General features: G+C 45.1%; 5 protein-coding genes across 8 annotated transcripts; 2 read left to right on the top strand and 3 right to left on the bottom strand.

The window, feature by feature from the left end:
- Positions 1–14,604: 14,604 nt before the first annotated feature.
- SEC22C (SEC22 homolog C, vesicle trafficking protein) lies at positions 14,605–44,757 on the top strand. Its single transcript, XM_056518849.1, has 8 exons — positions 14,605–14,701; positions 17,783–17,848; positions 31,497–31,708; positions 33,786–33,949; positions 35,686–35,841; positions 36,169–36,287; positions 39,455–39,520; positions 42,857–44,757. Exons 3-8 carry the CDS (start codon positions 31,533–31,535, stop codon positions 43,055–43,057), a joined length of 882 nt encoding a protein of 293 aa, XP_056374824.1. The 5' UTR covers positions 14,605–14,701; positions 17,783–17,848; positions 31,497–31,532; the 3' UTR covers positions 43,058–44,757.
- Positions 44,758–59,291: 14,534 nt separating this feature from the next.
- CDK5 (cyclin dependent kinase 5) lies at positions 59,292–95,723 on the bottom strand. The gene is made up of 11 exons (XM_056518848.1): positions 95,562–95,723; positions 85,532–85,620; positions 85,381–85,448; positions 84,496–84,556; positions 75,881–75,937; positions 71,384–71,479; positions 67,397–67,471; positions 67,211–67,307; positions 66,629–66,861; positions 66,216–66,296; positions 59,292–60,926 (listed from the first exon to the last, which is right to left on the bottom strand). Exons 1-9 carry the CDS (start codon positions 95,596–95,598, stop codon positions 66,740–66,742), a joined length of 702 nt encoding a protein of 233 aa, XP_056374823.1. The 5' UTR covers positions 95,599–95,723; the 3' UTR covers positions 59,292–60,926; positions 66,216–66,296; positions 66,629–66,739.
- Positions 95,724–99,839: 4,116 nt separating this feature from the next.
- On the bottom strand, positions 99,840–139,330 carry ABCB8 (ATP binding cassette subfamily B member 8). The gene is made up of 16 exons (XM_056518847.1): positions 139,154–139,330; positions 136,195–136,507; positions 133,870–134,025; positions 129,634–129,728; positions 121,774–121,879; positions 121,500–121,661; positions 121,331–121,416; positions 121,115–121,212; positions 116,057–116,162; positions 115,930–115,963; positions 115,379–115,509; positions 113,689–113,783; positions 113,421–113,554; positions 107,696–107,843; positions 105,953–106,203; positions 99,840–100,417 (listed from the first exon to the last, which is right to left on the bottom strand). The coding sequence occupies exons 1-16, from the start codon at positions 139,204–139,206 to the stop codon at positions 100,337–100,339; spliced, it is 2,049 nt and encodes a 682-aa protein (XP_056374822.1). The 5' UTR covers positions 139,207–139,330; the 3' UTR covers positions 99,840–100,336.
- Positions 139,216–192,938, top strand: ATG9B (autophagy related 9B). 4 transcript variants are annotated; one of them, XM_056518844.1, is made up of 15 exons: positions 139,216–139,340; positions 163,030–163,166; positions 164,694–164,739; positions 167,111–167,173; positions 170,865–171,032; positions 172,625–172,766; positions 174,661–175,409; positions 176,680–176,833; positions 179,035–179,214; positions 179,503–179,748; positions 179,852–180,066; positions 183,810–183,918; positions 183,999–184,083; positions 188,094–188,247; positions 190,670–192,938. In XM_056518844.1, the coding sequence occupies exons 2-14, from the start codon at positions 163,058–163,060 to the stop codon at positions 188,234–188,236; spliced, it is 2,409 nt and encodes an 802-aa protein (XP_056374819.1). In that variant the 5' UTR covers positions 139,216–139,340; positions 163,030–163,057; the 3' UTR covers positions 188,237–188,247; positions 190,670–192,938. The 4 variants fall into 4 exon arrangements, with proteins under 4 accessions (XP_056374819.1, XP_056374821.1, XP_056374818.1 ...); XM_056518846.1 differs by lacking the exon at positions 139,216–139,340 and adding an exon at positions 143,820–144,107 and having other exon boundaries at positions 188,097–188,247; XM_056518843.1 differs by lacking the exon at positions 139,216–139,340 and adding an exon at positions 143,823–144,107.
- Positions 192,939–193,044: 106 nt separating this feature from the next.
- Positions 193,045–213,027, bottom strand: NOS3 (nitric oxide synthase 3; the record flags this gene model as incomplete). The annotated part of the gene is given in 10 exon segments (XM_056518842.1): positions 193,045–194,420; positions 195,407–195,601; positions 202,987–203,135; positions 203,322–203,443; positions 206,610–206,697; positions 206,856–207,066; positions 208,102–208,283; positions 208,357–208,547; positions 209,309–209,387; positions 212,895–213,027. Coding segments are annotated over 10 exon segments (1,461 nt in total), but the record flags the coding sequence as incomplete, so codon positions are not given.
- Positions 213,028–217,157: the final 4,130 nt, after the last annotated feature.

Raw genomic sequence — 217,157 nt, 5'->3', positions numbered from 1 at the left:
TGTGTGTGTATATATATCAGTGCTGTGTGTGTATATATATATATATACTTATATATATATCAGTGCTGTGTGTATATATATCAGTGCTGTGTGTATATATATCAGTGCTGTGTGTATATATATCAGTGCTGTGTGTATATATATCAGTGCTGTGTGTGTGTATATATATATATCAGTGCTGTGTGTATATATATCAGTGCTGTGTGTGTATATATATCAGTGCTGTGTGTGTGTATATATCAGTGCTGTGTGTGTATATATATCAGTGCTGTGTGTATATATATCAGTGCTGTGTGTGTATATATCAGTGCTGTGTGTGTATATATATCAGTGCTGTGTGTGTATATATATCAGTGCTGTGTGTGTATATATATCAGTGCTGTGTGTGTATATATATCAGTGCTGTGTGTATATATATCAGTGCTGTGTGTGTATATATATCAGTGCTGTGTGTGTGTATATATCAGTGCTGTGTGTGTATATATCAGTGCTGTGTGTGTGTATATATCAGTGCTGTGTGTGTATATATCAGTGCTGTGTGTGTATATATATCAGTGCTGTGTGTGTGTGTATATATATATATATCAGTGCTGTGTGTGTGTGTGTGTATATATATATATATCAGTGCTGTGTGTGTATATATATCAGTGCTGTGTGTGTGTGTATATATATATATATCAGTGCTGTGTGTGTGTGTGTGTATATATATCAGTGCTGTGTTGTGTGTGTGTATATATATCAGTGCTGTGTGTGTGTATATATCAGTGCTGTGTGTATATATATATATATATATATATCAGTGCTGTGTGTGTGTATATATATATATATATCAGTGCTGTGTGTATATATATATCAGTGCTGTGTGTATATATAATCAGTGCTGTGTGTATATATATCAGTGCTGTGTGTGTATATATATCAGTGCTGTGTGTATATATATCAGTGCTGTGTGTATATATATATCAGTGCTGTGTGTATATATATCAGTGCTGTGTGTATATATATATCAGTGCTGTGTGTATATATATCAGTGCTGTGTGTGTATATATATCAGTGCTGTGTGTATATATATCAGTGCTGTGTGTGTATATATCAGTGCTGTGTGTGTATATATATCAGTGCTGTGTGTGTATATATCAGTGCTGTGTGTATATATATCAGTGCTGTGTGATATATATATCAGTGCTGTGTGTATATATATCAGTGCTGTGTGTGTATATATATCAGTGCTGTGTGTGTATATATATATATATATATATATATCAGTGCTGTGTGTATATATATCAGTGCTGTGTGTATATATATCAGTGCTGTGTGTATATATATCAGTGCTGTGTGTGTGTATATATATATATATCAGTGCTGTGTGTATATATATCAGTGCTGTGTGTGTATATATATCAGTGCTGTGTGTGTGTATATATACAGTGCTGTGTGTGTATATATATCAGTGCTGTGTGTATATATATCAGTGCTGTGTGTGTATATATCAGTGCTTTGTGTGTATATATATCAGTGCTGTGTGTGTATATATCAGTGCTGTGTGTGTATATATATCAGTGCTGTGTGTGTGTATATATCAGTGCTGTGTGTGTATATATCAGTGCTGTGTGTGTGTATATATCAGTGCTGTGTGTGTATATATCAGTGCTGTGTGTGTATATATATCAGTGCTGTGTGTGTGTGTGTATATATATATATATCAGTGCTGTGTGTGTGTGTGTGTGTGTATATATATATATATATCAGTGCTGTGTGTGTATATATATCAGTGCTGTGTGTGTGTGTATATATATATATCAGTGCTGTGTGTGTGTGTGTGTATATATATCAGTGCTGTGTGTGTGTGTGTGTATATATATCAGTGCTGTGTGTGTGTATATATCAGTGCTGTGTGTATATATATATATATATATATATATATATATATATCAGTGCTGTGTGTGTGTATATATATATATATATCAGTGCTGTGTGTATATATATATCAGTGCTGTGTGTATATATATCAGTGCTGTGTGTATATATATCAGTGCTGTGTGTGTATATTATCAGTGCTGTGTGTATATATATCTGTGCTGTGTGTATATATATATCAGTGCTGTGTGTATATATATCAGTGCTGTGTGTATATATATCAGTGCTGTGTGTATATATATCAGTGCTGTGTGTGTATATATATCAGTGCTGTGTGTATATATATCAGTGCTGTGTGTGTGTATATATATATATATCAGTGCTGTGTGTATATATATCAGTGCTGTGTGTGTGTGTATATATCAGTGCTGTGTGTATATATATCAGTGCTGTGTGTATATATCAGTGCTGTGTGTATATATATCAGTGCTGTGTGTATATATCAGTGCTGTGTGTATATATATCAGTGCTGTGTGTGTATATATATATATATCAGTGCTGTGTGTATATATATCAGTGCTGTGTGTATATATATCAGTGCTGTGTGTGTATATATATCAGTGCTGTGTGTATATATCAGTGCTGTGTGTATATATATCAGTGCTGTGTGTGTATATATATATATATCAGTGCTGTGTGTATATATATCAGTGCTGTGTGTGTGTATATATCAGTGCTGTGTGTATATATATATCAGTGCTGTGTGTATATATATATCAGTGCTGTGTGTATATATATATCAGTGCTGTGTGTATATATATCAGTGCTGTGTGTATATATATCAGTGCTGTGTGTATATATATCAGTGCTGTGTGTATATATATCAGTGCTGTGTGTGTATATATATCAGTGCTGTGTGTATATATATCAGTGCTGTGTGTATATATATATCAGTGCTGTGTGTGTATATATATCAGTGCTGTGTGTGTGTATATATATCAGTGCTGTGTGTGTGTATATATCAGTGCTGTTTGTGTGTATATATCAGTGCTGTGTGTGTATATATATCAGTGCTGTGTGTGTATATATCAGTGCTGTGTGTATATATATATCAGTGCTGTGTGTATATATATCAAGTGCTGTGTGTATATATATCAGTGCTGTGTGTGTATATATATCAGTGCTGTGTGTATATATATCTGTGCTGTGTGTATATATATATCAGTGCTGTGTGTATATATATCAGTGCTGTGTGTATATATATCAGTGCTGTGTGTATATATATCAGTGCTGTGTGTATATATATCAGTGCTGTGTGTATATATATCAGTGCTGTGTGTGTATATATATATATATCAGTGCTGTGTGTATATATATCAGTGCTGTGTGTGTATATATATATCAGTGCTGTGTGTATATATATCAGTGCTGTGTGTATATATATCAGTGCTGTGTGTATATATATCAGTGCTGTGTGTGTATATATATCAGTGCTGTGTGTATATATATCAGTGCTGTGTGTGTGTATATATCAGTGCTGTGTGTGTGTGTATATCAGTGCTGTGTGTATATATATCAGTGCTGTGTGTATATATATCAGTGCTGTGTGTGTGTATATATCAGTGCTGTGTGTATATATATCAGTGCTCTGTGTGTATATATCAGTGCTGTGTGTGTATATATATCAGTGCTGTGTGTGTATATATCAGTGCTGTGTGTGTATATATCAGTGCTGTGTGTATATATCAGTGCTGTGTGTATATATCAGTGCTGTGTGTATATATCAGTGCTGTGTGTATATATATCAGTGCTGTGTGTATATATATCAGTGCTGTGTGTATATATATCAGTGCTGTTTGTATATATATCAGTGCTGTGTGTATATATATCAGTGCTGTGTGTGTATATATATCAGTGCTGTGTGTATATATATCAGTGCTGTGTGTGTATATATATCAGTGCTGTGTGTGTATATATATCAGTGTTGTGTGTATATATATCAGTGCTGTGTGTATATATATCAGTGCTGTGTGTATATATATATATATCAGTGCTGTGTATATATATATATATATATATATATATATATATATATATCAGTGCTGTGTGTATATATCAGTGCTGTGTGTATATATCAGTGCTGTGTGTATATATCAGTGCTGTGTGTATATATATCAGTGCTGTGTGTATATATATCAGTGCTGTGTGTATATATATCAGTGCTGTGTGTGTATATATATCAGTGCTGTGTGTATATATATCAGTGCTGTGTGTATATATATCAGTGCTGTGTGTATATATATCAGTGCTGTGTGTATATATATCAGTGCTGTGTGTATATATATCAGTGCTGTGTGTGTATATATATCAGTGCTGTGTGTGTATATATATATCAGTGCTGTGTGTGTATATATATATCAGTGCTGTGTGTGTATATATATATCAGTGCTGTGTGTGTATATATATCACTGCTGTGTGTGTATATATATCAGTGCTGTGTGTATATATATCAGTGCTGTGTGTGTATATATCAGTGCTGTGTGTATATATATCAGTGCTGTGTGTGTATATATATCAGTGCTGTGTGTATATATATCAGTGCTGTGTGTGTATATATATCAGTGCTGTGTGTGTATATATCAGTGCTGTGTGTATATATATCAGTGCTGTGTGTGTATATATCAGTGCTGTGTGTGTATATATCAGTGCTGTGTGTATATATATCAGTGCTGTGTGTGTATATATCAGTGCTGTGTGTGTATATATCAGTGCTGTGTGTATATATATCAGTGCTGTGTGTGTATATATATCAGTGCTGTGTGTGTATATATCAGTGCTGTGTGTATATATATCAGTGCTGTGTGTATATATATCAGTGCTGTGTGTATATATATCAGTGCTGTGTGTGTGTATATATCAGTGCTGTGTGTGTGTATATATCAGTGCTGTGTGTATATATATCAGTGCTGTGTGTGTATATATATCAGTGCTGTGTGTATATATATCAGTGCTGTGTGTATATATATCAGTGCTGTGTGTATATATATCAGTGCTGTGTGTGTATATATATCAGTGCTGTGTGTGTATATATATCAGTGCTGTGTGTGTGTATATATATCAGTGCTGTGTGTATATATATCAGTGCTGTGTGTATATATATCAGTGCTGTGTGTATATATATCAGTGCTGTGTGTGTATATATCAGTGCTGTGTGTGTATATATATCAGTGCTGTGTGTATATATATCAGTGCTGTGTGTGTATATATATCAGTGCTGTGTGTGTATATATATCAGTGCTGTGTGTGTATATATATCAGTGCTGTGTGTGTGTATATATATCAGTGCTGTGTGTATATATATATCAGTGCTGTGTGTATATATATCAGTGCTGTGTGTGTATATATCAGTGCTGTGTGTGTGTATATATCAGTGCTGTGTATATATATCAGTGCTGTGTGTATATATAAAAATAATGGACCTAAATGAGGGGTGGACATAACTAAGTTATGAATTATTCAACTCAGTCAGACGGCTGAGTAAACAAGTCCACTTTTTAACCCTCACTCTAATTTATAAAACTTAACTTTTATTAAATGATGAAAAATGAACCATGAGTATAAATGATGTGATTAAAAAGACCAGCACTAATCGCACTCCTTTTCTTATGATATCATGCCACTGCAGTATGTGCAGCTATTTTGTGCTTGTGCTGAAGTTAAAAACTACACAGAGCCCCTCCTAACATGTTTCACCACGATGTGTCGTCATCAGAGGTTATGGGGCAATGGCCATTGCCCCATAACCTCTGATGACGCCACATCGTGGTGAAACATGTTAGGAGGGGCTCTGTGTAGTTTTTAACTTCAGCACAAGCACAAAATAGCTGCACATACTGCAGATGTGCGCTATGTACTAGAGAAACCATTCCGCCACCTGGTGTGGCAGGATATCATAAGAAAAGGGGTGTGTGGGGGACATGTATTATTTCCAGTGTATAATAGACGTTTTTTACCCCTCTGCCTGTTGTGTAAATTTATCATTCTTGCGCAGCTACTTTCTTGAATTGCGTTTAAATTTAGAATCCTCCTCAGAGCATACATTTACATGGCAGCTCTATTTAGTAGGAGCTTTGTCTGCAGCGTTTCTGCACCTAAACAGTAAGTTTTGTCCTCGTTATTAGTTTTAGAATTTTTTTCTTCATTCTGTAGAGTTTTAATCTCACAATAATATCACATCTCCCAATTATAACATCAATTCTACCAATGTCCTTATTCTTCATTTAACATCTGTGACCCCCCCCTGTGCAAATCACCTCAAATGTACATGGTGCACTCTACCTTATGGGCCTTGTTGTGCGCCCGCAGAGCACTTTGCGCCCACATATGTGGTATCTCTGTACTCTGGCTAAATTGTGTCCCAAAAAATGGGGATCTTTTTTCCCATTTACCTCTTGTGAAAATGTAAAGTATGTGGCAACACCTGCATGTCAGTGTAAATAATTTTATTTTTATACACTAACATGCTGGTGTAGACTCCAACTGTTCCTTTTCATAAGGGGTAAAAGGAGAAAAAGCCCCCCAAAATCTGTAAGGCAATTTCTCCCGAGTACGGCGATACCACATATGTGACCCTAAAATGTTGCCTTGAAATACGACAGGGCTCCAAAGTGAGAGAGCGCCATGCGCATTTGAGGCCTAAATTAGGGTTTTGCATAGGGGTGGACATAGGGGTATTCTATGCCAGTGTTTCCCAAACAGGGTGCCTCCAGCTGTTGCAAAACTCCCAACATGCCTGGACAGTCAATGGCTGTCCGGCAATACTGGGAGTTGTTGTTTTGCAACAGCTGGAGGCTCCATTTTGGAAACAGTGCCGTACCAGACGTTGTTCATATTTATTGGGGAGGGGGGCTGTGTAGCGGTATGTGTATATATAGTGTTTTTTACTTATTTTATTTAAGTGTAGTGTAGTGTTTTTAGGGTACAGTCACACGGGCGGGGGTTCACAGCGAGTTTGCTGCATCTCAATCTTGCAGCACTCCCTGTAAACCTCCGCCCATGTGAGTGTACCCTGTCCATTCACATTAGGGGGAAGAAACATCCAGCTGTTGCAAAACTACAACTCCGAGCATGCCCTTTGGCTGTCCGTGCATGCTGGAAGTTGTAGTTTTGCAACAGCTGGAGGCACACTGGTTGCGAAACACGGAAACAGACTCAGTGTTTCGCAACCAGTGTGCCTTCAGCTGTTGCAAAAACTTCAAATCTCAGCATGCAGTGACAGCAGAAGGACATGCTGGAACTTGTAGTTATGCAACAGCTGGAGTCATACTGCTACAACTCCCAGCATGCCCTTTGGCAGTCCGTGCATGCTGAGGGTTGTAGTTATGCAACAGCTGAAGGCACACTGTTTGCAAAACACTTGAAAGTTTTTTACTTAACTTACTGTTTCCAAACCAGTGTGCCTCCAGCTGTTGCACAACTTCAATTCCCAGCATGCATGGTCTGTCAGTGCATGCTGGGCGTTATAGTTTGGAGGCACAGCTGGAGGCACACGGGTTGGGAAAAAGTGTTAGGAAACGAAAAATGTTTCCCAACTAGTGTGCCTCCAGCTGTTGCAAAACTATAATTCCCAGCATGGCCAGACATGCTGGAAGTTGTATTTCGGCAATATCTGAAGGGTCAGATGTTGACGAACTACAACTCCCAGCATGCTTGGGCAGTCTGGGCATGCTGGGAGTTGTAGTTTTGCAACAGCTGGAGGTCCACAGTTTGTAGACCACTGTATAATGGTCTCCAATCTGTGGTCTTCCAGATGTTACAGAACTACAACTCCCAGCATGCCTCGACAGAGTGGGCATGCTGAGATTTGTAATTTTGGAACATCTGGAAGAGCACAGATTGGAGACCATTATACAGTGGTCTCCAAACTGTGGCCCTCCAGATGTTGCAAAACTACAACTCCCAGCATGCACAGAAAGCCAAAGGCTGTCCGGGCATGCTGGGAGTTGCAGTTTTGAAACTCCCAGAGGCAGCAGTGAGATCGCTTTACAGCGATCTCACTGCTGCCAATGAAGATGCCGCCCTGCTGCCGGAAACTCACCGCCGGGACGCACCACCCCCGGGACCGCCTAGAGGACGCCGCTCACGCCGGAATCGCTCGGGACACCGCATGGCCGGGTAAGTGACGCCGGGGGACGGGTCAGGGACACTTAGCAGAGCGGTCTGTGTCCCGATCCCCGTGATCCGGACTCACACACCGCGCTGCTAAGTATTCTCATAGCGAAACGCTGCTATCAGCTAGTCAGATTTGACTGGCTGGGGGGGGATGAAACCCCCCGTGGTCACATGGTAAGATGGCTGGATATCAGTGATAGCCACCATCTTACCGGGCGCTGGGGAAAAGTATAACGGAAAGCAGTAAATTGTAAAAATAAAAGGAGAATGATCTACAGTGTTAAGTGGATACAAAGCTATTATAATGTGACGGATCTTGTTCAATGATAAGTTATCAAACATTTCCTATGTAAATTGTTGGATTATAAAATACCAATATACAAGTGATCTAATCAATAACTGAACTGGAAACAAATATTCTATATGCAAATTATTTTAAAAGTGCTTTGGAATAACCAAGGAGTAAAAATATAAAGCAACCAAATGAGGAATAGAGATAGGAAAGTAAAAACATTCCGGTGGTTCCTTAGTAGAACTTTCCTTCAGAAATAGAAAGGATCTCGCTACGTGCAGTTAAAGTTGGCTTATATTTATGGGGGAAAAGACGCACTTGTGTACTATATATGCAGCTCCAAGGTACCCTGATTTAGCCACATCTGGAGGATATGCTCTACCAAAACGTGGGGGGAAAAAATGCGCAAAAAAAGGGCTTGCGCAAAATTTTGTGCAAAAAAATACACACAAAACAGGGGTAAAATCTTTGATACATGTCCCTGTGTGTGTGTGTATATATCAGTGCTGTGTGTGTGTATATATATATATATATATATCAGTGCTGTGTGTGTATATATCAGTGCTGTGTGTATATGTTACGCCGAGCGCTCCGGGTCCCTGCTCCTCCCCAGAGCGCTCGCGGCGTTCACCTCCGTGCAGCGCCCCGGTCAGATCCACTGAAAAATGTCTCTTTGAATGCAATTCGCTTCCTTTCCTAGATTACCTAGTCTCTGGCCAAGGGCTTCAAATGGATCCAGATAAACTGTCAGCCGTTTTAGATTGGCCACGCCCTTCTGGACTCCGCGCTATCCAACGCTTCCTGGGATTCGCCAACTATTATCGACAGTTTATTCCCCACTTCTCCACCATTGTGGCCCCTATTGTGGCACTGACCAGGAAGAATGCCAACCCTAAGTCCTGGCCTCCTCAAGCTGATGAGGCCTTCAATCGTCTCAAAGCTGCCTTCGCTTCTGCACCAGTGCTGTCCAGACCTGATCCATCGAAACCTTTCTTTCTGGAAGTGGACGCCTCCTCAGTCGGAGCCGGAGCCGTTCTTCTCCAAAAAAAACTCTACCGGACGTAACATTACTTGTGGTTTCTTTTCTAAAACTTTCTCTCCGGCAGAAAAAAATTACTCCATTGGAAATCGTGAACTTCTAGCCCTCAAGTTAGCACTCGAAGAATGGAGGCATCTATTGGAGGGTTCACAACTCCCCATTGTCATTTACACCGACCACAAAAATCTCTCGTACCTCCAGTCTGCTCAGCATCTGAATCCTTGCCAGGCTAGATGGTCATTGTTTTTTACCCGCTTTAACTTCGAGATTCACTTTCGTCCTGCAGACAAAAACGTCAGGGCTGACGCCCTTTCACGTTCCTCTGATGCCACCGAATCTGAAGTTCCTCTGCAGCATATCGTACCTCCTGAGTGCCTGGTCTCCTCTGCTTCCAGCTTCTCTGGGACAAACTCCTCCTGGAAAGACTTTTGTTCCTCCACGCCAGCGCCTCAAGATCCTCAAATGGGGACATTCCTCTCACCTTGCTGGCGATGCTGGCATTAAAAAGTCCATCCAGCTTATTTCTCGTTTGTATTGGTGGCCTACGCTAGAGTGTGACGTCTCTGATTTCATTCGGGCCTGTACTGTTTGCTGTGTGTGTATATGTTACGCCGAGCGCTCCGGGTCCCTGCTCCTCCCCGGAGCGCTTCGCGGCGTTCACCTCCGTGCAGCGCCTCGGTCAGATCCGCTGACCGGGAGCGCTGCACTACTGTCACCGGCGGGGATGCGACCCGCGTAGCGCGACGCGCCCGCCCGCGGCTCGCATCCCAATCTCCTCACCTGCCCCGTCCTCCATCTGCTCAGTCCCGGCGCGCACGGCCCCGCTCCCTAGGGCGCGCACGCCGGCTCTCTGAGATTTAAAGGGCCAGTGCACCATTGATTGGCGCCTGGCCCAATCAGTACCTGCACCTGTGCCCTCCTTATAAAAACCCACTTCCCCTTCCTGTCATCGCCGGATCTTGTTGCCTCAGTGCCAGTGAAAGCATTTTCTGTGTTCCCAAGCCTGTGTTCCAGACCCTCTGCCGTTGCCCCTGACTACGACCCTTGCGGCCTGCCCTGACCTTCTGCTACATCCGACCTTGCTCTTGCCTTGTCCTTCTGTACCGCGCCTGTCTCAGCCGTCAGCTGGGGTTGAGTCGCTATCGGGTGGAACGACCTGGGGGTTACCTGCCGCTGCAAGTCCATCCCGCTTTGCGGCGGGCTCTGGTGAAAACCAGAAACCCCTTAGACTCCGTTCCCCTGGTACGGCCCACGTCATCACCTCACTGACACAGAGGATCCATCACCAGTGTCATCGCCGCATACCTATCCGGATCCTGACAGTAGATCCGGCCATGGATCCCGCTGAGGTCCCGCTGCCAGTTGTCGCTGACCTTACCACGGTGGTCACCCGGCAATCCCAACAGATCACGCAACAAGGACAGCAGCTGACCCAACTGACTGTCATGCTGCAACAACTCCTGCCACAGCTTCAGCAATCATCTCCTCCGCTAGCTCCTGCACCTCCTCCGCAGCGAGTGGCCGCTCCTAGCCTCTGCCTGTCTATACCGGACAAGTTTGATGGGGACTCTAAACAGTGCCGTGGTTTCCTGTCTTAATGTTCCCTACATTTGGAGATGATGTCGGACCAATTCCCCACTGAACGGTCTAAGGTGGCTTTCGTGGTTAGTCTCCTGTCTGGAAAGGTCTTGTCTTGGGCCACACCACTCTGGGACCGCAATGATCCTGCCACTGCCACTATCCAGTCCTTCTTCGCTGAAGTTCGTAGTGTCTTCGAGGAGCCAGCCCGGGCCTCCTCAGCTGAGACTGCTTTGCTGAACCTAATCCAAGGAACTTCTTCCGTAGGCGAATACGCCATCCAGTTTCGTACCCTCGCTTCAGAGCTATCCTGGAACAATGAGGCCCTCTGCGCGACCTTCAAGAAAGGCTTATCCAGCAACATCAAGGATGTACTGGCCGCATGAGAAATTCCTGCTAACCTGTCTGAACTTATCCATTTGGCCACCCGCATTGACATGCGTTTCTCAGAAAGACGCCAGGAGCTCCGACAGGAAAAGGATCTTGTTCGCACCAGGCGATTTCTCTCCCCGGCTCCTCTCTTCCAAAGTCCACTGCAATCTGTTCCTGTGCCTTCCGCCGAGGAGGCTATGCAAGTGGATCGGTCCCGCCTGACCCTACAAGAGAGGACTCGCCGCCGTAACGAGAATCTATGCCTGTACTGTGCTAAAAGACTGAGACTGTCCTATCCGCCCTCCGTGTCAGGAGAGACGCACTCCGTTACCTCACAAAGGTGAGACGACTCTAGGTGTGAATTCTGCTTCTCCACGTCTCACTCTGCCTGTGCGGATTTCTCCTTCCGCCAACTCCTCTTTCTCAGCTGTGGCCTTCTTGGACTCTGGTTCGGCAGGAAATTTTATTTTGGCCTCTTTTGTTAATAGGTTCAGCATCCCAGTGACCAGTCTTGTGAGACCATTCTACATTTCTTCAGTCAACGGAGAAAAATTGGACTGCACTGTGCTTTACCGCACAGAACCCCTGCTTATGAGCATTGGACTGCATCACGAAAAAATTGAATTTCTTGTCCTACCCAACTGCACCTCTGAAATCCTCCTCGGTCTGCCATGGCTCCAACGTCATTCTCCTACCCTTGACTGGACCACCAGGGAGATCAAGAGTTGGGGTCCATCTTGTCTCAAACAATGCCTCACGTCTGCTTCCACTTGTCAAACCCCTGTGGCTCCACCTATACCGGGTCTTCCCAAGGCCTACCAGGACTTTGCCGATGTTTTCTGCAAAAAACAAGCAGAGATCTTACCACCTCATAGGCCTTATGACTGCCCCATTGAGCTCCTTCATGGTACCACTCCACCTGGGGCAGGATCTACCCTCTGTCTGCCCCAGAGACTCAAGCCATGTCCGACTATATCCAGGAGAACCTAAAGAGAGGTTTCATTCTGAAGTCCTCATCCCCTGCTGGAGCGGGGTTCTTCTTTATCTCTAAAAAAGACGGATCCTTACGGCCATGCATTGACTACCGCGGTTTAAATAAAATCACCATCAAAAACCGCTATCCCCTGCCTTTCATCTCTGAACTCTTTGACCGTCTTCGTGGCACCAATATTTTCACTAAATTGGACTTAAAAGGCGCATATAATCTTATTCGCATCAGGAAAGGGGATGAGTGGAAGACGGACATTTCGAATATCTTGTTTTGCCCTTTGGGCTTTGCAACGCCCCTGCAGTCTTCCAGGACTTCGTTAATGAGATATTTCGGGACTTATTATATACCTGTGTTGTGGTTTACCTGGACGACATCTTGATTTTCTCCTCTAGCCTGGAGGAACACCGTCGTCATGTCCGTCTAGTGCTCCAGAGACTTCGTGAAAACTACCTGTATACTAAAATGGAAAAATGTCTCTTTGAATGCAATTTTCTTCCTTTCCTAGGTTACCTAGTTTCTGGCCAAGGGCTTCAAATGGACCCAGATAAACTGTCAGCGGTTTTAGATTGGCCACGCCCTTCTGGACTCCGTGCTATCCAACGCTTTCTGGGATTTGCCAACTACTACCGACAGTTTATTCCCCATTTCTCCACCATTGTGGCCCCTATTGTGGCCCTGATCAGGAAGAATGCCAACCCTAAGTCCTGGCCTCCTCAAGCTGATGAGGCCTTCAATCGTCTCAAAACTGCCTTCGCTTCTGCTCCTGTGCTGTCCAGACCTGACCCATCGAAACCTTTCTTTCTGGAAGTGGACGCCTCCTCAGTCTGAGCCGGAGCCGTTCTTCTCCAAAAAAACTCTACCGGACGTAACATTACTTGTGGTTTCTTCTCTAAAACTTTCTCTCTGGCAGAAAAAAATTACTCCATTGGAAATCGTGAACTTCTAGCCATCAAGCTAGCACTCGAAGAATGGAGGCATCTATTGGAGGGTTCCAAACACCCCTTTGTCATTTACACTGATCACAAGAATCTCTCATACCTCCAGTCTGCTCAGCGTCTGAATCCTCGCCAGGCTAGATGGTCATTGTTTTTTACCCGCTTTAACTTCGAGATTCACTTTCGTCCTGCAGACAAAAACGTCAGGGCTGACGCCCTTTCACGTTCCTCTGATGCCACCAAATCTGAAGTTCCTCTGCAGCATATCGTACCTCCTGAGTGCCTGGTCTCCTCTGCTCCAGCTTCTCTGGGACAAACTCCTCCTGGAAAGACTTTTGTTCCTCCACGCCAGCGCCTCAAGATCCTCAAATGGGGACATTCCTCTCACCTTGCTGGCGATGCTGGCATTAAAAAGTCCATCCAGCTTATTTCTCGTTTGTATTGGTGGCCTACGCTAGAGGGTGACGTCACTGATTTCATTCGGGCCTGTACTGTTTGCGCCCGGGATAAAACCCCTCGCCAGAAGCCTGCTGGACTCCTCCTTCCTTTACCCGTCCCCGAGCAGCCATGGTCCCAAATTGCCATGGATTTTATTACGGATCTACCTGTATCCCATGGCAACACCGTCATCTGGGTGGTCGTTGATCGTTTCTCCGAAATGGCACACTTCATTCCACTTCCAGGTCTTCCTTCTGCGCCACAATTGGCGAAGCAATTTTTTCTGCATATTATTCGCCTTCACGGGCTTCCCACGCATATTTGTGTTGAAATTTTGGAGAGCTCTCTGTAACCAATTAAAAATTAAATTACATTTCTCGTCCTCCTATCACCCCCAATGCAATGGACAAGTAGAGAGAGTCAACCAGATTCTTGGTGACTATTTGCAACATTTTGTCTCCTCCCGCCAAGACAATTGGGTCGACCTTCTACCCTGGGCTGAATTCTCTTACAACTTCAAAAATTCTGAATCCTCTGCCAAATCCCCGTTCTTTGTGGTGTACGGCCGTCACCCTCTGCCCCCCACCCTATTCCCACTTCTTCTGGATTGCCTGCTGTAGATGAAGTTACCCGGGACTTCTCTCTTATCTGGAAGGAAACTCAAAAGTCGCTCCTACTGGCCTTGTCTCGTATGAAGAGACATGCTGATAAGAAGAGAAGAACTCCTCCTGTCTTCGCTTCTGGGGACAAAGTGTGGCTCTCTGCCAAGTATATCCGCTTTAGCGTTCCCAGCTACAAGCTGGGTCCACGTTACCTTGGACCATTTAAAATCAAGAGTCAAATCAATCCTGTCTCCTACAAACTTCATCTTCCTCCTTCTCTTCGTATTCCTAACTCCTTTCATGTTTCCCTTCTCAAACCTCTCGTTCTTAACTGCTTTTCCCCCAAGGTCACCACTCCTGCTCCTGTCTCTGGCTCCTCTGATGTCTTCACTGTAAAGAAGGTCCTCGCCTCCAAGGTAGTCAGAGGTAAAAAAAAAAAATTCTCGTAGACTGGGAGAATTGTGACCCCCGAAGAGAGGTCTTGGGAACCCGAGGATAATATCCTCGACAAGGAGCTCATCCATAGGTTCCTGGGCTCCAAAAAGAGAGGGAGACCAAAGGGGGAGGGTACTGTTACGCAGAGCACTCCGGGTCCCCGCTCCTCCCCGGAGCGCTCGCGGCGTTCACCTCCGTGCAGCGTCCCGGTCAGATCCGCTGACCGGGAGCGCTGCACTACTGTCACCGGCGGGGATGCGCCCGCCCGCGGCTCACATCCCAATCTCCTCACCTGCCCTGTCCTCCGTCTGCTCAGTCCCGGCACGCGCGGCCCCGCTCCCTAGGGCGCGTGCGCCGGCTCTCTGAGATTTAAAGCGCCAGTGTGCCATTGATTGGCGCCTGGCCCAATCAGTACCGGCACCTGCTACCTCCTTATAAAAACCCACTTCCCCTTCCTGTCATCGCTGGATCTTGTTTCCTAGTGCCCAGTGAAAGCGTTTTCTGTGTTCCCAAGCCTGTGTTCCAGACCTTCTGCTGCCTGCCCTGACCTTCTGCTACGTCCGACCTTGCTCTTGCCTTGTCCTTCTGTACCGTGCCTGTCTCAGCTGTCAGCTGGGGTTGAGTCGCTATCGGGTGGAACGACCTGGGGGTTACCTGCCGCTGCAAGTCCATCCCACTTTGCGGCGGGCTCTGGTGAAAACCAATTAACCCCTTAAACTCCGTTCCCCTGGTACGGCCCACGTCATCACCCCACTGACACAGAGGATCCACCACCAGTGTCCTCGCTGCATACCAGTCCGGATCCTGACAGTATACATCAGTGCTGTGTGTGAATATATATCAGTGCTGTGTGTGTGTATATATCAGTGCCGTGTGTGTGTATATATCAGTGCCGTGTGTGTGTATATATCAGTGCCGTGTGTGTGTATATATCAGTGCCGTGTGTGTGTATATATCAGTGCCGTGTGTGTGTATATATCAGTGCCGTGTGTGTGTAAATATCAGTGCCGTGTGTGTGTATATATCAGTGCTGTGTGTGTGTGTGTGTATATATATATATCAGTGCCGTGTGTATATATATCAGTGCTGTGTGTGTATAAATCAGTGCTGTGTGTGTGTGTGTATATATATATATCAGTGCCGTGTGTATATATATCAGTGCTGTATGTGTGTATATATCAGTGCTGTGTGTGTGTGTGTGTGTGTGTGTATATATATATATATACACATATCAGTGCTGTGTGTGTGTGTGTGTGTGTATATATATATATATATATATATATATATATATATATATACACATATACACAAACATACAGTCATGGCTGTAAATGTTGTCACCCCTGAAATTCATCTAGAAAATGAAGTATTTCTCACAGGAAAGGATTGCAGTAACACATATTTTGCTATACACATGTTTATTCCCTTTGTGTGTATTGGAACTAAACCAAAAAAGGAGGAAAAAAAGCAAATTGGACATAATGTCACCAAACTCCAAAAATGGTCTGGACAAAATTATTGGCGCCCTTTCAAAATTGTTCAAATTGGACAGATGAGACCAAGATAGAGCTTTTTGGTAAAGCCCATCATTCTACTGTTTACCGAAAACGGAATGAGGCCTACAAAGAAAAGAACACAGGACCTACAGTGAAATATGGTGGAGGTCAATGATGTTTTGGGTTGTTTTGCTGCCTCTGGCACTGGGGGCCTTGAATGTGTACAAGACATCATGAAATCTGAGGATTACCAATGGATTTTGGGTCGCACTGTACAGCCCAGTGTCAGAAAGCTGGGTTTGTGTCCGAGATCTTGGGTCTTATAGCAGGACAATGACCCCAAACATACATTAAAAAGCCCCCAGAAATGGATGACAACAAAGCGCTGGAGAGTTCTGAAGTGTCAGCAATGAGTCCAGATATAAATCCCATTGATCACCTGTGGAGAGATCTTATAATTACTGTTGGGAAAAGGCGCCGTCCAATAAGAGACCTGGAGCAGTTTGTAAAGGAAGAGTGGTCCAACATTCCGGCCGAGAGGTGTAAGAAGCTTATTGATGGTTATAGGAAGAGTGGTCCAACATTCCGGCTGAGAGGTGTAAGAAGCTTATTGATGGTTATAGGAAGAGTGGTCCAACATTCCGGCTGAGAGGTGTAAGAAGCTTATTGATGGTTATAGGAAGTGACTGATTTCAGTTATTTTTTCCAAAGGGTGTGCAACCAAATATTACGTTAAGGGTGCCAATAATTTTGTCCAGACCATTTTTGGAGTTTGGTGACATTATGTCCTATTTGATTTTTTTTTTCATCCCTTTTTTGGTTTAGTTCCAATACACACAAAGGGAATAAACATGTGTATAGCAAAACCTGTGTTACTGCAATCCTTTCCTGTGAGAAATACTTCATTCTCTAAAAAAATTTCAGGGGTGCGAACATTTACAGCCATTATTGTATATACACAGCAAACAGAGAGAGGACTGTGCTGCTGTAATTATATGACCAGGCAGTTCTCTCTATAATAATAGAGATGATTGCAGGGAGGGGATAGAGAGGACTGTTCAGCTGTAATTATATCACCACACAGTGATCTCTGACTGCTGAGCTGCTAGATGACATTACAGGTCATATTGGATTCCAGTTTTTTCTGTGCAGCTGCTTATAATTTATAGGAGGAGATCCTGTGTGACAATCCCGTCTATTACCTCTCCATGCCCTAATACCCCACATGACATGGGGTCCTTGGCGCAGCCTTCCCCTGATACCCCCAGACTTTGTGTAGACGTCTTCCATCCTCCTGTGGTAATCCTCTCTGCAGGATCTTCTGTGAGGGATGAAGAGGATTATAGGCTGAGGTGACATCTGGTGTGACAGCAGATACGGGGGGGCTCCGACAGGACCCTTATAGCTTAAAGGACATTCCCTTCAGTTATTACTGATCACAAGAACAGGGTCCTGACTCCCCCCAGATGGTGGGATCCATCATTACCCTATAGGGAGGTGGTAAATGTATTTAGAGACTAGAGGGGCTTTTCTCTGCTACATTGTAACATTTAGCTGTTCTACTCTGTTGGGTCAGGATAATAGTCATCTGGATCCCGACCCCTGGAAGATCCCGATCCTGGACCAGCCTGGTGCCCCCCAGGTAAATTCAGCTTAATATAAGAAAATGTAAGTAATAAAGTAATGGGGGCTCAGTGCTGATGGAGAATAGTGAGCGCAGCTCTGGAGTATAATACAGGATATAACTCAGGATCAGTACAGGATAAGTAATGTATGTACACAGTGACCTCACCAGCAGAATAGTGAGTACAGCTCTGGAGTATAATACAGGATATAACTCAGGATCAGTACAGGATAAGTAATGTAATGTATGTGCACAGTGACCTCACCAGCAGAATAGTGAGTACAGCTCTGGGGTATAATACAGGATATAACTCAGGATCAGTACAGGATAAGTAATGTAATGTATGTACACAACTACACAGTGACCTCACCAGCAGAATAGTGAGTGCAGCTCTGGAGTATAATACAGGATATAACTCAGGATCAGTACAGGATAAGTAATGTAATGTATGTACACAGTGACCTCACCAGCAGAATAGTGAGTGCAGCTCTGGAGTATAATACAGGATATAACTCAGGATCAGTACAGGATAAGTAATGTAATGTATGTACACAACTACACAGTGACCTCACCAGCAGAATAGTGAGTGCAGCTCTGGAGTATAATACAGGATATAACTCAGGATCAGTACAGGATAAGTAATGTAATGTATGTACACAGTGATCCCACCAGCAGAATAGTGAGTGCAGCTCTGGAATATAATACAGGATATAACTCAGGATCAGTACAGGATAAGTAATGTAATGTATGTACACAGTGACCTCACCAGCAGAATAGTGAGTGCAGCTCTGGAGTATAATACAGGATATAACTCAGGATCAGTACAGGATAAGTAATGTAATGTATGTACACAGTGATCTCACCAGCAGAATAGTGAGTACAGCTCTGGAGTATAATACAGGATATAACTCAGGATCAGTACAGGATAAGTAATGTAATGTATGTACACAGTGACCTCACCAGCAGAATAGTGAGTACAGCTCTGGAGTATAATACAGGATATAACTCAGGATCAGTACAGGATAAGTAATGTAATGTATGTACACAGTGATCCCACCAGCAGAATAGTGAGTGCAGCTCTGGAATATAATACAGGATATAACTCAGGATCAGTACAGGATAAGTAATGTAATGTATGTACACAGTGACCTCACCAGCAGAATAGTGAGTGCAGCTCTGGAGTATAATACAGGATATAACTCAGGATCAGTACAGGATAAGTAATGTAATGTATATACATAGTGAGTACAGCTCTGGAGTATAATACAGGATATAAATCGAGATTTTCCTAGCTAGTGACGGAAAATATTAGTTATATGAAGACAGGAGGCGAGTATCTTATGCATTATTCTCTCTTAAATAATGCCCATAGCAGAAAATCCAGTAATCAATTCAAGATAAATGAAAAAACTTCCAAAAACTACAACTCCCAGCAGTCCTAGGGCCACAGTAGCCACTCCTAGTCTGCAGCCCCTATATAAGGGACTGCCCATGTAAGGATCCTCCTCTTTCTACATGCGAATCAAAGCCGCACAGGAATCTGGACATCTCCACCGCCACTCGAATCCACGGCCAGCCGGCCCGTAACCTTAGCTTCCGGAGACAATATCTGGATAACATGGCCAAACGAAGGCCCAACTTCGTCCCAACGGGGACTGTAGAGAACCCAAACAGTCTGCAACCAACAGGTCAGCGACCTTCAGGAAAACGGTCATTGCGTTCAATATCCTGAAAAGAGAACAAAGAATCGTTATAGAGTTGGGTAGGGAGGGAAGATACTCGCCTCCTGTCTTCATATAACTAATATTTTCCGTCACTAGGTAGGAAAATCTCGATTTATATATCAGACAGGAAGCTCATATCTTATGCAGGTTCAAAGTTAAAACTTATATAACAAGATACACAAGTGACATGACAACAATATTATAAAACCGACATGGAGACATGCTCCTCCGGTCTGAAGTAAAAGTGGCGAAACGTGGTCTCGGAAGACCAATCCGCCGCCATTTAAAAGGTCAGCGAGGGAGCCCCCCTACGTAACTACCTTAGTAGCCATAGCCCCTCTGGAAGAATGTGCTCCAAAGAGGGATATGTCTATACCCGCCATCTCCATGGCGGAGCGCACCCACCGTGCAAGCGTGGCGGAAGAGACCGGGTGATGAGGCCTGACATATGATACAAGGAGCTGAGAAAAGCTCTGAGAGCGTAAGTCGGCCGTTTGCGTTTCATAAGCCTGTAGGCAACGCACAACACATAGCCGAGGATGCACAGGAAAGTAAGGGTAAAAAAAACGAATGGATACCCGTCTTGGTCCTAAGGACCACTGAGAACTTGACACCTTGAGGCGAAAATTGACGCCTAGAAATGTCCAGGGCTTTTACGTCCGAGACTCTCTTAACTGAGACCAAACATAAAAGGACAGTCAGTTTGTAGGACAATAGCTTCAATGACAAAGCATCATTGTCCTCCCACCTAGAGAACATATCAAGCAACCTGGAAACATCCCAAGTTGACTGATACCTAGGACGAGGCGGACGCTTAAATTTAATGTCCTGCAAAATTCTACACACTAGAAGGTGTTTGCCAACCGGCAAAGAGTCCACCGGATAGTGGTATGCGGAAATAGCCTATCGGTACACGTTGATTGAGCTGAAGGACTTACCAGACTCAAGTCCGCCAGGTAATTTACTACTGCCGATACAAGCGCCTGTACGGGATAAACCTGCCGTTGATCACACCAACGCACCCAGAGTTTCCAGGCTGATCGATATGCCGATCGAGTCCCGGGGGCCCAGGCCAGGGCGAGGAGATCCCTAGCCAACTTTGAAAGGTCGCTGTCTGCGTCTGGCACCCCGAAACCAACCATGCCAGGAGAGTCAGGTTGCCTTCCGCTACTAGAGGGTTAAGACCCTTGGTCGGGTTGGAGAGAATCTGCGGAAAATGAGGGAGCAGTCTGGGGAAATCCACTGCCATCTCCAGAGCAAGCGGAAACCACGGTTGCATCGGCCACCAAGAGGTGACCAGCACAACCGTCGTCTTCTGGTTCGCTATATGCAGGAGAACTCAGGGGATCATAGAGAACGGAGGAAACGCATAGTGCCTGTCGGAATCTGTCGGAAAGCGTCTACCGCCGACGCCTCCGGGTCCGGTCTCCAGCTGAAGAATCGAGGCAAATGATGGTTGAGGCGAGAAGCAAACAGATCTACGCCCAACGGACCCCAAAGCAGATTCAGTTGCAGGAAAACTGAACGATCCAGACGCCAATCGCTGGAGTCGAGAAGATATCGGGAATTCCAATTGGCTACTGTATTGGAAATTCCCGGGATGTATTCCGCCATCGGAATAATATTGCGGGAAAGGCAGAAATGCCAAAAATCCTTGGCAATATCCGCAAGGACTCTGGATCTGGTGCCCCCCAAGCGGTTGATGTATTGTACCGCTGCGATATTGTCCATGTGTAATAATACGCAGCAATTGGACACTTCTGGTAAGAAACTCCGGACGGTGAACAACGCCGCCAGAAGTTCCAACGCATTGATGTGTAGGAGGGATTCCCTGATGGACCAGCTCCCTCCTGTTGTGGCGTCGCCAAAGCGAGCGCCCCAGCCTCGCCGACTCGCGTTCGACTCTATGATGACGTCAGGACAAGAGTTGAAGATCGTTTTGCCGTTCCACTCAACGGCATGTCGAAGCCACCACTGCTATTCTGCTCTGGCTTCCGCCGAGAGGGGCACCTCATCTGCATATCTGAGACCCTGTCGCAGATGAAGGATCTTGAGCCTCTGGAAGGCCCTGTAGTGGAGAGGGGCCGGAAATATAGCTTGTATGGAGGCCGCTAGAAGGCCCACCAGACGAGCCAGCACCCGTAGCGATAGGTAACCCTTGCGTAATACCGCTCTGATTTCTTTGCGGATGAGGGCCAATTTTGCTTTGGGCAAACGGAGAACGGCTTGGTTGGTGTCCACCAAGAAGCCCAAAAATTCCATTTCCTGAGCTGGGACGAGAACCGATTTTTCTCAGTTGATCAAGAAGCCCAGCCCTTGCAATAGAGAGATCGTCCACATCATGTGGCGGTAGGCCTGCGTCTCGGAACAAGCCATGATAAGGAGGTCGTCGAGATATATCATCAGACGTACCCCCCTGCTTCTTAGGGACGCCACCACCGATTTCAGAAGTTTGGTGAAACACCACAGGGCGGACGACAGACCGAAAGGAAGGCAAGTAAATTGCCACATTCGATCCCTCCAGAGGAAGCCAAGTAGATGTTGCGAAGATAGGTGCATAGGGACGGTGAGATAGGCGTCCTTTAAGTCCACCTTTACTAACCAGTCCCCCGGTTGCAGTAGGTCCCGAAGGCCATGTATGCTCTCCATTTTGAAATGTCGATAAGCGACATGTTGGTTCAGGTCCCGAAGGTTTATCACGGGACGGTAGCCGCCCCCTTTCTTCTTTACTAGGAAGAGGTTGCTGATAAACCCCGGGGAAGACGGGTTGACCTACACCACCGCCTGTTTGGGCACCAGGTCTTGTATTTTGTTGTCTATGAGAACGTTTTGGTTTGCAAATCTGATAGGGGGCGGGATCACGCCTAGTTCTGGTAAGGACAGAAGTTCTATGTGGAACCCTGTTATAGTATTTAGTATCCACGCGTCTGCCGTAATCGCAGACCAAGCATGGGTAAAATGCCTCAGTCGTCCCCCCATAGGTATGTGAGAAAGTGGAGTGTATGGAATACTCACCGGTATATGGACGGGATCGGGGGTAGCCTCTGCCTCCACGTCCGCTCCACGGTCTACCACGGGGTGGGAAAAACGGCGCTGGTTGCGCCACTGACATGGGGTATGGAGGGGGAGCCTGAGGATATTGAGGTGGGGCAGCTGCCCTAGCATATGGTCTGTAGGTGGAATTGCGGCCGGCAGAACGGCCCCTACTTCTGCCGGCCCGGGGAAAAAAATCTTGTTTGCCCCAGTTTTTTTCAACGAAGTTTGGGCTTTATCAAGGCTGTTGAATAGGCCCACAAACTTATTGATATCTTTCACTAGGGTGTCTCCAAACAGCATACCCTCTGCCGATAGACCTGGCTCAGTCTCGGCTAGGTGAGCCAGTTGCGGATCAAGCCGCATGAGTATGGAGCGTCTGCGCTCAGTAGAGCATGCGGTGTTGGCGCTGCCCACTAGACAAATGGCTCTTTGGGCCCACCCACAAAGCTGGGTCAGGTCGATAGGCTGATCTGTCGTCGCCCCCTGCTCTGATAAGTTCAGTATTTTCGTAAGCGGACCAAGAAGATCCAGAATTCGGTCCTGTATCGTCCTAAAGGACCTCTCAATCCCCTTCTTGGGGAACTTGCCAGACTTCGTTAAGTATTTGGATAGAATAGGATCTACCTCTTGGGTAGAAACCACTTTCTTAGGGATAAATGGTCTGGGGCACTCCGCCCTCAACTTATTTCGATTGGTCCTCTCAAGGGACCTGCGTGCCCAGAATTCCACGTACTGGCATACGTGGGGTAACGGGGTCCAATCCCCAGAGCGGGGATGGGATATTGCTTCTGGGTGGAATAATGGTTCACCTAGAGCATCTAGGATGACCTCGCCCTGTGTTCCAGGGTTGGCGTTAGTGTTGAACGCCGATGTCCCAGCATCCTCATCAGCATAATCAGACTCGGAGACGTCAGTTTCACCCGATTCAGCATCTGATTCCTCATCCGAGGAGTCCACATAAGAGTCGGGTTTGGCCCGCCTGGCGGACCTCTGCCTCTTTGGTAACTCCCTGAGGCGCAGGGGTCGATTGGAGTCTGAGGGATGCATGGGGCGGTATTCTTCCGTTTGTGGGAAGCTTTCCCCTTTTTTATAGGCGGCTCATCGCTGTGGGGCAGCGGTATAGGGGCAAGAGATAGAACTGGTTGAGATCCAGAGGGCGCAATGGCTGAGGCCAGAGCTGTCTGGACTGATCTATTGATAAGATCCTGTATTTGTGAGGCACTCATAAACTGTGCCGTATCTAGTGACAGCTCATCACCCCTAGTGGGAGCTGAAGAAGAGCCCTCAGACATGACTAACTGAGATTCAATCTGGACAGTGGGTAATAGACAACGGACAGGGATATATATAAATCGAGATTTTCCTAGCTAACGTGACGGAAAATATAAGTTATATGAAGACAGGAGGCGAGTATCTTGCATTAAACCTTTCTTTTTAATGCCCATAGCAGAAAATTACAGAGAATTTACTTCATAACATTAGAAAAATTTATTAAAACTACAACTCCCAGCAGCCCCTGGAATCCCCTCCCCTGGGGCGGAGACCCTATATAAGGGGCTGGCTGGATCTCCTCTTCCTCTTTCTTTCGTGCGAACTTCGGAACAGCGCACGACATCTTGATACCCCGGATACACTCCGACGGCAAACGAATTCCATCTCCGGAACTAGACGACAGGGCCAACTGGGCCCCCAGCAACTGTGTTTCAACTGGAACCTGGTCGTCAGGGCCAACTGGGCCTCCGTGAACTGTGTTCGAACTGGAACAGAAAAGCATAACCACTGTAACTCAGGGTCTCCTCAGATTCTTCTGTGTAGAAGGAAGTCCCGTTCTTCAATATCCTGAAACGAGAAAGGAACACCATGACAGGGTGGGGTCGGGAGGGAAGATACTCGCCTCCTGTCTTCATATAACTTATATTTTCCGTCACGTTAGCTAGGAAAATCTCGATTTATATATCAGACAGGAGGCTCATATCTTGCAATTTTAAAGCTAAAGACAGAAGAGCAGACATGTCAAAGTACAGATACAGAAACGTGTTCTTGTGGCCTAAAATAAAACTGCCGAAAAGTCGTCTCGGACGACCAATCGGCGGCCAACAAAAGGTCCGAAAGCGAACCTCCTGAAGTAATCACTTTGGTGGCCATAGCTCCTCTAGAAGAGTGGGCACCAAAGAGAAAAATGTCAATCCCAGCCATTTCCATGACTGATCTGACCCACCTGGCCAAGGTAGCCGAGGATACCGGGAGATGAGGCTTGACATACGATAACAATAATTGATTGTGAGACTCTGATCGCAGAGGCGTGGTCCGCACCTCATATGTTTGTAGACAGCGTACTACGCACAGGCACGGGTGATCCGGAAAAAAGGGATAGAAGACGGAGTGAAGTCCTGTCTTGGTTCTGCGAACCACAGAAAAGCGTACTCCTTCCGGCGAAAACTGTCGCCTGGAGATATCCAATGCTTTAACATCCGACACCCGTTTAATAGACACTAAACATAAAAGGGTAGTAATTTTTAGGGATAAAAATTTTAAGGAGAGAGCATCATTATCCGCCCAGGAGGAAAAGAGTTCTAACACCCGGGAGACATCCCAAGTAGACTGGTATCTAGGACGGGGAGGACGCTTATATTTTACTCCCCTTAAGAGCCTACATACCAAAGGATGTTTGCCAACTGGCAATGCGTCCACCGGGCAATGGTATGCCGATATGGCGGATCTGTACACGTTGAGTGAACTATACGATTTCCCAGACTCAAAAGAGTCCGCAAGGTAGTTCACTATCACTGAAACAGGTGCTTGAACGGCATCAACTTGCCGTTGATCACACCAACGAACCCACAAAGCCCAGGCCGATCGATATGCCGATCTAGTCCCTGGGGCCCAGGCCAAGGCAAGGAGGTCTCTAGCCGACTGTGAAAGGTCACCACCGTTGTCCGGGATCCCGAAACCAACCACGCAAGGAGTGGAAGGTTGCCCTCCAAAATCAACGGATGAGGACCCATGATAGGGTTCATGAGAAGGAGAGGTGACTGGGGAATCAGTCGAGGAAAGTCGATTGTCATCCCTAGGAGAAGGGGAAACCACGGTTGTGTCGGCCACCAAGGGGTGATCAACACCACCGTCGCCTTCTGATTCAGTACTTGGAGAAGGAATCTGGAGATCGTATTGAATGGGGGGAACGCATAGTGTGTACCCCGTGACCAGATCTGGCGGAATGCGTCCACTGCGGATGCTTCCGGGTCCGGCCTCCAGCTGTAAAAGCGAGGCAGTTGTCGATTGAGGCGAGATGCGAAGAGGTCCGTGTGTAAGGGACCCCAAAGATTCCACAAAGCCCGAAAAGTAGAACGGTCTAATGTCCAATCGCTGGAATCCCTCAAATAACGAGAATTCCAGTCTGCCACTGTGTTGGACACACCAGGAAGATATTCCGCAATAGGAATGATGTCCCGGGACAAGCAGAAGTGCCAGAATTCGGATGCGATGTCTGCCAGTACCCTGGACCTCGTACCCCCAAGGCGGTTGACATATTGAACCGCAGCCACATTGTCCATGCGTAAAAGAACGCAACAATTGGTATTGTGAGGGAGAAAACTCTTGATAGCAAAGAACGCTGCCAAAAGTTCCAGGGCATTGATGTGGAGGAGAGACTCCTCTACGGACCATCTCCCTCCTGTGGTATTGTGCCCGCAACGAGCCCCCCAGCCTTGGCGGCTCGCATCGGACTCTATTATGATGTCCGGGCAGGAATTGAATATAGTCTTACCGTTCCATTCGACGGCATGGCGCAGCCACCAGTGTAATTCCTCCACTGCCTCCGGGCAAAGGGCAACTTCGTCTGCATAGCGGAGACCCTGGCGTATGTGAAGGTTCTTAAGTCGTTGAAGGGCCCGATAATGAAGTGGGGCCGGGAAGATGGCTTGAATCGAGGCTGATAATAGGCCGACTATGCGTGCAATCATCCTCAGGGACACTCGACCCCTGCGCAAAGTCGTTCTGATTTCCTTCCGAATCAGAGCTAATTTGGAGGTTGGTAGCATCAGAACGGCACGTTTGGTATCCACTAGGAAACCTAGGAATTCTAGTTCTTGTGAGGGAGTCAGCACAGATTTCTTGTGGTTGATGAGGAATCCTAAGTCCTCCATCCGAGAAACCGCCCATTGTTTGTGTAACAGGGCCTGCGTTCTGGAACGTGCCATGATCAGCAGATCGTCCAGGTAGATGATAAGCCGTACCCCCCTGCTCCGGAGCGCGGCTACCACCGGTTTCAGTAACTTGGTGAAACACCAAGGGGCTGATGATAATCCGAATGGCAGGCAGGTGAATTGCCACATTCGTTCCCTCTTAGAAACCGAAGAAACGGTTGGGACGAGTGGTGAATAGGAACGGTAAGATATGCGTCCTTTAAGTCGATCTTCACCAACCAGTCTCCTGGCCAGAGAAGGTCGCGTAATAGATGGATACCCTCCATCTTGAAGTGCCGATATATCACGTGTTGGTTTAAATCTCTTAGATTTATCACCGGGCGATAACCGCCATCCTTCTTCTTTACCAAGAAGAGGTTGCTTACAAAACCGGGGGACAAGGGGTTTACCTCTATCACCGCCTGTTTGGACAGGAGCTCTCGGAGCTCGTTGTCTATGAGTACTATGTTTTGAGCGGAAAACTGAATGGGTGGAGGAATAGAATTCAGTACGGGGAGAGATTGGAACTCTATCTGGTAGCCTGCTATCGTATTGAGGATCCACACGTCTGCCGTAATCATGGACCAGACGTGGGTAAAATACATCAGTCTGCCCCCCACCGTTGTGTGTGGAATGGAAATTGTGTGTGTACTCACCGGTCGGTGGACGAGACCTAGGATATCCGCGGCCTCCACGTCCTCTCCAGGGGCGTCCTCGAGGGGGAAAGAAAGGGGCCGGCTGGGCCACAGGCATGGTGTACTGTTGTTGAGCGGGAGCAAACTGTTGGTGCGCAGCTCTAACATAGGGCCTATAGGGGATTGAGCGGCCGGCAGATCGGCCTCTGCCTCTACCGGCCTTGCCAAAAACCTTGGTAGTTTGGCCCGTTTTCTTTAGTGAGGTCTGCGCCTTATCTAGACTGGAAAATAGGCTGACCACCTTATTAATGTTCTTAATGAGATCTTCTCCGAAGAGGAGACCTTCTGCGGAGGGTCCGGGCTCATTCTCCGCTAAATGACTGAGCTGGGGTTCCAGCTTAATCAAAATCGAACGGCGACATTCGGTAGAGCACGCCGTGTTTGCGCTGCCTAGCATGCATATCGCACGCTGGGCCCAACCTCTAAGTTGTGACAAGTCTACCGGTTGGTCAGCTGAGGCTGCTTGTTCAGATAAATTAAGAATCTTTGTGAGCGGTCCAAGCAGATCTAGTATGTGATCCTGTATTAATTTGAAGGACCGTTCAATGCCCTTCTTGGAATATTTGCCAGCCCGGGTCAGGTACTTAAGGAGGACCGGGTCTATCTCTGGGGTGACCGCCACCTTCTTGGCCACATAGGGCCTAGGGCATTCCGCCCTGAGTTTGTTCCTATTTGTGCGGTCTAGTGACCGTCTAGTCCAATGCTCTATGTACTGAGCTACGTGTGGTAGTGGCGCCCAGTCACCTGAGCGAGGATGTATGATCTCATCAGGATTAAAGAGTGGTTGTCCCTGAGCGTCTAAAATCGCCTCACTGGACACTTCAGGTTCGGCATCATGACAGTCAGCCTGAAACCCCGCATCTTCATTATCAGAGTCAGAGTCCGTGGCTTGAGCCGTGTCCGACTCGCCGGATGACTCGTCGTTAGAAGTGTTGTATGAGTCCGGTTTTATACGCCTGGCGGACTTCAGCCCTTTTTTAATATTCTCCTTGGGGCCCAAGGGTCGAGGGAGGTCACTGAGATGCGGGGTGCGGCAGGCCGGTTCGGGTCCTGCCTGGGGCACATTATAAACTTCCCCTGCCGGGGAGTCGTAGTGTACGTTCACATGTTTACGTTTTTGTGTCACTTTACCCTTAACTGGCTCAGTAGAGGTAGAGGGCAAAGAGGGGTCAGAACGTACATTAGCAGCCAGAGCTGCCTGAATGGACTTAGTAATCAAGTCCTGAATCTGGGAAGCGGACATTATTTGGGAGGCTTCAATATCAATAGCCTCATTAACATGGGTAGAAAATGGAGTAGAATTATCTCCAGCCATCATATAGATGTCAGTGTAAATAAGGGGAAGCTACAAGTAGCCTAACTGACAGTAATAGTCTAGCAATAAACTATCTTATATAACTCAATGGGATCTATACCTAAATGCTGGCGCTCCTCTCACCGCTCGCACAACACTGGCGACGGTGAGGGGAGGAGGATCCCAGCAAGCAGAGCTCACAGCCGTAGTCTCGCGAGACTACGGCTAGAACTTCTGTGATAGGACGCGCGGACTCAGCGGAGGCGCGTCGCAAGGGACGCGTCACTCGGACACGCCCCCCAAACGTTGCAGAGCCCGCGAAAAGGACGAGAGCGGCGAAAATAAGCCGAAGAAGACGGCGCGAAAGTAGGGTAAAATGGCGCCTGACAGGAGAGAGGACCCGGAGTAACAGAACCGGGAACAGTGAAAACACAAAGGGGGAATGTAGAGACCGAAAAGGAAAATAATAATAACACTGAAATACAATTAAAAGAAAATATAGGACAGTATATATAAATATGTAGAGTATATAGAAATATATATATAGAATGAGTTGGAAAAAACAAAACCAGGACAACTGGAGAAATAGGGACACATGAAAGGGTCCCCACACACCAGTAACCTGGTACAATGAAAGAACAATAAAGGAAATCTCTATATGAAAAACAATGAAGATAAAATTGTTATACTTAACCAGCTGCCATGAGCAGAAAGAAAGAGGAAGAGGAGATCCAGCCAGCCCCTTATATAGGGTCTCCGCCCCAGGGGAGGGGATTCCAGGGGCTGCTGGGAGTTGTAGTTTTAATAAATTTTTCTAATGTTATGAAGTAAATTCTCTGTAATTTTCTGCTATGGGCATTAAAAAGAAAGGTTTAATGCAAGATATGAGCCTCCTGTCTGATATATAACTGCAGGCCAACTAGTCAGCCCTGTAGGGTAGTATATTAACCCACCGAAAAGTGTAGTAGTACCAGCTGCCCAGAAGAATATAAGTTCCCACTGCTTGTGTAAACGGCCTATAGAACTGCACACTCAGAAGAATGAGTCCGGAATAAATTCCGACTCACAAAGATAACGTATATGTATAGACAGGTCTTACATCCACAATAGCCCAGGCTCCTTCCTCCAACGCCGCTAGCACTGCACTGGCGCTGCGGTGGGAGGAGAGCCCGGGAGTACTGAGTCCAGGGACGAAGTCTCATGAGACTTCGTCACCTGGGATCCTTATTGGAGGTTGTGGAGACCGCCCAACAGAGACGTCAGGTGGGCCCGCCTCCAGCCACAGAGAAGGCCGTGGGAGAAGACGCGGCCTGCACCGGAGGAGGATCCTTACATGGGCAGTCCCTTATATAGGGGCTACAGACGAGGAGTGGCTACTGTGGCCCTAGGACTGCTGGGAGTTGTAGTTTTTGGAAGTTTTTTCATTTACATTGAATCGATTACTGGATTTTCTGCTATGGGCATTATTAAAGAAAGAATAATGCATAAGATACTCGCCTCCTGTCTGATTTATAACTCAGGATCAGTACAGGATAAGTAATGTAATGTATGTACACAGTGACCTCACCAGCAGAATAGTGAGTACAGCTCTGGAGTATAATACAGGATATAACTCAGGATCAGCACAGGATAAGTAATGTAATGTATGTACACAGTGACCTCACCAGCAGAATAGTGAGTACAGCTCTGGAGTATAATACAGGATATAACTCAGGATCAGTACAGGATAAGTAATGTAATGTATGTACACAGTGACCTCACCAGCAGAATAGTGAGTACAGCTCTGGGGTATAATACAGGATATAACTCAGGATCAGTACAGGATCAGTAATGTAATGTATGTATACAGTGACCTCACCAGCAGAATAGTGAGTACAGCTCCGGAGAATAATACAGGATATAACTCAGGATCAGTACAGGATAAGTAATGTAATGTATGTACACAGTGACCTCACCAGCAGAATAGTGAGTACAGCTCTGGAGTATAATACAGGATATAACTCAGGATCAGTACAGGATCAGTAATATAATGTATGTACACAGTGATCTCACCAGTAGAATAGTGAGTACAGCTCTGGAGTATAATACAGGATATAACTCAGGATCAGTACAGGATAAGTAATGTAATGTATGTACACAATGACCCCACCAGCAGAATAGTGAGTACAGCTCTAGAGTATAATACAGGATATAGCTCAGGATCAGTACAGGATAAGTAATGTAATGTATGTACACAGTGACCTCACCAGCAGAATAGTGAGTACAGCTCTGGAGTATAATACAGGATATAACTCAGGATCAGTACTGGATAAGTAATGTAATGTATGTACACAGTGACCTCACCAGCAGAATAGTGAGTGCAACTCTGGAGTATAATACAGGATATAACTCAGGATCAGTACAGGATAAGTAATGTAATGTATGTACACAGTGACCTCACCAGCAGAATAGTGAGTACAGCTCTGGGGTATAATACAGGATACAACTCAGGATCAGTACAGGAATAGTAATGTAATGTAAGTACACAGTGACCTCACCAGCAGAATAGTGAGTACAGCTCTGGAGTATAATAAAGGATATAACTCAGGATCAGTACAGGAATAGTAATGTAATGTAATTACACAGTGACCTCACCAGCAGAATAGTGAGTACAGCTCTGGAGTATAATACAGGATATAACTCCGGATCAGGATGAGTAATGTTTATACTATATTCCTCTCTCCTTGTATACAGATGCTGACTTCATGAGTTGGACAGCAGTCACTACCCATGATCCTCTATGCTTGCATCGTTAGACTGCAGGACGGTCTTCCTCTCTCGGCTTCCACTGATTTCCACCCTAATAAACAAGTGTTGGAGTGTAAGAGATGGCTGAGGAGGTTGTGTGTGAACCTGTCCCAGCGGCCGGCCAGGGGCACTGCCATGGTGTGCGACCTCCACATACAGTGAGTGATCTAGGTTTGGGGCTCGGTTTTGTGTCTTTTTCTGATTCCTACAGGATTATTCTAGCCTTGATACATTGTAACAAACCTACAGTTGTGATAAGTATTTTCTGAATGGTGATGTGTCTATGTATACATACTATATAACGTGTGTGTGTGTGTGTGTATATATATATATATATATATATATATATATATATACCTAGATCTGAATGAATGAACTAATCGTATGAAATACTTTCCTCTTTACATAGTTGAATTCACTGACAACAAAATCACACAAAAATTATCAATGGAAATCATCAACCCCTGGAGGTCTGGATATGGAGTCACACTCAAAATCATAGTGGAAAACCCCACTACAGGCTGATCCAACTTTATGTAATGTTCTTAATACAAGTCCCAATGAGGCTTAGTAGTGTGTGTGGCCTCCACGTGCCCGTATGACCTCCCTACAACGCCTGGGCATGCTCCTGATGAGGTGGAGGATGGTCTCCTGAGGGATGTCCTCCCAGACCTGGACTAAAGCATCTGCCAACTCCTGGACAGTCTGTGGTGGATGGAGCGAGACGTCCCAGATGTGCTCAATCGGATTCAGGGGAACGGGCGGCCAGTCCATAGCATCAATGCCTTCCTCTTGTAGGAACTGCTGACACACTCCAGCCACATGAGGTCTAGCATTGTCTTGTATTAGGAATAACCCAACCGCACCAGCCATATGGTCTCACAAGGGGTCTAAGGATCTCATCTCGGTACCTAATGGCAGTCAGGATACCTCTGGCAAGGATACCTCTACCAAAGAAATGCCACCCCACACCATTACTAACCCACCGCCAAACCGGTCATGCTGGAGGATGTTGCAGGCTGCAGAACATTCTCCACAGCGTCTCCAGACTCTGTCACATGTGCTCAGTGTGAACCTGCTTTTATCTGTGAAGAGTACAGAGCGCCAGTGGTGAATTTGCCAATCTTGGTGTTCTCTGGCAAATGCCAAACGTCCTGCACGGTGTTGGGCTGTAAGCACAACCCCCACCTGTGGACGTCGGGCCCTCATACCACCCTCATGGAGTCTGTTTCTGACCGTTTGAGTGGACACATGCACATTTGTGGTCTGCTGGAGGTCATTTTGCAGGGCTCTGGCAGTGCTCCTCCTGCTCCTCCTTGCACATAGGCGGAGGTAGCGGTCCTGCTGCTGGGTTGTTGCCCTCCTACAGCCTCCTCCACGTTTCCTGATGTACTGACCTGTCTCCTGGTTGTGCCTCCATGCTCTGGACACTACGCTGACAGACACAGCAAACCTTCTTGCCACAGCTCGCATTGATGTGCCATCCTGGATGAGCTGCACTACCTGAGCCACTTGTGTGGGTTGTAGACTCCGTCTCATGCTACCACTAGAGTGAAAGCACCGCCAGCATTCAAAAGTGACCAAAACATCAGCAAGGAAGCATAGGAACTGAGAAGTGGTCTGTGGTCACCACCTGCAGAACCACTCCTTTATTGGGGGTGTCTTGCTAATTGCCTATAATTTCCACCTGTTGTCTGTCCCATGTGAAATTGATTGTCAATCAGTGTTCTTCCTGAGTGGACAGTGGGATCTCACACAAGTGTCAGTGACTTGGAGTTACAATAGATTCTTGGAGATAGAAATGAGGCAGCACTCACCACTTCTTCATAAGGTGCTTTTATTTCATCCTTGAACAGTGGGGGACACTGGTTGCGGGTGCTGTACTGGAGCCAGATGATGCGCGGTTAAGCGTGAAACATGTGTCGCTCTTGTTCAGCACACGCAACCAGTGTCCCCCACTGTTCAAGGATGAAATAAAAGCACCTTATGAAGAAGTGGTGAGTGCTGCCTCATTTCTACCTCCAAGAATCTATTGTGATTATGAACTCTACTTGGCATTGCACCTCCACATAGTGCTAATACAGCAACGCACCAGTGTAAATTAATTCTCCACCAAATAGGTATATCAGTCATTAGAGCCAGTCCTCCTCTCTTCTTGTGTGACTTGGAGTTACATTGTGTTAAGTGTTCCCATATCCCCAGTTCTTCTCGTTGACTTATTTGTTGTCTCCCCAGTTTCTGTTCCGCAGGTGACGTCTCCTCTCTGACCATCTGTTCCAGCAGTTACCAGTCAGAGGCGGCGTTCTCCTTCCTGGACGAGCTCATCTGGGAGTTCTCCTCCTCCTACAATAGCACCGCCATAGCCCTGGCATCCAGACCCTATGCCTTCCTGGAGTTCGGTGAGTTATGGAATGGTCCTGTGCCCAATCTGGCAGGTCAGTGCAGGAAAATTCTTAAATTCTTCTATTACCCAAATAGTGTAGCATGCACTGTTATTATGGAATATTTTAGAGGTTCTTGTGTATGCTTCATCCTAAACTAATACAGACCCCCAAACTGACCCTATACAGACCCTAGGTAAGACTCCCTAAACTAATACAGACCTGACGTCTAAACTAATACAAACTCCAGACCAGTCCCCCTAAACTAATATAGACCCCAGACTAGACCTCCTAAACTAATACAGTCCACAGACCAGACACCTAAACTAAAACAGACCCAATCCCGACCCCCTAAAGTTTATACAGGCCCTAGAATAGACCTCCTAAACTATAAGAGAACAAGACAAGACCCCTCTAAACTAATACAGACTGCAGACCCCCAAACTAATTTAGAAAACATACCAGACCCCTAAACTATGACAGACCCCAGACCAGAACCCCCAAACCAATGCAAACCCAAGACTAGACCCCTAAACTAACACAAACCCCAGACCAGAGCCCTAAACTAATACAGACCCCAGACCAGAGCCCTAAACTAATACAGACCCCAGACCAGAGCCCTAAACTAATACAGACCCCAGACCAGAGCCCTAAACTAATACAGACCCCAGACCAGACCCCTAAACTAATACAGACCCCAGACCAGACCCCTAAACTAATACAGACCCCAGACCAGACCCCCTAAACTAATACAGACCCCAGACCAGACCCCTAAACTAATACAGACCCCAGACCAGACCCCTAAACTAATACAGACCCCAGACCAGACTCCTAAACTAATACAGACCCCAGACCATATCCCCTAAACTAATACAGATCCCAGACCAGACCCCTAAACTAATATAGACCTCAGACCAGACCTCTAAACTAATATAGACCCCAGACCAGACCCCTAAACTAATACAGACCCCAGACCAGACCTCTAAACTAATACAGACCCCAGACCAGATCCCCTAAACTAATACAGACCCCTGAACCAATACTGACCCCAGAGCAGACCCCTAAACTAATATAGACCTCAGACCAGACCTCTAAACTAATATAGACCCCAGACCAGACCCCTAAACTTATACAGACCCCGGACCAGATCCCTGAACTAATACAGACCCCAGACCAGACCCCTAAACTAATACAGACCCCCAGACCAGACCCCTAAACTAATACAGACCCCAGACCAGACCCCTAAACTAATACAGACCCCAGACCAGACCCCTAAACTAATACAGACCCCAGACCAGACCCCTAAACTAATACAGACCCCCAGACCAGACCCCTAAACTAATACAGACCCCAGACCAGACCTCTAAACTAATACAGACCCCAGACCAGACCCCTAAACTAATACAGACCCCAGACGAGATCCCCTAAACTAATACAGACCCCAGACCAGACCCCTGAACCAATACTGACCCCAGACCAGACCCCTAAACTAATACAGACCCCAGACCAGACCCCTAAACTAATACAGACCCCAGACCAGATCCCCTAAACTAATACAGACCCCGGACCAGATCCCTAAACTAATACAGACCCCAGACCAGACCCCTAAACTAATACAGACCCCAGACCCCTGAACCAATACAGACCCCAGACCAGACCCCTGAACCAATACTGACCCCAGACCAGACCCCTAAACTATATGGCACACAGATAACCCACTTGTTTTCATTTTCTGCCTCTTGTCTCTGTTGCAGACAGCATCATACAGCGCGTGAAGCACAACTTTAACTATGGTGTTAGCCCTCCAGTCCACCTGGACCCCAGCACCAAACCTGTCGCCGTCAGTCTGGAGCAGGTGGCAGAGGCCAATGGCTTTGCAAATGGGCATGTAGCTACACAAGTGAGCCCAGGTAGGAAGGATTAAAGGGTCGCTCTACAGCTATCTGACCAATACTTTTGGTTTCACTTCCTCTCTGCTGCGTTACATCTAGATCAGTGGTCTCCAAATTGTGGACCTGCAAATGTTGCAAAACTACAACTCCTAGTATGCCCGGACAGCCGTTGGCTGTCTGGGCATGCTGGGAGATGTAGTTTTGCAACATCTGGAGGGCCACCGTTTGGAGACCACTGATCTAGAGGCTAGACAATTACACAGACTGTGTATGGTGATGTAGTTACAGGATCTTGCTTTATGGTATTTGCAGCATCTTCCTGATTACCATGTTACTTATCCCCAGCATCCAATCACAGAATGGGCCCGGTGAGCGCGCTGGGCATCCTGTCGCTAACATTGAACATCATGTGCAGTGCGCTGAGCCTCATCCGCGGAGTCCACCTAGCGGAGAACTCATTCCAGGTAAACGTATTATCCTGGGGAACGTACATGACATCGCTCATAGATTGTTTGTTTCTGCCTGATATATCATCACACTCAACCATTTTGTTTCTTTTTTAGGGGAGCAATAGGCCCCCATGTCACCCGGCACCCTATTCAGAGACACTAATTGCTTTTATATATATATCCACATCCTATGTGCATCAGTCATATAAACAGCATATAGCTGCCCATACCCTACACCAGTTCCCCCATTTTGCTGTGAGATGACTACTACATGTTTGACAGTTCTTCAGAAGTGACATCATCAGTTTATGATGTCACCACTATTCATCCCCACATGTGGATATACCATACTAACTTATACTCCTTATACTCCATACTAACTTATACGGTGGTTGCCCCCTTGCCTTCTGGGCACCTAATGCCCAGAAGGCAAGGGGGCAACCACCGTATACCATAAATATAAACCTATTCCATTTCTCAGGACCCAGCAGGCTATAGGGCCACCATCACATACCTTATGTCCAATATATTCAGTATCTCACAGGCCCAGTGGCAAGGAGGCCACCATCACATACTATACATCCAAACTTAACAGCATCTCAGGGGCCAAGCGGGAAAGGAGGCCACCATCACATACCATACGTCCAACCTATACAGCTTATCAGGGGCCAAGCGGGAAAGGCGGCCGCCATCACATACCATACGTCCAACCTATACAGCATCTCAGGGAACCAGCGGGCAAGGAGGCCATCATCACATACCATATGTCCAACCTATACATCTTTTCAGGGGACAAGTGGGAAAGGAGGCCGCTATGACATACCATACGTCCAACCTATACAGCTTATCAGGGGCCAAGCGGGAAAGGCGGCCGCCATCACATACCGTATATCCAACCTATACAGCATCTCAGGGAACCAGCGGGCAAGAAGGCAACCATCACATACCATATGTCCAACCTATACAGCTTTTCAGGGGCCAATTGGGAAAGGAGGCCGCAATGACATACCATACGTCCAAACTATACAGTGGTCCCTTAACTTACAATGGCCTCAGGTTACAATATTTTTAACATACAATGGTCTTTTCTGGACCATTGTAACGTAAACCATACTTAATGAACAATGCTATGGACAGTCCTGATCTGTGAAACGTGTCAATGGCTGGAAGAAGTGACCAATCAGAATTACTGATGCCTACACTTACTGGCTGTCCACTATGTAGACAGTGATTTACAGCTTTCAGCAGGTCTTTCATATGTATAGACTTTCTTTATCTATATTAGTTTTATACTTATTTTTTCTTGGCCTCAATATACAAGAGTCATCCTGGAAGCAATTAATATTGTAACTTGAGGGACCACTGTACAGCTTCTCAAGGGCCAAGCGGGAAAGGAGGCCACAATCACATACCATACGTCCAACCTTTACAGCCACGAAGGGGCCCAGCAGGCAATGGGGCCACCATCACATACATTATGTCCAATCTATACTGCATCTCAGGGGCCCCATTACATACCATACGTCCTACCTGTCCAGCTGTGAACGGGCCCTGCAAAGAAGAGGATAACCATTATATACTATAGATAAAAACCTGCCCAGCTGCTCAAGGGCCAATGGGGGTCACATACTGTACGTCGAACCTACACAGCATCTCGAGCTTAGTGGGCAAGAAGGCCACCATCACCTACCATAATTCCAACATATACAGCTTCTGAGGGGCCCAGCGGGAAAGGAGGCCACATTCACAAAGTATACATAAACCCTATCCAGCTGCTCAGCAGCAGGCAAAGGGGCCTTCATCACATACCTTATGTCCAGTCTATACATCATCTCTGGCTCGGTGGGCAAGGAGGCCACCATCACATACTATACATCTATCCTGTCCAGCTATGAAGGGGCCCAGCAGGCGGGGGGGGTCATCACCTTATTAAAACATCACTAATGATTCCCACAATTACCAGCGGATTGGAACATGTATTCATCTCTGTAGAGCCATGGGGAAGTGATGTATAAGAATTAGTAGTTAGACACTGAAGGGCCAATACCATGTTGTTGTACAGCGGCCCCTTATTGCTCTCTCCAGTTGCTGCACAGATTGCATTGCAGGAGGCCATAACCCGCTATAGGGAAGCAGTGACTGGCATGGCCAGAGAGGGGCAGTATCTTGTGTCATTACCATGTCTACACGACTCCTATATGGACCCTGGAGCAGATCAATGCCCAATGGGGGTGTGGTGAGCCACAGGGTGTGAAAGTGAGGTATATGGGATGTTATAGCCCAGGAACAGATGTTATTAACCCCTAAATGTTCGTGACACCAGGGCGTGGTTTTCCTGGTAACCATCCGAACGGGAGCACCGCTATCTCTAGGTTAGGCAGGGCAATAATAGTCCAAGACCCGGTCAGGGTTAACGGTAGCTTTTACTGAGGTAAACAGATGGTAATAGTCTTTACAGCTCGGCCAGGATCCCAGAGAGGTGACCAGGAACACAAGGGACCTCGCAGCTTGCTGGGACTTGTAGTGATTTTGACATACTTTGGGACAGCCACGCTGACTATAATAGACTTGACTTGACTGAAGATAGTGACAGCAGACAGAGATGACTTACTGACTTGTGGCTGTAATTTAGGCTTGTGGCCTCAAGATGCGCTGGACACTGGATCTGAGACGTCTGGACCTTACTGTGCCTCAGCAGGAGTGATAAGATAAGAGAGAGATTGTAATGGCTGCCCTTCTTATAAAGGGGGGCTGAGCTAGAAGCCCATAGGTCAAGCTGCAGGTCACCTGGTTAGATGGTGCTCTCTGGGTAACAAACATATGTGAACACATTATCATGTGACTAACTTAAAGGTCCTTAATACATATAACACTATGGGGGATACACTGCAGGAGGGCCCCTAGGACACAGAGGGACTCAACCTGACAGGGCCTAAGGACTGTACGGGACTATATCCCCTACTGGGACATCACAGGGGTCACCATGTATCTCCAGTGTAGGGTCTCCAAAGTTTTACTATAAATCTCCTCCAGACTCCCTAATAACACTAAGGTGAAGGATTACTCCCCATAGAAGGGGCCTAGAGGGCAGATCAGGTGATCACTTCTGACCAATCAGATGAGAGGCGTGTCCTGTCCCATTCTTCACGTGACCCTTCTCTATACAATTCTTCTCTTTACAGGACGGCTATGAGAACGCAGGAAGAGTTTTGGCTTTTCTCACAGCTTTTTCTGCCAGTTTATTACAGGTGAGAAGAAAATGATGAAATCTACTAGATTCCAGCTGCAGAGTCCGCCTCGCACTTCTCTGATGATCTCCACTCTTAAAGGGGTACTCTGCTGCTCAGCATTTGGAACAAACTGTTCCGAATGCTGGAGCCGGGGCCGGGAGCTCATGATGTCATAGCCCCGCCCCTCATGATGTCACGTCCCGCCCCCTCAATGGAAGTCTATGGGAGGGGGCGTGACAGCTGTCACGCCCCCTCCCATAAACTTGCATTGAGGGGGCGGGGCTATGATGTAACGAGCTACCGGCAACGGCTCCAGCGTTTGGAACAGTTTGTTCCAAACACTGAGCAGCGGAGTACCCCTTTAACCCCTTAAAGACCACGGATGTAAACGTACGTCCTGGTTTGGCGGTACTTCCCGCACCAGGACATACATTTACATCCTGTGTATGACCGCGAGCATCGGAACGGTGCTCGTGTCATACACGGCAGGTCTCGGCTGCTAGCAGCAGCCGGGGACCTGCTGGTAATGGCCGACATCCGCAATCGCGTGGATGTCCGCCATTAACCCCTCAGATGCCGTGATCAATACAGATCATGGTATCTGCGGCAGTGCGGTACTTTGAATGGATGATCGGATCGCCCGCAGCGCTGCCGCGGGGATCCGATCATCCAGCATGGCGGCCGGAGGTCCCCTCACCTGGCTCCGGCCGTCTCCCGGGGTCTTCTGCTCTGGTCTGCGATCGAGCAGAAGATCGCCGATAATACTGATCAGTGCTATGTCCTATGCATAGCACTGAACAGTATTAGCAATCAAAGGATTGCTATAGATAGTCCCCTATGGGGACATAAAAAGTGTAAAAAAATAAATAAATAAATAAAAAAGGGAAAAATCCCCTCCCCCAATAAAAATAAAAATTGTCAGTTTTTCCAATTTTACGCCCAAAAAGCGTAATTTTTTTTTTTAATAAACATATTTGGTATCGTCGCATGCGTAAATGTCCGAACTAGCAAAATATAATGTTAATGATCCCGTATGGTGAATAGCGTAAACGTCAAAAATAAAAGTCCAAAAATGCTGCTTTTTTGTCACATTTTATTCCAAAAAAATTTATAAAAATTATCTAAAAGTTTTATATGTACAAATATGGTATAGATACAAAGTACAGATGACGGCGCAAAAAATGAGCCCTCATACCGCCCTATATACGGAAAAATTAAAAAGTTATAGGTGGTCAAAATAGGGCGATTTTAGATTACTGATTTTGTACAAAAAGTTTTAGATTTTTTTTAAGCGGTACAAAAATATAAAAGTATCTCGCCATGGGTATCATTTTAATCGTATTGACCCACAGAATAAAGAACACTTCACTTCATTTTTAACGTAAATTGTACAGTGTGAAAACAAAACCCTCCAAAATGTGCAAAATTGTAGTTTTCATTTAAATTTCGTCCCTAAAAAATTTTTGGGGGGTTTGCCGTACATTTTATGGTAAAATGAGAGGTTTCATTACAAAGTACAATTGGTCACGCAAAAAACAATACAAAATACCTGACGTATTTTGCTACCATTGACTTCAGTGAGTCAACATAAAATCTGCAATAGTGCCATTGAACTCAATGGTAGTGAACTCCACGGATTTTCTGCAGCAAATACACTTTGGAAAATTAGCAGGAAATACCTCCGTGTGAATGGACCCTTAGCCGGGTTCACATGGCAGAAATTCTGCATTATTTTTCCGCATGGAATTCCGCCTAAATCTATTGCTCATTCACTTTAATGGGATTCAACAAGGTCATTCACACAGCAGAATTTCTGCTGTGGAAAGTTTGATGCGAAAATCCTGCTTTCCGCGCTCCGGAAAAATATAAGTCTGGTCTTAGACTTTTTCCAGACTTCGGCTGCGGAATTCTATTGAAGTCAATGGGAATTAAATTTCTTTGCAAAGTGCGGAAATCGTGCGGAATGCATTTGGAGTCGGCAGCACAAATTCCACATCCATTTTGCGACAATTCTGCAAGTGCGGGAAAGATGCAGAATTTCTGCCTGGAAAATGTCCGGCAAACAGCAGGCGTGCCAGCAGAACATGCCGGCACTAGGACCGCTCAGAAATGTGACGTCTCCATAGACAGCAATACATTTCCCAACGGATTTCCTCACAAAGAATTGACCTGTCACTTCTTTCTGCGGAGGCCGGAATTTCTGCAGAAATTTTTCCACGTATACGGTCCAGCAAAATCCCATTGAAAGCGAAAGGACTCTGCTGCAGCAGAATTTCCAAGCAAAATTTTTCCGACAGTTTCTGCTCAGAAATCCCGTCGTGTGAACGAGGCCTTAAGGTGTATTCACACGTACAGTATATTTGATGCTGCCGATTTTTAAGCTGTGTTCATTCATTTGGTTTACATTGAAATCTGTGTCGGCGAGTTCATTGGCTGGTGCCACTAGGGGGCATTAGACCAGTGTTTCCCAACCAGGGTGCCTCCAGCTTTTGCTAAACTACAACTCCCAGCATGTCCGGACAGCCGTTGGCTGTCCGGGCATGCTGGGAGTTGTAGTTTTGCAATCAAAAGGCACACTGCTCTAATTTTTGAGGCAAAAAAAAAAAAAAGGTCTGAAACTTTTTTTTTTCCTGCTTTCATAATTTCATATATTTTTAGCTTTTTTTCTATGGCGGCAACAAAAGCTCCAAAAACTTTTTGAAGCCTTTGCTGCCCTCAAAGAAAAAGCCCAAAAAAATAAAATAAATAAAAAACATTTTTTTTTTTTTTTTTATAAAACTGTTTATTTGTAGTTACATTTTTAAGAATTAAAAACAAAACAAGGCAGAATTTTTTATTTCTTTTAATGTATTTTTCAGGCTTTTTTTTTTTTTTTTTTTTTTTTTCTTGGCGGTAGGAAAGAAAAGTTTAAATTTTTTAATGTATTTTTTAGGCTTTTTCTTTTCTGTCAGCAAAATTTACATGAAAATTTTTGCAGCTTTTGCCTAAAAAAATATACTAAAAATTATGCAAAAACCAAAAATAGGAGAAAAAAAAATTTCAAACTTTTGCCATAAGGGTATTTTCTGCTCCAGATTTGCTTTATCAGATTTTGCAGCCCATTGAAGTCAATGGGCAGCAAAAATGCGCACATTTTTTTTTTCTCTGCTGTTGGCTGTCCGGGCATGCTGAGAGTTGTACTTTTTCAACAGCTGGAGGCACCCTGGTTGGGAATCACTGCACTAGAAAATCAGTTATCATAATATAACAACCATTTTCATTCACTGACTGTAAGCAGAGGTATTGAAAGCCTGTGATGCACTGATAAAGATTTATACAGATCAGGCGCTCACTCCTGCCCTTTCCGTCCCCCAGTGTTACCTGTATGTCTTCTACTCCCCCGCCCGCACCCTGAAGTCCTGGGGACTGTTCCTGGTGATCGGCGGCTGTAACGTCTACCTGTACGGACTGCGCAACCTGTGGCAGATCGGCTTCCACGTGTCCGTGGCGTTCCTCTCTGCGGGGCAGATCATGACTCGGAGACCACTGGATGGACACCGGGGCTGCGGGGTGTGAGGACCACCAGCCGACGGACTCTTATTTATATCAGGATTATTTAATTTTTTTTTTTTATACATAAATGAAAGAAAACCGTAAGTTTGCTCCTAATCCAGTCGTTATACGTAGAGGGCCCCTAGAGGTCGTTTTTCTGTGGTCACTAGAGGTTGCTCTTCTGTGGTCACTAGAGGTTGCTCTTCTGTGGTCACTAGAGGTTGCTCTCCTGTGGTCACTAGAGGTTGCTCTCCTGTGGTCACTAGAGGTTGCTCTTCTGTGGTCACTAGAGGTTGCTCTTCTGTGGTCACTAGAGGTTGCTCTTCTGTGGTCACTAGAGGTTGCTCTTCTGTGGTCACTAGAGGTTGCTCTTCTGTGGTCACTAGAGGTAGCTCTTCTGTGGTCACTAGAGGTTGCTCTTCTGTGGTCACTAGAGGTTGCTCTTCTGTGGTCACTAGAGGTCGCTCTTCTGTGGTCACTAGAGGCCTCTGTTCTGCAACCACTTAAGGGTTCCCCATGACCACTAGAGGGCTCTGTTTTGTGATCACCAGTGGGTGCTGGTTTGTGACCACTAGATGGCGCTGCTTTGTGTTTTATCTCATGGCTATTGGAGGGCAGTATTCTTCCCAAAAGTATTTTAAAGGGGTACTCCGCCCCTAGACATGTTATCCCCTATCCAAAGGTTAGAGCAGTGTTTTACAACCAGGGTGCCTCCAGGTGTTGCAAAACAATAACTCCCAGCATGCCCGGACAGCAAAACACCTGGAGGCACCCTGGTTGGGAAATACTGGGTTAGAGGATAACACGCCTGATCGCGGGGGGTCCATCTGCTGGGACCCCCCGGGATACCTGGGCCGGCACTGCAGCCTGGGGCTTCCATGTTCGTGGTGCCACGCCCCTTCCATTAATGTTTATGGGAGGGGGCGTGTCCGCTGTGGTTGCCAATCATCCGTCACGGAGCAAAGTTTTCTCGAGGTCCCCAGCGGCAGGTCCCCTGCGATCAGACATGTTATCCCCTATCCTTTGGATAGGGGATAACATGTCAAGCGGCGGAGTACCCCTTTAATGCCCCATTCTCCATCTGCCCCAAAGATTACCCCCCACCCCAGAACTGTATTACCCCATTTTATTATCCTCTTTACACTGTTCTGCTGGGAGGTCAATTCATTGTTCATCCTCATTTGTCCAATCTACGACATCACATTATACTCTAGTTAGATCCAGAGCTGCATTTACGTCCTCAGTGACTGCCGGCAGTGATCTCAGCACCCACAATGCACTGCAGCTAGTAACGTGAGATTATGGTCAGTATTGTCCTTATATAGCATCAGGGTATTAGACCCATTTATTTCCTGCAGCAGAAAAATCCATTGGAGGAAGAGAAGGAAAACGAAGCTCAATATTATAGTGTGAGATCTATATGTCTTCTGTATGATAAGGGCGATATCCAGCCCAGATAAACTGTCCCCTGCCCAATAATTAATAATAATAATTTAATAATTTATTTATTTATATAGCGCCTACAGATTCCGCAGCCCAAAGGCATTAAATCCAGTCCAGATATATATATATATCCCTGCCCAGATAATTACTTACATGCAAATAAATATACTTCTGTCCATATATATATATAGTAATTCCAAGCGAAAGAGCCAGCAAAGACCCCCTCTGTAAGTGCACGTGGTCAGCCAACTGGCAGGTTAGCAGTCCATAAATATGCAATCTCCACCACAGCACAAAAAATCTGAGGTCTAGGATAAAGTAGAAATGCTTCCAAGTTTATTCACACCATAAATGTGATAGCGGTGCAACGTTTCGGCAAACTGCCTTTGTCAAGCAAACGAAACGTTGCACCGCTATCACATTTATGGTGTGAATAAACTTGGAAGCATTTCTACTTTATCCTAGACCTCAGATTTTTTGTGCTGTGGTGGAGATTGCATATTTATATATATCCCTGCCCAGATAATTACTTACATGCAAATAAATATACTTCTGTCCAGATATATATGTCATAACACTGATAAATACTTCTGCCCAGATAAATTTATCCAGATATATCTATCCCTGCCCAGATAAATACTTTTGTCCAGATACATATATATCCCTATTCAGATAAATACTTCTGTCCAGATACATATATATCCCTATTCAGATAAATACTTCTGTCCAGATATAAATCCCTATTCAGATAAATACTTCTGTCCAGATACATTTATCATTACCCAGATAAATTGACTTATGTCCAAATACATCTATCCCTGCCCAGATAAATACTTCTGTCTAGATATAAATCCCCATTCAGATAAATACTTCTGTCCATATATATATATCTATCCCTGCCCAGATAAACACTTCTGTCCAGATACATCTATCCCTGCCCAGATAGATTTACTTGCTGAATTTCGATAAATCCTACCGAGATACATCCTCTCTTCCCAGATATACCTCCTCCCCGGCCTACTATGATTTTCTCCCTTCCCATATTTCCTCCCAAGAAGAGAATATATCCCTATATATATTGTCAGGCGCTGCAATCCTATCAATTACTGCTACTACTTCTTCACTATTTCCCTCCTCTGACGACTACTCCCATTATGTACTATTACAGACCTACAGACCATTTCATTACCGCATTACATATTATTGAGTTGTGCTTTCCTCTGCTGCCATCTAATGGCCGATATGAAAACTGCAATATTAATAAATTTTTTCCTTTCAGATGCTAAATCAAAAAATGTTGCAGTGTCTTGTAATATCTTTTTTATTGGACTAACATTAATATTGCAAGATTTATCAACAAGCTTGTGCACGGTTGATAAATTTTGCACAGACATGCAAAAAATAAAAAGCACTAACAGGGTTTAAAGGGATATTCAAGATTTTTTTTTATATATATATATATATATATATATATATATATATATATATATAAAATTAGAGATGAGCGAACTTACAGTAAATTCGATTCGTCACGAACTTCTCGGCTCGGCAGTTGATGACTTATCCTGCGTAAATTAGTTCAGCCTTCAGGTGCTCCGGTGGGCTGGAAAAAGTGGATACATTCCTAGGAAAGAGTCTCCTAGGACTGTATCCACCTTTTCCAGCCCACTGGAGCACGGGAAAGCTGCACTAATTTATGCAGGAAAAGTCATCAACTGCCGAGCCGAGAAGTTCGTGACGAATCAAATTTACTGTAAGTTCGCTCATCTCTATACATAATCACCTGGCTCCAGAAAGTTAAACAGATTTGTAAATTACTTCTATTAAAAAAAATCTTAATCCTACCAGTACTTATCAGCTGCTGAAGTTGAGTTCTTTTCTGTCTAACTGCTCTCTGATGACACCTGTCTGGGGAGCTGTCCAGAGTTGGGGCGAATCCCCATAGCAAACCTCATATGTTCCGGAGAGTTCCTGACACAGACAAAAGGTGTCAGCAGAGAGCACTGTTGTCAGACAGAAAAGAACAACTTAACTTCAGCAGCTGATAACTATGGGAAGGATTAAGATTTTTTTTAAATAGAAGACATTTACAAATCTGTTTAACTTTCTGGAGCCGGTTGATCTAAAAAAAAAAATTTTTTTTATGGAATACCCCTTTAAATGAATTCTACCTCACACCGACATTGATAAATTTCCCCCATAGACTCGATAGATAAGGCTGAGAAAAATGGGGAGGGAGGGGGGAGCAGGGGAGAGACTGGTAATTACCAATCTATTCCCTTCTCCCCCCCCCCTACCTCCCCCTTTTTCTCAGCCTTATCGATCGTCTTTGTTCCTATAGCTGGGCACTTTATGGCCTATCTTAGTGAGTTCTTCACATCTATTGTCTTAACCCCTTTAACCCCTGTATATTTGTGAGATGTAACCTGTGTCTTCTACTTGTGAGCTTAGATTTGCTTTAGACTTGATAAAGGGAGGAATCCCGAAAGCTTCTCTACAAAATTCTGTTAGTCCAATAAAAAAGGTTATTACAAGATACTGCGACATTTTATGATTTTGCATCACTGGACTAATACGGCTACTCAGATTTACTTTTTTCCTTTTCTAAATCAGTGTTTCTCAACCAAAATCGACAAAAGCAAGTAGAGCAGCGTCGTTACAGGCCGGGATTACAAAATGGGCAAATAAGGGGTGCACGCCTGATAAAAACGTAATTTTTTTTTTTTTTTACTATGTCCGTATTAAAATACATATGAAACCCAGGTAAACACTAAACACGGTCCCTAGTCAGGCTAACATGGTGGCAAAGGCCGGGAGGGACAAGTATCTACGGCAATTTTTCCAACCAGGGTGCCTCGAGCTGTTGCAAAACTACAACTCCCAGCATGCCCGGACAGCCGTCGGCTGTCCGGGTATGCTGGGAGTTGTAGTTTTGCAACAGCTGGAGGCACCCTGGCAGGGGAACACTGTAATAACCAGTGCCCAAAATAAAATAAAAATAATATTACCTTGTGTCCTAGTGTATGATGGATATGGTCAGAAGTTGATCCCAAAATATAGTAGATCCACAAAGGTGGACAACGTAATAAAATAAAATACCCTAGAAATCCCTGTGTGTGTGTGTATGGTGTGGACTAGACCTACCTGCACAGGAAACAAGCGGGGTACTCTCCCTAAAAAGGGCGACCCCTGTCCCGAACGACCCCGTTGTGATCACCCTAGAATGCCATATTATGTGGATCCCGACGTGTTTCAGCTGCATGGGCAGAATCATCAGGGGAGTGTATAGGTAGGAAATAAGTAGGAGGAGACTAAAATAATAAAACCTCAAATCCTTGTGTATATAGGAGCACCCATCAGGTGTATGGGTAGATCTTCAGGGCCTGACTGTTTGCTATACCCCCCTCGCCCCCTAGTGATTCTGCCTATGCAGCTGAAACATGTAGATATCTACACTGTAGGGTATTCTGGGGTGATCACAAAGGGGTAGTTTGGGTCAGGGGTCTCCATTTTTAGGGCGAGTGTCCTGCTGGTTCCCTGTACAAGCAGATCTAGCCTGCACCAGGTACACAAAGGGATTTCCAGCCTCTTACTTCCTCTACCTAATACACTTCCCTGAAAATTCTGCCTATGCAGCTGAAACACGTCGGGATCTACATGGTAGGGGCATTCTAGGGTGATCTTGGGGCAGGGGTTCACTGTGAGAATAGGTCCAGCCCCTTACTTTCTACCTTTGCCTCCATGTTTGCCCAACCGGGGGCTGTGTTTAGTGTGGGTACTCCGGTGGAAAACAATTTTTTTTTTTTCATATCAACTGGCTCCAGAAAGTTAAACAGATTTGTAAATTACTTCTATTAAAAAATCTTAACCCTTCCAGTACTTATCTGCTGCTGTATGCTCCACAGGAATTTGTGTAGTTTTTTCCAGTCTGACCACAGTGCTCTCTGCTGACACCTCTGTCCGTGTCTGGAACTGTCCAGAGTAGGAGTAAATCCCCAAAGCAAACCAATCCTGCTCTGGACAGTTCCTGACATGAACATAGGTGTCAGCAGAGAGCAAGGTAATCAGACTATAAAGAACTACACAACTTCCTTTGGAGCATACAGTAGCTAAGTACTGGAAGGGTTAAGATTTTTTTTTTTTTTATAGAGTAATTTACAAATCTGTACAACTTTCTGGCACCAGTTGATTAGAAAATTGTTTTCCGCCGGAGTACCCCTTTAGGGTAGGGTCACACGTAACAGATCCACAGCGTATTTTATGCTGCAGATCCGCCGGTGACCTGACCCATTTTGTGCCTCCAGCTCTTGCACCCCCCCCCCCCCCCCCATATTCCCCTGCCTTGCTCTGCTCAGCCACACAGGGGACCTGCAAGTCGGCGAATGCACTCTGACATCGCCAGGAGCGGAGCGAGGTGGGGGGAACAGGGGGTGGGAATAGCTGGAGGCACAAAATGGGTCGGGTCACCTTCGGATTTGCAACGTAAAATGCGCTGCCGATCCGTTGCGTGTGTCCCTACCCTTAAAAAGAATCAGTCCCTGCGCTGGAATCCATTATACATTGTGTTTACTGTTTGTAATTCATCATTTCGGCTCCTCTTGTGTCTGTTCACCTCCGGCAGATCCGCCCTGTCCAATGTTTTATAATAGCGCTCAAGTTTTTGCGCAGTTTGTGAGATAAACTGAAAAAAAATTTTATACATAAAATTAAATGATTTTTACAGCTGCAAACCGTTCACTTTCCATCTTTGTCCGGACAGAGTCTCCTGTAGATGGTGTTCACCTGGGAGCGGGCCGAAGCTTCGGGGAGGGTTCTCCTTATAAAAGAGGAGACCCCCAAAGACTTCTTGGATCTTCGGGGGTCGATGTTCACTCCTGATGATGGTGACAATTTTTTTTTTTACACACATATGAAAAGTGTTTTTCTCGGTTGGCTGGACCAGGAGGTGTGAGGGTTAAAGAGATTCTCCAATTTCAAAAATTGATGACCAGGAACCCTCAGCGTTAAAGGGGTACTTCGCCCCTAGACATCTTATCCCCTATCTAAAGGATAGGGCATAAGATGTCTGATCGCGGGGGTCCCGCTGTGGCACCCCAGACATCTGGTGCACGCAGTGGCGATGTGGGGTGGAGTCTTGTGATGTCACGGCCACGCCCCCTCAATTCAAGTCTATGGGAGTGGGCATGACGGCAGTAACATTCCCTCCCATAGACTTGCATTGAGGGGCTGTAATGTCACGAGCCTTTGATGCTGAACCTGACGCTCTAAACGAACGCTGGGTGCAGCACAGTGATCGCCGGGGGGTCCTCAGCGTCAAGACCCCTGTGATCGGACATCTTATCTCCTATCCTTTTGGATAGGGGATAAGATGACTAGTGGCAGAGTACCTCTTTAGTTGCTTGGGTGAGCAGCTGTGATTGGATATACACAATGTACATCCACAACAAGTCTGTAAAAGCTGCTGTATTCATTCTCTGTCCGCTCCTCTGTCTGTGGCATTGCTCTGCATGCTGTAAGCACACTTCATATCTTCCTAAATGTCCAAAAAAGTTTGATGTATTTACCATCTCCCTGTCATATAAAAATATATTAATGGAGGCTGTAAGGGCTGGTCAGAGGTGATAATATCACTTAGGGCGCAGGGCTATTACTCATAGATAAGATCCAGCCACACCTCCTGAGACCGCAGAGGATAATGCATGATATCAGGACAGAGGGAGGAGCCAGGGAGCTGCTGAGACAACACCACACTGACAAAAGAAGGACTACACAACTTCCTATCAGGAGAGTGTGATGAGCTGGGTGGCTGTCCAGATAAGTCTGTTCTCCCTTCCCATTCGTCATCAAAGTCATGTGGACCATTTTCAGTTCAGATGCCTAACTTTCAGGTCTTTCATTGGTTCTCATGCAGCGGAAAGTCAAGCCCTGGCGGTGATCGTACTTCGACCTAGACGGCATGGGAAATCTACAGTCTAATCTTAAGTTGGTATCGTTCAAGTGGGTGAAAAGCACCATAAGTCCCAGCTAGGCAACAGGGCTCCCAACAGGTTACACTGCATCCCTTCTACTCTGCCCCGTACTGTGTTTAATACTATCTGCACCTGCTCAGTAAAGGAATTTATCCGTATCCCCACTTCGGTGTGTGTGTGTGTGTGTGTGTGTGTGTGTGTCTTATCCCCCGTGTCTGGCCCAGGAGAAGCTTTCTCCACCTTGGACCGTGTATAGGTTAACCGTGCCCTGGCATCACGAAGTGATAGGAATTCCTTGCACCCCAGTGTCACCACACATGCGTTTTGCTCAGGATGGGGAGCCAATCTGAGATGCCGATGGGAACAGGGCAGGTTTTCACCTGCGGACACCTTGTTTTCCTTGGAGCCGAGAGTGATCCACGTAGCCCTCGTGGAGTTTCAGAACCAAGTTCAGGGTCTCTTCCACGTTGGTTCAGTCTGACAACTTACCTGCATTAATTTATGTGGACACGCAGCAGGGGACCAAGTCTCTCCTGCTCATCATGGAATGCTGACTCGAAGTCCTGGGCAGAGAAGAATCTTCTGGAAATTGGAGCGAATTATCTCAGAGGTGATCCGAAGGCCACTGCAATTGGCTCAGCAGGAACAAAATAAATCCAGCAGCATGGAGCCTCCATCCACAAGTATGGTGGACAGACTTGGCCAACCAGCATTGGATGTCATGGCCACCAGATCCGACCACGAACTTCGTCACTTATTTTCCATCTACAGGAGAGACAAGTCTGCTCATCGTGACGGGCTGTCGATTAGCTGGAAAGATGTGTTGGTCTACAGCAGTGGTCTCAAACAGTGGTCCTCCAGCTATTGCAAAATTCAACTCCCAGCATGCCCGGACAGCCGTTGGCTGTCCGGGCATGCTGGGAGTTGAAGTTTTGCAACAGCTGGAGGAGTGCAGTTTGAAGACCACTGCACTAAGGGATAAGATGAGAAGGAAGCCTTGATTTACCTTTAGGGTACAGTGTGCATCCTATGGAGGAGGCAGACAGACACACCTTTGATGTCTGGACATTCTGGGAGTTGAATCTGGGGGGCCACAGTATGAGACCACTGCTCTACAGGTTTGCCCCATTTTACTACGCAAGATGATGAAAGACCAGGCTTTGGCTTTTGTGATCCTGCTCCTTTCGCCCAAAAGACATTTGTTTTCTTTTGCGTGCTAACCATTAAGAGGGCCACACTGAGAGATTCTGATCCGCCTGGACCTACTCCACCCAACTGAGTTCCATCATGTGATACGTCCAGTCTTAGATTCTTTGTATCTTTCCCATTCTAAACCTATCTTAAAAGGGGTACTCCACTGGAAAACGTTTTATTTTATTTTTTTATCAACTGGTGCCAGAAAGTTAAACAGATTTGAAAATGACTTCTATTTAAAAATCTTAATCCTTCCAGTACTTATCAGCTGTTATATGTTCCACAGGAAGTTATTTTATTTTTGAATTTCTTTTCTGTCTGACCACAGTGCTCTCTGCTGACACCTCTGTCCATGTCAGGAACTGTCCAGAGTAGGAGCAAATCCCCATAGCAAACCTCTCCTGCTCTGGACAGTTCCTGACATGGACAGAGGTGTCAGCAGAGAGCACTGTGGTCAGACAGAAAGGGAATAAAAAAAAAAGAACTTCCTGTGGAGCATACAGCAGCTGATTAGTACTGGAAAAATAAAGATTTTTAAATAGAAGTAATTTACAAATCTGTTTAACTTTCTGGTACCAGTTGATTTAAAAAAAAAAAAAAAAAAAATTATTAAAATTATTTTTTTCCAGGGGAGTACACCTTTAAATATTCATCTCAAAGGGATATTCCAAGATTTTTTTTTTATTGTATTTGATTTTTGTGTGCTGCAGGGGGTGTGAGGTTAGTGTAGTTTATACTATTGTGTTTGATCATTGTCTCGCAATTCATATGTGATCTTTGCTCCTGATGTTCATCTTAAGCAGCATACAAAGAGTGTTGTCTCTAGGAAAAAAAAGTCGGCTCCTCCCTGGCAGGATATACCCGCCCACCTGCAGTGAGGTACTCAGTTTTAGCTAGTGTCTGCAGGAGGCAAGATGCAGGTCTGGGGACTCCCCAGATCTTGTCTTTTTTTTTTTTTTTTCCCCTCTTTATTTTCCTACTTTCAGGCTTAAAGTTTAGTTTTTCTCTCCTTTTTTATTTTTTCTAGCGTGGAGCGACAGGAGCATGGCAGTGCCTGATCCCCCACATGCAAGCTAGGGGCACGGTGCATTGGAATAGGAATGACCTGTTAACCCCTCCTTGCCAACAACCAGCGCCTGGTGGTGTACCCTGGGTCCGGGTCCCTCATTCGCCCCCTATTCGCCATGTCTTAAAAAGGCAGGTGGCACTAGCTGGTCGAAGACTTCGAGGGTGAGTATTTGGCGGTTGAAGTGAGTATATATACCCCCCTCGGCAACAAGCATCTCATGGGTTAACTCCATCCCCCCCCCCCGTGAAGGAGCGTGCTTTCTCACTAGTACTGGGGCGGGCAGTGCTGGGTTAATTCAATTCCTCCCCGTGAAGGAGCGTGTTGTCTCACTATTACTGGGGCGGGCAGTGATGGGTTAATTCCTTTATTCTGTTTATTCTGCAATGGCGGGGGGTCACCCGAGAGCTGCGGGACTTTTTTCACTTCTACTCTGCAGGTCCCGCCGGCTGCTATGGTCCCGCTGGCTGGAGCAGTCTCCCCCTCACCATCTCGCCGGGTCTGCTGAGGGGACCCGGCCGGGGTGCGCTCCAGGCTGCCGGCGGAGTTCGGGACGATTTTTTTCATGGCGGTGTGAGGCGAGATTCACAGCGGCCATTACTCCGCCATTCTTCTTCCATATACTCAGCGCACGTGAGCCGGGAGGTTAGGCAGCTCCTTCCTCTCTGGCTCGCGGGCTGCTGGGGGCCCGTCTACACTGTTATGCTAAGCCCCGCCCCCTCCCTTCCCCGTTCCCAGGGTTCGGCGCGGACATTAGTTATATTCTCCCATGGCAGCAGCTCTGCGGGAGCGAGGTCCGGCCGTTCTTGTCCCCTGCCGGAGCAGTGTCTTAGCAGGCATTTATAGCGCTCCAGGGGCTGGCAGGAGAGTTGCACTGCGGGTAACACTTGCAGTGCCCTGCGCCTCATCTCCGCGCCTAATCTCCCCTCCTTCCTCACATTTTATTTCCCCTCCTTGGTCATTACAAAATCTCTCAGACCATTTGCTGGTCTTTTTGCGCCCTCTTGTGGCCAATGCTGGTGTTGTGGTTGTCATTCTATTACAGCCCTAGCCGGCCTTCTCTATTCTAATCCAGCATTATTAATCCCATGAAACATATGAACACCGCCGGGGCGGGTTATTTCCAGGGATTCACGTTTTCTTGGAACCCGGGGGTCATATTCCACAATATGGTCCCTTCTTCCACTGGGTGCCATACAATGCACAAGTTCTCTTGCGTTCCTGCAGTCGCTCAGGTTTCTTTTAAGATTCCTCATCAGTCAGGTCTGCTACCCATCCATGTTAGGGGTGTTTTCTTGGCGGTTATACTGTGGGATCTCCTTCTCCACAGGCTATTGCATTCGCGGCTAGTGCTACGGATCCCCTCATCCAGCGCACGGTACGCAGGGAAATATTCCTGATGGGCATGGATTTGTCCTGATCTTATTCTGCCAGACGGTAGTCTCAACTGTTTCTCAGTTCATGACTGCTCCTACCGCGACTTGCACTCGGTACCCCACTACTGTTGCGAGGTGCCCGGGGAGTGCTCCATAGCATACTATGGACCCTTACCAATAAACCACACCGTGGTCTTTTGAGGCTAGAGCCCTGTACCTCACTAATGTGTGAGGCATCCGATGGAGTGTCCCTTTGTCTCATGGGGGCCGATACCCGTAAGCCAGACAGTGGTCTGCATGGTTGCCTTCACCACCTGTCCTACATCAAACGGCCGATGTATCTGCGGCTGGAATTCCGGTGCCTCTCTGCTGTGAGGTATCCGACGAAGTGTCCAGTTGTCTACTTTGGACCATACCAGTAAGCCGGACAGTGTTCTGCAGGGTTACCTACACCGCCTGTCATAGTTCGACCGACTGATTTATCTGCGGCTGGAGTCCTGGTGAGAGGTGCTGCCGGAATGACTCGCTGTCTATTATGGACCCATACCAGTAAGCCGGACAGTCGTCTGCATGGTTTCCTGCAACCGCCTCTCACCCGTCACACGGCTGACATACTGCGGTTGGAGTTCTGGTACCTCTCTACTGTGCAAGGTGCGGACGGACTGACTCCTTGCCTACTATGGACCCATACCAGTAAGCCAGACAGTTGTCTGCGTGGTTTCCTACATGCACCTGTCACCCGGCTGGCATATCTGCGGTCGGATTTCTGGTACCTCTCTTCCGTGCAAGGTACAGACGGACCAGCTCCTTGTCTACTAGGGACCCATACCAGTAGTTCTCTGCATGGTTTCCTTCTACAGTCACCCATCACATGGCTGACGAGTCTGCTGTTGGAATTCAGGTACCTCACTCCTGTGAGGTGTCAGACAAGGTGTCCCATTATCTCCTATGGACCCATACCAGTAGGCCAGACAAGGGCCTGCATGTGGGGTCTACACGGCATGTCATTCATCAAACAGCTGAGGTATCTACAGTGGGTGTATCGCTACCCCACTTTTGTGCATGGTATCGACGGAATGACTCGTCATCGACTATTGAACCGTACCTGTTAGCCAGACAGTTGTCTGCGTGGTTTCCTACTTCCGCCCGCCACCCATCACTTGGCTGATGTTCCTGCAGTTGCAGTTCCGGTACATCACTACTCTGCGAGGTGTCCATCGGAGTGTCTCTGTCTCCTGTGGACCCATTTTGGTAATGACTGACACCGCCTGGCATACATCATCCGGCTGATGTATCTGTGGCGGGAGCCTTTGTACCCCTCTGTTTTGCAGGGTGCCGACGGACCGGCTCGTTGTCTACTCTGGACCCGTATCTGTTAGCCAGGCAGCGGTCTGCATGGTTCCCTACTCCACCTGTCACACGGCTGATGTATCTGCGGCTGGAGTTCTGGTACCTCACTACAGTGCGAAATGCCTGCCGGTATTACTTGTTCTCCCCTATGGTTCCATACCACTATGCCACTCAGTGGTCTGCATTTTTCCTCTGCCGCCTGTTGCGGCTGACGGCTTTGCAGCTGGAGTTCCGGTTCCCCACTACTGTTAGTGGTATGCTCGGAACTGACCCATAGTGTTCCACGGACCCTATAAGGATGACAGACATGCATTTCATGGCTTCTCTGCCTCCCTCTGGAGCACAGTTGCTGATGGTCTGACTGTTCCCTTTCTCCCCACACTTAGGACACACTTCCCCACAAGATATTCTTGTGCAGCCAGTCAGTTGTCTACTCTGTTCCGCTGCCATCGGTTCCTGACCTCAGGGCAGCCGTGAGCATAGCCAGTTTTTCCCCCCCGTAACTCACTGCAGGGTGAGGGTACTGGGGTTAGGTCCCTACAGATACGCGGGTTTGATGTCATTCAGTCATTCCTTCGGCCGCTGGGTTTTCCATTCCACCTGGTCAACCTGGTCGGACCGCACTGTCATGCCCCACTTTCTGTGGGAGGCTGACTGGAGTCATCTTGGGTGCTTTGGACTCCTATTCCTGTCGGCCAGTCGGTTTTTCGAATGGTTGATGACTAAATCCAGTCATCTACCATACTTTTCCCACTCTGTGGACGGTAGTTCAGGTACCCCGCTGCCAAGGTGTTTTCGGTGCATCACCCAGTGTTGTTCTGTGGACTTTGTTCCACGCATCACATACTGAGTTGCAGGGTTACCCTGTCCGAAGGCTGGTATCTCACTTCTCTGGGTGTTTTATGCATGCAGGACCAGGCTTGCCCATGGTCTCTCTGCCACATGGCCAGAATGTGTCTTCATATTTTTCTATACCACCTGGCCGCCTTCCTCATTCCTTCGAGGCTGCGGATGTGGTTCGATGTCCTTCTCCAGGTGCAGTTCCGCAGTGTGTGTATCTGCGAGTTTTTGCCACACTCTGTACCTGTAAGTCTTCTGTATCTGCAAGTCTCCGGCTCCACACGCCTTCTTCTTTGGAGGTTTTTTTGTGTGGCGGTCTTGGTACCCCACTACTGTCCTGAGATCCCCATGTCTGTGTCCCTACGCATACTGGGGCCGCGCAGTAGGTGTGGAGCCCACCGTTCCTTCTGTTCGGTGGGGTAGGCCTCGGTTTCTTCCCGAGATTGGCTCCGCGGTCCTGTGGCGATTCACCATTTCTGTTCTGACATGGGGCCTGCGGGGCGGCAGTCAGTTCAGTCTCTTCCTTTGCCTACAGATGTCTAAGGCATGTGCTCTTTTGCCTTTTTCTCAATCTGGTTTGGCTCTCAAACAAGTTTGTGTTCTTTTGCCCAGCTCCAGTGTACAGGCTTCAGATCTCTCTGGGGTCTCCTGATGGCCCCCCTAGGAGGTGTTGAGCTGCCTCCGAGGTTTGGGAGCTCTGCCCACCCAGCTCTTGTCCCGTGGGGCAGCATTCCCCTTTTGCTACTGTGCCTGGCACACTTGCCTTTCCCCTTCCACAGGGGGTGTGGTTATCTGGGTGCTTGGCGTGGGTCTTCCGGTGTTTTCTTCACAAAATTTGACCACACTTGTTTTTTCCCCTCCTCTCGAGGGACTATGCTGTTGAGTTTTTCCTGTCGCAGAGCTGTTGCTGTCTCGTTGTTACCCCTTTTTTTGGTGGGATATTGGCAAGGCCCTTGTCTTTTACCGAGGGCATTCAACAGTGTCTCTTACTGTCTGGGCTTGTCGGCCGCCTTCACGGCCTGGCTCTCTTCCACCTTTTTTGGTTGTTTACTGCTGCTCACGCAGCCTGGACACACTCCTCGGTTGGAGGGATTTGTGCGATCTCCATGGAAGGGTTAGTTAATCGTTCCCTTCTTTGTCGGTCAGTTGCACCGCACTGACACCCAAGTCTTCTGGCACACTCTTTCCTGCACCCAGACCCTGGGGGTCACAGTTGGGTTCTCCTTTCTGATCCGCTTGGACCACTGGGTCTATGAATTGTTGGCCTTTGGCCTAGTCTCTGTCCTTGGATGCTGTGGCGTGCCTTCTTTTCAGGCAGCTCTTTCGGTTGCACCTTGGTGCTGGTTCCGATCTTGGGTAGGTGTTCTGTTTCGGCCCAGATTTCACCGCTAGCCCATCAGGCGGGGCGGTCTTTTTTCCACTGCATTCCTTCTATTTTTCATGTTTTTCTCTAGAAGTGGTCGTCCAGGGACTTTGAGGACATCTGTTTCCTTGCTCTTCAAGGGTTTTTGTTTTCCAGGTGTCCCTGACATATTCAATTTCTTGTCTGGTTCCCCCAGAGGCCGACCTTTTCCTTGGGGTCCTAGTACATCTTCCTGGACGGGCGATCTTCCGGGAGCTCCATTTCTGGCTTTGGTCTGTATCCAACTTGGGAGCTCGTCCACGGGCCCTGTGAGCTCGGTCTTGGGACTGCTTCTTTCTGGTGGTTGTATTTTTCCCACCCTAGGGGACTGCTTTGGTACGTCCCATCAGTTCGGAGTCCTCCAATGAAGAGCGCCAGAGAAAAGGAGATTTTTGTACTCACCGTAAAATCTCTTTCTCGTAGCTCTCATTGGGGGACACCGCACCCACCCTTTTCTTCTTCCTTTCCCCGGATTCTTCTTTGCGGTTATTGAGTTGTCTCTCCGAGATTCCTTACTGGGGTCCTTCGGATGTATTTCTTGTTTGCTTCTCCTGCTGCTTTGTGACAAAACTGAGTACCTCACTGCAGGTGGGCGGGTATATCCTGCCAGGGAGGAGCAGACTTTTTTTTCCTAGTGCCAGCGCCTCCTAGTGGCAAGAGCATATACCCATCAGTTCGGTGTCCCCCCAATGAGAGCTACGAGAAAGAGATTTTACGGCGAGTACAAAAATCTCCTTTTTCGTGTTGGCCAAGGATGCCTCGTTCTCCGTCCCAGTAAGCAAAGAGATATTTTCTCCAGAGTTTAGTTCAGCACAAGTTGAGTAGCATGAAAATCTCCACCTTAATGTAGCGGTGTCTCTAAAGCTTTTTTTTTTTTTTATTAATTAAGATGGATCAGAATCACTGCTAGAAGCTTACTCTATAATGGATCAACCAGACCATGGAGGGATCAGGGCCGACTCAACTAGATCCACCACAACTACGTAGATTTTCTTCAAATGTTTTTATTAAAGGGGCATTTCGGCTTTATACATCTTATCTAAAGGATGTATGAAGGCAGGGGTCCCGGCGATCTCTGTGCAGCCCCCAGCATTCTGTGCTGAGTACTGCCTCCAAGACAGGGACATGGCGTGACGGGCCCGCCCCTTGTGGTGCCACGTCCCCTCCATGTCTATGGGAGGGGGCATGATGGCCGTCACGGCCCCTCCCATAGACATGAATGGAGGGGGCGTGGCATCACAAGGGGGTGTGGCTGAGACTGCAGGGGTCCCCAGTGGCGGGACCCCTGCGATTATACATCTTATCCCCTATCCTTTATACAGCCGGAATACCCCTTTTAATGTGGTACTTCAGCTTTAACATCTTATCTACAGGAGGTGAGCTGACCCAAGTCTAATCAATTCACCTGGCTGACATCCAGCGCCAGAAGCCTGATGAGATGACCAGATGCAGTGATCAAACTCCACCTCCTCTCTCTGCAAAGCCAATGGATTCATTGGAAATGTAGGCAGCATTAGGAAAATAGTTTTTAGTAATAGGATTGCAATCAGTACGGCTGAAACCACCACCCCACCCCACCCCCAGGTAAGCACAAGGCATACACAAGAACCTCCACATTATTGTCTAATAATAGGCTATACTAATAATAATAATAGGCACTAATAAGAAAAAGAACCCCAGAGTGTTTTTGTTACTTTGACACAAAAAGTCAAATTTGCTAAAATCTTTTTTGTTTTTCCTACAATTGAACTGTGTCAGGGCTCTTTTTTTTAAGTGGATTGTAGCTTATCTTATTGATAACATTTTGTGGTACATGACATTTTGATTACTTTTAACTCAATTTAGCTGTAGTTTTTTTTTTATACCAATTGTTCTAATTGTTTACATTATAAATAGGAAAACATTTTTTTTTATTTCACTAGGACTCGAACATACATTTGTTTGCGCAATCAATACTATGGTATTGCAGTGTACTGCGCTCTGATCACAATCCAAGTGTTTCTGTGGTCATCCAATAATCCCGAAAATCAATAAAATTTAAAGGGGTACTCCAGTGGAAAACATTTTTTTTTGTTTTACAAATCCGCTAGTGGCAGAAAGTTAAACAGATTTGTAAATTACTTGTATTAAAAAATCTTAATCCTTCCAGTACTTATCAGCTGCTGTATACTACAAAGGAAGTTCTTTTCTTTTGGAATTTATTTTCTGTCTGGCCACAGTGCTCTCTGCTGACACCTCTGTCCATGCCAGGAACTGTCCAGAGCAGGATAGGTTTGCTATGGGGGTTTGATACTACTCTGGACAGTTCCTAAAATGGACAGAGGTGTCAGCAGAGAGAACTGTTGTCAGGCAGAAAAGAACAACTGAACTACAGCAGCTGATAAGTACTGGAAGGATTAAGATTTTTTTTAATAGAAGTGATTTACAAATCTGTTTTACTTTCTGGAGCCAGTTGATTTAAAATAAAATAAAAATTGTTTCCCACCGGAGTACCCCTTTAAAGGTCAAGAAGAAGAAGCAAAAACAAACTCAAAATGTCTGTAAAATAAAACTGCATTTCTCCATTTACAGGATAAAAGAAAAAAAAAAAACATACATACAAATCATCCAAAAATGTACATAAAATATACAAGAGTAACAGGGGGAGGAGCTGAGAGGCCTCCGCCTATTGTGGGGCTCAAAAAATAAATTAAAGGGAGAGGATATGCAGCGTTTAGGGGGGAGGGTCCTGAACTCGATATAAGGCTGTATTGATTGGAATTCTGTGGCATTGGAATGAACGCTCTAGCCTGCCCCCTGCTGGGCTGCGCCCATGTATACACTACCAGTTACGAATAGGCCCCGCCCATAAAACATACGCCCCTCCCACAACTCAGAATAACAGGCCCTACACCGCTAGCAGACTCTACCCAGTATAGAAGTAACCCCTCCCACTGAAGGTAAACTCCACCCAGTGCCCAATAGGCTCCACCCACAGAGGTTACATACTGATATCTCATCCATGGTGAACGGGAGGCGGGTATTCTTGGGGCCACATTTATATCAGGGAGTCTAGGAGTGTACATGGGGTATGAGACCATGCAGGACGGGCAAGTCACTGAGATGATGTATGATGAGAATAAAAGGTGGGAGGAGGGGGTTTGAAGGTACAGCCCTGGGGGGCAACCTATGGGGGGCAGTAATCTGCAAAGTACGGGTGCTGAAGAGCCTCGTCTGCCGAAATCCTCTGAACCGGGTTACATTTCAGCAAGTTCTGGAAACAGAAAGAGAATGTGTTGAGAGAGAGACAGATCACGCGTAAAAGGAAGGGGGCGATTAGGGGGTCCAGAAAAGGGTAAAGGGGTCTCTGTTTAGAATTTACAGTAAAGATTTAACATTTTTAAATTCTGCTGCAACCTGGAAACCATCAAAAAGTAGGTAACAGTGTTTCCCAACCAGGGTGGCTCCAGCTGTTGCAAAACTACAACTCCCAGCCTACCTGAGAGAGACAGATCACATGTAAAAGGAAGGGGGAGATCAGGGGTCCAGAAAAGGGTAAGGGGGTCTCTGTCTAGAATTTACAGTAACATTTTTAAAAAATAATAAAATTCTGCTGCAACCTGGAAACCGTCAAAAAGTAGGTAACAGTATTTCCCAACCAGGGTGCCTCCAGCTGTTGCAAAACTACAACTCCCAGCCTGCGGCTGTCCAAGCACACTGGGAGTTGTAGTTTTGCAACAGCTGGAGGCACCCTGGTTGGGAAATACTCTACTAGAAGGTACTCACCTAGACATTTCTGCACTGCTTGCTGCTGTCCTTGTCTATTGCACACCCTGCTATGTCAAAGGGGTTATGCCAAGATTAAAGGGGTACTCCGGTGGAAAACATTTTTTTTTATTTTTTTTTAAATCAACTGGTGCCAGAAAGTTAAACAGATTTGTAAATTACTTCTATTAAAAAAATCTTTACCCTTCCAGTACTTATTAGCAGCTGAATACTACAGAGGAAATTCTTTTCTTTTTTAAATTTCTTTTCTGTCTGACCACAGTGCTCTCTGCTGACACCTCTGTTCATGTTAGGAACTGTTCAGAGCAGGAGAAGTTTTCTATGGGGATTTTCTCCCTCCTTCTCTGGACAGTTCCTAAAATGGACAGAGGTGTCAGCAGAGAGCACTGTGGTCAGACTGAAAGGAAATTCAAAATTAAAAGAACTTCCCATGTAGTATTCAGCTAATAAGTACTGGAAGGATTAAGATTTTTTTAATAGAAGTAATTTACAAATCTGTTTAACTTTCTGGCACCAGTTGATAAAAATTATTTATTAATTTTTTTTCCAGTGGAGTACCCCTTTTAAGTCCAAAAGTGGACCACTCACTTACTATGCTTATTAGTAGGATTTAGACTGGTTTTTCCCCCCATCTAAAATTGTCGCACAGAAAGTTGCAGTCTAAATACGTGCGACTTTTTCGTGACTCCTTTTTTAGAGGATTTTTAGAACATGATGCATTCTAGGTTATTTTAGACGGAAAAATGCATTGGTGCTGAATTTAGCAATAGTGACTTTCCGGGGAAAAATTAGCATTGGGCGAAAGTACGCTGAAATGTCAGACCGTGCTGGAGCAGGTTTAACCCCTTAAGGACACATGACGTACTGGAACGTCATGTGTCCACTCCCGATCTATAACGCGGGGCCACGGCGTGGCCCCGCGTCATAGCGGGTCGGGCCCGGCCTCTAACAACGGCCGGGACCCGTGGCTAATAGCGCGCGGCATTGATCGCTGTGCCGCGCGCTATTAACCCTTTAGACGCGGCGTTCAAAGTTGAACGCCGCGTCTAAAGTGAAACCGAAAGCATCCCGGCTAGCTCAGTGGGCTGTTCGGGATAGCCGCGGTGAAATCGCGGCATCCCGAACAGCTGACAGGACAGCGGGAGGGCCCCTACCTGCCTCCTCGCTGTCCGATCGCCGAATGACTGCTCAGTGCCTGAGATCCAGGCATGAGCAGTCATCCGGCAGAATCGTTGATCACTGGTTTCTTATGAGAAACCAGTGATCAACATAGGAGATCAGTGTGTGCAGTGTTATAGGTCCCTATGGGATAACAATGATCAGTATAAGAGATCAGTGTGTGCAGTGTTATAGGTCCCTATGGGACCTATAACACTGCAAAAAAAAAGTGCAAAAAAAAAGTGAATAAAGATCATTTAACTCCTCCCCTATTAAAAGTTTGAATCACCCCCCTTTTCCAATAAAAAAAAAAACACAGTGTAAATAAAAATAAAAATAAACATATGTGGTATCACCGCGTGCGGAAATGTCCGAATTATAAAAATATATCATTAATTAAACCGCTCGGTCAATGGCGTGCGCGCAAAAAAATTCCAAAGTCCAAAATAGTGCATTTTTGGTCACTTTTTATATCATTTAAAAATGAATAAAAAGTGATCAATAAGTCCTATCAATGCAAAAATGGTACCGTTAAAAACTTCAGATCACGGCGCAAAAAATGAGCCCTCATACCGCCCCATACACGGAAAAATAAAAAAGTTATAGGGGTCAGAAGATGACAATTTTAAACGTATTAATTTTCCTGCATGTAGTTATGATTTTTTCCAGAAGTCCGACAAAATCAAACCTATATAAGTAGGGTATCATTTTAATCGTATGGACCTACAGAATACATATCAGGTGTCATTTTTACCGAAAAATGTACTACGTAGAAACGGAAGCCCCCAAAAGTTACAAAACAGCGTTTTTTTTTTTCAATTTTGTCGCACAATGATTTTTTTTCCCGCTTCACCATAGATTTTTGGGCAAAATGACTGACGTCATTACAAAGTAGAATTGGTGGCGCAAAAAATAAGCCATCATATGGATTTTTAGGTGTAAATTTGAAAGAGTTATGATTTTTTAAAGGCAAGGAGCAAAAAACGAAAATGCAAAAACGGAAAAACCTCCGGTCCTTAAGGGGTTAAATACAGTCTAACCCGTAGAACCCGAAGTCTGCGCGCAAAATTTATCAAGAGCCGTGCGACTTTTGATAAATTAGACGCACAATATACCGGCCTAACCCTCTGTAGTTTGGTCTATATTGATGCGGGACATAGACAACTTTGATAAATCTCCCCCATTGTCCGTGCACTGTCTGTGCTCATGGTTAGTGGGGGTCCCAGTGGTCGAAACCCCCCCCCCCACTAATCAGCTAGTTATCTCCTTCTTTATAACTCTATCATAGGAGTGAAATACTGTTTTACAAAACGTAACGTTCACACATCTAAAAGTAGATAAATAAAAAAAATACTCACAAAAGGCAAAGTTCTGCCAGACAGACAAGAGTTAAAAGGGGTACTCCGCTGTCAGACATCTTATCCCCTATCCAAAAGTATAGGGGATAAGATGTCTGATCACGGGGGTGACGCTGCCGGGGCACCCAGCGATCTCCCACAGCATCGGCATTCTATCAGACACGGGGTTCCTGTGGCAGTGACGTCACGCCCCGTCCATTCATGTCTATGGGAGGGGGCGTGTCGTCCGACACGCCCCCTCCCATAGACATGAATGGACGGGGCATGGCAGTGACGTCACAATCATGGCCTCTGCCTCCCAGCGTTCTGAACAAAATGTTGGGAGCACCGGAGTACTCTTTTAAACCTGTAGGGGCACAATTAATAGCACATATAGTGTCATATACACACTGTGGGTGTTAGTGCAACAATACATCAGAAAACGACCCCAAGTGGACAATAGTAACCCTATAAATCCTGTTATTTAGAAATCATAACACGACGTGTTGCTCTACCCCCCCCCCCCCCCCAAAAAAAAATAAAAAATAAAAAAAAAGTCAGGTTCATCAGTCCTATGATACAAATACAGTGGTCCCTCAAGTTACAATATTAATTGGTTCCAGGATGGCCATTGTATGTTGAAACCATTGTATGTTGAGACCAGAACTCTATGGAAACCTGGTAATTGGTTCTAAAGGCACCAAAAATGTCATCCAAAAATAGGAAAAAGTGAGGATTAAAGAAAAATAAGTAGATAACTAATATAGATAAAGCAAATCCTTATATATAAAAGTAATAAAGATCTGCTGGGAGCTGTAATCACTGTCTATGTCAGTGTTTCATGCTGGGAGTTGTAGTTTTGCAACAGCTGGGGGCACCCTGTTTGGGAAACACTGATCTATGTAGAGGACAGGAGCTTCTTCTGGGTCCTGTACAGTACACAAAGTGTCACAAAAAAGTACATGAACCCGCGCTCACCTGGTGTCCAAAGGAGCAGGTAACCCTGGGGCAGGTAAAGAGTACAGAACATGTAATCCCTCCCTGTACTGTAGGGGGCGCTACCAGACATCAGTCAGTGCATACACTTCAGTAATACAGGTAAAGAGTACAGAACATGTAATCCCTCCCTGTACTGTAGGGGGCGCTACCAGACATCAGTCAGTGCATACACTTCAGTAATACAGGTAAAGAGTACAGAACATGTAATTACCTCCCTGTACTGTAGGGGGCGCTACCAGACACCAGTCAGTGCATACGCTTCAGTAATACAGGTAAAGAGTACAGAACATGTAATTACCTCCCTGTACTGTAGGGGGCACTACCAGACACCAGTCAGTGCATACGCTTCAGTAATACAGGTAAAGAGTACAGAACATGTAATCCCTCCCTGTACTGTAGGGGGCGCTACCAGACATCAGTCAGTGCATACACTTCAGTAATACAGGTAAAGAGTACAGAACATGTAATTACCTCCCTGTACTGTAGGGGGCGCTACCAGACACCAGTCAGTGCATACGCTTCAGTAATACAGGTAAAGAGTACAGAACATGTAATTACCTCCCTGTACTGTAGGGGGCACTACCAGACACCAGTCAGTGCATACGCTTCAGTAATACAGGTAAAGAGTACAGAACATGTAATACCTCTCTGTACTGTAGGGGGCGCTACCAGACACCAGTCAGTGCATACACTTCAGTAATACAGGTAAAGAGTACAGATCATGTAATACCTCCCTGTACTGTAGGGGGCGCTACCAGACATCAGTCAGTGCATACACTTCAGTAATACAGGTAAAGAGTACAGAACATGTAATACCTCCCTGTACTGTAGGGGGCGCTACCAGACACCAGTCACTGCATACACTTCAGTAATACAGGGGTTTTACCAGTGAATGCCCATTCTGATTGGTCGGTTCTTTCAGCCATTGACCCGTTTCACAGACCTGGACTGTCCATAGCATTGTATGTTGAGTCTGGTTTCAACTTACAATGGTCCAGAATAGACCATTGTATGTTGAAACTATTGTATGTTGAGGCCATTGTAAGTTGGGGGATCACTGTAGATACATTAGCAGCAGCTCACTCAGGGTTTCCAGACAGAAAGAAAAACACTTTCTTGCATCAAATCAAACGGCAAAATAGGAAACGATTGCTGAGATGCTGAACATGTGATCAGAAACTACAAGCTTTATGTACAGGTGCGTCTGTGAATGCTGGGAGTTGTAGTTCCACATCAGGTGGAGAGACCACTCATTTAGCTACACTAACTTGGCCCTGAGATACCTGTAGTAAGTCTCTTCCAGTGGCGTTCAGCTTAGGTACAACATTCACTAGAGATGTGGTAGCCGGATACATGGGGTAGGGCTGGAAAACAAAAAGATCTAGGATTAGATACATGACGGAACGTGAGGTGCAACATTCTGTATAGAACAAACTACAGCAATGGTGGACACAACGGGGTACGAATAGGACTAAGCTACTCTGACCTGCAATACCAGGCATCACCACCACTGACAGTATGGCGCTGTTTGTGATATACAATGAAGGAGCTGTCAATGTCACCATTTTAGGGCTTGTTTTTTTGCAGGACAAGTAAAAGAATGGAAACACAGCTGCATGGCCTGTTACATAAGTAGTGACACACTGTAACAAACTGGACTGTAATGAATCCTGATGGAGCCCCCGATCCCTCTCACCTTATAGTCCGGTAGTTTTGTCATAGTCGGCCATTGCTCCTCAGTCGGGGTTCCGAGCAATGTGTTCTGGATTAAGGAAAAGTCCTATCTATAACGTGTCCTTAAATAGGTCTACACCCCTCCCCCCTGCACTGCGCCAAATTGTAGGTGCAACAAAGGATATCGGAAAATCCTCTTCAATTGGTCGTCTACATCATTTCCGGGGAATAACGGCCTCCCTGCATTGGCCAACTCTGGAGAGAAAGAACAGGAGATATGTGATCTGTAGGACCACAGAGGTTATTATAGATATGAGATAGATAGATAGATATGAGATAGATAGATAGATATGAGAGATAGATAGATATGAGAGATAGATAGATATGAGAGATAGATAGATATGAGAGATAGATAGATATGAGAGATAGATAGATATGAGATATAGATATGAGATATAGATAGATAGATATGAGATAGATAGATAGATAGATACATATGATAGATAAATATGAGATAGATAGATAGATACATATGATAGAATAGTTCTTCCATCTATCTGTCAGTCCAGAAGTCAGGATGGAAGGAGGCCAGGTGGGCATTTACCTGCAAATATACAGCCGGCCGACCACATGTCTATTGAAGTGGAATAAAGTTTGGCACCAAAAAGGACATCAGGTGGGCGATACCAAAGAGTCACCACCTAGAGGGGAGACATGGGGGGGGGGGAGCATTACACAAAAGTGGGAAAATCTTAGGCCAAAGAATACAGCAGATCAATAATAGGCTCACCTCAGCGGAGTAACACCGAACCGGGATACCGAACGCCCGAGCCAGGCCGAAATCCGCCAACTTCAACTCTCCATTCTAAAAGGACACACAGCACATAGGAGCAGTATTATAGTAGTTATATTCTTGTATATAGGAGCAGTATTTTAGTAGTTATATTCTTGTATATAGGAGGCAGTATTATAGTAGTTATATTCTTGTATATAGGAGCAGTATTATAGTAGTTATATTCTTGTATATAGGAGCAGTATTATAGTAGTTATATTCTTGTATATAGGAGCAGTATTATAGTAGTTATATTCTTGTATATAGGAGGCAGTATTATAGTAGTTATATTCTTGTATATAGGAGCAGTATTATAGTAGTTATATTCTTGTATATAGGAGCAGTATTATAGTAGTTATATTCTTGTGTATAGGAGCAATATTATAGTAGTTATATTCTTGTATATAGGAGCAGTATTATAGTAGTTATATTCTTGTGTATAGGAGCAATATTATAGTAGTTATATTCTTGTATATAGGAGCAGTATTATAGTAGTTATATTCTTGTGTATAGGAGCAGTATTATAGTAGTTATATTCTTGTATATAGGAGCAGTATTATAGTAGTTATATTCTTGTATATAGGAGGCAGTATTATAGTAGTTATATTCTTGTATATAGGAGCAGTATTATAGTAGTTATATTCTTGTATATAGGAGCAGTATTATAGTAGTTATATTCTTGTATATAGGAGCAGTATTATAGTAGTTATCTTCTTGTATATAGGAGACAGTATTATAGTAGTTATATTCTTGTATATAGGAGACAGTATTATAGTAGTTATATTCTTGTATATAGGAGACAGTATTATAGTAGTTATATTCTTGTATATAGGAGACAGTATTATAGTAGTTATATTCTTGTATATAGGAGGCAGTATTATAGTAGTTATATTCTTGTATATAGGAGGCAGTATTATAGTAGTTCTATTCTTGTATATAGGAGCAGTATTATAGTAGTTCTATTCTTGTATATAGGAGCAGTATTATAGTAGTTCTATTCTTGTATATAGGAGCAGTATTATAGTAGTTCTATTCTTGTATATAGGAGGCAGTATTATAGTAGTTCTATTCTTGTATATAGGAGCAGTATTATAGTAGTTATATTCTTGTATATAGGAGCAGTATTATAGTAGTTATATTCTTGTGTATAGGAGCAGTATTATAGTAGTTATATTCTTGTATATAGGAGCAGTATTATAGTAGTTATATTCTTGTATATAGGAGGCAGTATTATAGTAGTTATATTCTTGTATATAGGAGCAGTATTATAGTAGTTATCTTCTTGTATATAGGAGCAGTATTATAGTAGTTATCTTCTTGTATATAGGAGCAGTATTATAGTAGTTATCTTCTTGTATATAGGAGACAGTATTATAGTAGTTATATTCTTGTATATAGGAGACAGTATTATAGTAGTTATATTCTTGTATATAGGAGCAGTATTATAGTAGTTATATTCTTGTATATAGGAGCAGTATTATAGTAGTTATATTCTTGTATATAGGAGCAGTATTATAGTAGTTATATTCTTGTATATAGGAGGCAGTATTATAGTAGTTATATTCTTGTATATAGGAGCAGTATTATAGTAGTTATATTCTTGTATATAGGAGCAGTATTATAGTAGTTATATTCTTGTGTATAGGAGCAGTATTATAGTAGTTATATTCTTGTATATAGGAGCAGTATTATAGTAGTTATATTCTTGTATATAGGAGGCAGTATTATAGTAGTTATATTCTTGTATATAGGAGCAGTATTATAGTAGTTATCTTCTTGTATATAGGAGCAGTATTATAGTAGTTATCTTCTTGTATATAGGAGCAGTATTATAGTAGTTATCTTCTTGTATATAGGAGACAGTATTATAGTAGTTATATTCTTGTATATAGGAGACAGTATTATAGTAGTTATATTCTTGTATATAGGAGACAGTATTATAGTAGTTATATTCTTGTATATAGGAGACAGTATTATAGTAGTTATATTCTTGTATATAGGAGGCAGTATTATAGTAGTTATACTCTTGTATATAGGAGGCAGTATTATAGTAGTTATATTCTTGTATATAGGAGGCAGTATTATAGTAGTTATATTCTTGTATATAGGAGCAGTATTATAGTAGTTCTATTCTTGTATATAGGAGCAGTATTATAGTAGTTCTATTCTTGTATATAGGAGCAGTATTATAGTAGTTCTATTCTTGTATATAGGAGGCAGTATTATAGTAGTTCTATTCTTGTATATAGGAGCAGTATTATAGTAGTTATATTCTTGTATATAGGAGCAGTATTATAGTAGTTATATTCTTGTGTATAGGAGCAGTATTATAGTAGTTATATTCTTGTATATAGGAGCAGTATTATAGTAGTTATATTCTTGTATATAGGAGGCAGTATTATAGTAGTTATCTTCTTGTATATAGGAGCAGTATTATAGTAGTTATCTTCTTGTATATAGGAGCAGTATTATAGTAGTTATCTTCTTGTATATAGGAGCAGTATTATAGTAGTTATCTTCTTGTATATAGGAGACAGTATTATAGTAGTTATATTCTTGTATATAGGAGCAGTATTATAGTAGTTATATTCTTGTATATAGGAGGCAGTATTATAGTAGTTATATTATTGTATATAGGAGCAGTATTATAGTAGTTATATTCTTGTATATAGGAGCAGTATTAGAGTAGTTATATTCTTGTATATAGGAGGCAGTATTATAGTAGTTATATTCTTGTATATAGGAGGCAGTATTATAGTAGTTATATTCCTGTATATAGGAGGCAGTATTATAGTAGTTATATTCCTGTATATAGGAGACAGTATTATAGTAGTTATATTCTTGTATATAGGAGACAGTATTATAGTAGTTATATTCTTGTATATAGGAGACAGTATTATAGTAGTTATATTCTTGTATATAGGAGACAGTATTATAGTAGTTATATTCTTGTATATAGGAGACAGTATTATAGTAGTTATATTCTTGTATATAGGAGCAGTATTATAGTAGTTATATTCTTGTATATAGGAGCAGTATTATAGTAGTTATATTCTTGTATATAGGAGCAGTATTATAGTAGTTATATTCTTGTATATAGGAGCAGTATTATAGTAGTTATATTCTTGTATATAGGAGCAGTATTATAGTAGTTATATTCTTGTATATAGGAGCAGTATTATAGTAGTTATATTCTTGTATATAGGGGCAGTATTATAGTAGTTCTATTCTTGTATATAGGAGCAGTATTATAGTAGTTCTATTCTTGTATATAGGAGCAGTATTATAGTAGTTCTATTCTTGTATATAGGAGCAGTATTATAGTAGTTCTATTCTTGTATATAGGAGCAGTATTATAGTAGTTATATTCTTGTATATAGGAGCAGTATTATAGTAGTTATATTCTTGTATATAGGGGCAGTATTATAGTAGTTAGATTCTTGTATATAGGAGCAGTATTATAGTAAGTTATATTCTTGTATATAGGAGAAGTATTATAGTAATTATATTCTTGTATATAGGAGCAGTATTATAGTAGTTATATTCTTGTATATAGGAGACAGTATTATAGTAGTTATATTCTAGTATATAGGGGGCAGTATTATAGTAGTTATATTCTTGTATATAGGAGCAGTATTATAGTAGTTATATTCTTGTATATAGAAGCAGTATTATAGTAGTTATATTCTTGTATATAGGGGCAGTATTATAGTAGTTATATTCTTGTATATAGGAGCAGTATTATAGTAGTTATATTCTTGTATATAGGGGCAGTATTATAGTAGTTATATTCTTGTATATAGGAGCAGTATTATAGTAGTTATATTCTTGTATATAGGAGCAGTATTATAGTAGTTATATTCTTGTCCACAGGGGACAGTATTATAATAGCCAGTATTACATAGTACTGCCCCCCCCCCACTCCTCACTTCTAGTAAGTCTCACCCGGTTGATGAGCAGATTTTGAGGCTTGAGGTCTCGGTGCAGAACGTTACGACTGTGGCAGAATGCCAGACCTTTCAGCAGCTGATACATGAAGGACTGATGAGACAGAAGATATGAGAGACATTTACACTTTATAACATTTTATTACCATAGTGTCACACCTCCTAGAGACAGCAGCATACACCCACGGTCTGTGTCCCCCAATGGAGCCGATAGAGAAATAAATAAATTATGGGTGAAAACATGACATGAAGACATTACACGGGGAGGTTTGTCCTCGGGGAGAACTATGGACAACTTTAATTGCCAACAATGGATCATGCAAACTATAAGGTATATAGACATAATTCTCTGTATGCAGCTCCCCTGTCAATCCCTATTGTCTGCATGTGGGCCTGTACACCAACCTATCCTTAAAGGGGTACTCCCCTGGAAAATGATATATACAGTAACCGCCCGACATATGATCAAATCAACATACAATGCTTTTTTATGTCGGGGCCATCGCATTAAGTGCTATCCGGCAGCGCCAAATGCTTAAGCTGCTGCCGGATAGCAGCTTAATGTTCCCTGTGTGGTGCGGTGAGTATTACTTACCCCTCCACGATGCTCCGGGGTGCCCTCCGGGTCCAGCGCTGGTCCTCCGGTGTCTTCTCGGCCCTCTCCGATGACGTCAATACGAAGCTGCGCACGCTGTCCCTTCATCCAATAGGAATTGTGTACGCAGCGGCGTAATGACGTCGCTACGCAGGCCCAGCGGAGGACCGGAGAAGACCAGGAGAGCCCAGCAGAGGCCCGGGGTCACCATCGGGAGCGGCATGGACACCATCGGGAGCGGCGGGACGCGGTCCGGAGCGGCGGGGACAGGTGAGTATAACTTCCTATACTTTACATTGCATGAATCCCTCAACATATTCAGCTCTCAGGAGTTCCCGTGGGCTGGAAAAGGTGGATACATTCCTAGGAAAGAGTCTCCTAGGACTGTATCCACCTTTTCCAGCCCATCGGAGCACCTGAAAACTGAACTAATTTATGCAGGAAAAGTCATCAACTGCCGAGCCGAGAAGTTCGTGACGAATCGGATTTACTGTAAGTTCGCTCATCTCTACCTATAAGCAACTGGTCCAAATTTACAATTAATGGCAAGAGGAAAGTAATGTACTCCCAATGGTACAGCCATGGATGCTAGATAAATACACCCAACGCACTGTATGATGATATGTACAGGCATTTGTACAATGATCTGTGTAGCAATGAGCAAAGTCCCAACGCATTTCCCCTGGGTGGTGCCAGGATCATCAAGGGACTAATCTGGAGGCACTGGATTAATAATATAAAACACATATAAAAGGGCCATCAAAAATCAAAGATGATAATAACCAAGCTCTAGATCCGTGGTCTTCAACCTGCGGACCTCCAGATGTTGCAAAACTACAACTCCCAGCATGCACAGACAGCCGTTGGCCGTTGGTGCATGCTGGGAGTTGTAGTTTTGCAACATCTGGAGGACCGCAGGTCGAAGACCACTGCACTAAGGGATTAGATGAGAGGGAAGCCTTGATTTACCTTTCGAGGACAGTGTGTACCCTCTGGAGGAGGCAAACAGACCTTTTAGTGTTTGGGCATGCTGGGAGTTTTAGTTTTGCAACATCTGGAGGTCCGCAGGTTGAAGACCACTGCTCTAGATAGAACCACTTACATCATCTTTGTGCAGGATGCAGTAGGTGGTTCTATCTAGAGCTTATCTTAATTTTTCATGGCCTTCTAGGGAGGCTTATTTAATTAACCCAGTGTAAGGACTATCCTATGTTTTTGTCTAGTCCTCTCCGGCACCAGTTCAGTTCCCTGATGATCTCACATGTTGGGATGTTTTTTTATTTACATTCAGGTCCATAAATATTGGGACATCAACACAATTCTAACATTTTTGGCTCTATGCACCACCACAATGGATTTGTAATGAAAGGAACAAGATGTCCTTTAAATGCAGATTGTCAGCTTTAAAGGAGTTCTCCACCAGAAGGTGATTTTAGTACCTACCTGGCAGACAGTAATGTTCATGCTTAGGAAGGATCTGCGCTTGTCTAGGGGATAAATGGCTATGCTGTGAGATTACCAGAACACTGTGGCTATCTTTCTGTGAACTTGTATTTCCTGTTTGACTTTTCTTTTTTTGACTACAAATCCCACAATTCCATTTTCCTCCCTCCCACACATCAGCCACCCCACCCATTGAAACAAAAGACCTGTGGTTTTCAATCAGGGTGCCTCCAGCTGTTGCATTAGTTGCAGATTAATCTCTCTCCCACCAAGCGATCGCTCCACCCATTGAAGCAGACAGGCTCCCTGTCATCAGCTGACTAGTGATGTCAGGTCTCGGCCGCATTGCAAGCTGGGAAAAATCTGAGACAACAGTCATTTTGTATGCTGGTAAAAATAAATATTGGGGTGAAAATCACAGAAGAATTGTGAGAAAACCATCACACACAGGTGCAGACACTATATTATGTACTACACTAACTTTACAGCCCCTGTAGCATAGCGGGAGCCGAATCCGGGCAGTTGCCATGTTGAACTGGAGTCCCAAGAAGATCAGAGACTGGGTGGTAATCAGGTTGGACTTGTCCTGATTGACCACCCAGCCGAAACGGGACAAGGTCTGAAGAGGGAGATGGAGACTCTCCTTATTCTGGTCCCTGGTTGGAGCCTTGACCAGGGGGTCGTCCAGGTAGGGGGATCACGGACACATCCCGGGCTCGCAGGATGGCGATCACCACTGCCAGGACCTTGGTGAAGACCCTTGGGGCTGTGGCCAGGCCAAAAGGAAGGGCCACAAACTGAAAATGGCCCTTCGGAACGGCAAAGCGGAGATAGCGCTGATGCGCCGGAAAAATTAGCACGTGAAGGTAAGTGTGTCGTATGTCCACTGAGAAAAGAAACTCCACGTGATCCATGGATGCCACCACAGAATGGAAAGACTCCATACAGAAATGACGCAGGAGTAGGTGGCGGTTGAGGAGCTTCAAGATCCAGGATCGGGCGGACGGAACCTCCTTTCTTGAGGACGACGAACAGGTTTGACTAGAACCCCGAAAAACGCTCCTTGGGAGGAACTGGGATGATCACTCCCTGAGCGAAAAGGGTCCGAAGCACGACTCTAAAAGCCGCCCCCAAAGAAGGAGAGCGAGATCGAAAAAAAAAAACGGTCCCTTGGTAGGGAAGCAAACTCGAGCCGATAGTCGTCAGTAACGACATCTCGGACCCAAGAGTCCTGCACGTGGCCAATCCTAATATCCCAAAACAGGGGCAAGAGATCTGGAGAACCCCAGACCTGTGTCTGCCTCCTACGGACACTAAGCTAAAACTGACAGCTCAGAGTTTGTGGGCGGGTAGATCCTGCTGGGAGGGGCCGACTTTCTTTTTGTTGCCTAGTGTCAGCGCCTCCTAGTGGCAGCAGCATATACCCACAGTCTCTGTTTCCCCCCAATGGAGCCCAACGAGAAATGTTAGAATTGTGTTGATCTCCAAATATTTATGGACCTGACTAGAGATTAGCGAACTTACAGTAAATTCGATTCGTCACGAACTTCTCGGCTCAGCAGTCGCTGACTTTTCCTGCATAAATTATTTCAGCTTTCAGGTGCTCCGGTGGGCTGGAAAAGGTGGATACAGTCCTAGGAGACTCTTTCCTAGGACTGTATCCACTAGAGATGAGCGAACTTACAGTAAATTCGATTCGTCACGAACTTCTCGGCTCAGCAGTCGCTGACTTTTCCTGCATAAATTAGTTCAGCTTTCAGGTGCTCCGTTGGGCTGGAAAAGGTGGATACAGTCCTAGGAGACTCTTTCCTAAGACTGTATCCACCTTTTCCAGCCCACCGGAGCACCTGAAGGCTGAACTAATTTATGCAGGATAAGCCATCAACTGCCGAGCCGAGAAGTTTGTGACGAATCGAATTTACTGTAAGTTCGCTCATCTCTAGACCTGACTGTATATGACTTTGTTGAGTTTTGGTTGTGTGGTGGGTGTTTTTGGCACAGATCCTACATTTTAAACCCATTAGGTGTCTTGGTCACCAGATTTAAGTTTTTGGCATCTTTGGTTACTATTTGTTGCTCCATAACCCCTTGCTTTCTTCTTATCTCCTACATCAGTGGTCTTCAACCTGCGGACCTCCAGATGTTGCAAAACTACAAATCCCAGCATTCCGGGCATGCTGGGAGTTGTAGTTTTGCAACATCTGGAGGTCCGCAAGTTGGAGACCACTGTACAACATGTTCCTTTCCGGAGGGCTTTTCATTTAGTGTATAGTGAATCTTATTTAAGATATTCTAATAAAAAAAAATATATAATAATAATAATAATAATAATAATAATAATAATAATAATAATAATAATAATAATAATAGGTTTTAATAATATGCAGCAGTGCTGTTGCGGTTTGGTGGGCATAGTTCCAGCATTTTCTTACTGTAAGATATGTAATAGATTCTCACCTTTACAATTTCTGGGTCCAAGTCGCCATTACAGCTATCAAAGTACTTTTTCAGATCCTGTAATAAAGAAGAAAATATTAACAACAAAAGACACAAACTCCCATAGAATATGAAGTCTGGATTCACAGGGATCCATTATTTTCTCCTAAAAAGTCAGAGAAGCATCCTGATACGTATGGAAAGATCTGCCTGAGAATTAAAGGACTGCTCTGCTGGTGTCAGCAGAGAGCACTGTGGTCAGACTGGAAAGAACTACACAGCAGCTAATAAGTACAGGAAGGATTAGGAATTTTAAATACAAGTAATTTACAAATCTGTTTAACTTTCTGGCACCAGATGATAAAAAAAATAAAAAAAATAATTGGTTTTCCACTGGAGTACCCCTTTAAAGGGGTACTCCGCCCCTAGACATCTTATCCCCTATCCAAAGGATAGGGGATAAGATGTCAGATCGCCGGGGTCCCGCTGCTGGGGACCCCGGGGATCGCTGCTGCAGCACCCCGCTATCATTACGAGTTCGCTCTGCACGTAATGACAGGCAATACAGGGGCCGGAGCATCGTTACGTCACGGCTCCGCCCCTCGTCAATACAAGTCTATGGGAGGGGGGCGTGGCGGTCGTCACGCCCCCTGCCATAGACTTGCATTAAGGGGACGGGACGTGATGTCATGAGGGGCGGAGCCGTGACGTCACGCTGCTCCGTCCCCTGTATCGCCCGTCATTACGCACAGAGCGAACTCGCTCTGCGCAGTAATGATAGCAAGGTGCCGCAGCAGCGATCCCCTGGGTCCCCAGCAGCGGCACCACAGTGATCTAACATCTTATCCCCTATCCTTTGGATAGGGGATAAGATGCCAGGGGCGGAGTACCCCTTTAAAGGGCTACTCCGGTGGAAAACAATTATTTTTTAAATCAACTGGTGCCAGAAAGTTCAACAGATTTGTAAAAATTACTTCTGTTTAAAAATCTTAATCCTTCCAGTACTTATCAGCTGCTGTATGCTCCACAGGAAGTTGCGTAGTTCTTTTCCGTCTGACCACAGTGCCCTCTGCTGACACCTCTGTCCATGTCAGGAACTGTCCAGAGCAGAAGCAAATCCCCATAGAAAACAGAACGTGTTGGCAGATAAGAACCATTTGGCCCATATAGTCTGCCCAATAGCAAACCTACTATGGACAGTTCCTGACATGGACAGAGGTGGCAGCAGAGAGCACTGTGGTCAGACTGGGAAGAACTATACAACATCCTGTGGAACATACAGCAGCTGATAAGTACAGGAAGGATTAGGAATTTTAAATAGAAGTAATTTACAAATCTGTTTAACTTTCTGGCACCAGATAATTAAAAAAAAAAAAAAAATTGGTTTTCCACTGGAGTGCCCCTTTAACCTCTTAAGGACATAGGACGTTCTCTAACGTCCTCACTACCTGGGCTTTAATGCCCAAGGACGTTAGAGAACGTCCTGTTGTATTTCCGGTCTCTGCCGCTCGCCGGGCAGAGATCGGAACTGGATGCCTGCTGAAATCCTTCAGCAGGCATCCAGGGCAAACGCCGAGGGGGGCCATGTAGGCCCCCCATGTCGGCGATCGCCGCAAATCGCAAGGGAAATCGCCCTTGCGATCTGCGGCGATACCGGGCTGATCGGGTCTCTGGGACCCGACCGCCCGGTAATTTCGCATGATCCCGGCTGTCACAGACAGCCAGGACCATGCTGAGGTATCGGAGCGAGGTGGCAAGCCGGCCACCTCCTCCGATCCCCTGCGATCCGTCGGTTAACTAACCGACCAATCGCAGGAGGGGGGGCGGTTACTTCCTCCCGTCCTGCCCGGCCCCTTGAAGTCCGGAGAGGACGGGAGGAAGACCGGAGGACGCAGCGGGGGACGGGGGAGTGCTGGGGACCGGCCCCGGTACTTACCTCGTCCCTGAAGACCCGGATCCCTGCGAGGAAGATGGCGACAGGTGAGTATATCTTCAGCCGCGGTCGGGCCCTTTACAGCAATGCACGTCGCCGTAAAGCGACATGCATTGCTGTATTGGGACCCTGTAAACTACAACTCCCAGCATGCCCAGACAGCCCTTGGCGTCTGGGCATGCTGGGAGTTGCAGTTTTGCAACATCTGGAGGTCCACAGTTTGGAGACCACTGTGCCCTTCCAGATGTTGCAAAACTACACATCCTCAGCATGCCCTTACTGTCCAGGCATGCTGGGAGTTGTAGTTCTGTAACATCTGGCCCTTCAGATGTTGCAGAACTACAACTCCCAGCATGCCTGGACAGTTTGGGCATACTGGGAGTTCTAGTTTTGCAACATCTGGAAGGGCACAGATTGGGAACCACTGTATTAGTGGTCTGCAAACTGTAGTCCTCCAGATGTTGCAAAACTACAACTCCCAGCATGCTGGGAGTTGTAGTTCGGCAACATCTGGCTCTAAAGATGTTGCCGAACTACTACTCCCAGCATGTCTGTGAATGCTGGGAGTTTTGGTTTTGCAACAACTGGAGGCACACTGGTTGGGAAACATTGTCTGTTTCCTAACTCAGTGTTTCCCAACCGTGTGCCTCCAGCTGTTGCAAAACTATAACTACCAGCATGCACTGATAAACTGTGCATGCTGGGAGTTGTAGTTTTGTAACAGCTGGAGGCCCCCCTGTGAATGTACAGGGTACATTTACATGGGCAGGGGGCTTACAGTGAGTATCAGGCTGCAAGTTTGCGATGCAGCAAATTTTGCGCGGCAGCTCAAACTCGCAGCGGGAACTCGCTGTAATCCCCCGCCCATGTGACTGTACCCTAAAAACACTACACTACACTAACACAAAATAAAATAAGTAAAAAACACTACATATACACATACCCCTACACAGCCCCCCTCCCCTCCCCAATAAAAATGAAAAACGCCTGGTACGCCACTGTTTCCAAAATGGAGCCTCCAGCTGTTGCAAAACAACAACTCCCAGTATTGCTGGACAGCCGTTGACTGTCCAAGCATGCTGGGAGTTTTGCAACAGCTGGAGGCACCCTGTTTGGGAATCACTGGCGTAGAATACCCCTATGTCCACCCCTATGCAAATCCCTAATTCAGGCCTCAAATGCGAATGGCGCTCTCTCACTTTGGAGCCCTGTCGTATTTCAAGGCAACATAATAGGGCCACATATGGGGTATCGCCGTACTCGGGAGAAATTGTGTTACAAATTTTGGGGGGATTTTTCTCCTTTAACCCCTTATGAAAAGGTGAAGTTGGGGTCTACAACAGCGTGTTAGTGTAAAAAAATAAATTTTTTACACTAACACGCTGGTGTTGCCCTTTACTTTTCATTTTGACAAGAGGTAAAAGGGAAAAACGCCCCCCAAAATTTGTAATGCAATTTCTCCCGAGTACGGAGATACCCCATATGTGGGCGCAAACTTCTCTGGGGGCGCACAACAAGGCCCAGAAGGGAGAGTGCACCATGTACATTTGAGGTGATTTGCACAGGGGTGGCTGATTGTTACAGCGGTTTTGACAAACGCAAAAAAAAAAAAAAACACATGTGACCCCATTTCGGAAACTACACCCCTCACGGAATATAATGAGGGGTGAACTGAGAATTTACACCCCACAGGTGTCTGACAGATCTTTGGAAGAGTGGGCTGTGCAAATTAAAAATTTTGTACAGCCCACTGTTCCAAAGTTCTGACAGACACCAGTGGGGGGTAAATGCTCACTGTACACCTTGTTACGTTCCTCAAGGGGTCTAGTTTCCAAAATGGTATGTCATGTGGGGGTTATTTTGCTGTCCTGGCACCATAGGGGCTTCCTAAATGCGACATGCCCCCCGAGCAAAATTTGCTCTCCAAAAGCCAAATATGACTCCTTCTCTTCTGAGCATTGTAGTTCGCCCGTAGTGCACTTCAGGTCCACTTATGGGGTACCTTCATACTCAGAAGAGATGGGGTTACAAATTTTGGGGGGTATTTTCTGCTATTAACCCTTACAAAAATGTGAAATTTGGGGGGAAACACACATTTTAGTGAATTTTTTTTTTTTTTTTTACATATGCAAAAGTCGTGAAACACCTGTGGGGTATTAAGGTTCACTTTACCCCTTGTTACGTTTCCCAAGGGGTCTAGTTTCCAAAATGGTATGCCATGTGGGGATTTATTGCTGTTCTGGTACCATAGGGGCTTCCTAAATGCAACATGCCCCCCAAAAACCATTTCAGAAAAACGTACTCTCCAAAATTCCCTTGTCGCTCCTTTGCTTCTGAGCCCTCTACTGCGCCTGCCGAACACTTTCCATAGACATATGAGGTATGTGCTTACTTGAGAGAAATTGGGCTACAAATATAAGTATAAATTTTCTCTTTTTACCCCTTGTAAAAATTCAAAAATTGGGTCTACAAGAACATGCGAGTGTAAAAAATGAAGATGGTGAATTTTCTCCTTCACTTTGCTGCTATTCCTGTGAAACACCTTAAGGGTTAAAACGCTGACTGAATGTCATTTTGAATACCTTGGGGGGTGCAGTTTTTATAATGGGGTCATTTGTGGGGTATTTCTAATATGAAGACCCTTCAAATCCACTTCACACCTGAACTGGTCCCTGAAAAATAGTGAGTTTGAAAATTTTGTGAAAAATTGGAAAATTGCTGCTGAACTTTGAAGCCCTCTGGTGTCTTCCAAAAGTAAAAACTCATTAATTTTATGATGCAAACATAAAGTAGACATATTGTATTTGTGAATAAAAATTTTTTTTATTTGGAATATCCATTTTCCTTACAAGCAGAGAGCTTCAAAGTTCGAAAAATGCAAAATTTTCAATTTTTTCAGCAAATTTTGAAATTTTTCACTATGAAACGATGAGAGTATCGACAAAATTTTACCAATAACATAAAGTAGAATATGTCACGAAAAAACAATCTCGGAATCAGAATGATAGGTAAAAGCATTCCAGAGTTATTAATGTTTAAAGTGACAGTGGTCAGATGTTCAAAAAACGCTCCGGTCCTAAGGTGTAAAATGGCCTGGTCCTTAAGGGGTTAATGGTATCACTCTAGACTTACAATTCCCGCCACTTTTTGGTGTGGAAAAAGTCCTGCACCATGTGTACACTGTCAGCGGAACTTACTGCCATCTCTCTCAGCCCACCTATATACATGAGTGCTCAAGTCAGATGAGCGTTTGTGTGTTCTAAAAATATGGGGATTACGCTGCTGCAATATTCCTTTTGAAACAAACATATCTGGGATGTAATATTTAAAGGGGTACTACGTTGACTTCTATTAAAAAAATCTTTACCCTTCCAATACTTTTTAGCAGCTGTATACTACAGAGGAATTTTTGTCTTGACCACAGTGCTCTCTGCTGACACCTCTGTCCATGTCAGGAACTGTCCAGAGCAGCATAGGTTTGCAATAGGGATTTTCTCCTGCTCTACACAGTTCCTGACATGGACATCAGGTGTCAGCAGAGAGCACTGTGGACAAGACAAAAAAGAAATTAAAAAAAGAAAAGAATTTCCTCTGTAGCATACAACTGCTAAAGTACTGGAAGGGTAAAGATTTTTTAATAAAAGTAATTTACAAATCTGTTTAACTTTCTGGCACCAGTTCATTAAACACCGGAGCACCCCTTTAATATGCATAATTCTCCTCCATCATCATCTGTCCGTTAAGAGTGAGAAGGGACCCATACACACCAATGGCCAGTTGGAATTGGTACGTTTGGCCGAAACAAGTCTAATGTGCAGGGGAAAAGGAGCCTTAGTGCTGCCCCCTGCAGGCAGAAGAGGGTATGACAAGGAAATTAATATTAAAGGGGTACTCCGTTGCTAGGCGTTTGGAACAAACTGTTCCGAACACTGGATCCGGCAGCTTGTGACATCATAGCCCCGCCCCCCCCCCCCCCAATGCAAGTCTATGGGACTCCAGCATTCGGAACAGTTTGTTCCAAACACTGAGCGGAGGAGTACCACTTTAAAGGGGTACTCTGCCTCGAGACATCTTATCTCCTATCCAAAGGATAGGGTATTAGATGCATGATCGCGGGGGTCCTGCCGCTGGGGACCCCCGCGATCTCCCTGCTGCAGGGAGCGTTGGGTGCAGCTCTGGAGACTGACGTCACGCCGCCTCCCATAGACTTCCATTGAGGGGGTGTGGCTGTGATGTCATGAGTGGGGCGTGGCTGTGACGTCACGAGCCTCTGCCCTGCATCGCCAGTCATCCAGCACAGAGTGAAGTTTGCTCCGTGCAGCGGATGTCTGGGGTGCCGCAGTCAAGATCGCGGGGGTCCCCAGCAGCGGGACCCCTGTGATCAGAAATCCCCTATAGTTAGGATAGGGGATAAGATGTCTAGGGGTGGAGTACCCTTTTAAAGGGGTACTCCGCTGCTCAGCGTTTGGAACAAACTGTTCCTTACGCTGGAGTTGGGAGCTCATGACGTCACGCCCCGCCCCCTCAATGCAAGTCTATGGGAGGGGGCGTGACGGCTGCCACGCCCCCTCCCATAGACTTGCATTGAGGGGGTGGGGCATGGTATCATGAGAAGGCGGGGCTATGACATCAAAAGTTCCCGTCACCGGCTCCAGCATTCGGAAAAGTTTGTTCCAAATGCTGAGCAGTGGAGTACCCCTTTAAGGAGAGCACAGGAATTCATTGATGGCCTCTAATCATGGAGAAGACTGGAAAATCATAAAAAAAGCAAACTTCTAAACTGGGGAATAAAACCTAGTTCTCCCTGCTATTAGCTAATTTTGGCCGGGAAGTGTCTGACTGTAGGACAAGTTAAAGGAGTTACCGTATTTATCGGCATATACCACGCACCCCCCATTTTAACAGAGAAATTTAAGTAAAAAAAATAAAATGTAAAATAAATGACTTGGACTTAATGCCACATCATCCCCCCAACTACATTTTCTTCTGCACCTGTTTGGTCCTGTCCCCTCCAGTGCCCCATCATTCCTTCCCTTTTATCAGTCCCTGTGCCACATTTACCCCTCTCATCGCCAACCTCCATGTCTCATCATTTCCCCCTGTCATAGACCAACACTAGCCATACAGACATTAAGCATTTAGTGCCTCCCCCGCCATCATTTCCCCCTGTCTCATCAACCCCCCACCCTGTCTCATCATCCCCCACACTGTCAAATTATGACCCCCATCATTTCCCCTTCATCATCCCCCCACACTGTCTCATCATCCCCCACCCTGTCTCATCATGACCCCCATCATTCCCCCTTCATCATCCCCCCACACTGTCTCATCATCCCCCCATCATTCCTCCTTCATCATCCCCCCACACTGTCTCATCATCCCCCACCCTGTCTCATCATGACCCCCATCATTCCCCCTTCATCATCCCCCCACACTGTCTCATCATCCCCCCATCATTCCTCCTTCATCATCCCCCCCACACTGTCTCATCATCCCCCACCCTGTCTCATCATGACCCCCATCATTCCCCCTTCATCAACCCCCCACCCTGTCTCATCATCCCCCACAATGTCAAATTATGACCCCCATCATTTCCCCTTCATCATCCCCCCACACTGTCTCATCATCCCCCCATCATTCCTCCTTCATCATCCCCCCACGCTGTCTCATCATCCCCCACCCTGTCTCATCATGACCCCATCATTCCTCCTTCATCATCCCCCCAACCTGTCTCATCATCTCCCCCCCCCCCCCTCATCATTTCCCTCTGTCTCATCATCCCCTCATCATGTTCCTCCTATGCCAGTGGTCTTCAACCTGCGGACCTCCAGATGTTGCAAAACTACAACTGCCAGCATGCCCGGACAGCCAACGGCTGTCCGGGCATGCTGGGAGTTGTAGTTTTGCAACATCTGGAGGTCCGCAGGTTGAAGACCAATGTATATGCTATTCTTCCCCTTTCCTTACCTGGCTGCACTTCGGCTGTCTTGCGGGCTGCGGTCAGTGAAGCAGATGAGTAACGTCCTCTCCCGGCTCCCCTGCGCGGCATCAGGGATGTCACTTTTAGGCGGCGACTACAGGAAATGAAAAGTGACGTCACTGATGCCGCACAGAGAAGCCGGCAGAGGACGTCACTCATCTGCTTCACTGACCGCAGCGCGCAAGACCCCCCGCCTGACCTGACCTGCCGAAGCGCAGCCAGGTAAGGAAAATAAACATAACTATAAAAAGCAGGGAAAGGGGGAATGATGAGGGAGGGGGAGGGAGGCAAAATGAAAAGTAAAACTGTCACTTGTTTTCTCCCGCACTATCCACAGGAACTGGTGTGGTGTATAGTGCGGGAGACACTGATTAAAAGGTAGGGCAGTTCCGGACAAGGTAGGGCAGTTTTACAGAGAGGGGAGGAGACGCCGCTGGTCACTGCATTAAAGTGGCCGCGGCCGTGCTGCTAATACTTAACTAGCAGCCGCTGCTGCGGCCGCTTTAAAACAGTGACCAGAAGATTTATCGGCGTATAACACGCAGGCAGACTTTTTGCCTTAAATTTAAGCTTTAAAAGTGCGTGTTATTCGCCGATAAATACGGTAATCAGGATTAGAAAAACAGAGCGCTCACTGTCGCACATAATCTGATTGAGAGAGCAGCTAGGATTTTTTTGCTTTAAAAATGTGACAAAAACCAATTTGTCCCTCCCAAGACTCACCTGATCACAATACTCAAAGACCAGCGTCAGCTTCTTGTCACTGTGGAGAACGTCATGTAACCTGCCAAAAGACAACGCAGCGTGAAGAACAATCCACGGGGAAGAGAGAGAAAAGTCTAAACAATGGCTCTGGGTCCCCGACGCGTTTTGGTCGGGTTTTCAACCAATATTTTGGCGCGAAAAATAACCTGACGGACCTGACATCACCTTTGGAAAACCTTGACAAGTGGGCGTGTTTACACAATTTCCTGAAAATTTACCGTTTTTTACCGACTGAATGGGTGATTTAAGTTGGGAATAATCTGACCAAGAAAAAAGAAGGTAAAAAATGTTCTCCCAAAAGAATTTCTACACTGCTCTTTCTTAAAATTTTTATATTTTCTTTTTGGGTGGGGGTGGGGGGCTAAAAAAGTGAAACTATATGCTGCATCGCTGGGTCAAACACACCTATTGATCCAGTCCTACCCGCAGTCAGCCCTATCATCTGCCGCCTCTTTAAACAATTTTTTACTGCTAAGGGTGGCCACCATCACTGGTTGCCCCCTCCCAAGAGGTTGCGCCATCACTGGTCATCCCCTCCAGAGGGACGGGAGGCGTCATTTATCGCTGTCTGTTACTCTGACCTCTGATCCTGCCACCATTTTGTTTTTTAGGAATGTGTATATATAAAGCCAACGTGTTTGCTTTACTGTATGAATTTGCTAATCTGAAGAAGGGGTTTGTACACCCTGAAACGCGTCATTGCTGCTGTATTTCAATAAACCTGAAGCTTTAATTCCCCTCCATGACTTGGTGGTGAATCCCTCTGGATACCTGGGCGCCTGTATGACGGTCACCTTTTCCTTGCTATACCCTCCTGAGGGGCGGCACCATCATTGTTCTTACCTTACAATGTTCTTGTGTTTCAGCTCCTTCAGTAAGCAGATCTCTCGGAGAGCGGAGCTGGGGACGCCCTGCGGAGACACATGTGGGGGTGATATATATGGAGAGTACAGATCCCATATACAGACTACGGCCATTCTGTGGCGCTGCTCACCTCATCATCGTCATCCAGCCTCACGCGCTTCAGAGCCACAATCTCATGGGTCTCACGATTTTTTGCTTTAAACACGGTTCCATAGGTTCCTGTAGGAGACAGATAACATCTACATTATAGGGGATTTCCACCCAACAATCATTATCATTGGAAATGACCCCATATAAGGGCTACAGAAGCGCCATTCCTGTGGTCACATGATCTCCTTCACTCTCTCTTCATTGGCAGATTGTGGCTACAACCAACTATGGTGACGTCATGGCCCAGTGGACGGCGCATCACAGGGTTACAGTCATCTCGCCTGTCTGCTTGGAAGGAGAACGAACGATTGTCAAAACGACAGGTGCCCCTGTTTCCATAGGTGGTTTTCTGGGCTCCCTACACCTGTGGAAACTACGTGCTGAGCAGTGGAGAGGCGGACGCTCCGGGGGGGGAGGACATCGACAGAGGAGGCCGCTACTACCGCCATGTTTCTATAGAACACTGCTAGCTGGCTAGGATGAGGAGAGTAGTCTGATACAATAGAGGAGGATGAGGAGAGTAGTCTGATACTATGATACAATAGAGGAGGATGAGGGGAGTAGTCTGATACAATAGAGGAGGATGAGGAGAGTAGTCTGATACTATGATACAATAGAGGAGGATGAGGGGAGTAGTCTGATACTATGATACAATGGAGGAGGATGAGGAGAGTAGTCTGATACTATGATACAATAGAGGAGGATGAGGGGAGTAGTCTGATACTATGATACAATAGAGGAGGATGAGGGGAGTAGTCTGATACTATGATACAATAGAGGAGGATGAGGGGAGTAGTCTGATACTATGATACAATAGAGGAGGATGAGGGGAGTAGTCTGATACTATGATACAATAGAGGAGGATGAGGGGAGTAGTCTGATACAATAGAGGAGGATGAGGGGAGTAGTCTGATACTATAATACAATAGAGGAGGATGAGGGGAGTAGTCTGATACTATAATACAATAGAGGAGGATGAGGGGAGTAGTCCGATACTATAATACAATAGAGGAGGATGAGGGGAGTAGTCCGATCCTATGATACAATAGAGGAGGATGAGGGGAGTAGTCTGATACAATGGAGGAGGATGAGGAAAGTAGTCTGATACTATGATACAATAGAGGAGCATGAGGGGAGTAGTCTGATACTATGATACAATGGAGGAGGATGAGGGGCGTAGTCTGATACTATGATACAATGGAGGAGGAGGAGGAGAGTAGTCTGATACTATGATACAATAGAGGAGGATGAGGGAAGTAGTCTGATACTATGATACAATGGAGGAGGATGAGGAAAGTAGTCTGATACTATGATACAATAGAGGAGGATGAGGGGAGTAGTCTGATACTATGATACAATGGAGGAGGATGAGGGGCGTAGTCTGATACTATGATACAATGGAGGAGGAGGAGGAGAGTAGTCTGATACAATAGAGGAGGATGAGGGAAGTAGTCTGATACTATGATACAATGGAGGAGGATGAGGAGAGTAGTCTGATACTATGATACAATAGAGGAGGATGAGGGGAGTAGTCTGATACTATGATACAATAGAGGAGGATGAGGGGAGTAGTCTGATACTATGATACAATAGAGGAGGATGAGGGGAGTAGTCTGATACAATAGAGGAGGATGAGGGGAGTAGTCTGATACAATAGAGGAGGATGAGGGGAGTAGTCTGATACTATAATACAATAGAGGAGGATGAGGGGAGTAGTCCAATACTATAATACAATAGAGGAGGATGAGGGGAGTAGTCCGATCCTATGATACAATAGAGGAGGATGAGGGGAGTAGTCTGATACTATGATACAATAGAGGAGGATAAGGGGAGTAGTCTGATATTATGATACAATGGAGGAGGATGAGGAAAGTAGTCTGATACTATGATACAATAGAGGAGGATGAGGGGAGTAGTCTGATATTATGATACAATGGAGGAGGATGAGGGGCGTAGTCTGATACTATGATACAATGGAGGAGGAGGAGAGTAGTCTAATACTATGATACAATAGAGGAGGATGAGGGGCGTAGTCTGATACTATGATACAATAGAGGAGGATGAGGGGAGTAGTCTGATACAATAGAGGAGGATGAGGAGAGTAGTCTGATACAATAGAGGAGGATGAGGAGAGTAGTCTGATACTATGATACAATAGAGGAGGATGAGGAGAGTAGTCTGATACTATGATACAATAGAGAAGGATGAGGGGAGTAGTCTGATCCTATAATACAATAGAGGAGGATGAGGGGAGTAGTCTGATCCTATGATACAATAGAGGAGGATGAGGGGAGTAGTCTGATCCTATGATACAATAGAGGAGGATGAGGGGAGTAGTCTGATCCTATAATACAATAGAGGAGGATGAGGGGAGTAGTCTGATACAATAGAGGAGGATGAGGGGAGTAGTCTGATACAATAGAGGAGGATGAGGGGAGTAGTCTGATCCTATGATACAATAGAGGAGGATGAGGGGAGTAGTCTGATACTATGATACAATAGAGGAGGATGAGGGGAGTAGTCTGATACAATGGAGGAGGATGAGGAGAGTAGTCTGATACTATGATACAATAGAGGAGGATGAGGGGAGTAGTCTGATACTACGATACAATAGAGGAGGATGAGGGGAGTAGTCTGATACTATGATACAATAGAGGAGAATGAGGGGAGTAGTCTGATACTATGATACAATAGAGGAGGATGAGGGGAGTAGTCTGATACTATGATACAATAGAGGATGATGAGGAGAGTAGTCTGATACTATGATACAATGGAGGAGGATGAGGGGAGTAGTCTGATACTATGATACAATAGAGGAGGATGAGGAGAGTAGTCTGATACTATGATACAATAGAGGAGGATGAGGGGAGTAGTCTGATACAATAGAGGAGGATGAGGAGAGTAGTCTGATACTATGATACAATGGAGGAGGATGAGGAGAGTAGTCTGATACTATGATACAATAGAGGAGGATGAGGAGAGTAGTCTGATACTATGATACAATGGAGGAGGATGAGGGGAGTAGTCTGATACTATGATACAATAGAGGAGGATGAGGAGAGTAGTCTGATACTATGATACAATAGAGGAGGATGAGGAGAGTAGTCTGATACTATGATACAATAGAGGAGGATGAGGGGAGTAGTCTGATACAATAGAGGAGGATGAGGAGAGTAGTCTGATACTATGATACAATAGAGGAGGATGAGGGGAGTAGTCTGATACAATAGAGGAGGATGAGGAGAGTAGTCTGATACTATGATACAATAAAGGAGGATGAGGGGAGTAGTCTGATACTATGATACAATAGAGGAGGATGAGGGGAGTAGTCTGATACTATGATACAATAGAGGAGGATGAGGGGAGTAGTCTGATACTATGATACAATAGAGGAGGATGAGGGGAGTAGTCTGATACTATGATACAATAGAGGAGGATGAGGGGAGTAGTCTGATACAATAGAGGAGGATGAGGAGAGTAGTCTGATACTATGATACAATGGAGGAGGATGAGGGGAGAAATCTGATCCTATGATACAATAGAGGAGGATGAGGGGAGTAGTCTGATACTATGATACAATAGAGGAGGATGAGGGGAGTAGTCTGATACTATGATACAATAGAGGAGGATGAGGGGAGTAGTCTGATACAATAGAGGAGGATGAGGAGAGTAGTCTGATACTATGATACAATAGAGGAGGATGAGGAGAGTAGTCTGATACTATGATACAATAGAGGAGGATGAGGGGAGTAGTCTGATACTATGATACAATAGAGGAGGATGAGGGAAGTAGTCTGATACTATGATACAATGGAGGAGGATGAGGAGAGTAGTCTGATACTATGATACAATAGAGGAGGATGAGGGGAGTAGTCTGATACTATGATACAATAGAGGAGGATGAGGGGAGTAGTCTGATACTATGATACAATAGAGGAGGATGAGGGGAGTAGTCTGATACAATAGAGGAGGATGAGGGGAGTAGTCTGATACAATAGAGGAGGATGAGGGGAGTAGTCTGATACTATAATACAATAGAGGAGGATGAGGGGAGTAGTCCAATACTATAATACAATAGAGGAGGATGAGGGGAGTAGTCCGATCCTATGATACAATAGAGGAGGATGAGGGGAGTAGTCTGATACTATGATACAATAGAGGAGGATGAGGGGAGTAGTCTGATACTATGATACAATAGAGGAGGATAAGGGGAGTAGTCTGATATTATGATACAATGGAGGAGGATGAGGAAAGTAGTCTGATACTATGATACAATGGAGGAGGAGGAGGAGAGTAGTCTAATACTATGATACAATAGAGGAGGATGAGGGGAGTAGTCTGATATTATGATACAATGGAGGAGGATGAGGGGCGTAGTCTGATACTATGATACAATGGAGGAGGAGGAGGAGAGTAGTCTGATACAATAGAGGAGGATGAGGAGAGTAGTCTGATACTATGATACAATAGAGGAGGATGAGGAGAGTAGTCTGATACTATGATACAATAGAGGAGGATGTGGGGAGTAGTCTGATACTATGATACAATAGAGAAGGATGAGGGGAGTAGTCTGATCCTATAATACAATAGAGGAGGATGAGGGGAGTAGTCTGATCCTATGATACAATAGAGGAGGATGAGGGGAGTAGTCTGATCCTATGATACAATAGAGGAGGATGAGGGGAGTAGTCTGATCCTATAATACAATAGAGGAGGATGAGGGGAGTAGTCTGATACAATGGAGGAGGATGAGGAGAGTAGTCTGATACTATGATACAATAGAGGAGGATGAGGGGAGTAGTCTGATACAATGGAGGAGGATGAGGAGAGTAGTCTGATACTATGATACAATAGAGGAGGATGAGGGGAGTAGTCTGATACTACGATACAATAGAGGAGGATGAGGGGAGTAGTCTGATACTATGATACAATAGAGGAGAATGAGGGGAGTAGTCTGATACTATGATACAATAGAGGAGGATGAGGGGAGTAGTCTGATACTATGATACAATAGAGGATGATGAGGAGAGTAGTCTGATACTATGATACAATGGAGGAGGATGAGGGGAGTAGTCTGATACTATGATACAATAGAGGAGGATGAGGAGAGTAGTCTGATACTATGATACAATGGAGGAGGATGAGGGGAGTAGTCTGATACTATGATACAATAGAGGAGGATGAGGAGAGTAGTCTGATACTATGATACAATAGAGGAGGATGAGGAGAGTAGTCTGATACTATGATACAATAGAGGAGGATGAGGGGAGTAGTCTGATACAATAGAGGAGGATGAGGAGAGTAGTCTGATACTATGATACAATGGAGGAGGATGAGGAGAGTAGTCTGATACTATGATACAATAGAGGAGAATGAGGGGAGTAGTCTGATACTATGATACAATAGAGGATGATGAGGAGAGTAGTCTGATACTATGATACAATAGAGGAGGATGAGGAGAGTAGTCTGATACTATGATACAATAGAGGAGGATGAGGAGAGTAGTCTGATACTATGATACAATAGAGGAGGATGAGGGGAGTAGTCTGATACAATAGAGGAGGATGAGGAGAGTAGTCTGATACTATGATACAATGGAGGAGGATGAGGGGAGAAATCTGATCCTATGATACAATAGAGGAGGATGAGGAGAGTAGTCTGATACTATGATACAATAGAGGAGGATGAGGGGAGTAGTCTGATCCTATAATACAATAGAGGAGGATGAGGGGAGTAGTCTGATACTATGATACAATAGAGGAGGATGAGGGGAGTAGTCTGATACTATGATACAATAGAGGAGGATGAGGGGAGTAGTCTGATACAATAGAGGAGGATGAGGAGAGTAGTCTGATACTATGATACAATGGAGGAGGATGAGGAGAGTAGTCTGATACTATGATACAATAGAGGAGGATGAGGGGAGTAGTCTGATACAATAGAGGAGGATGAGGAGAGTAGTCTGATACTATGATACAATGGAGGAGGATGAGGGGAGAAATCTGATCCTATGATACAATAGAGGAGGATGAGGAGAGTAGTCTGATACTATGATACAATGGAGGAGGATGAGGGGAGTAGTCTGATACTATGATACAATAGAGGAGGATGAGGAGAGTAGTCTGATACTATGATACAATAGAGGAGGATGAGGAGAGTAGTCTGATACTATGATACAATAGAGGAGGATGAGGGGAGTAGTCTGATACAATAGAGGAGGATGAGGAGAGTAGTCTGATACTATGATACAATGGAGGAGGATGAGGGGAGAAATCTGATCCTATGATACAATAGAGGAGGATGAGGAGAGTAGTCTGATACTATGATACAATAAAGGAGGATGAGGGGAGTAGTCTGATACTATGATACAATAGAGGAGGATGAGGGGAGTAGTCTGATACTATGATACAATAGAGGAGGATGAGGGGAGTAGTCTGATACAATAGAGGAGGATGAGGAGAGTAGTCTGATACTATGATACAATGGAGGAGGATGAGGAGAGTAGTCTGATACTATGATACAATGGAGGAGGATGAGGGGAGAAATCTGATCCTATGATACAATAGAGGAGGATGAGGGGAGTAGTCTGATACTATGATACAATAGAGGAGGATGAGGGGAGTAGTCTGATACTATGATACAATAGAGGAGGATGAGGGGAGTAGTCTGATACAATAGAGGAGGATGAGGAGAGTAGTCTGATACTATGATACAATAGAGGAGGATGAGGAGAGTAGTCTGATACTATGATACAATAGAGGAGGATGAGGGGAGTAGTCTGATACTATGATACAATGGAGGAGGATGAGGGAAGTAGTCTGATACTATGATACAATAGAGGAGGATGAGGGGAGTAGTCTGATACTATGATACAATAGAGGAGGATGAGGGGAGTAGTCTGATACTATGATACAATAGAGGAGGATGAGGAGAGTAGTCTGATACAATAGAGGAGGATGAGGGGAGTAGTCTGATCCTATGATACAATAGAGGAGGATGAGGAGAGTAGTCTGATACTATGATACAATAAAGGAGGATGAGGGGAGTAGTCTGATACTATGATACAATAGAGGAGGATGAGGGGAGTAGTCTGATACTATGATACAATAGAGGAGGATGAGGGGAGTAGTCTGATACTATGATACAATAGAGGAGGATGAGGGGAGTAGTCTGATACTATGATACAATAGAGGAGGATGAGGGGAGTAGTCTGATACAATAGAGGAGGATGAGGGGAGTAGTCTGATACTATGATACAATAGAGGAGGATGAGGAGAGTAGTCTGATACTATGATACAATGGAAGAGGATGAGGAGAGTAGTCTGATACTATGATACAATGGAGGAGGATGAGGAGAGTAGTCTGATACTATGATACAATAGAGGAGGATGAGGGGAGTAGTCTGATATTATGATACAATAGAGGAGGATGAGGGGAGTAGTCTGATACTATGATACAATAGAGGAGGATGAGGGGAGTAGTCTGATACAATAGAGGAGGATGAGGGGAGTAGTCTGATACTATGATACAATAGAGGAGGATGAGGAGAGTAGTCTGATACTATGATACAATGGAGGAGGATGAGGAGAGTAGTCTGATACTATGATACAATGGAGGAGGATGAGGGGAGAAATCTGATCCTATGATACAATAGAGGAGGATGAGGGGAGTAGTCTGATACTATGATACAATAGAGGAGGATGAGGGGAGTAGTCTGATACTATGATACAATAGAGGAGGATGAGGGGAGTAGTCTGATACTATGATACAATGGAGGAGGATGAGGGGAGTAGTCTGATACTATGATACAATAGAGGAGGATGAGGGGAGTAGTCTGATACTATGATACAATAGAGGAGGATGAGGGGAGTAGTCTGATACTATGATACAATAGAGGAGGATGAGGAGAGTAGTCTGATACAATAGAGGAGGATGAGGGGAGTAGTCTGATACTATGATACAATAGAGGAGGATGAGGAGAGTAGTCTGATACAATAGAGGAGGATGAGGGGAGTAGTCTGATACTATGATACAATAGAGGAGGATGAGGGGAGTAGTCTGATACTATGATACAATAGAGGAGGATGAGGAGAGTAGTCTGATACAATAGAGGAGGATGAGGGGAGTAGTCTGATACTATGATACAATAGAGGAGGATGAGGAGAGTAGTCTGATACAATAGAGGAGGATGAGGGGAGTAGTCTGATACTATGATACAATAGAGGAGGATGAGGAGAGTAGTCTGATACAATAGAGGAGGATGAGGGGAGTAGTCTGATACTATGATACAATAGAGGAGGATGAGGGGAGTAGTCTGATACTATGATACAATAGAGGAGGATGAGGAGAGTAGTCTGATACAATAGAGGAGGATGAGGGGAGTAGTCTGATACTATGATACAATAGAGGAGGATGAGGAGAGTAGTCTGATACAATAGAGGAGGATGAGGGGAGTAGTCTGATACTATGATACAATAGAGGAGGATGAGGGGAGTAGTCTGATACAATAGAGGAGGATGAGGAGAGTAGTCTGATACTATGATACAATAGAGGAGGATGAGGGGAGTAGTCTGATACTATGATACAATAGAGGAGGATGAGGGGAGTAGTCTGATACTATGATACAATGGAGGAGGATGAGGGGAGTAGTCTGATACTATGATACAATAGAGGAGGATGAGGGGAGTAGTCTGATACTATGATACAATAGAGGAGGATGAGGGGAGTAGTCTGATACTATGATACAATAGAGGAGGATGAGGAGAGTAGTCTGATACAATAGAGGAGGATGAGGGGAGTAGTCTGATACTATGATACAATAGAGGAGGATGAGGAGAGTAGTCTGATACTATGATACAATAGAGGAGGATGAGGGGAGTAGTCTGATACTATGATACAATGGAGGAGGATGAGGAGAGTAGTCTGATACAATAGAGGAGGATGAGGAGAGTAGTCTGATACTATGATACAATGGGAGGATGAGGGGAGTAGTCTGATACAATAGAGGAGGATAAGGGGAGTAGTCTGATACTATGATACAATAGAGGAGGATGAGGGGAGTAGTCTGATACTATGATACAATGGAGGAGGATGAGGGGAGTAGTCTGATACAATAGAGGAGGATAAGGGGAGTAGTCTGATACTATGATACAATAGAGGAGGATGAGGGGAGTAGTCTGATACAATAGAGGAGGATAAGGGGAGTAGTCTGATACAATAGAGGAGGATAAGGGGAGTAGTCTGATACAATAGAGGAGGATAAGGGGAGTAGTCTGATACTATGATACAATAGAGGAGGATGAGGGGAGTAGTCTGATACAATAGAGGAGGATAAGGGGAGTAGTCTGATACAATAGAGGAGGATAAGGGGAGTAGTCTGATACAATAGAGGAGGATAAGGGGAGTAGTCTGATACAATAGAGGAGGATGAGGGGAGTAGTCTGATACAATAGAGGAGGATAAGGGGAGTAGTCTGATACAATAGAGGAGGATAAGGGGAGTAGTCTGATACTATGATACAATAGAGGAGGATGAGGGGAGTAGTCTGATACTATGATACAATGGAGGAGGATGAGGGGAGTAGACTGATACAATAGAGGAGGATGAGGGGAGTAGTCTGATACAATAGAGGAGTATGAGGGGAGTAGTCTGATACAATAGAGGAGTATGAGGGGAGTAGTCTGATACTATGATACAATGGAGGAGGATGAGGGGAGTAGTCTGATACTATGATACAATGGAGGAGGATGAGGGGAGTAGTCTGATACTATGATACAATAGAGGAGGATGAGGAGAGTAGTCTGATACTATGATACAATAGAGGAGGATGAGGAGAGTAGTCTGATACTATGATACAATAGAGGAGGATGAGGAGAGTAGTCTGATACAATAGAGGAGGATGAGGTGACTGATACTAAAGGTGGATGCAGTCATTGTCCGGTCTCCGGTCAGCCCCGTACAGGCCGCACATCCCCGGTCTCCCGTACTCGCCCCTCCCCGGTGTCTCTCACCTTCTCCGATCTTTTCCAGCTTCTCGTACTTCTGCATGTCGCCGCTGTCAGGCCTCTCCCGGAATGCGCATGCGCTTGTCAGTGGCCCTGCCCAACCCGTAATCCATACACGGAGGCCGAGCGACAAGTCATCCTCCCAGCCAATGGGAATGCAGCTCGCGCTGTCGTCACCCTCACAGTCATTTCCATGGTAATAATTAGACGCTAGGCCCGCCCCTGGTATTAAACCTAGTCACCATGGAGATGGGGGAGGAGCCAGCCTCGTTTGCTTAGCAGCGGCCATATTAGTACACCCCGCATAAACTACGAGGAGGAGCAACATGGAGGCCGAAGCCTTGAAAACCGCATCTTTCGTGTATGGAAAAAAAAAAAAAAGTGTTATTAGGAGTCAGAATAAGACGATTTTAAGCACATTTATATTGAAAAAAAGTAGTACAGTAACACAAATTATGTAAATATAAGTAAATATAAGGAATTATGCGAATACAGAACCCAGAGAACATGTCAGCTTTATCATAAAGTGCACTGCGCAAAAACAAAGGGGGCACGTTAGCTTTTTTTTAGGTTTAATTTTTTTATATGGCTGTCACAAAAAAAGAAAATTTTTTATTGTTTTGCTGTAAAATGAAGATGTTATTACAAAATACAATAGGTCGTGCAAAAAAAACGACAACAAGCCTCATTGTTATGGGAGGAAAAAACAAAAATGCAAAAATTTGAATTAACTGGTCTTCAAAGGGTATATTTTTAAAACATATTTTGGGTACAGGCAAAATGAAACAGGCAAAAATTCAGTGTGAACGCGGCCTTATACTTCTTCAAGGGGGCACTCTGCCCACAGACATCTTAAAGGATAGGGGGATTAAGATGTCTGATAGTGGGAGTCCCGCCGCTGGTACCCCCCGCACGAACTCAGTGCAGCCCCCGTGTTTACAACGCTCGGTTCCTGCGGCGGGAGACGTGACATCACGCCACGCCCCCTCCTTTCATGTCTATGGGAGGGGGCGTGACGCCCCCTCCCATAGACATGAAAGGAGGAGGTGTGGCGTGACATCACGTCTCCCGCCGCGGGAACCCAGGATTCTAAACGCTGGGTGCTGCACCGAGTTCGCGTAAAGGCGGCGGGGCCCCTACCATCAGACATCTTATGCCCTATCCTTTGGATAAAGGATAAGATGTCTGTTGGCGGAGTGCCCCTTTAAAGGGGTACTCCTCTGGAAAACCTTTTCTTTTTAAATCATCTGGTGCCAGAAAGTTAAACAGATTTGTAAATTACTTCTATTGCAAAATCTTAACCCTTCCAGAACTTATCAGCTGCTGTATGTTCCAGAGGAATTTCTTTTCTTTTTGAATTTATTTTCCGTCTGACCACAGTGCTCTCTGCTGACACCTCTGTCCATTTTAGGAATTGTCCAGAGCAGGAGCAAATCCCCATAGCAAACCTATGCTGCTCTGGACAGTTCCTAAAATGGACAGAGGTGTCAGCAGAGAGCACTGTGGTCAGACAAAATACAAATTCAAAAAGAAAATAACTTCCTGTGGAGCAAATAGCAGCTGATAAGTACTGGAAGGATTAAGATTTTTTAATAGAAGTAATTTACAAATCTGTTTACCTTTCTGGCACCAGTTGATTTTATAGAAATGTTTTTGCAGGGGAGTACCCCTTTCAGTTCCTTTAGGGAATTATTATTAGCAATCATTATACTCCTTACACTGAACAATGTAAGGCTATTGTATAGCACTGCTCAGTGAGATTTGCGCTCTGCTAGTAGAGTCTACCTGAGACCATGTTCACAGAATCCTGAAATCCTGTCGCAGCAGAGTCCTATTGTTTTTAATGGGATTCTGTTTCATCCTCCAACATCTACTGCGGCAATTCCGATTATGGCCTCAACAGAAAGAATGAACATGTTCATTCTTTCTGCGGAATGCGTTCAGAAATGCACTGCTCTGATGGCGCATCTCCCTGCAGTCCTCGCATCCGCATTTTATGCCGCGGCTGGCCGCTATGTGTGGAATTGCCGCCAGTGTTTTCCGGGCAGAAATTTTGCAAAATTTCCACCGTGTGAACATAGCCCGAGGCAGACTATGACCTAAATTTATCAAACTGCCCATGGCGACCAATCACAGCGCAGTTTTCCTAACCCCTAAAGCTGCTCTGTGATTGGTCGCTGTGGGCAGTTTGATAAATCTAGGTTATAGAGCAGTGATGGCGAACCTATGGCACGCTGAGCCCCCTCAGTGGTCATAGTTCGGCATGGAGGCCTTTTGACACGCTCCGCCGGCGCCGGCCTTCCGCTATGCTCAGGGCCGGCGTTAAGGTGGGGCAAATCGGGACATCCCTGTGTCCCGAAAGATCTTTTAGGGACACAAGGATGTCCCAGTTACCTTTCTACGGGTCCCCGCTAACTTTAAAAACGCAGGGAGGTAGCGCACGCAAGGACAACACTGACGTCCCATGTGTGCGCCCATAGGAACGGAGGAGCGGAGTATCGAGGAGGAGGACGCGCGGGTACGGTAAGTTACCAGCTACACTTCAGCTTCGGTGCTCCGGCGACCGCTCCTCCAGTCCTGGGACCTATTGCTATGACCTATAGTCCATAGCAGTAGGTTGTGACCCCGGACCGGAGGAGCGGTGATCGGAACACAGAAGTGGGGCAGTACACAGACATACAGCCTCCAGCCACACACTGTATATGGCTGAAGGCTGTATGTCTGTGGGGAACACTGCCAGCCTAATGTGGGGAACTATACTGCACCTAATGTGGGGAACTATACTGCCCCTAATGTGGAGGAACTATACTGCACCTAATGTGGGGAACTCTACTGCATCTAATGTGGAGGAACTATACTGCACCTAATGTGGGGAACTATACTGCACCTAATGTGGGGAACTATACTGCACCTAATGTGGGGAACTATACTGCACCTAATGTGGGGGAACTGTACTGCCAACCTAATGTGGGGAACTATACTGCACCTAATGTGGGGAACTATACTGCCCCTAATGTGGAGGAACTATACTGCACCTAATGTGGGGAACTCTACTGCATCTAATGTGGAGGAACTATACTGCACCTAATGTGGGGAACTATACTGCACCTAATGTGGGGAACTATACTGCACCTAATGTGGGGAACTATACTGCACCTAATGTGGGGGAACTGTACTGCACCTAATGTGGGGAACTATACTGCACCTAATGTGGGGAACTATACTGCATCTAATGTGGGGAACTATACTGCACCTAATGTGGGGGAACTGTACTGCACCTAATGTGGGGAACTATACTGCATCTAATGTGGAGGAACTATACTGCACCTAATGTGGGGAACTATACTGCATCTAATGTGGGGAACTATACTGCACCTAATGTAAGGGGACTACAACCTAATGTGGGGGAACTGCAACCTAATGTGGGGGAACTATACTGCCAACCTAAAGTGGGGGAACTATCCTGCCTACCTAATGTGGGGGAACCACAACCTAATGTGGGGGAACATACTGCCTACCTAATGTGGGGGAAATACAACCTAATGTGGGGGAACTGCAACCTAATGTGGGGGAACTGCAACCTAATGTGGTGGAACTACAACCTAATGTGGGGGAACTGCAACCTAATGTGGGGGAACTGCAACCTAATGTGGGGGAACTACAACCTTATGTGGGGGAACTGCAACCTAATGTGAGGGAACTGCAACCTAATGTGGGGGAACTATAACCTAATGTGGTGGAACTACAACCTAATGTGGGGGAACTATAACCTAATGTGGGGGAACTATACTGCCTACCTAATGTGGGGGAACATACTGCCTACCTAATGTGGGGGAACATCAACCTAATGTGGAGAAACTACAACCTAATGAGGGGGAATTATACTGCCAACTTAATGTGGGGGAACTACAACCTAATGTGAGAGAACTATACTGCCAACCTAATATGGGGGGAACTATACTGCCAACCTAATATGGGGGAACTATATTGCCAACCTAATATGGGGGGAACTATATTGCCAACCTAATTTGGGGGAACTATACTGCCAACCTAATATGGGGGGAACTATACTGCCAACCTAATATGGGGGGAACTATACTGCCAACCTAATATGGGGGGAACTATAATGCCAACCTAATATGGGGGGAACTATACTGCCAACCCAATTTGGGCGAACTATACGCAGATGTAAGGACTGCTCGGAAATGCACCGTCTCAGCAATGTGGATTATCCCGTCGTCCCTCATGAGACATACACACACTTGCAGATTTTATTAAATTTTTATTTTTTTTGTCCAGACCTCTTATATACTCCTCATCTCCCTGAGTGACAGAACTTAGTCTATTGTAAACTGTGGGTTATAAAATATATATATATACACTGTACATTTTTATATTGTTGTATTCTGTGTCACTTCTAGATTCTATGTCAGTGTTTCCCAACCAGGGTGCCTCCGTCTGTTGCAAAACTACAACTCCCAGCATGCCCGGACAGCCAACGGCTGTCCGGGCATGCTGGGAGTTGTAGTTTTGCAACAGCTGGAGGCACACTAATTGGGAAACCCTGTTCTATGTAATACTGCAGGATAATCTGCCAGGAGCTTCTGTCTGTAAACTATATGTGAAGTGAGAGACGGAGCAGCGGTGCGGATCAGTGAGGGTCCTCCTGTAGACAGGGATGGGGGTCTGCAGGGTCTCGTCTTCCCCATGGAGTTTTATTGCTTCGTCATCTATTAGTAATATTATAAGATGGTGCACAGAAGGCGGTGAATTCTTCTGCCTCATTGGGCCTCTTGGCTTTGTCTCCGTATGAGCTCCGCATACAGGCCGCCCCTCCTCAGCAGATCACGGTGGGTCCCGCTCTGAGAGAAAACACAAGAATAAGCTTTATTACTGAAGCATAATGTATATATACTGTATATAATATATAGGATCTGATAACATCATAGAGCTCCTCTACTGTATATAATATATAGGATCTGATAACATCATAGAGCTCCTCTACTGTATATAATATATAGGATCTGATAACATCATAGAGCTCCTCTACTGTATATAATATATAGGATCTGATAACATCATAGAGCTCCTCTACTGTATATAATATATAGGATCTGATATCATAGAGCTCCTCTACTGTATATAATATATAGGATCTGATAACATCATAGAGCTCCTCTACTGTATATAATATATAGGATCTGATATCATAGAGCTCCTCTACTGTATATAATATATAGGATCTGATATCATAGAGCTCCTCTACTGTATATAATATAGAGGATCTGATAGCATCATAGAGCTCCTCTCCTGTATATAATATATAGGATCTGATAACATCATAGAGCTCCTCTACTGTATATAATATATAGGATCTGATAACATCATAGAGCTCCTCTACTGTATATAATATATAGGATCTGATATCATAGAGCTCCTCTACTGTATATAATATATAGGATCTGATAACATCATAGAGCTCCTCTACTGTATATAATATAGAGGATCTGATAACATCATAGAGCTCCTCTACTGTATATAATATATAGGATCTGATATCATAGAGCTCCTCTACTGTATATAATATAGAGGATCTGATAACATCATAGAGCTCCTCTCCTGTATATAATATATAGGATCTGATAACATCATAGAGCTCCTCTACTGTATATAATATATAGGATCTGATAGCATCATAGAGCTCCTCTACTGTATATAATATATAGGATCTGATAACATCATAGAGCTCCTCTACTGTATATAATATATAGGATCTGATATCATCATAGAGCTCCTCTACTGTATATAATATATAGGATCTGATAGCATCATAGAGCTCCTCTACTGTATATAATATATAGGATCTGATATCATAGAGCTCCTCTACTGTATATAATATAGAGGATCTGATAACATCATAGAGCTCCTCTACTGTATATAATATAGAGGATCTGATAACATCATAGAGCTCCTCTACTGTATATAATATAGAGGATCTGATAACATCATAGAGCTCCTCTACTGTATATAATATATAGGATCTGATAACATCATAGAGCTCCTCTACTGTATATAATATATAGGATCTGATAACATCATAGAGCTCCTCTACTGTATATAATATAGAGGATCTGATAACATCATAGAGCTCCTCTACTGTATATAATATATAGGATCTGATAACATCATAGAGCTCCTCTACTCTATATAATATAGAGGATCTGATAACATCATAGAGCTCCTCTACTGTATATATTATAGAGGATCTGATAACATCATAGAGCTCCTCTACTGTATATAATATATAGGATCTGATAACATCATAGAGCTCCTCTACTGTATATAATATATAGGATCTGATAACATCATAGAGCTCCTCTACTGTATATAATATATAGGATCTGATAACATCATAGAGCTCCTCTACTGTATATAATATAGAGGATCTGATAACATCATAGAGCTCCTCTACTCTATATAATATATAGGATCTGATAACATCATAGAGCTCCTCTACTGTATATAATACAGTATATAGGATCTGATAGCATCATAGAGCTCCTCTACTGTATATAATATATAGGATCTGATAACATCATAGAGCTCCTCTACTGTATATAATATATAGGATCTGATAACATCATAGAGCTCCTCTACTGTATATAATATAGAGGATCTGATAACATCATAGAGCTCCTCTACTGTATATAATATATAGGATCTGATAACATCATAGAGCTCCTCTACTGTATATAATATATAGGATCTGATAACATCATAGAGCTCCTCTACTGTATATAATATATAGGATCTGATATCATAGAGCTCCTCTACTGTATATAATATATAGGATCTGATAACATCATAGAGCTCCTCTACTGTATATAATATATAGGATCTGATGACATCATAGAGCTCCTCTACTGTATATAATATATAGGATCTGATAACATCATAGAGCTCCTCTACTGTATATAATATATAGGATCTGATAACATCATAGAGCTCCTCTACTGTATATAATATAGAGGATCTGATAACATCATAGAGCTCCTCTACTGTATATAATATATAGGATCTGATAACATCATAGAGCTCCTCTACTGTATATAATATAGAGGATCTGATAACATCATAGAGCTCCTCTACTGTATATAATATACAGGATCTGATAACATCATAGAGCTCCTCTACTGTATATAATATATAGGATCTGATATCATCATAGAGCTCCTCTACTGTATATAATATATAGGATCTGATAACATCATAGAGCTCCTCTACTGTATATAATATATAGGATCTGATAACATCATAGAGCTCCTCTACTGTATATAATATATAGGATCTGATAGCATCATAGAGCTCCTCTACTGTATATAATATATAGGATCTGATAACATCATAGAGCTCCTCTACTGTATATAATATATAGGATCTGATAACATCATAGAGCTCCTCTACTGTATATAATATATAGGATCTGATAACATCATAGAGCTCCTCTACTGTATATTATAGGATCTGATAACATCATAGAGCTCCTCTACTGTATATAATATATAGGATCTGATAACATCATAGAGCTCCTCTACTGTATATTATAGGATCTGATAACATCATAGAGCTCCTCTACTGTATATAATATATAGGATCTGATAACATCATAGAGCTCCTCTACTGTATATTATAGGATCTGATAACATCATAGAGCTCCTCTACTGTATATAATATAGAGGATCTGATGACATCATAGAGCTCCTCTACTGTATATAATATATAGGATCTGATAACATCATAGAGCTCCTCTACTCTATATAATATAGAGGATCTGATATCATAGAGCTCCTCTACTGTATATAATATATAGGATCTGATAAAATCATAGAGCTCCTCTACTGTATATAATATATAGGATCTGATAGCATCATAGAGCTCCTCTACTGTATATAATATATAGGATCTGATAACATCATAGAGCTCCTCTACTGTATATAATATATAGGATCTGATAACATCATAGAGCTCCTCTACTGTATATAATATAGAGGATCTGATAACATCATAAAGCTCCTCTACTGTATATAATATATAGGATCTGATAACATCATAGAGCTCCTCTACTGTATATAATATATAGGATCTGATAACATCATAGAGCTCCTCTACTGTATATAATATATAGGATCTGATAACATCATAGAGCTCCTCTACTGTATATAATATATAGGATCTGATAACATCATAGAGCTCCTCTACTGTATATAATATAGAGGATCTGATAACATCATAGAGCTCCTCTACTGTATATAATATATAGGATCTGATAACATCATAGAGCTCCTCTACTGTATATAATATATAGGATCTGATAACATCATAGAGCTCCTCTACTGTATATAATATAGAGGATCTGATGACATCATAGAGCTCCTCTACTGTATATAATATAAAGGATCTGGTAACATCATAGAGCTCCTCTACTGTATATAATATATAGGATCTGATAACATCATAGAGCTCCTCTACTGTATATAATATATAGGATCTGATATCATCATAGAGCTCCTCTACTGTATATAATATATAGGATCTGATATCATCATAGAGCTCCTCTACTGTATATAATAAATAGGATCTGATGACATCATAGAGCTCCTCTACTGTATATAATATATAGGATCTGATATCATCATAGAGCTCCTCTACTGTATATAATATATAGGATCTGATATCATCATAGAGCTCCTCTACTGTATATAATATATAGGATCTGATAACATCATAGAGCTCCTCTCCTGTATATAATATATAGGATCTGATAACATCATAGAGCCCCTCTACTGTATATAATATATAGGATCTGATAACATCATAGAGCTCCTCTACTGTATATAATATATAGGATCTGATATCATCATAGAGCTCCTCTACTGTATATAATATATAGGATCTGATAACATCATAGAGCTCCTCTCCTGTATATAATATATAGGATCTGATAACATCATAGAGCTCCTCTACTGTATATAATATATAGGATCTGATAACATCATAGAGCTCCTCTACTGTATATAATATATAGGATCTGATAACATCATAGAGCTCCTCTACTGTATATAATATATAGGATCTGATAACATCATAGAGCTCCTCTACTGTATATAATATATAGGATCTGATATCATCATAGAGCTCCTCTACTGTATATAATATAGAGGATCTGATAACATCATAGAGCTCCTCTACTGTATATAATATATAGGATCTGATAACATCATAGAGCTCCTCTACTGTATATAACATAGAGCTCCTCTCCTGTATATAACATACAGCTCCTCTCCTGTATATAACATACAGCTCCTCTCCTGTATATAACATACAGCTCCTCTCCTGTATATAACATACAGCTCCTCTCCTGTATATAACATAGAGCTCCTCTCCTGTATATAACATACAGCTCCTCTCCTGTATATAACATAGAGCTCCTCTCCTGTATATAACATACAGCTCCTCTCCTGTATATAACATACAGCTCCTCTCCTGTATATAACATATAGCTCCTCTCCTGTATATAACATACAGCTCCTCTCCTGTATATATAACATAGAGCTCCTCTCCTGTATATAACATAGAGCTCCTCTCCTGTATATAACATAGAGCTCCTCTCCTGTATATAACATACAGCTCCTCTCCTGTATATAACATAGAGCTCCTCTCCTGTATATAACATAGAGCTCCTCTCCTGTATATAACATACAGCTCCTCTCCTGTATATAACATATAGTTCCTCTCCTGTATATAACATACAGCTCCTCTCCTGTATATAACATACAGCTCCTCTCCTTTATATAACATAGAGCTCCTCTCCTGTATATAACATACAGCTCCTCTCCTGTATATAACATACAGCTCCTCTCCTGTATATAACATACAGCTCCTCTCCTGTATATAACATACAGCTCCTCTCCTGTATATAACATACAGCTCCTCTCCTGTATATAACATACAGCTCCTCTCCTGTATATAACATATAGCTCCTCTCCTGTATATAACATACAGCTCCTCTCCTGTATATATAACATAGAGCTCCTCTCCTGTATATAACATAGAGCTCCTCTCCTGTATATAACATACAGCTCCTCTCCTGTATATAACATAGAGCTCCTCTCCTGTATATAACATAGAGCTCCTCTCCTGTATATAACATAGAGCTCCTCTCCTTTATATATAACATAGAGCTCCTCTCCTGTATATAACATAGAGCTCCTCTCCTGTATATAACATACAGCTCCTCTCCTGTATATAACATAGAGCTCCTCTCCTGTATATAACATAGAGCTCCTCTCCTTTATACAATACAGGACTCTATGCAGAATATACAACGTGACACTCACCTCAGCGATTCGGCCCTTGGACACAACCACAATGATATCGGCGTCTGCAATGGTGCTGAGCCGATGAGCAATGACCATCACAGTGCGGCCGGAGGAGGCGCGATCCAGGGCTAACTGCACCGTCCTCTCTGATTCTGCATCCAGGGCACTTGTAGCTTCATCCAGGATTAGGATCCGGGGGTCTTTAAGAAGAGCCCGAGCGATGGCCACCCGCTGTTTCTGACCTCCAGAGAGGGTGACTCCACGCTCACCTGTCAGGCAAGAGAAACAGAATCTAAAATGAGCAACTTGTGTGACCAGAACTTTTCTTCATGTTATCACCCTCCTGTACTGCCTCCAGTGACCTCTAGGGGGTACAAGAACTTTTCTTCATGTTATCACCCCTCTGTACTGCCTCCAGTGACCTCTAGGGGGTACAAGAACTTTTCTTCATGTTATCACCCCCCTGTACTGCCTCCAGTGACCTCTAGGGGGTACAAGAACTTTTCTTCATGTTATCACCCTCCTGTACTGCCTCCAGTGACCTCTAGGGGGTACAAGAACTTTTCTTCATGTTATCACCCTCCTGTACTGCCTCCAGTGACCTCTAGGGGGTACAAGAACTTTTCTTCATGTTATCACCCCTCTGTACTGCCTCCAGTGACCTCTAGGGGGTACAAGAACTTTTCTTCATGTTATCACCCCTCTGTACTGTCTCCAGTGACCCCCAGGGGGTACAGGATCTTTTCTTCATGTTATCACCCCCCTGTACTGCCTCCAGTGACCTCTAGGGGGTACAGGATCTTTTCTTCATGTTATCACCCCCCCTGTACTGCCTCCAGTGACCTCTAGGGGGGGTTCTTCAGGTTATCACCCCCCTGTACTGCCTCCAGTGACCTCTAGGGGGTACAAGAACTTTTCGTCAGGTTATCACCTCCCTGTACTGCCTCCAGTGACCTCTAGGGGGGGTTCTTCAGGTTATCACCCCCCTGTACTGCCTCCAGTGACCTCTAGGGGGTACAAGAACTTTTCGTCAGGTTATCACCTCCCTGTACTGCCTCCAGTGACCTCTAGGGGGGGTTCTTCAGGTTATCACCCCCCTGTATTGCCTCCAGTGACCTCTAGGGGGGGTTCTTCAGGTTATCACCCCCCTGTACTGCCTCCAGTGACCTCTAGGGGGGGTTCTTCAGGTTATCACCCCCCTGTACTGCCTCCAGTGACCTCTAGGGGGGGTTCTTCAGGTTATCACCCCCCTGTACTGCCTCCGGTGACCTCTAGGGGGGGTTCTTCAGGTTATCACCCCCCTGTACTGCCTCCAGTGACCTCTAGGGGGTACAAGAACTTTTCTTTATGTTATCACCTCTCTGTATTGCCTCCAGTGACCTCTAGGGGGGGTTCTTCAGGTTATCACCCCCCTGTATTGCCTCCAGTGACCTCTAGGGGGGGTTCTTCAGGTTATCACCCTCCTGTATTGCCTCCAGTGACCTCTAGGGGGGGGGTTCTTCAGGTTATCACCCCCCTGTATTGCCTCCAGTGACCTCTAGGGGGGGTTCTTCAGGTTATCACCCCCCTGTACTGCCTCCAGTGACCTCTAGGGGGGGTTCTTCAGGTTATCACCCTTCTTCCATCACATCTGTTGCTGTCACCCCCCCTGTAATCTACTTTCACAGACTGCAGACCCCTGTATACAGCTGCCTGTGACCGCTGACATATAGAGCTCAGATGTAGAGGGACTGTGATTAGGGACTGTCCCATAACACTCACCTAGCACCGTGTTATATCCATCTGGAAAGTTCCGGATGAATTCATCAGCATTTGCCAGTTTTGCAGCTTCGTGGACTTCGGCATCACTGGCGTCCGGGCGACCAAAGCGAATATTTTCCATGACACTTGTCCCAAAGAGAACAGGTTCCTGAGTAATGAGAGAAACGTATAATATAAGATGTATCCTACTACATGACACAGCGGTGATCTCCTCTACCTCTTTATTACACAGCAGTGATCTCCTCTACCTCCCTATTACACAGCAGTGATCTCCTCTACCTCCCTATTACACAGCAGTGATCTCCTCTACCTCCCTATTACACAGCAGTGATCTCCTCTACCTCCCTATTACACAGCAGTGATCTCCTCTACCTCCTATTACACACCAGTGATCTCCTCTACCTCCTTATTACACAGCAGTGATCTCCTCTACCTCCCTATTACACAGCAGTGATCTCCTCTACCTCCTTATTACACAGCAGTGATCTCCTCTACCTCCCTATTACACAGCGGTGATCTCCTCTACCTCCTTATTACACAGCAGTGATCTCCTCTACCTCCCTATTACACAGCAGTGATCTCCCTACCTCCTTATTACACAGCGGTGATCTCCTCTACCTCCTTATTACACAGCAGTGATCTCCTCTACCTCCTTATTACACAGCAGTGATCTCCTCTACCTCCCTATTACACAGCAGTGATCTCCTCTACCTCCTTATTACACAGCAGTGATCTCCTCTACCTCCTTATTACACAGCAGTGATCTCCTCTACCTCCCTATTACACAGCAGTGATCTCCTCTACCTCCCTATTACACAGCAGTGATCTCCTCTACCTCCCTATTACACAGCAGTGATCTCCTCTACCTCCCTATTACACAGCAGTGATCTCCTCTACCTCCTATTACACACCAGTGATCTCCTCTACCTCCTTATTACACAGCAGTGATCTCCTCTACCTCCCTATTACACAGCAGTGATCTCCTCTACCTCCTTATTACACAGCAGTGATCTCCTCTACCTCCCTATTACACAGCGGTGATCTCCTCTACCTCCTTATTACACAGCAGTGATCTCCTCTACCTCCCTATTACACAGCAGTGATCTCCCTACCTCCTTATTACACAGCGGTGATCTCCTCTACCTCCTTATTACACAGCAGTGATCTCCTCTACCTCCTTATTACACAGCAGTGATCTCCTCTACCTCCCTATTACACAGCAGTGATCTCCTCTACCTCCTTATTACACAGCAGTGATCTCCTCTACCTCCTTATTACACAGCAGTGATCTCCTCTACCTCCTTATTACACAGCGGTGATCTCCTCTACCTCCTTATTACACAGCAGTGATCTCCTCTACCTCCTTATTACACAGCAGTGATCTCCTCTACCTCCCTATTACACAGCAGTGATCTCCTCTACCTCCCTATTACACAGCAGTGATCTCCTCTACCTCCTTATTACACAGCAGTGATCTCCTCTACCTCCCTATTACACAGCAGTGATCTCCTCTACCTCCCTATTACACAGCAGTGATCTCCTCTACCTCCTTATTACACAGCAGTGATCTCCTCTACCTCCCTATTACACAGCAGTGATCTCCTCTACCTCCCTATTACACAGCAGTGATCTCCTCTACCTCCTTATTACACAGCAGTGATCTCCTCTACCTCCCTATTACACAGCAGTGATCTCCTCTACCTCCTTATTACACAGCAGTGATCTCCTCTACCTCCCTATTACACAGCGGTGATCTCCTCTACCTCCTTATTACACAGCAGTGATCTCCTCTACCTCCCTATTACACAGCAGTGATCTCCCTACCTCCTTATTACACAGCGGTGATCTCCTCTACCTCCTTATTACACAGCAGTGATCTCCTCTACCTCCTTATTACACAGCAGTGATCTCCTCTACCTCCCTATTACACAGCAGTGATCTCCTCTACCTCCTTATTACACAGCAGTGATCTCCTCTACCTCCTTATTACACAGCAGTGATCTCCTCTACCTCCTTATTACACAGCGGTGATCTCCGCTACCTCCTTATTACACAGCAGTGATCTCCTCTACCTCCTTATTACACAGCAGTGATCTCCTCTACCTCCCTATTACACAGCAGTGATCTCCTCTACCTCCCTATTACACAGCAGTGATCTCCTCTACCTCCTTATTACACAGCAGTGATCTCCTCTACCTCCCTATTACACAGCAGTGATCTCCTCTACCTCCTTATTACACACCAGTGATCTCTTCTACCTCCCTATTACACAGCGGTGATCTCCTCTACCTCCTTATTACACAGCGGTGATCTCCTCTACCTCCTTATTACACAGCAGTGATCTCCTCTACCTCCTTATTACACAGCAGTGATCTCCTCTACCTCCCTATTACACAGCAGTGATCTCCTCTACCTCCCTATTACACAGCAGTGATCTCCTCTACCTCCTTATTACACAGCACTGATCTCCTCTACCTCCATATTACACAGCAGTGATCTCCTCTACCTCCTTATTACACAGCAGTGATCTCCTCTACCTCCCTATTACACAGCGGTGATCTCCTCTACCTCCCTATTACACAGCAGTGATCTCCTCTACCTCCCTATTACACAGCGGTGATCTCCTCTACCTCCCTATTACACAGCAGTGATCTCCTCTACCTCCCTATTACACAGCAGTGATCTCCTCTACCTCCCTATTACACAGCAGTGATCTCCTCTACCTCCCTATTACACAGCAGTGATCTCCTCTACCTCCCTATTACACAGCAGTGATCTCCTCTACCTCCCTATTACACAGCGGTGATCTCCTCTACCTCCTTATTACACAGCACTGATCTCCTCTACCTCCATATTACACAGCAGTGATCTCCTCTACCTCCTTATTACACAGCACTGATCTCCTCTACCTCCATATTACACAGCAGTGATCTCCTCTACCTCCTTATTACACAGCAGTGATCTCCTCTACCTCCCTATTACACAGCGGTGATCTCCTCTACCTCCCTATTACACAGCAGTGATCTCCTCTACCTCCCTATTACACAGCGGTGATCTCCTCTACCTCCCTATTACACAGCAGTGATCTCCTCTACCTCCCTATTACACAGCAGTGATCTCCTCTACCTCCCTATTACACAGCAGTGATCTCCTCTACCTCCCTATTACACAGCAGTGATCTCCTCTACCTCCCTATTACACAGCAGTGATCTCCTCTACCTCCCTATTACACAGCGGTGATCTCCTCTACCTCCTTATTACACAGCAGTGATCTCCTCTACCTCCATATTACACAGCGGTGATCTCCTCTACCTCCCTATTACACAGCAGTGATCTCCTCTACCTCTCTATTACACAGCAGTGATCTCCTCTACCTCCCTATTACACAGCAGTGATCTCCTCTACCTCCTTATTACACAGCAGTGATCTCCTCTACCTCCCTATTACACAGCAGTGATCTCCTCTACCTCCCTATTACACAGCAGTGATCTCCTCTACCTCCCTATTACACAGCAGTGATCTCGTCTATCTCCTTATTACACAGCAGTGATCTCCTCTACCTCCTTATTACACAGCGGTGATCTCCTCTACCTCCCTATTACACAGCAGTGATCTCCTCTACCTCCCTATTACACAGCAGTGATCTCCTCTATCTCCTTATTACACAGCAGTGATCTCCTCTACCTCCTTATTACACAGCAGTGATCTCCTCTACCTCCCTATTACACAGCAGTGATCTCCTCTACCTCCTTATTACACAGCGGTGCTCTCCTCTACCTCCTTATTACACAGCAGTGATCTCCTCTACCTCCCTATTACGCAGCAGTGATCTCCTCTACCTCCTTATTACACAGTAGTGATCTCCTCTACCTCCCTATTACACAGCAGTGATCTCCTCTACCTCCTTATTACACAGCGGTGCTCTCCTCTACCTCCTTATTACACAGCAGTGATCTCCTCTACCTCCCTATTACACAGCAGTGATCTCCTCTACCTCCTTATTACACAGCGGTGCTCTCCTCTACCTCCTTATTACACACCAGTGATCTCCTCTACCTCCCTATTACACAGCAGTGATCTCCTCTACCTCCCTATTACACAGCAGTGATCTCCTCTACCTCCCTATTACACAGCAGTGATCTCCTCTACCTCCCTATTACACAGCGGTGATCTCCTCTACCTCCTTATTACACAGCAGTGATCTCCTCTACCTCCTTATTACACAGCAGTGATCTCCTCTACCTCCCTATTACACAGCAGTGATCTACTCTACCTCTTTATTACACAGCGGTGATCTCCTCTACCTCCCTATTAAACAGCAGTGATCTCCTCTACCTCCTTATTACACAGCAGTGATCTCCTCTACCTCCTTATTACACAGCAGTGATCTCCCTACCTCCTTATTACACAGTAGTGATCTCCTCTACCTCCTTATTACACAGCAGTGATCTCCTCTACCTCCTTATTACACAGCGGTGATCTCCTCTACCTCCCTATTACACAGCAGTGATCTCCTCTACCTCCCTATTACACAGCAGTGATCTCCTCTACCTCCTTATTACACAGCGGTGATCTCCTCTACCTCCTTATCACACAGCAGTGATCTCCTCTACCTCCTTATTACACAGCAGTGATCTCCTCTACCTCCTTATTACACAGCAGTGATCTCCTCTACCTCCTTATTACACAGCAGTGATCTCCTCTACCTCCTTATTACACAGCAGTGATCTCCTCTACCTCCTTATTACACAGCAGTGATCTCCTCTACCTCCTTATTACACAGCAGTGATCTCCTCTACCTCCTTATTACACAGCAGTGATCTCCTCTACCTCCTTATTACACAGCGGTGATCTCCTCTACCTCCCTATTACACAGCAGTGATCTCCTCTACCTTCTTATTACACAGCGGTGATCTCCTCTACCTCCCTATTACACAGCAGTGATCTCCTCTACCTCTTTATTACACAGCAGTGATCTCCTCTACCTCCTTATTACACAGCAGTGATCTCCTCTACCTCCTTATTACACAGCAGTGATCTCCTCTACCTCCCTATTACTCAGCAGTGATCTCCTCTATCTCCTTATTACACAGCGGTGATCTCCTCTACCTCCCTATTACACAGCAGTGATCTCCTCTACCTCCTTATTACACAGCGGTGATCTCCTCTACCTCCCTATTACACAGCAGTGATCTCCTCTACCTCCCTATTACACAGCGGTGATCTCCTCTACCTCCCTATTACACAGCGGTGATCTCCTCTACCTCCCTATTACACAGCAGTGATCTCCTCTACCTCCCTATTACACAGCAGTGATCTCCTCTACCTCCTTATTACACAGCAGTGATCTCCCTACCTCCCTATTACACAGCAGTGATCTCCCTACCTCCCTATTACACAGCGGTGATCTCCTCTACCTCCCTATTACACAGCAGTGATCTCCTCTACCTCCTTATTACACAGCACTGATCTCCTCTACCTCCATATTACACAGCAGTGATCTCCTCTACCTCCTTATTACACAGCAGTGATCTCCCTACCTCCTTATTACACAGCAGTGATCTCCTCTACCTCCCTATTACTCAGCAGTGATCTCCTCTACCTCCCTATTACACAGCAGTGATCTCCCTACCTCCTTATTACACAGCAGTGATCTCCCTACCTCCTTATACTAGGCCTATTATGTTATTGTGTATTGTAAACTACTGTGGATTCTGTCGTTCACCTGGTTGATGAACCCGATGACCTCTCCTCTCAACCACGATGGGTCAAGTGCCCGGATATCGACTCCATCCAGCTCCACCGCGCCCCGGACGGGGTCATAGAACCGCTCCACCAGCGCGGCCACCGTGGACTTTCCTGAACCCCAACAAAAATGGTTATTATTCACAGTGTACAATGGAAACTATATGACCCATAAAGGACATCATCTGTCCCCTTCTTCTGGATCCACACCAGGATTCACCCAATACCTATTTCTCATATTTTCTCACCTCCACCAGATTGTCCCACGATGGCCACCGTCTTACCAGGGGGCACACACAGGTTAAAACCGTTCAAGACTTCTTGACCTGGCCGGGTGGGATAACTGGAGGGGCAGAGGTGAATGTGTTATTGTGCAAACTTGTAAGTCCCTTACCTGCCCTCAGAATAAGAAAATGATGGCTACTTCAGACACCGCGCCGCACCTGACTACGAGGGTCACCACCTTTCTTGCAAAAAAAAAAAAACATACCGGCCATGCTCATTTGCATAATTAATTATATATGCGTGACATCACAGGATACACATATGCGGGGTATAATTTTGTCTTATTCTGACCCCTATAACTTTTTTATTTCTCCTTATACGGGGCTGTACGAGGGTCATTTTTTGCGCCCCGATCTGTAGTTTTAAACTGGACCGTTTTTGTTTTCATGTGACTTTTTGATCGCTTTTTTATTTTTTTATTAAATTCAAGAACTGCAGTTAGTTACTAACTACAACTCCCAGCATACCCTGATACAGCCTGTGGCTCAGCAGCTACCCCCAAACGAAAACTACAACTCCCAGCATGTTGGACTATATAGTAGTATATAGTATAGGGCAGTGTTTCCCAACCAGGGGTGCCTCCAGCTGTTGCAAAACTACAACTCCCAGCATGTTGGACTATATAGTAGTATATAGTATAGGGCAGTGTTTCCCAACCAGGGGTGCCTCCAGCTGTTGCAAAACTACAACTCCCAGCATGTTGGACTATATCGTAGTATATAGTATAGGTCAGTGTTTCCCAACCAGGGGTTCCTCCAGCTGTTGCAAAACTACAACTCCCAGCATGTTGGACTATATAGTAGTATATAGTATAGGGCAGTGTTTCCCAACCAGGGGTTCCTCCAGCTGTTGCAAAACTACAACTCCCAGCATGTTGGACTATATAGTGGTACATAGTATAGGGCAGTGTTTCCCAAACAGGGGTGCCTCCAGCTGTTGCAAAACTACAACTCCCAGCATGTTGGACTATATAGTAGTACATAGTATAGGTCAGTGTTTCGAAACCAGGGGTGCCTCCAGCTGTTGCAAAACTACAACTCCCAGCATGTTGGAATATATAGTAGTATATAGTATAGGTCAGTGTTTCCCAACCAGGGGTGCCTCCAGCTGTTGCAAAACTACAACTCCCAGCATGTTGGACTATATAGTAGTACATAGTATAGGTCAGTGTTTCGAAACCAGGGGTGCCTCCAGCTGTTGCAAAACTACAACTCCCAGCATGGTGGACTATATAGTAGTATATAGTATAGGTCATTGTTTACCAACCAGGGTGCCTCCAGCTGTTGCAAAACTACAACTCCCAGCATGTTGGACCATATAGTAGTATATAGTATAGGTCAGTGTTTCCCAACCAGGGGTGCCTCCAGCTGTTGCAAAACTACAACTCCCAGCATGTTGGAATATATAGTAGTATATAGAATAGGTCAGTGTTTCCCAACCAGGGGTGCCTTCAGCTGTTGCAAAACTACAACTCCCAGCATGCCCGGACAGCCGTTGGCTGTCCGGGCATGCTGGGAGTTGTAGTTTTGCAACAGCAGTAACGGCCAGTGCATTATAGGTTGGCCAAAATACCGGCCAGGTGGCAACTCTACTGACTACAGGTCACGTGTGGTACTGCACCTCGGCTCTAATGATCATTTCTCCTGATCTTACCTGAAGGAGACATCTCTGAAGCGTATTTCTCCTGTCAGCTCAGAAAGTCTCTTCCCTCCTCTCAATGGGATCTCCGGCTGTAAACGCATGAACTCAAAGACACGACCCCCCGCGCTAAGACCCCGGACCACCTAAGAGACAGAAACAGGATTATCAATGTAGGATCTGGGTCCTACTTTCCAGATATGACCAGTTTATCCCCCGGGGCTTATAACTTTATTATTTTCTTTTGCCGTAACTCAGTGTTTCCCAACCAGGGTGCCCCCAGCTCTTGCAAAACTACAACTCCCAGCATGCCCGGACAGCCATCGGCATGCTTCCGTTCATGCTGGCAGTTTTGCAACAGCTGGAGCCACTCTGGTTGGGAAACACTGGCGTAGCTGTAGGCTTGGTTTTCTTTAGGGATGAGCTGTACTTTATGTAGGTGCGCAGCATTTGTAGGGTTAACAGGAGGAGGTCAGAGGTTCCTGTGGATGTTTACTAGAACCGCCGGCCCGTCCCATTTTCTTATCTGTACACCCCATCTCATTGATCTCTTCCCATCAAATCACCTGCCCAAAGAGAACCGACGTGTTCGCCATCGACCTGTGGGAAAAAGAACATGTCAGGAGGTGAAGAGGTCACTACCCCCCCCCCCCCCCAATCATATGGAAACGCTGGATCACCGGATGGACAAACCTCTGTACGGTCTGAGAAGCCACCAAGAAGGACATGAGGTCCCCGGCTGAGAGCTCGTCCCCGGCCATCAGTGACCCGCCAGCAAATATGGTCCCCAGGACAATACCTGGAACAGAGAAGAGAAGATCACAGACCCTATAGACAGGACATTATATATCAGCCATACAGAGAGGACCCTATAGACAGGACATTATATACCAGCCATACAGAGAGGACCCTATAGACAGGACATTATATATCAGCCATACAGAGAGGATCCTATAGACAGGACATTATATACCAGCCATACAGAGAGGATCCTATAGACAGGACATTATATCAGCCATACAGACCCTATAGACAGGACATTATATCAGCCATACAGAGAGGATCCTATAGACAGGACATTATATACCAGCCATACAGAGAGGATCCTATAGACAGGACATTATATATCAGCCACACAGAGAGGATCCTATAGACAGGACATTATATATCAGCCATACAGAGAGGATCCTATAGACAGGACATTATATATCAGCCATACAGAGAGGATCCTATAGACAGGACATTATATACCAGCCATACAGAGAGGATCCTATAGACAGGACATTATATATCAGCCATACAGAGAGGATCCTATAGACAGGACATTATATATCAGCCATACAGAGAGGATCCTATAGACAGGACATTATATACCAGCCATACAGAGAGGATCCTATAGACAGGACATTATATATCAGCCATACAGAGAGGATCCTATAGACATGACATTATATATCAGCCATACAGAGAGGATCCTATATACAGGACATTATATACCAGCCATACAGAGAGGACCCTATAGACCGGACATTATATATCAGCCATACAGAGAGGACCCTATAGACAGGACATTATATATCAGCCATACAGAGAGGATCCTATAGACAGGACATTATATACCAGCCATACATCAGTGAGGGCCCTATAGACATGACATTATATATCAGCCATACAGAGAGGACCCTATAGACAGGACATTATATATCAGCCATACAGAGAGATCCTATAGACAGGACATTATATATCAGCCATACAGAGAGGATCCTATAGACAGGACATTATATACCAGCCATACAGAGAGGACCCTATAGACAGGACATTATATACCAGCCATACAGAGAGGATCCTATAGACAGGACATTATATATATCAGCCATACAGAGAGGATCCTATAGACAGGACATTATATACCAGCCATACAGAGAGGATCCTATAGAAAGAACATTATATATCAGCCATACATCAGTGAGGATCCTATAGAAAGAACATTATATATCAGCCATACATCAGTGAGGATCCTATAGACAGGACATTATATATCAGCCATACATCAGTGAGGATCCTATAGACAGGACATTATATATCAGCCATACATCAGTGAGGATCCTATAGACAGGACATTATAAATCAGCCATACATCAGTGAGGATCCTATAGAAAGAACATTATATATCAGCCATACAGAGAGGACCCTATAGACAGGACATTATATACCAGCCATACAGAGAGGACCCTATAGACAGGACATTATATATCAGCCATACAGAGAGGACCCTATAGACAGGACATTATATATCAGCCATACAGAGAGGACCCTATAGACAGGACATTATATACCAGCCATACAGAGAGATCCTATAGACAGGACATTATATATCAGCCATACAGAGAGGATCCTATAGACAGGACATTATATACCAGCCATACATCAGTGAGGGCCCTATAGACATGACATTATATATCAGCCATACAGAGAGGACCCTATAGACAGGACATTATATATCAGCCATACAGAGAGATCCTATAGACAGGACATTATATATCAGCCATACAGAGAGGATCCTATAGACAGGACATTATATACCAGCCATACAGAGAGGACCCTATAGACAGGACATTATATACCAGCCATACAGAGAGGATCCTATAGACAGGACATTATATATCAGCCATACAGAGAGATCCTATAGACAGGACATTATATATCAGCCATACAGAGAGGATCCTATAGACAGGACATTATATATCAGCCATACAGAGAGGATCCTATAGACAGGACATTATATACCAGCCATACAGAGAGGATCCTATAGAAAGAACATTATATATCAGCCATACATCAGTGAGGATCCTATAGAAAGAACATTATATATCAGCCATACATCAGTGAGGATCCTATAGACAGGACATTATATATCAGCCATACATCAGTGAGGATCCTATAGACAGGACATTATATATCAGCCATACAGTGAGGATCCTATAGACAGGACATTATATATCAGCCATACATCAGTGAGGATCCTATAGAAAGAACATTATATACCAGCCATACAGAGAGGACCCTATAGACAGGGCATTATACATCAGCCATACAGAGAGGATCCTATAGACAGGACATTATATATCAGCCATACAGACCCTATATACAGGACATTATATATCAGCCATACAGACCCTATATACAGGACATTATATATCAGCCATACAGAGAGGATCCTATAGACAGAACATTATATATCAGCCATACAGAGAGGATCCTATAGACAGAACATTGTATACCAGCCATACATCAGAGAGGATCCTATAGACAGAACATCATATATCAGCCATACAGAGAGGATCCTATAGACAGGACATTATATATCAGCCATACATAAGTGAGGACACTATAGACAGGACATTATATATCAGCCATACAGAGAGGACCCTATAGACATGACATTATATATCAGCCATACATCAAAGAGGATCCTATAGACAGGACATTATATATCAGCCATACATCAGTGAGGACCCTATAGACAGGACATTATATATCAGCCATACAGAGAGGATCCTATAGACAGGACATTATATATCAGCCATACATCAGTGAGAACCCTATAGACAGGACATTATATATCAGCCATACAGAGAGGATCCTATAGACAGAACATTATATACCAGCCATACAGAGAGGATCCTATAGACAGGACATTATATATCAGCCACACAGAGAGGATCCTATAGACAGGACATTATATACCAGCCATACAGAGAGGACCCTATAGACAGGACATTATATACCAGCCATACAGAGAGGATCCTATAGACAGGACATTATATACCAGCCATACAGAGAGTATCCTATAGACAGGACATTATATATCAGCCATACAGAGAGTATCCTATAGACAGGACATTATATATCAGCCATACAGAGAGGATCCTATAGACAGGACATTATATATCAGCCATACAGAGAGGATCCTATAGACAGGACATTATATATCAGCCAGACAGAGAGGTTCCTATAGACAGGACATTATATATCAGCCATACAGAGAGGATCCTATAGACAGGACATTATATACCAGCCATACAGAGAGGATCCTATAGACAGGACATTATATATCAGCCATACAGAGAGGATCCTATAGACAGGACATTATATATCAGCCATGCAGACCCTATAGACAGAACATCCAATACATATCCCATACAGCACTGGTGTCCTTATACATAGGATCTCATACATATCCCATACAGCACTGATGTCCTTATACACAGGATCCCATACATATCCCATACAGCTCTGATGTCCTTATACACAGGATCCCATACATATCCCATACAGCACTGATGTCCTTATACACAGGATCCCATACATATCCCATACAGCTCTGATGTCCTTATACACATGATCTCATACATATCCCATACAGCACTGATGTCCTTATACACAGGATCTCATACATATCCCATACAGCACTGATGTCCTTATACACAGGATCTCAAGCATAACCTATACAGCACTAATGTCCTTATACACAGGATCCCATACATATCCCATACAGCACTAATGTGTTTATACACAGGATCCCATACAGCACTGATGTCCTTATACATAGGATCTCATACATATCCAATACAGCACTGATGTCCTTATACACAGGATCTCATACATATCCAATACAGCACTGATGTCCTTATACACAGGATCTCATACATATCCCATACAGCACTGATGTCCTAATACACAGGATCCCATACATATCCTATACAGCACTGATGTCCTTATACACAGGATCCCATACAAATCCTATACAGCACTGGTGTCCTTATACACAGATCTCATATATGTCCCATACAGCACTGATGTCCTTATACACAGGATCCCATACATATCCTATACAGCACTGATGTCCTTATACACAGGATCTCATACATATCCCATACAGCACTGATGTCCTTATACATAGGATCCCATACATATCCCATACAGCACTGATGTCCTTATACACAGGATCTCATATATATCCCATACAGCACTGATGTCCTTATACACAGGATCTCATACATATTCCATACAGCACTGATGTCCTTATACACAGGATCTCATATGTATCCCATACAGCACTGATGTCCTTATACACAGGATCTCATACATATCCCATACAGCACTGATGTCCTTATACACAGGACCTCATACATATCCTATACAGCACTGATGTCCTTATACACAGGATCTCATACATATCCCATACAGCACTGATGTCCTTATACACAGGATCCCATACATATCCCATACAGCACTGATGTCCTTATACACAGGATCTCATATATATCCCATACAGCACTGATGTCCTTATACACAGGATCTCATACATATCCCATACAGCACTGATGTCCTTATACACAGGATCTCATACATATCCTATACAGCACTGATGTCCTTATACACAGGATCTCATATATATCCCATACAGCACTCATGTCCTTATACACAGGATCCCATACATATCCCATACAGCACTGATGTCCTTATACACAGGATCTCATATATATCCCATACAGCACTGATGTCCTTATACACAGGATCCCATACAGCACTGATGTCCTTATACACAGGATCCCATACATATCCCATACAGCACTGATGTCCTTATACACAGGATCTCATATATATCCCATACAGCACTGATGTCCTTATACACAGGACCTCATACATATCCCTATAGGAAGAGTCTCATGTGTCGTCCATACTTACAATTTAGGGCGATGTTGGAGAGACCCTGGAATATGGCGATCCCGAACCCCAGTACTTCATTGATGTGAGCGGATTCATCCACCTCGGCGGAGTACAGCCTACGTGGAGGGAATAGTTATATATCTGTATCTGGGAAAGCTGGGTGACAACCAATATGGCCACTGTAGTGACCATAGAGCATCTGTATAATATAATACCGCACGCTCCAACACTCACTCCACCTCGCGATCCTCCATGGCGAAAGCTCTCACCGTGCGCACGTTTCCTATCGCCTCGTCGGCCACGCCTGTCGCCTTGGCGATCTGCGGTTGAAAATAAGGAAAGCAGGTTATACAGTAAATATGGCCGCCCCCCGGAGGTCCCGTTCATAGGAGACCGTCTATACCTGTTCCTGGGCCCGCCGCGACAATCTACGCAGAACAGAGCCAATGACGGCCCCAGCCCCCACCAGCAGGGGCATCACCACCACCAGGAGGCCGGTCAGTTTTGGGGAGATGTAATAGAGGGAGACGAAGCAGCCGAACGTCTGGGTGATGTTCCTGAGGCCCTAAGAGTCACAACACAAGACGTCACCTCATTACGGCAGACACACAGCTTTCTGATGACCCTGCACGACATATGAAACTTGCAATCCTGCCCCCTAGTGGTCACTGGCTCACCTGGGATATCACCTGCTTGAAGGCGGACTTGAACTCCTGGACGTCGGAGGTGAGACGGTTTACCAGGAGCCCGGTCTTATGAGCGTCAAAGAAAGCCACGTCCTGGCTGTGACCGAAAAAGAAGGTTAAAGAGGAGGAGGGTTGTTACAATGTATCAGTGCAGGTAAGGACAGTATAGAAATTCGTACTACAGCTGTGTCTGTCTGCACCATTTTTTCCCAACCAGGGTGCCTCCAGCTGTTGCAAAACTACAACTCCCAGCATGCCCGGACAGCCAAAGGCTGTCCGGGCATGCTGGGAGTTGTAGTTTTGCAACATATACCGTCTGCCGGGCAGTGTATCTAAGCTTATTGGGGGAGATTTTTTCAAAAGTCTAGAGGAAAAGCTGCTGAGTTGCCCATAGCAACCAATCAGATCGCTGCTTTCATTTTTGAACAGTCCTCTGAATAATGAAAGCAGCGATCTGATTGGTTGCTGTGGGCAACTCAGCAACATTTCCTCTCGACAGGTTTTGATAAATCTCCCCCATTATGTGTAATACTCTCTATAGAGCTGTGTATCTAAGCTTATTATGTGTGATACTCTCTACAGAGCTTTGTATCTAAGCTTATTATGTGTAATACTCTCTACAGAGCTTTGTATCTAAGCTTATTATGTGTTATACTCTCTACAGAGCTATGTATCTAAGCTTATGTGTAATACTCTCTACAGAGCTGTGTATCTAAGCTTATTATGTGTGATACTCTCTACAGAGCTTTGTATCTAAGCTTATTATGTGTAATACTCTCTACAGAGCTGTGTATCTAAGCTTATTATGTGTGATACTCTATACAGAGCTGTGTATCTAAGTCTATCGTTTCTGATACCATCTATTAAACCACTGTATCTCACCAGGTCCCATGTGATACTGTCTTATGAGATGCTGTATCTAACTCTATCAGGTGTGATACTGTCTGCTGGGCAGTGTATCTAAGCTTATTATGTGTAATACTCTCTACAGAGCTGTGTATCTAAGTCTATCATTTCTGATACCATCTATTAAACCACTGTCTTGGCTGTGACTGAAAAAGAAGGTTAAAGAGGAGGAGGGTTGTTACAATGTATCAGTGCAGGTAAGGACAGTATAGAAATTCGTACTACAGCTATATACCGTCTGCTGGGCAGTGTATCTAAGCTTATTGGGGGAGATTTATCAAAAGTCTAGAGGAAAAGTTGCTGAGTTGCCCATAGTAACCAATCAGATCGCTGCTTTCATTTTTGAACAGTCCTCTGAATAATGAAAGCAGCGATCTGATTGGTTGCTATGGGCAACTCAGCAACATTTCCTCTGGACAGGTTTTGATAAATCTCCCCCATTATGTGTAATACTCTCTATAGAGCTTTGTATCTAAGCTTATTATGTGTAATACTCTATACAGAGCTGTGTATCTAAGCTTATTATGTGTAATACTCTCTACAGAGCTGTGTATCTAAGCTTATTATGTGTAATACTCTATACAGAGCTGGGTATCTAAGCTTATTATGTGTGATACTCTATACAGAGCTGTGTATCTAAGCTTATTATGTGTAATACTCTCTACAGAGCTGTGTATCTAAGCTTATTATGTGTAATACTCTATACAGAGCTGGGTATCTAAGCTTATTATGTGTTATACTCTCTACAGAGCTATGTATCTAAGCTTATTATGTGTTATACTCTCTACAGAGCTGTGTATCTAAGCTTATTATGTGTGATACTCTCTACAGAGTTGTGTATCTAAGCTTATTATGTGTTATACTCTCTACAGAGCTGTGTATCTAAGCTTATTATGTGTTATACTCTCTACAGAGCTGGGTATCTAAGCTTATTATGTGTTATACTCTCTACAGAGCTGGGTATCTAAGCTTATTATGTGTTATACTCTCTACAGAGCTGTGTATCTAAGCTTATTATGTGTTATACTCTCTACAGAGCTGTGTATCTAAGCTTATTATGTGTAATACTCTCTACAGAGCTATGTATCTAAGCTTATTATGTGTTATACTCTCTACAGAGCTGTGTATCTAAGCTTATTATGTGTGATACTCTCTACAGAGTTGTGTATCTAAGCTTATTATGTGTTATACTCTCTACAGAGCTGTGTATCTAAGCTTATTATGTGTTATACTCTACAGAGCTGGGTATCTAAGCTTATTATGTGTTATACTCTCTACAGAGCTGTGTATCTAAGCTTATTATGTGTTATACTCTCTACAGAGCTGTGTATCTAAGCTTATTATGTGTAATACTCTCTACAGAGCTATGTATCTAAGCTTATGTGTAATACTCTCTACAGAGCTATGTATCTAAGCTTATTATGTGTTGTACTCTCTACAGAGCTGTGTATCTAAGCTTATTATGTGTAATACTCTCTACAGAGCTATGTATCTAAGCTTATTATGTGTTGTACTCTCTACAGAGCTGTGTATCTAAGCTTATTATGTGTAATACTCTCTACAGAGCTGTTTATCTAAGTCTATCATTTCTGATATCATCTACTGAACCACTGTATCTAACCAGGTCCCAAGTGATACTGTCTTATGACCTGCTGTATCTAACCCTATCACGTGTGATACTGTCTGCTGGGCAGTGTATCTAAGCTTATGTGTAATACTGTCTATAGAGCAGTTTATCTAAGTCTATCATTTCTGATACCATCTATTTAACCACTGTCCTGGCTGTGACCGAAAAAGAAGGTTAAAGAGGAGGAGGGTTGTTACAATGTATCAGTGCAGGTAAGGACAGTATAGAAATTTGTACTACAGCTGTGTCTGTCTGCACCATTGTTTCCCAACCAGAGTGCCTCCAGCTGTTGCAAAACTACAACTCCCAGCATGCCCGGACAGCCAAAGGCTGTCCGGGCATGCTGGGAGATGTAGTTTTGCAACATATACCGTCTGCTGGGCAGTGTATCTAAGCTTATTGGGGGAGATTTATCAAAAGTCTAGAGGAAAAGTTGTTGTGTTGCCCATAGCAACCAATCAGATCGCTGCTTTCCTCTCGACATTTCCTCTCGACAGGTTTTGATAAATCTCCCCCATTATGTGTGATACTCTCTACAGAGCTGTGTATCTAAGTCTATCGTTTCTGATACCATCTATTAAACCACTGTATCTCACCAGGTCCCATGTGATACTGTCTTATGAGATTCTGTATCTAACCCTATCACGTGTGATACTGTCTGCTGGGCAGTGTATCTAAGCTTATTATGTGTAATACTCTCTACAGAGCTGTGTATCTAAGTCTATCATTTCTGATACCATCTATTAAACCACTGTCTTGGCTGTGACTGAAAAAGAAGGTTAAAGAGGAGGAGGGTTGTTACAGTGTATCAGTGCAGGTAAGGACAGTATAGAAATTCGTACTACAGCTATATACCGTCTGCCGGGCAGTGTATCTAAGCTTATTGGGGGAGATTTATCAAAAGTCTAGAGGAAAAGTTGCTGCTTTCATTTTTGAACAGTCCTCTGAATAATGAAAGCAGCGATCTGATTGGTTGCTATGGGCAACTCAGCAACATTTCCTCTCGACAGGTTTTGATAAATCTCCCCCATTATGTGTAATACTCTCTACAGAGCTGTGTATCTAAGCTTATTATGTGTGATACTCTCTACAGAGCTTTGTATCTAAGCTTATTATGTGTAATACTCTCTACAGAGCTTTGTATCTAAGCTTATTATGTGTTATACTCTCTACAGAGCTGGGTATCTAAGCTTATTATGTGTGATACTCTCTACAGAGCTTTGTATCTAAGCTTATTATGTGTAATACTCTCTACAGAGCTTTGTATCTAAGCTTATTATGTGTAATACTCTCTACAGAGCTTTGTATCTAAGCTTATTATGTGTTATACTCTCTACAGAGCTATGTATCTAAGCTTATGTGTAATACTCTCTACAGAGCTGTGTATCTAAGCTTATTATGTGTGATACTCTCTACAGAGCTTTGTATCTAAGCTTATTATGTGTAATACTCTCTACAGAGCTGTGTATCTAAGCTTATTATGTGTGATACTCTATACAGAGCTGTGTATCTAAGTCTATCGTTTCTGATACCATCTATTAAACCACTGTATCTCACCAGGTCCCATGTGATACTGTCTTATGAGATGCTGTATCTAACTCTATCAGGTGTGATACTGTCTGCTGGGCAGTGTATCTAAGCTTATTATGTGTAATACTCTCTACAGAGCTGTGTATCTAAGTCTATCATTTCTGATACCATCTATTAAACCACTGTCTTGGCTGTGACTGAAAAAGAAGGTTAAAGAGGAGGAGGGTTGTTACAATGTATCAGTGCAGGTAAGGACAGTATAGAAATTCGTACTACAGCTATATACCGTCTGCCGGGCAGTGTATCTAAGCTTATTGGGGGAGATTTATCAAAAGTCTAGAGGAAAAGTTGCTGAGTTGCCCATAGTAACCAATCAGATCGCTGCTTTCATTTTTGAACAGTCCTCTGAATAATGAAAGCAGCGATCTGATTGGTTGCTATGGGCAACTCAGCAACATTTCCTCTGGACAGGTTTTGATAAATCTCCCTCATTATGTGTAATACTCTCTATAGAGCTTTGTATCTAAGCTTATTATGTGTAATACTCTCTACAGAGCTTTGTATCTAAGCTTATTATGTGTAATACTCTCTACAGAGCTTTGTATCTAAGCTTATTATGTGTAATACTCTCTACAGAGCTGTGTATCTAAGCTTATTATGTGTAATACTCTCTACAGAGCTGTGTATCTAAGCTTATTATGTGTAATACTCTATACAGAGCTGTGTATCTAAGCTTATTATGTGTAATACTCTCTACAGAGCTGTGTATCTAAGCTTATTATGTGTTATACTCTCTACAGAGCTGTGTATCTAAGCTTATTATGTGTAATACTTTATACAGAGCTGTGTATCTAAGCTTATTATGTGTAATACTCTCTACAGAGCTTTGTATCTAAGCTTATGTGTAATACTCTATACAGAGCTGTGTATCTAAGCTTATTATGTGTAATACTCTCTACAGAGCTGTGTATCTAAGCTTATTATGTGTAATACTTTATACAGAGCTGTGTATCTAAGCTTATTATGTGTAATACTCTATACAGAGCTGTGTATCTAAGCTTATTATGTGTAATACTCTCTACAGAGCTGTGCATCTAAGCTTATTATGTGTAATACTCTCTACAGAGCTGTGTATCTAAGCTTATTATGTGTAATACTCTCTACAGAGCTTTGTATCTAAGCTTATTATGTGTGATACTCTATACAGAGCTGTGTATCTAAGCTTATTATGTGTTATACTCTCTACAGAGCTGTGCATCTAAGCTTATTATGTGTAATACTCTCTACAGAGCTGTGTATCTAAGCTTATTATGTGTAATACTCTCTACAGAGCTTTGTATCTAAGCTTATTATGTGTAATACTCTCTACAGAGCTTTGTATCTAAGCTTATGTGTAATACTCTATACAGAGCTGTGTATCTAAGCTTATTATGTGTAATACTCTCTACAGAGCTGTGTATCTAAGCTTATTATGTGTAATACTTTATACAGAGCTGTGTATCTAAGCTTATTATGTGTAATACTCTATACAGAGCTGTGTATCTAAGCTTATTATGTGTAATACTCTCTACAGAGCTGTGCATCTAAGCTTATTATGTGTAATACTCTCTACAGAGCTGTGTATCTAAGCTTATTATGTGTAATACTCTCTACAGAGCTTTGTATCTAAGCTTATGTGTAATACTCTATACATAGCTGTGTATCTAAGCTTATTATGTGTAATACTCTCTACAGAGCTGTGTATCTAAGCTTATTATGTGTAATACTTTATACAGAGCTGTGTATCTAAGCTTATTATGTGTAATACTCTATACAGAGCTGTGTATCTAAGCTTATTATGTGTAATACTCTCTACAGAGCTGTGCATCTAAGCTTATTATGTGTAATACTCTCTACAGAGCTGTGTATCTAAGCTTATTATGTGTAATACTCTATACAGAGCTGTGTATCTAAGCTTATGTGTAATACTCTCTACAGAGCAGTGTATCTAAGTCTATCATTTCTGATACCATCTATTAAACCACTGTATCTAACCAGGTCCCATGTGATACTGTCTTATGACCTGCTGTATCTAACTCTATCATGTGTGATACTGTCTGCTGGGTAGTGTATCTAAGCTTATGTGTAATACTCTCTACAAAGCTGTGTATCTAAGCTTATTATGTGTAATACTGTCTACAGAGCAGTGTATCTAAGTCCATCAAATTTGATACCATCTATTAAACCATTGTATCTCACCAGGTCCCATGTGATACTGTCTTATGAGATGCTGTATCTCACTCGATCATGTGTGATACTCTCTGCTGGGCAGTGTATCTAAGTTAATAATGTGTAATACTCTCTACAGAGCTGTGTATCTAAGTCTATCGTTTCTGATACCATCTATTAAAACATTGTATCTCACCAGGTCCCATGTGATACTGTCTTATGAGATGCTGTATCTAACTCTATCATGTGTGATACTCTCTGCCGGGCAGTGTATCTAAGCCTATCATACGTAACACTATTTGCTGAGAATGTATTCATGATTACCTTGTGTGATACTGTCTGGTACACTGCTGTATCTAAGCCCATCATCCAATACTGGCGGCTGAGCTAATACTATTGAGATTAGATCATGTGTGATACTGTCTACAGAGCAGTGTATCTCATCCAATCCTGTCACATGTGTTACTGCTTGCAGAGCAGTGTATCTCATCCTATCATGTGTGATACTGTCTGAAGAGCTGTGTATCTAATCCTGTCAGCCAAAGGCTGTCCAAGCATACTGCAACAGATACTGTCTGCTGGGCAGTGTATCTAAGCTTATTTTGTATAATACTGTCTACAGAGCAGTGTATCTAAGTCTATCATTTCTGATATAATCTACTGAACCACTGTATCAAACCGGGTCCCACGTGATGCTGTCTTATGACCTGCTGTATCTAACCCACTGTATCTAACCCTATCACATGTGATACTGTCTGCTGTGCAGTGTATCTAAGCTTATGTGTAATACTCTCTACAGAGCTGTGTATTTATGGCTTTTATTTCTGATACAATCCATTGAGCCACTGTATCTAACCAGGTCCCATGTGATACTGCCTAAAGGTCAACTGTATCTGCTGTATCTAAGCCCATCATCTAATACTGGCATTTGAGCAAATATTAGGATTAGATCATGTGTAATACTGTTTGCAGAGCAGTGTATCTCATCATGTCATGTGTGATACTTTCTTAAGAGCTGTGTATCTAAGTCTACCTGGTGTGATACTCATACACTGCTCTAGTTAATCCTAACAGGTGTGACACTGTCTGCAGAGCACTGTATCTAATCCTGTCAACCAAAGGCTGTCCGGGCATTCTGGGAGTTGTAGTTTTGAAAAAGCTGGAGGCTCCCTGGTTGGGAAACACTGGTCTACACTGATACATTGTGACAAATCCTTAGCTGAATGGATTAGATGAGTTTTTCAGCCTCTGAATGTAAAGAAAGTCCCCTTGTTTACTGACAGTAAGCAGAGAAACAATTAAAACATCAAAGTGTACTGAAAAGTTGTAAATAAAGATATTTATCTATATCTATCTATCTATTAATCTATATATATATATATCTTTATGACACGTTTAAAACAACATAGCTGATTTCTCTAAGAAACAGCGCCACTCTTGTCCTCATGGTGGTGTGCGGTATTGCAGCTCAGTTGCATTGAGGTTAACGTATATGAGCTGTAATACCGCACACAACCCAAGGACAAGGGTTAGAGATGTTTTTGGAAGAAAAGTAACTATGACGACCCTACAATACTCACTGCAAAAGAGACGTGAACAAAGCTTTCCTCATACTGCCGGCCACTCGCTCCCCGACCCGAGACAGCAGGATGATATAACCAGAGGTCAGCAGGCCCTGCCCAAGGAGAAGATGTCATCGTGTCATTTATATCATTGTATTAGTAAGAAATTATAACATAATTTCAAGAACAACTGCAGAACGATACACTCTGCATATACTGCTGCAGTACTGCCACTGGCCTGTAGAGGTCACTCTAATCTGCAGCACATTCTCTAGTCTATACAGTAAAATCTCCCTAAGCGGACACCTCCCAATAGGGGACAGTCTTTAATTCCCCGCCAAAGTCCCATAAGACAAAGTATTTGCACCCTCCGAATAGAGGACATTCCCAACAGGGGACAAAACACTCCCAATAGGGGACAAAATACTCCTAATAGGGAACAGTAGGGGACAAAACACTCCCAATAGGGGACAAAATACTCCTAATAGGGAACAGTAGGGGACAAAACACTCCCAATAGGGGACAAAACACTCCCAATAGGGGACAAAACTCTCCCAATAGGGGACAAAACACTCCCAATAGGGGGACAAAACACTCCCAATAGGGGGACAAAACACTCCCAATAGAGGACAAAACACTCCCAATAGAGGACAAAACACTCCCAATAGAGGACAAAACACTCCCAATAGGGGACAAAAAACTCCCAATAGGGGACAAAACACTCCCAATAGGGGTCAAAACACTCCCAATAGAGGACAAAACACTCCCAATAGGGGACAAAACACTCCCAATAGAGGACAAAACACTCCCAATAGGGGACAAAACACTCCCAATAGGGGGACAAACACTCCCAATAGAGGACAAAACACTCCCAATAGGGGGACAAACACTCCCAATAGAGGACAAAACACTCCCAATAGAGGACAAAACACTCCCAATAGGGGACAAAACACTCCCAATAGGGGACAAAACACTCCCAATAGAGGACAAAACACTCCCAATAGGGGGACAAAACACTCCCAATAGGGGGACAAAACACTCCCAATAGGGGGACAAAACACTCCCAATAGGGGGACAAAACACTCCCAATAGGGGACAAAACATTCCCAATAGGAGACAAAGCACTCCCAATAGAGGACAAAACACTCCCAATAGGGGACAAAACATTCCCAATAGAGGACAAAACACTCCCAATAGAGGGGACAAAACACTCCCAATAGAGGGGACAAAACACTCCCAATAGAGGGGACAAAACACTCCCAATAGAGGGGACAAAACACTCCCAATAGGGGACAAAATACTCCCAATAGAGGACAAAACACTCCCAATAGAGGACAAAACACTCCCAATAGAGGACAAAACACTCCCAATAGAGGACAAAACACTCCCAATAGAGGACAAAACACTCCCAATAGAGGACAAAACACTCCCAATAGGGGACAAAACACTCCCAATAGGGGACAAAACACTCCCAATAGGAGACAAAACACTCCCAATAGGGGACAAAACACTCCCAATAGAGGACAAAACACTCCCAATAGACGGGACAAAACACTCCCAATAGAGGACAAAACACTCCCAATAGACGGGACAAAACACTCCCAATAGGGGACAAAACACTCCCAATAGGGGACAAAACACTCCCAATAGGAGACAAAACACTCCCAATAGGGGACAAAACACTCCCAACAGGGGACAAAACACTCCCAATAGAGGACAAAACACTCCCAATAGGGGACAAAACACTCCCAATAGAGGGGACAAAACACTCCCAATAGGAGACAAAACACTCCCAATAGGGGACAAAACACTCCCAATAGGAGACAAAACACTCCCAATAGGGGACAAAACACTCCCAACAGGGGACAAAACACTCCCAATAGAGGACAAAACACTCCCAATAGGGGACAAAACACTCCCAATAGAGGACAAAACACTCCCAATAGAGGACAAAACACTCCCAATAGAGGACAAAACACTCCCAATAGGGGACAAAACACTCCCAATAGGGGACAAAACACTCCCAATAGGGGACAAAACACTCCCAATAGGGGACAAAACACTCCCAATAGGAGACAAAACACTCCCAATAGGAGACAAAACACTCCCAATAGGGGACAAAACACTCCCAACAGGGGACAAAACACTCCCAATAGGAGACAAAACACTCCCAATAGGGGACAAAACACTCCCAACAGGGGACAAAACACTCCCAATAGAGGACAAAACACTCCCAATAGGGGGACAAAACACTCCCAATAGGGGACAAAACACTCCCAATAGGGGACAAAACACTCCCAATAGGGGGACAAAACACTCCCAATAGGGGGACAAAACACTCCCAATAGGGGGACAAAACACTCCCAATAGGGGGACAAAACACTCCCAATAGGGGGACAAAACACTCCCAATAGGGGGACAAAACACTTCCAATAGAGGGGGACAAAACACTCCCATAAGGCTGTTGTCAGGGGGTAAAGCCAATACCCCAGTAAATGGCCCAGGCCCCAGCTGCACCCCTCTGCAGAAGCCCCTGCACAGAAGCAGATGACTGGTTATACAGTGGTCTCCTGCTTCTGTACGTCCACCCGCCATATCATTCGCTCCCCCCCCCTTCCCTGATACCCCCATGGCACTTTATTTTCCCTGTGCTAAATCACTCCCCCCCCTCCCACCTCCCCTCTTACCCCATTACCCCTGTGCCATATTTTTTCCTCTTGATTCTCCCCTGTGACATTTCACTCCCCCTTTATTATCCTCTGCGCAAATTCATCACCCCCTTTTTACACAGAGGGTAATAAAGGGGGAAAGAAATGGCACAGGGGAATAAAGGGTAAATGATGTGGCACAGGGGTAGGGGGGGGATAATTTGGCACGGGGGGGGGGTAATAAGATGGCACAGGGTATAAAGGGGGGATGAAATGATACGGGGAGGGGGGATAAGGGGAAATTAAACAGCACTGGGAGATTGTACTGTATTATTGCTTTTTATATTGTTTTATAGGTAATTACACTCTGTAGTGAGTACAGGACAGGATTCCATCATTTAGGAAGATTTTTGAGCTTTTTTCCCAATAGGGGACATCTCTCAATAGGGGACATCTCTCAATAGGGGACATCTCTCAATAGGGGACATCTCTCAATAGGGGACACCTCTCAATAGGGGACATCTCTCAATAGGGGACGTCTCTCAATAGGGGACATCTCTCAATAGGGGACATTTCTCAATAGGGGACGTCTCTCAATAGGGGACATCTCTCAATAGGGGACACCTCTCAATAGGGGACACCTCTCAATAGGGGACACTTTTTTATTCCCCGTAAGTGTCCGCTATTGGGAGATTCTACTGTACCAGTTTTTATCCAGCTGTTGTAAAACTACAACTCCCAACATTCCTGTGATGCTGGCGTATTGAAGTAATGCAACAGATTGGAGGGACACTGAACTAAGAAATCAAAGAATTAGTCTGCAATGCCTTCACCGACCACTAGGGATTTAAAAAAAATAAATAAAAAAATCCGGGCAAAATGCAACAATTTTCAACAATTAAAAAAAAAATGTCATTGAAAAATGGTGCATTTCACTATGGTTGTGCAGTAAAAAGAAATGTGATTAGACCATTGTTTCCCTACAGCTGTTTCAAAACTACAACTCCCAGCATGCCCGGACAGCCAAAGGCTGTCCGGGCATACTGGGAGTTGTAGTTTTGAAACAGCTGGAGGCACCCTGGTTGGAAAACACTGGATTAGACTTTTAAAGGGGTAATCCGGTGGAAAACTTTTTTTTATTTTATTATTTTTTTTAAATCAACTGGTGCCAGAAAGTTAAACTGATTTTTAAATTACTTCTATTAAAAAATCTTAATCCTTCCAGTACTTATTAGTGTCTGTATACTACACAGTTACTCTCTGCTGACACCTCTGTTCATTTCAGGAACTGTCCAGAGCAGGAGAAAATCCCCATAGCAAACATATGCTGCTCTGGACACTTCCTAAAATGGACAGAGGTGTCAGCAGAGAGTATCTGTGGTCGTGACAGAAGAGAAATCCAAAAAGAAAAGAATTTCCTCTGTAGTATACAGCCGCTAATAAGTACTTAAAGGATTAAGATTTTTTAATAGAAGTAATTTACAAATCTGTTTATCTTTCTGGCACCAGTTGATGTAAAAAAAAAAAAAAAAAAAAAAAAAAAAAAAAATTCCACCGGAGTACCCCTTTAATGTGAATTTATCCTTCCAGCACAGTCACAGCTTACCTGGGCTGCATACAGAGACAGCAGCTTCATGGCCGGACCCTGTATGTCACGGATGTAATCCCCAGCATGCTCTCTGGTGTAGCGCGCCACCACATTCACCAGCTCTCCTAGGATCAGTGGGATCTGTATATTCAGCAATGCCGCACCGAACGCCAACTGAGAAGACCGAGACAGGGGAAACACAAGAGTAACGGACACCGGGAGACGGAATTACTGTGCACATAAATTACCCCGGAGGAAAAAAATGTACCAGAAAGTTATAGATTTGTAAATCACGTCTATTTAATAATCTCAATCCTTCCAGTACTTATCAGCTGCTGTGTATACTCCACAGGACGTTGTATAGCTCTTTCCAGTCTGACCACAGTGCTCTCTGCTGACATCTCTGTCTACGTCAGGAATTGTCCGGAGCAGGATAGGTTTCCTATAGGGAATTGCTCCTACTCTGGACAGTTCCTAAAATGAACAGAGATCATCAGCAGAGAGAACTGTGGTCAGAAAGGAAAGAACTGCACAACTTCCTGTGGAACATACAGCAGCTGATAAGTACTGGAAGGGTTAAAGGGGTAGTCCAGTGGTGAAAAACTTATCCCCTATCCTAAGGATAGGGGATAAGTTTGAGATCGCGGGGGGTCCGACCGCTGGGGCCCCCTGCGATCTCTCTGTACAGGGGCCAGGCTCTCCGGCCAGATAGCGGGTGTCGACCTCCGCACGAAGCAGCGGCCGACACGCCCCCTCAATACATCTCTATGAGCCGGAGATTGCCGAAGGGGGGCGTGTCGGCCGCCGCTTCGTGCGGAGGTCGACACGCCCCCTTCCCGCGGGCTGTCGGGGCTCCGTACAGGAGATCGCAGGGGGCCCCAGTGGTCGGACCCCCCACGATCTCAAACTTATCCTTAGGATAGGGAATAAGTTGTTCACCACTGGATATCTCCTTTAATGATTTTTATATAGAAGTAATTTACAAATCTGTGTAACTTTCTCCCACCAGTTGATTTTATTATCCTCTGAAGTACATCATGTATTATGCTGCACTCACTATTCTGCTGGTGAGGTCACTGTGTACATACATTATACATTACATTACTTATCCTGTACTGATCCTGAGTTATATCCTGTATTAGACTCCAGAGCTGCACTCACTATTCTGCTGGTGAGGTCACTGTGTACATACATTATACATTACATTACTTATCCTGTACTGATCCTGAGTTATATCCTGTATTAGACTCCAGAGCTGCACTCACTATTCTGCTGGTGAGGTCACTGTGTACATACATTACATTACTTATCTTGTACTGATCCTGAGTTATATCCTGTATTATACTCCAGAGCTGTACTCACTATTCTGCTGGTGGGGTCACTGTGTACATACATTACATTACTTATCCTGTACTGATCCTGAGTTATATCCTGTATTATACTCCAGAGCTGTACTCACTATTCTGCTGGTGAGGTCACTATGTACATACATTACATTACTTATCCTGTACTGATCCTGAGTTATATCCTGTATTATACTCCAGAGCTGTACTCACTATTCTGCTGGTGAGGTCACTGTGTACATACATTACTTATCCTGTACTGATCCTGAGTTATATCCTGTATTATACTCCAGAGCTGTACTCACTATTCTGCTGGTGAGGTCACTGTGTACATACATTACATTACTTATCCTGTACTGATCCTGAGTTATATCCTGTATTATACTCCAGAGCTGTACTCACTATTCTGCTGGTGAGGTCACTGTGTACATACATTACATTACTTATCCTGTACTGATCCTGAGTTATATCCTGTATTATACTCCAGAGCTGTACTCACTATTCTGCTGGTGAGGTCACTGTGTACATACATTACATTACTTATCCTGTACTGATCCTGAGTTATATCCTGTATTATACCCCAGAGCTGTACTCACTATTCTGCTGGTGAGGTCACTGTGTATATACATTACTTATCCTGTACTGATCCTGAGTTATATCCCGTATTATACTTCAGAGCTGTACTCACTATTCTGCTGGTGAGATCACTGTGCACATACATTACATTACTTATCCTGTACTGATCCTGAGTTATATCCTGTATTATACTCCAGAGCTGTACTCCCTATTCTGCTGGTTAGGTCACTGTGTACATACATTACTTATCCTGTACTGATCCTGAGTTATATCCTGTATTATACTCCAGAGCTGTACTCACTATTCTGCTGGTGGGGTCACTGTGTACATACATTACATTACTTATCCTGTACTGATCCTGAGTTATATCCTGTATTATACTCCAGAGCTGCGCTCACTATTCGGCCCCTGCGGACACACTTACAATGATGGCTGACACCAGGGCCAGTAGCTGGGGCCTCAGAAGCTTCCAGAACTCTGTCCAGCTGAATTCTGGTTGGGGGGTCTCCCTCTGGCACAGGACGGGCGGGGGACTCTGCACCTCCAGCTGGCACAGGGCAACCTTTCCCCCCAACCCCACAAAGGCCGGACCCAGCAGCAATGCCAGCGTTCTGCCCTTGATGCCGGTTCTGGCAGAGCAGCGTGGCTGGCCGCGGGTGGCATCTCGGAGGCGGGCGTACAGCTGCAGGCGTGGCGGTGCAGGAGGGGGCCGTGCTGGGCAGGACAGCTGGACGTGCCTGGAAGAGAAAGACGGACAGATCTGTTATTAGTGTCAGTCTCTACTGCAGCTCTTGCATTCTATTCATGAACCAGGAAGCTCAGGATGAGCAGAGACAATCCTGGCTTCATAAACAGCTGCAATCCTGAAACTTTATTTTCTAGATTAGTGTTTCCCAACTGGTGCGCCTCCAGCTGTTGCAAAACTACAACACCCAGGGTGCCCAGACAGCCGTTGGCTGTCCGGGCACCCTGGGAGTTGTAGTTTTGCAACAGCTGAAGATGCACCAGTTGGGAAACACTGATCTAGATCTCTTCTTACATGCAGAAGTCTCTATTGTCTAAACAGCAGCCATGCTGGGACTTGTGGTTCCACCACAAGCCTGCCTTATATCATTCCCTTCAGTGGTCTCCAAACATTGGCTACAACTCCCAGCAGGCCAGACAGACAAATCTAATATCTAAGCTTATCATGTGTGATACTGTCTGCTGATGCGTGTATCTAAGCCTTCCATGTGTGATACTGTCTGCTGGGTGGTGTATCTAATCTTGTCATGTGTGATACTGTCTGAAGAGCAGTGTATCTAATCCTATTATGTGTGATACATATTGTCTGCTGATGTGTGAATCTAAGCCTTTCATATGTGATACTGTCGGCTGGGTGGTTTATCTAATCTTGTCATGTGTGATACTGTCTGCAGAACAGCATTTCTAATCCTGTCAAGTGTGATGCTTTCTGCAGAGCAGTGTATCTAATCCTGTCACGTGTGATGCTTTCTGCAGAGCAGTGTATCTAATCCTGTCACGTGTGATGCTTTCTGCAGAGCAGTGTATCTAATCCTGTCACGTGTGATGCTTTCTGCAGAGCAGTGTATCTAATCCTGTCACGTGTGATGCTTTCTGCAGAGCAGTGTATCTAATCCTGTTGTGTGTGATATTGTCTCCAGAGCAGTGTATCTAATCCTGTCGTGTGTGATAGTCTGCAGAGCAGTGTATCTAATCCTGTCGTGTGTGATACTGTCTGCAGAGCAGTGTATCTAATCCTGTCGTGTGTGATACTGTCTGCAGAGCAGTGTATCTAATCCTGTCGTGTGTGATACTGTCTGCAGAGCAGTGTATCTAATCCTGTCGTGTGTGATACTGTCTGCAGAGCAGTGTATCTAATCCTGTCGTGTGTGATATTGTCTGCAGAGCAGTGTATCTAATCCTGTCGTGTGTGATATTGTCTGCAGAGCAGTGTATCTAATCCTGTCGTGTGTGATATTGTCTGCAGAGCAGTGTATCTAATCCTGTCGTGTGTGATATTGTCTGCAGAGCAGTGTATCTAATCCTGTCGTGTGTGATATTGTCTGCAGAGCAGTGTATCTAATCCTGTCGTGTGTGATACTGTCTGCAGAGCAGTGTATCTAATCCTACCCGATGTGATGCTGTTACACTGCTGTATCTAATCCTGCCATGTGTGACACAGTACGCAGATAAGTGTATCTCATCCTGTCATGTGTGATACAGTATGCAGATAAGTGTATCTCATTCTGCCATGAGTGATACTGTCTGCTGATGTGTGTGTATCTAAGCCTTTCATGTGTGATTCTGTCTGCAGTGTGTTGTATTTCTCTAATCTTGCCATGTGTGATACTCTCTGCAGAGCAGTGTATCTAATTCTACCTGATGTGATGCTGTTACCCTGCTGTATCTAAGCATATCATGTGTGATACAGTCTGTAAAGCTACGCATCTAAACCTACCTGGTGTGATAATCTTACACTGCTGTATTTAATCCTGTGAAACTGTATGTAAAGCAGTGTATCTAATCCTGTCATGTGTGATACTGTCTGTAAAGCAGTGTATCTAATCCTGTCATGTGTGATACTGTATGTAAAGTAGTGTATCTAATCCTGTCATGTGTGATACTGTCTGTAAAGCAGTGTATCTAATTCTGTCATGTGTGAAACTGTAAAGCAGTGTATCTAATCCTGTCATGTGTGAAACTGTCTGTAAAGCAGTGTATCTAATCCCGTCATGTGTGAAACTGTCTGTAAAGCAGTGTATCTAATCCTGTCATGTGTGATACTGTCTGTAAAGCAGTGTATCTAATCCTGTCATGTGTGATACTGTCTGTAAAGCAGTGTATCTAATCCTGTCAGCCAAAGACTTTCACTGTGAGGGCATGCTGGGAGTTATAGTTCCACAGTATCTGGAGAGCCACAGGTTGGACATCACTGTCCTACAACCTCACGCCGATATGCTGGGAGTTGTAGTCCCACAAACATTTGCGGTCTAGTCTATAACTTTACAGGGGGCTATGATGGGAGTTGTAGTTCCACAGTCTGATCCAGTGTTTTCCAACCAGGGTGCCTCCAGCTGTTGCAAAACTACAACTTCCAGCATGCCCGGACAGCCAAAGGCTGTCCGGGCATGCTGGGAGTTGTAGTTTTGCAACAGCTGGAGGCACCCTGGTTGGAAAACACTGGTCTGATCCCATGTAATGCACACAGCAGGTCAGGTCATGCTGGCACTTGTAGTCCTTACAGCTACACATGGTGTCAGGTTATTCTGGGATCACACGGAAGGACAAGCAGGGCACCCAGGTGCATGCCGGGAGTTGTAGTTTCTTCTCTCGCTACTAAACTACACTCCCCAGCGGGCGGCGGTGACGTCACGTCTTACCTGACTGAGCCCGGACAGCGGCGGAGCCCGACCTGTAAGAAGTGCAGCAGCATGACCGGCACCGTGTACCGGCAACCCTTCACACAGCTCCGCCCCTCACCGGCGGTAACTCCGCCCCACCGGCCGCAACCGCGCCCCCACCTCACACTGATTGGAAAAAACGTTAATCACGTGATCACATGCTAAGGTAAGGGGTGGATTGTGACGAAAACAAAGGCTGGAGCTGATGTGTCACGTGTCTGGGGGTCCCGAGGGGGTTCTGTGAGGAACGTCGAGACCGGGCCCCCCTACAGCTCTGGGTGCCCCTGGGAATGTGTAATGGACAGCTTAGATACACTGCTCTGCAGACAGTATCACCCAGGCTTTAGATACACTGCTCTGCAGACAGTATCGCACAGGCTTTAGATACACTGCTCTGCAGACAGTATCGCACAGGCTTTAGATACACTGCTCTGCAGACAGTATCGCACAGGCTTTAGATACACTGCTCTGCAGACAGTATCACACAGGTTTTAGATAGACTGCTCTGCAGACAGTATCGCACAGGCTTTAGATACACTGATCCGCAGACAGTATCACACAGGCTTAGATACACTGCTCTGCAGACAGTATCGAACAGGCTTTAGATACACTGCTCTGCAGACAGTATCGCACAGGCTTTAGATACACTGCTCTGCAGACAGTATCACACAGGTTTTAGATAGACTGCTCTGCAGACAGTATCGCACAGGCTTTAGATACACTGATCCGCAGACAGTATCACACAGGCTTAGATACACTGCTCTGCAGACAGTATCGAACAGGCTTTAGATACACTGCTCTGCAGACAGTATCGAACAGGCTTTAGATACACTGCTCTGCAGACAGTATCACACAGGCTTAGATACACTGCTCTGCAGACAGTATCACGCAGGCTTTAGATACACTGATCTGCAGACAGTATCTCACAGGCTTAGATCAGTGTTTCAAACCAGGGTGCCTCCAGCTCTTGCAAAACTACAACTCCCAGCATGCCCGGATAGCCAAAGGCTGTCCGGGCATGCTGGGAGCTGTAGTTTTGCAAGAGCTGGAGGCACCCTGGTTGGGAAACACTTAATTAGATACCCTGATCTAATGATAGTATCACACATACGCTGAGATACATTTCTGTGCAGACAGTATCATCTTATAGGCTTAGATACACAGCTCAACAGAGTAACACAAAAAGGATTTACATACACTGCTCTGCATGTAGTACCCCACAAGATAGCCTTAGATACACCCTGTTCAGCATGCATAATCATCTATCATGGGCTTAGATACACAGTTTGGCAGAAACACAATAGATTTAATTACACCACTCTGCAGGCAGTATCATACAGAATAGACTTAGATACACTGCATTACCCATCATGGGCTTAGATACACAACTCTACAGACTGTATCACATGAGACTATAAGATATAGCAGTGTAACTAAATCACACTAATTACACGTTAGACTTAGATACACTGTTCTGCAGACAGTATTACACGTTAGGCTTAGATACACTGTTCTGCAGACAGTATTACACGTTAGGCTTAGATACACTGTTCTGCAGACAGTATTACACGTTAGGCTTAGATACACTGTTCTGCAGACAGTATTACACGTTAGGCTTAGATACACTGTTCTGCAGACAGTATTACACGTAAGGCTTAGATACACTGTCTACAATATTGCACATAACAAGTTTAGATACACCATCCAGCAGACAGTATCACACATGACAGGCTTAGGTACAGTGCCCAGCAGATAGTGTATCTAATCCTATCCTATCTCAGTAGACGATATCACACAAAATAGATATAAACTACAGATAAATTACTAGTTTTGCAACAGCTGGAGGTACCCTGGTTGGGAAACACTTAGAGTATCACACATTACAGACTTAGATACAGGGCTCAGCAAACAGTATCAAACTAGATACACAGCTTAGCAGACAATATCACACATGATAGGATTAGACACAGTATAGCTGTGGTCTCTAAACTGTGGACCTCCAGCTGTTGCAAAACTACAACTCCCAGCATGCCCGGACAGCCTTTGGATGTCCGGGCATGCTGTGAGTAGTGGTTTTGCAACAGCTGGAGGTCCACAGTTTGGAGACCACTGCGGTATAGTATTAGGCCCACTAGATAAATACACAATCTCAGTAGATGATATTACACATAATAGCAATAGATTTAGTATTACCTCAACCATGTCGGGCTTGGATACACAGCTCAGCAGACAGTATCACACATGCCTAGTTTAGATACACAACTCAGGAAACGGTATCACACATGCCTAGTTTATATACACAGCTCAGCAGACAGTATCACACATGCCTGGCTTAGATACACAGCTCAGCAGAGAGTATCACACATGCCTAGTTTAGATACACAGCTCAGCAGACAGTATCACACTTGTCCTGCTTAGATACACAGCTCAGCACAGTATCACACGTCTTGCTTAGATACACAGCTCAGCAGACAGTATCACACATGTCTTGCTTAGATACACAGCTCAGCAGACAGTATCACACATGTCTTGCTGAGATACACAGCTCAGCAGACAGTATCACACATACCTAGTTTAGATACACAGCTCAGAAGACAGTATCACACATGTCTCGCTTAGATACACAGCTCAGCAGACGGTATCACACATGCTTGGCTTAGATACACAGCTCAGCAGACAGTATCACACATACCTAGTTTAGATACACAGCTCAGAAGACAGTATCACACATGCCTAGGTTAGATAGACAGCTCAGCAGACGGTATCACACATGCTTGGCTTAGATACACAGCTCAGCAGACAGTATCACACATGTCTTGCTTAGATACACAGCTCAGCAGACAGTATCACACATGCCTAGTTTAGATATACAGCTCAGCAGACAGTATAACACATGCCTAGTTTAGATACACTGCTCTGCAGCCAGTATCACACATGTCTCTTTTAGATACACACTCAGCAGACAGTATCACACGTCTCTCTTAGATAGTATCACACATGTCTCTTAGATACACAGCTCAGCAGACACTATCACACATGCCTAGTTTAGATACACAGCTCAGCAGACAGTATCACACATGTCTCGCTTAGATACACAGCTCAGCAGACCGTATCACAAATGTCTCGCTTAGATACACAGCTCAGCAGACAGTATCACACATGTCTCTCTTAGATACACAGCTCAGCAGACAGTATCACACATGCTTGGCTTAGATACACAGCTCAGCAGACAGTATCACACATGTCTTGCTTAGATACACATCTCAGCAGACAGTATCACACATGCCTCTTAGATACACAGCTCAGTAGACAGTATCACACATGCCTAGTTTAGATACACAGCTCAGCAGACAGTATCACACATGCCTAGTTTAGATACACAGCTCAGCAGACAGTATCACACATGTCTCGCTTAGATACACAGCTCAGCAGACAGTATCACACATGTCTCGCTTAGATACACAGCTCAGCAGACAGTATCACACATGTCTCGCTTAGATACACAGCTCAGCAGACAGTATCACACATGTCTCGCTTAGATACACAGCTCAGCAGACAGTATCACACATGCCTAGTTTAGATACACAGCTCAGCAGACAGTATCACACATGTCTCGCTTAGATACACAGCTCAGCAGACAGTATCACACATGTCTCGCTTAGATACACAGCTCAGCAGACAGTATCACACATGTCTCTCTTAGATACACAGCTCAGCAGACAGTATCACACATGTCTCGCTTAGATACACAGCTCAGCAGACAGTATCACACATGCCTAGTTTAGATACACAGCTCAGCAGACAGTATCACACATGTCTCGCTTAGATACACAGCTCAGCAGACAGTATCACACGTCTCGCTTAGATACACAGCTCAGCAGACAGTATCACACATGTCTCGCTTAGATACACAGCACAGCAGACAGTATCACACATGCCTAGTTTAGATACACAGCTCAGCAGACAGTATCACACATGTCTTGCTTAGATACACAGCTCAGCAGACAGTATCACACATGCCTCTCTTAGATACACAGCTCAGTAGACAGTATCACACATGCCTAGTTTAGATACACAGCTCAGCAGACAGTATCACACATGCCTAGTTTAGATACACAGCTCAGCAGACAGTATCACACGTCTCTCTTAGATACACAGCTCAGCAGACAGTATCACACATGTCTCGCTTAGATACACAGCTCAGCAGACAGTATCACACATGCATCTCTTAGATACACAGCTCAGCAGACAGTATCACACATGCCTAGTTTAGATACTCAGCTCAGCAGACAGTATCACACATGTCTCGCTTAGATACACAGCTCAGCAGACAGTATCACACATGTCTCGCTTAGATACACAGCTCAGCAGACAGTATCACACATGTCTCTCTTAGATACACAGCTCAGCAGACAATATCACACGTCTCTCTTAGATACACAGCTCAGCAGACAGTATCACACATGTCTCGCTTAGATACACAGCTCAGCAGACAGTATCACACATGCCTCTCTTAGATACACAGCTCAGCAGACAGTATCACACATGCCTAGTTTAGATACACAGCTCAGCAGACAGTATCACACGTCTCTCTTAGATACACAGCTCAGCAGACAGTATCACACATGTCTCGCTTAGATACACAGCTCAGCAGCAGCTGCCAGGAGCCCTGAGTCAGATGTGCAGGCCTCAGGCCTGTGTGCAGTGCTGTGGCAGGGACAGGGTTAAGCTGGCTGTCATTGTGTAAGGCAGCAGGGAGGGCGGGATCATCTGTGGCCCCGCCTCCTCCTAATCCCTGCACTGACCAGCTGGGACATACAATAGCACAGACAGGGCCCCCAGCAACAAGCAGCTGAGACCCCCGACCCCAAGACACACAGCAGAGGGTCCACAGGATGCGATGACAAGAGGAGCCGCAGCAGCCTGGCACAAGGTGAGACCTGCAGCCTACACTCAGTCTGTAAACAAGCAGGGCCCTTTAAATGCTGCTGCGGGGATATTGGAGGGGTCTGTGAGTCCTGGGGCAGCTGCTCCTGACGGATGGTTAAGGAAGCCCCCCGTATGGTTAGAACGGGCAACAGTGACCAGGCCGGTGATCACCCTATAGAGGGCGAGTAGTGACCAGGCCGGTGATCACCCTATAGAGGGCGAGTAGTGACCAGGCCGGTGATCACCCTATAGAGGGCGAGTAGTGACCAGGCCAGTGATCACCCTATAGAGGGCGAGTAGTGACCAGGCCGGTGATCACCCTATAGAGGGCGAGTAGTGACCAGGCCAGTGATCACCCTATAGAGGGGGGCGAGTAGTGACCAGGCCAGTGATCACCCTATAGAGGGCGGGTAGTGACCAGGCCGGTGATCACCCTATAGAGGGGGCGAGTAGTGACCAGGCCGGTGATCACCCTATAGAGGGGGGCGAGTAGTGACCAGGCCAGTGATCACCCTATAGAGGGCGAGTAGTGACCAGGCCAGTGATCACCCTATAGAGGGGAACGAGTAGTGACCAGGCCAGTGATCACCCTATAGAGGGGGGCGAGTAGTGACCAGGCCAGTGATCACCCTATAGAGGGCGAGTAGTGACCAGGCCAGTGATCACCCTATAGAGGGCGAGTAGTGACCAGGCCGGTGATCACCCTATAGAGGGCGAGTAGTGACCAGGCCGGTGATCACCCTATAGAGGGCGAGTAGTGACCAGGCCGGTGATCACCCTATAGAGGGCGAGTAGTGACCAGGCCGGTGATCACCCTATAGAGGGCGAGTAGTGACCAGGCCGGTGATCACCCTATAGAGGGCGAGTAGTGACCAGGCCGGTGATCACCCTATAGAGGGCGAGTAGTGACCAGGCCGGTGATCACCCTATAGAGGGCGAGTAGTGACCACCCTATAGAGGGCGAGTAGTGACCAGGCCAGTGATCACCCTATAGAGGGGGGCGAGTAGTGACCAGGCCGGTGATCACCCTATAGAGGGCGGGTAGTGACCAGGCCGGTGATCACCCTATAGAGGGCGAGTAGTAACCAGGCCGGTGATCACCCTATAGAGGGCGAGTAGTGACCAGGCCGGTGATCACCCTATAGAGGGCGAGTAGTGACCACCCTATAGAGGGCGAGTAGTGACCAGGCCAGTGATCACCCTATAGAGGGGGGCGAGTAGTGACCAGGCCGGTGATCACCCTATAGAGGGGGCGAGTAGTGACCAGGCCGGTGATCACCCTATAGGGGGCGAGTAGTGACCAGGCCGGTGATCACCCTATAGAGGGCGAGTAGTGACCAGGCCAGTGATCACCCTATAGAGGGCGAGTAGTGACCAGGCCGGTGATCACCCTATAGAGGGCGAGTAGTGACCAGGCCGGTGATCACCCTATAGAGGGCGAGTAGTGACCAGGCCGGTGATCACCCTATAGAGGGCGAGTAGTGACCAGGCCGGTGATCACCCTATAGAGGGCGAGTAGTGACCAGGCCGGTGATCACCCTATAGAGGGCGAGTAGTGACCAGGCCAGTGATCACCCTATAGAGGGCGAGTAGTGACCAGGCCGGTGATCACCCTATAGAGGGCGAGTAGTGACCAGGCCGGTGATCACCCTATAGAGGGGGGCGAGTAGTGACCAGGCCAGTGATCACCCTATAGAGGGCGGGTAGTGACCAGGCCGGTGATCACCCTATAGAGGGCGAGTAGTAACCAGGCCGGTGATCACCCTATAGAGGGGGCGAGTAGTGACCAGGCCGGTGATCACCCTATAGAGGGGGGCGAGTAGTGACCAGGCCAGTGATCACCCTATAGAGGGCGAGTAGTGACCAGGCCAGTGATCACCCTATAGAGGGGAACGAGTAGTGACCAGGCCAGTGATCACCCTATAGAGGGGGGCGAGTAGTGACCAGGCCAGTGATCACCCTATAGAGGGGGGCGAGTAGTGACCAGGCCAGTGATCACCCTATAGAGGGGGGCGAGTAGTGACCAGGCCGGTGATCACCCTATAGAGGGGGGCGAGTAGTGACCAGGCCGGTGATCACCCTATAGAGGGCGAGTAGTGACCAGGCCGGTGATCACCCTATAGAGGGCGAGTAGTGACCAGGCCGGTGATCACCCTATAGAGGGCGAGTAGTGACCAGGCCGGTGATCACCCTATAGAGGGCGAGTAGTGACCAGGCCGGTGATCACCCTATAGAGGGCGAGTAGTGACCAGGCCGGTGATCACCCTATAGAGGGCGAGTAGTGACCACCCTATAGAGGGCGAGTAGTGACCAGGCCAGTGATCACCCTATAGAGGGGGGCGAGTAGTGACCAGGCCGGTGATCACCCTATAGAGGGCGGGTAGTGACCAGGCCGGTGATCACCCTATAGAGGGCGAGTAGTAACCAGGCCGGTGATCACCCTATAGAGGGCGAGTAGTGACCAGGCCGGTGATCACCCTATAGAGGGCGAGTAGTGACCACCCTATAGAGGGCGAGTAGTGACCAGGCCAGTGATCACCCTATAGAGGGGGGCGAGTAGTGACCAGGCCGGAGATCACCCTATAGAGGGGGCGAGTAGTGACCAGGCCGGTGATCACCCTATAGGGGGCGAGTAGTGACCAGGCCGGTGATCACCCTATAGAGGGCGAGTAGTGACCAGGCCAGTGATCACCCTATAGAGGGGGGCGAGTAGTGACCAGGCCAGTGATCACCCTATAGAGGGCGGGTAGTGACCAGGCCGGTGATCACCCTATAGAGGGCGAGTAGTAACCAGGCCGATGATCACCCTATAGAGGGCGAGTAGTGATCAGGCCAGTGATCACCCTATAGAGGGCGAGTAGTGACCAGGCCGGTGATCACCCTATAGAGGGCGAGTAGTGACCAGGCCAGTGATCACCCTATAGAGGGGGGCGAGTAGTGACCAGGCCAGTGATCACCCTATAGAGGGCGAGTAGTGGCCAGGCCGGTGATCACCCTATAGAGGGCGAGTAGTGACCAGGCCAGTGATCACCCTATAGAGGGGGGCGAGTAGTGACCAGGCCAGTGATCACCCTATAGAGGGCGAGTAGTGGCCAGGCCGGTGATCACCCTATAGAGGGCGAGTAGTGACCAGGCCGGTGATCACCCTATAGAGGGCGAGTAGAGACCAGGCCGGTGATCACCCTATAGAGGGGGCGAGTAGAGACCAGGCCGGTGATCACCCTATAGAGGGGGCGAGTAGTGACCAGGCCGGTGATCACCCTATAGAGGGCGAGTAGTGACCAGGCCGGTGATCACCCTATAGAGGGCGGGTAGTGACCAGGCCGGTGATCACCCTATAGAGGGGGCGAGTAGTGACCAGGCCGGTGATCACCCTATAGAGGGGGCGAGTAGTGACCAGGCCAGTGATCACCCTATAGAGGGCGGGTAGTGACCAGGCCGGTGATCACCCTATAGAGGGCGGGTAGTAACCAGGCCGATGATCACCCTATAGAGGGCGAGTAGTAACCAGGCCGATGATCACCCTATAGAGGGCGAGTAGAGACCAGGCCGATGATCACCCTATAGAGGGCGAGTAGTGACCAGGCAGGTGATCACCCTATAGAGGGCGAGTAGTGATCAGGCCAGTGATCACCCTATAGAGGGCGAGTAGTGACCAGGCCGGTGATCACCCTATAGAGGGCGAGTAGTGACCAGGCCGGTGATCACCCTATAGAGGGGGGCGAGTAGTGACCAGGCCAGTGATCACCCTATAGAGGGCGAGTAGTGGCCAGGCCGGTGATCACCCTATAGAGGGCGAGTAGTGACCAGGCCAGTGATCACCCTATAGAGGGGGGCGAGTAGTGACCAGGCCGGTGATCACCCTATAGAGGGCGAGTAGTGGCCAGGCCGGTGATCACCCTATAGAGGGCGAGTAGTGACCAGGCCGGTGATCACCCTATAGAGGGCGAGTAGAGACCAGGCCGGTGATCACCCTATAGAGGGGGCGAGTAGAGACCAGGCCGGTGATCACCCTATAGAGGGGGCGAGTAGTGACCAGGCCGGTGATCACCCTATAGAGGGCGAGTAGTGACCAGGCCGGTGATCACCCTATAGAGGGGGCGAGTAGTGACCAGGCCGGTGATCACCCTATAGAGGGCGAGTAGTGACCAGGCCGGTGATCACCCTATAGAGGGCGAGTAGTGACCAGGCCGGTGATCACCCTATAGAGGGGGCGAGTAGTGACCAGGCCGGTGATCACCCTATAGAGGGCGAGTAGTGACCAGGCCGGTGATCACCCTATAGAGGGCGGGTAGTGACCAGGCCGGTGATCACCCTATAGAGGGGGCGAGTAGTGACCAGGCCGGTGATCACCCTATAGAGGGCGAGTAGTGACCAGGCCGGTGATCACCCTATAGAGGGGGCGAGTAGTGACCAGGCCGGTGATCACCCTATAGAGGGCGAGTAGTGACCAGGCCGGTGATCACCCTATAGAGGGGGCGAGTAGTGACCAGACCGGTGATCACCCTATAGAGGGCGAGTAGTGACCAGGCCGGTGATCACCCTATAGAGGGCGAGTAGTGACCAGGCCGGTGATCACCCTATAGAGGGGGGCGAGTAGTGACCAGGCCGGTGATCACCCTATAGAGGGCGAGTAGTGACCAGGCCAGTTATTAACCCTATAAAGACCCTATATCTCATATATGTAAAGACTATAATAATGCCCAGTCATAGACCAGCAGAATAGTGAGTACAGCTCTGGAGTATAATACAGGATATAACTCAGGATCAGTACAGGATAAGTAATGTAATGTATGTACACAGTGACCTCACCAGCAGAATAGTGAGTACAGCTCTGGAGTATAATACAGGATATAACTCAGGATCAGTACAGGATAAGTAATGTAATGTATGTACACAGTGACCCCACCAGCAGAATAGTGAGTGCAGCTCTGGAGTATAATACGGGATATAACTCAGGATCAGTACAGGATAAGTAATGTAATGTATGTACACAGTGACCTCACCAGCAGAATAGTGAGTACAGCTCTGGGGTATAATACAGGATATAACTCAGGATCAGTACAGGATAAGTAATGTAATGTATGTACACAGTGACCTCAACTGCAGAATAGTGAGTGCAGCTCTGGCGTATAATACAGGATATAACTCAGGATCAGTACAGGATAAGTAATGTAATGTATGTACACAGTGACCTCACCAGCAGAATAGTGAGTACAGCTCTGGAGTATAATACGGGATATATATATGAATTTGATGCTTTATATTATTATCTTACTGATTGTTCTGTATTCCATCTCTCAGACCTGCTGTTTTTCAGCCATTGTATGTGGTTATTATTTGGACTCTGTTGTTGTGTTTATTATATTGTTGTGTTGTTATTATGTTTGTGTATTATTTGAGCAGTGTAGTGGTTTGGTGTTTGTCTATCCTGTACACTGGGTGTCAGCTGAGGAGCCTGCGATGGTTGTCATGTGTCCCAGGTAAACAAGTGTTCTGTGTATGTATGACAAATATTGGGGCAGTGTATCTAATCCTATTATGTGCGATACTGTCTGATGAGTCAGTGTATCTAAGCTTAGGATGGTTGGATAAGGCGTCTTGCTTGGAGCAGAGTCTTGTGGTTGGGAGTTTATTTTGGTCCGGTTCTTATGATCCTGGGAACATCTTTATAATAAGAGGCTGCGGCCGCCCGGCCGGGTCCGGCACCGTGTGTGTGTATGGCAGTGTTTCCCAACCAGGGTGCCTCCAGCTGTGGCAAAACTACAACTCCCAGCATGTACACAGTGATCTCACCAGCAGAATAGTGAGTCCGGTTCTCAGCAGCAGAACAGAGTCTTGTGGTTGGGAGTTTATTTTGGTCCGGTTCTCTTGATCCTGGGAACATCTTTATAATAAGAGGCTGCGGCCCCCCGGCCGGGTCTGGCACCGTGTGTGTGTATGGCAGTGTTTCCCAACTAGGGTGCCTCCAGCTGTGGCAAAACTACAACTCCCAGCATGCCCGGACAGCCAACGGCTGTCCGGGCATGCTGGGAGTTGTAGTTTTGCCACAGCTGGAGGCACCCTTGTTGGGAAACACTGGTGTAATGGATGTGACATAAGGTAACAGACGTCTCCTCCTCTTCTGGGATGGTGACTCCAGGATGAGATCAGCGATGTGATCAGAGAGCGGGACTAGTAGAATACATGAAGAGCATCACAACTGTACAGAGAAAACTGTGCCTACTATGGTCTTTGCTGTGGCCCCAAGGCAGAGGTGCTGGGCCAGGTGAGGCCCCAAACCATTTAAAGCCCCCCTAGGGAAGGTGCTGAGCCATGTTAGGTGCCAAACCATGAGAAGCCCCCTAGTGGAGGTGCTGGGCCATGTCCAAAGGTATTGAAAGAGCTTTACTCGTCATTCAGTCGTCATTACAAGTCATTGTAATTTACAGTACAATATACAGCTCAGGTTCCCTAAGCTATACACCGTACCACATGCTACGCTAACATTCCGCTCCATCACTCGATATCGAAGAAACACAGTCGAAAAACAGCAACACATTTCAGTCTGTGATCGGGGAGGGGCATGGGATCAATGGGGGTAGGGCAGATCAGAGGGTCAAACTACTGGGCAAGCGTATGGGGAGGTAGGGGAAGCAGAGGAGCGTTACAAAGCCCATGGGAAAGGCACTAAATCATGTGAGGCCTACTAGCAGAGAGGGCAATCCACATGAGGTCATGTGAGGCCCTTATAGCAGGGGTCCCTAGCCACATGAGACCCGTAAAGCAGAGGTGCCAAGCCATGTCAGACACCAATATCGGAGGCGCCGAGCCACGTGAGGCCCTTGTAGCGGAGGCGCCGGGCCACGTGGGGCCCCTGTAGCGGAGGCGCTGGGCCGCGTGGGGCCCCCGTAGCGGAGGCGCCGGGCCGCGTGGGGCCCCCGTAGCGGAGGCGCCGGGCCGCGTGGGGCCCCCGTAGCGGAGGCGCCGGGCCGCGTGGGGCCCCCGTAGCGGAGGCGCCGGGCCGCGTGGGGCCCCCGTAGCGGAGGCGCCGGGCCGCGTGGGGCCCCCGTAGCGGAGGCGCCGGGCCGCGTGGGGCCCCCGTAGCGGAGGCGCCGGGCCGCGTGGGGCCCCCGTAGCGGAGGCGCCGGGCCGCGTGAGGCCCCCGTAGCGGAGGCGCCGGGCCGCGTGAGGTCCCATTTCAGTGTCTCTTGTACCTCTGGGTAACAACCAGTATGGCTGCTGTCCAAGCTGGAGTTACAGCGGCTGTTGTGTCGCTTTCCCAGATGCTGATCCTACACTCTTATCCTGTGATATGAGAGGGGAGGACATCACCCTGTCATGGGCCGAGGTGGGTTCTGGGAAAGCTGGATCGGTAGCTTAGGTTTTTTTTTACCCTCACCATGATACCTACCAGGTCTGTGTTTACAGTCCACATGGCCGGTGTGACGCACTCACAATGTATTTATATGACTGGAGAATGAAACGTGATCCCAATGGTAGCAGGAATTGTTATCTTGGCCAAGGGTGAAGGAACGCTGCTCCACCCTGATCTTACATCACATTAAGAGGCCCCAGCTAGGGCTACCGGAAATTAGTGTGGGATGTGCTTCTAATGATTGTATAAAGGAGCCCTCTAACCCCAGACATATATACAGTCATGGCCATAAATGTTGGCTCCCCTTAAATGTTTCTAGAAAATGAAGTATTTCTCACAGGAAAGGATTGCAGTAACACAGGTTTTGCTATACACATGTTTATTCCCTTTGTGTGTATTGGAACTAAACCAAAAAAGGAGGAAAAAAAGCAAATTGGACATAATGTCACCAAACTCCAAAAATGGTCTGGACAAAATTATTTGCCCCTTAACTTAATATTTGGTTGCACACCCTTTGGAAAAAATAAGTGAAATCAGTGTCTTCCTATAAGCATCAATAAGCTTCTTACACCTCTCAGCCGGAATGTTGGACCACTCTTCCTATAACCATCAATAAGCTTCTTACACCTCTCAGCCGGAATGTTGGACCGCTCTTCCTATAACCATCAATAAGCTTCTTACACCTCTCAGCCGGAATGTTGGACCACTCTTCCCATTTTAAGATCTCTCCACAGGTGATCAATGGGATTTAGATCTGGACTCATTGCTGACACTTCAGAACTCTCCAGCGCTTTGTTGTCATCCATTTCTGGGACTTTTTGATGTATGTTTGGGGTCATTGTCCTGCTGGAAGACCCAAGATCTCGGACACAAACCCAAATTTCTGACACTGATCTGTACAGTGCGACCCAAAATCCATTGGTAATCCTCAGATTTCATGATGTCTTGTACACATTCAAGGCCCCCAGTGCCAGAGGCAGCAAAACAACCCAAAACATCACTGACCTCCCCCATATGTCACTGTAGGTTCTGTGTTCTTTTCTTTGTAGGCCTCATTACGTTTTCGGTAAACAGTAGAATGATGGGCTTTACCAAAAAGATCTATCTTGGTCTCATCTGTCCACAAGACATTTTCCCAGAAGGATTTTGGTTACTCAAGTTCATTTTGGCAAAATGTAGTCTTGCTTTTTCTGTCTCTGTGTCAGCAGTGGGGTCCTCCTGGGTCTCCTCCATAGTGGGGTCCTCCTGGGTCTCCTCTCCATAGTGGGGTCCTCCTGGGTCTCCTCCATAGTGGGGTCCTCCTGGGTCTCCTCCATAGTGGTGTCCTCCTGGGTCTCCTCCATAGTGGGGTCCTCCTGGGTCTCCTCCATAGTGGGGTCCTCCTGGGTCTCTTCCATAGGGGGGTCCTCCTGGGTCTCCTCCATAGCGGGGGTCCTCCTGGGTCTCCTCCATAGCGGGGGTCCTCCTGGGTCTCCTCCATAGTGGGGTCCTCCTGGGTCTCCTCCATAGTGGGGTCCTCCTGGGTCTCCTCCATAGTGGGGTCCTCCTGGGTCTCCTCCATAGTGGGGGTCCTCCTGGGTCTCCTCCATAGTGGGGGTCCTCCTGGGTCTCCTCCATAGTGGGGGTCCTCCTGGGTCTCCTCCATAGTGGGGGTCCTCCTGGGTCTCCTCCATAGTGGGGGTCCTCCTGGGTCTCCTCCATAGTGGGGGTCCTCCTGGGTCTCCTCCATAGTGGGGGTCCTCCTGGGTCTCCTCCATAGTGGGGGTCCTCCTGGGTCTCCTCCATAGTGGGGGTCCTCCTGGGTCTCCTCCATAGCATTTCATTTCAATTAAATGTCGACGGATAGTTCGTGCTGACACTGATGCTCCCTGAGCCTGCAGGACAGCTTGAATATCTTTGGAACTTGTTTGGGGCTGCTTATCCACCATCCGGACTATCCTGCAGTGACACCTTTCATCAATTTTTCTCTTCCGTCCACGCCCAGGGAGATTAGCTACAGTGCCATGGGTTGTAAACTTCTTGATAATGTTGCGCACTGAGGACAAAGGCAAATCTAGATCTCTGGAGATGGACTTGTAACCTTGAGATTGTTGATATTTTTCCATAATTTTGGTTCTCAAGTCCTCAGACAGTTCTCTTCTCCTCTTTCTGTTGTCCATGCTTAGTGAGGCACACACAATGCAAAGACTAAGTGAACTTCTCTCCTTTTTATCTGCTTTCAGGTGTGATTTTTATATATGGCCCACACCTGTTACTTGCCCCAGGTGAGTATAAAGGAGCATCACATGCTGGAAACAATCTTATTTATCCACAATTTTGAAAGGTGCCAATAATTCTGTCCAGACCATTTTTCGAGTTTGGTGACATTGGCCCTCATTTACTATTCTAAACCCGACCTCTTTTGTCGTTTTTTTTTTTTGGCGCATCTTTGTCTGCGCCATGTTGCAGACATCGTGCGCCAGTCTGCCACACGATGCGACATTTTTTCCCGACGGACCCGATGTGGATTCTCCCAAACCCGAAAAAGGGGCGTAACCCAACATTTCTGAGCTTTCCCACGTATTTATAAAGGTTTCCAACCCGAATTTGTTGAATTGTTGTGGATTTTTTCCAGACAACTCAGAGGAGTTGGAAACCAAAACCTACAAAACCCACGTGCGACAAACAAGATGCGACATAATAATAAATACCAGAGAAAAAAGCAGTCGGGTAAAAAAGCAACATAGACTTACAACCCGATTTTCTAAGTAAATGAGGGCCATTATGTCCAATTAGCTTTTTTCCTCCCCTTTGCCCTCTATAGGCGTGCCACATCTGCCACTTATTATGTATGTGGTATTTATGTGTTATGGTAAGGGGGTCATGTTTTAAGCCCGGAGCACAAATATGTAATATATATATATATATATATATATATCTCTATCTATCTCCAGGATTCGAGAACTACATTAGTAAAGTTATTGGTCAAAGCTCAGAATAACATTAGGGTCTTGATCAGGGATGATCCCCTTTTACAGATCTGGAGTGACAGCGTATTGATGGGGTGGGAGATCGGTGTTGTCTAGGGAACCACTTGGTATTTGGGTCATTCAACTGAATTGGAAACCAAAAGTGGCCCCTGTCATGGATAGTCCTCCACATTGAGGGCCCCTGTCGTGGATAGTCCTCTACATTGAGGGCCCCTGTCTAGGATAGTCCTCTACAATGGAGGCCCCTGTCTAGCATAGTCCTCTACATTGAGGGCCCCTGTCTAGGATAGTCCTCCACATTGAGGGCCCCTGTCTAGGATAGTCCTCTACATTGAGGGCCCCTGTCTAGGATAGTCCTCTACATTGGAGGCCCCTGTCGTGGATAGTCCTCTACATTGAGGGCCCCTGTCGTGGATAGTCCTCTACATTGAGGGCCCCTGTCTAGGATAGTCCTCTACATTGAGGGGCCCCTGTCTAGGATAGTCCTCTACATTGAGGGGCCCCTGTCGTGGATAGTCCTCTACATTGAGGGCCCCTGTCTAGCATAGTCCTCTACATTGAGGGCCCCTGTGTAGGATAGTCCTCTACATTGAGGGCCCCTGTCTAGGATAGTCCTCTACGTTGAGGGCCCCTGTCTAGGATAGTCCTCTACGTTGAGGGCCCCTGTCTAGGATAGTCCTCTACGTTGAGGGCCCCTGTCTAGGAAAGTCCTCTACGTTGAGGGCCCCTGTCTAGGATAGTCCTCTACGTTGTGGGGCCCCTGTCTAGGATAGTCCTCTGCATTGAGGGGCCCCTGTCTAGGATAGTCCTCTACATTGAGGGGCCCCTGTCTAGGATAGTCCTCTACATTGAGGGGCCCCTGTCTAGGATAGTCCTCTACATTGAGGGGCCCCTGTCTAGGATAGTCCTCTACATTGAGGGGCCCCTGTCTAGGATAGTCCTCTACATTGAGGGGCCCCTGTCTAGGATAGTCCTCTACATTGAGGGGCCCCTGTCTAGGATAGTCCTCTACATTGAGGGGCCCCTGTCTAGGATAGTCCTCTACATTGAGGGGCCCCTGTCTAGGATAGTCCTCTACATTGAGGGCCCCTGTCTAGGATAGTCCTCTACATTGAGGGCCCCGGTCTAGGAGAGTCCTCTACATTGAGGGCCCCTGTCTAGGATAGTCCTCTACATTGAGGGCCCCTGTCTAGGATAGTCCTCTACATTGAGGGCCCCTATCTAAGCTACCCTTAACCCCGTGAGGACCCCTGTCACAGACAGCTCCCTTATTCCTATGATGCCTCTCTCGGAGCCCAACCTACCTGTATCCAGACCTTGATCACTGATGGGGCCCCCCACTGCAATGGAGGGTCTGGGCATCTCATCCATTAGTTCTTAAGCCAGTGGTCTCAAACTGTGGCCCTCCTAGATGTTGCAAAACGTCAACTCCCAGCATGCGCGGACACTCAAGGTCTGTCTGCCTCCTCCACAGGATACACCCTGTCCCCTGAAAGGTAAATCAAGGCTTCCCTATCATCTTATTCCTTAGTGCAGTGGTCTTCAAACTGCGCTCCTCCAGCTGTTGCAAAACTTCAACTCCCTGCATACCCGGACAGCCTTTGGCTGGGTTCACACCACGTTTTTGCCATACTGTTTTCAATCAGTTTTTTTTAAAGAAAACCGCATGGCAAAAAAACATATGGGAAAAAGGAAACCGTATACTGTTTTAAAAGTCCAAACGGTTCCGTTCGTTTATTTATTTATTTTTTAAACATAAGTTTTTGAAAATTTTATTTAAAATAAATTTCATTTTTTTAATTTTAACTTTAGGATGCAAATGCGCATGTGCAAAGTAAAAACCGTGTACGGTTTCCTGTATGGAACCGTTTCCCATTGACGTCCATGTTAAATAAAAAAAACACTGTTTTGAGTACAGAAAAAAAAAACGTATGGCAAGCAAACCGTACGCAACCGGATGCATCCGGGTACATACGGTTTTCAATTGTTTGTCTATGTATACGGTTTTCAATACGGTTCCATACGTTTTTTTTATAATGAAAAAGTAGACGGGAACCGTACTTGAAAAAACGTGGTTGTGTGAACCCACGCTTACTGCAGTGGTCTTTAAACTGCCCTCCTCCAGCTGTTGCAAAACTTCAACTGCCCGGACAGCTAAAACCCTGCCTGCCTTCTCCAAAGTATCCACACTGTGCGTGAAAGGTAAATCAAGGCTTCACTCTTATGTCATCCCCTTGTGCAGTGGTCTCAAACTGTGGCCCTCCAGATGTTGCAAAACTTCAATTCCCAGCATGCCCAGACACTAAAGGTCTGTCTGCCTCCTCCAGAAGGAGGCACACTGTTCCCAAAAGGTAAATCAAGGCTTCCCTCTCATCTTATCCCTTAGTGCAGTGGTCTATGAAAGAGGGGCCCCAGTGCAGGGCCCAGGGGGTGACCAGGGAGACATCCCCCACAGCTGGTGCGGGGGCCACAGGACTGTCTAAGTCAGTGGTCTACAAACTGCGGTCCTCCAGCTGTTGCAAAACTTCAACTCCCAGCATGCCCGGACAGCCGTTTGCTGTCCGGGCATGCTGGGAGTTGAAGTTTTGCAACATCTGAAGGGGGGGGATGTCTCCCTGGTCACCCCCTGGGCCCTGCACTGGGGCCCCTCTTTCCTCGGGCCCCTGACTCTGTATATAACATACATAATCTTGTTTGTCAGCACACGCGGGGTGGATGACGCTGTATCCGGTGCGTGGCTCATTGTGACTCATTTACTAATTGTCAGTGAATTGTTCCCTCAGCAATGCATGAATGTTGTCACCCCACATACCAGCGTGTGGTGGCCCCGCAAATGACACTTGTCACACGTGTAAGGGCCCAGCATTAACCCTTTACTCAAGCTGTATGGTCCATTTCTTACCATTTCCTCTCTATCTGAGGCTTTTCCAGTATGGCGTTGTTACGGTCGTGGTGCCGGTGAAGATTGTGTCTACGCCCTGTTTACTCTATGGGATTTTATGGGGGGCGTCCATGAGTGAAACCACAAGTACTTTAGGGTAGGACAAAACCATGGCAGAAATGCTGTCTTATGTGTATGAGGATAGCCTAGTGGTGGGTTTTGTCTTGGTCTCTGAGGATAGCCTTGTGTGGTGAGTTTTATCCTGCTCTATATAAGGATATCCTTGTGTGGTTGGTTTTATCTTTTTCTCTGAGGATAGCCTTGTGTGGTGGGTTATATATTTGTCTCTGAGGATAGCCTTGTGTGGTGGCTTTCATCTTGGTGACTGAGGATAGCCTTGTGTGGTGGCTTTCATCTTGGTGACTGAGGATAGCCTTGTGTGGTGGCTTTTATCTTGGTTTCTGAGCATAGCCTTGTGGGGTAGGTTCTATCTTGGTCTCCGAGAATAGCCTTTTGTGGTGGGTTTTATCTTTGTATCTGAGGATAGCCTTGCGTGGTGTTTTTTTTCTCTTTTTCTCTCAGTATAGCCTTGTGTGGTGGCTTTTATCTTGGTCTCTGAGGATAGCCCTGTGGTGGGTTATATTTAGGTCTCTGAGGATAGGCTTTTGTGGTGGGGTTTATCTTTGTCTCTAAGGATAGCCTTGTGTTGTGGCTTTTTTCTTTGTCTCTCAGGATAGCCTTGTGGTAGGTATTAAGCTTTGTCTCTCAGGATAGCCTTGTGGTAGGTTTTAAGCTTTGTCTCTCAGGATAGCCTTGTGTTACTTATGCCTGTCGCAGAGGATAGCCTTGCCTTGGCTTTTCACTGCGATAGGATAGCCATATGATGCCTTGTCTATCGCAGAGGATAGCCCCGCGGCTGTCAGTGCCTGCTGAGAGTTGTAGTTTTTCAACAGCTGTGTAGAGCCACAGGTTGGAGGCCACTGCTATAGGGGCTCCTGTCATTGTGACATCAGGCATACGGTCACCCGTCCCCTGAGGATAGCCATATTTTCACTATACATATAGAATTCCAGTAGGGTTAACACCATCTTTTTCCACAACTGGGTAATTATACGCTGCGTTGTAATTGGTCGCTGTTTGCTGGGCGGAGCCTGGATGTTTGTTGTCCTCAGGCGGCGTCTAGACCGTAATCACGTTAATTGTAATCACCTGGACTGGGTGCAGACGGGTGACATCAGCGGGCGACCTGACAGGAGGATTACACCGAAACCGACTGAAGAGACGACACTGACAGGTAAAGCCGGGCGTCATGTCTATAGTTCTCTTACGGGAGAACAGGACCCCTAACTATCTAGCAGAATTTCGAAGGCAGCTCTGGAGCACTGATGGATAGTAAAGCAGTGGTCTCCAAACTGTGGACCTCCAGATGTTGCAAAACAACAACTCCCAGCATGCCCGGACAGCCGTTGGCTGTCCGGGCATGCTGGGAGGTGTAGTTTTGCATCATCTGGTGGACCACTATAGTAGAGCTTTTTATTTATGTGCATTTTATGTCTGAAATGATGTAGAAAAGCCAGGCTTGACTATAGAGATGAGGTTCCCCTTATGATATTCAGGCGTCTGAGAAAGCTGGGTAACCAGCGCCTCCATGGAGGAGACATCGGTAACTGGGTAGAGGGATATAATAGTTGTCCACCCAGCTTATCCAAGACCTCTTTTGATTTTCAGATTTTTAGGCCAAATGTTCATTGGAAGGAGTATAAATAAAGTTTATTTAAAGACTGTCTAAAAGGAAAGCTGTCTATGTTGCCCCCAGCAACCAATCAGAGCGCAGCTTTCATTTTTCATTCAGATATATAAAAAAGTGTGTGTGTGTGTGTGTGTGTGTGTGTGTGTATATATATATATATATATATATATATATATATATATATATTCACATACACACACATATACAGTCTTTGTTGCCCATAGCAACCGATCACAGCGCAGCTTTCATTTTTCATTCTGTTCTTGGAAAGTTAAATTTGTGCTGTGATCGGTTGCTATGGGCAACAAAGACAGTTGTTTATGTATATGTGTGCCATATATATATATATATATATATATATATATATATATATATATATATAATTATTATTTTTTTTTTTATATATTATATGTGTCCTTAGTCACTGTGTTGAGATCGCCCCCAGGGGTAGCATTATGTTTACCATTGTGAAAAGAAGAGCCCCCCCTGGGTTATCCAGGAAAAAACTTTTTTTTTTTCATATATCAACTGGCTAAAGAAAGTTAAACAGATTTGTAAATTACTTCTATTAAAAAATCTTAACCCTTTCAGTACTTATGAGCTTCTGAAGTTAAGGTTGTTCTTTTCTGTCTAAGTGCTCTCTGATGACACGTGTCTCGGGAACCGCCCAGTTTAGAAGAGGTTTGCTATGGGGATTTGCTTCTAAACTGGGCGGTTCCCGAGACAGGTGTCATCAGAGAGCACAGAGACAGAAAAGAACAACCTTAACTTCAGAAGCTCATAAGTACAGAAAGGATTAAGATTTTTTAATAGAAGTAATTTACAAATCTGTTTAACTTTCTGGAGCCAGTTGATAAATAAATACAAAGTTTTTTTTCCTGGATAACCCCTTTAAGGACTCTCTGTCTGGTCGCAGTATAGGATCCATGAGCGCAGGCCGGTGTCAGGGAGCCGGGTGACACTTTATACGTCACCTTTTATACTTGTTTATCTGGAAATTGCACGTGGCGATCGTTTCTGTGTCACTAGGCTGACAGCCAGGACACCGTGTGCCCTCAGCCAGGGAAACCTCCAGGAAAAGCTAAGAATAGCGCCGTTCGGATCAGCGGGATCGGACTGGCTTGATGATTCTTCGATGTGGATCTAGTGTTTAACCCCCCCCCCAAAAAAAATAAAAAAAATCTGTGCGCCGCTTCTCAATTACCACAGTACCATGTAAAGTAGTGTTTCCCAATCAGTGTGCCTCCAGCTGTTGCAAAACAACAACTCCCAGCATGCCCGGACAGCCTTCGGCTGTCCAGGCATGCTGGGTGTTGTTGTTTTGCAGCAGATTCTGTTTTTCTGGGCATTGTATCTAAGCTGCTTATGTGGAATATGGTCTGCTGAGCAGTGTATCTAAGCTTATCATGTATAATACTGTCAAGTATCTAAGTCTATGATTTCTTATACCGTCTATAACCAGGTCCCACGTGATACTGTCCTATGAACTGCTGTAACTAACTCTATCATGCATGATACTGTCTGCTGCCCAGTGTATCTAAGCTTATCATGTGTAACACTATTTGCTGAGCATGTATAGATGCTTACATTGCGTGATACTGTCTGTATCTAAGCCCATCATCTCATACTGGTGGCTGAGCTAATCCTATTAGGATTACATACTATCGTGTGTGATACCGTCTACAGAGCAGCGTATCTCATCCATTGCTGCCACGTCTGTTACTGTTTGCAGAGCAGTGTATCCAAGCCTATTCTGTGTGATACTGTCTGCAGAGCTGTGTATCTAAACCTAACTGGTGTGAAACTCATACACACAGCACTGCTGTATCTAATTTTATCAGGTGTGATACTGTCTGCAGTTTTGCAGCAGCTGGAGGCACGCTGGTTGGGAAACACTGACGTACAGCGTGCAGCAGTCTGTAGACATCCGAAATTCATAAAGTTTATGTAAACACTGGGATGATTAAGGTTATGCTGGCAGTAGTAGTCACCCCCCCCCCCCCACACTATGTTTTGTCAGCGGAGTTCTTCCTGATGAGAAAAGTGCAGGAATGAGACCTCTGGATTCTAGAATTCTGTAAAAACAACATAATTGAACATCTTGGCCAAATCCAACACAGTTCAGTTTGGAACGTTACAGATTTTTTAGCAAGAAGAATGGATATTTTGTCACTTTAAACAGATTTGTAAATGACTTCTATTTAAAAATCTTAATCCTTCCAGTACTTATCAGCTGTTTTATACTCCACAGGAAGTTCTTTTCTTTTTAAATTTCCTTTCTGCCTGACCTCAGTGCTCTCTGCTGACACCTCTGTCCATTTTTGGAACTGTCTGGAGTAGGATAGGTTTGCTATGGGGATTACTTCTTCTCTGGACAGTTCCTAAAATGGACAGAGGTGTCAGCAGAGAGCACTGTGGTCAAACAGAAAGGAAATTTTTAAAAGAAAATAACTTCCTCTGGAACATACAGCATCTGAGAAGTACTGGAAGGTTTAAGATTTTTAAATAGAAGTAATTTACAAATCTGTTTTAACTTTCTGACACCAGTTCATTTACAAAAAAAGTTTACCAGTGGAGTACCTCTTTAAACATTGTTTTTGGCAGCTTTCAGAATTAAGCAATCTCCGATGATCTTTACAGATTGGCTTACTGTAAGTGCAATATGTAGATAATAGTGTATTTCAGAAAGGCACTTGTTCAGCCTTCTTCTCTCTAACAATGGCAAAAAAAAAAATCCTTCTTGGAGATGAAGGCTTGTAGCACATTATCCTCACAGCGTACACAGGAACATTGACTTGCTTGTATTGCTGGATTCCACCTAGTGGTTACACACGTGGTCTTGGTAGATGTATGCCCAGCAGGAGCATGTGACTCCGGGAAGAGCCAGGCCTGGACTAAAACTAACACTTTGGGGTCACAACCAGAGCTACACTTAGAAATCTGCTGTTTTTTTTCATGGCACTGATCTCATATTTACCAGCATCTCCTGCTGGTTCAGTTCATGTTCTCGACTCCAGTCTCAACCAGAGCTGCATTCAGAAATTTGCTGCATTCAGAAAGTTAAAAAGATTTGTAAATTATTTCTATATAAAAATCTCAATACTTTCAGTACTTATCAGCTTCTGTATGATCCACAGGAAGTTCTTTTCTTTTTGAATTTCTTTCCAGTTTCCACAGTGCTCTCTGCTGACACCTCTGTCCATGTCAGGAACTGTCCAGAGTAGAAGCAAATCCCCATAGCAAACCTCTCCTGCTCTGGACAGTTCCTGACATGGACAGCGGTGTCAGCAGAGAGCAATGTGGTCCAACTGGAAAGAAATTCAAAAAGAAAAGAACTTCCTGTGGAGCATACAGCAGCTGATAAGTACTGGAAGTATCAAGATTTTTATATAGAAGTAATTTACAAATCTGTTTAACTTTCTGGCACCAGTTGATTTAAAAAAAAAAAATGTTTTCCAGACCCTTTTAAGGTCACTGATCTCATGTTTTCCAACATCTCCTGCTGGTTCAGGTTCTCATCTGACCTCTAGTGACATCCAAAGCTGCACTTAGACATCTGCTTGCACTTTCAAAGCACATTTCTCAGCATCTCCTGCATGTTCGGGTTCTGTGCTGGACTCCGCTTGCAACAAGAACTGCGCTCAGAAATATGGTATATTTTTTTTCCTGGCATTTATCTCACATTTTCCAGCATCTCCTGCTGTAGTTTGTTTTTGTTCATGGCACTGATCTCACATTTCCCAGGATCTCCTGCTGGTTCAGGTTCTGTTCTGAGCTCTAGTCACAACCAGAGCTGCATTTATAACATCGGTGCCATAAAAACAGTTATTCCCATCTTCCAGTACCTTCTGGTTCAGTTCCTGTTCTGATGTTAAATTTTCCTCCATCCCTTACTGGTTCAGTGTCTGCACTCAGATCCAGATCTGCACTTTGATGTTGACCCCCCAGTGATGATTTTTGTCTCCCCAGCTGAGCCGGAGCGGGCGATGTCTTGAGAATGGAGCCGCAGGAGCAATTCCGAGAGTATCAGAGGTTAGAGGACTTTGAGGAGGACTCACCGCCGGGAGAGGAGGACTTACTGGTGCACGTCCCGGAAGCCGTAAAAGGTAGGAGCCCCACCAGCATTAAAGGGGTACTTTGGTGGAAAACCTTTTTTTTCTTTCTGGTGCTAGAAAGTTAAACAGATTTGTAAATGACTTCTATTAAAAAATCTTAATCCTTCCAGTACTTATTAGCTGCTGAATACTACAGAGGAAATTATTTTCTTTTTTGGAACACAGAGCTCTCTGCTGACATCACAAGCACAGTGCTCTCTGCTGACATCTCTGTCCATTTTAAGAACTGTCCAGAGTAGGAGAAAATCCCCATAGTAAACATATGCTGCTATGGACAGAGATGTCAACAGAGAGCACTGTGCTCGTGATTCAGCAGAGAGCTCTGTGTTCCAAAAAAGAAAAGAATTTCCTCTGTATTATTCAGCAGCTAATAAGTACTGGAAGGATTAAGATATTTAAATAGAAGTCATTTACAAATCTGTTTAACTTTCTGGCACCAGTTGATTTAAAAAAAAAAATATATATATATATATATGTTTTCCACTGGAGTACCCCTTTAAAGGGCCCCTCTTCTTCCTTTTTGTTGCTGTGTGACCATGTGACTTCTGCAGCGTGACATCATTATGAATGACCACCTCGTGACGCGGTGATGTCATCAGCAAGTGGAGAAAAACAGATAAAAAAAATAACACTGCTTTTTTTTTTTTTAAAACTGTGTCACTCTTGTCCTCAGTCTGGATTGTAATGCCACTCACAACCTGAGGATAAGTGTGGTGCTGTTATTGAAAGAACTCATCTTTGTGTGTGTGTGTATTTTTAAAAAATTCTGGATAATCCCTTTAAAAAAAAATGGTAATGCAGGGGCGGGGCGTAGAATACACACTCCGCCCCTGAGGGGCTATGCAGTAGATTTAACACAGTCAATCAATGTTACCTGAATTGTATCATGATGTGTGAAGTCTAGATAAGTGTTCCTTTAAAACGTGGCTCTCCAGCTACTGCAAAACTACAATTCCCATCATGCCCTGACAGCCGTAGGCTGTCAGGGCATGATGGGGATTGTAGTTTTGCAGAACCTGGAGAGCCAAAGATTGAGGAACACTTCCCTAGATTAAGGTGATGCATTTAAAAACGTAAGAAAAATACATACCTGCTTAAAAATTGCAGCGCCACACCTGTCCATAAGGTTGTATGTGGTATTGCAGCTTCACTTCTATATGTCCGAACAGCAATACCTGACGTGGGCCATTTTGGAAGAAGGCCACCATGTTATTTGTGCAAATTTATGAAGTTAAGCGCACCACATAATAAATATTTCCGCAGCTACTGGGAAAGGTCGCACACTTGCGCAGCTGGTTTCCCAATGCGCAAAAATCTGCACTCTTGATAAATCTCCCCCCCCCCCCCCCTATACAGATACGCGACAAAATGTTAAATAAAAACAGATGCAAAAAAAAAAATAATAATTACAAAAAAATACGTTTGAGGTCCGAAGACCCCAGTCTTATAAATAACACAAAGTTTTGCGCTGTGGGTTGTATCCGCTAATTTATTTGATTATTTTTTTTTCCTCTTCAGATTCCTGGCATCACATTAAGAACTTGGATAACTTCTTTGCCAAGATATCCTTTCCGGTGGCGCCGATTACCGCACAAAAGTTGCGTGTCATGTGACTGGGTAGGGGATTGTGGGAAAAAGGTTTGTTAGGCCCGGTATCAATGCTTAAAGGGGTACTCCACTGGAAAACTTTATTTTATTTTTATTTTATTTTTTAATCAACTGGTGCCGGAAAGTTAAACAGATTTGTAAATTACTTCTATTTAAAAGTCTTAACCCTTCCAGTACTTATCAGCTGCTGTATGCTCCACAGGAAGTTGTGTAGTTCTTTCCAGTCTCACCACAGTGCTCTCTGCTGACACCTCTGTCCATTTTAGGAACTGTCCAGAGCAGGAGAGGTTTGCTATGGGGATTTGCTCCTACTCTGGACAGTTCCTGACATGGACAGAGGTGTCAGCAGAGAGCACGGTTTTTCAGACTGGAAAAAAACTACACAACTTCCTCTGTAGCATACAGCAGCTGATAAGTATTGGAAGGGTTAAGATTTTTTTCATAATTTTTTTTAATAGAAGTAATTTACAAATCTGTTTTACTTTCTGGCACCAGTTGATTTAAACATTTTTTTTTCCAGAGGAGTACCCCTTTTAACACACAAAAAAAAAGTGTTGAAAAAAAAAAAAAAGTCACAAATTTATTGTGCAAAAATCTTAAAAAATACCCAATTTTTGGTGCAAAGATGAGGCTTGCGCAAAATTTTGTGACCACTTTTTTATTTAATTTTTTAGGCATTTTTTTTGGTGTTAAGCATTGATAAATTTCCCCCGACTATGTCCTTGGTTAAATTATAGTCAGCGACTCTGTTATTTCACCCATCTGACCCCTGACTATAATTTAACCAAGGACATCGGGGGAAATTTATCAATGCTTAACGGTCAGTGGTCACACGGATCTCCCACACTGCTTAGATGCAGTAAGCCATATTGCAGAATAGCCAGGCAGGCATGTATACGGAGGGCCGGGAGGAACAGCTTTACCCAAGTTTATCAGTAAATTTTTTTCTTAAAACAGCGCCACACCTGTCCTCAGGTTGTGTGTGGTATTACAACTTGGCTCCATTCACTTGAATGGAACTACGCTGCAATACCGCTCCTAACCTGAGGACAAGAGTGGCGCTCTTTCTGCAAGAAGGCAGCTGTCTAAGCATTTAGATGCCATTGGCGCTATTTACCATACCCTCTAAGGCAGTGTTTCCCAACCAGTGTGCCTCCAGCTGTTGCAAAACTACAACTCCCAGCATGCCCGGACAGCCAACGGCTGTCCGGGCATGCTGGGAGTTGTAGTTTTGCAACAACTAAAGGCAGACTGGATGTGAAACGGTGATCTAAGGGAGTTTCACTGCTGGCTAGCACCCTGTACCCATATGTTATGTTATAGAGGGCGTTTTAACCCTTGCTCATGTGAGATATAGGGTATATACCACGAGGGGTTACTCCGGTGGAAAACGTTTTTTTTTTTTTTTTAAATCAACTGGTGCCAGAAAGTTAAACAGATTTCTAAATTTACTTCTATTAAAAAAATCTTAAGCCTTCCAGTACTTATTAGCTGCTCAATACTTTAGAGGACATTATTTTCTTTTTGGAACACAGAGCTCTCTGCTGACATCACAAGCACAGTGCTCTCTGCCGGCGTCTCTGTCCATTTTCGGAACTGTCCAGAACAGCATATGTTTGCTATGGGGATTTTCTCCTACTCTGGACAGTTCTTAAAATGGACAGAGATGTCAGCAGAGAGCACTGTGGTCATGATGTCAGCAGAGAGCTCTGTGTTCCAAAAAGAAAATAATTTCCTCTGTAGTATTCAGCAGCTAATAAGTACTGGAAGGATTAAGATTTTTTAATAGAAGTAATTTACAAATCTGTTTTAACTTTCTGGCACCAGTTGATTTAAAAAAAAATAAATAAAGTTTTCCACCGGAGTACCCCTTTAAAGGCTATGCCCATCGGTGCAACCAACATTCTAAATTGTTTCCATTCCTCTTTAATTAAAAAAAAAACAACAACAAAAAAAATAGGTCTTAATTAGGAAGTTCTGCTGTAGGATCTGACTACACAGGGTTTGTTTGTAGTCTGTTGCCGTGGAGACACATAGGTCTGTATAGAAGCTGTAGAACAGTAGGAGTTTTTTTGTTTTTTTTGTATTAAAGTTAATGGCAGATTTGCTTCATTTTTTAATTTAGAGACATAAAGACTATGGTGGCAATGTTGGCCGTGGGAAAAAAAGATTGCGCAGCCAAATATTGCCGCAACGCGCTTCTTGTATCACATCTGATAAGTGAATGGAGTTGCGTTGTGACTTGCAAGTGGCCACAGCCGTGATGATGCTGCCCCCCGGTGGTGGCACAGTTCTCCTGTTTTTTCCCTTAACTTCGCGCTGCACATTTACCATTTCCACCAGAAGAATGGCTTCGCCTGCATGGTGCTCTCCGACTTCTTCGAACTTGTGTAAGGCGAAAACGTCTCATATTTATCACTACTTCACACCTTTCTGCTGTATCTAAGCCTTTCCTGCGTGTTATTGATGTATCTAATCATGTGTGATACTGTGTACTGAGCCTCTGTATCTAAGCATATGGCATGAGATACATTCTGTTGACTCTCTAATCGAACACTGTCATGTGTGATACTGTGTGCTGAGCCGCTGTATCTAAGCTTATCATGTGTGATATTTTCTCTCGAGCCCACTCCCCAGATTGTTAGCTCTTGTGGTCACTCCAGTATAACATCTCCCCCCGGTATAACATCTCCCCCCCCCGGTATAACATCTCCCCCCCCCCCGGTATAACATCTCCCCCCCGGTATAACATCTCCCCCCCCGGTATAACCTCTCCCCCCCCCCCCCCCCCCCGGTATAACATCTCCCCCCGGTATAACATCTCCCCCCGGTATAACATCTCCCCCCCTGGTATATCCTCTGCCCCTGTATATCCTCTCCCCCTGTATATCCTCTGCCCCTGTATATCCTCTGCCCCTGTATATCCTCTGCCCCTGTATATCCTCTCCCCCTGTATATCCTCTGCCCCTGTATATCCTCTGCCCCGGTATATCCTCTGCCCCTGTATATCCTCTGCCCCTGTATATCCTCTGCCCCTGTATATCCTCTGCCCCGGTATATCCTCTCCCCCTGTATATCCTCTCCCCCTGTATATCCTCTGCCCCTGTATATCCTCTGCCCCTGTATATCCTCTGCCCCTGTATATCCTCTGCCCCTGTATATCCTCTGCCCCTGTATATCCTCTGCCCCTGTATATCCTCTGCCCCTGTATATCCTCTCCCCCTGTATATCCTCTCCCCCTGTATATCCTCTGCCCCTGTATATCCTCTGCCCCCTGTATATCCTCTGCCCCTGTATATCCTCTGCCCCTGTATATCCTCTGCCCCTGTATATCCTCTGCCCCTGTATATCCTCTGCCCCCTGTATATCCTCTGCCCCTGTATATCCTCTGCCCCTGTATATCCTCTGCCCCTGTATATCCTCTGCCCCTGTATATCCTCTGCCCCTGTATATCCTCTGCCCCTGTATATCCTCTGCCCCTGTATATCCTCTGCCCCCTGTATATCCTCTGCCCCTGTATATCCTCTGCCCCCTGTATATCCTCTGCCCCTGTATATCCTCTGCCCCTGTATATCCTCTGCCCCTGTATATCCTCTGCCCCTGTATATCCTCTGCCCCTGTATATCCTCTGCCCCGGTATATCCTCTGCCCCGGTATATCCTCTGCCCCGGTATATCCTCTGCCCCTGTATATCCTCTGCCCCTGTATATCCTCTCCCCCTGTATATCCTCTGCCCCTGTATATCCTCTGCCCCTGTATATCCTCTGCCCCTGTATATCCTCTGCCCCTGTATATCCTCTGCCCCTGTATAACATTTGCCCCTGTATATCCTCTGCCCCTGTATATCCTCTGCCCCTGTATATCCTCTGCCCCTGTATATCCTCTGCCCCTGTATATCCTCTGCCCCTGTATATCCTCTGCCCCGGTATATCCTCTGCCCCTGTATATCCTCTGCCCCTGTATATCCTCTGCCCCTGTATATCCTCTGCCCCTGTATATCCTCTGCCCCTGTATATCCTCTGCCCCTGTATATCCACTGCCCCTGTATATCCTCTGCCCCTGTATATCCTCTGCCCCTGTATATCCTCTGCCCCTGTATATCCTCTGCCCCGGTATATCCTCTGCCCCGGTATATCCTCTGCCCCTGTATATCCTCTCCCCCTGTATATCCTCTGCCCCTGTATATCCTCTGCCCCTGTATATCCTCTGCCCCTGTATATCCTCTGCCCCTGTATATCCTCTGCCCCTGTATATCCTCTGCCCCTGTATATCCTCTGCCCCTGTATATCCTCTGCCCCTGTATATCCTCTCCCCCTGTATATCCTCTGCCCCTGTATATCCTTTGCCCCTGTATATCCTCTGCCCCGGTATATCCTCTGCCCCGGTATATTCTCTCCCCCTGTATATCCTCTGCCCCTGTATATCCTCTGCCCCTGTATATCCTCTGCCCCTGTATATCCTCTGCCCCTGTATATCCTCTGCCCCTGTATATCCTCTGCCCCTGTATATCCTCTGCCCCTGTATATCCTCTGCCCCTGTATATCCTCTGCCCCTGTATATCCTCTGCCCCTGTATATCCTCTGCCCCCTGTATATCCTCTGCCCCTGTATATCCTCTGCCCCTGTATATCCTCTGCCCCTGTATAACATTTGCCCCTGTATATCCTCTGCCCCTGTATATCCTCTGCCCCTGTATATCCTCTGCCCCTGTATATCCTCTGCCCCGGTATATCCTCTGCCCCGGTATATCCTCTGCCCCGGTATATCCTCTCCCCCTGTATATCCTCTGCCCCTGTATATCCTCTGCTCCTGTATATCCTCTGCCCCTGTATATCCTCTGCCCCTGTATATCCTCTGCCCCTGTATATCCTCTCCCCCTGTATATCCTCTGCCCCTGTATATCCTCTGCCCCTGTATATCCTCTGCCCCTGTATATCCTCTGCCCCGGTATATCCTCTACCCCTGTACATCCTCTCCCCCGGTATATCCTCTGCCCCTGTATATCCTCTGCCCCTGTATATCCTCTGCCCCTGTATATCCTCTGCCCCGGTATATCCTCTGCCCCTGTATATCCTCTGCCCCTGTATATCCTCTGCCCCTGTATATCCTCTGCCCCTGTATATCCTCTGCCCCTGTATATCCTCTCCCCCGGTATATCCTCTCCCCCGGTATATCCTCTGCTCCTGTATATCCTCTGCTCCTGTATATCCTCTGCCCCTGTATATCCTCTGCCCCTGTATATCCTCTGCCCCTGTATATCCTCTGCCCCTGTATATCCTCTCCCCCGGTATATCCTCTGCCCCTGTATATCCTCTGCCCCTGTATATCCTCTGCCCCTGTATATCCTCTGCCCCTGTATATCCTCTGCTCCTGTATATCCTCTGCCCCTGTATATCCTCTGCCCCTGTATATCCTCTCCCCCTGTATATCCTCTGCCCCTGTATATCCTCTGCCCCTGTATATCCTCTGCCCCTGTATATCCTCTGCCCCTGTATATCCTCTGCCCCTGTATATCCTCTGCCCCTGTATATCCTCTGCCCCTGTATATCCTCTCCCCCTGTATATCCTCTGCCCCTGTATATCCTCTGCCCCTGTATATCCTCTGCCCCTGTATATCCTCTGCCCCTGTATATCCTCTCCCCCGGTATATCCTCTGCTCCTGTATATCCTCTGCCCCTGTATATCCTCTGCCCCTGTATATCCTCTGCCCCTGTATATCCTCTGCCCCTGTATAACATTTGCCCCTGTATATCCTCTGCCCCTGTATATCCTCTGCCCCTGTATAACATTTGCCCCTGTATATCCTCTGCTCCTGTATATCCTCTGCCCCTGTATATCCTCTGCCCCTGTATATCCTCTGCCCCTGTATATCCTCTGCCCCTGTATAACATTTGCCCCTGTATATCCTCTGCCCCTGTATATCCTCTGCCCCTGTATATCCTCTGCCCCTGTATATCCTCTGCCCCTGTATATCCTCTGCCCCTGTATAACATTTGCCCCTGTATATCCTCTGCCCCTGTATATCCTCTGCCCCTGTATATCCTCTGCCCCTGTATAACATTTGCCCTTTCCCCCCATGCAGCCAGTTCCTGTTCGTTGTTACTTTCACCACTTTCCTGTTTCATTGTGTGGAATACGATGTCCTCTTTGCCAATAAACCCGTCAACCACACACACTCGGGGGTCAATCCTGACCGAAACAAGGTGACCCTGACTGATGCCATTTTGCCTGCCCAGCAATGTGCCCTCAGGTAAGTGCCAGGCTCAGCAGAATAGTGAGTACAGCCCTGGAGTGTAATACAGGATATAACTCAGGATCAGTAATGTAATGTATGTACACAGTGACCCCACCAGCAGAATAGTGAGTACAGCTCTGGAGTATAATACAGGATATAACTCAGGATCAGTACAGGATAAGTAATGTAATGTATGTACACAGTGACCCCACCAGAAGAATAGTGAGTACAGCTCTGGAGTGTAATACAGGATATAACTCAGGATCAGTACAGGATAAGTAATGTAATGTATGTATACAGTGACCTCACCAGCAGAATAGGGAGTACAGCTCTGGAGTATAATGCAGGATATAACTCAGGATCAGTACAGGATAAGTAATGTAATGTATGTACACAGTGACCTCACCAGCAGAATAGTGAGTGCAGCTCTGGAGTATAATACAGGATATAACTCAGGATCAGTACAGGATCAGTAATATAATGTATGTACACAGTGACCTCACCAGCAGAATAGTGAGTACAGCTCTGGAGTATAATACAGGATATAACTCAGGATCAGTACAGGATAAGTAATGTAATGTATGTACACAGTGACCTCACCAGCAGAATAGTGAGTACAGCTCTGGAGTATAATACAGGATATAACTCAGGATCAGTACAGGATCAGTAATATAATGTATGTACACAGTGACCTCACCAGCAGAATAGTGAGTACAGCTCTGGAGTATAATACAGGATATAACTCAGGATCAGTACAGGATAAGTAATGTAATGTATGTACACAGTGACCTCACCAGCAGAATAGTGAGTACAGCGCTGGAGTATAATACAGGATATAACTCAGCATCAGTACAGGATCAGTAATATAATGTATGTACACAGTGACCTCACCAGCAGAATAGTGAGTACAGCTCTGGAGTATAATACAGGATATAACTCCGGATCAGTACAGGATAAGTAATGTAATGTATGTACACAGTGACCTCACCAGCAGAATAGTGAGTACAGCTCTGGAGTATAATACAGGATATAACTCAGGATCAGTACAGGATAAGTAATGTAATGTATGTACACAGTGACCCCACCAGAAGAATAGTGAGTACAGCTCTGGAGTGTAATACAGGATATAACTCAGGATCAGTACAGGATAAGTAATGTAATGTATGTATACAGTGACCTCACCAGCAGAATAGGGAGTACAGCTCTGGAGTATAATGCAGGATATAACTCAGGATCAGTACAGGATAAGTAATGTAATGTATGTACACAGTGACCTCACCAGCAGAATAGTGAGTGCAGCTCTGGAGTATAATACAGGATATAACTCAGGATCAGTACAGGATAAGTAATGTAATGTATGTACACAGTGACCTCACCAGCAGAATAGTGAGTACAGCTCTGGAATATAATACAGGATATAACTCAGGATCAGTACAGGATCAGTAATATAATGTATGTACACAGTGACCTCACCAGCAGAATAGTGAGTACAGCTCTGGAGTATAATACAGGATATAACTCAGGATCAGTACAGGATCAGTAATATAATGTATGTACAGAATGATATTATAATTCCTGTCCACCATTTCTCTTCATTCCTCATACAGGATCCAGGAGAGCGGCTGGATCATCTTCCTTCTGGTCATGGCGGCCATATTCTGGCTTTACCGTCTGGTCAAGATGTTCTGTAATCTGCTGAGTTACTGGGAGATTAGAAAGTTCTACATCCGAGCCCTGAAAATCCCCTCGGTGAGTAGTTTTCTGTATCTATTCACCAGCCCCTTGTGTCTGGGCGGATGGTGGGGGCCCGGGCTCTGGTTAGTTGGGTGGTACTTCACTGGCCAGCGTTCCCAACTAAATGTTCCGAATGCTGTTTTTGCGCCGCAGTGGTCGGCCACGCCCCTCGTGGCTAGGGTTGCCACCTCTCTTGCAAAAAAAAATACCGGCCATGCTAATTTGCATAATTAATTATATGCGTAATATCACAGGATACACATATGCGGGGGAAATATTTGTCCTATTCTGACCCCTATAACTTTGTTTCTCCTTATAGGGGCTGTATGAGGCTTATTTTTTGAGCCCTGATCTGTAATTTTTAACAGTAGCCTTTCTGTTTTGATCGCTTCTTAATTTTTAAATTTTTTTTTTTAATACGTGAGTTGCAGTTAGTTACTAACTACAACTCCCAGCATGCCCTGATACAGCCTGTGGCTCAGCAGCTGCTCCAAACGAAAACTACAACTCCCAGCATGTTGGACTATATAGTAGTATATAGTATAGGTCAGTGTTTCCCAACCTGGGGTGCCTCCAGCTGTTGCAAAACTACAACTCCAGCATGCTCGAACTGCCGTTGGCTGTAAGGACTACAAGTGCCAGCATGACCAGACCTGCTGTGTGCATTACATGGGATCAGACCAGTGTTTTCCAACAAGGGGGCCTCCAGCTGTTGCAAAACTACAACTCCCAGCATGCCCGGACAGCCATTGGCTGTCCGGGCATGCTGGGAGTTGTAGTTTTGCAACAGCTGGAGGCGCTCTGGTAGGAGGCAACACTGACCTATACTATATACTACTATATGGTCCAACATGCTGGGAGTTGTAGTTTTGCAACAGCTGGAGGCACCCTGGTTGGGGAAACACTGACCTATACTATATACTACTATATGGTCCAACATGCTGGGAGTAGTAGTTTTGCAACAGCTGGAGGCACCCTGGTTGGGGAAACACTGACCTGCACTATATACTACTATATGGTCCAACATGCTGGGAGTTGTAGTATTGCAACAGCTGGAGGTGCTCTGGTTGGGAAACACTGACCCATACTATATACTACTATATAGTCCAACATGCTGGGAGTTGTAGTTTTGCAACAGCTGGAGGCACCCTGGTTGGGAAACACTGAACTATACTATATACTACTATATAGTCCAAAATGCTGGAAGTTGTAGTTTTGCAACAGCTGGAGGCACTCTGGGTGGGAAACATTGACCTATACTATATACTACTATATAGTCCAACATGCTGGGAGTAGTAGTTTTGCAACAGCTGGAGGCACCATGGTTGGGGAAACACTGACCTATACTATATACTACTATATGGTCCAACATGCTGGGAGTTGTAGTATTGCAACAGCTGGAGGTGCTCTGGTTGGGAAACACTGACCCATACTGTATATTACTACATAGTCCAACATGCTGGGAGTTGTAGTTTTGCAACAGCTGGAGGTACCCTGGTTGGGAAACACTGAACTATACTATATACTACTATATAGTCCAAAATGCTGGGAGTTGTAGTTTTCCAACAGCTGGAGGTGCTCTGTTTGGGAAACACTGGTATAGTATATGATGCAACCATCCACATGTTGGAGGATTGGTTGGATAAATACCGGCAGGGTGGCCAAAAAAACGGACAAGTGGCAACCCTACTCGTGACGTCACGGCCATGCCCCCTTCCATAGACTTGCATTGAGGGGGCGTGGCCGACACGACACATGACGTTACGAGGGGTGTGGCCGACCACCGCAGCACTAAAACAGCGTTCAGAACATTTAGTTCCGGATGTTGGCCAGTGGAGTGCCCCTTTAAGGCCTTCTCCAAGCCAGCACCACTAGACCTCACCCGTCTCTTGTGCTTTTCTCCCCTCAGGACGAGTTGTGTAACTTTTCGTGGCAGGAAGTCCAGGCCCGTCTCATCTCCTTACAGAGAGAGCAGCCCATGTGCGTCCACAAGAAGGAGCTGACCGAGCTGGACATCTACCACCGCATCCTACGCTTCAAGAACTACATGGTGGCCATGATCAACAAGAGCCTCCTCCCCGTCTGTTTCCACCTCCCTCTGGTCGGGGAGGTCACGTTCCTCAGCCAGGGCCTCAAGTACAACCTGGAGCTTCTCTTCTTCTGGGGCCCTGGATCTCTGTTCCAGAACAAATGGAACCTGCAGCCAAAGTACAAACGTCCGGGGCAGAGGCTGGAGCTGGCCCAGGAGCTGAGCCGCACCATCGTCCTCCTCGGGCTGGCCAACCTCTTCCTGTGCCCCTTTATACTGGTCTGGCAGATCCTTTACGCCTTCTTTAGTTACACCGAAGTCATCAAGAGGGAGCCGGGCAGTCTGGGTGCCAGGCGTTGGTCGCTGTACGGACGTCTTTACCTGCGCCATTTCAACGAGCTGACGCACGAGCTCCAGGCGCGGCTGAGTCGCGGGTATAAGCCGGCTACAAAGTACATGAACTCCTTTGCTTCACCCCTGTTGGCCATTGCGGCCAAGAACATAGGCTTCTTCGCGGGGTCCCTGCTGGCCGTCCTCATTGCACTGACCGTGTACGATGAAGATGTGTTAACCGTGCAGCACATACTGACCGCCATTACTGTCCTCGGGGTGTTGGTCACTGTAGCCAGGTAAGTGGCCCCAATAAAAGGTTGCTTAAAGGTGTTATCCAGGAAAACCCTTTTTTTTTTTTATATATCAACTGGCTCAAGAAATTTTAACAGATTTGTAAATTACTTCTATTAAAAAATATTAATCCTTTCAGTACTTATGAGCTGCAGAAGTTGAGTTGTTCTTTTCTGTCTAAGTGCTCTCTGATGACACGTGTCTCGGGAACCGCCTTGTTTAGAAGCAAATCCCGATAGCAAACCTCTTCTCCTCTCTGCAGTTCCCGAGACAAGCAGAGATGTCAGCACAGAGCACTGTTGCCAGACAGAAAAGAACAACTCAACTTCAGCAGCTGATAATTATTGAAAGGATTAAGATTTTTTTTTTAATAGAAGTCATTTACAAATCTGTTTAACTTTCTGGAGCCAGTTGATATAAAAAAAAATATTTTTTTCCCCCTGGAATACCCCTTTAATGGTCTATTCACACATACAGTATTCTGCGCAGGATTTTCTGCTGCAGATTTCAATGTAAACTGAATGACTTAATACAGCATCAAATCTGCGCAGAATACTGTACGTGTGAATAGACCCTAAAGGGGTATTCCGGTGAAAGACAAATATATATATATTTTTTATATATCAACTGGCTCCAGAAAGTTAAACAAATTTGTAAATGACTTCTATTAAAAAACCCTAATCCCTCCAGTACTTATCAGCTGCTGAAGTTGAGTTGTTCTTTTCTGTCTGCCCACAGCGCTCTCTGCTGACACCTCTGTCTATGTCATGAACTGTCCAGAGAAGAAGAGGTTTGCTATGGGGATTTGCTGCTACTCTGGACAGTTCCTGAGACATACAGAGGTGTCAGCAGAGAGCACTGTGGTCAGACTGGAAAGAAGTATACAACTTCCTCTGGCGCATACAGCAGCTGATAAATACTGGAAGGGTTAAGATTTTTTTTATTTAAAAAAAATCTTTTCCAGAGGAGTACCTCTTTTAACACAAAAAAAAAAAAACAAGTCACAAATTCAAAACACAACTCTGCTTCAGTAGCTGATAAGTACTGGAAGGATTAAGATTTTTTTTAATAGATGTAATTTACAGATCTGTTTCACCAAAAATAGTTTTTCATCGGAGTACCCCTTTTAAGAAATTTGTACTCTGGGTGACCCCCAAAATGGCCTCTATTACGGCACCCAGAGCTGCTTCTGTGTCTTTACCATATTGACAGTAGATAAATGAGGGGTAATGTTAGGGGTCGTGTTGTTTAGTGTCTCTCTTCCTCTATATACAGGTCATTCATCCCTGATGAGCACATGGTGTGGTGCCCGGAGCAGCTCCTGCAGTGCGTCCTCGCCCATATACACTACATGCCTGACCACTGGCAGGGGCACGCTCATAAGTCTGAGACCCGCGATGAGTTGGCACAGCTCTTCCAGTATAAGGCGGTAAGTAATCCAGGGGGCATCAGGTATTATGGTACAGGGTCCTGGTATGTAGTGGTGTTTGACGGCACAGGTGGTGGTGTAGTAGCGTCTCTACCCTCATGTGTTGTAAAACTGTTACTGTAGTCATGTTGTGGGGCGGTGTTGGGTTTGTAGTCATTAGGGTCGCCACCTGGACGGTATTTATCCAACCAATCCTCCAACTCCCGGAATGTTGCACCTATATCAGTGTTTCCCAACCAGTGCTTCTCGAGCTGTTGCAAAACTACAACTCCAAGCATGCCCGGACAGCCGTTGACTGTCCGGACATGCTGGGAGTTGTAGTTTTTGAACAGCTGGAAAACATGACCTATACTAAAAACATGACCTATACTATATAGTCCAACATGCTGGGAGTTGTAGTTTTGCAACAGCTGGAGGCACCCTTAGTTGGGAAACACTGACCTATACTATATACTACTAAATAGTCTAACATGCTGGGAGTTGTAGTTTTGCAACAGCTGGAGGCACCCTTGGTTGGGAAACACTGACCTATACTATATACTACTATATAGTCCAACCTTGTGGGACTTGTAGTTTTGTAACAGCTGGAGGCACCCTTGGTTGGGAAACACTGACCTATACTATATACTATTATATAGTCCAACATTCTGGGAGTTGTAGTTTTGTAACAGCTGGAGGCACCCCTGGTTGGGAAACACTGACCTATACTATATACTATTATATAGTTCAACATGCTGGGAGTTGTAGTTTTGCAACAGCTGGAGGCACCTTTGGTGGAAAACACTGACCTATACTATATACTACTATACAGTCCAACATGCTGGGAGTTGTAGTTTTGCAACAGCTGGAGGAACCCCTGCTTGGGAAACACTGACCTATACTATATACTACTGTATAGTCCAACATGCTGGGAGTTGTAGTTTTGTAACAGCTGGAGGCACCCCTGGTTGGGAAACACTGACCTATACTATATACTATTATATAGTTCAACATGCTGGGAGTTGTAGTTTTGCAACAGCTGGAGGCACCTTTGGTGGAAAACACTGACCTATACTATATACTACTATACAGTCCAACATGCTGGGAGTTGTAGTTTTGCAACAGCTGGAGGAACCCCTGCTTGGGAAACACTGACCTATACTATATACTACTACCGTATTTATCGGCGTATAACACGCACTTTTTAGGCAAAATTTTTTAGCCTAAAGTCTATGTGCGTGTTATACGCCGATACACCCCCAGGAAAGGCAGGGGGAGAGAGGCCGTCACTGCCCGCTTCTCTCCCCCTGCCTTTCCTGGGGTCTATAGCGCTGCTGCCGGCCCTTCTCTCCCCCTGGCTATCGGCGCCGCTGCCTGTTCTGTCCCCCTGACTATCGGTGCCGGCGCCCCATTGCCGGCGCCGACAGCCAGGGGGAGAGAAAGGGCAGCGGCACCCATTGCCGGTGCCGCTGCCCCGTTGCCTCCCCCCATCCCCGGTGGCATAATTATCTGGGTCGGGTCCGCGCTGCTGCAGGCCTCCGGCGTGCTTCCCCTGCGTCGTTGCTATGCACGGTGCGGCGCACTGACGTCATGCGCCGCGCCGTGCAGTGCATAGCAACGACGCAGAGGACGCACGCCGGAGGCCTGCAGCAGCGCGGACCCGACCCAGATAATTATGCCACCGGGGATGGGGGGGCAGCGGCGCCGGCAATGGGTGCCGCTGCCCCTTCTCTCCCCCTGGCTGTCGGCGCCGCTTCTCTCCCCCTGGCTATCGGCGCTGGCAATGGGGCGCCGGCACCGATAGTCGGACAGAACGGGCAGCGGCGCCGATAGCCAGGGGGTGAGAAGGGCCGGCATGCAGCGCTCTAGACCCCAGGAAAGGCAGGGGGAGAGAAGCGGGCAGTGACGGCCTCTCTCCCCCTGCCTTTCCTGGGGGTGTATCGGGGTATACACGCGCACACACACACCCTCATTTTACCATGGATATTTGGGTAAAAAACTTTTTTTACCCAAATATCCTTGGTAAAATGGGGGTGCGTGTTATAGGCCGGTGCGTGGTATACCCCGATAAATACGGTATTTAGGCCAACATGCTGGGAGTTGTAGTTTTGCAACAGCTGGAGGCCCCCTGGTTGGGAAACACTGACCTATACTATACTATATATGACCCGTCTTATCTCTAGGGTCTTCACACCCTCCTGTTGATGTTTCCGCTCCTGTAGGTCTTCATCCTAGAAGAACTTCTCAGCCCGATCATCACCCCGTTCATCCTGATCTTCTCCCTGCGTCACAAATCCCTGGAGATTATCGATTTCTTCCGGAACTTCTCTGTGGAGGTCGTGGGGGTCGGGGACATCTGCTCTTTTGCTCAGATGGACATCAGGAAACATGGAAACCCACAGGTGACGCATCACAGGGCAGAACACCTCATATATAAAGAAACATTGCTCAGTAGCATTGTGCGCACAGCTCCTATACATAACACTGCGTTTCCATGGTTACAGACTACACACAAACCTGGTGCAGTCTGATCCGAGCAGGAGAGGAGTAACATGTGACTACTCTGACTACACTTGGGTTGTTTGGAGCCTGTAACCATGGAGACGCTTAGGTCTGTATAGGAGCCGTAGACACAAAACGGTGCAAAATTAGTGCCAATATAAATAACTCTGCGCTATTTCATCTTCCAGTGGATGTCGGAGGGGCAGACTCAGGCCTCCGTGTACCAGCAGGCCGAGAATGGCAAGACGGAGCTGTCTTTGATGCATTTTGCGATCACGAACCCTCAGTGGCACCCCCCGCTGGAGAGTTCCGTCTTCATCGGCCACGTTAAAGAGAAGGTTCAACAGGACGCGGCCGGTGCCCCCTCTGCCCAGCAGATTCTGTGCGACGCCCCCATCTGCAGCTCCATCCTGTCCAATGAGTCCGGCACCGCGGTCAGTACCGTCACGCCCTCCATCTTAGCTCCTCCCACTCCAACATTTATTACTTTTTGTAAATTTTGTTATTTCATCTCACTTTTGTTTTTTCTTTTTTTAGCCTGATAATTTGTTGGCCAGTGTCCTGGTACATCCGTTCCTAACTGCCAGTGGATTACCCACTAGAGACCGCCGCTTCGCTCAGCCCACTACCACGGCATCTGCCGCTGCCAGCGTCCTGGCGTCTCTGTCCGCATCGCAGATCTCCAGTCGACCACAGGGGATGCACTCCAATACTTCACTGTACAACAGCGAGCGGACCGTCCTACAGCAGAGGTCAGAGGCGACTTATGCTTTCTAGCAACCTTATTTAATATTATTAATGTATTATGATTATTTATTATATTATCATTTATATTAATAATAATAAAGATAATAATAATAATTTGTTATTATAAATTTAAGTATTCATTATTAATTTATTATTATGATTATTTATTATATTATAATTTATATTAATAATAATAAAAAATAATAATGATAATAATTAGAGATGAGCGAACTTACAGTAAATTCGATTCGTCACGAACTTCTCGGCTCGGCGGTTGCTGACTTTTCCTGCATAAATTAGTTCAGCTTTCAGGTGCTCCCGTGGGCTGGAAAAGGTGGATACAGTCCTAGGAGACTCTTTCTTAGGACTGTATCCACCTTTTCCAGCCCACCGGAGCACCGGAAAGCTGAACTAATTTATGCAGGAAAAGTCAGCAACCGCCGGGCTGAGAAGTTCATGACGAATCGAATTTACTGTAAGTTCGCTCCTCTCTAATAATAATTTATTATTATTATTATTTTAGTATTCATTATTAATTTATTATTATAAACCTCTTGGGGACGCAGGGTGTACGCCCTGCATTCCCGATCCTTAAGGACTCAGGGTGTACCTGTACGCCCTGGTCCAGTTTAACAGGTTTAAACCGTTCTCACCGGCGGAGAATGGGTTAAACCCGGCTGCTATGGGCAGCCAGGACCCACGGCTAATGCCGGGCATGGCCAATTGGGCCGATGGCCAGCATTAACCCTTTAGATGCTGCAATCAAAGTTGATCTCCGTGTCTAAAGCGAAAGCTGATCGGGACTATCGCGACAAAATCGCGATCCACTTACCGGACCACAGGAGGGTCCTCGTCTGCCTCTCCGTCGTCCGATCGGCGATCTACTGCTCCATGCCTGCGCAGCAGGCTAGAGCAGCAGAGCGCCGGTTACACTGATCAATGCTATGCAATGGCATAGCAGTGATCAGTGTATGCAATCAGAAGATTGCATGTTTTAGCCCCCTATGGGGGCTAAAAAAAAAGTGTAAAATTTTTTTTAATTTTTTTTTTATAAAAGTTCAATAACCCCTTCCCTATTAAAAGTTTAAATCACCCCCCTTTTCCAATTTTTTAAATAAAATAATGTAATAAGGTATAGAAATAAACATATGTGGTATCGCCGCGTGCGTAAATGTCCAAACTATTAAAATATAATGTTATCTAAACCGCACGGTCTATGGCGTACACGTAAAAAAAATACCAAAGTCCAAAATTGTGTATTTTTGGTCGCTTCATATACCATAAAAATATTAATAAAAAGTGCTCAAAAAGCCCCATAAAAAATAAATAGTACTGATAAAAACTACAGACGACCCTCATACCGCCCCGTACACGGAAAAATAAAAAAAGTTTTATAGGGGTCAGAAAATGCCAAATTTAAACATACTAATTTTGGCGCATGCAGTTTATAATTTTTTTAAGTATTAAAATAAAATAAAACCTAATATAAATTGGGTATCATTGTAACCGTATGGACCTACAGAATAATTATAAGGTGTCATTTTTAAAGTGCACTGCGTAGAAACGGGAGCCCCCAAAATTAAAAAAATGGCATTTGTTTTTTATTTCAACCCGCAAATCTTTTTTTGTTTGTTTATATTATAAAATAAGTGATGTAATTTCAAAGTACAATTGGTGACGCAAAAAATAAGCCCTTATATGGGTCTGTAGGTGCAAAACTGAAAGCGTTACGATTTTTAGAGGAAGGAGGAAAAAACTAAAATTTGCTGAGTCCTTAAAGGAGTAGTCCAGTGGTAAAAAACGTATCCCCTATCCTAAGGATAGGGGATAAGTTTCAGATAGCGGGGGGTCCGACTGCTGGGGCCCACTGCGATCTCCTGTACGGAGCCCTGACAGCCCGCAGGAAGGGGGCGTGTTGACCACCGCACGAAGCGGCGGCTGACACGCCCCCTCAATACAACCCTATGGCAGAGCCGGAGCGCCGCCTTCGGCAATCTCCGGCTCTGCCATAGCGATGTATTGAGGGGGCGTGTCAGCCTCCGCTCCGTGCGGTGGTCAACACCCGCTATCTGGCAAGCAAGCCGGGGACCCGTACAGGAGATCGCGGGGGGCCCCAGCAGTCCCTAAGGGGTTAATTATTATAATATTTATTTTAGTAGAATTATTATTATTAATTTTATTTTTATTGTTATAACGGAGGAACATTATTATATTATTAAATTATTATTTAATTAACGTTATTATTATTTTCTTGTAACCTTATTTATTGTTGTTATTATTTTTATTATTATTCATTTATATTATTATTTATTAATTATATTATTAATGATTATAATGGAGGAACATTATTTATTATATTATTAAATTATTATGTATTTATTGTTATATTTATTTATTTACTTAACCTTTTTATTATTTTCTTGTAACCTTATTTTTGAGCCTTTTAAGACAATGGAGGAATAATATGAATACAAAGTGGTCACAACATGATCTGCAATACTCATAGACATCTATTACAGCAGTGGTTCTCAACCTTTTTCGCCACTGTACCCCCAAAGGGTGAAAGTATGTCCGCGGGTACCCCTCACGCTTAAATTTGGGCGGAACTTACGCGCGATGGGTACCCGCGGACAAAATAATTACTTATTTTCATAATGGCGTGTGCTTACCTTTATACTAATGCGATACTTAATCCCCTTGTGCCATTATTCCCTCCTCCCCTCTCATCCCTTTTTGCCATTATTATCCGATATGGCAAACGGGGATCAGAGGGAGGTGGGAATAATGGCACAAGGGGATAAAGATGGAGGGGGGGGGGGGGGAAATAATCACCCCCCCCCCCCCCCCAATATTAATTCCCTTATTCATCCCCACTTCCGATCCCCCTGGACTAATATATATACACACATACAAAAACCCTCCAGCCCTTCCTCCCTCCCATACACTTATTTTACTTTTTTTTTTTAACCTTACCCGGCCTGTCCGGGCCACACGGGACGCGCTGTATACCTGAACAGGCCGAGTAATGTTAAAAAAAAAAAAAAGTAAAAGTAAAATAATTTTATATTAATAGACAATAAAAGAATGTTTTCCCATATAGGGATCTTGTGTCCCGGGTTTTTGGTAATATAAACTGTCCGGGTATACAGCGCGTCCCGCGTGTCCTGTCCGGGTATACAGCGCGTCTCAGAGTCCCGTTCGCCGAGGCCGCACTGACGTGTGACGTCCTCCTGTGCTGTCCGGCACCTCAGGGGAGGTCACACGTCTCCCCAGAAACCACGCAGCTCCCGCACAGAGAGCTGCCGCGCCCATTCTCCGCTGTGCGCTGACGAATACTGGCCAATGCATGGCCGGTAATTGTCAGCGCATTGGCGTACCCGTGGCGTAATCCTAGGGTAACGCGTACCACCGGTTGAGAACCCCTGTATTAGAGGAAAGTGCGTTCCGCTATTATATGTGTATACAGCACCACCTAGAGGCCATAAGCTGGTACTGCACTACAATAAGAATCTTTCTGCAGTGTTACCCAACTAGTATGTCTCCAGCTGTTACAAAACTACAACTTCCAGCATGCCCGGACAGCCTTTGGCTGTCCGGGCATGCTGGGAGTTGTAGTTTAGCAACAGCTCAAGACACAGTGGTTGGAAAATACTGCTCTAATGATTGCAGTGGCTCCATGTCAGCAGTGTTTGGTGGCATGTTGGGGGTTGTTGTCCCTCTTATAATGGTTGATCCTGTCTTCTCTCAGCTCCATGTCTCCGAGTGACTCCCAGATCCAGAGTATCTCCCGCTCGTCCTTGCTGACCTCAGAGTTTGCATCGGCCGAGATGAGTTTACATGCTATTTACATGCACGAGGTGAGACAACATGGCTCCTTACATACAACACGTGAGTAATGTGGGAAATGTTGTCATTCATTGATGTCCGTGTCTTCTAGGTTCACCAGAATCAGGGCTCGGCGCAGCAACCTCTAGGCATGTGGCAGGCGGCAGACATGTCACCGCATCAGAAGCAACCGCCAGGTATATGCTTATAACATCACAGACAACATTTGTAGGATCCCATCCCCCCCCCCTCCATCACCTGACCTCTGTGGGATTCCCCCACTTACCTCAGGCCTTTATAGGTTGCCCTCACTTCTGGCCTTTTATAGGGTTCAACCTTTACTTTTTGGTCTGTATAGGGTTTCCTCCCCTTGCCTGTGACCTCAAAAGGTTCCCCCTCCCAACTCTGACTCTCTATTAAGGCCCCCTTTAACCTCTGGCCTTATTAGGGCCCCCTTTAACCTCTGGCCTCTATAGGGGGTCCATCCTTCTCTCTGGCCTCTATAGTTCTACCTTTTCTCTCCTCTATAGGATTCTACCCATTTCTCTGGCCTCTGTAGAGTTCTGCCTGTTCTCTTTGGCGCTATAGGGTTCTACTCCTTATCTCCTCTGACCTCTTTGGGGTTCTACCCCTTTTCTCTGGCCTGTAAAGGTGTCTACCCCTCTCTACTTTGGCCTCTGTAGGGTTGTACCCTTTCACTAGGGCCTCAGTAGGGTTCTATCCCTTTTTTATTTGGCCCTTGTAGGGTTCTCCCCCTTTTCTCTGGCCCCTATAGGGTCCTACTCCTTCTCTCCTCTGGCCCCTGTAGGGTTCTGCCCCTTTTCTCTTGCCCCTGTAGGGTTCTGCCCCTTTTCTCTTGCCCCTGTAGGGTTCTGCCCCTTTTCTCTTGCCCCTGTAGGGTTCTGCCCCTTTTCTCTTGCCCCTGTAGGGTACTGCCCATTTTCTCTTGCCCCTGTAGGGTTCTGCCCCTTTTCACTTGCCCCTGTAGGGTTCTGCCCCTTTTCTCTGGCCCCTGTAGGGTTCTCCCCTTCTCTCCTCTGGCCCCTTTAGGGTTCTATCCCTTTTCTTTGGCCCCTGTAGGGTTCTCCCCCTTTTCTTTGGCCCCTGTAGGGTTCTGCCCCTTTTCTTTGGCCCCTGTAGGGTTCTGCCCCTTTTCTCTGGCCCCTGTAGGGTTTTACCCCTTCATTCCTCTGGCCCCTGTAGGGTTCTCCCCCTTTCCTCGGGCCCCTGTAGGGTTCTACCCCTTTCCTCAGGCCCCTGTAGGGTTCTACCCCTTTCCTCGGGCCCCTGTAGGGTTCTACCCCTTTCCTTGGGCCCCTGTAGGGTTCTACCCCTTTCCTCGGGCCCCTGTAGGGTTCTACCCCTTTCCTCGGGCCCCTGTAGGGTTCTACCCCTTTCCTCTGTCCCCTGTAAGGTTCTACCCTTCTCTTCTCTGGCCCCTGTAAGGTTCTACCGCTTCTCTTCTCTGGCCCCTGTAGTGTTCTACCCCTTTCCTCTGGCCCCTGTAGGGTTCTACCCCTTCTTTTCTCTGGCCTCTGTAGGGTTCTCCCCCTTTCCTCTGGCCCCTGTAAGGTTCTACCCATTTCCTCTGGCCCCTGTAAGGTTCTACCCATTTCCTCTGGCCCCTGTAAGGTTCTACCCATTTCCTCTGGCCCCTGTAAGGTTCTACCCATTTCCTCTGGCCCCTGTAGGGTTCTCCCCTTTCCTCTGGCCCCTGTAGGGTTCTCCCCCTTTCCTCTGGCCCCTGTAGGGTTCTCCCCCTTTCCTCTGGCCCCTGTAGGGTTCTCCCCCTTTCCTCTGGCCCCTGTAAAGTTCTACCCATTTCCTCTGGCCCCTGTAGGGTTCTCCCCTTTCCTCTGGCCCCTGTAGGGCTCTACCCCTTTCCTCTGGCCCCTGTTGGGTTCTACCCCTTTCCTCTGGCCCCTGTTGGGTTCTACCCCTTTCCTCTGGCCCCTGTAGGGTTTTACCCCTTCTTTTCTCTTGCCCCTGTAGGGTTCTGCCCCTTTTCTCTTGCCCCTGTAGGGTTCTCCCCTTCTCTCCTCTGGCCCCTGTTTTCTATCCCTTTCCTCTGACCCCTGTAGGGTCCTTCCCCTTTTCTTTGGTCCCTGTAGGGTTCTGCCCCTTTCCTCTGGCCCCTGTAGGGTTCTGCCCCTTTTCTCTGGCCCCTGTAGGGTTCTGCCCCTTTTCTTTGGCCCCTGTAGGGTTCTCCCCCTTCTCTCCTCTGTCCCCTGTAGGGTTCTACCCCTTTCCTCTGGCCCCTGTAGGGTCCTTCCCCTTTTCTTTGGCCCCTGTAGGGTTCTATCCATTTTCTTTGGCCCCTGTAGGGTTCTCCCCCTTTTCTTTGGCCCCTGTAGGGTTCTCCCCCTTTTCTTTGGCCCCTGTAGGGTTCTATCCATTCTCTCCTCTGGCCCCTGTTGGGTTCCCCACCCCTTTTCTCTGGCCCCTGTAGGGTTTTACCCCTTCATTCCTCTGGCCCCTGTAGGGTTCTCCCCCTTTCCTCGGGCGCCTGTAGGGTTCTACCCCTGTAGGGTTCTACCCCTGTAGGGTTCTACCCCTTTCCTCAGGCCCCTGTAGGGTTCTACCCCTTTCCTCTGGCCCCTGTAGGGTTCTACCCCTTTCACGGGCCCCTGTAGGGTTCTACCCCTTTCCTCTGTCCCCTGTAAGGTTCTACCCTTCTCTTCTCTGGCCCCTGTAGGGTTCTACCCCTTCTTTTCTCTGGCTCCTGTAGGGTTCTTCCCCTTTCCTCTGGCCCCTGTAAGGTTCTACCCCTTTCCTCTGGCCCCTGTAGGGTTCTCCCCTTTCCTCTGGCCCCTGTAGGGTTCTACCCCTTCTTTTCTCTTGCCCCTGTAGGGTTCTGCCCCTTTTCTCTTGCCCCTGTAGGGTTCTCCCCTTCTCTCCTCTGGCCCCTGTTTTCTATCCCTTTCCTCTGACCCCTGTAGGGTCCTTCCCCTTTTCTTTGGTCCCTGTAGGGTTCTGCCCCTTTCCTCTGGCCCCTGTAGGGTTCTGCCCCTTTCCTCTGGCCCCTGTAGGGTTCTGCCCCTTTCCTCTGGCCCCTGTAGGGTTCTGCCCCTTTCCTCTGGCCCCTGTAGGGTTCTGCCCCTTTTCTTTGGCCCCTGTAGGGTTCTCCCCCTTCTCTCCTCTGTCCCCTGTAGGGTTCTATCCCTTTTCTTTGGTCCCTGTAGGGTTCTACCTCTTTCCTCTGGCCCCTGTAGGGTTCTACCCCTTTCCTCTGGCCCCTGTAGGGTTCTGCCCCTTCTCTTCTCTGGCCCCTGTAGGGTTCTCCCCCTTTCCTCTGGCCCTTGTAGGGTTCTGCCCCTTTTCTCTTGCCCCTGTAGGGTTCTCACCTTCTCTCCTCTGGCCCCTGTTTCTATCCCTTTCTTTGGTCCCTGTAGGGTTCTTCCCCTTTTCTCTGGCCCTTGTAGGGTTCTACCCCTTTTCTCCTCTGCCCCCTGTAGGGTTCTACCCCTTCTCTCCTCTGGCCCCTATAGAGTTCTACCCCTTCTCTCCTCTGGCCTCTGTAGGGTTCTTCCCCTTTCCTCTGGCCCTTGTAGGGTTCTACCCCTTTTCTCCTCTGGCCCCTGTAGGGTTCTACCCCTTCTATACTCTGGCCCCTGAAGGGTTCTACCCCTTCTATACTCTGGCCCCTGAAGGGTTCTACCCCTTCTATACTCTGGCCCCTGTAGGGTTCTACCCCTTCTTTCCTCTGGCCCCTGTTGGGTTCTACCCCTTTCCTCTGGCCCCTGTTGGGTTCTACCCTTTTCCTCTGGCCCCTGTAGGGTTCTACCCCTTCTCTCCTCTGGCCCCTGTAGGGTTCTGCCCCTTCCCTTCTCTGGCCCCTGTAGGGTTCTCCCCCTTTCCTCTGGCCCTTGTAGGGTTCTGCCCCTTTTCTCTTGCCCCTGTAGGGTTCTCCCCTTCTCTCCTCTGGCCCCTGTTTCTATCCCTTTCTTTGGTCCCTGTAGGGTTCTTCCCCTTTCCTCTGGCCCTTGTAGGGTTCTACCCCTTTTCTCCTCTGGCCCCTGTAGGGTTCTACCCCTTTCCTCTGGCCCCTGTAGGGTTCTACCCCTTCTATACTCTGGCCCCTGTAGAGTTCTACCCCTTCTCTCCTCTGGCCTCTGTATGTTTCTGGCCCTTTTTGCCCCCCTTGCCCATCTTCAGGCCTCTACATCTTACACAGTGACAGTAAACTCTCATTCATTATTGCCCCCAGCAGGCAGCAGGTCCGGCCATCGCTCTGGGTACAGGGGTCTGCATCTCGGAGGCTGGGAGGAGGAGGAGCAGGAGGCAGAAGAGAGGACCCCCCTGCAGTCAGTGACCTCCGCACACAGCACAAGCAGCAGCGCCAGCAGTTAGCACACGAGACTGTGAGTTGGGGTTCAGGGAGGCGATGTGAGGAGGATGGGGGTGAACAGGATTATAGGTACAGGGGCAGCCATAATGACATTCTGATCAATGGCATGGTGGGGGAGTTTATAGCTGGCACAGTGTATCACCCATCAAGATGCAGCAGGCGGCATTACACCTGATCGGGTTATATACCCCCACACATCAGAGTATATTACATATAGTGACCCCCAAATATATCAAACGTGGCTTAGATACAGAGCTATATAGACTGAATGACAATAGACTTGGATACATGGCAGGCTTCTATACACAGCTCATTATACAGTATCACACTTGATAGGCTTAGATACATAGACAGTTGCATACATGGCAGTTGAATACACAGAAACATACAGTTTCTCACCATACAGTATCACACTTAAAGGGGTACTCTCGTGAAAACCTTTTTTCTTTTAAATCAACTGGTGGCAGAAAGTTAAACATATTTGTAAATTACTTCTATTAAAAAATCTTAATCCTTCCAGTACTTATTAGCTGCTGAATGCTACAGAGGAAATTCCTTTCTTTTTGGAACACTGATGACATCACGAGCACAGTGCTCTCTGCTGACATCTCTGTCCATTTTAGCAACCTTGCATAGCAGATGTATGCTAAGGGCAGCATGGTGGCTCAGTGGTTAGCACTGCTGCCCTTCAGTGCTGGGGACGTGGGTTCAAATCCCACTAAGAACAACAATAAATAAAGTGTTATTATTATTATTATAATAACGTCAGCAGAGAGAACTGTGCTCGTGATGTCATCAGAGAGCATTCCAAAAAGAAAAGAATTTCCTCTGTAGTATTCAGCAGCTAATAAGTACAGGAAGGATTAAGATTTTTTAATAGAAGTAATTTACAAATATGTTTAACTTTCTGCCACCAGTTGATTTAAAAGAAAAAAAGGTTTTCACCGGAGTACCCCTTTAACAGGCTTATATGTAATTATATTTGCCAAGTCATGTATCTAAGCCTATTAAGTGTGATACTGTATGTTGAGCTGTGTATTTAAAGTGGTACTCCGTTGGCAAACATTTTTTTTTAATCAACTGGTGCCAGAAAGTTAAACAGATTTGTAAATTACCGTACTTCTAATAAAAAAATATTTATCCTTCCAGTACTTATTAGCGGCTGTATATTACAGAGAAAGTTCTTTTTGTTTTTGGATTTTTTTTTTCTGTCCACAGTGCTCTCTGCTGACACCTCTGTCTGTATCAGGAACTGTCCAGAGCAGCATATGTTTGCTATGGGGATTTGCTCCTGTTCTGGACAGTTCCTGATACGGACAGGGGTGTCAGCAGAGAGCACTGTGGACAGAAAAAGAATAAATAAATAAATAAAAAAATCCAGCTAATAAGTACTGGAAGGATAAAGATTTTTTTTTATAAAAGTAATTTACAAATCTGTTTAACTTTCTGGCATCAGTTGATTAAAAAAAAGTTTTCCACCGGAATACCCCTTTAAGCCTGTCATGTATGCATCTGTGCACTAGGCAATGCATGCAAGTCTGTTAAAAGGGGTACTCCGGTGGAAACCTTTTTTTTTTTATCAACTGGTGCCAGAAAGTTAAACAGATTTGTAAATGACTTCTATGTAAAAAATCTTAATCCTTCCAGTACTTATTAGCTGCTGAATACTACAGAGGAAATTATTTTCTTTTTGGAACACAGAGCTCTCTGCTGACATCTCTGTCCATTTTATGAACTGTCCAGAGTAGGAGAAAATCCCCATAGAAAACATTTGCTGCTCTGGACAGTTCCTAAAATGGACAGAGATGTCAGCAGAGAGCACTGTGCTCGTGATGTCAGCAGAGAGCTCTGTGTTCCAAAAAGAAAATAATTTCCTCTGTAGTATTCAGCAGCTAATAAGTACTGGAAGGATTAAGATTTTTTTAATAGAAGTCATTTACAAATCTGTTTGACTTTCTGGCACCAGTTGATTAAAAAAAAATAAGTTTTCCACCAGAGTACCCCTTAAGTGTTATCCTGTGGGCCAGTGTTTCCCAACCAGGGTGCCTCCAGCTGTTGCAAAACTACAACTCCCAGCATGCCCGGACAGCCGAAGGCTGTCCAGGCATGCTGGGGGTTGTAGTTTTGCAACAGCTGGAGGCACCCTGGTTGGGAAAGAGTGCTGTGGGCTGTGCCATTGCTTCTAAGCCTATTGTGATACTGTTTTCTGCACTGTGTATCTAAGCCTATGATATGTGATGATGTCTGCTGAGCCATGTATCTGATTTTAGATACACCGCTTAGCCTCAGACAATCACACACTTGATAGGCTTATTAGATACAAGCATCAGATGTGATTGGCTTAGATACATGGCTCAGTGGCAAGCATCAGATGAGATTGGCTTAGATACATGGCTCTATAGCACATCACTAATAATTTCCGTCTTTTCTTGTAGGTCCCTATATCAGATGACCTTCTCGGGACCTGTTCACACACTCTCGGGATTTGCAGACATTTGTCCATGGGATGGAGTTTTCGGGTCGCTCCCCCCCTTCACCTGACGTCATTGACTTCAAAAGATATTGGTGTGTGCTTGGCTTCAATGACAGCTGATGGGGCGGATTTTGTGATATACGCTGTAGATTATGGGGCCCCAGGTCCCTCTTCCTCCTCCTTAAAGGAGCAGCGTCTGTATTAATGTCAGTGACTTGAATAAGCTACTCGCCGTTTGTATCAGGAGATTTCCTTACAGTGTTATAATCTATTGTCCCCAAGAATCTCATTGACTTCAGTGACTTGTGGTCAACCAGCAGGACAGCGCCCTCTAGAGGCCGCCTGGTCCGGTCAGGGCCACCTGTGGTTCACCTCTGGGTGCTCTGCATTGGTTTCTCCACCTAGATGGTTGTTGTAACACTACTCATCACTAAAGGCGTGCACAGCACTCCGCCATCGACGATGACATCACATCTGGTAGGTGGTGCTAAATCCCAATGGCGGATGCCAGGACATGCGTTTCAGAAGTGCCTTTTGTACTGGGGCGAGCTGCCTGTCCGGGGCAGAGGACCCACCTTTATATTTTAGCAATGCTGCGCCAAACACATTTCACGTGCTGCTCTCATCAATGCCTCCAGGGGGAGTCATCCCCTGCTCAATGGACACCATGAACTGCACCAGCCCACTGGCTGATCCATTATAACTACAAATGGAAATGACTCCCCTCCTTAGTTTTTTTGTTTTAAATTAAAAGGGGGTCTCCATGAAAATAGATGCCAGCCTCCATGGACTTAGGACTTGTGCTGCCTGCCTATTAGAATAACAGTAAGTTTGTAACATTTTTATCTGATCAGGACTTAAAAGGTACAAAAACTCCAGCCCAGGATCCGCAGGGGCCGGACTTTTCAATACCATATATGGTAAGGGGCGTGGCAGAGTCTTGTAACACTATTATACTAATGCCAGGGTTGGTTGCTACTGCTGCTCAGGAAGTGAGGTGTGCAAAGGGAAATGTCTCCTCCTCGTGTCTTGTATATGGCCTGTAAGGAACGTCTTATCATTGCAGGTGGCTCCAGGTGGACATCCTTATTATTGGTCTCTGCCTCTATGAGGCTGGCGCCCCCAACAGGCGACTCTGGCCATTCTGTAACCAATCAGGTAGGAAGGAGAATGTTTAGTACGTAGAGCAGTGTTCCCCTACCTATGACTAAACTACAGCTACCAGCATGCCCAAGCAGACGTTTAGTTTTCCAGGGCATGCTGGGAGTTGTAGTTTCACTACAGGTTGGAGATCATGGACTTAAAATATCGTACAGGTAAACAATCAGGTGCTTTATGGGATGTATGGTGGTGTCCTGGTCAATAGGTCTGCCCACCTGTATAGAGCAGGTGACGACATCCATATCTTATACGCTGCTTGCACTTGCCTCGGAGGGAACCTTTATGGATCTGCTACCCTGATGCCAGTGCCAAGCTGTGCCCATGGATTAGGAGGCAGTGGCAGCTGACCACAGATACACTGCAGGCGCAGGCTACGGCATGGCTAATTTTGCAATAAATGTTTACATCCTTGTAGATAATGGCATCTGTGTGTTTCTTCTTTCATCCTATTGCTGGCACTGGTGGCAGGGTGACCTCTGGGTGGCACAAGAAATAAGCGGCTACCAGACACTTGCAACGTTTTAGACAGCAGAACTGGGGCAAGAGTTGACATGATGCAGCGGTGTCTGTGTACCACTGTTTCTTACCCTTATTGTGTTGGGAAACCTTCCTTGTACAGCTAACATGAAACAAGCAGTGAACATGAGAAGTGGCGCCGCTGGTCTGCACTAAATATAGTGTGTATGGGGGCATCTAGACACATAATATGTTGGTGCCATATAAATAAAATGATTATAATCCAACTCACGGTGCTGATAATAAAACATATTCACTCTTTATTAATGAGTATGAGACAATATGAGGAATAAAGAATCTGCATCATTATCACACACAATGATATGTACAAGAACGCTGCTGTGGCGCCCCCTGTATCAAAACTGGAGGGAAAAATAAAATTCACCTTTTTATCCAATCTGCATCGAGAGAAAGCAGCGGTTTCCATAAGGCACGGAGTGTCTCCAGCCTCTGCAACGTTACAGCTACTGAAAGCCGCCATATATATATATAGACCAGAGTATTCCTACCGCAGTGTCCCTAGATGTTGCAAAACTACAACTCCCAGCATGCCCGGACAGCCAAAGGCTGTCCGGGCATGCTGGGAATTGTAGTTTTGCTAGAGACACACTTAAAAACACTGCTATAGGTCAAGCTGTAACCCTCATATCTAAGAGCCACATGCGTGAGGGACATCATGATCAGTGTAAGGGGGAAATTGCGTGACTGACGACTTTTTTCATTGTGACTTTAGGTTAGGGGTCTCCAGACTGCGGACCCCCAGCATGCCCAACCAAACTTCATTTAAAAGTAAAGTTAACCAACAGTAAAAATTCTTTGTTGCCCATAGCAACCAATCAGAGCTCAGCTTTCATTTTTAAAGAGCAGTTCTAAAAAATTAAAGCTGAGCTCTGGTTGCTATGGGAAGAGATGAACAGCTGAGCTCTAGTTGCTATGGGCAAAAATAAAATCTGTGTTCTGCTTAGTTGCTATGGGCTGAAATGAAAGCAAAGCTCTGGTTGCTATGGGCAAAAATAAAAGAAAAAGTCTGGATGCTATGAGCAGAAATGAAAGCTGATCCCTAATTGGTTGCTATGGGCAGAAATAAAGGTGAACTCTGGTTGCTATGGGCAGAAATGAAAGCTAGACTCAGATTGGTTGCTATGGGCAGAAATCAATAGTAAGCTCTTATTGGTTACTATGGGCAGAAATAAAAGTTGTGTTTTGCTTATTTACTATGGGCTGAAATGAAAGCTGAGCTCAGGTTGCTATGGGCTGAAATGAAAGCAGAGCTCTGAATGGTTGCTATGGACAAAATGAAAGCAAAGCTTTGAATGCTATACGCAGAAATAAAAGCTGATCCTTAATTGGTTGCTATGGACACAAATAAAGATGAGCTCTGGTTGCTATGGGCAGAAATGAAGGCTGAGCTGTGGTTGCTATGGGCTGAAATAAAAGCTTTGTTTTGCTTTTTACTATGGGCTGAAATGAAAGCTGAGCTCAGGTTGCTATGGGCAGAAATGAAAGCAGAGCTCTGATTGGTTGCGGGGGGGGGGGGGGCATACATGAATGCTGAGCTCTGGTTGCTAAGGACAGAAATCAAAGCTGAGTTCTGGTTGCTATGGGCAGAAATGTAAGTTGAGCTCTGATTGGTTTTTTGAGGGCAACAAAGTCAGGCTGACTGTCAATCTTCACATGTTAGGGCCCAAAGGGACAAAAAAAGAAAACATGAAATCCACTGTAAATGGCCACAGCCAATCAGATATCAACTCTTAGGGATTTAGTGCAAGTTATCACTGATTTGATTGGCTGCCGCAGAGTCTGACCCAGTGTTGTGACAGGCTTTTTGGGTATCGCTGTTTACCCCCCTTATAGGATCTTTTCATGTAATAAGGGTCTGCAGTGTCCGCTCCCCTCTAAGTGTGAACACGTCCCGTGTGCGTCCATCACACCTCTCGCTTCTCCTGCAGGGACATGGACTGAACGCGCACACGAGACGTCACCTCCTGAGTCCTCAGTGTGATGCCAAAAATGTCCTCGTGGTATCTGTTCTGGTCCTGAGGAGGCAAAAAAGTCCCTGATTAATGAGGTTATTCCTCCCATACAGTCACATCCAATCTGGTCTGACCAATCTGATCTCAGTGAACATCTTCACTCTCACCAACCATATGATACATCCAATAAGGTATGATTCTTTAATCTGATCCCACCAATCACATCAACCCCCAATCTGATCCCACCTATCACATGCACCCCAATCTGATCTCACCAATCCCATGACACATCCACCTCTAATCTGATCTCACCAATCACAATGCATGCACCACCAATTTGTTGCCATCATTCACAATATATGCACCACCAATCTGATCTCACCAATAATGATACATCCACCATCAATGTGATCTCAATCAATCACATCATACATACACTATCCCGGCTTGAGGAAGCGAGCATGTTGCATAAAACAGTCTTTCCCGTGTATACCCCCTGTCCTCACTGTCTCTGCCTCCCAAGCACCAACTGCGGTATTAAAGCCTCTACTATCGTACGGTGAGTGCCGTCTTCTACAGTGGATATAGTATGTGTCATAGAACGAACACCACAGAAATACATAGCGGTGTGGATCTCATCAGTGCTCAGCAATATAGAAATATACAAATAGCTAGTGGGGTCAGTGCCGAAGCCCAACCGTTCTATCCAGAAATACACTTGACTCAGTGAATACAGCTCTGGATGTGACTGACTGTATAGCTGAACTATTATCACAGTTAATGGCCGCTGTGTGGAGCTCTATACATAATGGCCGCTGTGTGGAGCTCTATACATAATGGCCGCTATGTGGAGCTCTATACATAATGGCCGCTGTGTGGAGCTCTATCCATAATGGCCGCTGTGTGGAGCTCTATCCATAATGGCCGCTGTGTGGAGCTCTATCCATAATGGCCGCTGTGTGGAGCTCTATCCATAATGGCCGCTGTGTGGAGCTCTATCCATAATGGCCGCTCTATGCATAAGTGGAGTTCTCTTTTATCGCTCGTACCCTCAGCTCCCCAATGTAGTCTCCAGCTTCCACGATGCTCATGTCGCCCTGAGACACCAATATGAGCTGAACCGTCTGCAGGACGTCGGTGGCCATGGTGACATCCCCACATATGTACATGTGTCCGTTCTGCTCCCGCAGCACATCGTACACGTGACACGCCAGCTGAGTGCGCAGGATGTCCTGGACATAGGTCTGAAAGAGAAGACGGCGCCATGTTCACACAAGTTTACGTATATAGGAGCCTTTGCTGGACTCACAGGCTTTATGTATGGGGGAGGAGCAGGACTCAGACTTTATGTTTTGAGGGGGGGGAGCAGGACTCACAGGCTTTATGTATGGGGGGGCAAGACTCACAGGCTTTATGTATGAGGGGGGAGCAGGACTCAGGCTTTATGGATGAGGGGGGGCAAGACTCACAGGCTTTATGTATGGGGGGGCAGGACTCACAGGCTTTATGTATGAGTGGGCGGAGCAGGACTCACAGGCTTTATGGTATGAGGGGGGCAGAACTCACAGGCTTTATATATCCGTTAAACAAACTCAGACTGGGCTGCTGCAACTCCACTGCCACAGAGGACCCCTAGAAATGGCAGATGGGTTACTGTTGGTTCGGGAAGACTTAGAGTTGTGGATAGAAGGCATATCCCACAGTCTGTGGTTCTCCGTAATTCATTTGCAGCACTTTCAGAATGTAAGGGCAACATGGATATGGGCTCAAGCCCAGAAGGTGTGGAACCATCGACCCTTATGTCTAATGTATACAAGACTAAAGCCAAGGACAAAAAAGATAAAGTAAAATATAAAAGGAAGCAGCTGTTGCTGGGTGATTCAATCATAAGAAGTGTGGAGCTTAAGGAAAATGGTTTTGTGAGATGTCTCCCGGGAGCTACTGCTAGAAGAGATAGAAGACGTATTCTTAATATTGTTAAGCAAGCAAAGCAGGAAGGGGAAGTTGATGTTCTTGTCCATCTAGGGACAAATGACTTGGCTTGCAATGAAGTTTCAGAGGTGAAGGAATCTTTTATCACACTTGGTAATGCTGTACAGGATTTTGCATCCACTGTTTCATTTTCTGAAGTTCTGCCTGTGCATAACGTTCAGCATGATAGGCAGAGGCACATTAAAGAGTTCAACTTATGGCTTAGTAAATGGTGTCAAGAGCAAGGATTTTGGCTTTGTGTCTCATGATAGCTCTACTTGGAATAGAAAGGAACTGTACAAAAAAGATGGTTTGCATCTTTCTCTCAAAGGAACAAATGTACTTAGTGAAAAATTCCAAGAATTTGCTAAGGAGTATTTAAACTAGGGGGGGGGGGGGGCAAAAGAGTGAAAATCCAAGAGTCCAATTGCCCCCCGAAACAATGCCAGAACATGTTAGTAGCCCAGAAGTTAAGAAATGACAAGCTCAGAGTCCTGTCTACAAATGCCGGCAGTCTAGGTATTAAAATCAATGAACTTGGGTCAATAATGGCATCTGAGAATGTAGATTTAGTGGCTGTTACTGAGACATGGTTTAATGAAAGGAATGACTGGGACATATCCATACCAGGGTACTCTTTATACAGAAGAGACAGAGAAGGCAAGCAAGGAGGAGGAATGGCTCTATATGTGAAAGATAGCATAAAATCTAGCCTAATACAAGTTAGTGAGGCAACCACAGAGGGTTACGTTGCAGTTTGGTAATCATGCAGTTACTCGTGTAGGTGTAATATACAGACCACCAGGCCAAGTTAAAGAAGTAGATGATCTACTAGTTGAAGAAATATCTAAAATGACAATGAAAGGAGAAGTTATCATTATGGGAGACTTCAATCTTCCTGATATAAACTGGAAAACCAAAATAGAAAGTTCTGCCAGGAGTACAGATATTCTAAATTCCCTACTGGGATTATCTCTACAACAAGTGGTTGAGGAGCCAACGCAGAAAGAGGCCATTTTGGATTTGGTATTCACAAATGGGGATTTGGTATATGATGTTATTGTTGGCGAAAGCTTGGGATCTAGTGATCACCAATCAGTGTGGTTTAATATAAGAACAGTGAAGGAGTTAAACCACACAAAAACAAAAGTTTTAGATTTTAGAAAAACAGACTTTTCAAAAATGAGATTAGTCATAAATGAGTCCCTATCAGACTGGAACAAATTACATGGAGTTCAGGAGAAATGGGACTACTTAAAAGACGCTTTATTGAAGGCAACAGAAAATTGCATTAGACTTGACAGTAAATGCAGAAAAAGGAAGAGACCACTGTGGTACTCAGCAGAAGTGGCCAAAATCATAGAAAACAAAAAACTAGCATTTAGTAATTATAAAACAACCCAGAGCAATGAAGATCGGGAAATCTACAAGACTAGGCAGAAAGAGGCCAAGCAAGTTATAAGAACTTCTAAAGCACAGGCAGAAGAAAAACTAGCTCAGTCTCTGAAAAAAGGGGATAAGACATTCTTCAGATATATAAATGAAAAAAGGAAATCAAAACAAGGAATAACTAAATTAAAAACAAAGGAAGGAAGGTATGTAGAAGAGAATAAGGGGCTAGCCGACTGCCTTAATGATGACTTCTATTCAGTTTTTACAGAAGAGAAAGAAGGAAAAGGACCATTAGAGAGGAAGACTAAGGAATCGTTTGATGCATGTGTCTTTACAGAGGAAGAGGTTCTATGTTTGCTTTATAAAGTGAAGACAAATAAATCACAGGGGCCTGATGGGATACACCCAAAATTATTAAAAGAGTTTAGTGGTGAGCGAGAAAAACCGTTATCAGATTTATTTAACCAATCAATGTTAACAGGAGCCGTCCCGGAAGATTGGAAATTAGCAAATGTTGTGCCCATTCACAAGAAAGGTAGTAAGGATGAATCAAGCAACTATAGTCCAGTAAGTCTGACATCAATAGTGGGGAAATTAATGGAAACCCTACTAAAGGATAGGATTGTGGAACATCTAAAATCCCATGGATTGCAAGATGAAAAACAACATGGGTTTACTTCAGGGAGATCATGTCAAACAAATCTTATTGATTTTTTTGACTGGGTGACTAAAATAATAGATAGCGGAGGGGCAGTAGACATCGCATATCTAGATTTTAGTAAGGCTTTTGACACTGTCCCACATAGAAGACTTAATAAACTACAGCCATTGAGCTTGGACTCCAACATTGTTGAGTGGATTAGGCAGTGGCTGAGTGACAGACAACAGAGGGTTGTAGTCAATGGAGAATATTCAGAGCGAGGTCTTGTCACCAGTGGGGACCTCAGGGATCTGTACTGGGACCAATATTGTTTAATATCTTCATTAGTGATATTACAGAAGGTCTCGATGGTTTTGGTCTTTTTGCTGATGACACAAAGATATGTAACAGGATTGATGTTTCTGGAGGGATCCGCAAAATGGAAAAGGATTTAGGCAAAATTGAAGAATGGTCAGAACTCTGGCAACTGAAATTTAATGTGGATAAGTGCAAGATAATGCACCTGGGGCGTAAAAACCCTCAGGCAGAATATAGAATATGTGACACAGTCCTGACCTCAGTATCTGAGGAAAGGGATTTAGGAGAAATTATTTCAGAAGACTTAAAGGTAGGAAGACAATATAATAGGGCAGCAGGAAATGCTAGCAGAATGCTTGGATGTATAGGGAGAGGTATAAGCAGTAGAAAGAGAGAAGTGCTCATGGATGTATAGGGAGAGGTATAAGCAGTAGAAAGAGAGAAGTGCTCATGGATGTATAGGGAGAGGTATAAGCAGTAGAAAGAGAGAAGTGCTCATGGATGTATAGGGAGAGGTATAAGCAGTAGAAAGAGAGAAGTGCTCATGGATGTATAGGGAGAGGTATAAGCAGTAGAGAGAAGTGCTCATGGATGTATAGAGAGAGGTATAAGCAGTAGAAAGAAGTGTTCATGCCGCTGTACAGAACACTGGTGAGACCTCACTTGGAGTATTGTGCGCAGTACTGGAGGCCGCATCTCCAGAAGGATATAGATACTCTAGAGAGTTCAGAGAATAGGGATAGGTATAAGGCTATCCTTCATATAAGATAGAGATAGGTATAAGGCTATCCTTCATGTAAGATAGAGATAGGCATAAGGCTATCCTTCATATAAGATAGGGATAGGTATAAGGCTATCCTTCATATAAGATTGAGATAGGTATAAGGCTATCCTTCATATAAGATAGAGATAGGCATAATGCTATCCTTCATATAAGATAGGGATAGGCATAAGGCTATCCTTCATATAAGATAGAGATAGGTATAAGGCTATCCTTCATATAAGATAGAGATAGGTATAAGGCTATCCTTCATATAAGATAGAGATAGGTATAAGGCTATCCTTCATGTAAGATAGAGATAGGCATAAGGCTATCCTTCATATAAGATAGAGATAGGTATAAGGCTATCCTTCATATAAGATAGGGCCAGGGACTATTGATAGGATTCAGATTATTGGGCAGACTAGATGGGCCAAATGGTTCTTATCTGCCGACACATTCTATGTTTCTATGGGGGGAGCAGGACTCGCAGGCTTTATGGTATGAGGGGGGGACAGGACTCAAAAGCTTTATGTATGGGGGGGGGAGCAGGACTCACAGGCTTTATATGTGGTGGCCCAGTATGGGAGGTGTTACCCAGTACCCTTGCTGCCCTGTCAGGCAGCCTCCCTACAGTGTCCCCTGGACCCCTTGCATCTGTTCCCATGTAAATATGCTTATGTATTATGCTGCATAACGTATAAATAAGGTGTTGTCACTTTAAAGGGGTACTCAGGTGGAAAAAAACATTTTTTTTTTTTTTTAAATCAACTGGTGCCAGAAAGTTAAACAGATTTGTAAATGACTTCTATGAAAAAATCTTTACCCTTCCTGTACTTTTTAGCAGCTGTATGCTACAGAGGAAATTCTTTTCTTTTTTAATTTCTTTTTTGTCTTGTCCACAGTGCTCTCTGCTGACACCTCTGTCCTTGTCAGGATCTGTCCGGAGTTGCATAGGTTTGCTATATGGATCTTCTCCTGCTCCGGACACAGGTGTCAGCAGAGAGCACTGTGGACAAGACAAAAAGGAAATTCAAAAAGAAAAGAATTTCCTCGGTAGCATACAGTTGCTAATAAGTACTGGAAGGACAAATATTTTTTAATAGAAGTAATTTACAAATCTGGCACCAGTTGATAAAAAAAAAAAAAAGTGTTTTCCACTGGAGTGCCCCTTTAAGTCAGTTTTACATGTGATTCGTCATGTGATTGTTACCCAGGAGGTATCAGTGACCAGGTGACTTAAGGGTGACCAATAGGACCCCTGCTAGCCTCCTCTATAAAAGCCCTGGGAGGAGCTAGCTCACTCTCTTTTCTTACTCTTGGTTCTGAGGTCCAGTCCAGCCTAAGTGAGTGTCCAGAGTCATAGGAGCCTCAAGCTACAAACCTACAAGTAACCACAGTCTCAGTATTGTCAGTCATCAGTCAAGTCAGTCACAGTCATCATTTGTCAAGTCAACGTGGTCTGCATTAAATTGACCCCATCTACTACAAGTCCCAGCAAGCCCTTAAGGTCTCTGAAGTCACTGGTCACCTCCTTGGGCCCTGGCTGAACTGTATAGACTTTACCATCTGTCACTCAGTAAAGCTACTGTGGTAGGCCTCAGGGGTAGGGGTAGTACAGTCAGGGATTTGCTTTGGTATATCAGGGGTTAATGTTAACCCTATAGTTCGTGACGCCAGGCTGAGGGCTAGTATGCTGAGATGATTCTCTGGCCTATCACCGCCCTTCCCAGTAACGATAGGTGCATAAGAATAAAGACTGAAGGTCCACAAGGTAGTTGAATTTGAACTTGCATAAACTTTACTTAACGGCTTGCGGTACATCCATAGAGTAGTAACAGTCTTAATTAAACAGTCTCTATATACTTCAATGACTGACAGATGTTGCGGACCTTGACTTTAGACAATAGTCTCGGAATTCAGGGTATATTGCGAAGATCCGTCCGGATTTAGGGGATAGATAAGGTCCGGTGGTCTTGCAGAGTGTTTAGGGATTGATACACTCACAATTTGGAATAAAACCGCCGTCGCCGCAAGGCTCGGGCCTAGACTCACTGATGACAGCAGCGCAGATCCTTTCTCGTCAACAGCCAGGAACCAAGAGAGAGATTAATGGCCGCCGCGCCCTTATATGGGCAGGGGCGGGGCCGTTTTGATTGGTCCAGCCATCTGTCACTCACTGTCACAAAGGAAATGAGTGCATTACGTCACAAGGACCTCCAAAGGTCCTCAAGCAGAAATACCATAGAGTTTACCTGATCACGTGACCCGCAGGTCCTGCTACGCTTCTCACAGGTAATTAACTATTTATATACATTTTATACAGTTAGACTTCCACAAATAAAGAACATATGATTAGAGCAATGACTACAGGGGTGAGAGGTGACTAGGGGTTGACTATACAAAAGGACCCTGACGTCCTAGGGACTCCTGCTATGGGGACCTATAAACAGTTACTGTATAGGATGCGGTACTGGGACACCACACTACCGTTGTCCATAACTTGGTGTCGGAGTCATTATTGCCCGGTGCCCTGCCCAAGATCCAGTGATATACCTTCGGGTGGTATTGAGGATAAACCACGCCCTGGCATCACGAATACAATTCAATCTGCCCTTTGCATCACACCCTTATACCACACGTGTGAGTGGGGAGGAGGCAGGACTCAAAGGCTTCATGTATGAGTGGGGGGGGGGGGGGCAGGGCTCACAGGTTCTCTCTATAGTGGAAGCAGGACTCGCAGGCTTTATGTATGGGAAGAAGGGGGGAGCAGGACTCACAGGCTTTATGTATGGGAAGGAGGGGGGAGAAGGACTCGCAGGCTTTATGTATGGGAAGAAGGGGGGAGCAGGACTCGCAGGCTTTATGTATGGGAAGGAGGGGGGAGAAGGACTCGCAGGCTTTATGTATGGGAAGAAGGGGGGAGCAGGACTCGCAGGCTTTATGTATGGGAAGAAGGGGGGAGCAGGACTCGCAGGCTTTATGTATGGGAAGAAGGGGGGAGCAGGACTCACAGGCTTTATGTATGGGAAGAAGGGGGGAGCAGGACTCGCAGGCTTTATGTATGGGAAGGAGGGGGGAGCAGGACTCGCAGGCTTTATGTATGGGAAGGAGGGGGGAGCAGGACTCGCAGGCTTTATGTATGGGAAGAAGGGGGGAGCAGGACTCGCAGGCTTTATGTATGGGAAGAAGGGGGGAGCAGGACTCGCAGGCTTTATGTATGGGAAGAAGGGGGGAGCAGGACTCGCAGGCTTTATGTATGGGAAGAAGGGGGGAGCAGGACTCGCAGGCTTTTTAAAAAAGTAGCGAAAAAGTGAGGTCTGGCAGCTTGAACCATACTACAGTAAGAAATTGTGGAGTTTCTGTGTCCATTTTCAGTGGAGTTTGGGCCTGTATGTGACAATTCACTGGTTGTAGAAGGAATATGTAATCTACCAGATAAACACTAGATGGCGCTTGTGCTCTGTGGAGCTACAAGTAACCCAAGTAATGGCTTCTCTTTCCCACAATCAGCGGTTAACTCTTTCCTGTGCGGGATCACCACTTACCTTGGGGCAGCCCGGTTGTCGTGAGAAGGCCGTGTAGATCTGTCTGAGGGCGCCCCTCTTCTGGGCGTCGTACGTCTCCTCTTTGTATATGTGGTCCAGTTCTGCACATCGGGATCCGAAAACCAAAGTCATTTCTCCAGGAACCAAACCTACAAGATACAAGAGAACCAGGCGGAGAGTGAAGGGTAATGGGCCCCTGCGTCACACCCTGAGCTGTCTACATGGGTCAGAGCCCCCCCATAAATAAACCTACAGACGTGACCCCCATCCTGCAGAGTCATAGTCTGACCACCAGACCCCCTCACTCTGCTGTACACAGAGACAAGACGACTTACCTTTATTCTCAATGTCATAAAGTCTCTGCTGCCAGAAGCCCCTGAAAGGTGCAATACCCGTCCCCGGCCCCACCAGGATACACGGAGCCGTAACGTCAGATGGGAGCTGGAAAGTCGGAGCCCTGAAAGGGGACATAAAAACATGATATTCTTGTATATAGGAGCAGTATTATAGTAGTTATATTCTTGTATATAGGAGCAGTATTATAGTAGTTATATTCTTGTATATAGGAGAAGTATTATAGTAGTTATATTCTTGTATATAGGAGCAGTATTATAGTAGTTATATTCTTGTATATAGGAGCAGTATTATAGTAGTTATATTCTTGTATATAGGAGCAGTATTATAGTAGTTATATTCTTGTATATAGGAGCAGTATTATAGTAGTTATATTCTTGTATATAGGAGCAGTATTATAGTAGTTATATTCTTGTATATAGGAGCAGTATTATAGTAGTTATATTCTTGTATATAGGAGCAGTATTATAGTAGTTATATTCTTGTATATAGGAGCAGTATTATAGTAGATATATTCTTGTATATAGGAGCAGTATTATAGTAGTTATATTCTTGTATATAGGAGCAGTATTATAGTAGATATATTCTTGTATATAGGAGCAGTATTATAGTAGTTATATTCTTGTATATAGGAGCAGTATTATAGTAGTTATATTCTTGTATATAGGAGCAGTATTATAGTAGTTATATTCTTGTATATAGGAGCAGTATTATAGTAGTTATATTCTTGTATATAGGAGCAGTATTATAGTAGTTATATTCTTGTATATAGGAGCAGTATTATAGTAGTTATATTCTTGTATATAGGGGCGGTATTATAGTAGTAATATTCTTGTATATAGGAGTAGTATTATAGTAGTTATATTCTTGTATATAGAGGCAGTATTATAGTAGTTATATTCTTGTATATAGGGGCAGCATTATAGTAGTTATATTCTTGTATATAGGAGCAGTATTATAGTAGTTATATTCTTGTATATAGGAGCAGTATTCTAGTAGTTATATTCTTGTATATAGGAGGCAGTATTATAGTAGTTATATTCTTGTATATAGGAGGCAGTATTATAGTAGTTATATTCTTGTATATAGGAGCAGTATTATAGTAGTTATATTCTTGTATATAAGAGCAGTATTATAGTAGTTATATTCTTGTAAATAGAAGCAGTATTATAGTAGTTATATTCTTGTATATACGAACAGTATTATAGTAGTTATATTCTTGTATATAGGAGCAGTATTATAGTAGTTATATTCTTGTATATAGGAGCAGTATTATAGTAATTATATTCTTGTATATAGGAGCAGTATTATAGTAGTTATATTCTTGTATATAGGGGCAGTATTATAATAGTTATATTCTTGTATATAGGAGCAGTATTATAGTAGTTATATTCTTGTATATAGGAGCAGTATTATCGTAGTTATAGTCTTGTATATAGGAGCAGTATTATAGTAGTTATATTCTTATATATAGGAGTAGTATTATAGTAGTTATATTCTTGTATATAGGAGCAGTATTATAGTAGTTATATTCTTGTATATAGGAGACAGTATTATAGTAGATATAGGAGCAGTATTATAGTAGTTATATTCCTGTCTATAGGAGCAGTATTATAGTAGTTATATTCTTGTATATAGGAGCAGTATTATAGTAGTTATATTCTTGTATATAGGAGCAGTATTATAGTAGTTATATTCTTGTATATAGGAGCAGTATTATAGTAGTTATATTCTTGTATATAGGAGCAGTATTATAGTAGATATATTCTTGTATATAGGAGCAGTATTATAGTAGATATATTCTTGTATATAGGAGCAGTGTTATAGTAGTTATATTCTTGTATATAGGAGCAGTATTATAGTAGTTATATTCCTGTCTATAGGAGCAGTATTATAGTAGTTATATTCTTGTATATAGGAGCAGTATTATAGTAGTTATATTCTTGTATATAGGAGCAGTATTATAGTAGTTATATTCTTGTATATAGGAGCAGTATTATAGTAGTTATATTCTTGTATATAGGGGCAGTATTATAGTAGTTATATTCTTGTATATAGGAGCAGTATTATAGTAGTTATATTCTTGTATATAGGAGCAGTATTATAGTAGTTATATTCTTGTATATAGGAGCAGTATTATAGTAGTTATATTCTTGTATATAGGGGCAGTATTATAGTAGTTATATTCTTGTATATAGGAGCAGTATTATAGTAGTTATATTCTTGTATATAGGAGCAGTATTATAGTAGTTATATTCTTGTATATAGGGGCGGTATTATAGTAGTAATATTCTTGTATATAGGAGTAGTATTATAGTAGTTATATTCTTGTATATAGAGGCAGTATTATAGTAGTTATATTCTTGTATATAGGGGCAGCATTATAGCAGTTATATTCTTGTATATAGGAGCAGTATTATAGTAGTTATATTCTTGTATATAGGAGCAGTATTATAGTAGTTATATTCTTGTATATAGGAGGCAGTATTATAGTAGTTATATTCTTGTATATAGGAGGCAGTATTATAGTAGTTATATTCTTGTATATAGGAGGCAGTATTATAGTAGTTATATTCTTGTATATAGGAGCAGTATTATAGTAGTTATATTCTTGTATATAAGAGCAGTATTATAGTAGTTATATTCTTGTAAATAGAAGCAGTATTATAGTAGTTATATTCTTGTATATACGAACAGTATTATAGTAGTTATATTCTTGTATATAGGAGCAGTATTATAGTAGTTATATTCTTGTATATAGGAGCAGTATTATAGTAGTTATATTCTTGTATATAGGAGCAGTATTATAGTAATTATATTCTTGTATATAGGAGCAGTATTATAGTAATTATATTCTTGTATATAGGAGCAGTGTTATAGTAGTTATATTCTTGTATATAGGAGCAGTATTATAGTAGTTATATTCCTGTCTATAGGAGCAGTATTATAGTAGTTATATTCTTGTATATAGGAGCAGTATTATAGTAGTTATATTCTTGTATATAGGAGGCAGTATTATAGTAGTTATATTCTTGTATATAGGAGCAGTATTATAGTAGTTATATTCTTGTATATAGGAGCAGTATTATAGTAGTTATATTCTTGTATATAGGAGCAGTATTATAGTAGTTATATTCTTGTATATAGGAGCAGTATTATAGTAGTTATATTCTTGTATATAGGAGGTAGTATTATAGTAGTTATATTCTTGTACATAGGAGCAGTATTATAGTAGTTTAGTAGTATAATAAGGTAATATAAGATCTTACCCTCTGACAAAACAAGGGATATGCGCTCCAGGAGTCAGATGGTCCAGCCATGTTGAGCAAACACCATAATGCAGAGGACCTTTGTTTTCTATAGAAGATAATATGGGGGTGTTTGCGGTATATTATATTTATCCATCTTTTAAAGCCATAAAGAAGTTCACACATTAGTTATTGAATACTAGAAAATGTTTTACATCCATGAAGGTCTTTTCTGTTTCCTCCATGGTCTCTGACCGTTCTACTCACCCTGTGTGTGATACATAACAACCGCCACGGTCAGGTGGATCTGGTCAGGGTGGGCGTCCAGGGAGGAGCTGATTGAGTAGTATCGCGGCTGGAGGAGGGGCAGCTGTGTGAGGAGAACCGAGCTGGGGACACTGATGGATGGGAACTCCTCCAGCACCTCCACCAGGGTCGGACACCGGTGCCACTTCCACTCCTCGTACTGTCTGGCATCCTGCGGGGGGGAAGGGGGGGAATTATATTGTGATATTATATTTCAGTGATTGGCAATGCAGCCCTGAGATCCTGTGTTCCCTTTAATGCTCCAAAAACATACTGATACTTCAGAGTTTAGATTGTGACCCCTATGAGGGCCATACACCCAGAACTTTCTTCACCTCACATTAAAGGGGTACTCCGGTGGAAACCTTTTTTTTTTTTTTTTTTTTTTTTTTTTTTATCAACTGGTGCCAGTAAGTTAAACACATTTGTAAATTACTTCTATTAAAAAATCTTAATCCTTTCTGTTCTTATTAGCTGCTGAATACTACAGAGGAAATTCTTTTCTTTTCGGAACACAGAGCTCTCTGCTGACATCATGACCACAGTGCTCTCTGCTGACATCTCTGTCCATTTTAAGAACTGTCCAGAGTAGGAGAAAATCCCCATAGCAAACATATGCTCCTAAAATGGACAGAGGTGTCAGCAGAAAGCACTGTGCTCGTGATGTCAGCAGAGAGCTCTGTGTTCCAAAAAGAAAATAATTTCCTCTGTAGTATTCAGCAGCTAATAAGTACTGGAAGGATTAAGATTTTTTGATAGAAGTAATTTACAAATGTGTTTAACTTTCTGGCACCAGTGGATTTAAAAAAAAAAAAAGTTTTCCACCGGAGCACCCCTTTAATGCTCCAAAAACATACTGATACTTCCGAGTTTAGATTGTGAGTCCTATGAGGGCCATACACCAAGAACTTTCTTCACCTCACATTAAAAGGGGTACTCCACCCCTATACATCTTATCCCCCTATCCAAAAGATGGGGATAAGATGTCTGATCGCGGGGGTCCCGCCACTGGAGACACAGAGGGGCCAAAAAGTAAATTCAGGGGTGTATCTAGTATAGAGGCTGCTATTACATTAAGAGAGAAGGAGAGGCAAATGTAAGGTGAACCCTCTGCTCCTCATGGGCTGTGCTAACCTTAGCTCCTCCCACTCTTACTATTCCTATCATCTCCCTATAAAGACTATTTGTCCCACAGTCCTAGTCGTACCTGGCTGAGGGTCTCCAGTCTTTGTCGTTCCTCTGGATCTTCTGCTAAGGCACTGAGCAGCTGGAGGAGTTGGGGTGTGGGGGGTGTAGTGATGTCCAGGTAGTTTGTCAGGGCCTGTCGTAGTGTACAGGGGGGGATTCTAGTGTCAGGGACCCAGGTAGCCTTACGACCAGTCCCCAGCCCTGGAAGGAAGAGAAATAAACTAAGAACAGTGACTGCGGGGAGGACACCCGGCTGGGGGCGGCTTATACGTACGTAGGTTTGAGTCCTTGTCCATAATCTCCACCTGCACTGAGTCGTTGGCCGGAGGAGGGTCTTCCACGCGTTCCAGCAGAGCCTGCACCAGTTCCTCCCGGTTACAGGGGAAGACACCGAGGTGGTCTCCAGGAGCGTACGTCAGCTCATTCTGGCCATTGGTGTTCATCTTGAGCAAGATGGTGGAGCGGCTGCGGTTAGGGAAGAGACGGCAGACATACAAATATCAATATACAAGGAGAACCTCAATGAGAGATTATGGTGGGCCGGTGCCTCCATACAGGAGCCAATATGAACAAATGGAGCGGCAGTGAAAATCAGTGTGGTGGATAGACAGAGCACGCTTAAAGGGGTACTCCACAGTACTCCACTGTGTGTGGAGGAGGATTGGCTCAGACCTTGTGTATCTAAACGTATCTAAGTCAGCTCCAGAGCTCTTCTCCCGAAGAACAAAGCTATGATTAATAGAACTGCACCGTCTATTGGAGTCTGATGTAGTCTCAAATCAGGCTTAAAGGGGTACTCCACTGGCCAGCGTTCGGAACTGAATGTTCCGAATGCCGTTTTCATCCTGCGGGGGTCGGCCACGCCCCTTGTGATGTTTGAGGCCACGCCCCTCGTGACGTTTGCGGCCACACCCCTCAATGTAAGTCTATGGGAGGGGGCGTGACGCCCCCTCCCATAGACTTACATTGAGGGGGCGTGGCCGCAAACGTCACGAGGGGCGTGGCCGACCCCCGCAGCACGAAAACAGCATTCGGAACATTCAGTTCCGAACGCTGGCCAGTGGAGTACCCCTTTAAGCCCGATAGGAGACTACATCAGAATCCAATAGACGGTGCAGTTCTATTAATCATAGCTTTGTTCTTAGGGAGAAGAGCTCTGGAGCTGACTTAGATACATTTAGATACACAAGGTCTGAGCCAATCCTCCTCCACACACATCACCTCACCTGGACTTCTCATTCTGTAAATTCTCCTTAGAAATTAATGTCGCCTCGTAGACCTTCCGCCTGTGAACCTGAGAAAGACCTGAGGGGAGAACCACAAAATAATCACATGAAATGCAAAATGCTTTATTTATTTTATTTATTTTTTTGTTTATAGATACAAAAAAAATTATCTCAGGTCAAATACATGTATGTGCCCCCCCCCCTGGACCCTGAGTGAGATCTGGGGGTGGAGCTTAAATTAGGGTCTCTACAGCATTAAAGGGGTTATCCAGGAAAAAACTTGATATATATATACAGTGACCCCCCGACCTACGATGGCCCCGATATACCATATATATATACAGTGACCCCCCCCCCCGACCTACGATGGCCCCGACATACGATCATTTCAACATACGATCACTCTCAGAGGCAGCATCACCATATGATGCTTTTGTATGTCGGGGCCATCGCATAAGCGGCTAGCCTGCAGCGCAGACTGCTTCAGCTGCCACCGGATAGCCGTTTACGGTGCCCCGTGTGCTCCCCTGACGATCACTTACCTGTCCTCGGGGCTCCGGCGCGTCCTCTTCGGGATCCTCTGCATTGTCGGTGCTCTCCATCATCGTCATCACGTCGCCGCGCACGGCGTCCCATCATCCAATAGGAGCGGCGTGCGTAGCGACGTGATGGCGGCCACGGAGAGCGAGGATGCCGGGGAAGCAGAGGCCTTGCCGGAGTGTCGGGGACACCCCGGGGACGCGGCAACAGCGATGGACGGCGACATCCAGGGCAGCGGTGACGGTCCGGAGCGGCGGTGAGTACAACTTCCTCTACCAGTGGTCTTCAACCTGCGGACCTCCAGATGTTGCAAAACTACAACACCCAGCATGCCCGGACAGCCAACCGCTGTCCGGGCATGCTGGGTGTTGTAGTTTTGCAACATCTGGAGGTCCGCAGGTTGTAGACCACTGTCCTATACTTTACATTGCACGGATCCCTCAACATACGATGGTTTCAACAAACGATGGTCCATTTGGACCGGATTACCATTGTATGTTGAGGGACCGCTGTATATATATATCTCAACTGGCTCCAGAAAGTTAAACAGATGTGTAAATTACAATGTGGGTTTGGAGAGACTCTTGTCAATCAAATAACCATACGACCTGGGCTACCCAATTATATCACCTATACCCAAGGTGATGGAAATAATTCAAATGTAAATAAGAAGTAAATTGGGGCTCAAGGTCTTGAAAAAATGGCCATAGGATATAGGTTAGTATAAAAATAACTATTTATTAATATATATATATATATATATATATATATATATATATATATATATATATATATATAAAACTAGTGGAGATAGGTGTCCCACAGGGCACTAGTTTTATATATATATATAACTAGTGCCCTGTGGGACACCTATCTCCACTAGTTTTATTTATATATATATAATAAATAGTTATTTTTATATTAATCTATATCCTATGGCCGTTTGTTCAAGACCTTGAGCCCCAATTTACTTCTTATTTACAGATGTGTAAATTACTTCTATAACAAAATCTTAATCCTTTCAGTACTTATGAGCTGCTAAAGCTGAGTTCTTCTTTTCTGTCTAAGTGCTCTCTGATGACACCTGTCTCGGGAACTGTCCAGAGTAGAAGCAAATCCCCATAGCAAACCTCTTCTACTCTGTGCAGTTCCCGAGACAAGCAGAGATGTCAGCAGAGAGCACTGTTACCAAACAGAAATCAACAACTCAACTTCAGCAGCTGATAATTAGTGGAAGGATTAAGATTTTTTTAAAAGAAGTAATTTACAAATCTGTTTAACTTTCTGGAGCCAGCTGAGATTTATATATAAAGTTTTTTTTTCCTGGAATACCCCTTTAAACACCCTAGTGTAAGATCTAAATAAAATATTCACCCTAAGATATATAACTAACTCCCTAGCAGGAAGTTGTGTAGTCCTCTCATTGTCAATGTAGAGTTTTATAAGCAGCTCCTCACTTTCTCCTGACATGCAGTGTAGTCCCCTCATTGTCAGTGTGGGATTGTCTCATCAGCTCTCCGGCTCCTCCCTCAATTCTGACAGAAAGTTGTGTAGTCCTTTCATTGTAAGTGTGGTATTGTCTCATCAGCTCCCCAGCTCCTCCCTCACTTCTGACAGAAAGTTGTGTAGTCCTCTTATTATCAGTGTGTTGTTGTCTTAGCAGCTCCCCAGCATCTCCCTCTCCTCTGACAATGTAGTGTTGTCTCAAAAGCTCCCTGGTTCGTCCCTCTTTCATGACAGGAAGTTGTGTAGTCCTCTTATTGTCAGTGTGGTGTTGTCTCAGCGGCTCCTCCCTCTCTTCCAAGATAATGCATTATTCTCTGCTATGTCAGTCGACTAGGCTTGTCGTTTAGCTCTAATTCCTCCCCCTTAATGAGGTCACCACTAGAGATGAGCGAACTTACAGTAAATTCGATTCGTCACGAACTTCTCGGCTCGGCAGTTGATGACTTTTCCTGCATAAATTAGTTCAGCTTTCAGGTGCTCCCGTGGGCTGGAAAAGGTGGATACAGTCCTATGAGACTCTTTCCTAGGAATGTATCCACCTTTTCCAGCCCACGGGAGCACCTGAAGGCTGAACAAATTTACGCAGGATAAGTCATCAACTGCCGAGCTGAGAAGTTCTTGACGAATCGAATTTACTGTAAGTTCGCTCATCTCTAGTCACCACCGTTGACCAACCCCTCCACCTTACATCACCACCTTCCTGTCTTATACATATTATATATATCTTTATTAGGACATTTAGAGAGATTGGGGTGTGGTTACAGTCATGCCACATGCAGAGGAGCAGACGAGGAATACTGCAACCTCATATTGTAATCCAAAAAGAAAACATGTCCAGCGATGGAAATGTACTTAAAACTTGCTTTATTTGCTTGGCAGGAATCACAGTACAGGTAAAGAACGTCTGACGCGTTTTGCACTCACACGTGCTTAATCGTAGACTCGCAGAGTCTATGATTAAGCACGTATGAGTGCGAAACGCGTCAGATGTTCCTTACCTGTACTGTGACTCCTGTCAAGCAAATAAAGCAAGTTTTAAGTACATTCCCACATCTTTTCTCTTTGGATCACTTCTGTGAAGCCGGGGCAGGACCGGTGGGTCCGATTGGGCAGGTGCGCATCGCAGCTCGTTGGTGCAGAGCAGACAGCTTCACTTCTCATATTGTAATAGTCTGCTGTAAAAGGAGAGGTTTTCTGCAACAGCTTTGGGCAGAAAACTGTCAGGAGTCCTGTGGGAGGAGTGTAGGCAGGGTGGAAAGACTGTAATGGAGAGCAAAAGAGAAAGTAAAGCATTCTGGGAATTGTAGTACTGAGCAACTGCTCATCCCGAAGTACAGGACTATGACCTCCGAAACAAATGGATTTCTGGTGGTTTCAGAGCTGGGGCAGATATCTTTTTTTTGTAATAATGGATCAGAGCCAGAACCTGGGGTAGAGATGACATATCAGAAGAGGACACTGAGCTGTCAGGGCAGGATGTGAGCCGTGAACTGTGAATGCAGCTCTGGAGGTGACTGGAGTAGGATGTAGAGTAAAATACCGGAGATGAGATCCGCAGAGGAGGCCTGGATGGACATGCGGTACATGGACCTCTGCCAGCTGCCTTTGGCTTTGAAGAAGTCGTGGACGTCCAAGTTGGTGTCATCGCCGACGCAGAACGTGTCACAGGCGGCCTGAGGAGCGGAGAGGGGAAAAGATCAATGCGTCGTCATACAGACATCAGCGGCGTTACATAGGACTGCCGGATTGGCGCACTACTATGCAGTCTGAGATAAATAGCAATTTCGGCTCTGCTACATCTGCCTTATTGTTGTGCGTTAGGGGGCAGCTGCAGGTGGTTGGGGGGGGGGGGGGAGGTTGTGCAGGATGATGCCATGCGGGTCCCTCCCTTCTTATCAGTCTCCATTTCCCTCTCTCAGCAGCGGGGAAGGAAAGTGATTGTGATAGAGAAGCCGGCAGTGTTTATCCAGCGCGCGGCCCAGGACAGACCCTCCCTAACATGAGGCCAGAAGGAAATGAGTATCTACTCTTTTACCGTAAATTTTAGACCAGAAAAAAAAAATATTATATTGTGAATGCAGCTCTGGATGTAACAAGGTATTTCATATATATATATTTATTTATATATATATATATATATATATATATAAAAATAAATATATTTATATATATTTATATAAATATATATATATATATATTTATATATATTTATATAAATATATATATATTTATATAAATATAAATATAAATATATATATATATATATATATATATATGTGAAATACCTTGTTACATCCAGAGCTGCATTCACAATTCTGCTGGCGGGAGAACACATGATAACAACAGATCAGTGGTTCCCAACCAGTGCGCCTCCAGCTGTTGCAAAACTACAACTCCCAGCATGCCCGGACAGCCAACGGCTGTCCGGGCATGCTGGGTGTTGTAGTTTTGCAACATCTGGAGGTCCGCAGGTTGTAGAACACTTGTCCTATACTTTACATTGCACTGTCCTATACTTTACTCCGGGCATGCTGGGAGTTGTAGTTTTGCAACAGCTGGAGGCGCACTGGTTGGGTAACACTGCAATAGTTGCTACATAATGTGTATGATGGAGATTCCAGATACCAACTAACAGAATAGTGGATGCAGCTTTGGGTGTGACTGGAGTATTAAAGGGGTACTCCCGTGGAGAAAAAAAAATCAAATTAACTGGTGCAAAGTTAAATTAACTGGTAAAAAGTTAAACAGATTTGTAAATTACTTCTATTAAAAAAAAAATCTTAATCCTTCCAGTACTTTTTAGAGGCTGTATACTACAGAGGAAATGCTTTTTCTTTTTTGATTTCTCTTCTATCACGACCACAGTGCTCTCTGCTGACCTCTGCTGTCCATTTTAGGAACTGTCCAGACCAGTAGAAAATCCCCATAGCAAACATATGCTGCTCTGGTCAGTTCCTAAAATGGACAGCAGAGGTCAGCAGAGAGCACTGTGGTCGGGATAGAAGAGAAATAAAAAAAGAAAAAGCATTTCCTCTGTAGTATACAGCCCTTAAAAAGTACTGAAAGGATTAAGATTTTTTTAATAGAAGTAATTTGCAAATCTGTTTAATTTTCTGGCACTAGTTCATAAAAAAATAAATAAATAAAAAAAAAAAAGTTTTCCAGGGGAGTACCCCTTTAATCAAATTGCTCCAGATATTATGCAGATCTGACCTGCGGTTTAGGATACAGTGGGGGTCACATACTTCCTCCACCCCTCCCGACCGCAGAGGGGACAGGAGGGGCGATGACTAAACGCCATTGTGTCTCCTTATCATCCCGTAGATAAGGATGGGAGGTCTGCGCGTCTAGGTGACTAATGGCTTCCATCCTCGCCCCTCGGTTTTATCTGTGACCAGACTAAAATGGGGATTGCGTAACATGGACACGGGTTTTCTTGAAACAATTTTCGCTTTCTGTTTTGGCAATCCAGACAAAAAAAATAAATAAATAAATAAAATAAAGAAAATGTATTGGATGTTCTGCAGTTTCTATACCGTCCACTAGGTGTCAGCATAACACACTGCACTTCAGAATCTTGCTTTACATCCTGCTGTGAAATAAACGTGATTATCCTATGGTAGGAAAGTGTCCGATAACAAATGGAAGACGGTGTACAATACGGGGATAGTCACGGAATTATACACCCCCTGCATAAGTCAAGAGTCTCAGTAAATCTCATCCTTTATACTACATTTTTTAATAAGTCACCACCGAAACAGCAAATCTGATTAGTAATGCAAAAACGGGAAGATCTACCGTTATGGAGTTGAGGAAAACTGAGGAAAAACCTCAGGTGGGGCTGTAATGGCATCTATATTGGGGGTTATGCTGGTTAAATCAACATTCCCCCCCCCCCCCACCTCCTCAGTTTTGAGTAATAGGCCTTTTAATTAAATTGGGGGAGATTTATCAAAACCTGTGCAAAGGAAAAGTTGCCCATAGCAACCAATCAGATCTCTTCTTTCATTTTGCAGAGGCCTTGTTAAAAATGAAAGAAGCAATCTGATTGGTTGCTATGGGCAACTGGGCCACTTTTTCCTCTGAACAGGTTGCTATGGACACATTGGGCCTCATTTACTAAGGGTTTTTTTCAGGTAGATTTTGTAGGGTTTTTTGTGTCGTGTGCCAGAATTTCCGACAAGAAAAAAAACATTAAAATACGGTAAATAAATAAAAATTGCACTTACTCTCCAAACACTCAGAAAACATTAAAAAGGGGGTGTGGCCATCTGGGGAAAGGGGCGTGTCTCCCCAAAAAAGGCTACATTCTACTCATCTAGTAAATCAGGGTTATTGTCTGACAACCCCCATACATACTCAATAGAGATGAGCGAATTTACAGTAAATTTGATTCGTCGCGAACTTCTCGGCTCGGCAGTTGATGACTTTTCCTGCATAAATTAGTTCAGCTTTCAGGTGCTCCGGGGGGCTGGAAAAGGTGGATACAGTCCTAGGAGACTCTTTCCTAGGAATGTATCCACCTTTTCCAGCCCACCGGAGCACCTGAAAGCTGAACTAATTTATGCAGGAAAAGTCATCAACTGCCGAGCCGAGAAGTTCGTGACGAATCGAATTTACTGTAAATTCGCTCATCTCTAATACTCAACATCATCCTCAAAGCTGAGATATCTCAGCCTTACTCTAGGGCAGTGGTCTTCAACCTGTGGACCTCCAGATGTTGCAAAACTACAACCCCCAGCATGCACGGACAGCCGTTGGCTGTCCGTGCATGCTGGGAGTTGTAGTTTTGCAACATCTGGAGGTCTGCAGGTTGAAGACCACTGCTCTAGGGGATACCCCTATACCACTCAAAAACTGGTTTTGGATAGCTTCATCCTGTTTTAGAGGAGGGTCCTTCCAAAATTGGGTCTGTCCTGTTGGCATAGAAGCCAATATAACAGGTTCCTACTTTGTATCCATAGCAACCAGATTGTCCAACAGTAAAAAGCTGCCACTCCTGCACTAGTAATCAGATTTTTGTAAGGAAGAAAACTCCTATAAAAGGGGTACTCCAAAGAAATAAAAATGTAAAATCTGATTTTGTAAAATATTTTTTTTTTTTTTTTTTTTTTTTTAAATCTTAACCCTTCCAGTAGGAAGTTGTGTAGCTTTTTCCAGTCTGACCACAGTGCTCTCTGCTGACACCTCTGTCCATGTCAGGAACTGTCCAGAGTACGAGCAAATCCCCATAGCAAACCTCTCCTGCTCTGGACAGTTCCTGACATGGACAGAGGTGCCAGCAGAGAGCTGAGAAAAGAACTACACAACTTCCTGTGGAGTATACAGCAGCTGGAAGTACAGTGACCCCCCGACCTACGATGGCCCCGACCTACGATAATTTCAACATGTGATGGCCTCTCAGTGAAGGCAGCATCAACATACGGTGCTTTTGTAGGTCAGGGCCATCGCATAAACGGCTATCCGGCAGCAGAGACTGCTTCAGCTGCCCCCGCATAGCCGTTTAAGGTGCCCCGTGTGGTCCGATGGGTGTCACTCACCTGTACGGGCGCTCCGGACCGTCCTCTTCGGGATCCCCTGCATCGCCGGTGCTCTCCATCGTCGTCATCACGTCACTGCGCACGCCGTCCCGTCATCCAATAGGAGCTGCATGCGTAGCGACGTGATGACGGCGAGAGACGGTCCGGGGACGCGGCGACTGCGATGGAGGGCGACATCCAGGGCAGCGGTGAGCGGCGGGGACACGTGAGTATAACCTCCTATACCAGTGGTCTTCAACCTGTGGACCTCCAGATGTTTCAAA

This window comes from Hyla sarda, chromosome 5 (genome assembly GCF_029499605.1).
Source record: "Hyla sarda isolate aHylSar1 chromosome 5, aHylSar1.hap1, whole genome shotgun sequence".
Taxonomy (NCBI): Eukaryota; Metazoa; Chordata; class Amphibia; order Anura; family Hylidae; genus Hyla; species Hyla sarda.
The sequence above is the reverse complement of the archived record's forward strand: the minus strand, read 5'-3'. Positions and strand labels throughout refer to the sequence as shown.

Coding starts and splice junctions, on each gene's coding strand:
- SEC22C (XM_056518849.1), top strand. CDS start 31,533: ATGATCCTCTATGCTTGCATCGTTAGACTGCAGGACGGTCTTCCTCTC. Junction 35,842..36,168: donor AGCTACACAAGTGAGCCCAG/GTAGGAAGGATT, acceptor ACTTATCCCCAG/CATCCAATCACAGAATGGGC. Junction 39,521..42,856: donor TTTCTGCCAGTTTATTACAG/GTGAGAAGAAAA, acceptor TCCGTCCCCCAG/TGTTACCTGTATGTCTTCTA.
- CDK5 (XM_056518848.1), bottom strand. CDS start 95,598: ATGCAGAAGTACGAGAAGCTGGAAAAGATCGGAGAAG. Junction 75,938..84,495: donor TCTTTGAGTATTGTGATCAG/GTGAGTCTTGGG, acceptor TCTTTATTACAG/GATCTGAAAAAGTACTTTGA. Junction 66,862..67,210: donor GGCCGGCTGTATATTTGCAG/GTAAATGCCCAC, acceptor CTTTCTCTCCAG/AGTTGGCCAATGCAGGGAGG.
- ABCB8 (XM_056518847.1), bottom strand. CDS start 139,206: ATGCTGCTGCACTTCTTACAGGTCGGGCTCCGCCGCTGTCCGGGCTCA. Junction 129,729..133,869: donor TGTCTCTGTATGCAGCCCAG/GTAAGCTGTGAC, acceptor CTCCTTGGGCAG/GGCCTGCTGACCTCTGGTTA. Junction 107,844..113,420: donor TCATCGGGTTCATCAACCAG/GTGAACGACAGA, acceptor CTCATTACTCAG/GAACCTGTTCTCTTTGGGAC.
- ATG9B (XM_056518844.1), top strand. CDS start 163,058: ATGGAGCCGCAGGAGCAATTCCGAGAGTATCAGAGGTTAGAGGACTTT. Junction 172,767..174,660: donor GAGCCCTGAAAATCCCCTCG/GTGAGTAGTTTT, acceptor TTCTCCCCTCAG/GACGAGTTGTGTAACTTTTC. Junction 175,410..176,679: donor GTGTTGGTCACTGTAGCCAG/GTAAGTGGCCCC, acceptor CTCTATATACAG/GTCATTCATCCCTGATGAGC.